The 278,589-nt window shown below is 31.4% G+C and overlaps 9 protein-coding genes across 11 annotated transcripts; 3 read left to right on the forward strand and 6 right to left on the reverse strand.

The window, feature by feature from the left end:
• Positions 1 to 721: 721 nt before the first annotated feature.
• LOC113400007 (potassium voltage-gated channel subfamily H member 8) lies at positions 722 to 64,950 on the reverse strand. The gene is made up of 16 exons (XM_026639350.2): positions 64,444 to 64,950; positions 30,133 to 30,246; positions 10,800 to 11,030; positions 8,927 to 9,064; positions 6,948 to 7,195; positions 6,577 to 6,811; positions 6,338 to 6,501; positions 5,922 to 6,138; positions 5,159 to 5,338; positions 4,165 to 4,364; positions 3,082 to 3,331; positions 2,884 to 2,999; positions 2,516 to 2,799; positions 2,234 to 2,435; positions 1,834 to 1,980; positions 722 to 1,689 (listed from the first exon to the last, which is right to left on the reverse strand). Exons 2-16 carry the CDS (start codon positions 30,206 to 30,208, stop codon positions 1,213 to 1,215), a joined length of 3,165 nt encoding a protein of 1,054 aa, XP_026495135.1. The 5' UTR covers positions 30,209 to 30,246; positions 64,444 to 64,950; the 3' UTR covers positions 722 to 1,212.
• Positions 64,951 to 78,605: 13,655 nt separating this feature from the next.
• On the reverse strand, positions 78,606 to 82,625 carry LOC113399844 (protein kintoun). Its single transcript, XM_026639096.2, has 3 exons — positions 80,450 to 82,625; positions 80,243 to 80,363; positions 78,606 to 80,130 (listed from the first exon to the last, which is right to left on the reverse strand). The coding sequence occupies exons 1-3, from the start codon at positions 82,459 to 82,461 to the stop codon at positions 79,720 to 79,722; spliced, it is 2,544 nt and encodes an 847-aa protein (XP_026494881.2). The 5' UTR covers positions 82,462 to 82,625; the 3' UTR covers positions 78,606 to 79,719.
• Positions 82,626 to 83,225: 600 nt separating this feature from the next.
• LOC113400025 (rRNA methyltransferase 3, mitochondrial) lies at positions 83,226 to 85,788 on the forward strand. Its single transcript, XM_026639387.2, has 5 exons — positions 83,226 to 83,718; positions 84,088 to 84,335; positions 84,543 to 84,698; positions 84,966 to 85,257; positions 85,588 to 85,788. Exons 1-5 carry the CDS (start codon positions 83,333 to 83,335, stop codon positions 85,748 to 85,750), a joined length of 1,245 nt encoding a protein of 414 aa, XP_026495172.2. The 5' UTR covers positions 83,226 to 83,332; the 3' UTR covers positions 85,751 to 85,788.
• Positions 85,789 to 87,942: 2,154 nt separating this feature from the next.
• Dtn (detonator) lies at positions 87,943 to 159,955 on the forward strand. 2 transcript variants are annotated; one of them, XM_026639158.2, is made up of 21 exons: positions 87,944 to 88,407; positions 143,144 to 143,975; positions 145,023 to 145,169; positions 145,920 to 146,187; positions 148,128 to 148,271; positions 149,658 to 149,832; positions 150,262 to 150,410; positions 151,528 to 151,729; positions 152,773 to 152,945; positions 153,250 to 153,418; positions 153,566 to 153,838; positions 154,162 to 154,296; positions 154,371 to 154,411; positions 154,869 to 155,052; positions 155,459 to 155,792; positions 155,915 to 156,020; positions 156,208 to 156,326; positions 156,606 to 156,901; positions 156,978 to 157,067; positions 157,206 to 157,366; positions 157,893 to 159,955. In XM_026639158.2, exons 1-21 carry the CDS (start codon positions 88,377 to 88,379, stop codon positions 157,905 to 157,907), a joined length of 4,044 nt encoding a protein of 1,347 aa, XP_026494943.2. In that variant the 5' UTR covers positions 87,944 to 88,376; the 3' UTR covers positions 157,908 to 159,955. The 2 variants fall into 2 exon arrangements, with proteins under 2 accessions (XP_064071772.1, XP_026494943.2); XM_064215702.1 differs by lacking the exons at positions 156,978 to 157,067; positions 157,206 to 157,366; positions 157,893 to 159,955 and having other exon boundaries at positions 87,943 to 88,407; positions 155,459 to 155,782; positions 156,606 to 156,896.
• Positions 159,956 to 160,876: 921 nt separating this feature from the next.
• Positions 160,877 to 162,705, reverse strand: LOC113399862 (large ribosomal subunit protein uL16m). Its single transcript, XM_026639123.2, has 5 exons — positions 162,582 to 162,705; positions 162,423 to 162,500; positions 162,101 to 162,258; positions 161,491 to 161,733; positions 160,877 to 161,138 (listed from the first exon to the last, which is right to left on the reverse strand). The coding sequence occupies exons 1-5, from the start codon at positions 162,610 to 162,612 to the stop codon at positions 160,923 to 160,925; spliced, it is 726 nt and encodes a 241-aa protein (XP_026494908.2). The 5' UTR covers positions 162,613 to 162,705; the 3' UTR covers positions 160,877 to 160,922.
• A 3,386-nt stretch (positions 162,706 to 166,091) lies between these two features.
• LOC113399863 (glycolipid transfer protein) lies at positions 166,092 to 173,148 on the reverse strand. Of its 2 annotated transcripts, XM_026639124.2 has the most exons (6): positions 170,753 to 171,039; positions 168,888 to 169,151; positions 168,752 to 168,807; positions 168,388 to 168,497; positions 168,000 to 168,150; positions 166,092 to 167,393 (listed from the first exon to the last, which is right to left on the reverse strand). In XM_026639124.2, the coding sequence occupies exons 2-6, from the start codon at positions 169,012 to 169,014 to the stop codon at positions 167,229 to 167,231; spliced, it is 609 nt and encodes a 202-aa protein (XP_026494909.2). In that variant the 5' UTR covers positions 169,015 to 169,151; positions 170,753 to 171,039; the 3' UTR covers positions 166,092 to 167,228. The 2 variants fall into 2 exon arrangements, 1 of the variants encoding a protein (XP_026494909.2); XR_010309213.1 differs by lacking the exons at positions 166,092 to 167,393; positions 168,000 to 168,150; positions 168,388 to 168,497; positions 168,752 to 168,807 and adding an exon at positions 172,996 to 173,148 and having other exon boundaries at positions 168,920 to 169,151; positions 170,753 to 172,677.
• Positions 173,149 to 209,198: 36,050 nt separating this feature from the next.
• Positions 209,199 to 213,956, forward strand: LOC113400034 (cytochrome P450 306a1). Its single transcript, XM_026639398.2, has 8 exons — positions 209,199 to 209,326; positions 210,507 to 210,827; positions 210,909 to 211,054; positions 212,004 to 212,203; positions 212,282 to 212,732; positions 212,806 to 212,952; positions 213,314 to 213,488; positions 213,696 to 213,956. Exons 2-8 carry the CDS (start codon positions 210,509 to 210,511, stop codon positions 213,875 to 213,877), a joined length of 1,620 nt encoding a protein of 539 aa, XP_026495183.2. The 5' UTR covers positions 209,199 to 209,326; positions 210,507 to 210,508; the 3' UTR covers positions 213,878 to 213,956.
• Positions 213,957 to 214,082: 126 nt separating this feature from the next.
• Positions 214,083 to 217,559, reverse strand: LOC113399901 (cytochrome P450 18a1). Its single transcript, XM_026639172.2, has 6 exons — positions 216,998 to 217,559; positions 216,331 to 216,452; positions 216,023 to 216,247; positions 215,733 to 215,937; positions 215,385 to 215,649; positions 214,083 to 215,279 (listed from the first exon to the last, which is right to left on the reverse strand). Exons 1-6 carry the CDS (start codon positions 217,380 to 217,382, stop codon positions 214,859 to 214,861), a joined length of 1,623 nt encoding a protein of 540 aa, XP_026494957.1. The 5' UTR covers positions 217,383 to 217,559; the 3' UTR covers positions 214,083 to 214,858.
• Positions 217,560 to 260,944: 43,385 nt separating this feature from the next.
• LOC113400012 (serine/threonine-protein kinase fused) lies at positions 260,945 to 273,162 on the reverse strand. Its single transcript, XM_026639360.2, has 11 exons — positions 272,946 to 273,162; positions 272,605 to 272,864; positions 272,301 to 272,469; positions 271,993 to 272,148; positions 271,371 to 271,570; positions 270,449 to 271,284; positions 270,016 to 270,122; positions 265,468 to 265,608; positions 264,558 to 264,652; positions 262,158 to 262,291; positions 260,945 to 261,533 (listed from the first exon to the last, which is right to left on the reverse strand). The coding sequence occupies exons 1-11, from the start codon at positions 273,054 to 273,056 to the stop codon at positions 261,181 to 261,183; spliced, it is 2,562 nt and encodes an 853-aa protein (XP_026495145.2). The 5' UTR covers positions 273,057 to 273,162; the 3' UTR covers positions 260,945 to 261,180.
• Positions 273,163 to 278,589: the final 5,427 nt, after the last annotated feature.

The following is a 278,589-nucleotide window of genomic DNA, read 5'->3' on the forward strand; positions in this document are numbered from 1 at the left end:
TGTTATTTATTGTTGAAAACAAAATAAAAAAATAAATGCACCGGTCATTTTGCGAAATACAGTATGTCGAAAAAAATTGGACGTATATTCCCAGTATCTTTACTTGTTCTAATTCACGCAAAAAACGAGTATAAATTTTATAGAGTACTATTATGAATGTTTTATAATGAATGAACAAATTTCCAATGTGCTATAATATAATACTCTGTTACAATTTTGGAAAATAGTATTTTATTATTTACAATAAAACGTATCTTATTATTGCTTATATATTATTTTAAAATTAAATAAATTGCACAAAAAGTAAGTTGAATTTATACTTCACAGCTAAATTTAAAATATTCATATAACATTGTTTAAAACGCTATTACTACTAACCGTACATATAAGGAGATGAGAAATAAACGGAAATATTTTACATGAAAGACGAATGAATAGACACATTCAATTAGATAGAGATCATATTATTATTATTCTAACGAATAGGTAAATACATCATACGTTTATCTTGAATTAAAAATGTTTGTTTGGCACAAGTTATTAAACGTATAAATATATTTCCGAATAATCCAATTTATAAATAAGCCAGGACTTGTCTTGTATTATTTATAAATACATATATGATAGGATGTTAATATTTTCTACTTGTAATATGTAGATAAATAAATTGTTTGATAAATAAATTGTTGGGATAATAAACAACGTTATTTCTGAAATAAATTACTTTATACTATATTAATATTTAGAGTCCAGTTAAAACAACAATAACAAAAATAACAAGACTTTGGTAATACTTTTGAAAATACTTATCTAAAAAAATAGATTTTATTTCTCATTAATGGAGCCTTTGTATCTGTGTAATATGAAACACACCAGATCTTCAACATGATAAATGTCATTTATCTTTTAAAGATATGCAATCGTATTAGATATATCTTATTTTCTACCCAGTGACTAGAGAAAGAATGACTTACTAATACTCAACTAATAATAAAGTCATTACATATGTAATTTGATATGTACAAAATGCGAACTAAGATGCGAAGTTTACAACAATTAAATAATACTTCGTTGATAGGGTAAGAAGTTTTCTGTCGATTTTATTATAAGAATGCGAGCAGCAAACATGTACCCTACAGGATTTAATTGTTACGTTACTAACACAGAGAGTCCACTCGTGACTATTGACTAATGAGCAGATTGGAATTATGATCACTTACTGTTAAAATTATTTTTAAGACTGTACGTGCTCGGATGCGAAGATTTCGCTGGTAGCAATCGTTCGGTCACTTCACAAAGATCACTTGTAGAGTACCTGTTCCGTTTTAAACTCGGACATTTGTCCTTATCTATCAATCTTTTCACTTCTGGTTGTAAATCTAGTTCCTGTATACTTCCGCTCGGACTCCGTATTGATTCGGCCTTATCACTGGCCGCACTGGACGGAGTTTGACTTCCATTTTCGGATTCGATTATCTGTTCTAGGCCGCTCGGGCGGCGGTTCCGTGGATCGTAGTACTCTACCGTTGGTGCCATAACGGGTGTCAAGTTCCCCATTGGATCCAAGCCCAGGAGCATCATCACTGTCGCTGGATGTTCCATAATATACTGAGTTACGCTGTGTAAGAATGGCTCCGTCTGAGTGCCACGATTTATTTTCGGTCGTTCAGGACTAAGCGGCCGCTCTTGCTGCAGAGAATGCATAACATTCAAACATCATGTATGAACACTAAAATAAATATAATCTAATAAGTAGTAATGCAAAATAACTTTGTATGTATTGGAAATTCTCAATGAACGGTCTAAGCATTTAAAATATTTTTATGAAATTACCTGTTCCCAACAAAAAACATCGGGAGGATGACTGCAACTTCGAGCCAATTGATTCGGCGGAGCGTTCCACTGTAAGTTAGGATTTGAATGAGCCGCGTGCCATACCGGGCCTGTCATTTCCTGTAAAGCTTGAATTGCATTTCTAACCTGAAAAATAAAATATAAAATCAATCATTGGAATTTATAAAAGATGATGATTATAAAACCATTCTGTTTTTTATATTTAACTGAATTTTTAAAAGTTAAATAATTGTTTATTATTTTATTTCTTAGTCCGAAGATTTAGGTAACCTGTTATATATAGAGAACAAATATATTACAAATATACGCGAAACTACCTTTAAAATAAAAAAAAAACATCAATTTTCATCAATTAGATTGTGTAATAAATACTACTTGCCTCCATACTAAGTGCAGCAACATCATGATGTAAGCTGGATACTTGTGTGTCGAGCCTATCAACCGACGAGCGAGTGTTATGCCGTTCTAAATTTAAACCTTCCAAAGAATCCGCCCGTGTAATCTTTGGCGTTGCTACAGACCGCTGTCTTTCAATTCTCTCTCGTAATTCTCTGTGTGAGAGGCGTTGTTGTCCGTCTGATCTAAAATAACAAATATTCCGTTTCATTCATATGAAATCAAGTCAATGATGAATGAAGACAACAAGTATCTCATTTCTTACCTGAATTTGTTATGACGCGGACTATTAGAACTCAATATTGGTTTTTTTGGTGAAAGTGCATGTTCTTCAGCAGCATTTTCATCGTCTTCAGAAATAGAGGGAAGTGTCAATGAAGGATGTCCGTTTGCGTCTGACTCCTGTTCTGCCTCATAGCCTTCACGTAAATTATATGTAAGGTCGTGCTGTATATCATGAATGAACTCTTGTTGATATTCTGGGTAAAGTCGTAACACTTCTGCCAGTCCTCCCATATTTATGCATTTTAAATCACAGTAAGTTAAGGCCTGGTAAAATTAACAAAATATGGTTAGCATGCAAATACATATTTAGATTTTTTAATATTACCTACTTATTAAGTTGAAGCTAACCTTTACGTCACTGCTTGATTTGACGACAACGTCGGGATTAGTGGGCTGAGCGGGGCCTGTTCCATTATAAGCCTGTAGGTGGGTATTCATATCACAACCCACTAAATCACCCTTGCCTGTGAACCATTTAAGAATTTAATCATTATAAAAATCTGTGTGAATATCGTTTGTGATCTTAAAAAATAAAAATAAAATTACCAAGTATAGCGACAACCATATCATTTTGCATGACCTCCATAGAACCGTTGCAAATATAATAAATATAAGTAAGAGCATCTCCTTTGTGAACGAGATATTCCCCCGGGGCGCAAAAATTGTTACGAATGTGCAGTGAGAGCAGCTTGAGGCAGCCCTGCGAAGCTGACTCGAATATCGGAAGCGATAATATCTCCCGGTGCAAATGTAACGAAACGTCTCCTCTCAGCTCCTCCGGGAATTCTTTGAGAGTCTGCAATTATATACGGATAAGAAACGCTTTCATTAGTGGAGCGATTGCTCGATGTTTTTCAGGAAATGAAGTTTGTTTGTTGATGTGTAAATAAGATAATATCATTCTTATTTAAACAGTATTTTATTATTTGTTGTTTATATTAAATTATTTATAATACCAATCATTTTCTTTTAGTAAATCATGTATCAATGTTATATATTATTTGTCCTGTGGACAAATTTTGTTATGTTTTTTAAATGTTGATATTTTTAACTGTTTTGACTTAATTTCTGCAAAACATGTTATGCTTCAGATAAAATATTTCAGTTACTATGTATGAAAAAGATAAAGTTCGTTAACTCTCTCGCTTCAGGTCTCATTAAAAACTTTCTTTAACTTTTTTTTATTTTAAACTATGGTTTTTAAAATGGCTTGATAAATGAAGATTGCAAATATTTTGATAGATTTTTTTTAACAATATATTTGATAATATATTGTATCCAGTAATCACGTTCAGTATACATAATAATTTTAGTTTTACATTAACGTAACTACAGATCCCTTATTACTGAGTTCGAACAAACTGACTATAATTATTATAAGATAAAATAAAGAATGAAATTTTAATTAATCTGTAGATTATATGTTTATTTAATATTCATAGGTACAATAAAAGACCGAATATAAATTCAATGTATTCAAGACACGTATATTTATTGCATTATATATTGTCAAATTGGCTGTTATATAATTATTCTGAGTTACATCATTTCTAAACATGAATGTTATAATTTGATTAAAGCTCAGTGATCAGTTTCAAATGTTTCAACGTAGCTCAATTACATACATACCTCGTGTATATCAATGCCATGGTTGAGCGACCACATTGTCTGGAAGTAGTCTTGCATACGTTGTTTGAGTTCCTTCGGTACTTGGGTAATTGTGAGGAAATCTTTAAGATCACGCCACTTGCTCTGATACATCGATCTCCGCGAATACATCCTTTGTATGATAGCGGTTACGTTACCGAAAACCACGGCGTGCATGAGAGCTGTTGAGCATAGGGTTAAGCTTAATTTACTTAAAGCGTTAATAAACTTTTAACTGAAAGTTAACAGAAACTTATAAGTTTGTTAAAATCTTAAGTAAATTATAATATATTGGAGATGAAATTAAAACGGTCGTCTATTTTAACATACGAGTAAAAAAATCGTTGTTTTGATTAATCATTATATATATTTTCTAATTAAGGTTGGCCAACTTTATGGATACACATTATTTGCAATTAATTAAATACCTGTAGATAATACAATGCACAGAAATAAAGTTCGGTTAATTACGTAATACACTGTTGAATACCTATTCGATAACTTTTTAGTGCTTATTCAGAAACAACATAATATGGCATAGATAAAATAATTTATATTTTTACTATACAATTAAACCGTAACTATTTATTATATTATAAATTGCATGAACAAATTTTACGGCTGCTTTTTGCAGAATTACTTTTTAAATATTTTTAACGATTTCTTAAGTAACCGAAGCAATTGCTTAATAAATCAGTGCAGGGCGAGATGTTTTGCTGAATGGACTCTTTCCTCTGCAACTACAGGGATGTAAGATTTCCCCGGGGCATATTTATCGGTAACGCCCAATCAAGCAAGATCGATGACTTATCTCTTAATATTATGTACTTGACATATAAGAAACTGTAATAATTCGTTCTTCTTAATAATAGTAGTTTATATATAAATTTCGAATGAACCGATACAGTTCGTAATAGGTTTTTTTTTTAATATACCAAAAGCTTAAAGAAAAATAATAAATAATTTTATTTATAACCTCCGACGAGCATCGTTAGTATGCTGAAGACTTTCTCAGGCAAAGTGTTAGCGGAGACGTTCCCAAAGCCCACGCTTGTGAGTGAGGAGCATGTAAAGTAGAGTGCGGTGACGTAGCTCTCGCTGTGGGAAATGTTCAGGATCGGCACCTTCAGGCGCTCTGCTAGGTTGTTGAGCCACCCTAAAGTTATTTAATACTATAAATATTCCCGTTCACTATTATTTTCTATCATTTTGTGTATTCACAAGTAACAGGATTATTTAATGATAGGTAAAGTTTTTATTTATTGAAGTTTAATTATTCAATTAATCATTATTTTTTTATTTTTAACTCAATCTGACAAAATATTTAACATAAAAACTTCATTATTATGTATATATTAATAACTATTGACGGTCTCGGCAATTTTATATATATTTTAAATCTCGGCAGACGTTGATTGTAGATGTAATTTTGTTTACGCATATCTTTGCATTATTCTTCTATGGTCTTCAATAGTAGTTTGAAACATTTAAATGCTTTAGTTTTTGTAAAAAGAAAAACAATAAAAAAAATGTTCTGCATCAGTTTCATTTTCCTTAATCGTACTCATAGAAATAGATGTTCAAAACTCGTAGCGTTAAGAATCGCTTTGTCGTATAAATGTAGTTACGAGATGAAAGAAAAAGGGGATTGATAAATAACACAGAGGGTGGTCGAATGCGATTATACATACCACATCCTAACATATATAAAACTACAGAGTGTTTATATAATGACTTACCCAAATCCCAACTTTCATTCTTATGATGTTCCATTTCTTTTTCCGCAATAATGAACCATATACAAGCCAACCAATGCGCGACTAGAGTGAATGATAACATTGAAAGAGTCAGAATAAGAGCGGAGTATTGAGAATATCGGTCCATCTTTTGGAGCAGTCGAGCAAGGCGTAATAACCGAGTTAGTTTAACGAGGTGAACATTTCCATGTGTTGACTCCTATATGGGAAAATCATATTTTTGTATAAAGTATAAAAATCACAATATAAGTTAACTGACAAATCAAAAAAATATTCGTTGAATAGTTGTACTTTCTACAAAGTCTTTTAACTGACAACTGATTAAAACAATTACAATTTAACTAACTATGCATTTAATTTAATTAGATAGTAGCAAGTAGCGAATAAGCTCAACTTACCGCCCCGCTGTACACATCCGAAGCGTAAAGTAGGTCAAACGGAAGTGCGGCCAGGAGATCCACGACAAACCAGGATCGGATGTAATTCAGAGCTATTGCTTTTGAATCTGATACTACTTCTCCTTTTTTGCTAACGAATGTCGTTCGGAAGTTAAGTACAATATCTGTAAAATAACAAAAAGTGTACCAGTATTTCATTTTATTAATTGGCGCTACTACAAAGCGGTAAGGTTACATACCTATAATGAAAAGTGCTTCTACCACAACGTCACTGGTCACACTGATTCTTGGATGGCCTTCATCAACAAAACTTGCATTATAAGGGACAACAACAGCAACGTAAAATGTCGCTATAAGTATGAGCCAGTCCCAGAAGGTTTTAAAAACTCCGTAATGTGATATAATAAATCTTGATTTTTTTATGGCTGACGTTTTGTATTCGGGCAACGGAGGGTCAGATGAATGTAGGAGGTTCTAAAATGACAAATGTGTTACAAACATATGAAATAAAGCTAAAATAATGCAATTGCTCTTAGAACGAAAGTAATCCAATGTAACTGCAATAATGATGTCCTAGTTACCTATTCTATAATATGATTACCTTACTAACATTGTTGAGTTTAAGTTTACTCTTCGTCTTATCTGGTTTATAATGTCCTGAAAGCTGGTAAAGTACCGCCCTGGAGCGCCGCCTGCCCATGTTCGCGGGCGAGGGCGCTTCGGGGTCAAGATTGCCATTCGGGTCTGGAAGTAGGCAACTAGATTCAGCTCGGAACCGGGCGCCCAAAAGTGCCGCTGCGGGTACAAATGGGGATAACGCTAGAGTGACGACACCAGCCGAAGGCTGCACTGCGGCTCCTGTATGCACAAACCACCCTGTTACTATCTAAACGGCGCCGACTGAGGGCTCTTTCATACGCGATGCTTGTTTGTTTTAGTGTAGTAGGTACTTGTTGTCGAAGGAATTCGCCTAATAATTATAAGAGGTTGGAGTTTGGACAAAACACAATAAGCGATTGTAATTAATTTTAGCAATGGCGATTTTAAGAAGCATATCGTATGATAGCACCCATGTCTTCTGTGTTTCTACATACTAATCCACTTATAAAAATGTTTGGTACAAGATTTTCTTCGCTTCACGAGCATTGAAAGTAAAAGAGGTCTCAAAGAAATAATTTAATGACCGTGCGGGGATATAGGTACGAGTATGTAATTAATATTTATGAAAATAAATTTGTATGTGAGCAAGTTCAATGAAAAAATATATTAAGACTCGAAGAAAATCTGGTACCTTCATATTTGAAAACAGACTTTAGAAGAAGGGACAACAAATACAATATATACGTAGATGTATTGATGTTGAATAATAATGTTGAATATGTCAGATTTTAACTATTTGTTGTCACTTTAATAACTTTGCTTTTAAGCGCATACTAAGCGAAACGAAAATTAAAGCGGAATGCTTTAATTTGCTCAATTATTGATATTAAATGACGTTGGAATAACGTATACCTTTGTAAACTATAACTTTACCCTAATATATAGTAATTCAAATATACATACAGTCAAGTTAATTTAATAATAAAAAACATACAACAATAAATGATCGATTAACCTGCAGACAAATGGAAATAAACATTTAATGTCTAAATGCATGCATCAAAAATTTCTACCGAAAAAAAAAAGTTTTATATGACATGAGTTTTGTATATATTAATAAAAGGAACAAGTTATATGATTTGTATTTAAATAATATACTTATGAAATTGTTTTGTGTCAGTACTCATGCGGATTTCGTCGAATGGATAATGATAAAACTGAATTTAAAAGATGTATATTTTTTTAAATTTAAAACTTCCAATAAAATAGGGCAAGCATTTCTAAAGACGAATATGGAACAAATAATAGTGAAAATGAAAACGAAGCAAGATTGAAAAATGGTATCATTAAATTTATATATTGTACATGTTTAATGGTGATAATTATTTGGCAGGTACCTACTACATATTATTATGTAAGTATTAAATATTCGCAAGAGTACACCATTTAACTTTATAAAAGACAGGGTGGTTTTTTCGACTGAAATCTCTTAAGCTAATCAGTAGCAATATTATAAAAAGAATCGATAAGATATATTCTGTTTATGTGTTTGTAGGCAATTGTTTATTTGTTTTTAGTGTAAAATATCTAGAAAAGATAGAAACGACTGATACACAAACAATATTAAGATTAAAGTTTTTTTATACAAAATTAAAACAATTAACTATTTGTTCTACGTAAGTTCAGCGTTCATATTTTCGATCAACATGAAATTAAACTATAACATTCTAATAAAAATGTTAACAAACGTTACCGTGCCACGATGCGCGTAACTCGCTACGACGAACTGGGATCTATTGGAGCTATTGTGATCTTATGAAACCTAAAGCACTAGAGCATCGAGCCCAGTACACGTTATTACAATAATAAAACTGTGAAAAATCCTTAGTGAAAGGAACGACCTCTAAAGAGGGCTACAAAAGGTCTTAATTTGACGCAATTTACATTTTTCTTACAAAAAATTCAGTATAGCTTTTTTGGAGTGCTTACCGCTGTCGAACTCCTCATTAGTGTTCATGGCGGCCATCTTGGTGTTGGTGATATTCTTGAATGAGGCAAGGAATAAAACGACTTCTCGTTTTTCATTTTTAATTGGAACGATATCGAGTAAGCACCAAAACGGTGTACCTGTAAATTTCAATAAAGTTAATTATGCGTGTAAACATTGAGAAAAAAGTATATGTAGGAAATATTGACGTAGGTATGGTTCCGTTTTTACAAATGAATAAAAACATCAGCTCATGTGGGATTTTGATCGGAAATTATTCATCTAAGTTTAAGTGTTTAGATTTTATATATATTCGTGTGCATTTGTACATTACACTTATGGTTTAACATATATATTTGTCGTGTTTAACATAAATATGAACAGTTGAAAAGATTGTTTTGACCATAAAATGTAAATGAATAATTAAATTATGATCATATTACGTATTCAATAGAAATATGTACTATGTTTTATATAAATTTATGTTACTCGTACTTTTTCTACTTATATTTTGCTGTTATAATTATATATATAAATCAATTATTAATTGACATAAAATGGCGAATTGTGAAACCAATCGAAAGATTATAAAAGTTTCATTTTGTCAAAAATAATCGTAAACAGCTTATTGATTTAGGTTTACGATTGTGATTTGAACAATTCACGAAACCTTTATATCAAGGCTCTTCTGGGCGCTCATTATATATAAAATAGTTAAATAAATCTTTTTTTGTACATTTGATACTAAATAATTAATATATATTCAAATGACAACGTACATTGATGAATAATTTTACTTTTTTATGTAAGGACATCTTTTCGATTCTTCTATATATTGGTATTTCAATAACAATTACAGTGACTGTTACATAAAAAACTAAAAATGACATATGTATAAAAAATAAGTCAAATTTGTCGATATTGGCGGAATTATTTTGGGATGTCACTGCAGTACCAAAAACCATAAAAGTGTAAAAAAAGCATATAAAATTATATAGCTGGTTACGACATTTTAACAACAAGAGTCTATCAATATTCGTTGATATGAAAGTTTTCTGTTGGAACGAATCACGGGCGGAAAATTAAATAAAAGTTTTCTTTCGTTTTCATGCATAGGTATCCTGAATATACATATATGTATATTATACAGTTAAACATTTTTTTGAGACATTTAAAATTCTCCTATATTTTAAAATAATAAAGTGTTTTAATTGGACGTGTCTCGTCTTTCGTCGCTTTAACTTCCAAGTTAATTAGGTCCCTACAATTATTTATTTCTAAGAAATTGAAGGTTTTTTTAATTAGACATTTGTTTTAAAGTATATATAATATAAATGTATTATTTTTTTCATACGTATTAAAGGATTGACAAACGAATTTCTTACACTAATATAAGCAATGTTACACCCTCGCATTAATTTGCATGATATCCTTAATTTACAACTCTTCGTTCGGAATAATTGATTTATTATGTTATATGTAAATTTGGGTCCGTGAGGTCTGAGGATGAATTTTCCTCAATAGTGAGGATATATACAGTACCCTACCTTAGTACCTTATAAACTACATGAACATAAATCATTTAGGTGAAATGTAATTAATCCGTAACGATTTCCCTATAAATTATTTTAACAGATATATTTTTGCTATCTTTTTTCTATATGGAAGCTACTTCAGTTGTTAGTAGAAGAGCGGTAAATCCTAGCGGAGTTTTGCGCTATAATTAGGAACCTTACAACCAGATACCAGCTGTTGCTTAGTGAAAAAAATAATATATTTTTGATGTACTCGATCATTTGCCAGAGTATATTTTTTTAATTTTTAAAGATGAAGAAGGAATGTTAATATTATCTCGATATTATATGAGGTTATTACCGTTTTTTTTATAAAATATGAGTTCGAGTTTAAGTTCATGCTTCGAATCAAGAGCAATGTCGATCTCATGGCGGTGTTCTTCGCGCGTGTCGGGTCCGTGGAGAAACTTGCAGGCGCAGCCCTTCTGCATGATGTGTGCCCTCGCCCACCCTGTCAGCTCACAAAACCCATCGGAGCAGTACACGATGGGGTAAGATGGAACTTGCGCGTTGCCGAGCACGAAATTGCTATCTAAAAGAACAAACGTTTAAATTTAGCATTTTTATAAATAAATCGTAATATGATGTTTTTATAATGAAATTGATAACACGGCGTGCCGTTCCATTTGATGAATCATATTTGTCTGGTTATCAGATCTTAACCGTGGCGGCTATTATCATCCGAGACTAGTCAACAGCGCAAGAAATATAAATTGCCTTATGTGCGCAAGGCACAGGGAGGTTTGATCTACCAACTTTCCACCTCGGGTTGGGTAGAAAATGTTTGATAGTGATACCCAGTAGCTTTAATTTGCCCAACCCAGGGATTAAGCCTGATTAAGCCTGGGCATAATTGATAGTCTAACAAGCTATACGCTAGACCTAAAATCCAAGTATCATACGTATTATATTTTCTATTTATGGACAAATTTTAGTATTCTATTGAGTAAGAGTAAATCGAAAAATCCTAATCCTAATGAGTAAAGAGTAAAATCCTTAACTATTCTGTGTACACATTATGAGCCTTTATTATTTATTAATTCACCAAGTAAACTTTACAGTTCTGCTAGCACTATAGAGCGTGAATAATAAAAAATGGTATATTACAATCCGCCGTTTAATACATTGTTTGTATTTCTTTTGTCATCGGATTATAAGAGTACAATTCAATTTCATAACTGATATTTACACAGAAATACATATGCCAAACTCTTTCCATAAAAGTTTTTTGGGTCTTTTTATTGAAATTTTATTGACTTAAGTGAGCAAACAAAATTTATTTTCTCTCTGTTAAAAATGACATTCTTAGAAATATTATAATTTATTTATAAACTATTTATTAATAATAACTATAACACTCAATACAGAGTTATAGATATAAAAATGTTGACAAAACACTAATTTGAGTTATCATTTACGGTATAAAGAAAATGCAATAATTTTTAATAACGTGTTCATTAATAATTTGTATTAAATTTCAACCGTAAGCGAAAATAAAGATTATTTGTTTATGAAAATTAAAAGAAACACTTTATCAAAGACGCTAATTACAACGGTACTTATAAGAGAATTTTACACGAAACATCAAATAGCTGTTAGTTATATCGGTTAGCAGATTTCATAGCATTGAATTATTTGATGATTTCGCCGTCTCACACTAAATGTGGACTTCGGAGAAAATATCTTCACACGCTGTTTTAGGCCGAATATAACGTTAAACTACCAGTAAATTGAATTTATTACCCACTAGAGCTTTGTTCGTGTAGATGCTAATGTTTGAGTTACAGTTAAGGTCCCGGAGCAAGTTTAAATTACACTTACAGCGATTCTCAACTCTGCTTTCTTGAATAAGCTATTTCAATAATATTATCTCGAAATGTTTACAATTGTATAATAAAGAGTTAAATATAGACGTTGATTAGTCTAAAAAAATTACCGACGCGACAAGTGACAACTTTTTAGAAAATCTTTATTCGTATTTTTATTTTCAATTAGATTGATACCGTAGCAAATAGACCACCTGATCGTATGTCACCGCCGCTCATAGAAATTACACCAAGGGATATAGACCATCCCAATATCGTTAATGTGCCTTTGGAACTAAGATATTCCATTATTTGTGCTTGTTGTTGCACTGGCTCACTCACCCTTGAAACCGTAGATAACAATACTAAGTACTATTGTTGTATGATCAGTTATGTTATGAATATCAACCCAGACGATCTTACTGAAAACCCTGGTAGGGTTAACCCAATCATGTTAGTTTTGTTCATCATTTAAATATGACATATATATACCAACAGTTAATATGTTAATCATAACATTATATTTAATATTTCCGATAACGTAGGCATCGTTGGTCTACATCATATCAATTTCATTTGTTTAAAGGTTTCGTTGAATATTACTTATTTTACCTATACACAATATATTAAGTCGAAAGTAGTATAGTATACTCTGTCTGTCCATTACTTACTTCATCAACTATACTATTAAATGGATCGAAAGAAAATGAGGTAGCCTGGGTTTTTGGCAAATAAAAATAACACAGACGTAGTCGCGGGTCGCAGTATGGGACGTAGTAATGACTTTTAAGAACACACAGTTGAGATATTTCTTCTTTTATGTAATGTAATACTAATAAATATTTGATTGACAAGGTATAGAAATAATTTATGAAAAAGTGGTTAAAACTGCTTCCATCGATATCAAATAGAATGACTTGATTTTACATAAGATCTCAGAACTCTTTTCGGTGGCAGGGCTGCGTTGCGAGACTTGCATTTTTTATATTTTGTTTGTTTGTTTGTTAAATTTACAATGAAACGTCAGAAACGTAAATACTTCAGGTTAATCATGAGACTAAGTAAATATAAATTATATATCTTTACGTTAGTGGAATAGCTTACGACTCTGTTTGATTTCGTTAATTAAACTGTGATTGAATTGATTATATATGTTAATTTTAAAGACGTGACACATAATTTCGGTTTACGTAATAAACCAGATTTGCTATTTATTTATTTTATATTCTATATTATTTTAGAAATGTTCTCAAGTTTTATGCAGTGTATATAAAATATAAATATTTTTCACTAATAGCATTTCATCCATACTAATATAATACATGCAAAAGCAATTCCATACGTGATTGTTTTAATGTCAAGTGTCAAAAAATAATATAAAAAATACGTACTGTTTGCGTTTCATGACAAAGTTTTAATAAAATTTTCTATTTAGTTGTAAACTTTGGTTGAAAAATGAGATGCCAACGGATTTGTTAGATGTATTGGTAGATTATTAGCTACCGTAACGAAAATGAAACGTAAAATATTTGGATTTCAAGATTCTATTCAAGATCCTCCTACGGCAAACAGTCAGTACAAATACAGTAACAGACTTCAATCTCTTTGTTGTAGTAGTAGTAGTATTAATAGTGATATTATTTTTTTAGTGAAAGCACTGGATAGTATGTTTTAAGATAATTGCTTATTCAAAATGCGCCAAACTAAAGTGATGTTTTTTGTTTAATTGCTTTAAAATGTTGTGTAAATTTAGTTGTTTATGTTGAAGGTCCTGGAAACTGCTGAATGCGGGTAGCGCAAGACCAATCACCGTTGAAATAATTAGGAGAGTCCTTTGTCTAGTAATAGACTATTTATGGCTGAAATTATGACGATAATAATGAAAAAAAAAAATAACGTCAATATGTCATTTCACAGGAGATACATCAAATAAAATCTATAAAATTTTGATAATAAAATAATCTTTCGCTTTATTTCAGTTAGAGTTTTTATAATTTAACTGAAAATCGCTTCGATAGATAATAATCTACTAAAAAATAATGCATTATATTGCAAGCAGTATGTTACGGTTTACAATAGCTCGAGATAGATTATAATCGATCGGTACCTAAACTTTTACGGTTGTATATACACAGACAGCTCAACGTCTAATGGTATTTGTTTATATATATATCAAACAAACAATATATTTACCTACATCGTTAGGTCCGGTTGTTTTCATAAACTCCATAGTGGTAAATTAATAATTCCTGAGGGAATCGCGAAAACAGGAGCATAGAGAATTATTATAGACCAATGCCCAATTATTCTGTCCATTAACGATTCGGGGTCAACGATAAAAAATGTTCTCAGTTCTAAAATAACATTACTCCAAGATCATTATTTTACTATTATTATTAATGTTTATAAAAAGAAACTCAATTAATATTCATCTCTTATTTCAAGATATGTCTTGTTTGATCTTGAAGTAGTAGTGAAAAAAACCTTCATTAAAGTATAACACCTCGCCTTGTTGCTTCCACTGCTAATTTGAGGGCTGGTTCATTTTTGGCTAAGAGCATTGGAATTGCGATTCAACTGCGAAATGCTGCTAGCATTCTTGCCACCATTCCAGGCTGTTATAATGTGCACAAATACTATTTTTATTTGTATATAATTAAGGCCTTAATGTTAATAATTCTTATTAAAAAGTATATTAAATCAATCATGATTTACCATATCATTTAAGTGCTTAACGTAAATAAAAATTATGTAAATAAAATTAAAAGTAATTTTATATTTTAAATATACCACATAACAAGGCTACTCAAATTACAATACAAAATACCACTAATGGAAAATAAATTTAAAACTATGTAATCACCCGGCATTTCCATCTCGGTTGGGTGAACCACCTTCGTTTATCAAAAGAGCTTTGAGCTCAAATACTAAAAGGGTCACCCAACCAACACAAGTTAGTTTAATCAACGTGAATAATGCATATCTGTATCCATTTTATGTTAAGGACAGACAACGTTACTTTATATTAAATAAACACAAATTAATTACATTTACATTTAATTTGATACTTATATTTTTGTAATATTGTGGTGGTGGTTGTTGTGGAATTGAATTACAATCCGACGAAACATAATTAATTTGTATTAAAACGTTCATTAAGTCGCTGTTTTACAGATTATATATTTTTTATAGATATAATGGTTTTTTTTTTAATTTATAATAGTGAATAATGAATGTCTAAATATGTCTATGCCTGAAGTTAATATTAATCTTACAATGAAATAATGACCGTTTAATGATGATTGTCCTCTAGGCAGCAAACGGAAGTACATACAAATATTTTTTTTATTTTTATAAAAGCGATTCAATCGTTTTTGCAAATTAGTCAATCAAAATATTTTCATTGAGGTAGGTCATAAAAACACTTTTGAATCGTCATGTTACAATGTTGAATTAAATGTAAAGCTACCGATTTTGAAAGTCGGTTCTACCGAGAAGAAGTGACAAGAAACTCAGTAGTTACTCTTTTCCTCCATTCCAGTAAGAGAGTATGTCAATAAAGTACAAATAAATTTATATATATCCTGTCTAGATATCAACGAATACTAAGTCCACGCTTTTTCATCATTATTATAATCTTGTATAATATGCCTTATTTATATATTTTTTTTGACACGAGCTTTGTATTTTTTTAATAGGTCAAATTAAAAATAACTGAGGGATCTTATTATAGAAACGAATACCGTGCCCCAAAAAGGACGTATTAACTTTGCGATGTCTGAAACTAAGTGTTAAACAAGGTTGGTGGCGTATTGACGATGTAAGGAATGGTTACTATTTCTTAGAGCGCCAATGACTATGATTTATATGACTATGGCCATTTGCCCAGTAATTATAGAAAAAACTGCGAAACAATTTAGCTTGAACGCATGAGCAACAGCTAAAGAAGACAAGGGGACTTCTACTGAAGCTTTGACTTCAAGGTTAACAAAATCACGAGCATTTTTTATTCAGAATGTAAGCCATTTTTAATATTAGAACTTATTGACATATTTGTTTTTTTAAAACCAATGTATTTTTACATCGTCAGATATTAGTTTCTCACCTTTTAAAATGAATTATTTATCTATAGGCAAAACTATCTCACACAAACAGAAATTGCGAATCGTTAATAAATATTAAGAATAAAAATGTCCCAACACTGACACCCTGTGAACCGTCCGTGTTACAGTAGATTTGACTACACATCCCATATATAAGCTTACTGAATTTAGCCAATAAGATATTTTTAAGTGTTACAAATAACTATTTAAATTCCCATATAAAATAAAGAAACTTTTTTCTCTAGCTCTAATATGTTTAATACGACTTGTTACTATCATAAAAAATACAACGTATTCAATTCTTTTTTTGTCCTAAGCTTTGGCAAGAATTTTGAACTAAAAACAATACTTTATTATGAAGTTAGAGTATGTACAAATACAAATATGGAAACAACATATAACAAAACCAAATAATAAAAACTATTCCTGCGTTGGTATTATTAACAATAGTTTGTACGTGAAATTGCAGCAACTACCAGATAGTAAGCGAAAACCAATTAGAGAACGGAACGTGACGGGTTGTTTGAAACAACTGAATCATTTATCAACAAACATATGAATGCAAAGTTACACAATTGAAACTTAATTATCAAGTATGATTTCAATTAATCCAGTATTTTTCCACCTTGAATATATCTGATAGGCACACTTTGTTCTTTTCTGTTACCATGTAACGTGTATGTTAATCGGTTGAGAAGTTAAGATATGAAAGCGGAACATAAACGACAAAAACAAACAAACTCATTATACATTTCTAATATTAGATAGGATATCTTTTAAAGATAGAAAAGCTAAGGGAGGGCGAACGGTTAGTTTTGATTATTCCTTGCCTTTGCTCTCTCATCCCCTCGCTACCTATTATGTGACCTCTAGAAACTTATCTCAGAGTACTTTGTGCAACATGTAGCATTTTAAAGTTATAACTACATATGTGCAGTGAGCTAGGTTTTATTTTCACGCTTTATAAAATACGACAGAAGTTTTAATAGCTCATAAAAAACTTTGTGTGTACGAACTTATTTATATACACAAGTAGCAGTTTTGACATACATATAATTTCCCATAATGTTGGCATTATATGAAATCTTACCTAAAATCAACTTTTTTATCAAGTATTGAAAAGATTTTTTTGAATTTACATACGAATTATTAACATTAAGTCCTTAAATATATACAAATATGAATTAAAAATAATTATTGTATGAATCTTGACCAAGTGGAATGGTGGCAAGAATGATAGCAGCATTTCTCCGTTGAATCGCAATTTCGACCCTCTGGGCAAAAAATTAACCAACCCTCCTGTCACCAGTGGAGGCAATAAGGCGAGGTGCTATACTTTTAATTGCTTAATGCTTTTTGAACTGCTACTCCAATCGTAGTATTCAATTTATACTGCGTATGTGCGTTAAGCATAGCATTGATATTGGGATAAATGTTCTTCTTAAGATTATGAACACATAATATATGTCATTGTCTGCTATAAATAAAACATCTATAAAACATGCGAATTGCTATATTTTATGTGGGTTGGGGTAATGTGCTTCTATAATTTAATATTGTGATAGCGTCACCGAATGATACATTCTAATGCTTTTGATGAAATATCATAAATTTTCAAACAATAATATCATACAATGTAATTATGCAAGTCCGATGTAGTTATATCTACGCTTTGACAGGCCACATAAAAATAATTCCCTCTGTCTGCATTTTTCTTTAACGAAGCATTGAAACTACTCGTCCAGCAGGTCAGATTTATTTAAGGACTATATATTAACTGTGACAAAGGAAAATTACGGGCGTCAGTCTTAAACTTAAAACTTGTTGAGATTTCTCCAAGCTATGTTTACTTTGAATAGTATTACGTAAAATTATCTTTATTGTTTTTAGTATTTTGAAGTGTAACCAATAAAAAAAAATAATTAAAAAGCTCGTATAATTTTCTTTCTGACAGACTTTTAATATCAAACAAGTCTATCTATTGTAAAGCAATCTGTTCTTAACTATTCTTTCTATTTGAAATGATATCTGTGTTACAAATAAATTATATTATTAGTTTATAACAATTTATTACAGGCATTTTGTGGGATATATTTAGTATGACAGTTTTCTTGTTAGTTGTAGCATTAATTCAATTAAAGAGTCCACAAGAATGATATTAAACTTTATTTACTTTATTATCGATATGGTTATAATTATAAAACTTAACAAGAAATATAACACAATACAAAGTATTGTTTTGTTACGGTTTGGTGGAAGCATATTTGATGAGTGGGTGGTACCTACCCAGACGGGCGTGCACAAAGCCCTACCACCAAGTAACCAAAAAGGTCTCATTGTACTTAAATTATATTTCCTCTGAATGTCTTATAAATATAGACGATAAATAATTTCAATTAGACGCTCGCTGAAAATGAACTCTTAGCAAAAACGGAAAATTGATGAAGGCGGGCGCGACCCGGCGCGGGCGGTTCCGTCCTTCCCTTTACGTGCCTTTTCGTCGAAACATGAGCCTATATTCAATCACATTTCAGGTCAACTGTTATGAACACATCATTAAATATCGATTTTGGGTAAAAACCTTTAGAGATTTTTTTTGTATTTAAGGAAACATTCCACAACTAAAGGTAATAAAATAATAACGTATACACTTATGTTTCGGTTGCGAAAAATAATTTCTTTACTTTTCTTTAAAGTAATTATTTTGATGTTTTTTGTTAATCAAATAGGATTATAATTGACATACTTATTAATTTTCAAACTAGTTTGTTTTGTGTATATTTCGCTATTAATTATCGATATTTCGCTCTAAACAATTTGACAACAAAAACAATTAGTAAATTGGAATATATATTTATTAAGATCGTCGTAGTCTTATCGTTCAAGTGTCAAACACACTTTTCATTTAAAATAATATAACATATAATGTATTGATACTAACATAAAAGAGGTAACTAACAAACACTTTAGCTTAGTAGTTATCTACTCCTGCAGAGAGCTCCGCCGAGCTACGGGCGGAGCACAGCTCGAGAGAGGCGAGAGGCCGCAGGTGGAACATTGGAACGATCTACTCCGTACTGTGTCGAATACAAACATCATAAAGGATTCCCGTTTTTCCGACCACCAGAGGCCCTGGTAAATATATCCTTATGTAACTATGTGGTGTGTATGTATATATATTCCAATGAGGTTTTCTTATATAATAGTACTATTTAATAAGGCCGAGGTCATGGGCTCAAATTCTGATTATTAAAAGAATAAAAAAGTTACTAAAGTCTATTCCAATCGATGGAAACATAAAAAAAAGCCTTATATTTACATATTCCACGCGATTTGATAATGGCCCTGCTATAATATGCACCGCAATCAGCTCTTGATTAATTATATATTTATTTATTCGACACTATTCCATTTAATTACTTATCGCTGATATTACTTCCAAAATATCCCAAGTTCCAGAAACAACTTCGTTGACATTCAAAACAGAATTTCTTCTCGAATTCACAATGAATATAATATATTATTCAAGATCGCGATCAATCATATGATGTCAAAGTTGTTTATTTTTCTTTATTCATGTTGGAATAGGCTGGAATAGGTTGGAAAATAATCTGTCAAAAAATTTTCAGTCTAATATTTGGAAGTTGATATAGATTATTGAATGACAAAATTTTTATACATACATTGTTGTTTACTTTTTAAAAATCAATTTATTATTATTATTAATAATTTCTTACAGTAAAAAAAAATTAAAATAATAAAATAGATATTTGGAATAGATGGTATGATACTATAGTAATATTTACAATGTGTATTAGAAGATAAATAAGGAATATGTAGTTTCTCTTGGCAAGTTCTCATAATAATTAACGTTATTTCAGATATTTTACTGATATAATAAACAATTTATATAACACAGACATTTAATGAAAAAATATTATTGTTGTTGAATTAGAAGGTAAGATTTAAAAAAAGATTTCACAGATCTATAACAATAATAATTGTCGAGAATTTCATTATAAAACTAGCTGTGCCCGCGACTTGCGTGTTTGAATTTAACAAAAAAGTTATTGTTGTAGTCTAAGTTACTTCTTATTACATCAGCTATCTGCCAGTGAAAGTTCCGTTTAAATCGGTCCAGCCGTTCCAGAGATTAGCCGGAACGAACAGACAGACAGACAAAAATTTAAAAAAGTTATTTTAGTATATGTACCGTATATACATACATATGAATTTAGTAAAAAGCGGTTATTTTAGTATTACAAACAGACACTCCAATTTCATTATATGTACAGATAATTGTTTCAACCAATTAACATAATATTCTACGCTGTTATATTGTTTATGGTTTATACTGACAATATAAAAATTATAATAATTATTTACAACTAAACATAAATATATCTAGATTGTAACCGTGTGATGCAAAGTTAGGCCAGACGGCTGTTATCTTTCGAAGATTTCCCCTGTGACGGAAAATACCGCCGCTATTAGTTATCCTAGGTGCAATGGTGATATAATTTTTTTCCGTAATGTTCCAGGTCATATCCATAAACAATGTTCAATGCTACGCAATACATTACACAATCAAATTTTAACGAGAATAATTTAGCACTTTACCCTCAATCTCAATTTAACATGCGAAACGGTGATGAATAACAATATATTAAAATTAGATAGTACAACTAGTTTAAAGTGGGAGAGGAATTTGGGTACGACCGCAGTGAGGCATTCACCCAACGCACGATAACTTTGAACCATTTAGCAAATAACCCAAACTACTTCTCGTTTATGGACCTACTGAAAAGTATATACTCGTATATTTGTTCTAAACGTATTAATTAAAGCTCGAGTTTATTTTACACAAGCAAATATTTTCATTTAGACTGTGATTAAGCGAGGCAAAAAGCTTTTAACGATATACGACGAAATGTATCTCACATTATGCAAGAAAAGTGGGCTCTTCCACATTGGAAAATAGGGTGGTAACATATGGCACACCTCACATAGACTTTTCAATTCAAAGTTGAAAATGAAAAAGATGAGAATGGAAATTCTGAACGCAGCAGATGTATGACGTGTTTCGTATCATGGTTACTGTTGGTGTATAAGACTGCGATAAAGGAAAAGTTTTAATGTAAAGCACATAAACTCTTTCCAGATAGTAAACAAGAAAGAACAAATATGAATATTTAATATTTCGTGTAAGTTAGTTATTTTCTGACGCAATAAAAATATTATTCATATACAAAATGTGATATTTATATGAACAGCATATTAGTAACAAGATACGCGCAACAGCAATAAATAAATACATACAATGATGGCATGAAACGTCATCTGTTTTTAGATTTGGTGATAAAATAAATATTGTCTTCAAAGAAATTACTTTTAAAGAGCAAAAGCTTTTACGAATGTTGATGCACTCTTTGTGAGATACGACTCACAATACTATTAATGCCTTGTTTTTTTATTGGTTTGACCATAAATAATGTGTATTTTATTTTTCAATGTTTATATTACTGTTCCAACAAAGTTTTTGATGTTCTCGGGAACATCTGCTCCATAAATCTGTACGACAGTTCACGGACTGCAAATTATATTTTCAAAGGGCCGCTTTAAATATAATCGAGTTTGCTAAATTTAGATAAGATTTGTATAAATTTATACATAAATTGTGTTTACTCCCAGATTTAGCCCAAGATGAAATTATAATTGTATTATATCTGTTCCTCTGTGTTTGATATTTACACGTTGTTTGATATGACACGTTTAAATGTCTCCAGATTCGTTCATTATATTTAAGTACACGAAATATGCTGTAAACAATTTTAAATTGACTGCAGAATGTATTTCTTTAGCTAAATTACACATAGATAATTATATATTTGATTGAATCAAGTACCTCATCGTAACTGATTCATAATCCGGTACACGTAGGTTTCCTATCAATATTTTCCTTCACCAATAAACGGCATGAATTATAAAATCAAATTATTAACATGAAAGATCAGTTTTGGATTTCAAAGGATTACCCATGAGCCATCTCGTCTCTTTTTAGAAAACTAAAAATTTTAATTTAAGCATTGTATTAGTCCCTAAAAATAAACCCATCTGAAAGTTTTTACAAAGGAATGTCGGAAAAATTAAGATAAACAAAACAAAAACACAATATCCTTTTGTGTCTACTGCTGGTCCATCAGATCGTGTCGTTGACAAAATGAACCTCTTTCGGTATTTTTAAAGTATATTTTTGTAAAAGTATTTAATACGATGCTTCCGTCTGCAGCATCTACTTTCAGCGGTCGTCACACGACATCTTAACATGAATTTCCAAAAATAGCACCACTGTATCTTACATTTTCCTTTTAAAACGTTATAAGTACTAATGTTATAAGCAATTTAATTTCATATGTGATTTCTTATTGAATAATTTATTCAAGTTAGAAAAAAAGTTCTAAAAAATATTTACAAACAATTTCTAAGTATTTAAGGAAAATGTGGATCAATGGAATACCACTCGAAACCACTCGAATCATCCTTTATCGTCATCGTTCAAATCTTTTACCGGAATTTTAACCCAAATAAGTAGAACTGCTCCAACTAAAATGTTGTTCTCTTTTTTGTAGCTCTGATAAATAATGTATGTATTAAATTCAAGTTACTTTAATATAGACATTAAATTAGATTAATATTTCAAAATTAAAAAACCTTGGCATATTGATAAAAACCGTTAGGTTACTAATAATGAAATTTTGAAACTACTAAATAGGTAAATGCTGTATAATATATAAATGCTGTACGTCCAGTTATTAAACAAACGTTTGCGGTTGTCACGATTCAATTACCTACAAATTGACTAATGTTTTGTATAACGTGGATTTAAATGTATTCAGAAACGTTAGCTTTAGCGCTCGACGCAGTGGAAAATGGTACAGATATTATCGATTAGCACATCGAAAGCATGTGCTCTCAATTAAAATTAACTCATTTTGATTTGATGACTGTTTTGAAATAATACAAAAAGGTTTGTATACTACCTGTTCTTGGTAAATATTATTTCATTATTATGTTACTTTTTACGTGAATATTGTCATGGATATTATTATATTGACATAAAGGTTACTCAAGCAAGAAATCTTACAATTATTCTTAGCTCTGCAAAAAACCTACTACTTCAGTAAAGATGAGGAAAACTTTAGGATATTATTATTTATGTTGGTACCTTTACCAACGAGATGAATCGTAATAAAATAGTAGACACCATAATCTATAAAATTCAAATCGATCTTAAACGTGAATTTTATATACACACATATAAAGCTGATGCACTACAACAGTTAGTCAGATAATACGAATTTACATATCACGTTTTAAATTGACCAGAATAAATACGCTTTCAATTTTTATTTGAAAAGCGATGGAGACGTGAAACGCAAACGGCACAATTTCACCATTCTGTGTCGTTTTCAAGGGATATAAACTCAACATTTATACAGTATTCACTTTTATTCACATTTGAATCGCGACTAAATATTAACAAAGCATTCAATAGCTTTTGCTAGAGCAAATTGAATATACATACATGGCAACATAGATTAGTCATTTAAAAATGTCTTTAAGATGACTAATGTGAACTAATTTATATTAATTATTTTTTTATAATGGGTACTCTGATGTTATATATGTAAGGGGTTATAATATTTATATTTCGGAAAATATCAATAACTAATATTTTAAATAAGTATGAACTTAATATAAAGGCGAACGTAAGTACATATTACCATGTTTTTAAAGACAACCGAAGAAACTCTTAAGTTATAAACAGCTCGATGATTATTTTCGGGTAGCTTTAATGTCAGATAATTGTCTAACTTTTCTGACCTCGCTTCTCGTGGAGCTGACACTTCTCGCTGAGATGACAAATTAATTTACCAATAAAGTATTGAATCTAAAGTTATTTATATGTTATCATATGACTTGACAGTTTTGCAGCTAAAATTATATCTAAAATCTGATATTGAAATCTTAGATATGTATCTATCGATTGATCGACTCTCAAATCTGCGTCCTTATAATGAAATTGGATCCCATTTTTAATAAGCTACAGAGACATGTCAACCCTTTTTCATTTAGGAACGTTTCCTGTTAGAAATATTTCAATATATAGTTTTTACTAAATCTACAATTACTTAAATTGTAATATAATTATAATAATTATAATGTAATATAATTGATATATAATGTAGACAGATATTTCTAAAAAGTTTATTTCTGCACGAAATTTATTAAAATGAATAACAAAAAATGTCCTATTAAAAAAACAAGATGGTCAAAATGTTTTCTTTTCTCGTCTTTTACTATATAAATAGCAATCGCTTTTATAAACGGTTGTAAAAAAAATATCGTTTATATTGACGTTCGTTTATATAAACATCATATTAAGCGATGCTAATAATTAATAATACTAAGGTACGCCGCAGGTCATTCGAATTTTTTAGCTGCTCAGAAAGATAGGAGGTTATTGTTTCAAGGCTAGCCAAGAAAAACATGACGTATCTATGTATGCGATGTATTTATTTCTAAATTGATTTGCTTTGGCTGGCGCTGACTTCAGAAATAGCTGATTTAGGTATTGTAAATATTTTAATAACAATAGTGTTATATATACATTGGTTTAACATTTTTTTTATTCGATTAATTTTGATCGAAATATTTTTGGTTTGGGTGTATATTTTTGCACGCTAATTTTGTAAGTGTTTTTTTTAACTGAGTAATAATGCATTGTTTTTTTTATACTACTTTATCTAAAAAAAATTGGAAATGCTCGTACCGCAAATTTTTCGTTCAAACTCATGTATCGTGTATATAACATAATGTTAAAGTTGATACCCTTCTTGCCGATTTCGTTCCCGGCAACCACTTTCAAGAGAGACTAGCTAACTGGGCAGGACTTAATTACTCGCACAAGCACAACTGCCTTCTCCATTTTGCCTGCCTTTTTCATTCTCATGATTCGATGAGACGGCAAATCAGACACGACTACAAAGAATCACTCCTTAATAAGACGTGGATGTACATGAAATAGTAAAGTTTGAGCTACTTTGCTTTCTTTTTTCTGTAAGTTAAACAATTAGAAGTAATAAAAATTAATATGCAATGTACCCTCTGGTTTGTACTTTTTTTTCTAAGCTGTCCATCAAAAGCTTTTTCTTTTCATCGGAATAATAAGTAACACAATAATTAGTGAGCCTTTTGCTTATTTTCATAGAATATCTTTTTGAATATATATTAATTATTCTTCTCATTCGACACACGCAAATTGCGATGCAAACGCTCTGTCGTCTAATAAATTAGTGCAGTACGAGATGTTGAGCTAACTGTACGAACCTACTAAACTTTTCTCCACAATTACAGGGAACAAGGGTGTGAGATTTCTGCGTGGCATTTTTATTAGATACGCCCAATTGAGAAAGGTCAACGACTTGTATCCACAACTTAAGGCTAAGGTCCAACGCTTCTACGTGCTTTTCGAGGCACGGAAGTTTGTTTGGAAGTTGTCACTCTGTTACTAACATTATTTTGACAAAAGGGTTTTTCTGACAAAATATACTTACTTACTATAGTATTATTTTATTTATGTACACCCGACCCGAAAATTTAACCCAGGATCTCGGCGCTTGCAGCCTTATTAGTTAGCTAGATGATCCACGATGCCGTACAAAAACAATCAACAATCAAAACTATCATAAAAATGCGTCACATTAATCCCCATAAACTACTTATTGAATCTTACGTAAACTTAGGTATACCAACAGACAATTTAAAAACTATTTCTTGTACAACAATATTAAAGTGATTGCCTTTGAAATCTATGCCTAAGAGCTTGTTCAACATAATATAATTAGTTTGAATAAGTTGTTTAATTCCAAAAAAAATGCCTACGCCATTATCATCTATACTAATACTACACTATATTACTATATTTACTATATAATATTATAAATGTGAAAGTAACTCTGTCTGTCTGTCTTTCTGTCGCTCTTTCACTGCCAAACCAATAAACCGAATTTGACGAAATTATTCATACAATATGAAGCAAACTTGAACTCCAAGGAAGGACATAGAGTACTTTATTTTGCCTAACATATCCCTAAAATGCGAGTGAAGCCGCGGGCGACCACTGGTATGCAATAAAGTTTATTTATTATTGTTTAAAATCAGTCAAACTAACGTTAATACTTATCGATCTACTTATATAAAGTTATATTGCATCTTATACAGTATTATATTAGTGTAGTTGTTTAAAATTAATAGGATTATGTCAAACAAAGATTGGGCAAAACAAAGATTGAAGTTGTCTTTGAGTATTGTACACAACCATGAGTTGCAGTCCGTGCCATACACACCAAAGTATACGTTCGTGAAATGCTAAATACAGATGATACGGTCATTGCGCCGGTAGAATCGAAATAACAGGCCGTTAATTGAAACTGGCGCCGATTGCACTACGTATTATGTGCAATCAAACTACTTCATTGAGATTGTGCATAACACTTTAAGCTGTTTAACGTATTTAACATTATTTTATTACGCGGTGCGTCTCCTGCTCGTCTACGTTCTTGACGTATGAACGAGTACATGTCGGGGCATAATGTGTAATGTTTCAATAATGTATTCGCGTGTAAGTGTGGGGCGTGTCTTCTTATAAATAAATTATTCATATTTTGTTTTTGTTATTTATATATATTAAATTTCTTATTATACTAATAGAGTGTAGAAAGTAATGACGACCTGTAAATGTACACTACACTAATAGGAAAAGGACCCTTTTTTCTTAAGGTAAAGGTTTGAAGCTTTTTACAGCAGTGTGGTTTGGTTTATACACATGAGGCAGAGATCAACCTGACGATGTAATATATAGTAATTATTGCATGACAATATAAAGGCACACATAATCTTTCTTATTTATTATTATTAATTGACTTAAATTAATGTTAATATATCTTTTTGGGTTAAGATAAACGAATTCCATTGTAAACGCACACATATATATAAATAAATAGTATTTAACATCGATTTCCTGGGGGCGACGCAAATTGCAAGGCAAGTAAGTCAAGGATTTTTTTATTCTTCATTCAGTCCTTGCAAAATTCTATATACAGAAATAGTATCACAAACCTTATGTAACGCATATAGTCGTATAAATAAACAAAGTCATTTTCTCAACTTTAAATATCAATTTAGCAGTTATATAGTTCTATAATTGGTTTCAATATTGAAAGTGCTAGCAATTAGGAAATTGGTTTCGACGGGTCTCTCGTAAAAAGTGTGAAGTAATAACGCATAACATTTTTACGACAGGATCGTATAATTAATGAAAATATTATTATTGAAAATTGTACGAAGACAATTAGTTAAGAGTTTTCATAAAATGGTACACATGTTTTTTATTTGGTTCTTTTTTGTATTCGCTTTTATCCTTTTTAAAATGAAGCCGAGGTATCAATCTTCCCTTTCAACAGATTTGCGATTGAGCTTAAGAAAAAATATTATTTCTTTTGAATAGAGCCGCACCCTCGCCATCGCTTGACAGGGAACGCCCTATTTTTTATAAAGGTTGTAGGATACAGCGTAGACACATTGGTAGCAATTTGTATTACAGATTTCATGATAAAAACAAGATAATCAGTTAAACTTTTATATTATTTTCTGCGTTATATTTACCTTTGATTAATTTTATCCACAAAAAACAAGATATCAGATATATTGCTCGAGGAGCTTCAGTTCTAAAAAGTTAAGCTTATGGTGACTGGTTATATTTAATTCATCTAAAGGTTTGTCTTATATGATTTCGAGAGAGAGAAGCAGGATTACGTAATTTCATACGAGGCTTAATAAAATATATCCATTTTGTATTTAATTTAAATATTAATTAAGTTTTGTTAAAATTGTATCCCACAAAACGTACACATTTTGATCTCTATAAGTCTAAAAAAATTTTTTTATGTTGTTATATAACCCTATTACGATTTTACACGAATATTTGAAATTGTAGGCACTGGATATTTTTGTACTGTGTTATATGTTATTAATGTGATAAATTATATTATGCAATTTATTTTGCAATTAAATGTAGTTAATTAGTTAGTATTTTAGTAAAAAAATATACATATATTTGTATATTGTACCGTAAAACGCATGTTGGGGCCGCACACTTTATATTGAGTATAAATATGTTTTTATATATAATATGTGTAAGTGCAGTGACTGCTTATGGTCCTTAATAAATAAATAAATAAAAATGAAATCTGGTTTCGATATACTATAAACGCCCAATGATAACAACTGGGTCTAAATTGATGATAATTCAAATCGGGGGTTCAAGTCGGGGCAAAGTCAACAGTTTTTATATTCTTAAGGTGGTGAAGAAAAACATCGTGAGAAAACCTGAATGTGTCGGATGAAAATCCGTCACACGTGTATCCATTAATCCGCGCCCGAGAAAAATGGTAAAAAAAGCTCCAAGCGTTCTCCAGGGCTGTTATGATATGGGGTTAAAAAGTAAATTTATATTTCCCAATAAACATATCAATAAGTTCAATTTTGTTTTAATTCTTTATTAAAATGTTAAATATATACCATTTACAGCCAGTAACTAAAATTATATGTGATATTTTAATTAATATTTTCAATATTATTTACAAAGGCGTCCCGTCGGGTAACTGCTGCTGAGTAAAAATTCCAAATTATTTATTATACATTGGCGTTCAGATAAAAATGCCAAAAAGCCCAAGTCTTTGGTACATACAATAAATCGTGAGATTTTTGAGCTTTGGTTGCTGAAGTTTGACCTCATGGACGACATCACACATTTATTAAAACCCTTGCTAAAGCGTACTTCGTTCATAATAAATTGAAGTCTACGCTTTTCATTTCATTTATTAGAGTACGAATATATAAAAAAAGAATTACTAAGAAAATAATTATAAGCCATAAAATCTGCATGAATAGCGTCAGTATCTTGAATCCAATCGTATGTTTAAATATTTGATATCTCCAATTAATCTGTAAGAAAACTTCCATTTAAAGACTCTTAAAGTCAAATAAATAGCCTCGGTTCTCGTATTTTCTTTAGAGTACTTTGTTAATTTACTCCATGAAAGTGCTTATCGTTACAGCTTTAGATATTAAAGTTATGATAAATTAGTTTGGAACTACTTATTTTGTAAAAGTATTACGTAATTAAACAGTGTTTTTACTGAACTTGTGTGAACTTTTAACCATTTTTAAACATCGCATTTAAAGTATTATTTTATCTGTGACAAGTATTATATTACCATATCAAATATAATGTACAATAATAATGAATATTAAAATAATTATTGATTCTTTTTCTATTGTTTATTTTTCTAAAGAAATAAAAACAATAAAACCCCCGTTTCGGTATATATTGAATGTAAGATAAAGTAGGTCGGTAGAAATGTTTATAACGTTCCGTAATATTATGCACATAATTTATGAGTACATCTGTATAAGCAATCCTAATTTACAAAGTTCTAATGGTTACATTTAGAACACAGAGCGCTGCGTTATTAAAAACATTCCTAAAGCCTCCTTCATATTTTTAAATGTATAAAGTTATATCGAATACAAATCAATTAATACTTGAAATTTATTTAAAAACTTGGCGAAATCATATTCTCTGATAATTGTCTCGACTCACGTGTTCCATCGAAGCGTGTTGCGATGGTATCGAGGAATGTGTTCTGGGGCGCGAGCAGCCCCTTGCGCACCGGCATCACCCCGCGCCGCGCGCTTTGCGCTTACCGCCCTCCACCTGCAAAGATAATATAGCTTAAGCATACACCCGTAACATATCATTCTTATTTAAACACAACATACATTACAGACGTGTACAAAACCAACAGTATACCAAACATTCGCGTTTAAATTCCCTATTTTAAATATGTATTACATCCCTTTGATATGTTTATTGGTTGTTAAATTACATAATTTGTCATGAAACGCATGTAAAAATAAAAATATTTAGTTATGAAAGAATGTAATAGTTCTCTAAATACTATTTTAATAAATATTTAAATTACTTAGCAGAAAGTATAATTGATACATTAAAATAAATCGTTATTGTACATTATATATTATATTATATTTACTGCTGTTTGAATTCTTATTTATATCTTAAAGATTTTTGTGTTCTATGAATGCAGAACAGAATCTTGTATTGTTATAGCTGAAAATGCCGGCGCTTTATTCGCTTTCATACAGATTTTAAGTCAAGAAGTAATAATTATATACCTACATACAATACAAGATTGCATTCAAAAGTTAACAATATATTTTTTAAAAGATTAACGCAGCCTGTGTTTAAGGAATTACTAATATTTCTATTTATCCTACAATCAGGCGTAAAGCTTTTTTTAGGAGTTGAACTGCGATCCTGCGACTTTTATGTCGCTAGTCGTCCCGGAAACCGTTGCGCTATCGACATTCTGACATATCGTTATGCTTGTCTTGTATATTTCTTTCTCTAATAAAACTTTCATTATTTTTATTATTATTTATGGGTCCATTATTTTTTATTACTATACATGTACCTAATATTCAGCAATATTTCTTTTTTAAAATATATCGTGTAATGTGATAGTGCATGGTGAGACTACCTGTAAATAGTATAACTAATTATGATATATTGTATATATTATGGCACTGGTTGGCGGATGAGCATATGGGCCACCTGATGGTAAGTGGTCACCACCGCCCGTAGACAAAGGCGCTGTAAGAAATATTAACCATTCCTTACATCACCTATGCGCCACCAACCTTGGGAACTAAAATGTTATGTCCCTTGTGCCTGTGATTACACTGGCTCACTCACCCTTCTAACCGGAATACAACAATACAGAGTACTGTTATTTGGCGGTAGAATATCTGATCAGTGGGTGGTACCTACCCAGACGGTCTTGCACAAAGCCCTACCACCAAGTGTATTCATATTATAATTACTCATTTGCGAAGATAATTTTAAAAAGTATTTCTTTTTATGTGTAATTTTATCTACTGTTGGTTGTAGTACTGAAAATAAAATAAAAATATATAATGAAATCATATATTTCTGCATAAACCTGGATTGTTTCGTATACGGTGAACACTGAACCATGATACGGAACCAATTCGTGTAGATCGAAATGAATTATATAATTTCTCCAATTCTGCGACGAGTATTCCATTTTTTTATAACTTCGTATTTGTCATTTCGTTATAATGTCCTTCTAACTGAAATTCTCCCAATGCGGTAAAACTTAGAAACTGACTATATGTGAAAGTGAAATTAATGTCAATACGTTTGAGTTTTAAACACTTGTGCGCATTTTTGTCATTCTTATTTCATCATCGATGGGACGGCAATCCAACACGACCAGAGAGCTCAGGCACATGACCGACACTGATATTTTATGGAAGATGTGTTTTTTATTTCATAATAATGTTACCAGTTTCTTGCATTTTCAATATTTTTATAAAGAGTACAGAAAAACATGATCGTCCAATAGTTAAATATACGAATGTACATACTTTTTCTATTAATTAATGATATTTTCAATTAACTATATCAAGAAGACGCCTAAATTTAAGGAAAAAAGCAGTAAAATATTAACAACAGGAGGTATGAAATGAAATACGTGAAAATTAATATCCCATAAAGATTTGATAAAATAATAATTAACAGCGGTTAGTACTCAGCATCCGCATTTTCATTAGCCTTATCTATAAATCTTCCTGTGTAATTAAAGCTCTATTTGAGTTGACCCATAAACTGAGGCGCAAGAATATGCCTGCAGCCTTTCTAGCTTCTCGTAAACTTTTTATGTTTCATAAATGCGCAGGTAATAAATATGAATTAATGTGTTTTTGAGGTACGTCCTTTTGCCATATTCTTTCCGATGTATTTGATCTCATAGGATAGCTGCTACCACTAAGCTCGACTATAAATCTATCAAAGCTATTAGTAGAATATCCCAAACAAGGGTAAACGAAATGGTATTTGCTTCGTATATTATGTAATTTTCTACGCGATGTTTCAACACGTTTCCAATATCTAATACATTGTTTTATAACTCGTATAGTATCGACTAATTGTTGAGCAATCGATTTTCTTTTCACGTATAAGAAGTACGTGAAAATAAATAAAAGTATTTATTAAGAAAACTTTTATTTATAAGACTTATCTCTTACATTGTTATCATTTATTATCATTTTATATAGGTGTACAATCACTAAAATAAACTTGTTTTACAGAAATAATATTGTTATCTCTTTTTGAATATACCCGTGGGAAAACATAATTTAAAAATAGTGTTACAATCAAATCCATAATTATTATTTGACGATTTTGAAGACAATGCTCATCAAAATGAAATGTTCATTGCTTATCAAAACTTTATAAAGCTTTTTAAGTTAATTTAGTAACATAAGTATCCATAATATAAACATGCACATAAATAAAACATCACTGTCATGGATCTTCGAAAAAAAACAGATTTAAAATGGGATGTTAAATAAACCCGGATTCCTAAAATTTGCCTTTACAATAACTTCCAAGTGCTGCTTTAAAACACTACTAGATTATATAGTTAATATTGTGATTAAATATAGCTCTCGTATGATTAAAATTCACTGAGTTACAAAAACATTTGATCAGTACAGATATAGAATGGAAATATTAAAACAACGATATGACAATAATCAAAGTATAAGATGTAATGAAATTCTAGTAATTTTTAACAAAATAATATGTTGTCGAACATCTTAAAATCTTCCGAATGAAATTTCCATTAAATTCTCTGCTTGAGTATTTTGATTAAATTCTTTCTATGCATGTTAAACTACGGTTTTATGGAATTTATTTCATTAAAGTCAGCACCAGCGTGTAATACAAACGATTTAAACTTAGATTCAGACGTTTTGACTGACATCGTCAGTTTTTGAGCTCAAATATTTAATTCGAGATTCATCAGACATATTTTAATTACTTCGCCAATAGTTTTGCAAGTTTATCTCGGCACATACGTGACTTATTTAATAAAATCTGATCTAGAAAATATCTGTAGTAACAGACCAAAATTTTAATTATAAACACAAAACAAGCACGTGAAAGGCCAGTGATATTTGTTCGGAATTGAACAAATATCACTGGTACGTAATTTTCATTAGGATTTACGCATTCAAAGGGCCATATCGGCTCAAGTTTAATGCATATTTGTTTTAAATACAAGTATTTTTAATGAAAAAATCATAGTACTTATTAATGTACAAAGTCTCCTAGTCATGTTATTTAAAAGAGATTTTCTGCTTCTTTGGTATACTTACAAAGTCCTGGATACAAAAGGTATAGTAACAATTATTTTATGAAGCAAACAAAGTAGGAATTCATGTAGCTGTTTGTGGAGTGTGGTAGCAACGTATTATACTTATCGTAATGTTTGGACAACATTTACAACTTAAACGTAAGTAAATAGTACATATTATATTATTCCAAAGCATTTTACAAGGAGAACATTGACTATTTTTGAATGAAGTAAGCGTGTATATGAAGTGCTTTAATAGTGGTATTTCATGTTACACCGGATATTTTGTAATAAAACTCAAGTGTACGACTCGGATCGCTACATTTTCGCTTTCCTCTGTTGAACACTGAAAGCTTTTACGCGACAGATTCGCTTTGCTCAAATGATTTTGGGATTCATTTTAGCCGGTAAAGCTTAGAATCTCAATGACAAAAACTCTGAAACAATGTAAAATGGTTTCTTTTTTGAAAATTAATTCCGTATCTTGTCGTGACGGTAAAAAAGTTATTAAGATTTTTGTTGGACCTTCTTGGTAGAATCTACATTTTGACAGTGGTTTCATTCTATTGAATCCTGACTATTACAAAAATAAACCTAGAAAAAAATATTAAGTTCGGAATAATTTTATTTTAAAAGTGTGGTAATAATTTTTCATAGCGGATTTATAATTAATACTGGGCATTCATGCTAGAAACCTCTATTATTTTGTTTTTTGTGAACAAATTCTCGTATCGTGTTCAAATTATATTTATTAATTAAAATGGTAGAAGTTTATTTAAAAGGCCAGTTAAAACATTTATAAAAATAAAATTCGTATATTTTTGTTACTAATATATTACGCTGCCAATCTAAACATTTTGTCTGCAAGCCATTTTGTATATTTTGAAAGCTGAGCTTTCCGAAGTTTTTAAATCATTTATTTTGCAATAAATCATTTGCATTTTAAGCACTTTGTTATTCTCGTAAACTTATACAAAACATTTTAAATCTAAATACTATTATGTCCGATAAAATAGTTTTGCCATTTAGGGTCTAGTGCCAGCTAGCTTCCCGTTTGTATTTCGCAAGGGTAAAAAGGGTAAGAGGGTATCTTGCGTCATATAACACGCCCATCATATTTTTTCAGCGTGTATTTAAATATCTCGTCATAATTCCTAAAGCTACTGTTTCAAATTGTATTGTGTAAAAATAAATATTTATTTGCATTAAAATTGAAAAATATAATATTGTCTTTGTAAGTAGAATTAATAGTTTGTAAATATTAAATTCAACTTATACATAATTATTACTATCAGTTTAAATGGTATGGTATGGTATTTAAATGATATGGTATGGTATTAACATACTTTAATGGTAACATTTTGAGGGATTAAAAATAAAGTTTTTTTATATATTATAGTTCAGTAGCGTTTGCTTCAAAATATTAAAGTTCGAAGTAGCCTACTTCTGACCTAAAACTATAAATTAATATAAAATTAAAGATACATATCAATGGTATTAGAAGTTTTTGCGTTAAACGGGGAAGTCAAACAAACAAAATTTACCTCTTTATAATATTAGTTCGATAACAGAACTTGCATAATAACTTTATCATGACTTTCTATGTTATTTAGATGTAGAATGCAGTAGTTTTAATACTCCTATTCAAAGCATTTTCTCGTTGAATGAAAAATCTTGGAAATTGTTTAAAAACTATAGAAAAAGTAAAGGAAGTTTCTTTTTTGTTTGAAACAAAATGTTTTATAATCAAATGTATGTAAACGCATTATGTAAAATTTTATATAGTTATTTACAGATAGAAAACAAAAATATAATTAAATCACAGTGATCAGATACGTAATAAAATTATATTGAATAAGACGATAAAATGATTATCCTAAATTATAAAATGATATTAGAGTACTTCCAGCAAACTCAAGAAAGATTTTTTTGTTTTGACATTAAAGTAATATGTCGATGCGTACAATCATACGAAAGCATATTTAAAATCTTAGGCAAAAAAATATGTTATATTCTTTACTGTATGGTATAGATATTAACCATAAATATATCATCATATTTGCCGGCCCAGCGTATTGTAAAAGTGACTGAATAAAGAGTACACCTGTGTTTGTGCACACATTTGTGCACTATAATATGTCCTGCGCAGTTGGTTGGTCTCCCAGGAGACCGTCGCCGCCGCCGTCGTGACCGAAATCAGTCGGACGACATCATCATATATATTAAATAAAGTAAAACAGAATAAGTTATTATAGGAGGAATAACTGTTTTACCAAGGAATGTCGTTTTAAAATCGTCTTAAATAAATAAATAGTAAGATTTATCTCTGCCGAGTCTGTTAAATGTATTAGTACCACGATTTTTTCATGTCAGTACAGGAAGTAATAAAAACAATTAAAAAAATCGCACTTAAGTTAAACATTTATATGCCAGAAATAATCATTTAATCTTTCCTATCGTCTATTATATTATACCGCGCCGGCGAATCACAACGAACTTCACGTTAAATTTTAGGTAAGATGTTTTGACAGCCATACACAATATTATTTTAAAGCGCGGAATTTGACAAAAATCACGATTGTCCAAGGCTCAGCGCTGTCCATGCTTTTTGTTTTATATATTAACAGTTTGTCCAAATAACCGACACAATAGTTAAATAATAAGTATGAATCAGGGAAAGGATTCATCTAGATTTAGATAAACACGAAAAGTCATAATATCATGCCTTTAGAATATATACATATGTTCCATTTCAAGTACCCATATATAGTTTAAAAAAACGTCTGGTGATAGAAATGTTCATACATGTTCATCCTATGTATATTGTGTAAATTGTAGCTTGTCACGGACTGTCGCTATGCGTATATAACTTAAGGATAAAACTTATTCCACAAAGTAGTTTATTATTAATAACCTCCACTAAGGATAAGCTGCCGCTACCTTATGATGTAGATATAAAGGCACAAGATATAAAACTTAATATTATATTTAGTAGTAAACAAGCTAGAAATTCTGAGATAGGAATTTATCATAAGAAAATTTATAATAATTATGATTCTATTTTATCAGCAGACTAAGATAAATTTTACATTTGTAGTTACCAGAAAGTCAACAGTGTAATAATATAAGTAAATTATTGGCCCGTACATATGTCGAAATTCGTTAGGTATATTCAATTTCCCAGTATGCTCAAGAATTTACAGAAATGTTCCGTAGTTGTATAATAAAATTATCATTTGCAATATTGCTGCACCCACTCAAATTATCTTTGTTGTTACTCAAGTGTAAATTTTATTTAAAATACAAAATGATCTATAAAAACCTTTGACATTTGAAAGGATAATACAACAAAAGTGATTACAAAGAAAACTTGTTTTTTTTTTTTCATAAATATGCAATGGGTTTGATCACAGATTAAAAATAAAAAGTTTTGAAAATTACGTTACGAGTAATATATGTACATTGCAAGACGTTTTCAACTTTACATCAGCAGTCGTCAGAAGTCATGTCTTTACTAAATTCTGATAAAACACGTAAGCATTACCTACACAATGAAAAAGTTCAAGAAAAACCTTTTGGTCTAGTGAATAATGTATCAGTTTCCTGGGAAATTGGTTACAGAACACTGAGTTATTCTGTGTAAGGTATTTTATTCAAATACTTTGCATTTTGTTAAATTAGTATCTTTAACAACAGTCATAAAAGTAGTGCGTTGTGTAGTGTTATAGGCATCAAATCATCGCTTTAAGAAGATAACAATGTGACGTCTTCTATTTAAATAAAATAACAATTTTAGCATTGAAAAATGTCAGACTACACAATAAAGTCTTACTTGCCTATTTTTTTAATTTATATCAATTTATTCAATGTAGAAACACGATACTTGCTTATTGATAATTAAATAAAAATTCCCAACTACTAACTCTATATTCTAATCTGTTGTTTACATTTAATAATATTTTCAAATTTGTCAGACTTTCAATAACATGACATTTACACGTTAATATAATAATAAATCACGTACAGTTTAATTTAATAAGATCTGCATACAAATCACTCTTAAGGTACAGCGACTCGCGGTACGGCTATGAAGACTTTTAACGTAATGATGATGTTAAAATTGAGCAATATATACGTATTATGTTCAGTCATAATATCATTTAAATGAAATTTCTTTGATAGTTAATTTTAGTAACAATTTAAATGTCATTTTTTAAATTGATATTTGAAAAGTGATAATATTGGTCATTTTGTTTTTAACTGTATTAGTTTTCACTTTGGCAATCAATAAGTATAATCTTTGTTCAATATTAGAATTTTTCTTTAGAATTCTTCAATATTAGAATATTTTGAGATTAGTTTATTAATAGTGTGCGCTAAGACGAGCGCATATTAATCGAAATAAAATGTATATTAAATAATATATCGTATAATATATTAAATAATATATAACAAAATATATATTTGAAGTGTATTGTAGTAGTTAACATTAGTATGTTTTTAATAAATATGAGACAATTTTTGAAACCATATATGCTAGTATATCAGTAATGTAGATCAGCTTAAATTTTTAAGTGTCACAGACGCGATCTCTACGTAATATAAATACTAAAAACTGAAAGTCTATTAAGTAACAAAATTATTTACATTAAATTTTAAATTAAAATTGTATGCCTTAGTTGGTAATTCCATGATTACGCTCGGATCAACAACTAAATTTCACTATTTTCGTACTTTATGGCTAGCGGTAAGTGAAAAATTACGCTATTACGCCACAAAGTATTATGAAATAAATTAAAAATATTTCCTTCTACTCATAAATATGTTAAATTCATTATTATGACGTAGTCGTAAAGTGTCCGGTGGTGGCAATAGACGGATATATTCCGGAAAATTTTAGATTTAGATTTAGATCACCCAATTTTTGAAATACAATTACTATTGAATATTTCAGGAACACATGGATGAATTTTCAGTTTTAGATTTTTTACTCTTATTTTTGATTCTTTTATTGAAAAAATCTTGAATAGCTATAATTAGAAAGGAAAGAAAATCAGTATACAAAGGAGAAAAAGGTTTGAATTGTGTTTCATCTTAATATTAGAACAACTACAAAATGGAACCACCAAAAACATTTATGAATCGAAAATTTATAACTTATTTAACATATTTTATAACTCATTAAAAATAAATCGAAACTATCAAACAGTAATCGCCTAGAAGTTTTTAAATTACGAACCTTCATGTGTCGTGTCATCAAGTAGAGTGCCGTTAGAGTGCAATTGTAAAAACCTAGAAACAAAAGTTATAAATATGCTACTTTCTACACATTCGGTGAGAAAAAAACATGTAAAGTTATAGCTCGTAAAAATGTCACTGCTAGGCACCATTAGCATATAATTCTCTTAAGGAGAAGGATTGGACATTATTCTAATGCTTGTACGGGTGCGAACTGGCTATCTTTGATTACGATTCATGTGTTTGATTGCCTTATTTCAAGTTTTAGATATAGTTACATCATCTTATGGAATCATATTGATTTCCCTGAATAATTTCAAAAAGATAAATATTTGTTTGTTGCTAGCTACTGGTTAGGACTATGAATGGTACAGTTTGATGAAGAATAAACTATTTACTCAACTTCAACTAGTACGGCACGAGGTACGGTGATGATCCATATTGGAATAGTTTTGTGTGTATCTCTTTATCGCATACTTGCCTTGTGTTTTTAATATAAAGTTTTTTAGATTTTAAGAAGTAAATAAATTATTAATAAAATGTTATGTAAAGCATGTATTATTAAATATAATACATACTATTATAGAACTAAGCGTCTTTGCCGAATATCGTAAATTCACTTTCAACTATTCAATTGTCTACAAAAACAATCTAATATAAAATGTTAATGCATACAACTTAACTTTTAGCCTTGTGAAGTAAGTCCCCTGATACCACTTTATGCTTAAGAGGAAACGATCCGGCAAGCGCTATTTGTTCAGTCAGTTAAGATTAAGAATATTTAAAGCAAATACTACTTTTTTATTCGTTTTATAAACGAAAAGACGGGTAGTGGAGATGTGGTTTTAAGTTAAATATACATTCGTACTTTTAATAAAACATCATTAAATAATATAATATAAGAGTAAATTTTATACTATTGAATATTTTTTAATTAGCCTTTTAATGAATTTTAAAAATACATTGGTAAGTTAAGCTTATACATAGAGTGTAATAAATATGATGAAGAACGTGGAAACATGTATGAGTTTCATTGCATTTTCTTGCAGCGTAATAATTTAAATTGATTTAATAAAACTATCTATGTAAATTAATCAGTGGAAAAAACTTGGAAGTCTTTGTGTATTTCTATCAGTAGGATCTACATTCCGAGCTGTTTTGTAATCTTAGATTCTTTTAAGTCTTCTCTAAATGAGTTTATTATATATTAACTCGCAGTCTCTTTTAATAAAGAATTTTTGTTTTGTTTTTGTTTGTTTCTACGGAGAACAGTCGGCAAGAATTTCCGAAGTAGCTTACGCTAAATGAAATGTTAATCAATATAAATATATATTGAGGCGATGAGAAGCGTTCGTAGAGCGTGTATTTATGCTATCTCTTACCGACATTTACTTAGAGAACGACTCGTCTAGGTGCGATTAAGGATTACGTTTAGTCTAGACTGGTCACAGATGTTATATTTAAACAATTCGTTTTATCGATGACGAGTTTTATTACTCTGTTGTTTTACATGAAACTATACGCGAGCAACGTGATGATGGAATATAATATGTTGCAAAGTGCTTCTAAAAATACGTATTACAATTATTTATAAGCCACTTAAAATCTATCCGACTAAGATATCTGTATCTTTTCATTACTTATTAAAATATAAAATCAACTCCTATGAAATTGTATATACCTACTTAATTATACATTTAAGCTTTGACATTAAAAAGCAGCTTCGAAAATCATTATTTACATTCATAAAAAACAATAATGTTGCTATTTTGTCAACACGCCAGTTCTCGAAACATTTTGCATAAACTGATCTCGTGGAAGAGTAAGAGAAATGTTATTTAGACTTAAAGAATTATAGTAAATGTTCTTTAATTAATGAAAAGCAGATTAGTAAAACTAAAAGTTTATTCCGTTTAAAGTAAATACTTTCGCTATTTAAAAAAAACATAAAGAAACACTATTATAAATTACCTTATAAATGCCTTTACCAAACTACTAATCAACTCGTATCCGTGAACACAAGCACGATATTAATTCAATCGGTATCACTTTGATTATCATTCGCGGTTATCATTTTACCCTTTGAATATGGTAAAGGTAAATTAATAATATCTCTATCAAACCACAGATCTACCAACAGGTACCTTCATTAGATTACGATCTAAAACTTTATCAATGCGATATTGTCATCCTGACTAAAACTGTAAATGTGAAAGTGTGGTTGTTTGACTGTTACATTTTCACATTTAAACTACTTAACCGATTATAGCGTAATTTTGCTATCACGTTATCAGGGGCTTAGAAAGGACAAAAGGTACTAACAACTGAACTCCCTACCTGCACACACGCGACGAATCTGCGGGCGGCAACCGGCTAAAGTAAACTATAATTTAAGTGTCTCGCTTATTTCTTCCAAACATAACCTTTGAGTTAAGTTGACTTCGACTGGAATTTCAGACGAGCGTCCACCACTTAGTAACTACAATAAACTCGTCAAACAACAAAATCTCGTTAAAATCCGAGATTAGAAGTAAGAATTTCCAAAAGAAAAGTTACCCTTCTAACTGTTTTCTTCTTTATTCCGGATAATGTACTAAATGTAAAACATATAAATATTTACAAAATATCACGACGCTTCAAATTTGCACAAAGTTTTTGGCCCATAAGAAACCATTATCACTTTAGTAATATTTAAATCATATATACACTCAATTTATTGAAAAAAAAACCATAAAAAAAGATATATCGATAAGTTTTATCTGCACATACACATATATTTTCTTTCTTTGTACACTTGCCAATCTATTTTCCCGATTATTGCAATACAACCTTGAAATTGACTGAAATAGCAATCTGAATAAACAGTACAGTTCTAAATGTCCACATTTATGCAAACCACACAACTATATGTATGAGGAATTCGGACTGTGTGCTAAAGCCACGAACAGTCTATGAACAGTGTACAAGTGCATGTGTTGGTATCGTTTTACGCAACATATTTATCAACAACGTGATGTACGTTGATTGCGAATAGATGTACCAAAAATTGAATTACATTATAATTTTCATTCGTATTATAGAGATATTGTAAAAGTTCATACTTTTGAATACTTTTGAAACGATTAAATGGGTAGACATTTGTGACACCCGATTTGTGTTATTATTTAGTTGTCAATATTTAAACCGGTTTTAACTATTTATTCAATTCATTCTCAAACTTAAAAAATACATTTAGAAAAAAAAAATCTTATTATACAATCGAACGATATATCTAAGAGCGAAGACACATTAACTATGATGCCTGTTTTAACTGATATTACTTAGTAGCAATAGTTTTACAATAGGAATACCTACCTACGATATTTTTAAAGGAATAAATAAATTAATCTGTTCAAGTTTGCCTCGAGGCTGATGTTTCATATACGTAAAAGGAGAAAATCGAAAACATTAGTTTCTCGACTAACTTTGTTGTAAAATTATGTGTTCATTCTAGATTTCTTTTCTGGATTGTTCATTGAAAGATGACTTCGAAAACCACAGAAAAGTTTCAAGTTTCGCTCCTCGAATTTGAAAAATTATAAAAATTGGGCGCTACATTATGATCTCATAGCTACATTATCATCTTGTAACCATATTTAGATTTAGCAAATGACTTTGTACTCGTGATACAATATTCATAAACATTATATTTATACCCCTAAACCCTATGATTGATGAACAAGAGCAACTACGAGTGTCTCGCCGTTCTATTCAGAAAAATCTGCATTCCGGAACATAAATTTATTTTTATCTTCTAAAATTACGATTCAAAAGTACTTGCAAAGAGCATACTTGAATAAAGTATATTTTTGATTTTAATGAGCAGAACGACCTAACCAGCTATTTTACGAAAATCCGCTTACGGAGCTTATTATAAATTATTTATTATTTTAAAATGAATATTATTATTTAGTCAAATTTAATTTAAATTTTAATTAAATTTGACAAAATTTTAATTAATTTAACAAACGTTTATAAACATCCAGATACTCTTAAGACGGTTACTGTTAAGGTTTGAACATACATCCTCAATTCTAATTCATTCTGACGTTGATGCACGATACGACGATCTGTTACTATTTACATCGATGTTCAAGTAAATTTGCCTAGACGGAATAAAATCCGAATTCCGGTCAAGTGCTTCCCGACGGTACCGAGGGTTCGTCCATTATTTGTTGTTACGTCTATACAGAAAATATATTACAAAATATATTATTGTAGAAGTATTTGTATAGACACAATTTGCTTTTAAAATACCAAAACCAAACGTATTTTATAAAACTGTAATTATATCTTCACAAGTTTACAGATGAAAGTCTCCAAAACAATGACATATTTAATTATTAATTATATAATAACGAATCTAATGTAAATACTGTAGTAAATATCTGAAACGTATAAATTCGTACCAGAGATGTCTAAGAAATAATACTATTAATAAGAAATAACATAAATAACAGTATGACTGTCCAATTAAATGTTTTGAAAATATTCAAATTAGCTATTGTATAAAGATGATAGCGACAAATTTATAATAAGCTCAGTAAATTGTAAATTTAAAACTGATTATTGTAAATTTAAAAACATAATATGGGTTCTATAAGTAGTGTTCTTAAAAGATGCAATTTAATTAAATACGACACGAAAAGTGTAAAATAATTTAGTACACAAAGTTTCAAAATATTTATCATTAGAACAATTACCATAAACCATTAACGCATAATACACAAATAGCCAATGAATTTCAAAGGGAAACGAAGTTGGTGTTGAATACAAAAATGTAGTAAGTAGCAGTTTTTCTACGACGTTTACTTTCAAAGGCGAATATGAGATAAATTAAAAGAACGTAGTAAGTAAATACATGTAAACTGGACGCTTGCTCGGACTTAAATTCAAAATTTCATCATGATATCGGATCATAGGATCCGCGTTACTATGATAATATGATCCGCGTGTTCTATTGACTATGGCTAAGCAATTTTGGCTCCCATGTATACAAACAAGGAATCCGTTTTTGCCATTAACAAGGTATTCATTTGTTTTAAAAAATTGCATTACTGTTAGTCAGTTAGTATTAGTAGATGACGTAGTGGTAACACGTTAATCTTAACCGAAGGTTGCGAATTCAAACCCATGCAAGCACAACTGAATTTTCACGTACCTGACGGTGTAGGTAAAGATCGTGAGGAAACCTACATATGTCTAATTTCAATGAATTTCTACCCCATGCGTATCCGCAAATCCGCTTTGGAGCAGTGAAATGGAATGAGCTTCAAATTTACTTCTCAAAAGGAGAGAAGGTCTTAGACAAGCAGTGGGATATTATTACAGGCTATTAAAACATGTGTATATGATAATTTCACATGTTTTTAAGCAGCTTAAGAAACAATCGTTTTAAATAATCTCCAACTTAAACTGATTGTAATTCAACGTTCAATATTGAATTCGAACTCGTTTTACATATTTAACCAACTTTACAATCACAAGAAATTGTTTAAAGTTTAAAGCTGTTTGCCTAAATTAAAATTTTATGTAAATCTTCAAAGAAATGCATACAAAAATGCTGCAGTTTTTTAAAGAAAACAGATGCTCGGATGTACTAACATGTTTTCCTTCACTAATTTAAGATAACTTACTTTATTAAACATATGTTATACTTATGAATTTGATTTAAAAGTAAAATTAGTTAAATCTAAGATTTTGTTGACTTTACCACGATTTGCGTTTTATGATTGTAATTTTAATGCTATACTATATTTAAAGTTCCTATTTTTTATATTTTCGAAAGTAATGTCTGTATGTTTGTTTGTTCTTTATGCGTTCGTAAAATATTGATGACAGAGTGACAAAACAGGTTATATATATGACCGAGAGTTTTGACTCATAAAAACAATATTTTTTTATTTGTATTTACAATATTTTCGTTCTTAGATAAAACTTTTGATTAATTATTGTCCACGAGCGAAGACGAGACTTGGTGCTTGGTGCTTGCAAGGACTACTTGGAGGGTACAAACTTATTACTAATAAGTCGTTAATCAACTAGCTAATTTATTAATACGCTCCCCAAGCCATTATTATATTTGGCGTTCTGTAAAGTTACTATACCTTAGTTTAGCAGGGTATTTGAAAATCCAATCTTCACGATTGTTAAGGTAAAGGGGCGTATATGAGACACGTTTTTGCGCATTACCAATAATCCTCACCCATCGAGTGTTGCAAAGAGATAAAAACTTTACTAACGGTAAAAATATATTACGCTTTAACTTTTAAAACTTAACATAAGCAGACACATTTATAAAACCAATAATTAATGTTATTAAATATGAATCCCCAAGATAATGTTAGCAGATGACAGGATTTATGATATGATATAATGTAATTCAGCAAAATAAATGGAAAACTTTTTTTTAAATAAACTTTATTTTCATTTAATTTGAGTCTAGAACAAATACTCTAATGCTCAATGTTTTTTAACACATCGTTAAAAAACATTGAGCCTTGACTTATCGATACAAATAATATCTATATACATAATTAATGACTCCTAAAAAAGAATTAGATGCTCTTTAAAACACAAACAATAATGCATATTATTGCAAAATAATACAATTTTAAATTAAAGAATTATATTTAAAAAAAAAAATGAATGATAATGAATGAATGTACTGTTAATTAAATATCATTATAATATAATACGATCATTATTAATATGAGTTCTAGTAAATAATATCTGGTCTATCTATATAGTATCCACGGCTTATAGATTAAAATTTGGATAAGTTTTGCCGTGAGGAAAGTTTTTTCGTGGTACATAATTTGGAAACGATGATATCTTTCAAAGTATTCATTCGAATTTAGTAAAACGATAATTTGTAATCTATATTAATTTTCAAGGTAACAACACATATTTAGATAACAATTAATAATTAATTAGAGAAAATTGCTTCAAAAATAACCTATAGTTTTTTAATAATCATTTTGAGTTTTTGAAGTAATTGTACGTTTACACACTTGTGTGTATGCATGTGTATTAAATTATGAAATTACGTAGATTCGTAGGTGTTTCTTTTTCATCTCATATTTTGAGAATTCAATAGGATATAGGCTCCAAACTAATTCCATCCTACACGCAATAGCATAATTGCTATATGATTGTTTTTTAATTAGTGCGTTACAATTCCATTCAATTCTTCTTTCTTTCTTCCTTTTATACTATATTATACAAACCGCGTTGAAATTTGAAACGCGTTAAACATTTAAAAACATTTTTTGTATATTTTATGAAATTATCGTATAACAAAAAATATTTAATTATATATATATATATTTTTTTTTTATTTTATAAAGGAAGTTGCCCTTTGGAGGAAGGAACGGAAATATTATTCGCCCCAGAAACAATCTTATCATAGCTATCTATGAAGAGTCTTTAAGAATAGAATAATTAATTATATGTTAAATATTAATTATTGATTTTCATGACCAAACAAACCTTTTACTTGGGTGCTTTTTTTATATCAGCCATATTTTTGAACACCAGAGTGTTTAAGGGATTCAACGATCTCTTTAACATTTGTCTTATATACCTTGGCGAGCTGGACAACAAACACATTAAACCGTTTGATCGGAATAGTTGTTGATTGACATTGGCTAATACACACAGCTCTATTAAAATTAGCAATGTGTGACGGTTTGGAAAATTGAGAAAATTAGTTACTTAATTTTCCGTTCGGTTGCAGGCCGAAATCCTTTAAATTTATTGATTTTCAATTTTTAAGCTGGCATGGGTGCCTGATGTTCCCGTTGCTACAGCCTTACGGTGCGGATTATCTATATAAATGTTGCTTAACGCGTTTAGTGTCTAATCCTCAGCACATGTAACTATCTATGGGTATCTATATCTATATCGACCTGATCGGATAATGTTCAAGATTTACAGGTGCACGTTTTAAATCTTCACATGATCTTTTTTTGAAAACATTATAAACAAAAATAAACTTGCGCCTGGATATTTATATTTTCTCGGTTCCTTTCTAAATCTACCAACATATTAATATAAGCAGGAGTTCAAATATCTTATAAAACAAATTATATGGAGTAACTTGATCTCGTAATGATTCTCATTACAAATAAAAATCGTACCGTAATATTTCTTCCTTAAATATGTCATTAAGATAAATGATTTATATTTTACCCCAGAAAATATTTTACGAGAACGTTTTTAAATCAAAATTGGTTGTTAATGTTTAATAACCTCAAATAAACGTGACACCGTTTCGATTTTCTTTAAGTGCTTGTATACATAGATATTTGAGAAGAAACTTGTGGCATGGGTCGTAGCTATTTAATTTTTATACTTTGAACAAGACAATGTTATGTAAAATTTATAATAATTAAAGTTTCATTTATGTTCAAAATGATTTGACAAATTATACATGATTAGAAACTTATGGATGATACTACAAGATTAGTACAAAATTACCTTCGGGCTATTTCTTACTGAAAGTACAACTTTGAAAGATAAAAAAACTGAGTTTCTTTCGCTGATCCGTCTCAGGTCTGGGTGTACTCTTTTTCGAACCGGTGATTATTTTTATTTGAACTATTAATAAATAAGTTTATTACTTAACTATATATTTAATAACAAAATAAAAATAGCGATACTTTATAATTTAAAATTAATAAAATAGAATATGTTATATACAATTTTAATAAGTTAGAGTAACAATTTTTGTAAGGACGTCTCAAATATAGTTACTCAAAATTGAATAGGACACCAAGCGAAGCGAAAGTGATTGATCAGACGTAATATGTCAAGCTTAAAACCCCACGACGAATAATCTTTTTGTGTAAAATGTCTCAAAATAATTTGATTGTGTTTCAAAGAAAAATGAGTAGATATTAAAAAAATCCTAATATCAAATAAGAACGTAATATTAAATGCATAAATTATGAACACAATCAAGACGGAATAGTCCAGTACTTAAATCGTAAAAATTAACGGCTTGGATTCAAACCCAAGCGACAACCGAGGCAAATACCACTGAGTTTTCATGTGCTAAGTTTGTGTTTACAATTATGTATTCGGTTTCCCTCAGGAAAATCTGTAATATGATTATAACCAACAAAACCGCATTGAAGCAACGTTTTGGAATAAGATCCAAGCTTTCCCCTCTAAAGGAAAGAAGGCCTTAGCCCAGCAGTGGGTCATTTACTCGCTATTACTTTGCTTACATATAATAAAATATTCAAAGCACTAATTTAACAAAATATAATGAGACGAAGATATTGTCATTCATTACTTGTGTTTCGTAGACATTACTTTTCACTTTTACTTTGACTTGACAAGTTCTCTCAAGAAAACAGGTCAAACAAAAATCTTACAGTTAACGAAGTTCGTTATCAAAAAAGTTTCTTGTGATCCTACTTTCGGGTGCGTTACGATGATGTGACACACGTATATGTCGTATAAAACTCGTTTTAATTTATGAAATGACTTTATTTTTATATTATTTGATAGCATAGCTAGGTAAGCAGAGCTCTGCTAGGCTTTGGGAGGTAACATACTTATCACATATTCTACCGTCATATTATTTAAATACTTATGAGTTCTTTTTGAACTGCAACAATATTCATACGAGTATTTTATGTATAACAGATCGTTGGTTAAAAGTAATCAGTTCGTGTTTACCTTTAAAAGTCACAAGGTGGCTAGAATGTCCAGCAGAGAAAAAGCGTTACGCTTGAGCTCGTTGATATTAACTAGTAAACTTTATAAAAGTAAAGACCAAAGGGGTAGAACCTCTGTTTTAAAAAAAACCTATTTAAATCACGAAACGAACGCTTTAGCGTTTTATTTTTACTTGAGCATACAGACCTCCTAATGAATATATGAAAATATATTCAAAGATATATTATTAAAATTAATCGGTTCTAACAAATTTAGAATTAATATTATGGAAAAGCCTGTCATGCATCAAATACAAACCTCAATACAAATATATATATTACAAATTAATATGGCGGATAGATTAAAATAAGTGAGATTTTTTATATGTATAAAAAAACGATTTTATGTTCGTCAATATATCAATAATTATTTTATAATAATATTCCTTAACTGTATAAAAATATTCTTGTATTCAATTAAGTACGAGCATTATTGATTGATTGACATATCAAGGCAAAGCTCAAAGAAATCCCATGGCAAAATATAAATGTTTTCATTGCAATGCAATTATATAAGGCGGTATATAGCATGTGCATAGTGGTATAAGATTACTAAAAAAAAGGCGTTCCCAGATTGATACAAAATGAAGAATACAAGAGAGAGACAGAGATACACAAAATCTTTGCTGGTGAAGATTTAGGCGTAAGCTACTTCAACATTTTCTCGGGACGGATTTTACAGAAATCAATTCCCAAAGGAGTGAAAAGGAGCGGATTAGGGTGTTGAGTAAGTGCCATTTGACTGTGGGACAAACGAACTTGAAATTTAGCGGTTTCAGTTTCTTCTGCTACATAAATATTCACTACGAACCAACGCGGAAATCTCTTCCCAAAGGGCGAATTGTAAGTTTCCTAGGAAAATGTGAGATTAATTGTAGAATTGTAAATAAATATAAGTAAATATATGGATGATTACATACCGAAAATAGCGCTGAGCTGGCATTGACAAGGTTTTGGACAATTTCACTAAATGAGTAGTAAAATAAAAAAAAATAATGTTGAAAAATTTCATATTAAATTCATCCTATTGTTTTTGCAATCAAGAGAGGACTTATAACACTTAGAAATGCAATTAAAATGAGCGAGGCATGTTAATGTTGCTAGTAGCTAATGTAACTCGCATTCTAGTGTTTCTTCTATTAATAATAATTTAACTATGATACTTATAATATAATTGAAGGCAAGTGCAAAAACACTGTACAATAACATTGCGATATATAATTACTAGATTTTAAAAAAAATTGAAATGTGCCAACTTAAAAAAAGGTTTATAACCCGGTAATTGTGTCTAATTGATGTATATACATATTTCAACAGTCCTATTCACATTAATGGCAATTGAAGCGTCCAGAATACATTTACCGGATGTTCATCAATAATTTAACTATTAGTATTGCTTTATGACGAGCCTGACATGTCCATCGATAACACGTAAGTATCGATCGCATTGATCGCACGATATATAGTGTGATTAGCAAGAGTCGACAGAATGCTAGCTACTAAACATTTGGTCTGGCCGAATGTGACCCTGTTTTTTGGGATTGAAACTGAATGATTATTATAATGACTATAAATTTCACTTGGTGGTAGATGGTTTTGAGTTACGCCGCGTGAATATACGAGTACCACCATATATTTTACCAAAAAACAGCAACAGTTAGTATTATTGTGTTTCTGTTTGAAGGGCGAGTAAGCCATATTAGGCAAAATGAATATTAGTAAAGTATAATCTTAGTAAATCTTAGTAAAGTTTGGTGGTGTATTGATGTTGTATTTAATGGAATGGTGATTTTTTTAAACGGTGTTAATGTCTATGGGTGTTGGTGACCATTAACGATCAGGTAGTAAATTGTTCGCCAAACTATAACAAAATATAAAGAATAAGGTAAAGTGATCTATTCTATTAATTACTCTACTGAGGAACACGAAGTAAAATGTACCTAGAACCACAATTTTTAAAGTGTTTGTTAATAATATATTTTGTAATTTCTGCTACTGTAAGAACATAACAGTAAATTTTGTTACTTTGTTACCAAACAATACTAGTAAACTTATCTCAAATAGGAAAAAGACTATCAATTATTATCGTTTTGAATAAATTATCTTCTTTTTCATTGGATTGATTTCTTTAAACGAATCTAGGATGTAAATTTCAACATATTTCTAAGGCTCGAGTTTATTAAAATTTAAAGATTCCTTTAGACACGAACAATGCCTTAAATTGTTCACCTGCTCACCATCCAAAAATCTCGTTTAAACTACTGTTACGTTTTAACGAGGCTATTACGAAACCAGTGATTAGTACTTGGTCGGTGAACTTAGCCCTAATTGTCTTATCGATTTGAAACTTGGCATGTATACGTAATTCCGATTACATTCCAATAATTTTGATCTATCAATATATATTGTTGGTGATGGTTATGAGCATTAAAGGCATGGTTAAACTTCTCCAGTTTGATTTGTTTTAACTAGGTTCATGCAATACACTGACTAAAATGTGTTTTTATTTTATTGGTAGGCGAACGGACAAATGGTACTATAATATATATTGGTCATCACAGACGTCAGAAATGTTAACCGCCCCCAACTATGGGAACTAAGATATTATGTCCCCTGTGCATGTTACACTGGTTCACTCACCGCAACACAACAATACTAAGTATTGCTGCTTAGTGGTAGAATATATTATAAGTGGGTGGTACCTACCCGGGCAGGCTTACAATTCCTAACACCAAGGTTTTTGAATTTTTTATTTTCTTATAAGAAGTAACTCTCGAATCAATATAAATAATGAAAACTTAGTCAAGTGTTAATAATTATCCTATTAAGCGTCGGATTAAATTAGTTTTGGATTCGTTAACCGAATTAATTTTTAAGATAGGGAGATGAGAATAATTTCACAAAAATCCTTTCAAAGATATGTACGCAATTTTTTTATAAAAAACGGTACTCGAACTTAGATAATTATAATGTCCTCCTAATTTACTTTTAGGAGCTATCAACATGCGCAGGGTATTGTTTAGTTTAGGAATCGAGAATGGCTAACAGTCATGACAGCCAAGATAATAAACGCCGGACCAATGGCTTCATGTACTAGCCGAGTGTAAAATTAGTAATTTTATGACCCCCCGGTTAAAAAACAATACTTTTTATGTTATTGAAATCGAACTCAAGGACGTTCATCCATACAACGCGATCATCAAAAGCTTACGGCACGTCCGTAAATGGAAGATTTGTCAAATTTAAAGCTTATTAAAATCCATTATATTTATGGTTAAATAAGAAGGCACGAATAAATTTAGGTACTGTGTTTTATGGCATTTCTATAAAAATATTTCCGCCTTAATTCGATAGATGAATTGGTGAACACACTGTTGGTTTACCTACTTCTTACAAAATTTATAACTAACGGAAATTATTGCCTGGTTGCTATTCTTACACAGTTGCCCATGATGTTTATAGCTTTGTAACCTACTAAAACATACGTAATTATGTGTATTTTTAGATTGCGAATAGACTAATAATGATAAACAACGTCGAACTCTGATGACAGCCATTTGTATAAACACGAAGCTTCCTCTTGACGTATTTAGTTATTTAATAAAAAATATAAATAATGACACGAATAATCATAATAATAATTTTACGACCTCCTTGGTCGAGTAGTGTATACACCGGTTTTCATGGGTAAACACTTCGAGGTCCCGGGTTCGATTCAGGGCCGAGTAGGCCGATGTAGAAAAAGTTCATAAGTTTTCTATGTTGTCTTAGGTCTGGGTGATCGTGGTACCGTCGTTACTTCTGATTTTCCAAAACACAAGTACTTTAGCTACTTACATTGGGATCAAAGTAATGTATGTGATGTTGTCAAAAAAAAAAAAATATAATTATATATTAAAATTCGAAGCGAATTAATAACCTACTAACTGTATATTATTAATTCGATACTAAATATTAAGTAACAATTCAAATATGACGAACTATTTCATTTATTAATTAACGCTTTTGAATATTATGACTCAAATAAATACCACGAAAAACGTTGTGAATCTTACTGTTGAAATTTTGAGAGATCTATAAATCTTTCAATACAAAGTTTTGCATATCATTTATAGTTTGCCGGCGGTTTAAAAGCTTTAGATTTTTCCTGAATACGATTACATAATTAGTAACGTCTCATAAAATATATCACATAAACAATCTGTAGAAGCTTTTATTATTTTAATAAACAGGAAACTCCATGTCAATTTATTAGATTAGTGACTAGCGTTAATAAGATTGAAACAAACAGAGAAAGTCAGCTCTTTATATTGTTCTGAGTATTACTTATAATAGAATGATGTCACGATGTTAATGCTTAGATTAATTACAATATGCAGCAATCTAACAAGGAACTAATACATGCTAATTATTTACACAAGATTTACACTAGTATATATACCGATATACTCGTGTAAATATATATCATGGTTTTTCACGTACAATTTTAATTTGCCAGACTTTGTATTACGATTGATGCAAGTTAGAACGTTGAGAAAAAATACATTTGAAACGACTTCACTCATATGTTTTGATAACGAGAACTCATCCCTATGTTTACAGAAAACGAACTAAACCAGCATCCGTAACTTATACGTTTAAATAGGAGAATTTTAAATTAGAGCTGAGATAACTCAGTTTTTAAAACGCGTGAATCTCACTGCAGTTTACGGCTTCAAGTCCGGAACGACTGAATCATGTGTTTAATTTGGATTAACAATTTATTTCGTACTCGGCAATGAAAGGTACATCATAAGGGATCCTGCGTGTGTCGGATGAAATTATGTCATGATGTGTATTATATACAAATTCGTATTAAAGAAGAGTGGGAAAATAAACCTCTTCAAGAGGAAAATAAGTTGTTACCCAACTGTGGGATATAATGAAAAGTGCCTGATCCAGACGCGCAAACGTACAACGATCGATTATGCTATGCTGTCGCTTTAATGTTTATGGTTATTTATATACAGTATTAGAATTAGATTAAATTATGATATCGTCGTATCTAATCTATTTAAGAGAGACTCACTAATGTCATTATATTACTGAATGTAGATTAAGTAGGTAAAGTTAATTAGAAGTTATGAATACCTAACATAATAATTATATTACCCAATGTGATGTTATTTATGTCACGATTGTAAATGCACGTTTAGACGAATACGCAAGTTTTCAGGTCCCGGGAATTATATGTTATCTTATATCAAAGTGTGTGTGTGTGTGTTTGTTTATAATTATGATCGTGTTTTTTTCTTTCGACTCGTATATCAAATAATATAATATAAACTATGACTCAATTTATTCCACGCGTACTAGCTTAATGAACAAAATATAGACTTAGCAGTTTAATTTAATAATTTGGCATTTAGATTTTTATTTAGTTTTGTTAATCGTCTATACAAAAATGTTTGTAAAAACCTTCTTGAATACATTTTGATAAAATAAAACTGTAAACGTGTTGATAAATATTTCAATGGCATTAGTTTGGACAATCAAAATCGCAAGCTGACGTATTTAAGGACATGTAGGATTTATTTTTACAATAGAGTATTTTTAATTCAAATAATAGACGTATGTAACATTTTCAAACCAACGAATGAATAATAAAATACAACAAAATTCCGCAAATTTCATTGATTGATTGAAATAAATTGACTGATTTTGGTTAAAGATTTGTAACTTTAAGAATTATAAATCATTTATTTCATTTAATACAATTTGAAATTGTTCCATAATATAATATATCTAGTTTCTGATTTATCGAACAATCGAGTAAAGAGTTGAATGAAATGTTGAATTATTTAAAATAATTCAAATATATCTTTCCTTGGCAAAGTTTTTGATATAGATTGTAAGATAGCACCAATATTTTTAACCGATTCCTATCAATTAGTTTCTGGTCGACGTGGTTTGGCACTAGGCCAAAATCTGGAAAATACCGCCGCTTGCCTTGCCTCATTCTTCATTAATTGGTTTACTTCTCGGGAGCAATAAAAATGTTGAAACAAGAACAATAACTACCTTTGAACTAGACCAAAGAGTTAATGACTACTCTTGTATATTTTATAATAATTGTAATTCGTCCTATCTTAGCTTTGATATGGGAAGAATAAACTTACTATGTTTATATAGAGTTGCTACTCTATCTAAATAGTAAGTTTAGCAATTTATTATATACTTTGTATCATATACGAGTATGTATTAAATATCATTTAAAACAATTAGAAATTGCCCGTCAAGTCTGTATTGTTGTGTTCCGGTTAGAAGGATGAGTGAGCCAGTGTAATCACAGGCACAAGGGACATAACATCTTAGTTCCCAAGGTTGACGGCGCATAGGTGATGTAAGGAATGGTTAATATTTCTTACAGCGCCTTTGTCTATGGGCGGTGGTGACCACTTACCATCAGGTGGCCCATATGCTCGTCCGCCAATCAATACCATAAAAAAAAAAAGTAATTTACTGTCATCGGCTATATCTTCCAGTATGAGTTAACTTAACCGTGATTAAATGTGTTCTTGACATATTTATCTATCAATTGTGTTTACAACTACTTAGCTGTAGAATTGTTTACATACACCTATAAAAGATAAAAGCTGTCCTGGCCGTTTCTTTTGTACTTTTATAGATTACACACTACATACACATATATACACAGATACACACATAAAAAAATCGGTGTATTTGTTATATTTTTCTCGGTGTTCTTGAACAAAGTCTCGGTAGGTAATACGTTTATCATAAAAGATAGAAAATTTATACAAACTTTTTGCAAGAAATAAAAATAAATCAAATATTGTCTTATCTCACTTCGTTGCCTTTTATATAAAAAATGTTTAAACTACATACAATTACATATGTACATAAAATTGAAGCTATGTATTTTGATCATATTATATACCTACTTATAAAAAAAATTAACAACGCAATATTAAAAAAAAATCGTTGTTAACGAATAAAATACTTTCTGAGTTCAGCGTAATATTTTTATGAAGAGGTATTTCAATGACCTCATTTATTTAAATACATAGTTGGCAAAATTATTATGTTAGTGATTTTCGCTCACCCGCATATATTGGTTCGTAATATAAATAACCAAATAATAACTACTATATACTAGAGATTTGAAGACCGAGACTCTAATCAAATTCTAAGATTTAACTTAATCTTTCTACAAAGGGTTGAGCACGACCGAACACAAAGAGCTGGAGTAAGGTTTAAAGATGCGGTTGCTCAAGTTAAGATTGAGTTTTAGTTGTATCTTTGTCATCTTTTATGTGCGTAAGCGTTAAACGCTCTTTGTTAATTTGTAAATATAACTTATATAAATTTAAAATCTGTAAACATTTTAATGAAAATATTTTGTTTTTGTTTCTGTCGCTTGACTTATATAAAAACGTGGCCTTTATGGGGTGTCCGGCTGATTTTAAACACCAAAATTTATTAGTATTGAAATAATTTATAAGTAAAGAAAACATATAACGTAATATTTTAATGTTTATTTTCTTTTTAATTTATCACTAAAATAGATAACGTATCTTTAAATATTTCGACATTTATTGGAACAGACTGAATGAATTCTTGACTTTGTGTTTGATCATAATATATTACGACGTCAACTCAAAAATTTTGTTAATATATTTTAAATTCAATATGAATATATTACAAAATCGTTTTAATAACACCGTAGAACCTTTGGTTTTGGAATTTATATACAGATAACAAGCTTAAATAAGAGCTGTTCATAATAGTATATTCATTGAAACATTACACAAAGACTCAGAATACAGAATAAACGAGTAGAAAGATTAGACAATTTTTATTTATTATTTTTTATTAATTATAATTTAAAAATATAATTATGAGGTCTTACTGACATTATAATGCTATGATCAATAGACATTTAAATAGCAAAACGTAAGGAATCCAAAACGTCCATTTAAAAATACGACTAACTAGCAAACAGCCGTTTTTAGGGTTCCGTAGCCTAATAGCAAAAAATGGAACCCTTATAGATTCGTCATGCCTGTCTGTCTGTCCGTCCGTATATTACAGCCATTTTTTTGCAAAACTCTAAGAACTATACAGTTGAAACTTGGTAAGTAGATGTTTTCTGTGAACCGCATTAAGATTTTCACACAAAAATTAAAAAAAAAACAATAAAATTTGGGGTTCCCCATACTTAGAACTGAAACTCAAAAAAATGTTTTTCATCAAATCCATGCCTGTATCTAGATAGGTCTTAAAAAATTATATTGAGGTTTCTAATATCATTTTTTTCTAAACTGAATAGTTTGCGCTAGAGACACTTCCAAAGTGGCAAAATGTGTGTCCACCCCCTGTAACTTATAAAGTAATACTAGAATTAAAAAACATAACTTGTACTGGTTTCCTTAACCTCTACTAAATAATATAAAATGGATTTTATAAACCAGTCAAATAGCCTATTAGGTTATAATTAACAACTTCACTGAACCAAGACTCATAAGTGACTTGCGGGACAAATAAATGGTTAACATATATATATCGACACGTCTAGGTTACGTCAAGGTCTACATAATATTATGGTAATGTTTTATATTTAAGTACTAGAAGAGAACGTTGTCGCTCCAGACGCCATTGATACGAACACTGCCCAATCAATAACAGATACAAAAAATCTTCGTATATATGTAGATCTCCAATAAAACTGACGAAGTCTGCGACAACATCAATTTATAAATAATTATCATAAAAAAAATTATGTATAAAAGAGGGGAAAACAACGACAACTGTAGTTATGTTTAATTGACAGAAATACAAATAAATAGCATATTAATTTTAAGCACTATAATAAAAAATATTGCGTATTTCACATTGAAATTCAAACTAGTCCATTTAAAATACATATTTATATTATAAATACTAAAGTGCTGGTTAGGACGGTTGGTTGCATATTATTTTTGAAGTGATTTAATTTAATTTTAATTTTTAATAATCAGTTCGAGATACAATATAATAGCGGTCTAAGAGTGACGTCCGTTTGCTCTAAAATATTCATATGAAAGGTACAAAGCTACGTACTTATTATAAAGTAAAAGTTAGTTGGGTATTAGTAGGAGATTTTATTATTATTTGTCTTCTGTTTTATGAAATTCTTGATTTAATATCTAACTGTTATTATATAATTCTGATTTATAATAAATGTTATTATAAATCAGAAGAAAAAAATAGATTTTGATTGATACTTTTTTTTAATAAATTTTTGAAGTTGCATTTTTGACTTATTTTGAAAAAATCTAAAAAACGCGATAACTCAACAATGGTTCACTTTTGCATTATGCAAATAGTCACCCTCCTAACAATCCTAACGGGAATACGTCGAATTACCAATAACCCTGTATATAGTCCAAATATATGTTATATAGATAGTCCAAAAACATGAATTATATATAATGACATATATTGTATCTGAAATACATATCATAAAATCTTTTTAGCTATATATATAGGGGAGGTTTGAGTGAATATCGACGGATATCAAATTTAAATGAATTTTCTTTTATGTTTTATGATAAAAAAATACTAAAAAGGATAGATATTGTCCGCAGATGATCTTAAGCACAGAACAGCTCAATAGTGCTTGCCTGGATAGATATTTATTATAATATATATAAGTTTATTTAGCGTCAATGTGCGTTATATACAATTATATTTTTGAATTTTTAGGGTTCCGTACACAAAGGGTAAAACAGGACTCTATTACAGACTCCGCTGTCCGTCCTACTGTCTGTCACCAGGCTGTATCTCATGAATCGTGATAGACAATTAAAACTTTCACAGGAGTTGTATTTCCCATACAACAAACGTGATTTTTTTGATCATTTGATAGATGACTCCCACTTTGCCGGTTTTTATTATGTTATTATTATTATATAATGTACAGTAAAGCGGTTGGGTAACAGCTAGTTCCTGAACCAGCTAAAATATTTTGAGGAAATTGCATGTACCTGATGAAATTCTGTAAAATGTAAGTATATCATCGAACCAACACTGGCATAAGCTGTGACTGATAGTCTTTTGAAGAAATTGATAATGAAACAAAAACACAATAAAATATTACATGATACATTTAATTGTAAAATGTGCTTTATTAGTACCTATCGCAGGTTGATAGTGTAAATGTAGTGTCTTTCTTTTTACAACGAATTTTCGAGAACAGTTTAAAACGGGTTCGAAGCAGAAATAAAAGATCGTTTATGAATATTTAAAAGTCAGGAACCTTTGTTGTTGCTGACTGTCTCAATTCTAGTGAAATGCCGACTAGACTAAAACGCCTGTAAAAAGTATTTGATGATATTCAACCGAAAAAAATTAATGAAAAATATAGTAAAAAATTTTTTTTTGTAAGTATAAGTTTGTTTGGCAATTTAGTTTTCTCTTGTAACCATTTATTATGATAAACAATGTTTTGGGACAAGAATCACAGCACAATAATTTGTGGTGTTCTACTAAGCAAAAATGTATTTTGTCGTAATTATGTAATTCACCTGGATAGATTCGATTGTCGGGATCATCTACGCGTAATTATGTTGCAGCTGTACCAGTGTCCGACCGCTATATAGATATACATATATATACCCCACTGAAACCGTATCCCAACCGCGCTAGCTCCGCGCTGGCACACCATTTTACCGAAAATATTGCATTAATAGTAAATTAGAGATCAAAATGCAGTTGATAAATTAAGCGATATATGTTTTAATTTTTTTATTATCAACGACAATACTTCAATTACGAAAAAATATTAAGTTAATCTTACGTAATTAATGTAAAAGATAATATTAAATAATTTAACACGCCACGAGACGTGTACCTATTTCATATTCTTGTTGAAAAGTTAAGATATTATCTTATGAATATGAAAAGATAAATTTAAAAAATGTACGACTTAATGTATGCATATGTAAGCAGCTGCTTAAGCGGCATTATACTGGCCGTCGTCAGTCGTATAATATACAAAATTGCGAAAAGGCATCTCTGTACACGGGATTATCTATACATATAATATAATTGAAGTGTCTGTTTGTAATATTAAAAAAATTACTAAATGTATACACGGTACATATAAAAAAATAACATTTCTTTCAATTTTTGTCTGCCTGTCTGTTTGTTTGTTCTGGCTAATCTCTGGAACGGATGGACCGATTTTGATGGGACTTTCACTGGCAGAAAACTGATGTTAGCTTAGGCTACAAAAATAACTTTTTTGTAAAATTCAAACGCGTACGATGTCGCGGGCACGAAGTAGCTATTTCGTAATAAAATTTTGTCATCCGGTGCTCTTGCTACCATCATGTTCACGAAGCTTTAGTTTTTATAAATAAACCAATTAAAATGCATGTATATTTTTACATTCGATTTTATGCACGTTTATTTTACAAATGGTTTAAATAACATCAAACCAATTCAATTCAAACTATTTAAATCTGTGTCACAAACGAATGCAAAAACAAAACCGTATTGAATTGAAAAGCTTCGGCGTGGCGTTAATGCACCGAGATACCCGTTAAACTGTAAATTTGTTAAGAGTTCGTAGGCATATTATACTCGTAATTGTAACTGATGTAATATATATTTAGGAAACTGTATAGATTTTTTATTTCGTATCTCCATTATAACCAGATCCTGATTCGTAAATCGGATGTATTAAACGCAACTGTACAATATCACGCATTATCGACTGTAAGCCCGCCACTTCAAACATAAACATTATTGTTCAACTACGACTAAACAAAAATAAATATACGTACGTACTACTGGGTATGTTATTTTTTTATTCATATAGTTATATTAATGAAATTCCGTTATGGGTATATTTATGTATATATTTTATTTTTACTTTCTAACACCAAAAATTTCGTTATTTACATAGTTATATATGAAAATATTAACGAAAACAAATTATGTTGAAATGTAAATTTTACTTCTAAGTTTTAATGAAATTTGCGGCGAAAAATTTAATCAACTCGGCCTTATTAAATATTTCGTTTACAAGTTTAGTTTCTTAATAATGAAAAATATTAGTATACTTATACCCAAAATACCATTTTATTATAGATTAATTAAAGTTGATAAATCAAATCAATTTAATTTTTTGTAAATTATTCAAAACGACCCTAGTGCCGCCGATTGAAAGCATTAATTCCACAAACTCTCATGCAATTGAAAACAACAACTTTACAAAATTTAAACTTAATCGGAACGGAAAATCGAAACAACCATGAACTAATAGAATACAAAAAATATATTTTGTACATACATATTACATATTTCATGACGCATACTCTCATGACCAAAGTTTTCGACTCAAAATCTGAGACACTACTACCTTCCAGTTAAGTAATTCTCCGGACATTCGGGATCCGATTAGCAGGACTCTCCTGTATTCCAAATTTTTTATCTTCTCTACGTAAATAATGCGGTAGTTTGGCTTTACCTTTACTTAGTATATATGTTACTAATAATGTTTTAATACTTTTGATAAAAATAAACAATAACCGACAGTTTTAAAAATGAAATTACAATGTGACATTGTTCCGTTCCGTTTAAGAGGTATATTAAAAAATGAGGGATGTTAAAAATATGCAGGCGCACAAAAAAAAACAATTTAAAGAAAAATTACACCTTGATTGGGCGTTACCATTAAATATATCCTACGCATCTCATACCATGTAGGCTGTGTATTTGCGGGAAAAAGTGTCAAAAGTTTGTACCTCAATTAGGCAACAGAGGGCATTGCGAATACGCGGAATTTTTATGTAAAAAAATCGTTAAAAACATACGTAATCAGAGGGTATGTTGCCTATTTATTTTTATTGCTTATATTATTGTTCTTCAAATGTAGTGCAACGCTTTAAGTATTACGTATTATATATTTTTTTTAACGTTTTTCGATCGAAAACCGAAAAAAAAAGTTTATAATGAAACTTAAATAAGAGCACTTTACGTATATTCACTTAAAGTAAATAAGTGTTTCAACCGTGTTGTAAACAGAATGTGGGCAAACTTTACTTTACCCTATTTGTTATTATATAAATGTATTCTCATGCAAGTTATTATTTTGTGAAGCTTCATATTTAAAACTTAACAAAATCATAAGTAGGTTATATATTTCATATTTTAAATCAAGTCATGTGATGTGTGTGATACAGTACACCTAATGGACTGTGTTGGAAGCTGGCTCCATGATAGGTAGGATTAAAGGAACCTCATTCGACATTATCAAACGACCTAATTAACTCGTTGTCCTTTGTGAAGCGTAGTAGCTCTCTGTTTACAAGAAGGTAGATTATCTTGTCCATTACACGTGCCTACATTTGCTGCAGTTACAAAATACGTGACTATGCAGTAACTGCATATGCAGTACATACAGCGATGTAATCAGAAAAATAAGCTAAACTATTAACCAAACATAAATAAAATATTAATGCTAAAGTTGGATTTATATAAGATATTGAATACATACCTAGGTCATTTCTCATATAAATCATATTTTGTTATTAATTGTTATTATTTCACTCATTGTATTTTGTTTGAAAATTATTGTACGTTTTTTTAAATATTTTTTATAAAAGGAAGAAAATGAACTTATTATTTATTCAAAAGGAAAGGAAAAGGAATATATTATTCAAAAGGAACAGTTCCATAGATTAAAAAAAGAAAAAATAATCATACAATTCCTAAAATGAAATGTCCAATAACATATTTAAACACATATATAGTCTAGTATTATATTTTTTTCCCAATAAATTTTATAGGGTGTCACAGAAATTGATATTAAATATTAGCAGACACAGTATGTTATAATAAAATAATAAAAAAAACAATTATTAGTAATTATAACATAAGCAATTATGTAAACTCGAACAATGTAAGTATACATTGCAATTCCCTGCATATCTAACGAGATTGTATCTTAAACGTAATCGTATTTAGTGTCTAGTTTGACGACTACAAATTTTTTGTTCAATATATCTTCAATAAACGCGCAATTATAGCCCGAAAAATTGCTAAATTAGCTTTTTTGCTTTTAATTGTGTAAATATTTATAAAATGCTTATTAAATGTTCGAAGGAGTAAATAAGGTTTTTGTATTAAATCGAGTCAAGGGAACGGAGAAATTATAATGCCTAGGCTAATATATTTATTAAAATATGTGTACACGTTTCCTTTATATATAAATAAAATGCATTCAAAAATCGAAGTCATTAAAAATAAAACAGATAAACTTTATACAATAAACCTAACATTAAAAATAGTCTTACGATGACCGTAAATCTCATCCGTTGACCCTGTGGCTATTTCCACTGTCCTGAGTCTAAGAAATAATGATTTACTTGTTTCACCTACCAACCCTATCGTAAATATTTTTTCAGAGCGTGTAGTGTAATGTAAATAAATATTTGCCGTCTACCACGCTGGTTTATGATTGTGGTATTTCGGTGAAAGTATTTTCGTGTCGGCAACTTGTGTTCAAACACCGTAATACATTAATTTAATAAGATAAATGATTATTGAGAAATTTAAATCAATGATGGAAACCTTGTATTATGACTGTTAGTTTACCTGTCGCAAATATAAGTTTGCAAGAATTTCCTTCAAAAATAATCTTAATACCTCCATTATTTCAACTTAGCAGATCACTTGTTAAAAATAAAAATTAGGCTGTTGTGGGGGTGATATATTATTTGTTGACTTTCAATCAGGATATATTACATATATAATTCTAGTGCAGTTTCAAGCCGGTTCTTCTAGGTAGAATCTACATTCCGAACTGGTGTTTGCTTTACTTTTAACATAGCTCTAAAAAATTATGATTCATCAGAGCTTGTAAAAGCCTACTTGAATAAAGTATATTTTGATTGATTGCTTGACTCTTTCAATAAATTTGCACTCGTGCCTCTACATACCGTGTAAGAGGCGAATAGATAACAATGTTTCGTGTTGTTTGTATTACGTTTGCTACAGAGTACAGAACGCTTCAATCTGCGCGATCTGACACCGACTAACAAACTATTTTATAAATTATAATTTGAGATTGATAAAGCGACCGTCGTCATAATTTCAAGAAATATTAAAGTGTAGGTTCTTTAGCGTATAATAGCTCAATTAGTATAATTGTAAAATGTATAAGGAGATTTAAAAAATTTAATGATAACCTAAGTACGCTAAGTTTTTAATTATGTAATTGTCTCATTTTTCTCTGTAATTATTACGATAATTTTGCAAAGTGACTCGATTATCTGATAATGGTCTTGATAATTGTGACGAATCAGTGTAAAAGTAGTTTTTGTGTTTCATTTTTAGCGAATTAAGAATTTTCAATTATTAAACTGTTCCGAGACATTATATTAAAATTTAATTTGTATTTGGTTGAACATAACTCTTAAAAATATAATATATTTATAGTATTTAAAAGTGGATAAAAATATTATTAACTTCTAGGGAAAAATAAATAAATTGTTTGGTCACATATATAAGTCTAAGTGTATCTCTTTGTACTCATCTTATTACATCCAAGTCTTATAAACAAATTGCAAGCGTTTCATATGAATATGAATTATATATTACGTGATATTTTCTGACCTAGTTATCTGAAGGTAAGCCCGCAAGTTTACGTGAAACGTTTATTCAGCGCGGCGCCAGGAGATTACTTGTTCTGTCGCTGTAGGAAATCAAAACTGGCATAGCCGAGGGTGCACACGTAGGATGCACTCAACGAGTGCGCGGCGTGGCGGGAAGGATCGATCTAGCGGCCCGGTCGGCCATCGGACCCCTGCCGACAGCTACCGCAAAATCACTTCACTCGACACTTAACTCTTCAGTCATTTTATAACACTTTTATAACTTTAACCGCGCTTGACATTAACTGAATAAATCGAATTGATATTATGTTTTTTTTCTCTAATAAAATATTTATAATTTTTATAAATTTATATCAATGCGTTAAGAATCATTTAAGTCCAAGGTTACGCGATATGTTCGACTGTACTAGCACTAATAATATATCTGTATCGATCCGAGATATCAGATAAAGATAATGGACAGAATGTATGCGATAAGTTTAGTTCTCTAATGACCGAGGTTTGTTCCGTGACTCCCTGTGATGATTGTTTATTAGCATGGAAGATACACTTCATATTCTGAGCTTCGGATTTACTCATAAAAAAGTCTATATGACCACCTGTATTGCTACGATAGCGCGCATGTTTATGGTGAAAAAATATTCTATCGAAAAGCTAAATGTGTATAGTGACTCTAATGAAGAAACATTATTAGTTAATTTCAGTTAATACACACATTATTTTTAAACTCTAAATAAATATTTATATTTGATCGTAATCACGTAACTATATTTGCAGTTATGTTAAGCAATTAAAATTATATTTTGAATATTTCATATTCAATTATGTATTCACAATATACAGCACTACCTAGAGCGAGGTATAAATCAAGATACTGTACATATATCTTCAAAAAATATTTAAAAAAGGATTATTTTAAAAAATATAAGCTCATCATGATTATTTTATGTATACTTACGGCTCAGCTTGTTGTTTAAATGAATTTTAATATTGTATATTTTATATTAAGAATTCGACAGGTTTCAATGTTTATTAATATAGACTAAATTATTATTATAAATATGTACCCGACGAAAACGAGACATAAATTTAAATCCTATATAGCACTACTAGTAATAATTGGAAGAATTATTTTATTAATAAGTACATGTTTAATCACTAGATCAATATAAAATAATTAATTCTTATTACAAAATATTTATAACTTTATGGTTCATACAATACTCATATTTTTTAATTAAAAAAAGAATAATAATTATTATTAAATTTTAAAGTAAGCAGTCCGAGACTATATATTGTTAAAATTATATATTTTTTTAGTCATGAAATTAATCACAACACAATTACCTTAACGTGAAATCTTGAGAACGAAGTTACAGATTGAGCGAACTCAATTTATTAAGTACGTAAAAACTTTGGGTGTACATTGTGCATTTTTTAAACACAAGAGTATTAACAAACACGTGCTTTTGTACGGAAGTACGCGCGTTATTTCGCGAACGGCGCGGCTTGCCGGCGCGGGGAGACAGACTGCCTGCGGCCGGGAGCGGCAGGCCGGGAGGGCGGGCGCAACAGATACGCCACAGGTTACCCGGGCCACCTCTTCTCCCCCCGGTCTCCTTGCTCCCTATACGCCAATTTACATCCTCATTATCGTCTGCAGAGCCAGCATCTAAACGTGGTAACGATTGACGTTTCAACATCAAGCGCCTTCGCTACTTTTCTGTTGCATTATCAATTTACCCGTTCTCACCCATTTAATAATTAAAAAAAAAAAACAATATATATAAATAAAAAAAACAATTAAGAAAATGGAATGACAGTAATAAGTATCACGTATTAAAGAACTTATTTGATTTCGATATGCGTTAAGCTTACAGAAGAATATGTCGAGGATTTTTGTTTAGATATCCTTAGATTCTGAACGAATGTAATATTTTAATATTATATATCGAATTTTCTTAATAATATATCTTACAATGAGTACCAACGGAGGTGAATAGGATCGTGACGAACGTTTAAAATCATATAACTTGTAGAATTTATATAAAAAGTTTAATACAAAATATGTACATGTGGTACATAAACAGATACTCAAAAATATTTGCATTGAATTTAGTTTAATGTATACATTAAAAACTAAAAAAAATTTATAAAACTGATGATTATATTCGTATGTTTGAACGCGCTAATCACAGAATCTACCTGACCGAATTGAAAATACATTTTGGGTCGGATAGCCTAAATATTTTAAAAGGTTTTAGATTATATTATAACATCATGCCACGTTACAGGAAGGAGCAGTTAAATTATTTCCGGTTTGAGCAATAATAAATTAATTTCAATAAATAAATGAATATTTCATGTTATAGCCGTATAAATAAGGTCATTAAATTAATTAAATAGGTAATGTGTTATATTTCTACAAAAGTTTTCTCCCAAATAGCAATTTTCTTTACATTTAGTTATTTTTCTGCGCTGTTGGGTGTTCATGGAAATCAGTAATAACAGCATAATGCTTTCGAGAATGCAATATAATTCACTGTAAACGTGATCCGCCTAAAACCTATTGTCCAGTCCTTTAGAATATAAGATTTAGAGGCTCGTACTTTTTTAAGATTATTCTGTAAAAAATAGGACATATATGTATGTATACATTGAATGAATTTGCGTAGTAGTAAGAGAGGCTTGTTCGTATTACTTATTAAAATAACTTAAATATGCACTGGGTATGTTTTTCAGCAAATGTTTATCAAGTAAAAACGCTATATTAAAATCTTCCATTAGATATTGATATGACGCGATTTCCGGCTTTGTATGTGAATGCTATTGATAAAAATCGGCAAGTGGTCATTATTTTATACTTGTGTTAAGACTTACATCATAGCTTCGCCTTGGTAAGTAAAAGTACATAATAGTAAAAGCGTTTTTTCAGCTCACCACGTCGCTCTAATCCGTGACCCCTATATGACCATATTGTTAAGGTGTTGTGCTAAAAATAAGGCTTTGGATGAAATGAATCGACCAGATAAATATGGAATAAAGACAATAAATAGAAAACACTATATTATTTTATTAGGAATCCATCCCAAATTATCCCATAAAGTAATATAGGTAGTAAACTTTTACATATACTATTTTCTTTCTTAGTGCGCCTTGAAAATAAAAAACGAACATCACCATCAAATTTCAAGCCTCTGTATCTTACTGTTTTTAATTAGTACTATGATAGGCAGTCCGAGCATTGCATTTTACATATAAGATATTGAAGAGAAAAATGTAAACTAAATCATTGCTTATTGCCAAAAGAAATTCCCTGTACAAAGTCGGCATAAACTTGATATAATGACTACAAAAACCAAAAATATTACACAAAAAGGCATAGTATTTTCTATAAAACAAATATCATTTATTCATTGTTTCTATTCAGATTGTCAAAAGTAAGGGTTATTAATTATTGACCCTTTTAGAACCAGCCCATAGAATTATATAGTTAATTGTAGGAGGAAGATTCGTGGTAAATAAGTCTTGAAGAATTCATTGTACAATGGGTCACGATGAAAGCCCTCAATAACGATGATTCATTATGAATTCATCGTGATAAATAGCGTAGTCAGAGTATATTTTGCTAAAACGACTTTTAATGTAATATTGGCAGTTAATCTCTAGGCAATATCAAACCAATTGGACTCTATGTATGGCGTGGATAAATTCGAAATCAGATTGATATAAAGATTTATTTCATCTGTTAATGTATTCACTCTACGAAATGAATTGAACGACTGAGTGTAGAGCAGAGATACATGTTGTTTGTAGTATGGATGAAAATGATGAAATTAAATGAAAATGTAAATTAAGCACGCGGATATTTTAAAGGCAAAAGCATTTTTCTATGATAATTTAAATCTACATATAAACCTTATATATTAGCTTACTTTGTCTATGTTCGATTATTATTGTCACATTCTATTAATATACTTATGACCATATAATACCCTTATGTATATTTATCATACTCTCACATCACATAAGTATATTTATTTATTACATATTGAATGTAAGCCTCAATAGACTTAATAAACCTATTTTTAACTTTTAGGTATTACAACCAACCATAATACTACATAATGATATTAAATGTCAAGTGCATTATTTTAATATAAAATAATCTATCTACATAAAAAAATAGTACATACAATTTTGCGGCTTTATATATTACCATTACATAAATCCATTTCTATAAAGCCACCGTATTGTATTAAGAGTATTGACTATTGATTTTCACTTGGAAAACAGTAATGGACCGGAATGAGAGAACGATTAACATTTATACACAATTGAGAATCTCATTTCATTAAAGTTTCATTTTCATATGCAATAATAAAAATAAAAAGACACTACTTATAACTTTTCTCAGTTTTCATTCTTTCTAGTATTTATTAATTAATTCTACAATTATAAGTGCATATATGTATTTTAATAATAAAATGATAATTAATTATAAATTTAGATATAAATCGATTATTACATGTTACGTTAATCGATTAAATATTTTTTTGATAATATATCAATTGTTTTAAATCAAACAATTGTGACGTACTTAGATTATTTTAAGAACTACCTACAGCGATAATTTTAAGCCGATTTTAAAGTGTATTAATAGGTCAATTATTACTTTTTATCTTGTGCCATTCCATCAATTTATTTATTTAATAAAAAGGATAAAATAAATGAATACCATAATAAAATCAATATAGAGCAAGCGATCAATCTCCCAGAATTGTATAATAATATATAATACATCAAATAGCACAACCCACGCCTTTTTTAAAGCGTTTATTTAAAGTAAAAAAGTTATTAGTATTTAAAATAAATTAAACTATGTACACTGTTTTTCATAGAAAAAATGTAAAAAATAACTATTATGATGATGGTCAAATGTTTTAACTACTCGAACGTTATTTAAATGAACAACAAGAGCTCTTAGAGTTCTCAGAAATACATTTACGTGACCCGCTATACAATATTTCAGAAAGATCGCATAACACTTTAACCGTTTCACGAGTGCTGAGAAAATAAAAAAAATACATTTTATGCAGTAACGTTGATTTTAGTTCATTGATTACTGTTTTTACATAATAAACTTTCTGAATAAAAGTAATTTGCTTTCTATTTGTTGAGATTCCATTTCATAGCAATCATTGATATTTACCAAAATATATCATTATATTATAATACATATCATTGTATTATATCATTGTATTATAATATAATGATATATTTTGGTTATTATATAATAACTCAAATGTTTCATATTGCTGTCACAGCCAACTTGTTTAATTGTACATTCATATAACAGCTAAGCCTTTTTACTGAGCGGCGCCATTCAATCAGCGGCCAGAATGACATCCAGCCAATATCTTCCCTTTATAGAATAGGGTAATTTCCCTTAGACTCTTCCGAAACTACTACAAAAACGTATCTACTAAAAATGTACTGAAAGTTTAATGTTTTATGTAACGAATTCATTATGTTCTTTATTTCGCCATAGAATCCTTCAGAAAAATACCCGGTACCGAGTTATGCGCAGTAACCGCATAAAATAACTAGCCGTCTTCGGTACGGGTTTGAGAGATACGCTCGTAGCTCGGCGGAGTTCTCTACAGAGGCCGAAGATGATCTCGGTCCCCGTACTCTTCGCTATACATAGTTAAATACGTAGTTACTAATAGTACAACATTTTTTTTGTTAATAATCCAACTTCCGTTCCTGGAGTGAGCTACATGTGTCGGTTGAAAGGAGAGATGACTTTACTCTATTCGTGGTTGGAGTAACACGAAATTTAAATATAAAATAGTTTCACAAAACTATATAGTATATAGTCTAGTAAATTCAGGAAAAAAAAAGATTTTCTTTTATATCGCGTGAAAAGATAAAAATGAGTTTCAATAATTTAATTAATTAATATAGTAATATCATAGAATAATATTTGGTTCTAGTTAAATTGGTATCAGAAAAATATATATAATAAAATCAATTTATGATTTTAAAATAGTGTTGCTTATTTTTGTCACACCTGTATAGAAATGTTTTCAAATAATTGTGTCCATTTCGCTTTGAAACGTTTACAATAATTTATCATGCTTTGTAATATCAGGACCTTTAGATGACACTTTACAATTGATAAATTATATAAAAGTCTGAAGTGTATGAGAAGAGATAAAGTATAATAATTTCGTTCGGGAAATGATTTATTATTGGTTTCAATTATTTTGTTTAGGTATTTCGTTAGATAATATTTGTGTACGTACCTATATAACAAACCAGTAACTATATCACAAACGAGTTCATAAAATAGCCCTCAGAGAAATAAAAAAAAATGTCATTTTCATTGTTGTATATTCTTTATATTTTACATTTGTGACCTTTTTAAATTAAAAGTAAAACCTGGTGATATTAAATATAATTATTTCCACAAAATTTGAGTAGTTAGTTAGTTAATTAGGGTAGAAACTTATAGTTTATACTAGATATTTTTCGTCAAGTTTGTACAGAAAATACACGGCTATAAACCTAAAATTTATCGGCTGGTATGCTTTCTAAAATCGGACACGTCCGGTAATGGTTATTTTGATATTTTATTTTTATTGTTGGTTAATCTTTTATTTAAACCCCAAAGCTCAGGGTATTTTAAGCTAGCCATTAGCGAGCCTATCGAGGCAATTAAAATCTAGTTTTGTCTTTGTTTTATGAAGAATACTCAACAAATATAAAATAAAAAAACTATTTTAAATGTGACACAACTAATCGTTTAAAAAAAAACAGTCATATTTTGTATCATCTAACTTCTTAGAGTAAATGTCATCTCACCTTTACTCGTAGAATTGGGTAATTGACTGGGACACTGACTGGGAGAGTACACCACGGAATCTAACATGCGTCTTTGTTCCTGTTTTTACACTGGCTCACTTCCCATTTAAACCAGAACATATCAATATAAAGTCATGATGTTTGGCGGTAAGTGAACAGTTTCAGTTTGGTATATAAGTGTTAAAATAATGCCCAAACATGTAAGTAGTCATATCTACTAATAATACCCTTCAAACCGCTCTATATTGCGCGGCTTGATGCACTTTAACTAATGTTCCTAAAATATACATCACACCACCGGTAGTCATTTATTTTTACATTGCAAAAAGAAGTGAGTGGAGGTAGCAAGGAGGAGGTAGAATATGTTTTATCCGTAGGTACCACCCACGCATCAGATATCCTACTCAAAAACAGCGCGTACTTAATATAGTTGTGTTCCGGTGTTTACTTTCTCAATGTTTTTCACATTTTTCATTATAATATGGTTTAATTAGTTTAAGTTAATAATTATTTAATTTGTAAGATTTGGAATTAGACTTGTTCAAAATTGAATTAAATTAATCTAAATTGACTTGGTTTGGATAATTCCATAGGTTTGATAATAGTGTAAACTAAATTCAAAGTGGTGTAATAATATTATTTTTATTTTGTTCAGTATTTACGGAATTGATGTAATAATCACTCTATTTTTTGTACATTGCGTCTAATGAACTTACTTGCTTTTAAAATACTTTTTATAAAGAATAAGTAGGCGGACAGGCTAATGGCCTCATGGTAATGGTTTTAACCAACACTGGCTCACTAGGGTATGAACAAGTCAAATTCTAAATTTTACCAATTGAACAATTATTAACCTATATTTTTATGAAAAACTTGAGAAATCTGCAATTACTGGCAAAATGTAGTATCTATGCAACCATAAACATTTAAAGTAATTTATTATAAAATCCGCAGACCGCAGTCAATGTCTAAATATGTTACAGCCGAAATTACTAATATGCTTCCAAAACAGCGAAACGACTGCACAAACTCAGCCAAATATAAACCCATAAGATGTCTTCAAACTATATATAAATTCATTGCGGGTTGTATCGGTCAGTTTATTTATAGACACATTCATATTAGTTATATAAATGATGAACACCAGGATATGAGCTGGAATTTTAGTCAAGGATCGGGATGCAAAGAGAAACTGTTAATAAATGCCGTTATTTTAAAGCAAATGTAACATAGACTTACAATAACCAAAATATTTTAATAGTTAAACAATAATGAGGCTCAACATTTAATTACGATAATCATAATTACGACTAAATGCTTTGGATAAAAATAGAATTAGTAAGTTAAATAGAACACAATATTGTGTTTCAAAGTGATGATTCAATTAAATTATGGTTTAATCTTTCTCTTGGCCCAAAATACACTACAAATGCTAATACAATCTTACCTAACCGTACCGGAATAGTGACAGTTCAATCTCATCATGTGTCTGACAGTACAGACAATGGAGGAAGTACAATTTGTATTATTATCACATAACGCCGGTCACGTATGCTTTCAATGCTCTATATACGTATTTATTACTGTCAGGCCCGGCAGACCCTACTCACACATAGCCTTCTGGCGTACTGTCACATATCTACATAGTGTATAGATACTTATCAAAAACATTAAGATAATCCCATAGACATTTGCTACTTCATTTAACTATTAAGATATATTCGTTACACGATTAAATAATTAAATGAAACAAAAAGAGGCACTTTCGAAGTCATTACCTAAAGACATTACAGATACGGAAGATTACCATACATCAAAAAGACTGCCGAACAATTGGGTCGTGGAAATCGCACTCCCGGTACAAAAGTGTTATTTTTTTGATTGAAATCAAGTTGTTGAAACTGGACATTTTGGAAAATATATCATGAGTATTAATAAAAACAATGAATATGTATCGCCTACTTATTAGTCGTACATAAAACATAAGTAAATCATTTAACTAAACTTTTAATCATTTCATTGTAAAGAGAGCAAACAAACAACCATGACCAAGTGACATCATACATCAAGCGGTAGTGCTAAGTATAAATTTATCGAAAATAGTTCGATATTTTTTGGTAAGTGGACCGCCAATAGACCACCTGATACTAAGTGGTCCCCTTACATCGCCAATGCCATACCAAACTTTAGAACTAGGATGTTATATCCCTTGTGCCTGCTGTTACAATGGCTTTCTAGTACAACTAAGACTAACTACAATAAGATGGTATTTTATGTATTGTAATTTGTCCACAGACGTGCTGTCCATTGTCTTTGTTTTATTTTTCTTTTATTAGTTTTATAAAATAACAACTTTTGCATACAACATTGGCATAAATCTTTGACAGTTTCAAACTTATATTGACATGACCGATGAGTAGGAGCTAGGAGCTCGCAGTCTTTGAGCTGCGAAGTGGTCCATGAGTGCGTCGTCAACTACGAGCCGATTGCACTGTGCTCGGTCTTGCTTAGTGATGCCATTAGTAAGGAATTACGCTATTATGGTACCTTCAGTGGTTCTACAGGCTGGTGGATCATCATCAGCATCTGTTTCCCTTGAATGACCTCTGAGGAGTTATTATTGTATATAGTAGCTTCTGCTTATTCGAGTCTAACATATAGATTATTCAATAAGGTGAGTACGTTTATATTGATTTAAATAAACTATGTACGTCAACATCAAAGACGAAAAAACGTAGGTACACATAAAATCTTCAGAAAGTGATACGTTTCATCTAAATAATTTAAATTAAATATTTACAAATATGCAATGGATCTACCCATTAATTATTTAGTGCGGTATGATGCTATAAGATATTGTTAAATCAATACTTGCAAAAAAAAAGCTTACTATTAGAAGATTTTTTTCTCCAGCTAAAACCATACTGCAGTGGTTTATATGGTTGTCATTCAAATAATTCTTATAAGAATCCTATAATGTCTTCATCAAATAATAATATTTGATGACCTCCGTAGTTAAGTAGGGTGTACACCGGTTTTCATGGGTACGCCACTCCGAGGTCCCGGGTTCGATTCCCGGCCGAGTCGATGTAGAAAAAGTTCATTAATTTTCTATATTGTCTTGGGTCTGGGTGTATGTGGTACCGTCGTTACTTCTGATTTTGATGTTGTCCAATATTTATATTTATTTATTTTATTTATTTATTCATAGTATTTACTATACATCAATAATGTTTTTTTGTCTATGTATTAATGATAATAATGTCAAATATTTCCACCCTACGTGATTTTTTTCTAAGTACGACCTGTGACAATCCTAAAACCCTATTTGCATTACACAAACATAGCGGAAAGTCTGAAGTGACTATATCTATATCTCTGATGTAATATACCTTTACAGGTGTTACACAAATCTCCTGCTCAATACACGTAGTACGTGCAATCCCGTCTAGGAAGTTACGAAACAGTAATCACGCTTTGAAGATGAATGAAATAGTTCTTTACACAGTCAATGCCCACGACCGTTGATCATTACTTATCATCAGGCGCTTTATATTCATAAACAAATAATTGTACACCCGTCTTTTATAATCCATTTTGTTTTTTCTTCATATAAATTACTTTGAAACGTTTTGATGTATAGCATGTATGTGTGTTACTTTTATATGACTTTATAATTAGTGAGATTAATAAAATTCTATTAAAAATGACCCACGCAAAAACTGACTGAAGATATGGTAGACAGCTCTTATCTTAATTTATGTCCAACATAAGTTATCTTTCGTTGATCATATACACACACGGCTAATTATGTTTTTTATTTCTTATCTTTTTTTTCCGAAAAAGTATGTCATATTCATAGGTTTAATATTGAAAATGAACATGAACTTCTTACGAGATTTAAACTAAATACATGTCCATATATTTTGTGTATATTAAATCGGTTGAGATTGTATGATGCTTATAAAATGCATTTTAAGCTTGTTGGGCAAGAAATAAATTTGAGTAACTTTGATTATACAGTTATCTTAGGGATTACTTTAATTCAAAACTCCAACAGAGTTCTTACTTGGCATCCCTAATAAGTTCACTTAGTAGGTACGGCTGCTTACTCTCGTAGGAAAGTTAAAGTATTTTTTTGGATATTTTATAGTAAACTTTTCATGCATTTTAGTCGTAATCAATTGTTATTATTTTTATCAAATATGCATATTGCATATAATAATGATACACATGTTTAATTTATCTTAAGAGTGTAACTCCTTTTTTAATGACTATGTAGTATTTTCATTGTATATCTTTGCGTACAAGCTTTAGAGAGTGACGCTTTTCATTACGTACAGCTATTGTCGGAGTGACGCCAGTTTCTAAGCAGAGTAAAATAAGCGACCTACACGCTACACAGTAAACTATACAACATGTACAATCGTATAGTCTACATTATGTGCATTGAAAATTGAGCGTCACAATAGTATCCTACAAGTAATATATATATACGACGTAAACGATAATATTAAATCTACTGAAATTATTGCGACTGAAAAAAAAATATTCTCTTTAACGTGAGTCATTTTAATTTTTTTTAATCAGTTGATATTTTTGAAATATAACAAATTAATGAAAAGCATAATAGACGATAGTGTATTAAATGGGGATTCTCCCTGATTTAACGAAAAACGGTTTACGTCAAAGAAATTATAAATATAGATTAAAAATCATCCTAATTTGTCTACTCGTTTTCAAGTAATAGGTGACTATTCATAAAAAAGAAAATTTTATCCATAAGCATATTGCCTCCTCCTCATCTTGGCCTTTGATTAAAAAGGACTGGTATAAGTGCATTTGTGGTATATACCATACATGTCCGTATTTTTCTAAGTAATCGTCATCGTCCATAATCATTGGCGCTGTATGAAATATTAACAATTCCTTACATTGCAAAATGCGTCATAAACTTTGGGAACTTAAATGTTTTCTGACTATGGCTCAATAACACTTCAAATCAGAAGAAAACAATATTAAGTATTACTATTCGGCGGTAAAATATGTGATGAGTGGGTGCTATCTACCAAGCACTAAGCCCTTTCAAGGTAAGTCCTGGGTACAAACCCTCCAGCTTTATATAACAAATTAAATTGTTAAATATAGTTTATTTAATTGTTTACATATTTTGGTGGCCACATAACATTAATAACCATCCTTCAACAAAACCATCCAAAAAATTACATCAGCATAATTGTTAAAAAGAAATAAAATAGAAAACATTAAAAAAAATTGAGACGAAGCCGATGAACACGCTTTGACGATAACTGGACGGCTAATTTCATTAACGTGTGCATCAAATCAATAAGCTGACCTGATTTTTTTTTATATTTGTTCCGAAGCATCGCGATCAAATCAACATTATCAATATATTGGTAAGTAGATATCTGTAATAATAGCCTTAGTTAGATTGATCATTCTACAGAAACAAATGCTTATTTTCGGAAGATTGAGAATATTTTTTATTCTTTTTAAAATATATGATGTTTATTTATAGATTTCACACACCTTAGGTATCTATATCTATATTATAAATAGTATAATACAAAGTCTTTTTCTGCCTGTGCCTGTATCTCTACTAACTTGCACCAAACCATTTAACGGATTTTGATGCGGTTATTTTTTTAATGTGTCTGCACACACAACCTAGATAACAAACTCCCTGAAGCCACAAACCTACAATAACTCTTTTACTGCAAAAACCGTCAAACTTTAAAATGCACTATAACAGATATTTCGAATATTATATTATTTATCTTTAAATATCGTTTGAAAAGCTAATGTCCGTCATCTTTTAAATAATGTATGTATATATTAAATTATACGTAGTTTACAATTATGTATGTATAATTCGACTAGCTGAATCTGCGGCTTAATCCGCGCGAAATTTATAAAACTTTATAAACTAGCACACAGACCGTCACCCGTGGTTTAAGCGTGAAGAGGTATCAGAGAGTCAGTTATTTTCGCATTTATAATATAAGTACAGTCTCTAATATATATATTGTGTGTGTAATATTGGGATGTAGAAATTAGTGTAGTTTATTGTTACCCTATAATATAAATATTCTTATTATTTCATCTCTCATATTAAAATACAATTACTATTTTCTCTTACGAAACTTTATTCATTGATAGTGAGAGTGAGATCACTATAAGCGATAAGACCGCCTTTTCGCACCATTTCTTGATTGTTTTTGCTGCTCTTATGTTATCAGCTATTTATGTCATGCAATTAAATAAGATTAATAATAATAATAAACTACATATTCTACTGCTAACTTCTCTGAATTAAAATTTATGTATATTTATTATAGTTGGATTTAAAAGAGCCGGGACCGTCAATTTTCTCACTCCGACTACATCGGCAATTTAAATTTTACCTCAAAATTAAATTTAAATAGCTTAAGTTCAGATATACGAAAATAATGTACAAGTACCATGTTACTTGGATTGTTATTGCGTGAAAACGAACAAACAAAACAAACGTCCTTATATGTATGATGAAAACTGTAAGACTGCTTATCAATTTTACGCCGACGCGTATAATAAGCGATAAGAACAGTTGGAAAATAAGAAAATTGATAAAAGAACGATAATATATCACCTTGCCATAAGCCAGTAAATGAATCAAACAAAACAGATAAACATTGACCCAATATAACGGATTGTACTACATAGCACAATTAAAAATAGATTATTTTTTCCTGTTCTGATATGTATATATTTTTCAGTCCACCCAACTATTATTTTAGCCTACGCAAATTCAACACTCGGTTGTATTATTAAACAGATTTACGTTTAGGAAAAAGGTTGTTGAATTTGGTAATAATATTAAACATGAACATGAACGAAGTCCAGCGAAGATCTGCTGATGTTCAGTAAAAATATAAAATAACGCCACAATTTATAAAAATAAAATGTAAAAAAAGGCACGGGCAACTGTGAGCCCGTGGATGTTGTAAAGTAAATAAAAAAAAAAAAAACATGAACATTAGATAATAAAAACTAAAAGTAAAGTAACAAGCTTGAACCAAACCAAGGACTACCTCTCCCCTTCCAATGCTGGTCCGTGGATGCATGTGGGCAATTTTGGCATCTGACAGATACAGTTTCCCCACGATGTCTTACTCCACACCAAATTAAGTTCACGGCATTTAAAAGTCTACCCGGATAAAAACTCACAGCTTATAATATTGGCAATATCGACTTAAAAAAGGGGTATATACGTGTAGTAAAACAAAAAATGTATTACTTTTAAATGTCTATTAAATTAATATTCGAAACATCACAATATTTTATCCTAAAACTTGATTTATATAACAAGTACAATCATTGCCTAAACATTAATTTCATAACTAAGTAAATGCAATGTGTTCATGACAACAGCTTAATTTATTGTGCTCTGCTTTGTTTAATGTTGTGAATTATTGTACAAAGGCACTGACAACAATTGAACGCAAGTGTATTACATTAATCTCATATTAGTAAACAAAAGTATTTAATTTATACAATTTTAATAGAAAATAATTTTGCACTAATAAAAACTTAATACCCAAGATTGGTTTGGTTAGACATCATGAAAAACTTTATTACAATAAGTGACTTATATTTGTAGAATCTTTAAAACACACATAGTACCAAACACTAAAATATTTTATTTATATTTAATATGTAGGTTGTCTAACATCTATTGTATAAAAGTGCATTGTTCATCATCGATTCAATTTTATAATTTGTGTCAGACATTAAAATTTGTATGACTATATCTAATTTGTACCATTCAATGTATTTAACTATACAAATATATATTGTCTAAAATGAGCAATATGAAAGAACTTGAATATAATTAGGATCCAAATTATTGACATTGAAAACTTTCATTGCAAGTTCACACGGTTTGATTTTAGATGATTTCCAGATTATACTTAATATAATGTCAAAAAATATAAAACCAAAGCAAAAAGATTTAAGACGGAATTATTGATTTAGGTCTTTTCAATTTGATTCTGTTCAGGCGATTTGAATTGCTTTTGATTTAACATTTCATTAACTAAAATCAACTTGTGTGAACTAACCTCTATTCCAAATCTAATCTATACCATTAAAAACATATATCTTTTTAAAATAATTGACAAACATGCAGAATAATATAGGCCATTGCCATAAACTTAGCTAATCAATAAACATTACTTCTACAATAAAAAGGAACATCATTTAAATGGAAAGTTTTAAGGGAAAGAAAAAACTCATGCCTTTAAAAATAACTAAACCACTGTTTACTAGTGTTTAAAAATCTAAATACTATCATTACTTTAAAACACTCAATTGCCTGATACAAACAAAATAATACAAAATTTGCATCTTACATATCAAGATCGAATATAAGATCATTTTTAAATTTAATCTCTAAATATTTCCCTTTATTTAATCTGTCTGGATTATAAAGATCTGTGTTATGTTTAATAGTACTACAAGTAACTTTTGTTTCATTATCTTGTATATTTTTGTCCATTTTTGTACTGTGTGGGATAGGTGCCGATTTCCATATCTCGGGTTGATTCTCTTTTGTATTACCATTTCTATCAATTATGTTTAAAATTGATGAATCTTTGTTAGTATTAGACTCATTATTTTTATTTGCATTCTCATCTGTATTGCTGTCATACTGATCACAATCAGACATCATATACTTGCATTCTTCTGCATCTGAAGTGTCTGCAACTCCACTATCGTGTCTCTGTTTAAGGACCGATTTCAGCCTGGATCTAGATGTCTGTAAATATTAAATGTACATCTTATTATGTGTTTATAATGAATAACACACTAATAAACTATTATTTATAGCATTAATTGTATTTTAAAAATTGCCAGAAATATAAATATACCTGATGTGCATTTACAGCATCATCTTCAGCTTCACTTTCACTTCTACGCCTTTCCAAATTACGTTTTTTACTCTTCTTACGTTGATTTTTTCTCTTTTGACCTTCAATTGATGAATTGTATCTGAAAAAAAATAATAATTGCAGAAGTACATTTTCTTAAACGAATTATATTAATTATTATTAAAAAAAAAAAAATTGTTAACTCACCTGTAAAACTGCCTTGCAATGACATCACTAAATCTTACAGTTTTTTTCAAACTAGATTCTTCAGGAATATAGTCAGAGCTAATGTAGTCCATTGATGATGCAACATCTCCACAGCTTGATTCAGAAAAACTTCTCATCATTGCAATTGGCTTCCGTAGAATACTCTTGGCTCCATTTTCTAAAGTACCATTATCAGCCCATACTATATCCTTTTCATTTTCATCTTCTTTATCAGCATTATGAGATGTAGATGAAACAACAATATTTGTTTCACTTCCTAAGTTAGTAACTTCAACAACAGGACTTGACGTAACTTCTTCCAAAGATTTAATATTATTTTCAGTCGTGTCATGTTTTGATGGTTTCTTAACTTTAGACACATCAAAGTATTCTGTTTTCAAATTGTCTTCTTTTAATCCTATTTGGAAATTTTCAGGAATATTTCCACCCATTTCTAGTTGTAAAATAACATTATTATCCCAGGCCTCACCTATTGCATTTTCAAAATTAATATCATGATCAAACACAATGAGAGCTGCATAATTTATAGGTACAAATCCTGAGCCAATTGAAGTGAATTTAATATATACTTTGTTTTCAACATTTTTAACCTTAACAGAATCTGTTTCTGTATTTTTAACATGAAAGGTGAATGCTACAATGTCATCTAGTGCATTATAAGTATATGATGGGAATGTATACCCAACATTGGTAAGTAAAAATTCTTCATCGACTGTAGGCGACATTTCCTTTTCCTGTGTTGCAGATAAATCTGGCTTATCATTAGTTACTGTTATTTCTTCTACAAGATTATTTTTTCTAGAAGATTCTTCTTCACTGTTTGAATTTTCTTCACTCTCTACACCACTGTCGCTCTTCTGACAAGTTATTTTATTGAAAGATAAACTCTGTCTAATAACTGGCAGTGACACAATTAACATATGCTTTGATTTATCAAATGTTGCATTTCCACATTCATCATTCACAGAGTAAGGGAGATCAAGGTTAAGTTTATACTTAGCAGGTTTTTCTGATACCAGTGTGAGGCTTCTTTCCCGAACATCTAATACACAGTCCTTAGTTGATGACAAAAGTGGTAAATTAATTTCAATAGTTAAATTACTTGGTATTGCAGAATATTGCTTACTGTCCTTGTGATAAGTAAAGTCTTGAAAATCTACATTTTGCTGTTGTTTAATGACATATTTAGGTACTGTATAGCCTTTATCAGATGAATAAGTAAATTCTTTTTTACTATTCTTGGCTTTTTTCCTATGCTGTTCTTCTTTTGTGACATTTTCTTGTAAGTGCTCTTTATTTTCTGGGTATATGTGTTGTGGGTACAGTTTTTCTAAGATTTCCGGTGTAAATTCTTGATTTTCTTCATCAGTTGGAGGTTTAAAATTTGGATCTTCTTTTCTTATAACAGCCGGTACAGTCATACCTTTATAACATGCCTTTGGAAAACGACGATTGTTACTATCGAAATGAATACCGTAGGTTTTCTGCAGTCCATCAAAAGCAGTATTGTTTACTAACTCACGGAATCGCTTGTTAACCTCAGCTATGCGCAGTGTATCAGGATGAAATACTACATCGTAAATAACACAGCGTTCTCTTTTTTGATTAAAATCTTCTCTTGGTGGTATTATTGTGTACGGAAGTTGCCAGTTCATTCCTTTTTGGCCGTTTCGTTCTTGTACGGTACAAGACGGCTTGCCAACATTCTCGTTGCTGCATATATTGATAAAAGCTTTTCTATCTCCGGCTACACTTGTTTTAATGACATAACCACCCTTTGGATTAATAAATGTTACGTCGTAACCACGTTCCTTCTCTAGTTGGGTCATTTCCTTTTGATAGATTGCTTGATTCGCCGGGTCACGTACTTCATCACAGTACTCGGATAGTAGATCTCGAAACTTCTTATTTTTCATTGCATCTTGTATCGCCTCTAAATCGGCTCTAGTAAGAGATGATTCTTCATCACGAGGTTTTACTCCCGTTGCCATTTTGTCTTCCCAGCAATATTTTCTCTTTCTAGCAATTTATAAATAAACACATTTATTACGCATAAACACGATAATTTTCAGCTGACGACCACAGAGTTCGCATAAGAGTAGGACGTAGGTATTCAAAAGATTTTTTTGTGCCGCAACTTGATTGGTCGATTCTTGGTTATTTTCCAGTTGCCATTTGTCAATGTTTACAATACAGGTAATCTATATAACCAAAATATTTTTTCCATACAATGTGAGTACCTGGTACATTAACGCTAATTAAAACATAAACTATTACTATAAAAGAGATTTAGAACAAAAAATACATACTATTTTATATTACATTATAAATAATATGTATTTTTTAATTAGAAATATTTATGTAAAAATGTAGAAATATTCAGTTTTATTTTTTATTATAACGAGTTATTTTAAAAGTGATAAATTATTAGTTTATAAATTGCTTTAATTACTATTTATTTATTATTTATTATAAATATTTTAATGACTTTATTACTTTATAATAATTTGATGACTATAGTGGAATTTTGTTTATTTTATATCCATATTTTTTGCTAATATTTTACCTTTAAGTGTAGGTCGTGTATTATATTTATACGCAAATCAATTAGATAAACGAAAATGATTGCCGGTAATTATTCTCAAAAGTATGTTAGATTATACTCCAAATAAATATTAAATACTCTAAACTCGAAAACGCGGCTGTCATTTTCATTACAATTTTGACATTTATGTTTTAATTTAGTTTCCTACTTTGTTTATGAAAAATGTTAGGTATATTGTAATATATCAGAATAAAAATAAGTATTAACGTAATCCAGATATTTGTTACTGTTAAATAAAGTTAAACTCAACCTTAGCAATGAGTAGGAATATTTATTGTTTTTCTAAATCTTTTCTATCACAAATACCAAAAATATCTGCTACTAGGTTATATGGAAGATGGATGCACAGGAGACCAGCCAAAGTTTTATTACCATTCGAACCTGATTCCCAAGTCAGTTTAACTGAAGAGAAAGTTATTGACATCGGTACTGACGGTTTCAAGAAGAACAAAAATGAAAAAATCGAAACCAACGAAAGCAAGCCACTCGTGCCGGTAACAAGTCAAGATCATTTTAAGCAATTAAAGGAAAAGAAGAATATTGCATTGAAAAAAAAGAAGTTCTATTTGAGCCAAAAAAAAGTATTTGATGATAAAGGTGAAATTATTTATGAAAAGTTGAAAGAAAATGATGGAAGAATTAGGTTAGTTCTTATATTTAATTATAGTTCTTTGGTTATAGTATAATATTTTGTAGAAGCATAGAATCTGGTGGTAGGGCTTTGTGCAAGCTTTTTTGAGTAGGTGCAACCCAATTATCATATATTCTATTACCAAGCAGCAATATTAAATATTTTTGTGTGCCAGTTTGAAACCCTTTAACTTACTTAAGTGAGCTAGCATCACTAAAGGCGCAAAAACCAAATAAAATCACTATCATGTATTAAAACATATTTTAGATACACATTTTATTACATTTGATACTAAACAAGTTGAACTTACAATTTATTAAATTTTTTAAATAGTGTATTTAAAAATATTTAAAAAATGAAATAAAATAATTTATATTTCAGCAATCTCTTTGTGAAACTAAAGTCAAAAAAGGAAAGATTAAAAGCTGGACAAATGTTAGTTGAGGGCTGGAGATTAATTGTTGATGGCTTAGAAGCAAATTGTATTCTGAAATATGTAATATTCAGCCGTATTGAAGATTTAAATAGTTTGAGACCATTCCTGCCCAAAACTGGAGTTCAGTTTTATAAAATTCCATATAAAGAAATAGAATTATGGTCTGATGTAGAAACATCACCTGGAATATTTGGTAAGTTATTATATTAAAAAAAAATTACAATAATAATAAATAACAAAAAAATCAGACTAGCAAAACCTTTGTACATATTACTTTTCTTTTGATATGGTAGTTTTTGCTATGTGTAAATTAGCAATCTTCATGTTTTCTATGTATGAATAAGGTGGAGTACATTATACGAATACCTATAATTATTATAATTAATTTTATTTCTTTCAGGTGTATTTGATATCCCTAACGCTGACAATATTAAGAGGTACTCTAATCCAATACCACTCCAGTTTATTTGTGATAATATACGCACACCAGGAAATTTAGGTGCAATTCTGAGAGCAGCTGTCGGAGTTGGAACAGAAAAGATTTTCCTTACAAAAGGTATTCTTGTATATTGTTGATTTTATTTATATTTTTACTAATCATATTTTGTATAGATAATAAAACAATTTATGTAATGGTAGATATGTAATCTGTTTTGTTAAGAACCATATTTTTAATAAAGTTCTATTTAAAATACTATTTTCTTATATTGAGATTTGATTAGTTATTTAATTGATTAAAATCAATTAAAAGTAACATCAAAATTCACAAAACATTCCTTTATAATGTATTTAATTTAAAACTATATTTATTGTATCCTTGTAGGCTGTGTTGATCTTTGGGATCCAAAAGTTATAAGAAGTGCATCAGGGGCACATTTCAGACAACCAATCCATACTTCAGTTGATTGGGAGGAATTACCTAATTTATTGGACCAAAATACATCAATATTTATAGCTGACAATAACACAAATACATCAGAAACAGCAGAAACAGAGAATGTTATTAGGAACAATATATCGGTATTGCCATATTATGGAATTGATTATGCCAATTTGAAACATGTAACACTTATAATAGGTGGAGAAACTGAAGGAATAAGTGAAAATAGTTACAGGTAATTGTCCTTATTTTTCCACATGTCTACATATATGACAAAATGTCTAACAAGTTTCTATTGAAGTTTCAGTACTGGAGAGTTTCATCTTAATAAAACATAAATTTCAATGTATTATTAAATTTTACCATATTTATAGCTTCAGTAATGGTTTCAGAGGAAAATAAACCATATTTAGCTTAAATATAATATAAGCATATATTTAGAGTTATTCTGACATCTATAATTAGTGAAAGTTATTTTGGTGTAGGAACAGTGTCATAAATAGTGTTATTTGACTATTGCTTGAAAATAATTACAGTTTATATATAAAGTTTAATATTTTTACAGATTAGCTGCAAACAGGAACGGACTGCGTTTAAATATACCACTACACAAAGGGGTTGACAGTTTAAACACTGGAATGGCAGCAGCCGTTATAGCTTTTGAAATTAAGAAACAGTTCATTCAAGCATGGGCAAAACTAAGATTAAATAAGAATACCGTAACCTAGATGTATTCATAAATTATAAGTTATAATAGTTAGATATGTAATAGAAATTGAAATAAAAATGTTACACGTAACTACATGGTTTTTGGATTTTTATTATTTCATTATGAATATTTACGAATATAAGAGTGGCATTTAGTAATTTATATTGAAAACCTATAAGAATAAAGTTTGCATGTTCACAAAAAAGTAAACTTCATAGGTATTCAATTTAGAAAAAAAAGTCAATTATAATTTAGTTTTATTTGAGTTTTGATTATATAAATTAGAAAAGGTGTTTAAGCTAAAAAATGGTTTGATAAGATAGTTGTATTTTTATATCAATTGTGATTATAAACTTAATGCATTTGTGTTGTTTTTTTATTTAATGCATGTTATGAAGTTTTATTAAGTTAATGCTAGAATTCTTGTTTTACGGTTATCGATTCCTTTTACAAGTAGCTACTTGCAGAGCAGCTGCTCTTGGTAAAAAAACAAAAGCTAATACCAATAAAGCTAATTCTCATATGGTTTATATTTCATAGTAAATTAAAATTTACAATGACGTCCTCATTTTTTTTATTCAATTTTTGTTCAGGACATTGTAGTGCAAACTAACTGCACCTAGCATTACGTTCCTTAGCTCTTAAAATCTGAAGCGATGGCAATCTCACACGACTTGACTGGAACAGGCACGATCCACAGGACTTACATACGATTTACGCGCGTCCCGAGGTAAGGGAGTGTATTCAATTCAAACAACCAACTTCTTATGTTCTGACTATTATGAAAATGCTTTGGTAAGTCGGTATTTGAACCGACGCTTTATGATCTGCAGGCGTTTAAGCTAGCCATTCGACCAAAGGAAAAGTTAGGTTGTTAAAATTGTTAATTTTCGTATTAGAGATATTAATTTTGCCATCCTCATCATCCTCCTGCCCTTATCCCAATTTTATATGGGGTCGGCGGCGCAGTATGTTTTCTTCCATACTTCTCTGTTTGACGTCATCTCACAAGTAACATTATTTTCAGCCATATCGTATATATATATATATAATATTCATATTAATTGTGTAAAATTATTTATTTTATCATAGTTTATAATGAACATGATACGTTCATATTTATTACATACCTACTAACCTACTATTCAGTTTGACATGCTTCATGTTAATGATAGAAATGTAACAGTTGGTATAACTTAAAATTAAGAATAAAAATCTATATTAGTATTGTATAACAAATCGAATGCGCCATCTATATTAGTCAAAACGCAAATTTCGAATATGATGGCTTCTGTGGCGATGTTGGTATAAGTACTTTAAAGGTAACAATTTGCCTAGATGGAGCTGTGAGCTTATTTTTCTTAGAATGAATTTAAAATAAGGAGTTAATGATTGCAATACTAAAATTATTACCAATATTACTAAAATTGAAATTATATTTTATTTAATAGTTGTAAATGTTTAAATAAAATAATTATGAATAATAATTACCACGCAAAAATGTTTTTGAATTTTGATAAAGTGAATAAACGTTTTATACCTAAAAATAAAATTATGGACGCACAATTATTAGAATTATGACAAAAGCATTTATTAGCATAAGAAGCATAATATTTTTGCAATATTATTATACATGGAATAAGCATCAATATCAAATGACGTCATGAAATGCGCATTTCACCCAAAGGCACTAGATCACTAGTCCATATAGGCCCGCGCCAATTCGAACAAGTAACAATTATTATTGTTATAACTGTTAATGTAATATGTACTATGGGGATAGTTTTATTACAGTTATGCTTAAAACATTATTTGAAGGCAATTTAAATGTAACGGTTACTTATATAAGCGATGTTATCAGTAATGTGAATTCAGCACGGATTTGACGAGATAAAAATATAACTTTTATCTTGATATATTTTTATATTAATTTATAATCAATTACCTAACAATTTAAAAAAAATATGCCATTTTTATTATAGTTTGGGCCACTATACCAAAAAAAGTTCTATTTTAATTAAGCTGTATGAAATTTACACGTGGCGTATCTAGATCCGAGTAAAGGAATTAAGGGAATCTTCAAAGGAGAATTCTTAGTACCTAGTTAAGGATGTTCGATGTGGAAAGGAGGCGTCGTCGGTCAATACTGTAGGTGGTGCGGTGCGGGCGCGGCGCGCAGGCGTGGCCCCCGGCCCTCTGCCCCCGCCGCCGGCCCACTCACGCAACTCGCGAGTCAGCCGCCGTGCGCTGTGATCGCGCGCGACGAAGCTTTCGTAGCTGCTCGAGCCATGTGTAATGTTTTCATCACAGAGGGGATCTGTCAGTTAGCTTTCGGAGTCGACATCTCGTATCATGAATGAATAAATTATTCCTATACAACGGTACGTGCTTACGCATCGCGCTCGTTCCCAGGGAGGACAGCTTTCGCCAAGTGACTAGTTTTTCTCGTAAGCTTGTGGCCGTTGACACTGCAGCGTACGGGTCCCGCAGTGTGCAAGTGTGTGGTTGATTAGCGAGCGTAATACGAGGACGTCAGCTGAGTCGCGTAAACATTAGCCTGACCAAGTTTAACTGACGAGATCATGGCTTATCCTCTATCATAATTTTTCGGACTAAAGCTTATCCATTTAGAGAAGGATACCAATATGCGGCGCCTCGTCTTGCTGTTATTGACAGGTAAGATCTTTTTTTTTAACGTTGCCATAAACAGTTTAATTTAAATGTTATTATAAGATATTAAAATAAACTGTTAAGGAACCTAACTCATATATTATTATTATTATTATGAATCTTTGAAAGTAATTTAATGAAATGCATAAAAATATATACTTCGGTAATAATTGTAAGTCTTAACATAGTAGGTACCAATGTTACGAGTAACATTGTTTTTAAACTGACACTAAAAGAAGTTGATTAAGGTATTTTATATTTATATATGTTTCCCACACAAGGCTTTGAAATCATATATAATTTCGATTTGAATACTGAAGATTACTTAAAATTGCTAAAATATATAGAAAAATTGTTAGCTCTAAGTTTACTTTAATTTTGTAAAATGACATTTTAAAAGTGTATGTAAGACCTACTTGAATAAATTATATTTTAATTTATGAAACTGACACTAGAAATACTTTTTTTGCTATATACTTAAAACGCGGCATTCGCAAGTCCCATTTAATAAAATCAATTGTATAAAAATATAACCGTAATAATTATATATTTACACAGTTTTAATGTAATTCAACCTAAAATCAACATTTCAAGGTAAAACTTAACAATCTCATACAAATCTCATCGACAGGTGCTGAGTGCAGGTAGACTAGAGAGGATTGTTTGGCCGAAAGCAAAAAAATAAAAATAATACATTGACCATATGGCTTGAAGCTGTGAGCATTTCTAAAGCTTTTAGGAGAATCTAACATGTCGAATAAAATTCTCGCATAAGCCCGATGTTTATAAAAAAATCGCATAATCAAACTATATCTGTTACTCTTAATAAAAAGAAAATGTTGAATCCATTGAATGACACTTATATAAGATTTTCATTAAAATAGTTAACATTAAGGCAAACCATATATTTTTAATACGTACTGTTAATTATATTTTTTAAGGAATTAAATCAAATAGGTATTAAAAATAAATAGGTAGGTATATAAAATATATTTCAATTGTTTTCTAATTCGTTGATACTTAGACAGTTTTCAATGTTTTTTTTTCTTATTTCTTTAGTAGTTATCTGCCAAAACTCTGTTTCGAACAGTTTGTTAAGTCTCAAAGTTTTTTCTCGGAAAAGTTAGGAAAAAAATCCCCCTTGGTTAGGGTCCTCATCAATCATTTTTATATTTTGACGTCGCTTTAGATCCACCACTAAACTCAAGTATATAAAATATATAAGCACGTATACGTATGTAAAATACGGTTTAGTAATACAACAGAAGTAGTTCGGAACGCTGGAATATATGAGAAACAATTTCATTGCCTTCAGCAATCTACAATGACTTTATAGGATTGTCGTATCAACTTGTTATTTGTCGATATGTACTGATAAAAGAAAATATTACTTTTGGATTACTGTTTTATGTATATTCAAAATAATAAATTGATAGAATCAGTGACAATCATTGCATAAGCACAAGTAGTAAAGATAAACCTATATAGCACACTGTATGTGTGATGAAATTACATCACCAACTGTTATATATACCTACAATTAAACTAAATATTGTACTTTATATATGCTTAGATGTAATAGGCACTAACCCCTTTTTTTACCTTAACATTTTGTACAAAGGTAAAAATTATACTTCCGAATTTTTATTTAGAAACATCGATAGGTATACCTTGCCAAAGAGAGGATGTTTTAATTTTGCATAGTAGTTATCTATCTGATTTATATAGGGATTTAGAAGCATATATATAATATAAATGCTATAAACGGTATTTAATACTCGTAACCGGCGGTGTAGAGAGAATACATCCCAAGTTGCAACTGCCACTTTTTTTCTACACTTAAAAGGCGGATGCTTAACGCACCTGGCCTCTTTTTTTTTACTTGCAGACGGCACAAATCTTAGCACAAATTTTACTATAAAATTCTTGCATAGATTTCGTTTTACTAGTACTTTCGAGCTACATACTTATCTTTGTAATTTATAGGTAAAACGAGATTGATAACGGTGTTATAAAAACGATAATTTCCAATGTAGCTAACTGGGCTCATTAAATTTCCACCGACTTCTCGTCGGTTTTAAACTAAAAGATATTACAATAAATTTAACTTTCAGTACCAGTTGCTATAGCTGTTTATACTGTAGAGTAAAAATATAATTAATTTATAATGTCTATACGAAAATTATGCATCTAAAGATGTTCGTGAAAGTATTTGTATAAATTCTTAAATATTATCCGTTTTTATTATTAACGACCTTGGAACTATTGGTTTTCTGTTATTTTCGTCAGTTAGTCTATTTTGGGATGCTGACAGTAAGCATACCAAATGGTTGCAAGGACCGATAAGTAGTCGGGGCGCCAGCTTTCATCTGTGCCGTAGTGTGTGTTTACACTCGTCGGGTTGCGCCAGCGCATATTAAGCGGTGTACAGATAGTTGATACTAAGCATAAATAACTTGCTATGTAGTTTCTCTTTATTTGCTAAAATATTGATTCAATCAATTGATTAGTACGGTGTAGAGCTAAGGTAAGGTAGAACGCTTATCAAGCTAAAACTTTAACATTGTAAGAAAGACAAAATATCAAATTATTTTTCTCATTTTGACATTGTACAATAATAAAAAAAGGTTTTTTATAATTAAATCAAGTGAATTTTCCGTCCCTTTTTTATAATATGTATACATTACTCAAACAGATCAAGGGTCTTGGTCGCAAATGGCGGTGACGTTTACTGCTTCATTCTTGCTCTCTTTCATTCACGGGTGATGTGACGGCTGGATGCCATTATCTTCAAAGATAACCTATTTATTTATTGCCCTTTTCGTGAATATCGGTAAATGTGCATAATTTATTGACGTAACCCACATTTATCAATTTCGAACGACAATTTAAGGAATAATAATTAATAAACTGTGTCAACGTAATAACGTAATAGTTATTCACGTAGCTGCAATATTTTCGGTTTATAATTTTTTTCCGAAGATACGTTATAATTATATAATTTATCTCAATAAATTAATTAGTACAAAGTATTCTACGCAAACGAGATTTCCCAGGTGCAAATGTATCTTATTTACCTAATTCTCCCCGGGAGCCCGAAACAATCCGGTTTGTGTTACATATTACATAAGTTCCTTCATTTTTCGTATGTATTATGCATACCCCTATTAAGACAAAAATAAATCACGTTGATTTAATGTTTTTTGATTTTATCTGCAAGGATAAGATTTTGAATATTCGCAAGATTTAGTATTTTTCTAGATTAAAATTTATATATTCTATAGTTTTTTATATAAAATGAGCACTATTTTGTATATTGATGTATTAAAATATATTCTAATGATTAAATTGATGAATAAGAGTTTCAAGAATAATAGTGAGATTTCGTTTCCTGAGTAATGTAATCTCACCAATTTCACTTTTTACTAATATAAAGCCTTATATAGTATATCAAAAAAAGACAACAAAATATCTTACCAAACGCAATAAGGGAATGGTATACTATGTAAATAATAATCCGATAATACTCAATCACTCTAAGAGAAAGATGCTCAAACTCTACTTCTTCATATGAGAAAAACTTTATCTATGTAACATTATATTATTAGACCGATCACAGGCAGACGAAATCACTATTTTACAATTTTTTTGTTCGTAGATTTAAATAAAAAATAATCTGCCTTTGACAGCTTGCAAAAAAAAACTCTTACGTAAATGCCCAATTTGCTGAAGAGTGGCTCGTAGTAACACTACTGGCGGCACTCATATGTAGAGTTGCAAATGCTTTTTATAGTATATGGGCCTTAATTGGTTTGTGACCAACAATTATTCTACTAAATTAATTCAATAGTGTAACGTTGCTTTATTTATGTCTAGTTTATTTCTTATATAACCTACACAATATTACAACGAAAGTAATGAAAATCTCAACACACAACAAATAGAAATATACAAGTATCGCAAGGCTTTCCCAGAAATCAATTCTTTGTATTTTAATTGAATAAAACTTTTTGGACATACCTACATAAATAAATTGTGCCGTTCTTTGAGAACATGACGCTGTTGACTCCAAACCAATTTCTTCTAACCTAAAGGACATTTGATTAAGTTTTGATTAAATTCTATTTAGATGTTTTTTTTTTTTTAATAATGATTCCATTAAATGTAGATGAATATCTCAAACAACGTCAAATAGAATATCGCCGTATGGACTGTTGGCAGACTAAAGAAATAGAATAAATTATTCAAGTCAACTCTTACAAGCATTATTAAATTGCCAATTTACACGATTACAGTAACGATCAGATATCATCGGTTCGGAATATAAATTCTATAACGAAGAACCGACCAGAAAATCAGTATTTAGTCTTTTCTTTTTCGCAAAGGCAAAGAAATCGGTTTGGAGCTTATTCCACTACGGTGTTTTAGTGCGAGTCCGTGCAGGCGTTTTCTGAATCCATTCAGAATAAGTTGAATTATAAACGCAAACTACTGAATAGAATATTGAAGAATATAAGTCTTTTAAGAATTTTCCTCACTTTTTTGTTTGTTAGCAAAGAAAAAATTGATTAATTCTTATTCTATTGTATACAGTTTAAAATTAAATAATCTCTAAGCTTGCACCAGATTAACATGCTAGATAAAGCTCGAATTTACAAGGAGATCCCAGAGCGAGACATTTACGAGCAGTTTTCCAATCAATAATTTTAGTATGTCAGTTGTAGTTATGTCACTGTTCGCCGGAATAAAGACCGGAGTGGCTATTTCCTCTCTGCTCACGTTGACATTAGCTACACCTAATATACGATTTATCTCGAATGATCATATCATTATATAACATATAAATATAATATTGAGACTGCGTCTATTATTACGATTAAAGTTATCACTAGGTAAACGTTTAACGTATTTTATTTTACTGAATACATTTCATTTCAGTAAAATAAAATAATATTATATTTAATAGAAGTTTAGTAGACAAGGTTTTGTGTCATTCTCAAAAACCAAGTACAGAAAAATTACCATTTTCATCAAAGTAAAGTAAAAGTAATATAAAAATCTTTAAAGACTATTTCCTAGTCTTTAATTGGTTTCTAGTTGTAAGATTGCATTTTACACTCGAGTTTTACTTTCGAGAACTAGTCTTTGTTCAATTACGAGGCGATTCAAATGTGAAAAGTTTAAACTTACAATTAATTCGCACAGGTGCATAATTTTTTACGAGTCCTTTCATTTAATTAGGTTTTAAATTCACAGCAAAGGGAATAAAAAATCTCGGTTACATATTTTTTTTAAATATTAAGATCTGACAAGACCTAGTGGTACAACATGTGGATCAAACGCCATTCACCACACTAGCACCGCGGTGGAATAAGCTTTTATCTTTCTCCTCACAGACAGAGAGAGAGAGAGTATTTGCTTAGCATCGAACAGTTACATATTATAGGCTGATATTCAATACGTCAACTAAAACTTTAAAAACGACGCAATAACTCCAATGACTCGCTCAATAACTGTTCAAATAAACTTAAAGGCAACATTGTTTTTATATAACAAAAGAAGTCTATAAGAAAGGACAAAAGACTGCGTAGATTATAATTATCGACCTTGACGGGCCGAGGGCTGCTTTGCACAGTCGGCACGTGCGTTCAGTAAAACGATAATGATAGAGTAGCTGTAGGGGATTCATAATGAACTGAATAACTAATTCAAGCTATTGCACTTTACGTCGCGCAGAAGCCCTTTTTGCGGCACCCTAAGCTCTATTGTCCTTACATAATGTTCTAGGGTTCTTTCGAGATTGTTTTTATTAAAATATTTTGAAAGGTCATTTCTAAAACAAGACATTAATTAGCTTAAGAGTATTGATCATTTAGAGTATTTTATTGTAGGATATATGTTTTATATGACGATGTGATGTAACGGCAATTGAACCAGAGACAATATTGTATGAAAAATATAATTTTATTCAGAGCTTATGTAATGTTTTCTTAACGTTTTTTATGTAATAGGCCGACAGATATATGCAAGAGCTTAAAAATGTAATATGTTGCGTGTAATTGGGTCAAAGAGGCGAAGGACGAAGACTTGGTGGAATGGGGAGGGTGTTATTCCACAGTGCGTTAGAATTGGTTGTATTCCAACCCACGATATTATAACACCACATTTTGTGCTGAAAACTTTATGGAAATGTGACTTACGAACACGACCCCTTTGGCGAAAGAAACTTGGCTACATTTTGCTTTCTCATCTACTGATGTATATTTTATTATTAAGATATTTAAACAAACCTACTTTAGTGCTATCGATCAAAATGGAATCTTGCCATGACTTGGCATATAATGTACTATCGGGTCAATTTAATTTCTTTTATAGTTGACACAGTGAACTAAAAAAAATAATAAAATACACCATAAAATGCGTATGCGGTTAATATTATAACATTAGTCGAGAGGCGGGATGGACAGTAATAAAATTTGATTACACTTGGTCATAAATCTTTTTTTTTCATTATCTCAGTTGGCGTCGCTGGCCCAGTCTCTGGCGAGAGAGACAGCGCCTAAATCCCCATGTTTTGACATACATACCCACCGTATTTATGATACACGGCGCGTCTCTGCCGATGTGACATGAGATTTATGAAGTCACCATATGTGCCCAGGAGATTGGATTGCTTTTATGCAACGGGAATCCATGTGTCACATACTTAACAACAGGTTATTAAAACGTTTGACATAGTTGTTGTATATTTTAATAAAGTTTTCTTTTATTATGTTCTTGTTGTAAATATTAACAATCAGTGTTATAGTCTTCTATATTTATAAAAAATAAACTGAAAAGGTTCATTTCTAATTACGTGAACTCAAATTACGGTTACTGTTACCTAACTAACCATGCCGATTGTTAATTAGCACGATCAGTCCCACGCTCATTGATTTCCGTAATTTAGAACAATTAATACCTATTCGGTTGCAATCATTTTAACCATACGTCGATGAGTCAACTTCGATGTTTAATCCGAGATAGAATTCTATATTTAAAACGCTGCGTTTTTTTTAAAATATGGTTTATTGTTCGAGGTAGTCTAACATAATACAAAGTTTTGTTCGATAAAACTATTCCTTATGTATTGCTACATGCGGGGGTTCAGACTTCTTTGGGGAGATGCATTAGATCTACAATTTGCTGAGTAACGATAAGCGTAGGGGCGCCCTTACATTAAACTGCTATGCAATATAAGTGTGTTTGTTAAGCTAAAGATTTATCGTTTTATCTAAATGACACTTTATCATATATAATTTATTTATGACACACCCCATCAAAAATTTTATTGTCCTCTGGTCCTTTAAAAGCTGCGCGTTCTTTTTTTAAATAAGGAAATCCAATTCTATATTTAAAATAATATAATATATGTACATATTTGTGGAAAACAAATGCAATAAAATCAAGCGACTTATTTTAGCTACAATCTTAAAAGCAAACTTTTACATCCTGCTTGTAAGTAAAATTAACGATTTTTGAAATGGCATTTCATTTTCATACAAGTAAAATAAAATGTCGGGGTCAGATAATATGAAGTGATTATATATCCATGTGTTACTTCCGGGCGGATCGTCGGTCACCGGACGCGTCCGAACATGGAAAGCATTTTAAGCACTGATACCGTCTCGTCCATTGTTCTATTTATTTTGAGCCCGACCTATTGATCCTCCGCAATATGAAAGCGCCGTTTATATTGGGTCGTTATAGTTCCCGACTTGGTAAAAAAGCCTTTACAATCACATTTTAGACGACTATAAATGGTTTCATGTTAAATGTTTAAGGTTAAGCTATTTCACATCTCACATTAGTATTTCGTACAATATAACTATTTACCTATAATGTTAATTAATAATGATGATCTTAGCCTTTAATATTTGATTAACTAATTTGTTTTACTTGGAATATAAGAATTATAGTTACTTTATTTATTTGCCTGCCAGGTAATTGTGATTGTATTTGGATTATGTAGCACGTATATGTATGGCTCACAGAACCTTTACTTAGTAGTAAACTTAGGGTTGTTATATAAAGCGTATACCACGTATTTTTTTTTCTGATTTTTATAGGTGCCAAACATTACATCATATAAAAATAACAGATTTCAATAGCATATATCAATAAAATAGCAGCAATCGTGGATGAATTGCTGGCATTTGTTAAAGAGTTCCGGTGTCAGTGTCATAATCTGATCTTTACAAAATTAAAATAGGAACATTTTATAATAGAAAGTCTTCAAAACATCAAAAAAAAAAAAAAAAATTGCGTCTAATTCTACTCTTAACATGACGGATTCAGAATTTCATTCGACACTTGTAAGTTACTTAACGATACATCGTTTTTCTTCATCGCCAAGATCGAAATGAATGTGAAAATACCTAATGGCTTTTGCGCATTTGAACCACTAACTAAATACAAAATATTTTGAATTAAAACAAAGGAAATATGTTCGACAACCCTATGATGCGCACGAAGCCCCATAATGTGGGTAGCTCAGTAGCAACCTGATACAAATCTCAAATGAAACACGAAGCTCATTTAGGGTTCGATAGTTAAGGAACGTTTATATTGTTTATCGATACAGAAGCACTTTTACTATATATTTGTTTTTTACCTTTAAGATACTTCTCCTTTCAAGAATTTCATGCAGTATTTCTAGAGCTAAATATCAACCCCACGTATACGTCGTTTCTATTTGCGTACATATTTATTCAAAATATGTACATTGAATTTCAAAGCAGCAGGATAGTCCTTGAATTTAAGTTGCGAAACCGCTTTAGTTTTTAAATAAATACAGATTATTTTCTAGAGAGATACTCATTACATAAAGTGTTATTAGGTATCCATAAAATACCAAATAGTTCCGTATTAAATTCACCTTATATTATGTGCTCATAACGTCTGTACTTTTGTGGCAGGTAATAGTTTTAATAACATTTTACTGACAGTTAAAATTCATAATCTTATAGTAATTTTAATGCTTTATTATGATAGGGTTTTATTTATTAATATATAATTTGACCTATTTTAAAAATCGAATTTCAAATTTACTCTACGCGTATTATAAAGTATGATTATTGCGTTTGAGCTATATATAAGAGTTGGAGTACGATCTGTGAGACAGCAGTGTCGGTATTTGGTTCACATTGTCGCCCCGGCCGGCGCCACACTGCAGGGGGATTATCCCAACTTCACCCCACATAACAAATATACTGGATTGTGTGTTTTATTTTTTCCAGATTTTACGACATGTAGTCCGTATAAATTGATTCGAAGAATGCTGTAGATATAAAGCAAAAGAGTTTGTTTAATTCGGTTCAAATATTGCTTACGTTAAACTCGTTGTTTCAAGAATTCATTTATACATACAATATTAATTTATACGTACAAACATAAATATGTTTGTACTTGAGTTACACAGAATGTTAAAGGTGCCAAATAGAAAATATTGTATAAATTTTAAATCATGCCACTTACCTATATGCGTCGAAGATATCGGAATTAAAACTGTTTTGTTATTTTTTCATAATCTATAAATTATATTTAAATTGTTTATTTATATAAAATATATAAATCTTCTCCGATTGTAATTTTAGGAATGTTCAGATCTTCTAATTGTTAAATGCATTTATCTATCTTTTTAGATATGTTAACAATGTACAAAATCAATAACTTAATATACTTATAATTATTTACAATTCACTATCTATCTTTATAGTTTTGAAGATGTTCTAAGAATGATATATGAAAAAAATACATTTGTACTTATATGTATGTATATATATATAAAGACGTCTTGAGGTCAGAGGTATTTGCAGTGGATACATTGGCGAGGTACGGTCAGAAAGATCACTTAGCTGAATACACATTGCATATAATATTTATATAGACTTTCACAACACATGTTTCCCTAAATTAAATCGTACTCGTGTAAAGTCAGAGCGGACAGCTAGTTATATACAATTCAATAATCTTAGAACGTCCTTCAAATTACATATTCCTTTTATTTCGATAGAACGAAGACATTGAAAGTAATCCAAATGATGTTTTTGCTTACATGGCCATCTGCGACCTTAGACATCGAAGAAGGGGCGACCCTTCCACCCTTAACTATTTATTTGGTTATCGACTCCCCAAAGTCATTACGAACTTGTATAATTTGTTTTTTTATCGCCCTTTGCAGAACGATAGTTTTCGTAAAAGACGAATGGTTGAGCAAAAAGGTTTTTAGCGATTTGAAAACTATTTAGTTTTTAGAACAAGGCTTGCCGGTAAATTACAAAGATGTTGGTTATTATATTATCTCAATAGTGCGCCAGATGTATAGTAAACGCAGATAATGTTATAAACGTAATTGATGTCATTGAGTTCACATTTATATTTATTCATGAATGACATATTATTGTGCGTATTGAGATAATACGAACGCAATTAATTTATTAACATAACATAAAATTAATATGATTCTCACTTAGAATGACTTTCGTTATTGTATATTTATGATTGATAAAAGAACCGAGCTTCGTTCGGCTGCAATGATTAGTTATACAATTTTTTTTATTTTTATTCTGGGAAAATTTTCGGTTTTTTAAAGAAAACCCACTATTTAGATAAAAAAATTTAGCCAAGTCGTAAGTCATTTCCGAGATACACGTAATAAATAATATTTAAATATAATATAGGTACAAGAATTTGTCAAACAATATTATATAAGTTATATAAATCATCATCAAATATAGCTATTTAGATGATTAAATAGATTATTTCGGTTCGGTTAGTACCTATGTAATTTCATCAATGTCGAAATATATTTGACATTTTATCAAGGTAAAATAATTAAACCACGAACAAATATTATTATTTGAGGGATGTCCGTAACTTCATATGTGTTTAATCGACATTATCGATACCTGCTTTTAATGGTTTGCTATTGTGGCTAGATTATACGATTCTAATTACTGTTTCGCACCTCAGGGCAGTAGCATAAAATTATATAGCTTAATAAATTCCTTAATAAATATACTCTCTAATGGAAATCATTGAATTGCTCGGTGGCAGGGCTTTGCGCAAGGCCGCCTGGGTAGGTACCACCCACACATCAGATATTCTACCGCCAAACAGCAATACTTAGTATTGTTGTGTTCCGGTTTGAAGGATGAGTGAGCCAGTGTAACTACAGGCACAAGGGGCATGATGTCTTAGCTACCAAGGTTGGTGGCGCTTTAGCGATGTAAGGAATGTTTAATATTTCTTACTGAGATAATGGATATGGACGGTGGTGACCACTTACCATTGGCCGGCCCATTTGCCCGTCCACTATATAATAAAAAAAAAGAGTGATAATAATATAAATATATTATATATTTTTTGTACAGATTACAAACACTCGATTTTATTAGTGTTGAACATATTAACAACTAATACCATAAAAAAATTTAACTCTATAAAGAACGTTCTAATTTATATGAAATTAAAATAAATCTTTTTGTCTCTGCTTCGTACTGGCAAGTTTCGGAATAAATATGAAACAATTAACTTTTCCGAATAATTTTCCATTCCGAGTAGTCTTTTTCAGTTTGTTATTTCTTTTACTGCAATTGAAATAAAATCTTGATGCATTCTGCAATAAAGTAATGTTTTTCCTAACTTTAAAAGAATTATTCTCTCGAGGACACCGTGCTTCAAGTTTTCCCATTTTTCCTTAAAACTAGTCACGTTTTATTCCCACTTTTCCTTAAAATTACGTACTAATATTGGATATTTTTTGCGCTCTGAAAATGTTTTAAATTTGAATTTGACAAACGTTGCCTAGAAAAATAATAACTAATAAAAAAAAAGTTTTATTACGTATTTAAAAAGAAAATGCTACCTAAGCCAACGAGTGAACCGAGGTGAATAAAATACGTCAATTTTAATCGATGTTTACGGATTCAAATTCTATCTAGCATGCCCGATATTTCATGTGCTCAATACGTGTAAGGTATATAGGGCATCTCTTGCTCGGCGGTTAAGAAAAACATCGTGAGGTAACCTGCATGTTATATCAGGTGCAATTTTATCACAAGAGTATTCACCTACAGTGGATAGTTTTCTTTGGTGGAATAAGCAAGAAACCGTATGCTGAAGGGTGATTGGCTAAGTCGTGGTACGTTAATACACTATTGCTTTAGATAATTTACTTGATTGATAAATATTTATCCGTGATGTTGCTAGAAATTTCGAAGTCTAAATAATCTTGTGATAAATATTTGAAGTAAATTGAAACCAAGTTTAGATGAGCTAATTTGGTATCAGAAAAATAGTTTACAGTAGATAAGTAAGTTTTATTTATTTATTTTTTACTAACGATAACCAAATTATGTACATGCATATATCATAACTCATGAATAATATTACAATTTGTACGTACTTATTCTATGAGTACAAGTGCATGAACTAGGCCGAGCCTGTGTCTCAGACGTTAGAATCTTCCGATGACCTTATACAATTATCTATACTATACATATAATAAAATTGGACTGTCTGTTTGTAATATTAATTTAACCGCTTTTTACTAAATGCAAATGTATGTATACACGGTACATATACCAAAATAACATTTTTTACTATTTTTGTATGTCTGTCTGTTTGTTCCGGCAAATCTCTGGAACGGCTGAACCGATATTGATAGGAATTTCACTGGCAGATAGCTGATGCAATAAGGAGTAACTAAAGCTACTTTTATTTTAGAATTATGTATAAAATATTCTAGTACCGCGCGCAGCCCTCGCGCATGCCCTCACTCCGCCGTCACGTCGACTGCCTCCTACCAACGACTTAATATCACAAAATCTGCGTAATACAGAATTAATAAGTTATAGTAAAATCTGTGAATTGAACAATAACTTTTTTGTTAAATTCAAATGCGCGCGAAATTGCGGGCACAGCTAGTACGAATATAAAATGACATGCTAACATGTATGTAGTAACATCTTAAGATAAGCAAAGTAGACTGTTGTCGGTAGAAATTTGTTAATAATAGATAACAAAAAAGTTGTAAAAGTTAGAGGTTAAATTATGCATTTAAAAAATAACATAGTTATTTCTAAAAATATATAATATAATGTTGGCTCAAAATATAGAGCACACTCGCTTAACCATTAATGCTTAGTTGATAACATCAGTGTAACATGATTAGTGAGTCGAGCGTTTCCAAAATTGCAACCATAACGCCAATGTTTATCGCTAAAGCCATTAAGCCTACAAGATTAAACTGCAAAATCTAAAAGTACTAAACTAAACTACGTTGAACTGAACACTCTACAAACTTTTTCTACTGATGCAAATTATAGTTTTTCAAAAAAAAACATTTTATCGTTTTCACATCAGCGTTTAAAACCTTAGGAAACTCGGTATTATATCACAGTTGCGAATTCAGTTCTATTTAATTCCTGCGGAATAAAATCGGGTCACAGGGCGCAGTCACATGTCTAAGCAATAAAACACTGCTTGCCTCCATGTCTACCGGCTTTATTGCATTTAGCTACGATGCAATTTTGAGTCCATTAATCTTCTCTGCTGTTTCGGTGTTTCGTTCCCAACCTTAGCCTTTAAATACCTTTTGCAATTTCCACAACTTCAGTCGCAAAGTAGCAAATGGAACTAGGAATGAAATATAAAGTGACTTTTATATTCCTCATTTCTATAATGTTTATTTATTATCTAGCATTACGCCTTTACTACCCATATATAACTACGACTTGTTCATTGGTACTTAATACGTTTTTAGAGCCGAGATGGCCCAGTCGTTAGAACGCGTACATCTTAACCGATGATTTCGGGTTCAAACCCAGGCAAGCACCACTGAATTTTCATGTGCTTAATTTGTGTTTATAATTCATCTCGTGCTCGGCGATGAAGGAAAACATCGTGAGGAAACCTGCATGTGTCTAATTTCAAAGAAATTCTGCCACATGTGTATTCCACCAACCCGCATTGGAGCAGCGTGGTGGAATATGCTCCAAACCTTCTCCTCAAAGGGAGAGGAGGTCTTTAGCCCAGCAGTGGGGAATTTACAGGCTTAACGATGAAATATCGTTCTATTTTTTCTAAATGAATGTTAACTAAATATATGCAAATTGCTTTCATTTAAACGTATATACAATAATGTTCACGTTTTTAATTCTATGGTGCATGTTATTCCCTCGCTATTAAGACCTGTCAAGGGATTTAGTCCCTTAGCAGTTTTGGCACACGACGGCTCCTAAAATAAAGCAAATTAATTTTTGATTCCAGTCAGTGACGCAAATGTTTTTAACGGATAAAATTGCTTCACATTTTAGTATTAAACGTACACTCACAGACCATAATTATCGCCGCACTAAATGTTAATGTAATATTAAAGTTGAAAATTTGTAAACGTTGGTCGAGAGGGCAATCAAAAAATCCTCTGGCGTCTTTTTGAAGTGTTTCAGTGGGAGGCTAACAAAAGTCAATAAAGTGGACTATTCAACTGATTTATAACCAAGCTTAAGTTAAGGATTAGTTGCCATCTGGGACACGCACTGACAGTTATTACTGTAGGCGAAAAATTGAGATTCAAACTTCTGAGAACTTCATTGAGACTTCTAACTTGAACAAATAATTGAATTGAAATTGAGTTTCGTTTGAGAATATTCTTGCTAGCAGTCTCTTCTCGATTTAAATTACTGAAAACATTATAGCAATTAAATCAAAAGAAAATATTAACATTAAAATCAATACAATATAAAACTGGTACTTACCTGTAAAGTAACATAAGTACTACAGATTATTATTATTTTATTAATTATTAGGTAAATGCAAAATTCACTTTAACTCTTAGTACAACAAAATGTGAACAGAGATTAAAATTACATTTTAGGATTATGGAAGCTTGTAAACTTTCTCGTTAATCGCTATAGTCCAAAAAGTTACTAAGACTAAATGAAAAAGTTTAAAAAGCTTAAAAGTACATGAATTAATGTAATAAAGCATAGTTAGGTAGGTACTCGTAAACAACTAACCGCTTACTTACGAAAAAATCAATATTATTTCTTTAACGACGGCATTTCTTTAAAAGACCTACGTGTACAAATGTTTCTCTGCACGAAACCACTATAAAACGTTTCCAATGTGAAGTAAACGTGCCTTAGAATTAAATAGTTTCTTTTGTCGGTTAAACGTTCAACGATTAACTCAAATGGCAGCCATTGTGACCGCTACCTAGGATTGTTCCCGCAAAGCCGAGCGCGATTAATAGCGACTCGACTGCTCTGAAGACACTCACTTTATTCTCAGTAAGCGACCTAGAAAAAATGAAGTATATTCACTCATTACGTTCTTCTCTTAAATTGTACTTTAATTTTCAATATTTTGCGCGGCTACGACTTTTTTGCTCCGCCTAACTTTTCAGAACTTCACTTGAAGCGCTTTAACACAGATTAAGTATTTTGTAGCAACTAGCAGTCAATACTTGAAACTTTTGAACGAGATTGCTGGTGAGTAGAAGTTTATACGACTCGTTTTGCCTCCGTCGGTCAACTCACAACTATATAAACTGCGACTAGAGCGTCTTTAAAAGCACACGGACAACATTTTAGAAAGATGTTCGAGTCCAACATCTTTGGTAAATATAGAAAGTTTTAAGTAAAGTAACCCTAATGATAAAAGCGGCACTCCCCTATTTGACTCCCTTAACGTCATTACATAGCTTAAGTTTATGGTCGGAGCGCTGCAGTGTAGATTATGTTAGTGATATTGGTACAATGGGTCTGCTACTAACTACTATATACGTAGGTTGGTATGGCTATTATAATAATTAGCCATTATAATTATGGTTCTATGTTTGCTCTAACGAAGTAAGATAAATTTCAAATTGTAACTTTAAAATAAAAGTAACATTACTAAGTATAATGTAACAAACATTATCGCTATAATATAAATAAAAAATATATGGAAAATAGAAAATATAATTGAACTTATCAAAAATACGAGTTTCACTTCATACTATAGATTTGTTTTTAATTTATTTAGACGCTAAGTTAAGTAGATTGTAGCTAACCTGAAACAAAAGAACATAGGATTTAAATAATGACGTGGAACTCGTTTGGGTAACGAAGCAATACGGTAAAACACGGTGCCGCGCGGTCTAGCCATTCACATTTCCGACGCGCGACGCGGCGAGACATGTTACATAGACGAAGCTGTATGCGTGAACTTATACAACTCGAGTATCTTTCATATTCACTTCTGCAGTTTCCTTACAAACATTACTTTATATTGCTATACCGTAATTTCCGTATACTTTTTTTTTAACATTTTTTGTACATTAGGCAGTAAAGTTAGAATTTTATATTTTTTTTATAATTCTGTTTCGTAGCCCTTATTTTATACATAGATTCTAGAACATCGGTCATTACAAAGTTGGTGGTAGTGCAATACGAACTTGACTAACTTAACTTTTACAAAACTACGTGGTTGTGAAGTTAACCTAACATATACCTCATATGTAAACTAAGTTATAATTTATATACCGCAAGATATTATATAATAATATATATTATCTTGCGGTATTTATTCACCAACGAGGCATAAGATGTGTACTTTTATACATACTAATAATAAAATTTATTCAGTATGGAGTAGTGTGGGCGTTCTGACGAAATATAAAAACCTAGCGTGTGTTATCTAATTAAAAAATATAATTTAACTATGAAATAAATTAACATATATTTATTACAAGGATAATAACCACTACTGTTATTAATATATAACCATAATATTGCTCCTAGAACACTTTCGCTTATCAGGCAGTCGGGGCAGTCAATATCAAAGAAGTGGGATGGACACGTACTTCGAAGAACAGATGGAGCAAACGAGTCCTAGAGTGAAGACCGTGGATCTTAACCAGCTTAGTGGATCAAACGCAGCCGAATATGCCCAGGTGGGCCGATGATCTGAAGAAGGTCACGGGACCTAGCTGAATGCGGAAGATAGAGAACCATATCCAGCATATCCAGCAGTTAATCGTAGTTGGCTGATGATGATGATGATAATGTTGACGAACCAAAATTTATTAAAACAATATTACATTGAACAACTAGTCGTTTGATAAAATGACAAAATTATATAATTAGCGATGACATAAAAATGTATGTAACATTTTAATTCATACAAAGCGTACACGTAAGGGAACAAAAAACAAACGTCCACTAGCATTTTTAAAATGTCTATATTTTTTATAATTTACATTTACAAATTCAAGCTTTTTCGTCATAGTTATTTTGCAAAGTTCTGCGCTTCACTTCAAAAGCAGATTTTCACAGCGTTGCCGCTTGCAGCTAAAGTTTTGACAGTATTTTCAGAAAACTTTGCATCTGATTAGGTCGAAAGCTTCCAAGTCTCGTATGAAAGACTACGTTAATCGAGGTCTAGATGAATAATTATTAATAATACAAGTTTAGAACTTTCGTTGTAAATAAAGACTGCTGTTTTTCTGTATATGATGTAAAATACCGTCCAAGAAAGATATAATTCAGTATTATATTTTTCTTATATAATTCAGTATACTCTATAACTAGTAAAACGTACAATTTTATAAATTGACCCAGCAAAAAAATATATTGAAAGAATAATGAATTGCTGAGATATTTTTAAATTTAACTAATAAAATTCAACACTGTAACATGACGATTCAAAAGTCCTTTTATGAGCCTACTTAAATAAAAAATATATTGATTTTGTATTAAGCATATTCCAAATAGAATATTCTATTGCAAACACTTAATCGACAAGACTCACTAACTTAAAGTAAATCTACCCGTAGGGCCATAATGAGATGTAATGTTCAAAGGTGATTAAGTTTCGCCTTTCATCAATTCCAAATCAGACAGAGTTGATATCAGCAGACGGGCTCGGAATATACAACCTCTAATAGCTGTTAATTAACGTTAATGTTGATTTAAGCCATATCACATTGCTCGCTTTAATGAAATACAACTATGTATGTAATACATTACAGATCCAATTTAGTTTACATAACAAGATAGTTATCATTGAATATGATTATTACATGATGAGATAATTAAATCTTACTGCCATTTTCATTTATCGATATATATACCTATACATATATTCGATAAGTTTGACAAACTGGACGACTTTGATTATGGAAATATTCACAGCGATACGGCTACATACGAATTTTATTTTTAGAAATATTATGTATGTAAAGCAAATGTTGCACTGCTTGCTTTCATATTTTTTAATTATTATGCCGGAAAAGCGAAAATATAACTTCATGTTTTTATTTGGGGAAAAATAAATAAAACGAAATGTTAGCCAGAGCTCATAAAATATGTTACTTTTTTACGATGTATCATGTAACAAATTTTCTTTGGTGATTAGAATTCATAGCTGTTGCTGGTTGTAAGTTATTTGTTTATCCTTAATTTTAAATATGAGCATAATATTAATTGTATTTTTTTATACATTTTATTACAAAATTTATTGTAACAAAAAATTTGTACCGTCCAACAAATTGTCTGTGTTATGTTTTGGTGTTTTTTATTAAACCGGATATTAATATACTTTATTCCACAGCTTTTATATTATAACTTTCGCAAAATCATACAAAATGTCTCATTTAATTCGAGGAAACTCGACGTTGTCTTTCTTGTTACCTATATTATTTTTATGTAAATGCAGTCGTATTTTTATCATGAACGTATAACTGTATTTAGCCTTATTCCTTTTTCTCTTGCTTCCTCTTACCAAATCAAAAATTCAAAATATACTTTATTCGTGTTTTTACAAGCACTTTTGAATCGTCATTTAACAAACTATTTAAAGCAAAGCTACCACCAGTTCGGAAAGTAGATTCTACCGAGAAGAACCGGCAAGAAACTCAGTAGTTACTCTTTTCCAAAATTAAAGTTACAATACATAACAATGTTAGTTAAATACAATTATATGTATAATATATCCTGCCTGAAAGTCAACAAGTATTAGTTCTACGCTTTTTATTATTATATAATCCTCTGATGAATATTAAGCCTCATTTAGTAACGTTTTTTTACAAATGATTTAAATTTATGAATCGGCAAAGTTAAAAATAACTGCGCAATATTTTATTACACTCGATTTTAATATACCTACATTCAATTATTTAAGTAATAAATTCTGCTCAAGTTTTATTCAAATTTATTGAAATACAATGTCCGAAACATAATTGGTCCTGGGGCGGGCGAAGTAAATATGGCGGTATTCTATCCATTTAATCATCACTGCCCGATCTTGAGAGGGACAGTAGTGTGTAAATTCAATCAAGTGGTTTACAAGGAAACCCTTGTTAATCCTATTAGACAAGATTCAATTTATCTTACGTAACTCGATTCCATTTTAAGCGTTTCAGTGTAGAACTTTTGTTCTCGTCTGCGCAATTTATTCGTTTTTTGATTTCTGCGCATAATAATTTTATTCTGTAAAATATTTTACTTAAAGACGAAATCAAATTCTATTTATTTAAAAGATAATTTTATCCTGTATTTAACGCATACTACTAAAAGTGGTAAGTGAATAACTGGTAAATCCATAATAAGAAAAAAATAGTCGAGACGCAAGTTTTGCCTCGTGATAAAAGTACCTGGAATCTTGTTATGTTCTTGAATTTAGGATATGTTATCTATCTCCATAAAAAAATGAATATTTCTTTGATGTTTGTATTTCAATATAAACGTGCGAACCTGAAGCGTTTATGTGTAAAGTATGTTATAGTTGTTACTGATGCAAAAAAATATTCAATTTTGTAAACAATATAAAAAAAATGAGATACTATTTTACAACTACGTATCATTCTAAATTCGGTTTAAATCAATACGAAATTACAATATTGTTTTATTTGTAAGTAACTATGTATCTCCTATACCGATGTTTTAACTGTCCTATTATAAATTATTTCAAATCCGTTCTTGAAAGTATTTTAGTAACTTGATAATTCGCGTTTATTTCATTAATTAATTATTCATGAAATTACTAATAATTCAGTCGTACTCTTGCTCGAGGGCATTTCGGTCCAAAACACTGATTCATAACTACTAATAATTCTTTGTAAGTATTTACTTTATAGACTGGCGTTCATATTAAATATTAAAATAATATATAAAAGAGTATTTCATATCAAACTTTATATATTTCACTAATTTTATCAGCTAATAGAAGATTATTTTCTGCAGGATCCTTTCATAAAGCGTAATGTACACAATATTGGACTCGTCCGTAATATAACCTAATGACAATTACTGCTCTTTTGTCTCTATTATCTTCTCGCCGTCGCCTTTTGTCTCATTGCCGCTTAGAACGTTGAAACCATATCTAATTATGAAAAAAATTGACGACAAGTTTTACGATGCAGAATTCTTTGAATTGATATTATAATACACATCTTCTAAGTATTATTGTAACACTGTCTCGGGTAATTATTTTTTTTGTGTGAATGAATGTGATGAATATCTGTCATGACTCTAGATAACTTCGTGTGATACGTAACAATTGTGTGCGCAAATACTAGTCAGGTTTTTTATAAGAAACAATTTATTGGAAATTAATAATATGTAAGAAAGAAAAAAAGCAATAAGTATTCTTAATATTGATATCTGCTAATATGTATTGGTTCGAAGATTTTGATGAAAAGCTTAATATAATTGGGAAGTACTGCTACATGTTTCACCATAAAATATCGATACGCAATAAATTATCTTGGAATAATTCAATGTTGTAGAAATTCTATGATTTTCTCTTCTCTCTTCCAGAAATATCAAATAAGCTATTTCTGGAAGATTATTTTAATAAATATATTAAATTGGCTACGTGTTCTTAAATAAAGGGATTTCATTTTCCTGTTAGATCCTTAACAGTAATTAAAGCATTATATTATCATAAATTTGTGTCCTTATAATGTTTACTAGATGTAATTTACAATATTCAATATTTTATTTATTTTTGGGTAAAAATAAAGATTATATGTAATATGTTTAGTTTTGCTGTATAACAGTTGTAAATAGTTTTGCAAATCAAGAACTTAAAGAAAATAAAGCATTATACCGAATTTCACTGCCTTTAAAATGTTGGTTTTGTTTTTCATTCTACTCGTAACGGTATTGGGAAATACTTATAGTATTCAAGGACAAAATATGTATTATAATAAATTGAATTCAAATGAACTCCAAGAGTAAATTTTTAAAATGAAATATACTCTTTTACATAATAAAATCAATTGCTATTGAAAAGTAGTCGATAGCGCGTCGTAGATTGTAGGTATGACGTCTGTCCGAATGAATAGTGGTATTAATTCGTTGCATTCGCTTTAGGTGCATTGGCCGCGTTGACATTTAATTAAATTGACTCGTGTCCGCGAATCGCTGACCCGTCTCGAGCTCCTGATGGAATACAATTCCATTCGGTTTTTACTATTACGTCGCGGAGTCATTTATACGGCTTTACGAAATAAATAGCTTGTAAAATGCTCGTTTCAATAAATTATTGTAAATTGTAGGGACATTAAAGTTCTTACTTGTAAAGAGAAACAGTGTAGCGCGCCATTTTAATTTTATGATTTTGTCGAATTACGAGTACGTTGTTTATTTATATTCGCTATGTTTTACGTAAATTGAGGTATTTCTGACGTAAAACCATATGGGTCTGAATATGGCTGTATAATTGACGCGGAATCGTCTTTATATTAAAAGCTATTATTTTTTTGAATTCCGTTGAGCCTTTTTTAATTAATTGCCCAGTAAAACGGGTGGATAACAGCAAGTTATTATATGTATATAGTGTTAATGTTGTACTGTATTTCACGATCAACCTAATACAGTCTCGAATAATATACTTATGAACTTGGTTCTGTATGTTTCAGCATCTTGAAGAAGTTGTTCCTTAAATATTTTGCTTTGTACATATTCGTAATGTAAAACACATGTTTTAGAGATATTTTTTACAAACGAACCTCCAGGCGGTACGAAAGTGTTCCACTAAAATACGATGCCTACAGCTCTTTGTCTGTATTCGAAGTTTTGCTAAAGTTCTAGTTTGAAAGTTTGATCACGAGATATGTAGATTAGATCTCCATGTGCTCAGGTTATATGCTATACGTTTATAAAGAAAATATATAAAAGTTTAATTTTACAAGAAAAGTTATTTAAAAACTTAATTACATTTTTGTCTTAAAATGCTTTTTCTACTAGAGATATAATCGAAACATAACAGTTAAATTACTTTGTATTTTAAAAGCATTTGTATTTTCTGTCCAGATAAAAGGTTCTGTCGGGAATAATGTACAGGGCCGTAATTATGTACATTCGCGTGACACAAAACTAAATAAAAAAATGATGTCTGGTACCTACGCATTAATTGTTTGCAACGTTTTGTTATAATTCAGCTTGTTAATACATGCGCGTATTTCAAAATTAATATATTAAAGGAGATAAAAAGATGCACTGGACCGTTCTTTGCGCGGTTAAAACTGAGGTTTTCAAATTGTAAAACAAATATCATAATATATAACTAAGCGATTGTACGTTGTGCTTATAGATCTTACTGCTCGCTCTACGGTTTTTTTTTTTCTTCTATTTTTACTATCTCTAGAATGAATGACTCAAATTGAAAAACGTGAACAGTATATTAGAAATGCATATGTTTGATATTTTCATGATGATGATGATTAATACTGTGACCAATTTAATTAAATAAATTAATCTATTATTGATTGTTTTGTAAGCAAATAATTAGTCATATGACTTATTTATTAAATCTACAAATCTTTTACCTATAGGATGTTTTTGTGAATCTGTTATAGATTTTTTAACTTTTTCTTGGAAAGCGTCATCCGAATTTCTCTTTATGCACGTTGAATTAATGAGCTATAGCTCTAAGACTAAGCTGGCGGCTCAAAATTTGGCTTGAACTCTCGTCGGTCGTGTTGAATTCTCATCCCATCGGATTATGTACACCTGCGTTCGTGCACACACTTGAACATATTATCCTCGCTGTAAGCTATTCTCCGTTGAATGTCTGCTGTGATCGAAATCGTTTTGAAGGACATCATCATCATTTGATACAATGAATTACCTAACAAAATTTATTAAATTCGATATTTATAACATACATATTAGTACTTACACCGTAAACTCAATTCTAAGATTATAAACATAACCCTCGGTTCTTCTGATTTTGTTAAACAAAAATTTATGTTAAGTAAATTCCATCAGAAAATCATGATATTTTTTGGGACCCGTAAAAACTGTAGCGACCGTTTACTTTTATATCTTCTTAGTATTTTTCTTTGTAATAAAAATTTGTATTCTTTTAAATGTCAGAAGTTCAACGGAACACTACCAACCTAACAAAGAAGCTACAAATAATATTAAAATTCAATTTTACTTTGCTGGAGGCCGTGGTACAGTTAATTATAGATATTGATAAATATTACTTACGAAGTCATTAAATAAATGTACGACTTCCTCATTCTGATGGTTTACACACATTAACATTGGTACGTGTAGAACTTGTAGTTGTCAGCGAGCCCGCAGCCAGGACCGGGCGCGGTGTACACGTTAAAACGCAGAATCAAGACAATTTTGTCTAAAGTTAATAATTTAATGTCGATGAAAACATTCCAAAATAATTTTGTATAAATTTCATATGATAAACAACTTAGGTTTGTAAAATTGGCTATTAAAAAAAAGGAATGATAGTAGGCTAACTAGGATTTATAAATAACTAAAATCTGTCTTGATTGTTGTCTGCGCTCGACTTTGTACAGAAAGCAGACGCATTCTCACCCATGAGCGCGCGGGCGCAGGTCAACGGTCGGTTGCGCTTGCGCCTGGGAACTGAAGATAAATATTTGAATTTCAACACTTAATATATGTATATGCTTAGCAAATTGATTATGAAGTGTTCTGGCATCTACGTCGATATGTTTATGGTACGGATTCTGGGTCGAAGTGCTTATAAATAATAAACAATGCTCAATTTTTAGAACTTTTTTGAACACAATATAATTTTATATATAATATACTAAAATAAATAATATTATGTGGTTACGTGTGTAACTCTAAAATTTATAAACTACAAATAACGAAAAAAAAAACAAATGGTAAAGATTTCTTTTTTAAATATGCAAGCAGATATACTGTATTCTTTGAAACAAAGGAATAAGATTAAAAAAAGACTTTATAAAGATTACACGAGAGTAATAAAAGTAATATGATATGGTGTAATAATAATGTGTTGCGGGTTTACATGGTTTAATTAATATTATCTTGGACATAGATATTAATGGACTTTTTTCACGAGCAACAGTTGTGCTTCAAGTTTGAGAAAAGAATTAGATTTTAGAGAATTTATATTATTATATTCCATTTTGAAACAGTGCTCATTTTTCATATCAATTTTTCAATTGAATATTTATTAATTTGGTTCTTCAAAACTGAATGAAATTATTTTAACTGTATGTTTATAGGCTCTGAGTAATAAACCTGTGCTCCGCAGTGTTGCCCTCGTAAAATATTTATTATACCTGCCTTTTTCATACAGTTTTCCATATTGGTTTCATGATTGCATAATGTGGTTACGTGCGGTCTTAATGGTTACATAGCTTATCGCCTTCCTATCTAACGTTTAAAGAATTTTTCTTCAAATCGGACAGCTAGTTCCTGCGATGTGCGAGCGCTTCAGCTGTTAAATTATTGTTCCGTTCCCGAACGACAAAGTGTGATGTGCTATATGACTCATAAAAAAATCACTGAGATTAGAGCGCTAAAAAAAACCAATGTCATGGAAAGGCAAGGATTTAAGGTGATGCAAAAACTATTAATTTCATACGCTTATAGTTTCAAGGTGAACTCTATTTAGAGCAAGTTGAAATAAAGTGTATTTATTGGCTTTTTTTACAAATATATAAAATAATTAGCACATATAGCCTTAACGTTACTTTATTATGCCTTTTATTGTCATGTATTATCGTAAAAGTTACTTGTTTCTTCCAGGAAATTCTGACTCAAAGTGTAAGAATGTAAAAAAATCGAATCATTTTGCATAATGTGATGATAAACACGGCGTTAGCTGAATACAGATGATAATATAATAAATTGGAAGACACGGGCATGCATTCCAATGAGAATGCACTGGAGATTACTCCTCAAACGAATGTAATATCTTGCTCTTCGCTCGTTGATTCCGACTGTGACGTAATTCGATTCAACCACATTGTCCTTATAATAGAGTATTGTCATTGGAAATAACTAGAAAGTAACGTATGACCGCTCACGTACACTCATTGTGTATTTTTTATCCTTTCATGAGCGAAAGAATTATCTTTTACAATCGCTTATCGCCACGAACAATAGAGGATGTGTTTTGACCTAGTTTTTATATATTAAAATTGTAATGTAGTAGCATTTAAATTTTACTTCCTGCGGTCGAAGCACTAATTGCGCCTTTATACACATTTACCACTAGGAAATTATTTCGCTATAAATATTAACAGAACTATGATGTGAATTTGCACATATTGGTTTGTGGTTTCTTTAATTTTTTTCAGCAGCACGGTCACTTTTATTGTTATATTTTATTTTTATATGCATATTAAAAATATTTAGCGCTACAAATACTTGTACACATTTCCAAGTTAAGTTGGACGCTTATTATACTGCACTGCTTCAAAACGGCTTGTAACTTGAATGTTTATGACAAAATGTGTCCTAACACATGCAGGTTTCCCTATTAAAATTTTCTTTAACGTAAGCATGAAAATTTTATAATAAGACGTACTCTCTACGTAAAATGCAGTGGCGCCTGTAATTGAACCTTCTGTTAGGATTACGATATGATATAGGGTCCGTTAAGATTTTCTAATCGCTGGGCTGAATGCATTCATCTTAACTATTTTGCGTGAAATATTGTGTTTTCGTGTGTACAATTGAATAAATCATAATTGCTAGCGGCAATTTGAATTCTGTCTGAGTTAATGTAAATTGGATGCATTTAAAAAAAATAGGAAAAATGTGTGAATGTCTCCAAATACCCTAATAATAATTCAGAGCAAGCCAAGTGATAATTTATATACCAATTATCATAATATTCAACTTATTATTATTGAAGTATTTGATTCGATATTTTTTTATATAACCTTTAATTTTAATGTAAATACATTCCCTATATAATCTTCTATATAGTTTAGTAAATAAATATATACTATGCCGTCGGTTTTCACCTTTAACCTTTAACCATCGTCGTTTCGACTACGGTATTTAAGAAAAGGTGTTTGAAAGTGTTATTTCAAACCAAATGTATAAAGTTTTGTTTTTTATTTAATGAAAATTATATATCTATTATTTCTTGTACTTAAATGAACTAATATGCCATATTTATTCATCAAACAGACTTATGAATGAGATTATAGTTTTCATGCAAAATCAACAATTAAAATATTTAAAGTCTTAACTTAAAACAATATTTAACGAAATTATGGTAAACAAATTTTAATAAAGGCTCATCTTGTCGGAATAATTATTGAGTAATAATAGAGAACCCACAAAGCTACAGCCCTAGTCGTTAATAAATAAATCTTATAATATTTTTATCATGCCATGTCAGTTATTAAACATCAAAGTACCTAATATTCCTTCCGCTGAATATAAATAATATTTTCAATAGAAAATTAAGTAACAGAAAATATCTGATTACTAAGGTAGAAGGTTTTTTGGAATTTGTTCCACGGCGCTTCTCCAATCTGTGTTGTTGGATACACATGTGCCGGAATTCCATCCGACTCATGCAGGTTTCCGCACGATGTTTTTCTTCACTGTCAAGCAAGCGATGAATTATAAACACAACTTAAACACACGAAAATTCTAAAGCGGCTTTGACGTAATCTTCGTTTATGATAAATTTAAAACGTGTATTGTATATGGATGTATTCGTTCTGGTTTAACAGTAAATGAATTTTTGTTCAGAAATTTGTTATTTTAACCAAAAGGAAAGGTATTTTTAATTGTAGATATGCCTATGTCATAATATATGTTACCAGGGCGTACTCATCCTGCTGTACAATAACAGTAACAGCCTGTAGCCCACTGCTGGGCTAAGGCTTCCCATCCTTTTGATGTTTGGGGCATATTCCACCAAGTTGTTCCAATGCGGGTTGGTGGATACACATGTGCTAGAATGAGACACATGCAAGTTTCCTTACGATGTTTTCCTTCAACACCGAGCATTATATTATAAAAACAAATGAAAAAGCTTGCCTGGGTTGAATCCGTAATCATCGGTTAAGATGCACGCGTTCTAACTACTGGGCAATTTCGGCGCTGTTCTGCTGTACATCGTTCAATTTTCATTATTTAATGTAATAGGCAAATTGCCCATCTAATTGGATGTCATGAGTAAGAACGGTAACTAATGGAAACAACATTTATAGTGTAGTGTATAGTCCTTTAAAATGCTAAAACAAAGCTTAGATTTTAAAATATAACTTAAAGAAACCGACGTAACTTTCTAAGTTAAACCTATCAATTTTCGCAGACATTTCTAATTAAACTTTGCGATAAGCCTTCGAGCTTTATCTTCGAAAACCCTCAGATAAATATTTTACGGATTTAAATTCTATTTTTAATTAAGATTTAAAAAAAGGATAGAATTTATGTGGTTAGTATATAATATTTTTTGTTTAATATAATTAACATTTTTACTAGATATTTTAAATCATAAATTAAAATATCTATCAAAAGTTTATCATACCAATATCAAAGAAAAAAAAAGTAATCAAAGGACGTCCCGTCTTATTACCTCCACTGGGCTGGTTTATTTTTTCGCCCAGAGAATCGGAATTTCGATTCAACGGAGAAATGCTGCTAGCATTCTTGCCACCATTCCATGCGGTCATGATTCGTACAGTAGCTATTTTTAATTCTGAGTTGTATATATTATTGTCCTCAATGTAAATAATTCTTAAAGAATGAAATCATATGGTCTTTTCTTGGGTATATGACTTACAATGTCTCCAATATTCAAAATACGTGGATAGATAATATTTATTTGGTTCAGGTATTTAAAAACGAACGCCGCAAAAACTGTAAAAAAATTAAGATGTCCTGTACGACGAAAAAGTCTGACTCTGTTTCTATTTATCTATGTATACTATGTATCGTATATTTTATTTATATATTAATATAACTATTATTATGGTTTAAAACATTATATGTATCAGTAGGTATTATTGTAATTTGAATGTTTTTTTTTAATAAATTGCTTAAGGTAAAGTTTATTTATTTTATTTTCATGATAGTTAGTATTACTTATATATTAACATAAATAAGAGTTTTCATTTACTAATAATCTCATGTCTTTCCATCATTTTCTCTTTAAAACGCCCTTTCTAAATTATAAAAGACTCTTTCACTAGGAAGTGAATTTTATGTTAAAATTGCTTCGAGAGAAAATTGTCGAGTTAATTAGCGCGGTAGCAAAATATGATTCAAGAATGTAGGTGGTGTCGTTGATTCGTTTTCCCAGTTCAAACAATACGAGACGTGAATAGAAATGTGAAAATTATACAACTGTCACTTTATATTAGGTATGAATTATTGAATTCAATTTACTTTACAGTTTCACCTTGACTTAAAAGCTTAATAAAGCAATTTTGTTCGAGCACTTCATAAATAACTAAATGCATTATTGTGGATTTAATATAACTATTTTATCTTAACTCAGTGTGTAGTTTGTAAAGTAAGCAGAACTTTGACCGCAGGGACAGGCACAGTCCGGTACTCCTTGAGCCCCCTTCAAATCTGCTTGTGTTGCTTACTTATACTAATTTCAAACTTTTCTTCATGTCTTTGGATCTAAAGTAAACTTACTGTTGATAACTTTTATAATTTAAAATTGTTATAAAATTTTTAAACGACATTTTCTATTATTTCATGAGAATGGACCTCCTGAAGTGTTGCACAAACACAGATCCACTCTCTATTTCCTCATTCTCATAGTCTGATGGGAGGACAATTTGATAGGAATTTAGCTGGATTTTAAGTGTAAAACCTACGGTATTATTATTTTTCAAATTCTGGTCCAACCGGAGTTTGAAAACAGCACTTTGGGTTCTACATCTAGCCTCTTAACCATTGAGCACATACAATACAAGTGCAATATAAACTTGGTGGAAATCATTTAATCTGAATGGATCGCGATAATTTCCTGGTTATAATGATGTTACAATAGACTACTCTCGTCTCACTACCTCTCTCCTTTGCGTTCCAGGTGATATGTATATAAGCAAATATTATTACATTTTTGTTAATTCCAAAACTAATTACAAATCTGAGTGCTTAACTTTATTAAGAATATAACGCTATTTAAATTATTTCCGCATCACTCGGACTAACAAAAGTTAGCATAGTTGTTCGTTGTTGAATCTGAAACTATAAACTTCATTATACAAATATTATTTTAGTTGCTTTTAACTAGTAAAAACAGAAGATATATCACTTTTTTTTCTTTGATAAGTAAATAAATGCAGCAAAATAAATTATTTATTGCATCAATAAATATTTAATAAATCCAAACATTAATGTTTATTTAATTCCAACACTTCTGAAACAAGCGATATCACTTCCTTTGAAAATCTAAACCATTGGTTTTATTTTACATCTATAATCATTATCGAAATAAAATAATTTATAATGTCGTTTACCGGATGACATATTATCGGTAAAAATAGATAGGTGATCAAAACATTAGAAAGAATAAAAACTTGTTTAATTGCACTTAAAATAACTAATTCCAAAGTATACTGGTTACTTCTGATATAACTTATATGTATTTTCATACATTTAATTAGCGAGCATGTCCAGTCAATACGTGGATTTCACTCACCTGACCGAAGGTCCAGGATGGATATCCGCGCATGTCATGAAGAAAATATCGCAAGGAAATATAAAGTATAGGATGAAATCTGCCTAAGAATATACATAAATCCACAGAAAGACAGTGGATTAAGCTCCAAATTTACTCGTTGATGAGAAGAGGCCCAACAGTGGGATTTACATGCATGTTTAACAATGTTCCCTGTTCTTACATTTCGGATACATTTTAATTAAACGTAGTTTCATGTTGTAAATTAATTTCGAGACGTACCATTGTGCGCTCTCATTATAGCAATATAGCACTCTAGAGGTGTTTTTTCAGAGAGACACTTAATTTTTTGTTCCTGTTTACATTTTCCATTATTCCACGAGAGTTCTTAAAATGAACGCAACTGTAGACATCATGGGAACACATTGTGTTCTATGAAAAAGAGCCCCGTTGTATAGTTTGTTGTTTAACCACGCTTAATTAGAATTTTTTGTAAAAAAATATCATACGTCTGAAATGAATGATTATTCTCACGGACATTCCACTTGATATGGTTTTATTTAATAACATAAGTTGGGATAAGAAATAAATTTTACATATTTACTTATTTTAATGACGATATAGAAAAACTTCTGTAATCTTAGGCTCAAAAGACAAAATTAAATTGGTATCTTCGACTATGTAGCAGTAATTACTCTCAAAGCGTAGGTATGACGAGGTACGCGGAACATTTTCTAATTAAAGTTTTCTCATGAAGTTTTCGGAGTTGGAAGCTGACGACGACCATCAGTATATATGGGCTTAGCGGCTGTATCGTATAATATGCAATTTATACATTTATTTTACAAATTAAGTTTTTATTTGATTTTGATAGGAGATCTATACATATTATAAAATAAATGAAAGTATTTTTGTTTGTCCTCTCATAACATTCATGTAATTCAGCTTAAAATTTGTACAATTAATTATTAAGGTTTTGGCGTAGTACGATAAAGGTGCTATATCGAAAATTAAAAAAAATTAATATAAATAGAAACATTTTAACGAATATCTGGTTTTAACTAGTATATTATACTATATTACAATTTCGAATTATTGATATAAATAACTGTTTGCATATTTGACAATTACTAAATTAAAGGCTTTCAATATGATATTGGATAATTACCACGCTCAGTGTCTGTACATACACATACGTATTAATCAACAAAAATGTCGTAATAAGTAATTATGAAATGAAGTACGCGAGAGCACGCGGGGAAATTTCATACGTAAAGCAATTTTATAAATTGACGTAATTTCGCGTGATTAAATTAAAGTCACACAGAATATTAAAAGCTTTAAATTAGCCCGAGATAACAGGGTTGGTCATTATACTTAATCACAAGGAATAAAATAGCGAAAATATTTTATTTGCTCGATTTTAATGTACCAATATAGAAAAAAAAAATACAAAAAAGTTGCTGCTGCTATAATCTTACAAATTATAGAAATTTTATTTTTCCAGGTTTATATAATATTATAAGTAAATTGCAAAGCATTTATTAAAAAATAATACAAAATTCCTTTTACTCAATCCAAAAAAAAATAACAGTACAAAAATAGAACATATTATTAATACAGACTGAATTTAATAAGTTCCTTAGCTTTAATTATGTTCGTTATTGCGAGTTTAATATATTTTGTAAATTAGAAACTGTTTCAAACATTTATCGGACTTTTACCGTGTCTTATTATTATTTAAATTTTATTTTAATGTAAGAGTTAATGTGTTTTTGATTTTAGTCTAATCGTTCATTATTTTCTTGTATCAGAACACAGAAACTCGTAAGCTACTATTTAAAAAAGGTTTTAATAGGTTCAATGTTATCTGCTTAAATAGGACTTTGATATAATTGACAAATATTTTAAAAAAATGTTGTAAAACACCGCAATATATATTGCGGTACCAACTAATCAATTAGTCGACCCTAAACAATTTAATGATTTTTGTCTTCCGTTGTAGAGATAAAGATATAGGGACGTAACATCGATCTTATGGTTGACCCACATCTGAAAAGGGTAGTGTGTAAATTTGTCTAACTGTGTTTACTCGAATGAGTGCGCAACTGAATTATTATTTGCAACGATTTAACTACTATAGTTAGTTCGCGCAAAGTAACACGTGTGATTGCACAGACCGTTTCCTGCATGCTGCCTCTTGCGCTTCTATAGGTTTTGATCCTCACGAGAACCTGTCGTTCATAATTTATTTTATAACATATTTAAATATATATTATGATGTTAATTAATTAGCAGTGATAATTGCACTCCGCAGCGCTTCGCCAGATGTCCGCCGACCCTTTTGGTTGACGGTGTCATAGCATCGTCAATAATATATTTATGTATTAGAACGCTAATTATTATTGCAAGAAAGTTTCAGACAACATCCGGTAATTTATTTATATTTATTCGTTTTAGTTCTAATATAATATCTATAATAACTTACCAATAATTGTTTTATCACTATCATAATTATACCTAAACATCAGTCATATTTTAAAGTTTAACTGCTTCGAGTTTTCTATAGTATGTAGTTTAGGTGTCTTGATATCTTTGGTATATTTTGAAAACATACATTCAAGCATGTTGCACCAACGTGTGTGAAATCTTTTTCTATCCTGACTAACAAATCGTTCAAACGCAGCTCATCTACACTCATCGGATCGATTTCACAGCGTAATATCAAAATTTTCGATTTATAAACCTTATACTTATGTCAAAATATAAATTCCAAGCAACTTTTTCAGTCCACCAATAGAAGAACAAAGTAGCCATGTCGTTACTCGTCTATAGCTCATGTTTACGCAGACGTCACTAAGGTGACACCCCATACTAGTGCCTGTCAGCTACATCACAAGATCATTGACATAGATATTGAAAAGGTTCGGAGAAGTGATCCCGCCTTAGCGAACGTTGCAATTATAATTGTGAAATTTCGCGTCGTTCCATCGCACACTATTTGTTTGTGTAAAAGAAGCTTAGTTTATTTAAAATTATACTATGATGTACTAATTAGATAGCGTATCACGATCAACATAACGTTTAATTGTATGCTTAGTTTAAGACTAAGCAATAAGATAAGAGTTCGTGCAAAGACCGCGACGGAAATATCAGCCCGACAACTATTTTAATTTAAACAACTTGCATTATAACAGTCTAATAGTTTTTCAATCACTGGATCTAGTGGCCGAGGGAGCGGATGTTAAAATTATTTTAAGAGTTTTAACTCCTAAAAGTGACTAGACACGGTCGGTTTTTTTTTTAAATAATTTAATGGATCAACCACTGTGTTAATGAGCGAATGTGGAATACACATTTTTATATACGTTCTGAATAGTGCCCTGAATTAAATAATCACTAAACAAGAATACAAGTTAATATTTAGAAGAGAACATCTTTAATACAACAGTAAAAAGCTACGGAAAATTCCAGTTACGGCAATATCGATTATGGCCAGACACGTTAGCGCGATATCATCTGAACTGTTCAGAATGTTACCTCTATTGCTATGACTATGTTAGGCTGAGGGGACGGCGCGGTGGGCCCGAAAATAAATGTAGTCACGTCTTACACGAAAATTAGGTATCGAGATATATATGAACACAGCATTAGGCAGTAATATGTTGAAGAGGCATTTAAATATAATAGTATTTGTGTACGTTGTTACTATAATAAAAAAATATAAATGCTCGAACATATGTATGTTTTAAGCAGTCCATACTATGATTATTTACTAAAAACTAGCTATTGCCCGCGGCTTTGCTCGCGTGGAAATTGAACATTACAATATTTGAATATACAGATTAACTTAAAATATTACTTAGATTTAAGACCTCTTTGTGTGTATTACCCTTTAGGGTAGAATATCTAGAAAAGCTTAAATCTTCTAATTTTTAATCAGTAGCCCAAATAATTTTATAACAATTTAATCGTCGTAGTAAAAATATATAATAAAATTTCAAAGAATAATATTAACATTTCCTGTTATTTTTACTTAGCTGAGAGAGAGTACAGGATTTAAAAAATATTTTTATATAAAATTTAATTTCCAAGTATTTTTTTCTCATAATAACAAGTCTAAATAATCTAAAGTAAATTTTATAACACAAAACATTTCTAACAACATCAGTATATTCTATGGATTCCGAACGAACGAAACCACTTATTTATAATTCAGCATTTAAAGAGGGGCTAGAAAAGCCCCTTTCCGGTATCCTTAACACGGAAACAAATCTTTGTTAATTTATCTTGTCGAGGCAGTGTCGAAAACACTCGCAAATCGCAATATAATCCTGTCGTCCTCTCGAACAAGCTCTGTGAATAGATCGGCTAAATGCGTACACTGTCGGAGCCTCCCATTTGCATAATGGATATAGACAACGATCTCTACAAAACCTGCTAGAAAACAATTCATGGTTCGGATCGTTGCGGATGAAACAACAAATCGACATGCGAAACAGTTTAACGTTTAAGAATACTATCTGGACAGTATTCTTGAATGTTCTCAATCTGATAATATCTTCTCAAAAACACGAACAGCCATCGCTTACCCTTTATGGAGTCACGCAAATGATTGACCGATTTGGAAGCAACCTACTTACCGAATGCCCGTTAACACAAAGGCGCGGTTTGTGTTTATTTGAGCAATGCAATGTTTTAAAATGTTACGGACGTATTCGTCTTCCTTTTGACATGTGTAAAATAAACATATCGTCTCACAATATCATAACCACACGTTTCTTTTTGTGGATTTATGATTATTTTAAAATTTCAACATCCAATTTGTGAACTTATTTTGCAACAACACCGAATTGTTCAATGAGAACAATTTCAATAACTTTGTAGTGTCTTTTATATAAAATATTTGTTATAATTTTTAATAATTTCTAATATTTTGTTTCAGGTAATACGACGAGGTTAATACGACATATCCACAGTAAGGAGGCCTAGCAAATAATCACATAATAGTAATAGCTATAAAAGACTAGAATAGTGTTTAAAAACTGTGAAAGAGTACACATTTTAATACGAATTTTACTTTCTATTTTTAGTAAATAATAATAGGTACAGCCTATTATTTATGATCCCTAACTTTAATAATTAATTAACACCTTGTAAAATAATTTAAGGAATTTAGAAAACTATGGTAGATCATTTACCTAATTAAATTACTACTTAGTCAATTTATACTCCTTTTGCTTATATAACGTTGATATACATTAGGTATATACAGATAATTATGTGGGAAGGCTTTCTAGTCATTAAAAAGTTTTTTTTTTACTAAAACATTGTTGTTAAATAACATCCTTAGTCACACATACAATTTTGTTTGGTCATAACAGTCATAACATCACAACGAACGAAAGCCCTACCCAGTTAAGCAGAGCCGTAGCATTTTTTATTTTATTGTTTCATACGAAACGGTGTAAACGGGAATTTTTATTGTTATTTCGTTATGAACCTGTAAACCACCTTTATTAAAATAACGCACCGTTTAATTTGTATCATTACCTATAAAGTATCCATGTGTTAGTACACAAATATGAAAACAATAAAACAAATCACGACTGTAAGAATTTAGTCGCCCGCCAATTTAGAATTTATAGTAGTTATGTTTGTGATCATATTTTCACTAACCTTCCAAGTGGGGCAACTATCAAATGTCAATGGGCTTTTGTGAATAAAAACGCTGGTCTCATGCGAGAAGATAAGAATAATTTACTGGTTCTCCTGAAGAATGTTATCAGTTATATTTGCCCTGTACTAAGCATGTCAACTAGAGCTCTTAAGGCGTCACGCATAGGGATCAGAATACAAGAGCGAGTAAATTTTCACATATAAACCACTGTATTTGGGCCTGTTTTCCCGCTCGTCTTAACAAAGCAACTCAATATATCAAGTTGTCGGGTCGACTTTACTTAAGTCGCAAGATGTTACCCGAAACGTTGTTTGTCACGTAACACGACGCCATTATTATGCCATTGCTCACATGAAATTCGTGCCTTTATTCCAAACATGCATAAAACTAGTTTAATTAAAACATATCAATATAAAATATATTGTATTTTTATTTAATAGGCGAAACAGGTTCAGTAATGAATACCTTTAATTGATTCGTAAATATTCTTGTTTCGGTGCGTCAATCATACTTTTAATTTGGCAGAATTAACTATATTTGATAGATTAATAACTCATCAATCAATCTTTCAATTAATCTAAAACAATCTTTACTTAAAGGCTTACTCGTAATATACGTAAAATATAAATTAAAGTTTCTATTCACTTTTTCTCACGAATTTTCACTTTGAGACCGTCATTTAAACAGATTTTCTATCTGTGTAACAAAATACGTAAATAAATATATGTAATATAAATTAACAGTAAAGCAACAAAAACTAACATACGACTAAAAAGTCATCTGTAATAATATACTACATTACTTCTTCGTAATAATATCATAAATACGAAAAAGAGTCTCATGGTTTGTTCTTTCTCGGAGCGACGAATTTTCGTGTTTTAGCATCGAGATAATTTATGAACCGGAGACTGACATAGATTACTTATATATTAAAAATGTACACGGCACTATGTCAGTGTTAAAAACTAGTAAACCATATATTACTGTCACATAGTTGGTGTCATCTTGCTGAGTCATTAAAGGTATGACATAGAGTCAGACACGATGAAATTATAAGAACAACTAGAAGTACATGGAAACACTTTATGAATAAATAGAAATAATTTCCCTTTTCCACTTCATTTAAGTGTAAATCTTGTGTAAGGCTTTTTCCGACGGTGCGCCCATTCCGCGTGGAAATGAAATAAAAGTGTACAAATCACGCGTGAAATTGAGTTCGACCCGCCGCTGAAGAATTGTTCGTCTCGGGAAGTAAATGCCATTCCGACCTACATATCACGGCACCGTCTGCTGTACTGCCACCCTACTTCCACTTATGATAGGAAATGAGTTTCGTCTATTAAATAAATACAAGTACGTACATTTAATTTATCGATTGTAACTCACGATTACTACACGAAACTTCACGACATTTGTGAAAAAAAAATTGGAATTAATAAAATTTAAAGACTTCGTGACACATCTTGAATTTATTAAAATTCCAAGAATTTTATAAAAGTAAAAAGGATACTGTTACATAATTCAAGAGTTGGGAATAAAACCAGAGGGGGCGGAATGTGTCGCTAAGTTTTCAGCCGGGACGGCGCCCTTGAGGCTCATTTGTCAGTATAACAATAATTAATTGAAATTACCTCGCCACTTAAACGACACGTATATGCTAATAAGAAATAAGAGTCTTAAAACTTACGAACTTTTCCCATTAAAGACTTCAAAATTATATATAAAGGTATACTAACCTTCAAGAAATGCCCTGTAATATGTTCGACGATTTGACGTATAATACAAAACTAAAATGTTTCAATCACTTAAATTCATTCGAGCATATTTAATTTTGGCGTATGATTGCGTAGCGCCATACGCGACACGATGCAATTATTTGTTCAAACGCTAATAAGCTTCGTTTGTGATGTACGCATATGCATCAGCGGCACTAGATTGAATTCTGGCTGTAAATCGAGCCAATATTGACGAGCTCACGTTTAGCGCCTGTGCCGTTCCACCCCCAGTAAGCGTCGGGGTCATTTCCATTTTATTCGTGACACGTCCGGTTATGTAAATAAGGTCTATACCTAGTGCCGGCGCCTGTGAGTTCACACGCTACATCATTACCACCGATACACAAAAACCTTTCAAAGGAAATAATAAAATTAAACATTTTTTTCATCCATATTTAATGCTGTAACAAATAGCGGTGTAGGCAATTTCAAAGATAGGTTGTAATGAAATAGTTATATTTTCTTTGGTATTTGAGAAGTCTGTCTTCTATTTCTTAAGTCAACGGCAAAACCCGTCTCGAGTTGTGTTACCCACTCATTAGTTACGCTAAAACGAATCGTCAATACTTTATATTGCTGTGTATTGGTTTTAACGGTGAGTGTAACATTGTAATTACAGGCCCAAGGGACGTAATATCTAAGATGGAATAAGAAATGTTATACTACTTCCAGTTTATGGACGTAAACACTCACTATCCGATGACCCATTTGATCTATGTCTATTTAGGTCTATCATTTCTGTTAAAATCAATTTCACACAATTTTCAATTTTCAATTTTACAGATGCTCTGTTTCTTAGTAGGTATTTTAATAGCACTGAGTGTGCATTGAATTTAACTCTTTTCTCCAAACTCATTCGGCAATTTGCGCAAAATTGGAAGTGCAATTTGTACAAACATTGTTTACATAAGTAAGCCATACATAACGTGTTCATGCTTGCAGTGTACGCATAGTAAATAATGACTTTGTAGCCGTAAATGCTGTTAATTGCTCTAATGACGACGGCGGCGGCAGCTTTCAACGTACCCTATGAAGCACAAATTCATAGATAGTGGATATGACGTTACAACGTACTTGGTATGTATACATATCTACCAAAGCTAATTTAGTGTGCTAAAATATAATGCATTGACGTGGATTCAATTTCGTAACTGTTGGTAAAACGGCAACAGCATGTGGAAAACACAAAGACAATATAATATACAAAGACTAGGTATTCGTTCACAATAAAACTTATAATACACTATAGTTTATAATAACTTTATAAAACTTGATTATATCACCATATTTAGTAGATTTTCTGATATTCAAAAGATTTATGTAATACTCGGAAATGTTTGAGATTCTCTTTCAGACGAAAAGCTTTAAAACAACAAAATTTGTGTTTCTCACGAACACTGAATTGAGAATTCTTTAACATTATTAGTGCATCATTTCAAAGCCAAGCGAAGTAGCTGGAGTATTCTTTTGAACAAATAAAAGCAAATTCCTGAGAGGACGTCCGGAATAGCAAAACCAAGTTCCCGTTTACCTCATCGGCATCTTTAATACGGTCTCGGCTTAATTAAATTACTGCACGAGCAATCGAGGAGTGCAGGCTAGACTCTGGCTTAGTCTTTAAAATATTAATTTTACAAAAAAATATTTTAATCATATTTATGGAAATATAGGCCTTTAAAACTTAGAACACGTTTACATACGTATAAATCATTATTACATACAAAGTTATATGTAACTATTGTCAAGTTTTAGCTTAGTAGAATAAATTCTAAATATGATTGTGAGTACTTAGATCATTGGTATATCATAACTATATACATAAATGAAAAAACGCCCAGCACGATATATGTACGTGCTTAAGAATACACCGTCATATTAATACAATTTGACACTAAAACAACGTCCATATTATGAATACATAAAAACTTAAGCTTGTTTGCTTGCCCGAATTTGATGTGTCACAAGTTCAACCGATCGACGCATTTAGCAATCAATAATAGTAATCACAATTGGTTTATCATCGCCAAAGATGCGGAGCAACGCACAAACACATATAATAACATCCTTCTTTTATGAAGTCGGCTACAAAACAGTACTTATATTAATGTTATGAAAATATTGTCTTTTTTTTGTTTCCGACGTTATTTTGCACGAAAATTGTATATATGACGTAATTTTACTCCGGGAAAATCCCCAATTTTCATTTTAAGCTTCCCTTGCGGCCTGTAGGTATTCAGTCTGAAAGCAGGGGAGAGTCACACGTGCATTTGTAAAGGCTTTGTATCCGCCGCGTTGCAACCACGTAACGAGCATATCAGCAATCTTGCTGATGGAGCCCTCGCGCAACTCCTTTGTTACTTTTGATTTCCGACCTTTATGTGACATCTGAAAAATATTAGACATTTCTTAAATTGAAAATCCAAAGAAACATCGATGACCTATTGCCTCGTTATTTTTATGAAAATAATACGTTTGTTGGCCAAAAAATATATTGTCGTGATACTATTTTTAGTGCTAATGTTGTATATTATACAATTACTTGATTTTAGAAGTATAACGACCCAAGTCACGACATATAGTAATTTTTTGTTCGTTATAAGTTCTGTATGCTGTTAGGATAGGACATTTTAATATTGTTTTGGCATGCGGTAGTGATACTTTGTAGATTAAAAAAATCTATGTATTAAATAGCAAAAGTATAAACATTTTTACTTTATAGTTTAAGTAACTAAGTAGTATGTACTATGAGACTAATTATAAAAAAAACATCTAATTCTTCAACTCCCATGACACACAACACAACTAAATAGAACGTAGAACTACTTTTCTCTCAAAAGCATTTTTCGGACGTGACTACTCAGCACATCTCGTATTCTATAATTTTGCTACTCATTTTGGCTAAAAGATATAAATTAAACATTACAAAATTAAATAACCCCCAGTTTTGCTAACGGTACTCACCGAAGTCCTTCGTTGACGTCAAACGACGCTTCTTTCTAAAAGGTCCTATCGTAATCATATTTGGAACGGATAATATATATTTATATCCTACTGTAAATAAATTGAATAAGATAAATAAGTTAATCGATAGAGCTATTTATTTTGCTGAATGAAAACCGAAAATACAGTTCGCGCAAATTAAACCACAGATAATAATCACACATATTGTCACGATGTTTTGTACATAGTTACCCACGTAATGATAATTGGAAGTCATTTTGATTAAAATCAACTATATTAAACTATTTGATACGCATATTACCAGAAAGTTAAAACAAATACTGTTTTTGACTACGTTGGTAATATTGGTAAGGACGGGCTTATTGAAAACTTAAGGAAAATTAATAGAATACGTTATTTTAAAGTAGAACTACAGTTATATACTTAGTGATAGGGCTTTGTGCACGTTTGGGTCGGTTGTAGAAGGTACCATCCACTCATCAGATATTCTACCGCCAAACAACAGTACTCAGTATTGTTGTGTTCTGATTTGAAGGGTGAGTGAGCCAGTGTACATACTATATATACATAAGGCACATAACATCTAAGTTCCCTAGGTTGGTGACGCATTTCAAGAAATGGTTAATATTTCTTACAGCACTGTTGTCTATGGATGGTGGTGACTACTTATCATCATGTGGTCCAAATATAAACATCGATAAAAACAGACGATGCAGAAATCAAGTACCATTCCTTTCATCTCAAAGGAGGAGGGAAACATCTAAGATTTAGATACCACATATAAGATCATTAAACGTCGATAAACATATTCGATAGCCGCAGACAAAAAATATATTAATTGATGTTTGCTGAAATAACATTATCTTAAATAAATTAGGAGTAAAAAGACCTAGAGTTTCGTTTACAAGTAAACTATATTTTTTACATTATTATTAGAATAATATACAGAATAGAAATATATAATGCACGCGCCACACAATCACAAGGGAGAATATGCGGCGGGGTGGGGACGTGACGGCATAAGAGAGTCATGCTGTTTGCCGTTACGGCGTACGAGTCGGACTTATCCCCAAGGCGCGCCAATAATTATTTTAAATCGAAAACGAATTGATTTCATATGTAAATATCTGTAAAGAAAGTACATTTGCTTCTATTATATGTATAGATTACAGAGGATACGAATGTCACTCTATTAAAAAACGTATAGACAAGTACAGCTTATACTATGATTATGAATTGTTGAACATGATTTTGAATTAGATGGATTATATCATCTTTACATAGTATAAAACACAGTCACTCCATGCGTTTTTCATCCAAGAGGAAGGTTTATATGTATGATATATGCATATTATAGCAGAGAAAAAACGATAATTTCAACTTCCCTAGCTGGATAAAATCAAGATTATTTTTCTTTTAATATTTGATTTTTAAACTAAAAGTTGGATATATCCCCCTATTGTATCCGTGTTTAGCCAGGGCGGGTAGCAAGTTTACTAATATATTCTTATTAAATGATTTGGCAACAAAAGTAACAAAAAGAAAATTAGTACAGAAAAGCATTTCTTAAAATATAACTGATAAAATATGGCAAAGTAAGTTCTTGTTTAAATCTGGGACCTTCTGTACCCCATTACTTTCCTTCTTAGCTAACTCAGTATATTGAATATTTCTTTTCTACTTTTGCTTTTCATGTGATATTCAACTAAAAATAAAAAATTAAAAACGATTTCTAGATCGTTTTTTATTTTATATTTTATGTATGAGTTTATAGATTTGCTAGTATTTATATATTTAGTTAAATATATTTAGGTATTTTAAAACTACCTGCAATTATGAATATTCTATGAGCATGGTTGTATTTCAAATCAAAATATTTTGTATAACAACATTTCCAAGCGTGCGGCATTACTAATAAGTATCGATAAACACGACACCCACGCTAGGAATATCGATATCATGTACAATAGCCGTGAGCACCTCTTTTTTGCATGACGTCAATGTCAATCTACGTTGAGTTCGGATACGAATCTGACCACTAGACACTGACATTTCATATTGCTAAGAATATTATTTCATGAACGCATCAAATGGTATTAACTACATATTAAATAAAGAAAACTACAATTTATTTAAAAAAATAATATACTTCATTATAACAATTCAAGCAAAGTTACTAAAATCATGATCGTGTACCTATAAAAACTAATTAAGAGAATTCTTGTTGAAAGCCGGAGGTGAATAGAACACTTATATCTTATCCGGTTTTCACGAGTATAATTTTTGTTTATATATTTATTTTATGTTTGCAGACAGCCAGTAAACATACATGCATTTTTTTTTATGAAATATTTACACATATATTCAGCAAAATGGATATTTCTTAACACGCGAGGTAATTTTCCCAGAATTTGCATAATCATGTCCCTTATAGACAGATCGACGGTTGTCCTAACTTTCATGTTGAACAAAAATGTACTATATTATTTTAATATCTGAAAGCAGTTCCAAACTTAAGTGAATAATACTTCTCTTCTTACATAGATTTCTTGTAAATAATTTTAACTAACTAAATCCCTATGACTTATGAAAAGGGGACGGACATATTTTCCACAGGTACTGGCAACTAAGGCCCCGGTGAGAAGTATTTTACCTGCTCTTTTCATATAATACCTAATAATGAATTCACTTTACTACAATCAGTTAAAATGTCGCTCTTGAAAGGATTAAGGTAGTATTTAATTCGAAAATCTTTCTCACATTGCGCCAGTTTTATGTTAACTGCTTTTCACTTTACATAGTTACATAATAATAACAAATACAGTCACAAACATATTTTAAGAAACGTAATTAAGAATATTTTTGAAACTCACAACTTTTCCTAACGAATGTTCACACTTTTTTCGAATTTTTAGTTAACTGAAAATTCAGTGTTACCGCTTATTCCTAACAATATTGCCCATAATTGTGCCGTATTTTATAATAAGCCATCATTAAAACTTGAATGCATGAGATTCCATTCTACTAACAACTTTTGAGTTCTCTTATGTTAGCTGATACTTCATTGCTCAGTCGTCTAAGTTTTATTTATTACATACTAGCGATCCGCCCCGGCTTTGCACGTGTGCAATGCTGATACTAAATATACTACAGAATTTCTTTACACTTATACAACGGTCACAGCTTTTTTGTGTTTAGACAATACAAACCGCAATGTTCCTGCATTTTAAATCTGTATAACTTTGATAATATTCATTTAAATTACTTGCTGTAAAAGGCCATATATTTCTAGTAAAAAGTAAAGGATAAAAAGTGGTTATTGTGGGTTATCCCTAAGAGATAGAAATATACCATCGAGGCTTTTTTGTACACCTTTTTTAAGGTACACAATACTGTAGTACATTATGTTGATCTACTTCGTAGGGTCCAGTCAGCGTTTGCAAAAAAAGCGCAAAAAAATTAGATTGTTTACAACATTATATTAGAAACTTCTAAAATTATCAGTGTTTCTCTACTATATTATGCAAGTATTATACATAAAAACCTTCGTCTTGAATAACTTTATCTGTTAAAAAACCCCATCAAAATACATTTAGTTTTAAAGATAAAAAGCATACATAGGGACAGACAGACAGCGGAAAGCGAATTTGTTTTATACTATGTAGTAATAGATATATTTCAAAATCTCGAAACTATCAGTAGTAATCTGTAATAAAAAAAATGTAGATCAAAAATTATATATGAATACATGGTAATCTATGTATTTGAAAAAATATTACCGATGTGTTTGTCAATCGGAATCACGATCCAAAACATTGGAATCAGGATTGTTTTTCTAAAATGCATAGAGTCAATGTAGCATGAAAAGGCCTCTTCATATTATTACTGCCTTCCATCGTAAGTTCTTCTTCCTACCGCTGCACTGTAAGTTGGACGTATCCGGATTTAGAAGCCGTCTCCACACTTTGACCTTTCTATTACCTGACTTATGATATAAGCGAAGTTTTAGTGGCAACGTTCTTCTCATCTACGCGATAACGAGTGGTAAGTAATCTGTCTTTGGTAGACAAGTACATCCCTATTCTTCTTGTGGTTTTGGTGTATGTTGTCACTTGTCAAATTTCTTAGAGCTTAGTTTGGCCTTAGCAAAGTGCACACAATAAGCTGTAATCCCTCGCTGTTGTTACTTTTTTCCGACCTTGCTCTTTAAGTCTCCTAGAGCGTATCTCTAGTCTACCGTCATTGCTAAACACTGCGGGAAATGTCAGACTTGGAGACTTGCAATGTTTTTCATGAGGCTTTGATTGTTAACCATTTTACCAATCAAGTGATATCAACGCAAGTCCACATCAATATTTTTTGACGAAAGGAAGAATGTATCTTTATAACGAAAAGCATTACTTAAGTATTCTCATGAGATCTACTTTAAAATGGATATCAAACACGTTAGAAACTAAAACATCGTAATTATTGGTTTAGTCTTAACACAAGGCACATCTCTCAATTATTACGCTCTCTAGGTTTATTTACGTTACTACGTTATTGTCTGAACATTATCTCTGCCTCCACGGAACTAAATTATACCACGCATAGCGATATGAAATAAAAATGCAATGACTGGGCAACCGTTTATTTAAATAAATGTAATAGTTGTCACAATTTTAATATTAATGCGGAACTGTCCGCGAAATGGAATTTCAATAGATGTAGAATTTCAAACCGATACGGAAACTACCCAGTATTACGAAATGGAAATTTTATAGGTAAGATCCTAATACCATTTATTTATTACAGTTGGATATTACAAAGCATTATGATAAATTCGATTTCATTAACATTTGTTCTATTAAAATGGGACGAAAAGAAAGAATCGAATGATTCTTCAAAGGCAAATTTAATGCGTCCTTGGAGCTGAATTTTCCCCCATTAAAAGTTATCCAATCGGTAAGGGAATTAAGTACGATCTCGCGAATTCGATAGATTGCGAAGATTATGTCTATGTGTAGTATTCTTGCTATAGACATCAAGAAGTCGAATTCTTGAGCTTTATGGGAACAAGTAAAATATTTAATAAAATCATATTATATTCAATGACTCGAGTATCATATATTATATTGGAATGTTGTCTTTGAAATATATTTAACTAAAATAAATTCAAGTTAATTATTAAACTCAATAAATAAAAGAAAGATCTTCTATTTTCAACTTTAAATAATAATTTATTAGGAAAAAGTTTTTACCATAGACTATATAGATACAACTTTGCGCAACAATATTTGCTTTTCGTGCTTTTTGTTTTCTATGTCAGTAAATCTGAGTAGCTACAGATATATAATTTGTTGATGTATTGTATATATTTTCATTATTATCAGTAATATCAATACGTCATTTGAGAATTTGAATCTTTGTTTGCGATTGTCTACTTATATTACTAGTTATTGAGATCGAAGTTTCCAGAAGGTACTGATCAAACCAAACACATGTTCTCGTTTGTGGCATTTGGTTTATCGCAATATTGATAACTTCAGATATTATATTGCATTGCACGGCGGGTTCATATTTCAAGTTGCTAATGCGATACTGCTTAACAAAAAAATACGGGCTGATGAGATATTCATACCTAGCTTGAATATGGCCTAGATGTAAATGTGTAAAAAGATGTTATTGCTTTTATTGTGAGCACGTCTTTATGCTATATCACTACGGCAGAGAGGGTACCGCTGGCTTTTAGTGAGTAGTCTGGCACTAGTCCAGGAGTCTTTAGATTTATTTTTTTTGACCCGATACCCTTTTACGCGATTTACAGTAAACTGCCAGTTATCGTCACGTAAGGAAAAATCGTTGTTCCTTATCCAGGCGACCTTTTCCTCTTTTTCTCTTTCTTTTTTCTCAAACGTTGTAAATTTATTTCTTTGTGTTTGTTATTTAATACATAATATATAACGAAAGCAACTCCATTCCATTCGAGTGTCCCACGACATCTATCGTATTTTTTACTGCGGGGTAATGCGTTAAAACAATGTCCAAAGTTATCCTTATATACTTTTCTTCCATCGAGTTTAAAATGTTATTAGTAAGTGAAGATTCAGGCTAACAAAATAAAATTGGGTTTAATTTTTTATTCCAATTTTTATAATAATCTAAATGTTTTTATTTTAATCGTATTAATTTGAAATTAGACTATGTAAGTAAAATTGATATTCTTTTTATAATTCGACCAGTGTTATTTTAAATATCTCTTATTCATAGCACTACATCATCTTTTTTCTGAACAATGAGTGTTCTTTTGAATACTTTAGTACCCTTTTATAGTTCGGCATGTTATCGCAGTAAACGTTTTTGAATTATCATGTCCTTATTCATATCAACCTGCTTTGTTATGCTCTTCGTGTACAGTACGCCATAACTATATATTATTAAATTATTTGATAATAACCTTTATGATAAGTTACATAAGACCTACTTATAAAGGTCTACGCGTTGCCATCTGTACTTTCGATTTTGATTCCCCGCTGGGACAACGGCGCGTGCGCGGCAGGGTTCCACGTTACTTACTGCAATTGGTCACGATTACAGTTTTTCGAAACAAATATTTTTTACTAATTCTGAATAGTATGGCAATATGTTCCTATAATTTTATTTATTTTTATGAATATCTAATATTTAAATGGAAATGTCGATGAATTAATTGAAATTAAGTTGAAAGTAGTAAGAAAACTACTACTATGAAACACTCTAAAAATTTCAAATTTTATGAACTTGAAAATATTAGTAAAATACTCGTGAAAAATACTTTTAGCCACTTAATTTTAAGCCTACGAAATGGCTGAGGAATTGATACACCCTAAAAAAATTGTGACAAACTTTCATCAATTTAACATGTAAAACATTAACTTCGTTCTGATAACTATTTTAATTGGCATTACATATATGGTAAAATAATAGATTTTTATTCTATTAATAGAACAATAACAAAATTTTATGAAAATTTATTAGTTTATACATTACAGTATACAATAGGGCAGAGACCTTCTATTAAGAAAAAAAACTATGTTAAAAGGTCCCCTAATTTTAAATTTTTCCCTTAATTTCAAATTCATAAAATATATATATTCTTTGATCAATGTAGTCGAAAACCGCAGTAAATTAAAACAAGAATTGTATTAACTGTTTTCACAATTACAGACCATCGATCGGCTGTATTTGCTTAAAGGTTACGTGCTCGATGCACATTTACCGGAAATAAATACTATTTCAATTAAATAAACGTGTTTCACGATGAACGAGTATTGACTTATTGTCAATAATTTACTGTTGGTCGTATTATAATATTGAATTATACTTTACCTGTAATCGAATGTTTATAGTCAGTTGGTATATGTTTTATATTTCAACAACTTTGTTATTAAAACCTTATTAATAGAACGAAAATATTACGGTCTGGAGAGAAGCAATAGCTTATTTTACAAATCTAAATTTATTTTTTATATTAAACACCCTGCAGCGTCTTTCGTTATAAATGTGTTTTTAATATTGTGTGGATTTTCAGTTTTCATTAGACAAATTTATTCATGTCGACAGCTTAGGTATATATCATATATGAATATTTTACTAAATATTATAATTAATTTTATTATAATATTTGTCGTTGAAGTCTAAAAAAATCGTGCCGCCTGACAACCATGGCGTGCACTCTGTAAATCGATAAAGTTATGTGAAAATGGTTTATAGTGGAATCGTTCCTCTCAAACAGTTCTACTTAAAATTCAACGACACTATATATATAGTGTCGTATATATATCTATATATATATATATATATATATATGTGTGTGTATGTATGTACTTTCTGTTAACCAAACGATACCGGGGCGATGTCTATTAGTTTAAAAAATTAATTTATTAAGAGTCAAAAGTTACTTTTCATTTTTTTCAACCTCCTATAGGAAATATATATTTTTTTTTAAACTGTGCAGAAAGTAGCCTCCAAGATCACAAATTTCATTTGCATTTTATACCAACAAAGGTTCACGGAGGTCGGGCTCGATATCTCCATATCCTGCCTAATCTTATTTTCATCCCTTACGAAAGAACCTCGTTATGGCGAATCGATTTTATCGGCTTCAAGCCGATTCAAAAATTTTGATATTAATATTCCACAAAATAATACATTTATGTTGTAAAAATAGTGTTCTAGGTTAACCAGAAGGTATTGTAAATTAAAAAAAAAAGTATATGCACAATTTTTAGTCTTTACTTTTGATCGTTAGGATATTCGTTCAACTAAAGCCAATCTCGAGTGTAAAATAAGGTCTTGCTCACCACAAAAAAAAATTGTCATTGAAACTGCACCAATGTGTAAAATTACATAAACCCAATCCTCTTATCAATCGGATTCGAGAAGAGGGTTTTAATTCCGCTTGCCATAGCTTATATATATACGTATATTTTGTTAAAGTCGAATATATTCGACCTCAACAAAGTAACAAGTAAGTTAAAATAAAATTAAGAAACTCGTGTTCGCATGGTGTGGACTTCAATATTATATTTTAAAAAAAATTGACATTTCTCAAGATCAAATCAAGATTTTAAAGAAAATAAATTATTTTTATTTAAAGAAAAGAGATTATTTTTTTCATCAAGCAGGTTTCATTAAATAATTTTTCTGTAAATGAAACACGTTCTTCGATATCTATACACCATTGACAGCTGATAGTCGGAACAGGAAATCTGCGTGTTATGACTAAACTTGTATACATGCATGTTCAAATTTATATATCTACTCGTCTAACCGTTGAAACGCACACATTTAGCGTCGCAACTGGCTTGAACGGTCAAGCCCTGTAGGTATTGTACATATATTATTATACACACTAGAATGGTAGCAGTGGTAGGACTCCGTTGAAACTGTCTGCTACTACCCACTGTATAAGATTAAATAACTTTTAAAATTATTTTGTATTTCAGTTCAATTATTAACTTAAAAGTATTCAGTTGTACCAGTCTGGCACAATATTGTAGGATGAAGAAGGTGCAAAAGAGATTTTTTATAGTATTCATATAAATAGTAATAAAAATTTGATGTTTAACAAAATTTCTTGTTAAGCATCATTATTTTATTAAATATTGTCGATCGGGTAAAATTTAATTTGTAAATTCGCAGTAAAGTTACATAGCTATTCCTCGGTAGCTATGTACAAAGTAAGTAAATCTTGGAAATCCTTACACCACAACTAGACAAATGAGGGGTGCGAATACAAAGATCAAGGGGCGTTTTAGTCCATTTGCATTTAGATGAGCGAGACAAGATATTGTTGAGCACGACAATTCGCAGGGAAGAAGCGCTCTTGTCGCCACGCAATCACCCTTCACCTTCCCGACTAATTACGGACACTAACAATCTGTCAGAAATTTTCGCCGCAATGAAAAGTCCTTGTCTCATGAACGCTCTCCGAGCTTACCTAATTATCTTCTTTAATTGCATAATTTAAATCAACCGAAATGAAACAACGGTTAACATAATAAGTATACTTTCACAACACTCGAAAAATGAGCAAACAAAATGCTTGTAACACCTCATATATTAACAGATGTTTATATATACGGTAGTAAATCTTTGTCATCACACACCAGATAAAGGCGTACCGTTATGTACCGGCAGCGAATAAACTTGGACAAGGGCCTACGCATGTATTAACAATGCAAAGGAAAGCGAATGCATCGAACATTGTATACTCTCACGGAATTCTAAGACGGATTCGTAGATGTGTGAATAAGTTAGGAATGTGCGGGGGCGACACATCTATGGAACGGATGCTGATTACATGGCAATTAGAATTAAATATTGAGGAACGAGACTTTTTTTGCCCTTATACATTTATACTATTGCGCTGCGATTCGACACCATTATAACTTTACCAGTTGAGTGAAAATTTTCGGAATAATTAATAATTGTTGTTAACAAACAGCACAGGCATAACAGCATAGGTGTATTTTCGTATCCGTCATATTTGTAAGCGCAACTGTAGATACACTTATGTGGGTCCTTGATATTTTATGGTGAATAAGAGTTGTGGTACATAAATCAACTGCGAGAAATGTATTGCGTAACGAAACTTCATAGAAGTGCTCTTAAGTTGAGTGTACGAGAGGTTAACGTCTAAAGCGAGATTCGAGAGCTGACGCTGGCGACATTACTGTGCTCAGCCCATCCCTATATTGCAAGAATACATACAATGCAGTCATATTCCGTATAATAATGATTATTTATTTATTCATTTAATTCATTAAGTAAGACATTAAAAATGTCTTTAATTATGTCTACATAAATCTCTTTGAAATTCACAAATTTATGAAATAGAAATTAGCAAATTAATTGCATAGAAATTAAAAATATGTATACTAAAAGAATGTGATAAATTTATAATTTTAAATATTATCATGACTGCGAACTGTCTGGAATCATGAGTCATTCCAGCATTGTTCCAAGAAACACCGACTGCTCCGTATCGATAACCACATGGTTCAATTTCCCAACCGAAGAATGTGCAGCTGTCTTGTTTCTGCTCGATATAAAAGAAAGGGACAATTGGTGATTACAATCAATTAACTCGTGACGATGGCCAAAGCTTTGATCTCATATTTTTACCGCAAACCAGTATGGCAATCTGGTTACACTCAGCACACATTTTTCTACATAAATGATATCCATGTATATTTTCGATTCAATATCGATTCCATATAGAAATTAAGATAAACTGAAATACATATTATTAAATATAGATTTTATAATGAGACGTTTATAAAGTTGTATCGAGGGATTTAAAATATTATTAATAAAATACACATTAATATTATTATTAATGACGCCTTACCGGTGATTTATTGGGTGGTAAAATATATAAACGACATATTTATTTTCTTCAAAACATCAAATAATCGGAAAATATATAATTAGCTGGGGGTTTATGTTATTTTTATTTATTAAATTAATAATATTACTGCAATATCTTAATATAAGAATAAAGATAACTTAGGTAATATATATTGCTTATTATTAAGAGTATTTTCTCACGTTTCATAACGATATAGATCAAACTTCAGAACAATGCGGATCGTTTTGGTTCGGTCAATTAGTTTCCTACGTGACTGCGTTAAATAAAAACAAACAAGAATACTTATATTTTTTTTGCTGTAAGTTGAAAGCCAAAGTGATCCTTAAAACAAAAAATATCGTGAAACAGGTATCAACCCTGCTTTATTACGGAACAGTGCGTTATTTCATTAATTTTAACTCACTAAATAGGAAAAAAATTACTTACTGATGTAATTTGTTTTTTAAACATCGAATTAAGCTGAATTAAAATTTAAATGTAATCGATCACCTCACGACACGTTGCGTGATAACCTGTAAAAGTCTCACTATCCGCAAAGGCCTCTCTTTCCTTTAAGTGAAGGTTTGTGTTATTCACCACGCTGCTCCAATTGGGTTGCTGGATGATTCTAAATTATATCGTATTTCCTCGTATTAAAACAATTGTCACAATAAAGAAGAACTGCTGATATAAAAATTTTATTCGCCAGCTCCCTAACCATTCATATTAAATTATTTCAATTTGATGCACTGAAATACGTAGACGCGGTGTGGCTTCGCTTTCTGAAATTGAAAAAGGCAAACAATTTATTTAGTAGCCCGCCCTTGCCGTCCGCGACGGTTAGCCATTATTTTTAACATTCCATTCTCTTACCTAAATAAATTCGTTTTATTTGGGTTGGAACGATTTTACAGCCCACCATCTGGTCACATTAAATCGATTATAATACTATTTATGGTTTACCTAGTTTTAAATATGAATAACTTAATAATTAATCGAACACTTTTCATAAAAAAAATGTTAGCAAGAAATAATAATACATAAAAAGGTATACCTATATATGTTACTTTACGATAATATATCGATAGAGTAGGTCCAGTAGCACAATCGCATAGACAGATTTAGCAAATTCTGTACTAAGTCTTAACTAAGCTTTATCGGAACGAGGCGAAAAATTCCGAATGAAATTGTTTTTACATTCATATCGATTGTTCAGAATGCAAACACAGAGGGCGACATGGTGAAGCTAAGCCCCTCTAATAACTGCCTCACGACTAATCCAAGATAGGCAGGCGTGGCCGTAATTCGATATCACCCGTCTTTATCTTGCTGACCTTTGGAGGGCATCGATATTCTACCCGCATGAAAAACATACATAGCCCGATCTTTATTTCATAATGTACCTACTAATTATGTCATTCTCCATTAAATTCTTTCATTTCATAAAAGCTTTTATCACATCAATTTCGGACGAAATAAAGTAGATATATACGTACGATTGTTAAGTGTTTCAATGGAGGGGAATAAAATGAATATGATACTGTGGTGGAGGTAGACCCCATTAACGGGTAAATATTTGTTAATTTGTCACGGTAGGTTGTCATAGAGCCCCTTTGACATGTCGGCTTGTACATATGTAATTTCATTATTACTATTTAACTCCCAAATTCGATCGTGTGTTGCCATATTGTCAAAATAGTAATAATTAAACCTGCTGAAATGTATTTATTTATTGCTTATTTAGTCAAGCTATACATACAATTTATAGTTACTATATCGCTAATATTCTTGTGACGTATTCAAGACATGTCCTATAGTTTATTAGGAAAGTTTTATTTCGTTAAATAAATAATATTAGTTGTGAATAATAATTATCTATCAGATTTCGTTAATTAGATGCCAGGTGATAGACTCAGTGTTGGGAAGTGATCGAGTTAGTATGACGACTTCCGTGTAATTTAAAACGTAACAATCAGATAGGCAGACAAAGTTATTTTTGCGTTTATAATATTAGTATAGATTTTAAAACATATATGGGAGCCTTAACCCTTATAACAGAATCTTGAATACATAAGACATTCACATAATAAAATTATTACATTATCTACAAAAAGAGATGAACCAAGAAAATATCAAGTAATATTATATTATTATAAGGTTTTGTTCCTATTTTCTTAGTCTCAAACATAATCGTGTTAAAAAAAAATTGAATATTTCTAAATCCTGTAGAAGTATGAAAAACAAAAAAAGTGTAGCACAAAAGTGAAATGAAACGTGTACTTGAAGGATTTTCTTCATAACAGTACTCATATAAAGGTATCATATCTCGCGGAGGGATTGAAAGCTCTGCAAGTTTTCTTTGTTCTAAGTGCTTCACGTGCTGAAGCTTTTTATTATCCTTCTCTATTCCGTGCGCGAGACGCGTGCTCAGAAAAGTCGTTTCCTTGTAAATGAAGCAGCTTATTGCAGTACCGGGGAAATTCAACATTAACAATGATTACAATTAAATTACCTTATTTTATTTATGTTGAATGAAACAGTTTTATTATGTATATAACTGACTCTATCTTACGGCTTAAAGGACAATTATTAACTGGTTTCTAAATGATACACTTTGAGAAAATATCTAAAAAAAGAATTTATCGTAGTTATAAATACCTACTAGTTAAAATACCTGCTTCGATTCTAAACTTGAAGTCTAACAAAGTTATAATTATGGAAATATATTAGGTATATATTAATTATAGCGATTATATGAATCTTGTTTTATTTTATTTCAAAATAATAAATTTAAAAGAATTTGGCGCCATCTTTTAGCACACAGAGCTCATAACAAAAGTAAGAATATAAATAATTTACCGTTTAATAGTGACGTAAGTTTGGGAATTTAAAAAGAAAAACAAAAAATATATTCAAAGTTTTTCATTGGGTCGACCCAGGGACTTTACCTTATAAGCTAGACATATAATAACGAGACATTATATATATATGTATATTCGTAAAAAATATATTTATTAATTATAATTACATACACTGAAATATAAAAAGATAACTTTGAAAAATAACGTTGATTAAAATATAACGTAATTTAATTTAGTTTCACATATGCATAAGAAGTAAACACTTATTACAGTGACAGAAACGTAATGAATTCCATGAAGAGGGCTTAACACTCATACCGAGGGAATGTGACATGAATCCCCGCAATAACCGAGACGAGTAACGAGATCGCCTCTAACGCTTTTCTATGAATCCGTCAAAAAGAATATTCAGCAGCTCTTTTGATTAAATTTCTTTGTAACATTTATGTTACCAAAATATATTCATTAAGTTTAGTAATATATATCTAAACTTTAATTACGTGTGGCCAGATTTTTACTAAAATTTAAATTTTACTTATTGTTTAGGTTATACCTATATCATTTAATATTCTGTAATTATTTAATCATACAACGAATTTATTTATATCATGATATTATCGTAACCAAATATTTTTATTTGCAGGCGTCGTTTTTGCCGTGGAAGTCCACTTTGAAAATAAGGATAGTGGATTTTTCCTTAAACATACAGCACGATGGAGTGGATCGGGTCCCCCACCCGAGCCAATGGGTACAGCACTTCCCGGTGCCCTCCTTTCCCTCGACCGATTTACAGTTCTTCAAGGTTCCGCCCCAGCATCTGTTAGAGCAACGTATGGACCATTTTCTACAAAACAAACAGTTCCAGCTCGTTACGCTGTTCCCGACCCTCTTGAACCGCCACGAAGAAATGCAACGTTAGTTGAATTACAAGATGCAACAGCGCATAGACTTGACGTGTCAGCCCATCTTGTGTTTCGAGAACTACCCAAAGATGCACCCGTACTAAGAGTTTTATTCCACACGGGCGGTGAAGGAGGTGCTCGAAGGGCAGCTGCGAGGCCTCGTCGTGTATGCATAACTCTTCATGCTAGCCTCGGAACAAAAACTTTGACCGCCACATGTGGACCGGAAGGCGAAGAAGGAGCATGTTTGGCAGAACTGACAGTACCAGCTGCATGGTGGCCAGCAGATGGTAAAGGAAAACGGCCACCAAGAACTATGAAACTAGCGTATAGTGCAGCTGAGGCAAGCAGCGGTGAAACTGGAGAAGGGGTATGCGGCAAAGTATCTGTGCAACCAGCTTGGCCATTAGGCACAGTCACCTTGTCAGGAGCTCGTGCTGGTTATAGAGAAGCGCGTGCGGGAGACACAGCCCTATTGTTACCACGAGCGCCTTTATACCCACACTTTAGGTTACATTTGCCTTTTGTTATTCGACGTGACACCAGCCATTCAATAGGACATGTTGTTATCAGGTCAGTTACATTTTAAACAATAACTACATAATATATATTTTTTATATATACATTTTTAATAGGTCGGTAGCGCCCATATATAGCGCTGTGTGAGATATTAACTATTTATTACAACAAAAATGCGCCACCAACCTTGGAAACTAAAATGTCTCTTGTGTCTGTAGTCACACTGGCTCACTCATGCAATGACGCAGCAACAACTAATATGACTATATGTTTGTATTTTTATCGAAATCGGACGACTAAATGAGCCACTTGATGGTAAGTGGTCACAATCACCCATAGACAATGGCGCTGTAAGACCAACCTTGGGAACTAATATGTTATATCCCTTGTGCCTGTAGTTACATGGGCTCACTCACCCTTCAAACCGGAACACAACAGTACTGAGTACTGCTGTTTTGCGGAAGAATATCTAATGAATGGGTGGTACCTACCCAGACGGGTTTGCACAAAGCTCTAGCACCAAGTATATAACTGATTAATATGTTTGAGCAGTAATATATAAAGATCATTCGTCATAGTGTATCTTAAATATGCAAGTCCGGGCGGATCGTTAGTTTATTACAAATATTATGAATAAACAATTTCGCCGCATGTGTATGAAATGCGTCAAGCGTAGTTATAAATTAAATTGCGCTTTGCAAGCCATAGCGTGCAACTGTGAATACTTCGTACTAATTAAGTGAATAAAAAATTTAAATATATAAGAGTAGGGTTTAAGAGGAATGAAAGTACGTTAAATTTACAAAAAAACATATGTATAGTATGATACGAGTAATTTATATCCAAAGAGTTTTAGTAGTAGCCATTATAATAATAGTATTATTAGTGGATTTATAAAAACCTTATTTCTAAGTAAAACGAGCACCTGCTTCGAAACTTCAGCAAATATATCGGTTCTTTTTGAGTTATGAGGCGTAGGGTCGCACGGGAATACCGCTGCGCTGAAACGAAAATTTATAACCATTCTAGTTTTACATAATAGGAACATTTGAAAATATTCCTTTAAATTTAAGACTAAAATATATATATATTTTTTAATAGAATGAAAGTAAAGTCCGGGCTGAGGTTAGTGAGCGTAACAACAGCGAATTCTCAATGGGCAGTAACTGCAGAAGTTAAGCCACGTGCTGCGACCGTTACTGCAACACGTCTTGAACAACCCCTGCGTGATGACGACAATCTTGAAACGTAAGTTTATAAATATATATAAGTGTAGTACAAAATATATACTTTTATTTAAAGCGCTAAGTTATGAAACCTAGTTTAAAATATAATATTTAATATTTGCTATATACACATGGATTTTTACAAAGTATAATTAATAAAATTATAAGTCACAATCTATCAATAATTTAGGGAGAGGCAAGCTTTAAAATTCAAAATGGTATTTCGGTATATTTTCCGCAAGCTGCTTACCATCGTCGGGTTGCGGTTCAGATTTATAGGATTCTATTCCATTTCAATTTTGTCAACCATTGCCTTCGAGCTATTCGCGTTCTGCAGCGCTTAAAAGTGGGTCAACTGTCTCAACAAAACGAGAAGTTTAACTATGTAAACTAAAAATACGTGAAATCCTTCGTTAAAAATGTTCTTGAACTAAAAAGCTTATGTAATTCATAGTATTTACGTGATTACCATTTACCAATATTCGAAATTTTAAGATTATGTTGGAATAGTAGCGGTGCCCTTATAGTGCTGTGAATTGGCAAAACGCCTGTAGCACTAAAATGGAACTAACCTTTTGAATTTTAAAGTGAGCATCGGTCAAGTTGTTCTTGGCTAGATATCAAAAATTACTAACGAAGCGAATTCATTTGTTACCATTTGTGAATTGAATTCAAAAGTTCGAATAGTTTAACGGTACGGTAACTTATTCTTAAGCACTAGGGTTCATTTGATTTATATACAGTAAAAAAAATGTTCAACTGTAATGTACAGAGACATTGAGGAGAATACTGGAGCTGGTGGACCTGGCTGGGAAGAGATTCTTACATGGTTGGTAGAAGTTGGGGCCGAAGGCGAAGGGGACGCAGAAGGTTCCGAGGGGGAATCTGGTCGCGGTACAGCAAGAATCAGCTGGTCAGCGAAGGTATCTTCCACACCAAGCGCTACATCAACTACTGAAGAAACACCCCATGAACACCGAGTTAACACAAGACTTGATATTGAAAAAGATGACATTCAAGCTGTACTTCCTATTTCAAAGGTATGTTTAACTTAAAAAAAATCATAGCTTGTATAATTTTGCATTCTAAAACGAACGAGTAAAGAAATGAATATAATTTCATAATAAATATATCATTGAATTGTATTTGTCGATAGCTTATAATGTAAAATATGTAGGTATTTTATTATTTTATTTAAGATAAATGTATATAACATTAAAGTACATAAGTTATATAAAGTTTCAGTAGTCAATCGAACTTTTACAGAAGAGCTATTTAAGTTTCCGAATAACACGTCTGAGTTAGTCACAAGTTACTTAAAAGCAAAGTGACACCGCCCGTATGTTTTGGAATTGAAAGCTAATTCTATACTTTTGATGTTTAAATGTCGTTAACAACTTACGAAAATAGGACATAGGAAACTGTCACCACGGGGAGACGCTATGTATAATCTTATCCCAAAATATTCCTAATAGATTCTCCGTAACGAATAATGCGATAAATTGTATATGTATGAGGCACACTTATAAATACACTGCCTATAGTCTCAACTAAATCTCCGTATATGATAAAATTCTCGTAAAAGAAAATTATATGTACTCAATAAGGTAATTCAAAATCAATGACCACGAAAAAAAGAGATATTTTTTTCGAAATTTACAGCCGTGGTCTTTTTTTAATTTAACTTCTGCGTCTATGCCTTTTTTAATTCGCCTTGTAATTATTTTAATTTTGGATATTTTGCAGCTCCATTACATGTAGCCGTAGCCTGCTCTTAACCTATAGGCCAAACCTAGCTAGTGTATTTAGAAATCCGCCACTGCTTGTAGACGACATTACAGATCAAATATTCATGCGTTAAGAATAGTTCCAGTGTAACTAACAACTAATGAAAGGAAACTTCTCTGAACGCTTCGTGTATAAATCAATGCAAGCTTACAAGTTTCGTAGTCTGTATAATATGGAAATATTTAAGTGAATACGAAATAAGATTGAGAATTTCTTCAAGCATACGAGATATAGATAAAAAAATAGATAAAATTAAGTTCACTCGCATTCCATCACATGATATCATTCTTCTAAGCACCTAATTCACGGAGAAGCGGTTTGTATTTTATTTGAGTGAGCGTTAAGCTTAGATAGGGACGGCATTTTCATATTAGTTCGTTGATGGATGGGCGCTTACTTCTAAGCAATTGATTAAGATACGAACAACTGTTTTCATTGCGTGTTCACAATGAAAGACGCCTTTAATATTGTGGTTATTAATTGTGTGCTTACGTTGTTATGATGCCAAGAATTCTCATTCAGACAAATTATTCATTGGGAACGAATTCTAACCAATTTAGTTCAATTGTCAATTATTTGTGTTATCTTGTGAGTGTATACATGATGTCATGTTTTAAATACAGTTTTATATTGTTCAGTCGCTAGTACCCAATCAATATAAAACTGTGTTTTGATGATACAATAAAATACGTGATACAATTTATACGTTGTGCCTGAATAAAATAATAAATAATATTAATAATTGCAGGGTTATAACATCGTTTTCAGATCAATAAGGCAGTTTAATAATATACCTATGATTAAATAAAACGCTTTGAAATATTCTTGCAGTTAAGTTTTTATTGCGTTTTCATTTGTCGTATGAAACATCTCGTAGTATACTGAGCTAACTATTTTATATTAAAGTAGCACAATTACGAATAATTTTGTGGATTCTTCAATAATACTGAACGGAAAAATATTCGACATTATTCAGTTAAATATTTTTTTATTCCGAATTTAATGGTTTTCAGACGATAATTTAAAGATTTAATATTTAAATTTCACATTAATATACTCGGCGGTACAAGCTCGTCCAAAAAGTGGACAATTCTTTTTTCACTTTACGAGAAGTTTGTAAGAATTAAAATATTCGTTTGGAATGTTTTATCATTTGGTACATCAAATTATATAAAAATCTATTTTTATTTAGAACTGGGAAGTGCTGAATACAGCTGTGCTGACCGGGAGACAGGTGTCGCAGGCTATGAAGGTGCTGATAGTATCTCAAGCCGGCCAGGTGGCTGACGTGACGTTGCAGAGCTCTTGCCATTCGGAAGATGAGAGCGTACTTAAGGTTAGTCTAACGTTTTAGAAATAGCTGAAGCAATTCAACATAGTAAATGAAAACCATACAAATTTATAAAGACAAATATACAAGAGTAAATTCTTCTGTTATATTCACGAGAAATATATCTACTTATATGAATCTTTCATCACTAATTTTATAGGTGCAAGACGGACTATATAATATAGTAATATGTTATACATGGCTGAAATACATATAGCTTTATGTGTCACCATAGTTTAAAATAAAAAATCGGATGAATTCCAAGGGGATGCTATCAAAATCATAACAGATACATAAAAACCTTGTATTTAAGATTTTTAGATCTCCTAAATGTCTTACAAAGTCTGAAAAGTCTCTCAAAGCGAATATCTGTCGTTTTGATAAGAACAACAGCACCATTTTTATGTTTAAATTATAACAGTTCAATTAAGTTTTGTTTTTGTATTATTTATCAAAATATTTGCGTTAACAAAACTAACGTTTTCTGATAAGAAAATACTATTTACATTTTACAATTTGTACAGTATTTCTGTTGTTAATATAACATATGAAGCGCGCGAAGGATTAACACAGAATTGGCGGATAAATCGCTTGGCTAAAAATATCATAAAGCAAACCTTAATTTTGCCCATGCAAAACTTGGGAGGGGAAAAACGGGAAGGTTAGTAACGAAAACTTATTAGAACTAGTTTCAGAGCGAACATCTAGAATGAGAAATTGGCTTACGAATATCAGAGTTAAGTTTAAATTGTTCTTCTCTTGTTATAAAATTTAAGAGGTATCTTGAATCCGGTAAAAGGTTAACCATTACTATTCAGAAAAAGCGGAAGATAATCCTAGGGAATTTGTAATGTGGGTATAGGTAACCTTAAAGAGGAAACGCTTCAGTCGTTAGTAATTACCGTATATTAAAAAATAAAATTAAATAGAAGGATTACTATAGTAATTTTTAGTCGTATTTAAATACACATAACGATTAGACAACAAATACTCTTTCGCTCATCAATTCAATGCTTCTATATTATGCGTGATTTTTTTTTAATAAGTGTTATTTAAAATCTAAAATAGATGAAAGGTAGATTTAAAAATTGAAAATAATGCTTAAGTTAAAAGCTGTGTTAAAAAGGCAGGCTGTAGGAGCGTATCCTGTATGGATATCTTACCGAAAGTTTACGCGACAGAAAAGTTATTCAACCTTTTTCGATTTCGTATCGATTAAGAAGAAATATTTAAAATATTGGATACTAATATTTTGCTTAATATTTTTGTTAATATCGCATTCGATATTGCGAAAATGATTTGCATAATATAATTACAGTTTCTTTAAATATTAATAATCTGTGCTACGTATATATAAGAATCTTCTTATTATTATGTGTGTCACACGTACAGGTCTCATCATCGTGCAGTTCCGTATATGTAGATGGATCGGAAATCCGTGGCTCATCAAATGCTTCCGTGATCGTTAAATATGGTACCTACACTGGCTTGGCGAGATTTACAGTTTGGATGCCGGAGTATCCCCTCGAAATTGATGTTGACGATAATCGCCTATCACAAATTAAAGGTAATTTGAATACGTTTAAAATTAAATTAATTATTTCAGTAAATTTGAACATGTTATACGATATATCTTATTCCCGCTAATGACTTAAGCAGGAAACCTTTAATAGATAACAATTAACCCTTTTAATTAAAGGATCGTATGTCTAAGCAGCTATTAGAAGAAAGGATAGGCTCTTCATGTTGTGTTATTATTAACATTACATATTGGAACTATCAAAGAATATAGCGCTTATGACTTGATTAAAAAAAAAACACCAATTTTGCCCACAGTTTTTAATTTTGATTTCCATTAAAAACAAAAAAAAAATCGTATGCGTATGTATCACTACTATATTTTTATTTTCTATATCTTTGTGTGTGTGTGAAGAGGATTGAGTAAGATCTCTATCTACTTTGTTCTTGTATTGACCCACATATGTTCTTTTAAAAGGCTGGAAAGTATCAGACGAGGCGAATGCTAAAGACAGATTAAGACGGTCTTTGTCGTCGCGAGGGTGGGGTGGCTCGAGACCCGACGCCCCCAACTCTCTGACGGATCAGCGCTTTTGCAGACTCAGATACCAACAAAGCAATGTTGAGGTTTGTATAGAGATTGGTTTCTTTGTAAGTAAAGTAAAATGTTATAGATGTATACTGTGATGCCGCTTCTAAAGCTTTTAGAAAAAGTAGCTAGTTACATGATCGATACAATACGAAGTTGTTTTGTTTCTGCCTGCGTTTTTCCAATAGAATATTCTACTATATTTACTACTACTATTTTTTATAGTTGTATAATACACTTATAATTAATTCTAAAATCTATGAAAATGAATATTATTTATTAAATATTTGACAAAATTCATGATTTATTTAAACTTTTTGACACACGTCCAGTTAACTAACAGTGCTTAGTGCTCTTAGTTTAGGAAGTTAACCATTAATTAATAAAGTATGCTACCGACGTACTCCTGGAGATACGCCAAATCACGACATCTATAATTTACTAATGTTACACGGGTTACATTTGACATTTATACAATTATAAATACATGTATTTATTAAAAAAAATACATGATATACTGGTTTTAAACATTGGTACTTTATCTCGTCGCATACTTTTATGGTTTGAATATCGCCACTTCCTTCATGAAAAGTTTCCAGTATATTATGACTTTTAGCTACAACGGATATAACGACTGAAACTCTATGGTTATCAGCGAATGCAAATTTAATACTGTTAGTTATAACAATGTAAGCAATTATATACTTAAATGATAAAAAGCGTGGAGTCAATGCTTATTGACTTCCAGGCAGGAGACATAACATACATATCTATATAATTGTATTTAACTAACATGACTGTATTTTTAGACGTTAAAAAAGAGTGTCTTGCCGGTTCTTCTCGGTAGAATCTACATTCCGAACCGCCGGTGGTAGCTTTACTTAAAATAGTTTGTTAAATAACGATTCGAAAGTGCTTGTAAAAGCCCACTCGAATAAAGTATATTTTGATTTTTTTTTATTATTACGTAATTGACCAATTTATCTGCTTTATCCCTTCGTATTATCAAAATAATAGTTAAACATTTTGTTCGGTCATAAAATATAATGATAAATAACCTTTACATATTCATATATTTATTAATAAGTGGATTCTTAAATAAATAATTATTCATTTAATATCTTAAAAATTAAAGTCAACTTATTTAAATGCTAGGTGTACGCGCGGTTTCTCGCAAAGGATCACGACTCGGGACGCGTGTCGTACTTCGTGTCGCGTCGCACGTGGCTCAAGGTGACGGAGCTGGTGTTGTCCCTGATGCGCGTGTCGGACCCACGCATTGCGTCGCTGCGTGACCGCGTACTGCAAGGCCGCAGCACCGGACGGACGGAAGTGCAAGTTCTATCACCCATTACTGGTACGCTTACATTGAGATATTATATCATGCTATAAGTGTCGTCTAAATATACAATAAATTGTCATCGTCCTCTCTCATCATCTATCTCTTTCTTTTTCGCTCTAAGATAGATTAATTATTCATTGTCCTCCTTATAAATTAAGTGAACAAAGATACAAGGAGCCAATTTTAACTATTTCCTACCTAACATTTTTTAATTGTAATTACTTACAATTTTTTTTTTCTTATATTATAAAACGTGAAAGTATGCGTGCGTATATGTTTGTTACTAAATCTCTGGTTGGTATAATCGATTCATTAATGATAGAACATTGGCTACATTCACTAAATTTATATGATACAAGTTGTTGTCTGCGGCTTCGCTCGAGTTGTAGTGTTGGTCTTCAGGTATTAGGCACAAAAAGTAACCTATATCCTTCCTTGGAGTTCAAGCTAGCTTCATATCAAATTCGGTTCAGTTCAGTTCTACAGACAGACAATGATAGATGTATAATGTTACCATAGATTTATTGTAATTGATGAAGCGACTGGGTCCCGTATCTTATAAGACAATGTATTTTCTGAATTTTTTGGACTATTTTTAATACGATACTAAGGTCGTGTCTTTTTTACCTACTATTTACGTTTTCAAAAGGCTGAATACTAACTTTAATGTCATAATTATATAGCGGTACTCGTATTACTTGTACTATTTTATGAGGTTTTTTGTTAAGATCATACGAATGGTTTTCTTGACTTTTGCTCTCGATAAGTAAACCAACAGCCGCAAATGTCGTACTGCTAGGCCATACTATTCTCTTGAGGAGAAGGTTTTTGGAGCTTAACCTTCTGTTCTAATACTGGTTGGTAAACAGACATATGACAGAATTTTCGCCCAACAAGCCTTTCATTCAGCGCAAAGCACGGAATGCAATATAAACACAAATTAAGTACCTACATAACAAATCAGCGGTGCTTGCCCGGTTTGAAGCCTCAAACATCGGTTGAGATTCACGTGTTCTAGCTGTATTGTTCATTGGTTCTTATATTGTATGTTTTTACAGGACGAGTCATTGGACTCCGCGAAGTTCGTGTGGTCAACGATAAAGTCTCAATCTCTCGTCTACTCGTTCGTGTCATCTCGGGCTTACAACTAAATATATCTCCGGATACTGCGATTGAAAATGGATACGTTTCTGAAACCACGGTTACCAGACGATTAACAGCACAGTATCAGGTATAGTGTATATATTGGGCATCATTACACAACACAAACACAACATTCAAACACTGACGTACAAACACGCACAAATTTGGTACTCCAAGAAGGCAACGTTATTAAATATATATTTTAACTAAGTATGATTTAATAGTCCTAAACAAACATTTGTAAATCAAGTAATAACCATGTGTGACCTCTGACCTATGAACTTTAATCGGCCTCGAAATAATAGTCCGAACGTTAAGGTTCTAAAGGTTAAACGGGTGAGTTGAGGTGGGTTGGCATAATGAGTCATTAAGTAAAATAATTCCTCTTTCAGGAAGGCTTGTTGGATATAGACATTGAATTTTCTGATGGAAGTCACACCGCTTTGCGGGACGTTGCCGTGTCTGACTATTACCTATTAGTGGAGAGCTTGGACACCGAGGTCGTAGCGTTTGCGCCAATGTTGGCCTCGCGTCATCCCCGCGTTATTGCTGTCGGTGAAGGTAGGTTTCGTTTTTTAATTTAATTATGAAAAATAATGCACACCGCATTGCGCATATGCGTGTCTTTTCTGTAACGACAGGACTATAAAAGAAAAAGAAAAAGTTTTTAGTATAAATTAATTTAGTAGTAAAAAAAACACATTTCAGGCAGCGGTGAACTCTTGCGAGTCACCCTCCTCACCCCGGAACAGTGTCGCTCGGGTCCGCTGCGTCGAGTGGCGCTGCCCGGGAAGGGCGACGCAAAGACTCCCGCCAACATTAAGAACATACCCGGAGCGCTCGCCAGCGCGGCGGCCGGCGTGGACGTGGACTTCAGCGGCGGAGACGCGCCGCAGCGCCCCGACACGCCGCAGAACGACGACATCATGGCGCGCGGCGGCGTGCGCACCGGCATGTCGGACCTCAGTGACGTTCTAAAAGGTAATTGACGAATAAGTCATAGTTTTTGTTTCATACCAAATACACGCGAACTAGTGATGCTACTTCATATAAGTTCCTAAGTTTCTTTAGACAAATACCGTTTTTTGACATTGATTTAAAAAATCTAAATTTTATGAATAAATGTTCAATTAGTTTTTTTTAAATAAAAATATAGTTTACTACTACTACGTATATAGGAAACATATTTCCTGCTCCACTAAAATTAAATACTATATATAATAAATCATTCGACTTTTAATCAATTGTAATTATTAGAAGTATAAATTATGCGAAGTTGTAATTAATAGGTTCTTTTTTTTCAGGATTTTCGCCATTCAAAGACGAAAACAATCACGAACCTACAGTCCAAGCGCAACAATACGGTTCTATTTTTAGAAGCAACACCGCTCTTCATCCCAGACATCCTCCACAGAGTAATATGTCACAAGTTGAAATCGGTTAGTTTCATAATAACAAAATACTATTCAGATATAAGTAACAATATATTGACCTGATATTATTTCATTTGCAGGCATGTTCGTTTTACTGGGAGCATTCTGCTTTGCAATTGTGGTAAGATTTTTTGGGTGAACTATATCTAAATAATTTTGTAACTCAGTTTAAAAAAATTTCTAAGACGCTTATATATCTATTCATTCATGAAGGTCCGCCAGTCAATGTTAAATTTTTGTTTTTTAAATAAAATAAACTTAACAAATATAATTAATTTGTATTTTACGAACATTAGGAGATCATTTAAGCAGGTTTTAAGTTTTTATTGATTTTTTTTTAAAAGACTTCCTATAATTTATTACTTATAGCCGTGAAAGGCTGACGGAAAGCACATGTTGTGTTTGTTTCCATAATATTTACTGTAATTTGTTCAAAATTAAAAAATAGTTTTTTTGATAGAAAATATATATATATATAAAAATTAATGTTTATGTAGTATTACTTTTAAAAGAAATCGGCCACGTAAAAGTTCTTGTAGTTTATTTCTGTATAAATATACAAAAATGTGGCTGTGCAGGTGTTCGTGGTGTCGTGCGTGGTGTACGCGTACCGCCTGAAGCCGGTGGGCGCGGAGGGCGCGGGGGCCGCGGGGCCGGCGGGCGCGGAGAGCGCGCGCGCGGCGCCGCTCACCTCGCTCGCGCTCACGAGGGACAAGCCCGCCAGGGACTCCACTACCAACGCGCATGATTGGGTTTGGCTCGGTACGTACCGCTCTTATGTTTTGGACTTAAGATATATACCATTTTATACTGTTTACCTAGTACTTCTGTCTTTCGACTTAAAGGCCGAATTGTATTCGTGTATTTAAAACTAAAACAAGATGCCATCTTAGATTACAAAGGTGACGGTGCATCGACGATAATAAAAATAGTTTTTTACTTTACAGTATCGATGTCTTTGACGGTTACTCCCTCTCCATTAGGTGGGCTAGTTTTCGCCTGCCTTTCTGAAAAAAAAAGCAAATATATTTTTGCAATTAAGCTTTGTTTTGTAATGTGCAATCGCACGTATTATTCATCATAATTTTTCTGATTATATTTTATTTATAATATTCACAGCTCAATTTACATCTGATTGTCTTTATGACGTCTTACTTGATCATTTAAGGGATGAAAGTAATTTCCATTAAAGGTCGAGCGACTATCGAAAGAAATGGAAACCGTCAACCCGCCAATGTTGATCGTAATTCGACGCATCTCATCGAGAAAGGCAACAATAATCGAGAGATGAGAATCACAGCCAACCCCCTCAACTACAACTACGTAGATCCGGATGACGCGATACGCGAAAATGGAAACGTCATGGTGACAAGCTTCGACAACCCCAATTCGATCGAGCTGCCGTCGCAAAGCGAGAGACGCGACCGAGTCATCGACTCCACGACGTACTGCAAGAAACCTTCACGACACAATCGTCAAAACTCCGGAGACGGTCATTGGCAGTAAGATTATCATTGTCATCATTAGTTGCATCTTTCACAACAGCCATACGAACATTGAAATATTATTGAAACTAGTATATATTATGTTTTAGTCTTATTTACGTTTTTTTTTTTAAATTCAGGATGGATACAAGCACCGAAGATGACTACCGACCCCCCGTTCCTCCCCACAGGAACTCTTCGACGCCACAACCTCAAGTCCCAGTGCCACCTCGAAATTCCAACAAAGTAAATATTATCTGTACTTGTACATGTATACTGTGCTGTATTATTATCCGATTTTTAAGTATTGAATGAATTTAAATTGGAAATAGCTTTACATTTACGTTAATCTTATAAAATGATGGAATAAAAAGCTTGTAAAAATCTGTGATGAAATAATATATTCAACGATTCAAAAATAATATTTTTACAGATTTTGTCAGATACCGTCATGCCACCGACTCGCCGAAGCCATTCCAGAAATCACCACAAGAAACACGACCGCGATTATGATTCCAAACGCTCTCCGGAAAATGGCCGACGCTCAGACCGGTAATATATTATTTATTAATTTTGTCACACTATTATATCTCATTTTTTATTAAGGATATCAGAAAACTTATTTGGGTGTTTTAAACCAGAAGTAGGGTTTTATACTGACTCACCCTCTTCCAAATTTTTTTGGGACATTTTTGGTCCTGTTTGATTGGAGAGTGAGCCGTATATCTGGCTTACACTTCTTGCAGTGTTATATAAACGAGAATGGCCACACATTTCAATTGAATCATTGTTTTAAAAGTTTAAATTAATCTTGTGTATTGTATTTTACAGAATTATTGATTTAAATAGAATGGATGCTCCGTATATGTCAAGCCGAGATATTAAAGATCAATACAAACGCGACTCATACCCCCTGCAATTACGAAACGATTTTGACGATAACCCTGTAGAAAAACTTACTAACAAAGACGACTGCGCTAAGCTATTCGAATTCGATAATGACGCTCCACTCATTATGGAAAATAAAGATTATAGAGAGATCGTGGGACTCAACAGAGGAACGGATGATTCCCGACGTACTTTTGTAAAACCAGAAAGCCCCGACTATATGCATGACTCTGGAATTGGTAAATTTATTTTACCGACTTTCTTTTTAATTCGTCGCAATTTTCAGTATGATAAATAAAATAAATATTTTTTCAGGCCTACCGGAAGTACAAATGAGACATAAGTCAAAGAACAAGGAATCGAATGCTAAATCTGACTTCGTCGAACCAACAAGCCAGACTAAAGGTAAAAAAATCGTCAATTAATTACCAAAAGAAAAAAATAACGATTTAAAAAATAAGTAAATAGTTTCGAAAAATGATTTAATTCATTGACGCATTATTTTGACATATAATTAATATAATATATCGTGTCATTAACCAGGAGGCAGTTCCCCGGAAGTGAAGCGCGCTACTATAGTGGGGAACCCCATGTACTCTCGCGGAGAAGACGAGCTGCGAGCCGACGCTCCCGTGGAGTCCCTCGGTCTGGACGACCTGCACATGGACTACGATCAGATCATGCACTATTTCCACAACCTCAAGGTATAAATGCCACCCACCGTCCCACATGCTTCTAGCGTAGCGTTGCTGTGTCGCTTGCATCGATACGTGCTCGAGCACCGACCACGGCGCGAACTTATCATATCCTTTGTCGTAATTCGATGTTCGATGTACTCTCTTATGAATGATAGAGCCTGAATTTTGATGCATTTAATATGATATTTAGGATAGTATTTTATATAAATACGTTTTATACAATTATTATATAATATATACCTAAAGTCATGCAGTATTATAGTTATATAGGTAGGTATACCTATTAATCATCCTATTATACTTCTCGAACAGTCTAGAGCGACTCTCGAAGACATGCAACGCCTAAAGACACAATTCACTTACGCGTTTTTTACTTAACATCATTTATATTTTTTTCATCTAGTAGAAAGCTAGCAAGCATATCTTTCTCACTAGTTTTTTTAGATCGAATAGATTTTCACAACATATTCTCACTACGTTTTAAAAATTCAGCTTAAAATCTGACTTATGTCTATTTTGAAATCTTTCGCAGGAATCAAACGCCTGAGTAGAGCAGATCATTGCAAAGATCCGGCAGATATTGTCTACGTTTAAATATCAGCATATCATCAAAGCTCCTCCAATCGACGTATTCAATGCCCCCACCGGCTCAGCCGGGGCAGCCGGGCTCGAGGATAGTACTGTTGACGCTCCTAACAACGAATCGCACGCAACTGTTGATGCGCACATTTACGAAAACGTTTATAACGGTAATAATGTCGCACCAACTAAAATGCTATGCGACTCGATTGCTCATAAAAACAATTTCATGAAAAGACAATTGAAATTCTTGTTAGAGCATTTGAGCGAATCGTACGAATGAATTCAACGTATTATCCTCCATACAATATGTGTCTAAAAGTGGATCCTTGCAGTGATCGAAAACGAAGTATAAACAATGATGATGTAACTTTTATACTTATTTAGCGTTAAACGTATTTACTCTAGTCATCTACAAAGTTGCACACATTCAAATAACCCTGATTACTGTGTGCATGTAGTTAATTAATACTCATATGTCAATAATATTGTAGATAATAAATTACGCGCGTTGATTTTATATGTAAATTGATATTCTTAGTTACTTCTATTCACGGTCTAATCTATTTATCAGAGCTATATTATACCTACCTATACATAAGTATAAGATTATTTAATCTTCAATATATTATTATTCCAATTAAAACTTAATAACCCTTGCATATTTTATTCTAGATATGTAAATATTTTCCACTAGAGACAGTAAAAACGCTACCTCACTTACATATGTCTTAGCTTAGCCAATATCTGTATCGCAAGCAAATGTACAATTTGGACAAGTATCTATTTTATAATCTTCTTAAAAAAAATACCTTCTCAATGAGCTCCGAAAGTTAATAAAGTTCATTTTTTCTCCTTTCCTTTATAGTCCCATTCAAAAAGATAGGTGTTAAGACTATAAAATGCCAGTGTTTAGAAATAATGGTAGTTTAGTAACGACATAGCATAAGGCAGAACTAGTCAAATAATTTAAAAAAGGGCTAATTATTTGCTCAAAAATATAATACTGTTTAAATAATGACAGATTGTGAATATATTTATTTTTCTTTACGTTCCTTGTAACATACCACCGCTATTTAAAACTGATATCTTAGAGGTTATTTGGCCTAATTTAATATATAATATCAAGTTTGCTGATATGTTACAAAAGCTTTAATTTTTTTCAGTATACAATATAACGGTTCAATAAAAAATGTTTGTAATCAGTAAGATTTAGATTCAATGAAAATATAATTATGTGATATCTGACTGCTACGATTTATTTAATGCAGTCATCTTATTAAATAAAAAAGCCATATCATATGAAATATAGCGCTTGTATTATATAATATCTAATATGTAAACACTATTATTAATTTATTGAAAAATGTACATTGCATTTACTTGTAAGTTAGTTTTTTAGGCTTTGTAAATATTGTTATGACGTTATATAATTTATAGTTACTTGTGGAGATGGAATGGTGGTTATAGTTAATAAATGTGGTAGAGTTGCTTGACATACTATTGACAGAGTAGTTGCACTCAATTATAACGAAATATTTCGTGTCTGTTACATATGTACACTGAATAGTAAATGTTTTCATCTTGTAATTGTATAATTGTGACCCTGGATATTATTAAATAGACGTTTTATCGGCAAATGTAATTATTTATTAGAATGTAAGTTTGGCAGTGGAATTTAATGTCGCTATATAAAATATGTTTTCAGGATATTGAATCTTAACTGTTGGGCTTGATCTAGGAAACTATTTAAAAACTTGGTATTCCATAACATACAATTAGGATGTTGTTTGGCTTTTGTCGTTAGGTTGTACTTTGTAGACGAGTCCAGGAAACTATATACTGCTGTAGTATTTGTTATTGTATCTTTTGTTTTTGTTGAGTTTTGCCGTGTTATATAAAAGAGGAGTTTATAATAATTAATAAATGCTACAAAATTTATACATGTATGCAAACTGAGGCTTGTCACGAAAATCCTTTCATAAGATGTCAAATATAATAAAACATTATTAAATATTTTGATCTTTTATTGTTATCTAGACCTGATCCCATAACCAAATTATCAAGAAAGCCTCCCTGGAATTAATATTGATATAATCCTTTTATTGTCAAATCGAGGTATAACTTACGTGGGCGTTAATTTCATGCACCGTATTAAAAATATCAAGGCGCCAGCTTTCAAGGCCAAATATCAAATATAAAGTTAAAAAAATTCAAAACTTCATAAATTAAATAAGCGCCGTGCCCCTCGTAATTCATAATAAAAATTAAAAATGTAATATGTATATTCAAAAAGTAATCGATATCTACAGGTAAGTTAAGGAAAGTTGAAATAAACCGTAGTTAATTTTTATTGTCGTAGAAGAGAAATCATTTAGTTGGAGGTAGGGCTTTGTGCTGGGTTTGGGTAGGGACTACCCAAATACTCATCGATTATTCTACCGGTGAGCAGTAAAACTTAGTGTTGCTGTGCTTCGGTTTGAAGGGTGAGTTAATCTGTGTATGTACAGGCACAAGGAACATAACATCACAGCTCCCAAGATTGTTGGCGAATTGGTGATGTAAGGAATGATTAAAATTTCTTACGGCGCCATTGTTTATAGGCAATGTTGAGTGTTGAGTGTTTGACCACGTGGCCAATGGGCAATCTGATGGTAAGGGATAAGAGGTAATGACATAACTCACCTTTCCATATGTTTCTTTGACAAGGGACTGAAAATCTTAAACACATGTTTAGCATAACTTAGATAATTATAATTATTATTATGTATTATATATGAGTTGCAATGTGTTATCTAAAGTTTTAAGGATGAAATAATATAAAGTGTGCCACATTGTGATATTTCATTTAATAATAATTTAATCAAAATAATAGAAAACTGATTACTAAACTCTAATTTTGAAGTGTTGTAAAAGGTAAAATAATCACACTCAATCAAATTTAACATCTACTTATTTATTCTATAATATTCAAATATTAAAGTTATACATATTTGCCGTACCATTTATGATCATACTTAGAGATAAACCTATGACAACCTCCCATGTTATTTTGAATAATATATTTTAATGTATATTTATTTTGGTTGTTTTCTTCCTTCCACTTTTCATCTGCCTCCATTTTCTCCATAATGTCTTGAGAAACTGGCACAGCTTGGAAGGGTAATCTCTCAGCCACAATTCTCAACAGATCATGTACCTGAAGAAATTTAGAAATACAGTAAATGAAATTGAAGGAAATAGAAGAAAATTATTTGGAAGATGTCCAACCCTCAGCTAGTAGGACATAATCTTAAGTTGCAACACCATTGGGCACTATCAAATCTCTTAAAACTTTTATTAAGTAACAGTGTTTTAACCAACAGAGCATTTGGAATAAGTTGGCCAAGGATTTTGTGATGTTTAGCTCAATTAAGTATTTCAAGAATAGAGTGGACAATGATGCAAATAAATTAAAGCACAAGTTATATAGAGGTATCAGTGAAAGCTGATTAGTCTATTATGAATAATAATCAATTAAAATAGTTTATACATAACGCATATTCCCTTACCTCTGCATATTCACATTTACCAGCAACTTCAAAAATTATTCTTCCAGCTTTAATTGGAGTGACGTAATGATCAATGGCTCCTTTTCCTCCACCCATACGTTGACCTTGACCCTTTTTAGTTATAGGTTGCCATGGTGGGTCTACTCTCCATATAGCATACATTCTTTTCATATCCAATCTCCTCGCAACTTGGAGACGTGTCATTTCAAAGTGTTCATGACGCATTCTACCTCCGCCAGTGGCCTACAAATATATTGTTAGGTACAAATTGAGATTATTTATATTGTAATGTAATTGAGGGCACAAGTTAGTTTTAGTAAATAAGGAGAAAACTTCTCCTGATGAAAGTACTTTTTTGTCAATATAATTCAAACTTTGGTTAGTTATTTGGGTCAGATGCAATATTAGTGATTCAAAAAAAATTACTTTAGTGAGGTAACCAACCAACATAAAATGTCATTGTATGTAATACTGATATTCACAATTACATATTTATTATTATTTAAGCTGCATTAAACAAAACCAATAGGAAAATTAATATATTAAAGTTATCCAAAGCAGAATTTCTATAGACCTAGAGCAAGAACTAAAATTGTATTAAGCTACTCACCATAACACCATATTGTTTGAGTTGCAAAGTATTATGCAAAGTTTCTGGTCCTCTCATATATCGTAGTCGTTTTTGCATTTTAGGTGGCTTAAGGTTAGAAGGATACAGTGGAACTTTATCATATATTCTGAGTCTTTGACGTTCAGGTAAAACAATATCTGTTTTAAAATAAAATAAAATTTCAGAAAATGCATATAGTTTGAATTAATATAAGAATACCTATTATAGTTAGTATATATACATAGTTGCCTTTAGGGTATTTATCATATAGCTAACAAATTAGTATTAATGTATTTGTATTTTCATATTTCAAAGTTATTACCATCGTAATTTTTTGGTGGCGCAAAGTACTTAATCCCCGAAGTTAGGGTTAATTGTAATTTCTCTGGCCGAAGTATTCCTAGAAAATAAAAATAAGTAAATAAATGACTTAAAACGATTAAATTTTAAACATAATAAATTATGTCTTTAAATTGCATACCTAAGCATATTTTTACTGTATTGGACATCATTCTGGAAATATATCAATATTATTTTGTTCAAAATTTTCTAATATATTTGTTGGTTATATGAACTGGGTTGTCAAAATGACATCTACTTATCAAAATATCAACCTGACTCAAAGATATGTTTATTCTATAAACTTCACAGCATAAACATATTAAATGATAAACTTTACTTTATACTGTAAAATTTTCAATATATGAAAAAATAATAATGTTGGTGTTTTCTTCTCTGTCCTCTATAATTGTTTCTGAATGTAATCACTTTAAAAATGATTGCAACATATTTTGCTATTATTGCAACTCTTGAAATATCTTTTATTAAAGTATAATTATTATTTTACTGAATATAAATAAAAATAAATAATATTAATTAATTTTAAATAAATAATAAACGTGTAACTATGGTTTGGGATAAATGTGGTACACCGTATGGTTAGTAGGTCATATATAAAATTGACAGTTTCAGTTACAACTTTACCGAGCTGCCAGATTGTATAAATGGATACAAAAGTAAATAATGTAGTTACCTTATGTATCCAGTGTTTATAACTGATTATCTTTTATATTTGGATACAAAAATAAAAATTCAAATACAAACTTTACTGGAGTTACAACAAGATATTTCGTAAGTTGCTAGACTTGTCGTTGGAAATTTAATGAAAATAAAACGAGAAATTTCGTCTATAACTTTACTTTACTTTTCAGAAGTTAGCTACTGGCAGCCCTGAAGTTTGCAGTAAGTAAGTAGGTATTAAGTATATCAAATTGACAAGACAGTGAAAACGCGGCTTTTTTAAATATAACTTCATAAAAGAAGCAATTATAACATTTTTTATATTCAGTTGATAGAATATTACACCCTTTTTACAAGTAATAGTATTTATAGTTATATTGATTCATGAGTATGAATATTATTCTTGTAAGAATTAAATATGGATATAAACATTGACTTTAAGTACACAATACCCATTGCCATGACAACAAAATTAATACAAATATTGAATCGTATATACCTTTAAAAATCCTGTTATTTTAAAATATTAAATGGATTATGCAAATATGTTACGTTTACAAAAATGTTTATTTATTAATTTATATCTTTATTTCACTTGGGTTCTAGTTAATGGGTATTTCCTGTATACGAAGGTGAGTATTGACTTTCGTAGTAATAGGTTAAAGGTATAAATTATTTATACAGGTACGCGAATGTAATTTAATTAAAGTTATATTTTATATAACGTATACAGTATGTAAAATATCATTAACGTATATCTGATACCCAATTTAATTGAATCGACAGAATAATACTATTAAACAGGTCACTGTTAAATCATGCTGAACGAATGCGCGAGTACCCAATGTTTTTTATCTATTAAATACGTAACGAACCAAAACAAAATAGGTAGGTAATTGGGTTTTCTATATAAAGATTATCATTAAAAGCCTTGGTACTGCACCTGAACTCTTTCTGGTCGTGTCAGATTTGCAGTTTCATAAGATTATGGGAATGAGGCAATAGATAGTGCTCCTGTATTTTTGCATACACTTGTGTACTATAATATGCGTAGTTGGCTGGTCCCCTTGAGATTGGCAGCCGAAACTGATATCGATCAGGTCGACATAATGTTACAAATAGCAAGAGGGCAGTTAGTACAAACCTAACATATTAACTGAATAATTTACAACTTGTTTTAAATTCTAGATAATATATTTTGGTAATAAACATATTAAAAAAAACAACCGAGATGCGCTATTATCATATTTTGTTCACCAAGTTTCTATGTCTACCTACTGTTCCAGTGAAAAGTTCATTTCCGTCACGACCTTAGCAAATTGCTAATAGCAATTAATTTTTAACTCCTATCCTATTTCTATTTATTCCACACCACAGCATATATTTTTTTACTACTACTATGTAATAGGAATTATGATTTTAAGTCCGAAGCTTAATATCTAATCTTAAAAAAAAAATCAAGATATATAAATTTAAAAAAAAATGTCATGTTTAAATTATATAAATGTAATGTAAATTATTTAAGGTTCAATCATTGCCAACAACATTATGTTGTTTCCATCTTTAAAAACGTATAACTTATTATGTTTATCCACTTATAATAACTAGTTGTTCATTTTAAGTGTGTAGTGATAAGATGATGTGTAACAATTTCAATACATAAATCAACGGCTATTAAGTAGTAATATATTATGTATATTAAACAACCGCTGTTTATATTATTTATGTTAAATTTTAGATTGAAAGGCTGGGACATCTTTCAAAATACTTATCAGTTACAGTATTTATATTGTTAACTGTATTAGAAATTATACGACTCTACCTTGGTAATTATGGAAATTTATCCTGCAGAGTGAGTATTTACTTAAGTACCTACTTGTGTTAATATTATTTTTTAATTCTCGTTTGTAATTACGTTACATTAATTACAAACGCTTAGATTTATTAATACTAACAATGTGTTATGGCCTAAATTTTGCCTCGAATATTATTAAAATATTTTGATATTGACTCTTGAATCATTTTATGCTAATATTATCTCTTAATAAAAATATGTTTATATTTAAAAAAGTCTAATTTTTATTGAATATTTTCTTTATTCAAGAGAAATTGATGGTTTGGATAGACCAAAACTTAACTTTGCTATGCGGTACCTACATCTGAAATCGTTTAGTTAGTAACATACATACCTATGTACCTACGTATGTTGTGTTGGTTTTATTTATGATGTTTTTTTTATTATATTTTCAGGTTCCAGAGCTGGGGGGCTTCTTGATGTTAACAGTATTGATGCAAATGCCTCTTGTTTCTTTTTTCTTATTTAATTCATATTTAGATAGCACTCCACTTGAACTTATTTTACATGCTGGACTGTGGGGCATCATAATCATAGAAACAGTATACAGTTTTTTGGCTTTAAAACAAGCGTCTTCCGTGGCAAAAACAATATATTTGTCTCACTCCAAAGATATAAGTGTAAATTAAGGTTTTTTTTTTCAGTAGTATGCACTTGTTCAGTCTTTCTATAGTAGGTACTACGTAACGTTTGAGGTTACTAGGAATTACGTTCGCTTACTTCTAAAAAAACTTAGAATTTTGATGTATTTGATAAAATAATCGAAATGGACAATCGACGACTGCATACATAAATTAATTCATTAAAATTATTGAGTTGCAATTCAAAATTACAACTATTGAGTTTATTAAAATAAAAAAGAAACTTAAAATAGCTAGCACGATCTGTTACACAAACCAATTATCAAAATAAATTTTTCCATTTATACTTTGAAATTTGGACCTGATTTTAAAAGATATGACAAGATATTTAAATGCGCTTAAGGAAAAAGGGGGAAGGGCATGTGCTGTAAGATGAATTACGACAGTACAAGCTGATAGATCGCTTGGATCGAGATAGATTGTATTACAATATCGATAATATGGGGTATTTGATAGCGAATAAAAAAATAAAACCATTTTAAAGATTTTTATTAAAGCTTTTCACATTGGTAAAATCAATATAATGTTAATACATACATGGCTACACTTTTTTTTATCTGTGTAAATTGAATATGCAATAATTTTTTGACTTGAATTTTTTTTTTACTTTCTATAATTTAAAAATATGGTCATTTTATATGATGATACAAAAATATTTGATTATTGATAATTTTTTAAACGAAATAAAAGCATTTCATATTTATAAATGTACTACTAACACCATTATAAAATAATAATTTATCATAGGACTGCTGGTGTTCAGGACCCGAGAGAAATAAATTTGACAGCACCAAAATATCTATTGCCAACTCTCACTTAATATATATAATAATACTTTAAGTATTAAAATACTATGTACCTACTCTTAATAAGTATAACTTTCCATTTCATCCCACACATGTTAATATTATCGATGTTGTACATCATACAAAATTGTCTTTGACTTGGTATGTCAGAAAAAAAAGTAAGTATAAAATTAGTAATTTACCACTATCCCAATAGTTGTAGTATTTATACTTTAAGGCATTTTTATTTAATCCGACAATTTGCATTCGGTGCTTTAATTTTGTTCGTTAGCAAATATTATTATAATATGGATACTTATTTTAATAAATTAAATAAACACTCGTCATGGATCTGTCAATATAGGCTAAGCTTTGCTAACAAATGACCACTTATTCTACTTAATAAGGTCATTTACCTTCAATACATATTTTAGTTTGTAATGAATACATACAATATATTAATTACATTTTTTTCATTCAGTTACTTTTACTGCTTCTTACCAAGAATCTTAATTTATTTTCACTCCTTAAATTACATTATTTGTCAATATCTACACTACAACAATACTGATATTGTAAATATGTATATTTATTGTGGGTACATATTCATGAGTTTCATTTTACACTGATATAAAAAATGTTAAAAAACAATCAACTTTGGTATAACCTGTGTTAAAGGTTTAGAATATACTACTAACAAATTAAAAAAAAAACAAAGTATTTACTAAAAAATCTTAGCCTCATTATTTTTTGTACATGATTGTTAATATTTAAAAAAATTAATAAATTGTACTATAAAATTTGATTACAGAATAAAATCACTTTGATTATACAAACATATTTTGATCTTTAAAGAAAGTATCAATTTTCGATCTAACAATGTGTAATGTTTTATTAAAAGATGTAAGTCTCGTCTCAAAACCACTGATATCATGTTCAACTTCTAATGATTTCAAGATTTGCGGGAGAGTTGGTGACATTTTGCAGATGAGCTGAAATGCAAATGTTAAAATACATACTTAAATATGTAATAAAGGTTGAATTAACTGTTATCAGTTATAGACATTCCATTTATGTTTTTCATTTCACTTAATTGATGACAAGATATATTCAAATAGAAAAAAAATCTCAGAGAGGTGAAATATTGAAACTGTCTTAAATTTTTTAATCACAATAGCTATACTGTAAAGTTACTGTATAGCTAATGTGAATACAACAAATGCAGTTAACTGAGTATTCATAATTATTTAAGAATCAAAATAATTTGTTCTGTGGAAATTAATATTAACAGAACTATATTGAAAGAAATTAACTATTAATTTTATCAGGAATTCCTCTTAAAGCAGACTGCTAATAAAATGCACAAATTATGCTGTAGTAATATGTTAATTAGTAAATCTTTTTGAAATGTATGATAATATAATTGTATATTGTCTGTAGAAATGCAACGATTATATATTTTGTGTTTTTATAATTGAAATTTGTGTAATTTTACTAAACTTTAGGGAGTGATTAGAGATAATCACTTCTATTATAAGAATTGGATTGCACTGCAAACAAAGTTAAAACTATTAATATAAATTTTATTTTATACTCACTGCAAAAAGTTGTTGAGAAACCCAGTTGTGATATTTCTTGACCGAGCCTTCATATGCAATAGTATATATATTTTTCATATTTACATCATAATTGTTTGATTGTAAGCATACTATTATTTCTTGAAATAGCAATTCAAAGAAAAGCAATGCTCTGGAATTATAAAAATATATTAAAACTAGGTAAATTAAAATTATTGTTTTGAAGTCATAATAAAGTCCTACCATGCCACCTCATATACTAAGCTTGCAGTGTTGTGAACAATGTATGTATATACAAATTAATTAATACAATTATTTAACTGAACTTTATTATTTTCTTTAATAATTATAATAAATCTAACTATGATGACTATTAATTAAGGCAGTCAATTATACAATATGTGTTCACCTGTTCAGCCACAAAACACCTTCAGCAGATTTAGATTCACCCTTAGAATGTTCTTTAGCCATCAATTCCAGTAAACATGAATCTTCACTGTATTCATATTTTTTAATTTTCTAAAAAAATACATTATAATCAAAGTATATTAAAAAGCTAAGTGGTAATATTAAATCAGAACATAGCAAAATAAAACAGGGTCCTACAAATAATCAGAATATCACAAAGGGTAAAGTTATTTAAATTATAGTTCCTTTTAATTTCTAACTTTTTCCTCAATACAATTTTTACCCAGCCATCAGAGATTTAAAGTCTAAGCTTATATTTCAATATCTGAGATTTTGATAATTGGAGGCCCATTTAATATACTTACCTCAACATTTCCTTCCATATCATATTTAATTGGTGCAAATACTTTTCCAAGACGATCTGTAATTAAAATAATAATTTACAATTTTTAAACATTTCAAAATCATGCTGATTTATTAATCATCAGTCAATGTACATACCTACTAATGTAATTAAATTTTTGACTGCTTCTAGAAATTCTATAACATTTATTTTTCCATTAACGTAGGAAAATGGTATCAAGTCTTGAGAGTTAGAATTTTTAGTAGCTGTAGAAGTACTATCCATTTTGTCTCAACACTTCTTACACAAAAGTCAGTAATATATGAATTATAAGATAACATGAAGCTAAATTATCGATTCTTATCATCAATCATGAGTGTATTCTTATCATTCGATAGGCAATGCAGAAAATATGTAGTAATCTGAAAATGTACGGAATAACATTATTTTGGAATAGGTTTAATAACATTATTAACAATATATTTAAGTTGAAAATATATAAAATTTTTGTTTCACATTGTCAAATAATAAAATAAATTTATAATATATAAATCCAAAGAAACTTGCAAAAAAGTAAACAAAACTGTGACAGAAGTCTTAAGAAACGTCAAAAATATAATTTGTTTTTGACATTGTAACATTTTTAATTATATAGGTCATATGAAGGAGGCTATGGAGCTCCGTAACTTTATCCGAAACTCTAGTATATTCGAAATATAGATCGTACAGAAGAATAGAAACCCCATAAAAATACCACCAAACCACATAATACAATTTTCTAAATAATCTAATATTCGTAACTGAAACTATGCGAAACAATCAGTTAATTATTTCGTATCAGTTAACAATTCCTAATTAATAAGTAACTAAATAATTTCGTAGCTGTTACCGTATCTGCAAACATAAATAACCGATAAAATATTTATATTATATCCGTATAAATAAAATATTCTGATAAAATATAATCCCGTAAAATTTAAGTATTTTATAATTTTTACTTCGGTGATTTAATGTATAAAGTGTTTCATTAAATTATGATATTAATAAGCTATACATCAAAAATTAATTGGGAATAATAATTTACGATTTCTCCAGCTAGCTTTATCCAGATTCAAATTATTGCTATTTTAAAAGATGTGCGAGTAATTAAAAATTTTAAATGTTTTTTATTAACATATATAATTTAAACAACAATTAAGTTAACAGTATAAATCAAAAAAATGTATTATTTTTGTAATTGGCTAGGATTTATTTATTTATTTCGGTTTAATTGTAAAAGGGTAAATCCACACTAGCAATATATTATATAAGTAACATGTAACTATTTTATTTTAATGGATTTTATGATATGTATATAATATTTATATAAAATATAATATAAAATTGATGAAGTAGAATAAAGGCTATAAAGCAATGATTCCGATTTTATTTAATATGAGCTTAATGTATTTTTTTATCGCAGGGCTACGATTTTTTAAAATATTTTTGAATAACAACTCAATAGGTGTTTGAAATATACATTTATACAGCGATTATCTGTAGGAATTATGTAAAATAAACTTATATAAATTAAATTTATAAAACTGTTATGAATCCATAATCCTGACTAAGAACGAGAGTATTCATTTTATTTATTAATTTCACGTCATTTTATGATGATTATCTACACACATAATTGGTCTTTGTACTGCAATTCATTTTGAATATTATGTTCAGCAGTTATTTTTTAAAATTTAATATTAATTGGTGTAGGTAGATAATATAAATATCGCACATTATTGTTCATTAAATTCAATATCTTTTTAGAAAATCTGTCCCAACATAATTTTATTTTTAATTTAAATTGTAAAATATACCTTTTTAATATATTCATCATATTTATTGTTAATATACACTTTATGTTAATTTTAGATTAACGGCTATAAATACCAATTTTAATGACATTATAATAAAAATGTACCAAAGAATAAATAGTAACCAAAATACCTATACAGTGCGTCCCTCTTAATATATTAATATGTACCTTTTATAATGATGTTTGCAGAAATATCCGTTTTTAAATAATTGTTAGTAAAGTCCATCACAAATATTCTACCAGACATGTGGTTGAATCAGTCTTTTAACTATTACAGCATGTAATTAGTTTTAAAAACACCAAGTTTTGTTTTGAATCACTTTAGCACATTTATTTTTAATAGAAGAATAATTTAAGAAAAAAAAAATAAACACTTTAAAATCGACGACACTAAATGTCTTTCAGTAAGTTAATGTCTTAGTATATTTCACTGTAAAGTTTCAATAGGAGAATGTTTGTTTTAATACATTTCCTAGGTCGTCTTCAACCACAATAGTTAGTACTTTAGTTTTTGGTGAAAAGGTAAACGGTACTAAAAATCGCTTTTCTGGTAATAGATTTGTGAATTCATATGAATCTAAAACCATACCGTTTGAATCATCCCTTACTTCAACTATGCGTATTCCAGCTGTTGATATTATCATCATTTTATTTTTATCAAATTTTAAATATCTTGTTATAGCTTGTCTCTCTCTTCCATATTCATTATTGAACCAACGATGGTAAGACAAAAGAACTGCACAATTTCTTGTCCAAAATGTTGAATCATTCCCATTGGTCCGGTTAAGATTTTTTTTAGATTCGGAAAGTCTGTTTGTAATAGTCGAATAAACACTTGATGGCCTTGTTATTGGAGTAACGTTTGGACTTCGCCTTACAATATCTGATTTTGACATTGAAGCAAAATTACCTAATGTAGTTTTACTTCGTGGGCCTAAGACTCTTAATGGTTCAGCCACGTTCATCGTTACACTGATATTACGTTGAAGAGAAACTGTAGAATGTTGAACTGGCTTACCATTATAGTTATTCATATTATCTTTGAGTAGAGTTGATTTTCTCTCCCCAACAAGAAACACGCGATCAATATTATCGAAGCCTCGACCCATAATACCATCTTTTGTATGGCCAAGATCAAATGTGTGTCCAAGTTCATGCAATACAGAACCTAAAGTTGTTGCATAGCATCCTCCTAATGTTCCTCTGTAGCCACTATCATCCATGAAACGCCGTGAATTAACAGGAGAAGCGTCTACAAGTCTTGGGACTATTTCTTCCACAGATGTAGGCCAAGTATACAAACAAGCGGTGCCGAACAATGCTAAACCACCACCGCCTAAAGCTGCATATGCTTCAGTCAAAGAAACTATTTCGTCGTGTGTCATTTGTTTATCTATGTCTGTACCTTTATATCTAGTGCACGAGATAAACCCAAGAAACTTTCTTTCATTACTTCCTAAATCGGAAAGCATTAATTCTCTTCCAAATTGTGACCACAGTTCTCCCTGTCTCATTTTTCTTGCTTTGTTTACATTTAGATTACTTCTAAATACAATGCATTCTGGTTTTCTTGGATTAACTTCATGTTCAAGTTGAAATGTTTTTCTTCCATACCCACTTTCGTAAAGTTTCTCAGCTGTAATAGACTGGATTAATTTAGCTCCTATGGATATACGGGAGCACGCGCTTTCTATAGAATTGTCGATTTCAGAAGGACTTTGAAAACATCCATCATGACCTTGACAGATTATATACACTGGCGTTACTTTAAGATTAGTTCTCCTGGGTTCATATCCTAAAAATAATGTTTTTCTTTGTTCAACATATTTCAAATTAATAACATTTTCACCACGCTTTAGTTCGATTATTACTTTAAATTCTCTATTGTAAACCTCCCAAAGCGAATCACACTCATTTCCGTTATTGGAAACGGTACATTTAATTCTTTCATTGTTATTACAAGCTCCTGTGGTTATCAACCCCTTAATTAAAACAAGAGAATAGTTTACTGTCTCTCCATTTTGAAAGTTTGTAACAAATATAGCCGAGTCTTGTTCGTTTTTATTTTCTTCATTTGTTCGGTTGTCCATTACCTGAAATTTTCATAAATTACATATATTTCACACTAATATATACCAGTAATATACCAGTGTAGGTTGTTTTTGGTTTATTGACCTTGATATTATTTCGTCCTAGAGCTGGCTTCTCAATATCTCTCATCATATAATTAGGTTAAACATTTAATATTGTGATCTTTTAGTTTGACGACGACTCCTAAACACATTTAAAAGTATATGCTTCTATTATTATTTTATTGACTCGTGTGCATGTTTATTTGTACTTGTCATATTTCATTTATAAAAAAATTGTACTAAGGTAAATGAATAGTTTCGCACTGAACAGTGACTCACCATGATGCGGTTAACGTGGAGCGCGCAGAACCGGCGCGGCGGGAGGACTGCGGGTGCGGGCGGTGCGGCGAGACGGCGGAACGGCAGCTACTCGCCAGTGTGCAGCGTCGAATCTCCTCACTTCCTTCTGAGCCGATTGAACGGTTTGTTAGAGTGCGCATGCCCAACGATGCAGACCGACGCTTTGTAACGATTGCGATGCCCGCCGGAGGTATAGACTTGCTGTCTCCGGTGCCAAGAGGGAAATTTAAACGATGCGATGCAGCAAATACAAACATGAATGCGTCACTACCGTTAATAATGTACTTCTTTGTTTGCTACGTATTTACGTCCAATGCAAGGATTTTCATTGAATCATGAAATTGTTAACGTTATGAAACTGTTTATATATTGAGAGGAATGACTGTGTCTCGCAATTAATCTTCTGAGACCTTTCAATAAGTGATCTGCGATCAGAAAAAACCAATGTAATTGGGACTACTGAATTAGTCACAGACTTTTTTATTTTAGTTTAAAACGTATGGTAAACATTTGGATGATTCGATACCATTAGTCATTAAAAGAACATATTTTTTCGAATGCGCCTGTTGAATTCTTGGCTGTAAAGTTTTTTTTCGTGGATACAGTAGTGAGAATCTGACAGGCTTGTTTAATTATATTTTATAACTATCGTGTATGTTTTTGTTACATTATCATGCATTACGTAGATTATAAAAATACATTATAAATAAGTTTTTGTCAATTTTTTTTTTTCATTAGTGAGGAATAAGTTTCTGTAAAACTATTTAAGTATTTTATTTTCACGCTGTTACCATGGAAATGTTTTTTTTTATGTAAACACATCACGCAGTGTAAATAGTTTTTTTTCCAAAGCAGAGTCAGAATGACGATTTATTATAGATTAAGGTTATCATTAGTTACATATTAGATAGAAGACGCGTAACAGTTTTATGTTTTATGTATGAAGTTAGCGCATCTATCTTCTGTCACAAATATTCTCAGGACAATTTTCAGTCGTCACGCATTTTGCCTATTTAAGAATTTGCCAAACCATATTTTTCTATTGAACCATTTTATTGTATTTTATATAAATACATTTATTATGTTTATGGAATACTAAATTTAACTCCCAAGAGAGACTTGACATGTTATGCAATATAATAACATTCGCCCTTCACACCGGAACTTAAAATAACGATACAAAATATTACCGCTTCATTAACAACTTTTAATATGATATTTATAGATATATATATATACATATCTGAGTGTGATCCATAACAGTTCTGCTTGAATGTGTAGCTACCTTCTATTTACGTTAGTATCTATACTATCGAAATAATATTGGTGGTAGGGCTTTGTGCATGCCCGTCTGGGTAGGTATCACCCACTCATCAGATATTCTATCGCCAAACAGTACAATACTCAGTATTATTGTATTCCAGTTTGAAGGGTGAGTGAGCTAGTGTAACTACTGGCACAAGGGTCATAACATCTTAGTTCCCAAGGTTGGTGGCGCATTGGCGATGTAAGGAATGGCTAATATTTCTTACAGCGCCATTGTCTATGGGCGATGGTGACCACTTACCATCAGGTGGCCCATTTGCTCGACCGCCAAACTATATCATTAAAAATATACGTTATCTATTCTGTATGCTTACCTACTTATAACATTATATCCATTTATTTATACGGATTTCTGTCTCTAGTCACGTTTCCCTTACGGAGAAGAGTGTTCAAAGTGTTTTTCCATTCCGCTAAGTCTTGAAATTTGTGCTTCAATTCTTTGACTTCTGTTGGACCGGTGTGGCACTAGGTTATTATATTGCCTTTTTGCATAACACTCGTAAACCGAAATTAATATTTTGTATTGCTTTTTGAAAGGTATTTGCTCTTTAGTAATGCACAAGGGATCAAATTTCTGACACAATATCGGCTAAGTGAAGAAAATAAATGTCTAATGTCAATGTTCATAGAGAAGTGATAGATTGTGTCCATAACACGAGCAATCTTCCTAATCCTGTCGTGATTACAATGTGCTAAACTATTATTAGATTTAAATTATTATTATAGATATATATTATTAGATAGAATATTGTATGATAAATAAAATATTGTGAGACTATGTAATAAAAATATACACTTTTTACTTACTAATATTATAAATGCAATTGGGTGTTTGGATGTTTGTTAGTATATCACCTTGAATATATCATACGAGTAGATGATTGATACGTAGTGCAGCAGGAGTCAGAGTTCTCACAGTATTCATAAAATACTAAATCAATCCAAACATAGCAAGGTTGTTAATAAATAACCTATAAGCAAAGTAACAGACTTTAAATGCCCACTGCTAGGATAATGTTGATAAAAGCGTGGTGAAAACTGCATTATTGTTTCAATATGAAGCGCAAACTGCAAAAAGATCAAAGTGTGCTGTATAGTGTAATGTCTTACTGATAATGACAGTATTCCACTTACGTACGTATGTGTATTATTATATTGGAAGTTTAATAAATATTTAAATTAACGGATTGTGATGTTATGGTTTCGATTTACGAGAGTGGTAATTCTGGAAAGTCGCATTTTGAAGATGGTGATTGGTTTGATTGTTGTTTGGTCTGGCATATCTTGAGCGGAAAGTTATGATACGAATCCAAATCAATTTTATCTATGAAAATAAATGCGTAATGAATATATACTGTAGGTTATAAAAAATTAGGAAGGTTAGTTCTTATTATTTGTAGTACTTAATTGGGAGTGCGAACTTTATTCGTCTACGGGTACATTTTTGTTGTTAGTTTCTAAGAATAATTGTGTTGTTTGTTTCCAGATTTGTTATAAGTATATATATATATTACAACCTTTAAAAGTATGTAGTAACTTTTTAAATTTTTCCCCAGTAATTGTACAGCTTCTGAAAGAAATATATTGTATGTATTGATTTTTATGACAAATAAATTAAAGATTTTTGCTGTCTACCTGATTAAATATAGTAGTATCAACATTTTGCTATTATAAGATTTACTTGACAAAATACTGTGGCTTTACATTCAGGATCCCAAGGTCTATTTTATAAGCTAGCCATTAGACTTATGAGTCTACAAAAAGCCACGTAAGTGACGTGGCAATTTGATCTAAAACTCTCCAATTTCTTAAGGAAGACCTACGACGTGTCTTATGGAAACAGGTTATTTATACGCTAAAGGATTAAGCTTAGTTGGCGATTCTCAAATTGCAGCGTAAACGCTTTTTCCAACGTTTTCTTTTGACTCATAAACTTCTGTTTATGCAGAAATAATGCGAAATACTTACTTTTGTAGCATAATAGTAATATTTTAGTGAGATACTAAAATTAATTGAATAATTAGATAATGAAGTGGCAGTGGGAATTATAAAGATTAAGCATATTACCTTTATTATATTCGTAGAAGGATTATAGTGTACCTCAGCCAGTACCTAAATCGATTTTAATGTTACACATTGTGTGTACTTAAGTTCGCAGGATTATTTAATATCGGATGAGCGTTAAGCTAAGTTTATTTCAGGCATGGTTAAATACTACGTAATGGTTTAACAGTAGAATGCTGGTGGAAATGAGATATAAGGATTTTACCACAAAAAAAATTAAAGAAATCTTTCTGCTGCAAGTTGGTCTACGCTCGTATGAATGACGTATGATGATGAGTCGGGTACAGGAAGTGGAGGACTGTTCGCAGGAGCCGGTCGTTGTCCCAGTGAACGCAGCACTTTCGCTTTTATCGGCGAACGAACCCGGCCCATTACTACCGCGCTCACGCGGTTACACCATCACGCAGCTGGTCGCTTTTGGTGCGTTTGTCGCCTCGGTATGCATACTAATCTCGATTCTTTTAGGGTGGTGGTGTTTAGATTTCTCTATGCTATACTGTGATGACGCATATAATTTCTTAAGATTAGTTACTATTTGATTATTGAGTTAGTTACTATTTAGATTTATTTGAGCTACAACAAGATAAAAGATTCTAAGTAAAAATTGGGCTCTTCGTGTTTTTAAATTAATACGTAATAAAATATTTATAAGGTCCTCTGAGAATATAATCAATCTTATGTTTGTTGAAGTTTCGTAATTTTTTTTTACAAACATTTGTCATTCCAAAAGAGTGGTTTAGTCGTGGTGAATATATAAAGAGTAAAAAAAATTGTAATTTACCATTACACCAGTATTCTTTATGAATAGTGAATTATAAAATGGCTGTAAACTGCAACTTCGTATGCGTAGAATATAGAATACGTAGAAGAGTTACAGTTATATTTTAAAAGATAAGGTACATTTTCTGTCAATTTGAAAAGACTACATTTGTTCCTGCATTACCTTGCTGCAATGCAGTCAATAGGAATAAGTTCTTAGAACTATTTTGGCTGGCAAGCAACGAAGCGTTACTCACGATATATTTTTTTTAAATTAATGGAATCCTGGAATCCACAAGGTTTATCGTTTGCCAAATTATTAAAAGATAAGCTTTTATGTACACTTACTATGATTCTACATTTTTGGACCAAAATTATCGGTTTTCAAATTCATACAAAATGAGGTATCAAAGAATCTTACATGTTAGGCAATAGGAATAATAAAGTAACTATATATTTTGTCAAAGTGAAGTTCAGTTCTGAGTCTAATGTAACGTTTCCTTATGTCGTTCTCATTTTACTTTTAAGATAAAAGCTGTAAGAAAAAAGAACACGAAACTCACCGCATAAAATGAATGTGATATTTTAGAGTGTAATATGCGACATCGTCAATAATAATTATAAAATTTATAGGATACACGTATCGAATGGCGTATCATTGTATGTCGGCTGTCAACATCTCACGGCTGAGATACGAAGATTCTGTAAGAATTCATTCTTACCGAATCGCATTGCAGTATTAAAAAATAAAGAAACAAGCTATTTATAAATCAAATTTAAAACTCTGCCTTAAGGTGAACCCTTTTGGGCTCGAGAGTGACATTCGTCATCAGGGTGTCTCCTATGAGATCGCACCTCGGCTCAAAACGTAGTCGGTAGGGATTTATAAATAAAAGGGCTGTAATCAGCTTAAATACTCGACTACCAGCCTTTCTCCCTCCCTCAACTCTTAAAATAAGCAGTTTTGTAATGTTCATTATAAATATACATATACAAATATTGAAACGATCGGGCGCCACCTAGCAGACATTAGCTAAAACTAGCTACTACCTCAGACATCGCGTGATGTCGGGTGGTATGCTCCAACAGACTGTTAGAGTGTTGTGTTATTGGTCGGTTGACTGCTCATTCGTTGACTGACTCCGGTCCGATACTGACGCACGGAACTGTTTTGTTTCAATACAAACCTGTTATAAGTGTACCAAGATTGTTTGGAAGCTAATTAAAACCACTCATTGCACGAATACCCACAAGGAGCCCACTTATGTCTTAAGAAAAAGATGATGTTGGCTCTACTTCAACATAGTGGGATCTAATCGTGCAAATAAGACTACTTTTCGAAACAATAAAAAACAATGGTCTTTCCTGTTTGAGATGCAAAATTAAAAAATTCAAGCCCTCGTCCAAGTCTTGAAGTCGAATACGTCAAGTGACAAGATGATGATTTTGCCGTGTACGGTGACTTGCATTTATTACAGAAATAACTATACGTCAACAGTCACAAAAATAGTGGTGGGCCTTTTCATTCCTACGGCGTAAATCATCGCTTGAAACGCGCTTAGATGCGGGTATCGAGAAACTGTTTCATGTCTACCACAATATCGCAAATCAAGTGTCATATGCGTGGAAAGCTCGGGCACAAGCAAGCTGATTGTGTCAAGAAGATAGAAGCGAAAAAAAACTATGCCAACTCCTGTTACACCAAATTTAGATGCAAACCAGCTACGACTCCGTGGTGTGCTTCAAATGTGGTATGCCGGGTCACATCGCAAGTCGCTGCTCATTCGGAGGTTCCAATGTCAGGGTACCTGCCACTATGCGATGGGTCGACCTCTGGTCGAACCTCCATCGTGAATTAACCCATTATGGTGACCATTTTAAATTCGATTATGATTCTGCGCTGAATAGATCTAGTTGCTATAGTCGGGTCTGGCCTTGTAGCGAAGGCCTGTTGGTCACGAATAAGATAACTGGGGTTTGTTATGGGATTTAATTTTTTTGTTATGGTGTTTTTGCTAGATAGATATTTGATTTCAGAATTATTTGTAAGTTTAACTGTAACTATGTAATCCGATGTAAAAATATGTCACAGCTTAACACACGAGGACCTGCGTCAGAGCAGGATCGCCGAATCGTATCTAGAAGAATATTGAAACGAACGTACTCTACCTTGTGGACCTTGGCTAAAACTAGCCACTACGTCAGACTCGTGATGTCGGATGGGATGCTTTGACAGAGTCGTGGTTCTAATGGTCAGTTGAGAGCTGCATATTCATTACCTAACTTCGGCCCGATACAGACGCACGGAATTGTTTCGTTTCATTACTAACCTTGGTGCTATAAGTGTACCAAGATTGTCTGGAAGCTGATTAAAACCACGAAATGCACGAATAAAACTGCCCACATGTCTCAAGAAAAATATGATGTCGGCCCTCCTTCGACATATGTATATAACATATATTTATCTTAAATTAGAATTTATGAAAAATAAGAGTTCAGCATTTTATTGTATTGCAGAGCGAAGCCAATTAAATAAAACCGACCGACCACTTGGGACGGTATTAAACCAATCAGCAATAAATGTTGCTGATTTCGTTTCTTTCAGATAAATTTCACTGATTATTATTCGTTAAAGATTTTTTCACTCCAAAAAATATTTATTTATAGCTAAAGACATTTCTAGCAGATTTTATCTGTTTACGTGTGTACTGGCTGTGTGTGGCTGATACTTTATATTGACTAGGTATATGCCACTGAAGGTTATTTTCTATAAGCCTGCCTTGAATAAGTTAGCAGTTAATATAACATTTTTCTAGATAGCATCGATATACAGTGCATTTCCTAGCCAAATCGCATTTAAAAAGTATATTTTTGTTGAACTGTAGTCGAAAATTTTATCATCTTGTGGCAACTTTGAAATACCGTATGTGTTTTTTATTATACTGGTTTATAGGTTTCAAAATTGCATACGGTAACCGGTAAGTTATGATGGCAGTATGGAATCCTTCTGTATGAAAAAAATTGCTCTAAAAAAGTTTGAAATTAAAGTCAGAGTTGCAGTTCTCGAAGCGCTGATCAAAGTTAGGTTATCTAATTTGATCAGATTTACTGAATATTCATTGGTAGATGGCAGCCAATGACGTTATAGACGACCAATGAACATTCATTGTTTTAGATTAACTAATCTGACTTTACTCATTATTTCAGAAACTGGCTGTTAATTCTACAGACACAGATTTCTCTATTTTTTTTTTCTAGTCTAATTAAAACACATAGAAACGCTGTTATAATTAATTATGCATAAAGAAGTCGAGTTAAGCAAATTACACAGAATTAAATAAACGGTAAGTTTTTACGTAAGGATTAAGATAACTATAGGCAACAATATTTCATAACCTAGTATTTGCGCGCACTTTTAAAATATTCCAAATTTCACAATACAAAACGGCTCGAATTTCGAAACTGATACTTATTTATTACCAGAACTGAGAAATTACGAAAAAAAATTTGATGGGTTTTTACCACAATTTTAAAATGTCACATATTAAAGTGTACAACGTCAAAAATAATTAGTTTTAAATAATTGTAAAATAAATATAGTAAATATTATACAAATAACATTTAAACACATTGCAGTATATATAAATCTTATGTTTTATGTGTATGTTATTGATAATTGTTATTAGCAATGAACTGACATAAATTCAATTTATTCAATGGTTTTGCTCGATTTTCTATAAATCATTTCTACACATGAATCCTAAGATAGAAAAAATTACAATACTTAGATTTAACGTAAAAACATAAAGGCTTAAATCCTTTAGAAAGCAAATATTCTTATTTATTTTAAAGAAATAACACAAAAGTGCTCTATTTACATAATAGAAGACGCTTACAGTTATGTTTGAAGTTTTCTTGAACGTTGCATTTTCCGTCTTATCGACCGCTCGTTTCAATTGATTTTACATTTGTACCCACGGAATTACCCGCCATTCATTTATTATTTACTACCCTAACTAGCCAGTTGTAGTTTCCCAAGTAATTGGTTCAGAACAAATAGTCAACTGCAGTTTGAAATGCTTACATATTTTCACTAATAGATAAGTATACAGTTTACTAGTTAACACAAATAAAAAATTAAAACGTTGTATTCAAAATTTAGCAAAACTCGATAGTGACCTTTTGATATTTTGTCATTCGATCACGTTATTCAACAAGTAGGTTATCATAGCTGGCATCTATTGAACTGGACACCAATAAAATTTAATGTTCAGTGGTTTCTATTGTAGGACGACATATTTCGGCTGTGCCTTAGGGCTCGCGCGTAGGTACTTACGTGTCCAATTTCGAAACGCTGGGCTTTGTTAATAATAATGAAGATCTGCGTAGTTTCATCACAGTGCGCTCGTTGAATAATAACGTCCGGTTGAATGAACCATTGCATCGTGTCCTTGTTTTCTGTGATTTTCCATGGCGAGGTGCCGCGGCACGTGCGATGTCGCGGGCGTTTAATATCATAACATTCAATTATTTTGATACTATTAAAAACAATAGTATCGCCTTAATCTATAGTAGGATGGAATTTATAATGACTAAATGACAACATTTTTGTCTTTATCTGAACATATTTCGCCGGAAAACTTGTTAGCCGTTTCTCAGCGATTTCAGATATTCACAATCCAACGTAATGATGTCGAAAATTATGTTTATGTCTATCCAGAAAGGATATCACACCAGAAAAGTGCGACGATATTTTCGAGAGATTCCCCAAGAGGTATTTAGGCAGAACTACTTAAGTTGGATGTACGTAGAAGTTTGTAACATTACTAAGACTGCTTATTATGAGATAATATATCTTCTAATGTAAGAGTTAAAGCCAAAATGTACAACATTTTTTTCTCTTCTTCTTCCTTTTTTTTAAGAGTGGTGGTGGTACGGGAAACTCAGTCTCAGTAACGAATGTCGAGTAAGGATGCATTTTAGCGTCCGGCGTCTTGACTCTTTATTGTTCTGTAGTCGTAAGAGACGCTTTACCTTTTCCATTTCAGTTAATTAGGTACAAGGATGTGAAGGAAAAACACACGAAAAGGTAAAAGATAGGTCGAAAACCTTATAGACAACCAGATGATAACACCTACTTAAGAAACGAAACCAAACGTTAAGAAAACTGACTCTACCATTGTGTAGGACAGTGCAATTCTGCTCACATGAAATTACAGCAAGCACAAGTTAAAAGCTTTGATAAAGTAATGAAATCGTATAAGAATTAAGGTAGAAGAAGCTCTTCCAATAATTGCGTAAAAGTTAAATTTATACTTCCAAATCGATCTGGAATTCCATTGTCGTCGTATCAAATATAGATATCATTTTAGTTTTAATAAAGAAAATTTTGTCCATTAATTCTGTTAATTATTATCAAAAAAATTTAACACACGTGTGTCGGTATATCACAATTAATTAAATTTATTAGGACTGTTAAAGATACAATTCTAATACGTCTGTATAACCAATAAAATAATGATTGCAATGAATTTGAATCGAACATAATAATATAATCAAACTACTGTGACCATAGCTTTTCGATTATTTTATGTAATGTAATTGTATTCAAAAACAAATATTTCCGTTTACTGTGTGCACAGTTATTTCTTGAAAAAATATATTTTCGACTGTATTATTCGATTATAATTATTAATTTCTGAAAACAAAAGAAGTTGAAAAAAAGAACATAATAAGTTTCCAATAACCTCTTTGTTAACACTATCAACACGACTTACAAATTTTATTTAAAATATTTTACATTACGAATTATCAATAGTATAATTAAATTGATATACTAAGTATATCTAATAAAATAGCAAATTCATCGAATATCTTCTAATAAGATAGCTTGTGAATGCACAAGATAACGAAACCTTTTGCTCTTTAACTTTAAACACATAGTTTAGACGCAAATGTATAATTACGATGATGTCAATAGCCGACGCGTATTAGCAAGGCTGTTATTTATATAAAACGTCTAATGATTATCAGGAAATATGTATGTATCAAAATAAGTGATATACAATTTTAAAATCAGGTAGTAATCATAAATGACATAGATTATAATTTTAATATCCAAGTCATAATTGTGTAATAACAGTAAATGGAAACGAATATAATTTTTGCCGTCGATTATAAATCATCATAACTTGTGTTTTATGACTTAAGTTTTCGACTTGAAAAGACTGGTCGCTATTCCAATTTACTTATAATAATTCGACACAGCCTCGAGGCTGTTCCGTTGCTATGCTCTTTGTGGAGCAGTAGAACGCCAATCTGTTAGATTTTTAATACGGTTTATTTTTTGCTGATGCCGTTTTAAAATTGAGAACCCTTCATTGTTAAATATTATGTGAATATCATAGATATAATTATTTAGCATTTATTATAAAAGGACTACAATATTAAAATAAATATTGCAGTCATAGTTTAGTTGTTTCCAGTTAATATATAAAGAGAGAATGACACTCAGCAAAGCTGATATAGATGGATGTAAAGCAAATTTCTATGCGAGTGCTCGAAGCAGTCCACAGTAACAATAGCTACTTCACTACCTGACCTAATCGCATCGCCCATTCAACATCCGTTCAAGAAACTGACCACACATACTGAATATGAAATGCACGCAGTTTAATGTGTCACTTTTTGTCAGAAGTAAGCATTTTCGAGTTCGGTCGTTGGCCCTAGAATTGCGTAGGCTAGCTACTTTCTCTTGGTGCTGGGGCGAGGCGGAGCGCGGGAAGTGGGACGAGAAGGGGGTCCTGCCAAAATAAGTACGTGAAAGGCTGCGTAGTCTTTCCTTTGGTCAGGTAGACATGTAGCTATCGTCAGAGAGTATTGTTCTACGAGTGGCATTAGGTAGGTATTATAAAGTCAACTTTGTATCAATATACGGTTGGACGTTGCACTTTGTAATAACATTCCAGAGTATATTAGGCCTAAACTATTTGACAGTACTGTTGTGGAACTTTGGCGCCGGTGTAGGAGAAGGGTTTCTTCGTCAGTCACATCGAGGTCGGTGAACTCGGTCCGAAGTAATATCAATCGTGAAATAAACAGACAGTTTTGGTAACTCGAGCCCAGGGGCTGCCGATCACGTGCTGTTAAAGAGTTGTATAAGCACTTTGACGCTTTCTACGACTTATAATCAGAATAAGCAAAGAAGTGAGCGGAGAAATTGTCAACGTATAACGGTGCAATCCACTAAAAAAGGAAACAATAAAACAAGAACAGATACTGTGAAATAGCAATTAACTACTTTTTCTCTTTAATTTGGTAAATACTAATTACAGACCTGGTAACGTAATGATAAAATTCTTCATTAGTTTATGAACTGTAATGGAATACTCATCGTCATTATTTTAATACATTTCATCCGAAAATACTGGTTGCGAATGATACTTTCGTAATTGATATACACATGCTTCATATAATTCATGTTATTTTTTTTGTGCAAACCTCGTGATAAATAACATATACCCGCCATAAACGAAGCATTGTATTTAGTTAAGAAATATATTATATATATTCTTAATTAATCTTCTGTCCTCTAAATTATATAAGTTAAATTAAGTCGAATAATAAACTAAAATATAAGTAACATAAACGGTGGTCTTATAGGTTTCTAGTGATTTCTTCTAGATGTTTGGTTTATGAGATTAGAAAATTAAAATTACGATGTTGGTGGTATATTTATATATATATATATATATATATGTATGTATCTTTAGACACATACCATAACTACATAACATTACGTAAGCATAGACAAATATTATAAAATGTAATATCTAATATAATATCTGCAATTATATCTCGATTTGATTGAATATTTCATTATTTATTAGACAAATAATATCGAACCAATATTTTGTACATTATTTACATTTACTTTTTATGGATAACGCAAAATATTTCGTATGATATTTGAAAGTATTTAATGAATATTAAATTATTTATTCAACGATTATGTAATAAACAACACCTACGTCACACACATGTGTAGATTAAAAATGTCTTAAGAACAATTTGTAGCCTGCTTTTGATTTGATCGCTTGAATGTATGTCTGTCACGTCACAATTGCTTGTTGCGCCTAAGCATGGGTTACGAAAAGCAACGCTGGCGCCACGGGAATACCAATCGGGCTGAATTGGGCGGCTTACAAAGGTCGAAGGCAAAATAATTTATAAAAAATTGCGAAATGTCTACATAAAAAGAGTTGGCACATTGGACGTGCTTACGGCACTACGTTCTCTCTTTTGAAGGTTATGCGGCAGAGTTGTGCGTGTATGTACCGTTAAAACAAAACTGTCATAATTTGGAAGACCTAGTTTAATAAAACTACGTAACTGTAACTAGAAGTTGATCAGTTACAGTCCCACTTGTTTGTTAGTGCGAAACTTGAAATGGAAAGCCGCTTCATTTTTAATTAAAATTGTTTTGTTTTTATATTATTGGATTGTTTAGTTTCTATGATCGATTATTTTTAACTAATGATTAAATTTTGACTTTGAAAATTTCATTTGATATTATGAAAAATCTTTGATCAGTAAGTTCTACGCGACGTAGTCGCATCGCCTACGCATCAAAGTTAGAGGGTAGGGCGCAATAGTAAGCGGTAGCATATCGATATGCAGCGCAACGTAGTACGCAGGTCCGGCACGCGGCGGCGCGGGCGCAGGCGTGCGGTTGCTCGGGGTCGAGTGTCGTATTTCTAGAGCATTGAACCTCTGCAACCTTGTGCGTTGAGCCCGGCCGCTCTCCGTATGCTGACGCAACTGCTTCAGCCCCTTCTCCTCTTCAACCAATTACTGCTTTAGGGCAGATCCATTCTTATACGGCCACAAGTATAATTTTGCGGATTCTAATCGATTCATGAAAGGTTGAAATTAATAGTAGACGTAGTGGTGCGTTTACGCAATATACCGTTGGTAGTTTAAAACATTAAATTTCGTTGTTAACTGAACTATAACTTCTATTGATACATGTCATAGTCGTGGTTTTAATTGTACACTCGATGAAGAATTTATATTTATATGATTGTTATAAGCACCACATTACATATTTTAATGGAATACATAGTTCGACAATAGCCGAAGTGCTAACAAGGCTTCGGTTCGCGTCCGCAAATAGTCCGCGAGAAGTGCGAAACAGTGGCGGGGTTACAATTGGCGCCTGCCCGAGAGCGTTGCGAGGTGACGCTTACGTAAAGCGCTGACATAACCGAGTCGACGACCGCTCTTGCGCAACTATCGTCAAACCCACAACCCCACGCACCGCACCTTCTCATCTCCTTCCCCACTACCAATCAAATTACCTAATTGTACCAAAAATGCAGCTAAAGGACGCTCGTTAAGCGCCCGATTACGAAATAGGCAATCTGTAGAGCAACAACCTCCGCTAAGGACAAACATAGTTCAAGCATTTAGCGTGCATTCATCTCGATAGATTAAATTTTCTGTGTAAAGTAATTATAAGGTTTATTTCAATTCTTGTTTTACTGAAATTTCCTTTAGAGTACAATAATACCTCGCTACCTACTTTGATAACGTCGGAAACGAAACTTTCGGAGAGTAATAAATATACCGTTTTGGATATCTTAATATCTAAAGCAATAAATTTTGATCGTGAATCCTGTGCGAACTGCCGGAATCGCCAATTGATACTGGCCTCGGACGGAATTGTGAGTATGCAAGTGACGTATAGGTATGGTACAGTTATCCTTAGTGAACGAAAGTGAAAACTAAATGTGGGCTTGGTCATCGACCCCGAGCGGGTCATCGACCGCGCTGAACTGCAAAGGCCGTTTGTGAGTGCGGAGGCCGTGTACGCGACATTTAGCTCCGTGCTGCTGGACGCACCCGCTTGGCCTGCCCATTCAGCCTGCGTCTGCGCCAGCGCCGGTATTGCACACGAGGATAAAGCCATTTTATTATCAAAGTTTAATATTAAAAGCGAAATTTATATTGACCTTCGACAAAAGTATTCTATCGACATTGGAAAAGTTACGACGACACAAAAATCCGTTTCACACGCAGGTGTTAGTTAATGTCGTAATTAACTTACTTTATCTATATATTTATATGACGCGTTAATTAATTTGAATAAAATATTTGTTTTAAATTAGCATCAAACAGAAATCCGTATCTCGTAGCATGTTTCCAAATTATATATTACAAAAATAAGACTTGCCTTTCTTGTTTCACCTTAACTATTATTTAAGGTCAAATGCTTTTTATATAATCATTCGGTTCAGGTCATATAGCAACCAGAAATTTAAATATTTCATTCAATATTATTATTAAGAAATGTCTATCGTCTATTTGGAAAGAACTTGAGGAGAGCTAACAAAAGAAACTCCGAGATAATATTTAAAAAAAATTGTCAATTAACTGTAATTAATAATACAATAGTGGTTTCCAATTAAAATATATATTTAAACAAACTTGAGGCGATGGCTTTATTTACAATGCTTACAATCTGCCTAGATATATTTTAACTAGCCATCTTCACATTTCGATATCAGTTATAACTAAATTACATAACACGAATTGTATCCGCAGTTACGACCCTTACTTGGTGAAAATTTTAGCTGTTACAATAAAAAGTAAAATATAAACGAAGCCACATGAAAAAGTTAGTAAAATATATTTTATGACAGTCGAGTTATTGAACAATATGTTCTTCACTCAGTAATATATAAATTTGTTAACGAGAAAGGAGAAATGTTAATACTTTCTCGTGGAATTGTACAACTTTCTTCGGTAGAACTGCGTATTAACACACAGATCTACCGATTTGGCGGATAACTGTCGTGAAACTTTGTAATGCCGTGATACTAGATGTGGCAGTTTTTGTTTCAGACGATCCTAATTTTAAAAAACGTTAAATACTTTGGCGGGACGTAAAATACAATTTAAAACAGTTTTTCTATCTTCATAACTTTTTAGTTTATTATTATTTTTCATTGTAAAAAATATTTGTAATTATATATACAAAATCCAATCCAAAGTTGAGTTAATCGGAAAGGCTACACAGAGATTGCGTAATCGTTAAGCAATTGAACCTTTATGAATTCGAACAACGAACTGGCTGTGTTTTACTACATAACAAAATACTATAATTGTCAGCAGATACATTTTGTGAGTAAACATTAGCATAATAGCATGGCCGCACTAACTGCTGTCTTTATGGTAATTGTTACAACAATCTCGATTATTACTTTTTGGCATCCGGGTAAAGTTTAACTCACCATTAATGCCTAGTGTTACCTTTTAACATTGTCTTCATTCTTTTTTCTAATTTACGGGCGTCGGTGCAGCCTGTTTTCATCCTCAATTTTACATACCATTCAATTGGCATCATTTTACAACGCTCCTCCTATTTTTCATCCCCCCTTGAGAATACTATTTTTTAAACCATCACTTCTGCTCATATTATTGAGTGGTTTTCTCAGATTTACCTTTCAGTCGCTTTCTACGACTTTGGAGAGATTCGGGATGGCTCCATTATAATTCACGGCCCCACGGGATACATCTAAAATCACTAAATAAAACTGTGTGGCAGGTTTTGTACAAGTCCGGCTAGGTAGGTATCACCGGCAAGGTAGGTAAGCAGTATTCTACCGCCAAACAGTAATGCTTGATATTGTTGTGTTCCCGTTTGAATAGAGAGTGAACCGGTATAACTATAGGCATAAGGGAGGTAACATTTTAGTTCCCAAAAGTTTGTGGTGCATTGGTGATGGAAGGGTGATTTTTTTACAGCGCTAATATCTATGGGCAGTGATGACCAGTCATCACTAGGTGCTCCTTTTTTCCGTCTGCCTATCTATGTCATAAATAAGAATAGTAATAAGAAATAATATACAATAATAATACACGTGAAAGTTACGAAATTTTGTTGATACAAGCCTAGAATAAAAACATAATGTATAAGTATTAATTACTTTCTAACTAGTTTAATGAATCAAATCGTAGCAACTAAGATCACGCACAGGTGACATTGGCTTTTTTTTGTATACTTACAATTATTTGACTCGTAGCTTTTAATAAGCTCCAGAAGCATGCTTATTTCTGAGCAAGCTTTGTTTAAACATATAAAGGCAGTTAAATCTGCACTGGCATATCAATAAAATCAAAATCCTCTCTATGATACAAATTCGGAAAGCTGTCCTTTGATATCTTAGCGCTACTGTGAAAGAGTCCCGCCACAAATAATTCATACTTTTTTTCACCTTCCTAACCATAAATATACAAACTATTGTGATAAAAGTTTTTGAAAAACATTTTAAAATTATTATTATATATTTATTCATTGCTTATCCGTCGTACTCGTTTAATTGATTTTATTTATAACAATTTCAAAGTGCGACTAAGAGCCTACCTTAATAACATACTGGACTCGTTTAGTGCGTATATTGTGTGTTACGTAAACGAAAAAGATGAAAAGAGAGAGCGGCGAATAAAAATAAAATTAATGAAAAAGAAATTGTGAAGAGATTTGTTAAATTTTGTTTTCGTAACTACTAATAAGGTTTTAGTTAGTCTGCGTTATTTATGTTAACCGTTATATCTTTATTACGTATCTCGGGGAAATGTTCTCTAACCCTGTTTTATTATTTATTTCTAGAAGTAATTGAACTGATACAGATTATGCTACGATAACGGTTGTAATACGAATTGTTTTATTATTGTTAAGACTAATCATTAATTTATAAATCCCTGACAATTTAGGTCTAGGTCATTAACAGTATCTTATAAATATTTTTAATACTATGTTATTAAAATGATAGTAGAATTTAGATTGTTATCTTAGTTATGATAATGATCATTTGAAAGTGATACAGAATAGCTATGTTTTAATTGGTTTACTGAATTATAAGGTTTTTTGGTATATAAATATATTAATAACCTGAAACCGATTATGTGCTAGATGAACTAGCGTTGAGATCGTATAGGGTGAAAGCTAACGTAGAAACGACGCAACCCTATATTCGTTATCATTATAATGTCCCGACGTAAAAAGTGAAAAATAAAATTAAAAAATGCCCTAAATCAGGGACGAAATTGTCAAAATTTAATTTACATATACATACATATGTACATAGTAATTCTGTTATTGGGTCATGGTACCCTATACGAGTACAATCAGTAATCCAATTCTTAGTTGATGATAGAACGTCCACATTTAAGGAATACTTAAGTTATTTAATTAAATCAAAATCGTAAAAATATACCATAGAGAATAGTCGTATTCACTGATTACATTTGTGCGATGCTTCAGTGTTCAGACGCAACATTTTAAATAAATTTCCCAGGGGATGGAATAATATCCCGACTGCTGGTTTCTATGTATCGATATCATGTATGCGATTAATTATGAAATTCGTTCCTTTGGAAAAATACTATAAATTAAAAAAATATTTATAATAATCACACGTCGAAAGTTATTTATAGATTACTAGTTGAACCTGCGGCTTTATCCGCGCGAAATATATAAAACTGTTACCCCCTCAAGGAATTAAAACAGTATCTTATAACCTTCTCGGGGGCTCTCTACTATCTTCATACCAAATTTCATCTAAATTGGTTCAGCGGTGTAAGCGCCAAGAGGTAACAGAGTTACTTTTGCACGTACAATATTTATATAGATATTGTATTGTAAAACCTAAAATGAATTGCGGTAGGCCAAAAAACAAGCGATGGGATGTCGAGATTTTGTTCGTGATGATGCGGAACAGAAGAGAGAAATTTGATGAGATAAAGCAGCACTCGCTAAGGGGGACACGGTCACGAGGAGTCATCGCCTCCAAACTCTGAATGTGGAGCAAGTGAATTGTTTCTCCTTGGGCTACGGAGCAACCTGTTCGCCATGTGCTTTGACTGCCCCAGGCCAACCTCGGAGCTGGTTCTTGGATGCTCTTGTTATATTCTTGCTACAGCCTTTAAAAATATCTGGTTTTTACAACCTTAGCAACTGAAGTATCTAAAACCAATTGTAACAGGTTTACTTTTTATATTTTTGTCTATATCGCTTAGGTTCGTTTCCATCATACAAAATAGCAGATTACATTTTCGAAAGCACCTCGAATCCTTATGTAAGAGTTCAACGTGACACTTCACGTGATGCGTCGTGCGTCCGTTCAGCGCGCCACTTTCCTCCAGTCAAATATTTGGTTAACTCTGTATATTTTTATTAAAAAACCGTGCGGAATGAATACAAATTTATCGTTGTAAACTTGTTTTAAATTAACTTTTCGTTGTAAATTACCCCAAACATTAATAGAAAGAGCTTAAGTAATATTAAAAATAATATTATATTGCGTGTATCATATTTTCTTATGTTATAAAGCGGAACGTGTACAAACATAAATTTAAATAAATTTGTATATTAAATCCTCAGTACAAGTTTCCGATCTTTAGATCGTCTTACACCTTACATAGTTGCAAGATATAAAGTCGCAATTATGTTTCTAACATGATTTCTAGGTTATTATTCTCGTGTACATATTTTTGTTGTAGTTGGGTGAGAATCAATTGAAAGTCTTGGTTGACACGAAAAAAACAGATTTATACAGTTTATACAGAAATATTTGAAAGCATAAAACAAGTTTCATGTTAATCAATGCTCATTTTTTAATTTAAAGTATGACGACGATTTTAAATTACTTATCTATTATCGCGACATTTATTTTTATATAGCCATGACCTAGGTTACGCTCCTAGCTCTCTTTTTATAAAAGTAGGTACCTATCCTATTTTTATTTAATTACAGTGTACTTATAAAACGGAAAGTTTAAAAATATACAAAGCTTACGGAACAACGTGCGACATTTAAATTTAAAAAAAGAATACAGTTTCATAAAATAATATCGTAATATCATAAAATAAAACATTTTAACTGATAATTACTAAAAAGTAATTATGAATATCGAAACAACATAAATCAAACATAAGATTATAATATAAAACCTTTTTGAATTTCAATGTTTTTTTATCATCATCATGAATTTATTATTAATCAAATATTTACAAAACATTACTATTCTGTTTAAAAAGCATACTAATTGGTATATCGTTTATGTGATATGTGATATATCAATAAAAAGTGTGAAATGGTGTGCGTAGATGAATGTATGGTGCGAATTAGGCTATTGTAATCTACAAAATAACAACGGAATTTGTCTGCAGGCTTAAATGAGATGTAGGCATTCTAGTCGATTGGAATATCAAACGTTAAACAGAAGTCAATAGAAAGAGTCAATTTGGTAGGTCACCAGCGAATTTTGTTGCAAACCACTAACGTCTCTCCAATTATTTAATGAGTGTGTCTAAACTAGTTTTGACCTCGACTGGCTCGAACTTTAATTCTAGACCTGTTTTTTATAAACGGCTATAAAATCTTTAAATTTTGTTATTTGCAATGCATCTCTCTTGTTAATTTATTAAAAAGTAGAATGAAAATTAGAAAGCACAAAATTCATTGTGTGTGCGAAATTGGATAAGGCACTAAACACTACTGTTTATAATTTATGCGAGTACAACATCTGATCTACTTATAGCCAATAAAATGCCAGATAGTGTTTGTGTTAATCTTGTCAGCAGTACCGGATCGAGTGTCGTTCGAAGAAGAATCTCACGTCGACAGCAGCCGTAGTTCGTACCATTGGAGAGGTTATCGACCTCAAGCTACGCTTTACATTTGGCGAACAATGATTTGGAGTGGCGAGGTGAATGGCCGCGCTCGGAGGGGCTGAGCGTGGGCAGTTATTGACCCATATTGGAGGTGAAATGTAGATCAGTGGGCGAGAGCGGCGAAATTTGCCGCGGAGTCGAGAGTCTGCGTACGGAACAGCCATCGCGTACGTATGCGCCCGCGCCGCGCGCGACAGCCCATTGTGAACGTACCTACAATTACGCTTGGATTCGTCATTAATTCTTAGTATATACAGATATAGACGCAAAATGTTTCTTATGTATGTACCATCTCGAATTCGATAAAGTATCCAATCGAATAACAGTGATAATTTGACGTCCTTATAATATCCTTTCTTTATATAAATAAATATTGTGAAGACTGTGTTAATTTAATTACATATTTATATATGTGAAGAATACCTACTATAATCTTAGTAACGTAAGATTTATCTTACGCATTCTCGGTTTTATCAACGTTGTATAAATCAATTAACTTTTAAAATTACTAAGACAATTCTTTAAGTCATCGTTAAATTTTTTTATACAAAACCTGTCAAAATGTTAAACTAATTATTTAACCGCTATTAAATTGTATTACAAACACGTAGTTGTAAATGAGGTTTATTCATAGAAAGTACATTGTTTATTTTTATAAAGCTGTTACTTACAGTTAGTTAGAATTTCTTCAGCACGAATTGTGATCTTTCAAAGCGTATTGTTTTGACAAACTAGATAGATTTAATACTTGTGACATATGAGTGTCACTCTCGCACTTGACCTAAGCAGAACTAACTCGTGAAACGAAGCCAAGTGAGGCTCGAGGCAATCTTTCAATTTATATGAATATTTATCTTCCCACTGTCAGCAATAGTCTTGAATTTTTTTTTAAGTACAATGCGAATATCAATTTAATTGTTTCTAAATAATAATCATAAGTTTATCGGGGTGTTTATTCAACTCCGAAGTTCCATAAGGTACATATTGTTTTAAGGTTTTACTTTGCAGAACCCAGCAATATCTAATTATACATACAGACACATCAATTAATGAACACTAACTACAACTAACTATACTCAAAAACTTATGAATAGGTGCATATATTTAATTAATATTTCTTAACTTACAACGTTCAACAATATAATCTAGACGAGAACCGTCATTATTAACGTTTATAACATTTTTTAATGATTCGCTGAAAAAGCTTTTAACCTAATTGAACACGTGTACGGAAGGATGTGTAGAAAATAATGAAAAACCATTTTGTTTAACAGTTAAACGACTCTTTGTTAACTCCCAGACATAAAAGCACCAAATATTCGAAGGCTCCGTTTTATTGTTGGCGACTAACGGTTTCTTTGTTGTCTGCAGGAACGGAGGAGTCTCAAATTCCAGATAAGAAATGCTAACTTTAACTATATAAGTAAAATTAAGTAATTTTTTTAGGAAAGATAAGTTTAATAAAATTAGTTTACAGTTATATTTCGTATTATTTCGATTGTTATGACGTTAGGTTTTCGTTTTTTTTTCTTAATTCAATCTTCATTCACTCATAAAAAAAGCAAATTTGTTGTCTATTTTCTTTATTATGGTATTACCTCTTCACTTGAGAAGTTTACTTAACAAAGCTTACGTTCGAAGCTTTGACAAGCGAACCCAGTTGGCCTGCTTACGATATTAGCATACAACTCTAACAGAACGTGGATCAGTAACGACGGTGCTCGTGACACATTCCGTGATTTCCGCCTGATACGGCAGGAGAGACTCGTAAGTCATAGCCTCGTAACTCATTCGGCGTTGTGTCGAAATATCGACTCTATATACATCTTCTACACTTACAACTGAAGCAATCATACCTCATAAAAAATAAAATCACTAATATTTTTTTAAATATGTATATAGAACATACATAAACAGCCTGTAAATTTCCCACTACTGGGCTAAGGCCCACTCTCCCTTTGAGAAGGTTTGGAGCATATTCCACCACGCTGCTCCAATGCGGGTTGGTGGAATACACTCTTGTGACAGAATTTCGTTGAAATTGGACACATGCAGGTTTCCTCACGATGTTTTCCTTCAGCGCCGAGCTCGAGATGTATTAGCACATGAAATTTCAGTGGTGCTTGTCTGGGTTTGAACCCGAAATCATCGGTTAAGATCCACGCGTTCTACCCACTGGGCTATCTCGGCTCTATAAAACATACATATAATAAAATATATGATATTTGGAATATATAGCGGTTATCTAATATTACAATAAAAGTTACTCCAGTTTAATTCGTGTCTTAAATTATAAGAAGAATTTCAAGTACGTTAGAATGTCAATACAACAAAAGCACGCCAAGATCCATTGTTATCATCGTCACATTGACGTGATCGTCTTAACGTTGATGCTGTTTCTCACGGTGGGTAAAGGCGCGGCTATATTGATTGCCACTTCCAAGAACGGCTATAATACGACGGTGAGTTCTAATCATAGCGCGTACCGAGGCAAACACCTTATGTCACTTCACACAAGGTTACTATAGCGAGGAAATTAGTTCTAGACTACTTTCCGAAAGCGGCTGGAAGAAAGTACTTTTACTCGGAGACGTGCGCCGCGGCACAGTTTCCACGAGCATTAACTTGTGTCCACCGGCGTTTTAATTCTGGCTTTCCAACTACTTTATAAATTTAACGAACCTGTAATGATCAGGCAATATACGGGATAACACAACTGAATTTATGTCCAAGTCGATTTAATGACTCAATGCTTAACTTTTCCAAGTCTTCCGGTTCTCGATTATAAAATACGTATAGACATCGGAATAAATACTTGAATAAAAGACCACGATTAGAAATAATCTTATTATATATGACTATAAAATTAGTCGTGCATTATGGCTGAAAATATTTTTAATTTGGGGTTATGGTTTTTAGTGTGGTATGTTTTGGTTTTTTAATTTCGACGGTTATGTAATTTGCTATTATATTTAAAAAAAATGTAGATTGCATAAATTAAAAGGATTTAATGATATAAGATTATTTTCTCATATATATTTTTTTGTCTCGAAATGTAAGACAATTTAGTTAGTTGTTATTTATGATATTTTTATCTTTGCTCCTGGCTTCCTTACTATGTGCCAAATCCCAAGAAAACGTGTCATACTTGTTTTTATTTAATTTAATTATAAAGAATGCCTTCATTAACAATAGAATCATTGAGTTGCATTTCATCTTGTTCTCGGGGGTTAACATATATTAGCTTTATCTTTGGTAGCTTACAAATTTCGGACGCATTTCGTCTACGTAACATATCCACCAAGCAGTCGTGACAACCATAAGTTTAAAAAAAAATTAACAAAAGAGTATTTAATAACTAATAAAAAAAATTGCTTCGTATAAATAAAAGAAACGGTAAAGTTTTATGTTTCGCGTCGATAAGAAATACGTTTAATATAAGGTCCAGGAATAATATGGTTGCAATGCGGTTGTTCGATGAGGATACGATTAAAATAGAATGTGATTCACAAGCGTAAAGCCGATGACGGAGCGACGCAGGGGTTGAATGGATAAATGGCGCCTGTGGTATAATTGCCTTCGTAGAATGACGCAAAACTCTTCGTTGTAAAAGAACGGATTTTCCGCCTTCATTTATTTTGAAATTGCAACGGAATATTACTACGTGTCGTATCAAATTGATTTAGCAACGAATGACTACTATAATCGATTTCAAAATAAAATATATGGTATATTTTATAATCGTTTCACTTATGGTTCGAAGCTACAATATTTTACTTTTATTTATTACTTAGTTTAAATAAATAAATGATTTTTTTTAAATGAATGGAATTTGAATTTATTCTTAATGAATATCGTTTCAAAATTAGCAATTTGTACACTCTAAATGAATTTGGCAAAAACGTAAGTTATTTTTCTGTTTTTTTGACAAACACAAATTTAAATGCCACACGGCTAAGATACATAGTGATGAAACATGCTCGATAGAAACTTATGGTATAGTTATGTTAGTAAACTCTACAAAACCCTTTGTTTGGCACAAACAATGGAGTTTGCTAAGTTAACAGCGGTAAGTCAATATGATGCGAAAGTTTAAGATGCAATAATTACGTATCTTCTAACTAACTATAGGATTTAATATTTCAATAAGAACTCAGCTCAGATTACAAAAAAAACATTTAGTAAGTTAAATTAATAGTCGTAAATGTGTTTAAACCAACCTTATAATTGATTGTGTTTTTATAAAATAATGTAAAATTTAACCGCGTAAAGTGAGACAAACAAAAAGTCAAATTGAATAGGTACCGAGAATAGCTTTGACATCCCGGACAATTCGCGCATATTTTTTAGCATCCTGCATGACGTCATGCGCAAGCAGATTCACTTCGCTATCTAAGGATGCTGAACAACTGGTTCTCGGAACGCTCTCACGTTTCCATGAAATATATCCGTTAAGCACCTGCTCTTATTCGGTCCTCCCCATTTAATTGTGAGCGTGTTGCGAATGCAGCTATCAATTATCATGACAGTTTATTTTTGTCTTCACTCGACTCGTATGTGAGTAATGACTGCAAGGCGCACCGGCTAAGCCTCCTCGTCGTGTTTAATGTTAAAAATGTTTTTATATTTTTGTACATAAAATAACTGTTAGCATTGAATAATTCTATGTAAATTTTACGTTCTTGATAGATTAGTATAGGAACTAATTATGACTGTTCATTCGTTTTGCATTTTTAAAACCACCATCACAAGTGAATTTTGTGTTGAGTATTTACAAAAACTTTGTTTTTATTAAAATTATAACTTTAACTCGTTTTCTTAGAATAATTAGTTATTGACATCATTTGCTTATTAAATTATAAGTGTTTGTTAAAAACTCTAAAAAGCCTCTTTTAAGTTTGGATAGAGGTCATCATATTATATATTTTACGCAGCTGCCTATATACGGATGTGAACCAAATAATAAGCTGGACCTTTATATTTATTATTTGTAGACTATTAACAATGATTAGTTAGCCTGTATGTCATACAGTTTGATCAAGCCTTCCTCGCCTGTTAAGGAAAAGGTTTGGAACTAATTCAATTCTGAGCTATTCATTCGCTACTCCATTGCCGGGTGGTGCGCAGACATGTGTCAGAATTTTATCTAACATGCAGATAACTGCTTATGTAGATGGAAATGAAATTTTCGCAATGCTATTAATACAATTCGAACTGTGGGACAAGAAAAAAATAACATGAAAACTACGAACGAAACAAATAAACACATAACTTTTTAGTTATATAAGACTATTGGAATGTCATAAAACTTCTTTATCGACAAATATTTGATTTTTCTTTTAATTTGACGATTTTGAATTGATAACTATCGAGTTTATATTTTAAAGTGTAGAAGAAATGTACCTACTCGTATATGAGCGTCTTGGTTAGTATCTTCCTTATGATTTTTTTTTATCACGCTGTGTCTACAGAAAGGTATCCGAGCCCCTTAACCGGCTTATGTTTGATTCTTACCCACTAAAACCACTGCGATGGCCGACTTTAGCATGGATGAAGAGGCTGCGGGATCGTGTTGATATAACGCATCCACAGGCCCCTCCCGTTCTGTACTCCCCTCGATCTTCCGTATGCATGTTGTATCCAAATAGTAAAATATTTTTTATTATTGCACAAATTATGATGATTTATGACAGGAAATTTATCATGTTTTGTGACTTAAATGATAAAATTAACTTGCCTTCTCAGTTATGTGTTTTTTTTTTTAATTGATTACAAACCATACCGATTGTATTTTTATTTTGACCTTTACAATATATAAATATGTACGTGTGTTCAACTTGAGTTGATCTTTTGTTGTAAAAGCGATCACTTCCTTAGTTTAATTCATATTATTTTAGTGTTAAAAATACATTTACAAACCTTACCTCAATCTCGTCATGCTACATAGTTACCTACACATACGTACATAAATGTCTGAGCATATAAATTGACTCGTTATTTGTATCGTTTCATTTGATATCTTCTACTGTCATTACCATTAGTAAAGCAACTTGTTCGATTCTTTATCCAAGTACACGCCCATTAATTAAATTGCGTAGGTGCGCACACAGGCGCAGCCGCCATTGTCGATAGAAACGTACGAGTGTGCAGCAGTTTGTGATCGGCGATAATGAATTCAAAGGTCGTGCTATCACTCGAAGAGTGCCCGCTCTGACCTTGCTCTAGATCACTTGACCTTGTTCTCCCCAAGCTAACGAGCTCCGCTTATCTTGTGTAGCTATGCATTAGTTTCAATGGTCGGCCCACTGTGCTTAATTAAGCGGCAATCCCTCTCGTTACCACCATTACCAAAAATGCTTTTGAATATACAAAACAATTAGAGACGCAAAAGGTACCACATTACTGATAAGCCTCCCGACGATACTAGCCTGTTGGTTGGTTGATTTATGAACTGTTTTTACCCGATTTTTTTAGTTGATATAGAATATGATTACGTTTTTAGATGCATCCTTTTCTCTTCTTGGTAATGACAAATCTCTCCAACATATATATAGGTACATATATATAACTCTTGACCCTCCAACAACGATCATCAAAAGTGCCAAAATCCTGGAATCAAAGATTTCCAATCAATGATGTTTTTATGGCATTTGTAGGCGGGCGGGCAAATGGGCTACCTGTAGGAACCACTTCCCATTGAGAATGGCGACGTATGAAATTTTAATTATTTCTTACATAACCAAAGCGCCATCAACCTTGAGAACTGAGATGTTACATCCCAAAGTGTGGCAGTGCCTTATTTACCCTTCAAACCGAAACGCAACATAATCTATCAACCGAATATAATATGATCAGTGGTACCTACCCAGACGGGCTTCCACAAAGCCCCACTGCCAAATGTCTTCATACATATTTGGCTTCTACGACAATTAAAGTTAACTACGGTTAGGTTTTTTTTTCTATAGGTTTAATTAATAATTCATGTATATGTTGATTAGTTTTTAAACATACATAAAAAAAATCAATTTATTATGAGTTACGAGGTCAAGGTTCTTAGTTAATTTTGACTTGTACATAAACTTGCACACATACGTACCTATAAGCAATCACCGACATAGCTTATATTTATTTCGAACGTCAGTTTATACACATTTATAATAAATATAACCGTTTATAACAAATTTTATAAATGGCAAAAGTCACCCTGCCATTGAAGTCATGCTGGGAAACCTGAATTTGGACGGACATATTTTTTTTCGGTAACATAATCATTAAAGAGGTTCAGATATTTATTACATTGCATTTTTTGAACAAAAAAAACATCGCATGTGGAATTTTTCAAGGTCGCTTTGTACTGGTGAGGCGTCAAGTTAAATTGGTATTATATGAAATTTATGTTATGTTACTAAGATTATATAAACGCGACAGTCTCTTATTCGACCATTTGAATTACATTTACATCTTATTTGAATGGAAAGAGATTGTAGATGATATTTTTAATATCAATATAATATTTTGTACGGGGAAATACTGCTAGCATTCTTGCCACCATTCAACGTGGTCAAGATTTATACAGTAACTATTTTTAATTCATATTTGTATATATTTAAGGACTTAATGTTAATAATTCTTATGTAAAAAAATAATCATTATTTATACTATTATGTAAAGCCGAAAAGTGTCTGTTTTAGAACTTATCTATAAGTCTGACCAAAAAAACCTCTTTGCGTCAGATAGCATTATAGTATAACTTCACTATATAAACCAAGGGGGCGGAGTACATTTACCACATTTATCGTGGCTAAATCCATGCGGCAACGGGTAGCAACGATTATTTGCCCTCGAAACTTGAACTGCCTACAATAAATGTCACTCAAAGAACTTACAGTGCGACTTTAATTCTTTTATTTTCTTCAATAGTTTTACATGAAACTTCTCTCGAGCATTTGTAGTATTTAAATATAATGCACTAAAAACTTTAGAGCGTGATTGAACTTTACTTGCAATAATATATCGAATTCTATTACCACTGCACATTACTATAAAAAACATACAGAATAGATTATTCACGCTGTATTGAGGTATCTAATGAGTTTTTTAAAGAACTTCATTCTTGTTAAGATGCAACTGATATAATTATATACGATATGTACGTATACGACATTACAAAAAAATATGCATGTAATTTTTCGTGAGTAATATCAATTGTTTATTTTGTTTTAGGTAAAAATATCTATCCGGTTACGAAATATACATATACGTGTGCAGTCATACAAGCGCGTTACAAATGTCGAAAGTGACACTAACGATGCATTCATTACTCGAAGAAATGTATTTGTTTATGAAACGTGAGCCCGCCCATGCGTTGTGTATAGTTTCTTAGCTTTCTGCGAGCATAGCGTGCTCCCCACCCCCGGCGTGGGGCGTGAAAGCACTGCGATCGTGTGCAGGCGTCGCTAAGTATGTCACGCAGGTCGACGAACGCCGGCCTAGACCCACATACTGCAATTGGGGCACAATCAGCGACAGTACAGCGAGCGCGTTGACCCCGCGCGGTGAAATGCCCATCTTTCTCCTTTACACTCTTTCTCTCAACGTCGCCACTTAGCGACGGCTTTCCCATCGACATGTTAAATCTCCAGTGCTTTGCTCGTTTGCACTGTAGGGAATTCATATATAAATATTAACCTTGTAACTTTTTGTTTAGGTTCCATTTAAATATTTTTATTTGAATGCTAAGATATGAATACAACAAAAAGTTGTAAAATGATATCTGACTCATTTTGGCGTAATAAAAACTTTCGAAATGAAAAGCGTGCACATACAATGAAATGTATTTATATATTATATATCACGCGTTACGATTGAATAAATACCTTAAGTGAATGTCATGTATAGATGCCGTGCTAGATTGTCAATATTGATAATTTCTCTCGGATATACCGATTGCATGTTACCATCCGAACTATTTAACGGAAATGACATGTATGAAATTGTCATCAAATAATACGAGGCAAGTTTATTGTCATAGGTGTATTGGATGTAAGGAGACAGATACTAGAAGGTGCGATTAATCTGAAACGAATGCTGCTTTCGTGTGTGCGTTTGTGTGCTATAGATCGTGAAGAGTGATGCGTGATGCACGTAAGAATAGCGAACATGAATTGTTTCCTTTTCACTTTCAGGTAAATGGACTATGAAAATGTATATTTCATCCGTCCGTATGACGTCCGAACTTATCTATGTGGTTAAATTAAAATGTAAAAATATCTCTTTTTTTTTTCAAAATTAATGTTGGGAACGGAATAAATCAAGTTTTTATCATTTAACATCAATTAAGAACATAAAGATAAAAAAATTCATCAGATACTTATAGCAGCAGTAAAAAATAAACATCGCTAGATCTGCAAATGTTTTGAAAATATTAAAGTAAAATATGAAACAGGACAATTATATTGCTAAGGATAAATATTATGAGATATTATAAATAAAATTAGATTAATTTTATTGCTTTTAATATAAGTAATAAAAACATTATTAATGTTTGATTAGATAATTAATTGTTTACGTTAATAACCTTTAATTCTAGTTTTGAATTCTAATTTTGAAACTTTAAGCTTTAAAATAAACGTTAATAATAACATTATCTATGGTATTATGGCGGCTACAATCATTATAAATTATTGTAAAGATCTTTTGATTCAGTCTAATCAATTTTATTATATACTTTAGCTTTGATAAACGTTTCCTCCTTTAATCTTTGATATAAATAAATAGGTAACGCGTTTTAATACAATATTATAATTGTTTTTTTTTTCAATAATTAAATTAAACGTAATTTTAATTTAAGAAAATGATTTCGTTTTTTTTTTTAGTTAACTGTCATTATCTTAATACACGATAACTTTAAATAAAAAAAACGAGTTATAAGGGTACATTTTCATGGAATGATTTGCATATAATAAATAAAGTTCGGAAAAATCTTGAAAGTAATTCTCAAAACCTAATTAGATAATAAAATAGAAACAAAAAATGCTCGAAATAAACTATTTCTTGTCACGATTGATTGAAATAAATAATTCAATTTTAGTTTTTACGAACGACATTCCTAATACAGAAAAAAAAATGAAATATGTAACGAACAAGAGCGAACGAAAAAGAAAGTAAAAATGAGCACAATGATATAAATAAGAAATAAGCCAACGTGTGCTGCTTCGAGAAACGTGTGCAAGCGAACGCAGCGATTCACCTCTTCTAGGGAGAAAAAGTGATTGCAATCCGACTGGAAACTTCGGTTTTGGAGCGAGTATTGTCTCCCATGGCGCCTCGGCTCTCGCCACTCGATGTACTCGTATCACATTTTTCCCTACTTCTTCACTTTCTTCCTATACTTTCTAGGCTTTATTGTGAAATGTCTACGCTTTCTAACGTAGCATTAGTGCAAGTTTTTCTCTCTGCTATTTGCAATGAAAACGAGATGATTATGAATCCATGTAACTTAGGCCTCATATTCTCATCCCACTTCTTGGGTAACCAACAATAAAATGACTGTAATGGATAATTCGTACCCGACACGGTTAAGGGAGACGTATGATATCGCCGACATGCCAGTGAACCGCCTCTCTCTATCGCTTCTATCTATTATTTCGCTTCGTAACCTTCGTATTTAGGTCGCAATCTATATGAAGGCTCTGGAAATCTGCATAGACGGATGTCGGTGCTATTAGATATTGTAAGTTTCTCTATCGGAGAAACTTTCGGTTCGAGTTAAGTGTGTCGGGCCGCGGACCCGGCGATTCGTGGTCGTGCACCCACGGAAATGGGTTCGCGACAATAAACTATAAAACATGTCTATGTGGGTCATCGCCAAGAGTCGCGGGCGCGGGATAGTCGTACGCTGATCGTTAGCTGAGCACTATGCAAATCGGTAGGAACTTTCTTCCGCAGCGGCGGTGACTGCCACGCGGTCGTTGTATCGATTTCACCGGCGCAAGAGATCATAATCGTGAACCCGAAACTAATGTAACGATAAATTATTATCGATTTGTATGTATTTTAGTGTAGGTACTGTTAATTATGTATGTTTTAAGATTGTTTAAGCTAGGAAACTCGTAAAGCTTATAATAATTTAGTAGTTATTTATTACTTAGTCCTTAGCAACTGAACGAGTAATGGACGGAAACCGATTTTGATATCACCTAAAAGCTTTTAAGTGACAGTTGCGGTCGCAATAATCAACTCTTATCACGTAAAAACCGGTCCAATTGCAAAATTTAATCGCTTTATGTTTTATGCAGTTAGGTTGAAGCAATATGTGGATGACCAACTGGTTGTAGGTAGTTGAGTTTCGGAGGTGGTCGAACCACGACCCGCGCAATACGGCCCAGTGAGGTGCGGGCGCACGCGGGCGCTGCTGTGCTAACCTACTTGGCGTGCGTTGATCTCTTTGTTTGTAAACATGGCGTCGCCGTCGCTGCCGCCGTCCTCTACAACTTTAATCGCACCGAATTTCCATTTTAATCACTTACACATATTCATTTAGCGTAAAGCTATTTAAATTTAACAACGAAAGATCTCTTAAATTATTTATTAAGTAAATTAGATTATAAGATAATTATAGCTATTATTAAAACATAAACATGATAATAATATTTAAAATATATATATATATATTACGACTATTAAAATTTCAAATTTCCTTATTCTTTTTAATAACTAACTTGAGGATTTACATAAATTATTTAGGAGACCCTTGCTTCGTTAAGTTTCTACTTTATTAACAAAACAATGTACGGTTAGGTTAAACTAAAAATACTCCATGTTTAAACAAGACTGCACGAAAATTACGAGTAAAAGGTAGTAATTTAAGTAAACGAACTGCGTTTAAAGTTCTAAAGATAAATAATTCAAAATAAATGAATGGCTTTAAATTACAGTTTTTACACTTAAGGATATTATTACTGGATTCTTATCTTTAAATCTACGAACTTAGAGGGAATTAATAAAACACTTGAATACGTAAGTGGAATAATACTAAATGTCGATAGTCTCGTTATTTGTTAAATAAAATAAAATAAAAAGTATACCGTTAACCTTGATATGTGAAGAGCTTTGTCAGTGCTCAGTCCTCAGTTAGGTTAGTTTTATAAACCACTTCGAAATGTCAGTACTGACACAACGGACAACATCCGTTTGTGAAGTTATAGATCGTTGTTAATTCTTTATTTATTCTACGCTCAACCGACTCAGAAGTTTAAATAACTTTCATTAGTAAGAAAAGTTGAGTAACTAACTAATTAGCGGTTTTATTTTTAGATATTATAACCACGCTACAATTTAGTATATTGAACGAAGGTTAATAAACTTCTTGTCTATGATAAATTTATGAGGTCTCACTGGCCAAATACTAAACTACATTGTTTTAAGATCATAACACTTCGTGCGTATATAAGTCGTCCGCGAGATTTGACCTCAATACTTTACTATTTATGCTCACGACGAAGCTGATATAACTTGTTAGATATTCAATGAACACTTACAGGTAAATAATGTACTGTTTCATTATAAATAGTTTCATTCTATTTATGTATATATCGCTCATAAATATTGGGTCATATTTTGGAAATTATAAAGAATAAATACCGGCTTATATTATATATTCATAATATTTGAATCATTAAGTCGAAATATATGATGTTTTATGTATTTGCATCCCATTTATGTGTTGTTCCTTGACTTGTATATATAGCTGATCTGCCGAAAAGCCGCTTGCAAATATTACTTGCGTGATATTTGTCGCCTAAATCAAACATTGGGACATAACCTTAAAACTTATTTAAGCATTTATGCAAAACTAATAGATGTGATGAAGTCTAATTAATTTTTTAGTTTAATGCAATAATTCAGACAATTAAAATGACGCGTTAACGACTGAATATAAAACAATAAGCTTATAACTCCTATATCTTTAGATAATGTACACATTAACATTATTTATCCGGAAAAAATATCGACTTTTACTTTGTATCGTAAGATTAATTAAAAAACCTAAAAGCAGCGGTATCACTACGAGTACCATACTGTCTCTGTTTCTATAAATAGCGTAGTGATCCACGCGTGCGTTAGGAATTCCTGGAATCTTCGCGAATATTGTGCAACACCTGCCCCGACGTAAGGGTAAAAGCCTAGAATACATTGCCCTCGCCGCTACGACTATCTTTTTCAATGGAACAAAAAATAAAAGAGGAAAGATGTATGCACGGGATGCGAGCATTCTAGACTGCAGTGGAGGAAAAAGGAATAAAAGGATCTAGTCCGTTCAGTGGCCCCAGGTGAAGTGGACGACCGAAGTCGACGACCATCGACTAAGCCCAAGTTGACGTGCGGTCGAAAGTAAAAGAGGACAGAGACTATCTTCGATTGTGATCGCTTCGTTGCGCCCATTGACAAGAGAGCTCATTAGATCCTATTGATGCTGAGCGTTGCGAATGCGTCGCACACTTCAATCGGAATAAATACGCTTTTATCGAAGCAAGCTTTTGGCAGAATCAAGCAAAGAATTGCATCATAATAATCTCCGATTGACACTTTAGTAACTTGGTAGCCTTTTAAAGAATCATTAGCTCTTTTAATAAAATATGTAACGTGATTCGTTACCTCTGCTGTTTCAAATCACACATAGGTATTAAACTGTGATATCTGTACACATATATATTTAAAATAATACTACAAAGTATTATGATTGCAAACAAATAAAATGTTCTAAATAATTGAGAACTTTCAAGGATCACAACTTGCCCGTCACATTCCTTGCGTTGTCGATACGGGGAAAAGATTAAAGCTATAAGTATGAGGATAAACCCTGAATGTGTATCAATAGCAACTAGGAACTAGTTAAAAGTTGAAAAAACCCATTTTTCCAGCATAGTAACATCGAAATGAATTTGGAACGTAGCTTGTCCTGTTTGATTCGTTCGTGTCGTTTATGCGTAAATGTCCTTTTAAGTGTTCGGAGGCAAGTTGTGCGGGCGTCTACCTCATGTTAACCTTGCATTGTGTCAGTAACACTGGTCGCTGGATAACTGTACGGTGGTTGAATGAGAATAGCAAAAAGTAGGACCTCGATGGTTCTGGATCTCCTGATGTGAGCGCTTTCGAGACGGCTCGTCAGCTGTAGTATGATATCATTTTAATAATTGAGTGCTGTATATGTATGTATTTCTAATTAAATTAGAAAATGTATAACTTCAGTCCTGAGATTTTGAGTTTTCAAATACTAAAGTCGAGATTTGTAAGGATTAGAACATTAAATGTCAAAGATTTAAAATAAATACCACATACATGAAAATAATTAAAATTGAGAACATCCGAACAAAAAGAATAGTATATTATAAGTGATATAGGCATTAATTTTGTTATATAATGGTAATGGCTTTCCTCGTCTCACATCACCATTGTTATACATTAACAAAGTGTTTTTATAAGGTTATTTCAATATTGAAAAACAATTCGATAAATACTTGGCTTACATTCTAAAGTATTCGATACTTGACTTAGTATGAGGATACAATCTCTTGAGCAAAAGTATGTTCAGTTTAATTTGAATGCGAGTGTGCGTTTGTCATTTATAGACAGGGCTCATTTAATAATGATCGATGAAGGTAGCGGCACGTGGACAGACGTGTATGCATTAGTCGGTAGTGCAAGAGCTAAGAGTATGTTGATCGTTATGATTGGTCCGATAACAGTAGCTCGGCCGCTGACCGACCTTCACACTTCTCGCCGCTTGCGCCTGCGCCTGCGCTGTGCGCGACCTCGCTGTCCGTCTCACGCTGTTCAACCTATCTTATGTATTAATATAAACTAGCTCTTTATTGCTATATAGCCTTCCGCTACAGCATGTACGCTATAATCTTGTAACTTAATTTTACAAGTCATACAATTGTGTTCATAACTGCGTTTTACAAAAATATATTAATCCAAATAAAGAAGTATACATTATACGTTTTTATCTACTTAACATTTTAAAGAAATGAGCATCCTAAATATATTTAAATTGTTATGATATCTACGGTTAATTGTTTTTTTCAGAAATGGATTTTACTAAAATTATATCCTATGTTAATGTGATCGAGAAAAACAATTATAGATATTTTAAAATTTACACCGACAAATTATTAAACGCAAAGGCAGCTTTAACCTTACAGAGTTAACGGTATAAACAATGGTCTCATAAAATTGGTGAAAGTTTCTAAAGAAACGATTATAAGTTCTTCTTTGGATTTAGGAATGTTAAGCCGAAGGCCGCATATTGTAAAGTTTTGCGCCATCAATAAGATTTGTATGAGTACATGTACTCTCGATACCGCCCGTACTTGAGGTCGTACACGTGGGCTTCATTACATGTCATTTAGCTATCCCAAAAAACGCATACAACTTCCCTATTTATAACGTAAACTGTTCTACGTAATCATTGTAATAGTGCAAACATTTTTTGGGAAGATTATTATTAGTTTAAAACGAGATAAGAAAATACGTCGTTAATAATAAAGATCTAGTAAAATCGTTATTTAGAAATCGCCATGACCTAGCCTTTTGAGTAAATGACGTCATCGTGAGCCTCGTATCGCTTCCAAGTAGATGATAAATAACGATTCAATAAATTTCAGATTACGTTACATTGATATTATATTGATGTTTTAAGCAATTATGCTCATTCGTTAAATAATTACCTTTTCTATTTTTAATCTTCAATTTATAAGTATAACGTCATATGCGACTTAAATTTATTTTAACTAAAATATTTCAAAGACAATGTTTATTTTGTATAAATTATTATATTCCACTAAAGAGTGAACAAGACGTTATATGATCGTTGCTGTAATGCGAGATACTTGACGTATTGTGAAAAATATATCTGTATTTAATTACAAGTTATGAATTTTATAATCTATTTAATTTCAAAAATATTTTAAAATTTTAGTCAATTGTTTATGCGTCCTAGAAAAAATCGCCGTATAAAAAGACCCTAGCCTTAATGAAATGATATGCACGAAATATTCAGTTAGACTCAATTGATATTACAAGCATCACCGACGAAAGGTCGTCGCTTATAATCAATATATCCTCTATAAGGTATTCAACATTCAAACCGTATCTACCTGAAGTTTTACAAGATACAGAATTTCAAATTACGTGAACATTCTCGAAAGCTTTTACATATATTTTAATATTTGATATCATTTCAATTGAATACCAAATATTTTTCATTTGTGTAACGCTTGGACACATATTCAGTCGATAGTCGTCAAGCCACGTGACCAGTGGAGTTTGTAGATAATTGTGTTGTATCAGTAGTCCAGTCCTGTCCATTCTGTGACATCATCTTGTCAAGAACACCCATTAAATATAGCTGAGTAGTAAGGTTAGTCTATTTATGTATTTAACGAACAACTTTACTCCGTGATTATAAAGCCGATAGTATATTTATAGAATGCATACCAAACTATGCGTCACGTTCACGTGCGAGCTGATTACTTTAAGTTGGCAGTACTGTTCCTCGCGAACAAGATTTGAAAGGTTACGTTTAATGACATTGAAGATTGCATAGATCAAATGTTATCGAACTGTTGATACGAATGTTGATAAAATTTGATACGTTTCGATTGTATCAGGTGTCCTTATAAAAAAGGTTTTTTTGATGTTAATTTAGTCAAGTTAGATATTTTTTATTCGTTTTATTTGTCATAACTATATAATGTCTTAACCATCGTTCCGTGTACATTAAATTTAAAAATTGAAAAAAAAAGAAGATTTTGTTCTCGTCTTCGCAGTTTTGTATTATGATTTCCGTAACAATACCGAGAGTATGCCAGTATATATACTATTCGCTTACTACTAATTTATATCGTTAATAATAAAAAAGAAACGTACCACGTTTAAGAATTAATAATGTATTTAATAAAAAAATAATGAACTGTGAAATCGGATAACGCTTTATTTGTTTATTAGAATACTTATAAACCAAATTAAGTACCTACCTATATATAATTATGTTTTGCTTTAGTATTAATTAAATAAGGGGCGTTACGTTATGTCGATTGAATGAATGCACATAGTCTAAGATACGGCAAAAGAAATATATACCTTAATTGTTATTTGGCGATGACAAAGATTAAATGTTATGTAGCATGTAATCTCATATATATAAATTTATACACTAATAAATCCCAAATGGCAAGCGTAATTAAATCACAATGCCCGTCAAGTACTATTAAATAAAATAATGTTTAATTAACTTTTTAGATCATTTTTGAGAGAGAATGTTACACATTTTTTTATATATTTTACCTTTGTTTATCAAAGTCTAGTATCACTTTTCTTAATAAAGTATTATTTTTAACAGCGTCATCGTTCGTTTAAGCATTATTAAATAACTGTTTCGTATATTATTCAAAAAATACAGATACATGAGAACGAATATTTGATTCGAGACAAGATTAAAATACAGTTAATGATTTTTTTTATTAGGGAAGCAGTTAAGAACTGTACTATCTTCGTATTAAATATTTAATTTAACTCAAATAGAACATTGTTTATTTTAGGAATGGATTATATTTTCTTGTGGCTTGGTACATTCGTACTGGGGTTTTGGATATTTAAGAAGATAAGCCAATGGAAAAATCTACCACCTGGGCCCTGGGGACTTCCGATCGTCGGATATTTGCCTTTCTTAGACCGTAAACAACCACATTTAACTCTTACTAATCTGGCTAAGCAGTATGGGTCAGTGTATGGAATACAAATGGGCAACGTCTATGCCGTTGTCATTTCTGATCATAAATTAATAAGAGAAGCCTTTTCCAAAGATGTGTTCTCTGGCCGCGCGCCATTATATTTAACGCATGGGATTATGAAAGGAAACGGTAACGCTGTATATATTTTTCTTGCATTAATAAAAAAGTGGTTTAACTAAGAAGTAACGTTTTATAAAAATGTGATGACAGGAATTATTTGTGCTGAAGGACCTCTTTGGAAGGATCAAAGGAAACTGATAACAACTTGGCTTAAGAGTTTTGGAATGAGCAAACACAGTATGGCTCGTGACAAACTGGAATCGCGAATTGCATCTGGAGTTCATGATTTAATACAAGTATCTTATTTTTTTTATTTATTTATGTTAGACGAGCATATAGCGGTAACCATTTAACGGTCAGTGGTCACTTTCAAAATTATTTTTTATATTTTTTTATGTAATCTCCACAAACTATTTTTCTTTATTTTAGTGTTGACAACTATTTCATATACACGATAATATGTAAATATTTTGTTTTTAATAAATTTAAAGTACAAAATAAAATAAAGTATATAGTTCTTGCCACACCTGTACAACTTTTATTGATGATGATAACCGAAGCCTCGGCAGTATTCTTCAGAAACTACCTGTTGTTTTGTGACTGATAAAAAATTGTACTAACGGTCATTCATTGTTGATTAAAATATTTGAAGGTGAAACCACGGTTGAAACTAGTACATAATAAATTCTGCATCATTCGTTCAAATACTTATTTCCTTTGAAGGTTTAATTCATGTAAAAACAAATCTGCCAGCACTAGTCAGACTTCGGTGTTGAGGGTTCTGTTAGATATTGTACCCTAATAGAAGAAAATAACATTACAAAAGTTTTATTTTTTATTGTGTTGTACTCTAATTTTCTATAACAGTCACAGATTAATAAAACCTAATATTGTAAAATATACTCCAAATATTTAGTCCAATCGTCGTAACTTCGTTCTACCTAAAGTTAAAATTTATAGTCTTATCGAGAGAGTTACATAACTCACTGTCCGTTACAATCCAACAGAACCCTAAAAGTTAATATTTTTAAAGGTAACAAAAACCGTCATTAATTCTTGAAAGTGACCTTTTAATGGCACTGACAAATGTTACCGAGATTCGAGCAAAAAACACGAGCTATATTTTTTGTTAAGCGCTCGGGAGGCGCTGTTCACCATTCATAACATTTGATTCCTTTTTGCATTCAATATACATTTGTTTAGAATAGTAAAGTGACTTTTATTTAAATAATATTGTTATTTTAGAATGTCAAAGAAACTTCTGGATCCACGGTTGATCTATCTAATATGATCACACATTCGCTTGGGAACGTTATCAATGATATTATATTTGGATTTAAATTCCCGGTAGAAGATAAAACTTGGTGCTGGTTTAGAAAAATACAAGAAGAAGGATGTCACGAAATGGGCGTGGCTGGTGTTGTTAACTTTTTGCCATTTGTTCGGTAAATATGTTTTTCGCAAACAACTTCAGAATCAATGGAACTCTAAATTTGAATTTCACCATGTGAGATATTTTACAGGTTAATATATCCATCTGTTCAGAAAACTATTGAAGTATTAGTTCGTGGTCAAGCGCAAACGCACAGACTCTATGCTAGTATCATATCCAGGCGCCGACAAATGCTAGGCTTGGAGATGCCTAAAAAAGCTGAATATGCAGTACATGCTGATTTATTTAACGAACATCCCGAGGGTTTTATCAAATGTGTCAAATACAGTAAACATGCGTCTAATACTGAGACTCACTATTTTGACCCAAAAGTGCTTATAGCTTCTGAGGAGGAATGCATTTTAGATAACTTTTTGGTAGAACAAAAGGGAAGGTATGAAAAGGGCGATGAAAGTGCAATTTTTATGACTGACGAACAGCTGCATTATCTTTTAGCTGATATGTTTGGAGCTGGTCTTGATACAACTTCAACCACGCTTACGTGGTATTTATTATATATGGCATTGTATCAAGATGAACAAGTATGTACTCTTGCTTTTTATATAAAATAATTTCTGGTAAAAGTAGTAAATAAAATATATTTGTTTTTACTAGGATTGCGTTCGCAAAGAAATTTTCTCAGTATATCCGGAAGAATGTCAGGTGGATTGCTCGAAATTACCTTATCTTATGGCTACAATTTGCGAAATCCAACGCATACGATCCATTGTACCCGTGGGTATTCCTCATGGATGCTTACAAGTAAGTAATCACTAAATCTCTGAGATCCTCTGATTTCCGTCAAAGTGACTATTTTGAACGGAAATTTGTTAAGTGTGCAGGATGTAACATAGCAAACAAATGTATGGTTAATAATTAATTGGGTGCATGCAGAAGCAGAGAATAATCAGGTACAAGTGTTAATGGCTTTACCTGGTTTCCGAAGCGTGGGACTTCCTTTTTATTGCTAATTATCAAATCTTGCTAGAATAACTCACCGTTTAACCTAAAATGTTTGCAATGACGATTATAACCTTATTTAGGGTTTACCTCATGATTTGCTTGTATGTAAATATGCATTGTTTATTTCTTTAAAAAAATCCTACAAACTGTTATTTTTCAGGACACATATTTAGGAAATTATCGAATTCCAAAAGGTGCAATGGTGGTTCCACTTCAGTGGGCTATTCATATGGACCCTAATGTTTGGGATAATCCAAATGATTTTAAGCCGAGCCGATGGATTGATGTTGATGGAAATTTACTGAAGCCTCCAGAATTTATACCTTTTCAAACTGGTAATATTTTATATTGTCGTCAAGTGCTAACATTATTATTAAAGGGTTGTGTAGGATTAAAAACGGTGCAATATTTTATATACTTATTATAAGTAAACAAGGTACTTATTATAAAAAACAAGTGAAAGCTTTATCATAAAATATCTAATTCTTTCAGAATTATTAAAAAAAATCTTTAATATAAGCTGTATCTAATTTTGGTTTTAGGTAAAAGAATGTGTCCTGGGGATGAACTCTCTCGTATGCTATCTGCTGGATTGATAGCGCGCCTCTTGCGTTCATTTCGTATCAAACTAGCCTCTGATCCTCCGACGGATGAAGAAATGCAAGGAACTGTTGGTGTCACTCTATCAGCTCCCCATACCTTATTCGTTTGTGAAGCCATTTGAAAGTTCCTAATATTATATAGATTTTATAATATTGCCATATTTCCATTATTTGTAGTTAGTAAAAATATTGTAATGGCACTTTACTTGGGGTTTATTAAGATTATAATTTTTACTTTTTAAATAAATATGTTTTATTTGTATATGATGGGAAAGAAGACGGCATGACGATGATAAATGATTTGTTATGATAAATAAAAGTAATGTATTTAAGAAATTATTATCGTTTATTTTAAAATACAATTTGTAATCCATTAAAAATAATGCAATATTTACAAAGCGAGGGTCAAAGATGGTACAATCCATCGTCTTTATTTTATGAAAGGCAACTTTGTTGCTAACAATGTCTTTTGAAATATATAAAAAACACTATTTCAATTGTCATTAAGTTATGTAATTTAAGAATATACTTATAGCGACAAACGTTACCGCTCTTAGACTAGTTGCTGGTTTCTACTCTACCATGGAATGTTACTTAGTATATTACTCATGATAGGTACATATTTAACTAGAAATGTAAAAATGAACACTTACATACCTTAAAGAAATACTACTTTACTCACACATGAGATCACACTCAACAGAAAACACTCGCAAGTGGTACCTACGAATAAATAACGTTTTACAATATACATATATTTTGGTATAGGAAACTAGAGCTTAAGATGTCAGTGAACTAACTACATTTTAATACGAAACTGCTTCATTCGATGTATACGATTCACAACGATCTCATAGATCGAAAATCTATACATAATACTGAAGTTATAAGATAACAATTTACAATCTCAACGATGGGAATTTCAGTAGACCTAAAGTTAAAGTTCGGTTTAATATTTTATTGAACACTTTATGCACAGCCTCGACATTCGCCGTAGCGATATCGTTACTTACTAATAACTAAATTAATTTGTCATCGATGCGCTCTAAAACGAGTGATCATGGAATACTGGTGGGTATATTGTGGCAATGTAAGCGATGCGCTTAGTGCGCGCCGACATGGCGTAAGTGCGGGTGGTCGTGCAGGACTACGGCGGGTGGAGCGGGTGGTGCGCGTGGTACGAACTTTACTCGGAAGTTTTCCGGGGCGATCGTCGCACCGACAGTACCTTCGAGGGACGGTGGCGCAGCACCATCCTCTGTTTGTACATCGAACTGATGCATCATACTCGCAAAGAACATAAACATTTCCATACGAGCTAAAACGTCACCCAAACACATTCGTCGTCCAACTCCAAAAGGCATGAAAAATTCAGGCCGCTTAATTTTTCCGCTCTCATCTATGAATCTGCTTGGGTTAAACTTGTTCGGTTCGTCCCACAAGTTAGGGTCCATGTGAACGCAGTTAATAAGAGGCACGACCTGGGAACCCGCTGGAATTCTGTAGCCATTAAGATGAACATCTCTGTAAAAAATATTAGTCGTTAGTTTTTTTTCTATTTTGATAGGTATTATAACTAAATATGAACGTAAATTTAAGAATAAATTAGAAAAAAAATTTATTACTCACTTTGTAGGCGAATGTGTCGTTGCCAGAGGGACAATACTCGACATTCGTAATGTCTCAAGTATGGTTGTTTCTGTGTAAGGAAGGTTGGGCATGTCTTCGATAGTAGGCAATCGCTCGCGACCGATGACTGAGTCTAGTTCTTCTTGAACACGCCTCTTTACATCAGGGTTTCTTAGCATAAAAACAATCATCCACAGTAACGATGATTTAATTGTTTCCATGCCCGCAGAAAACAGATCCCCAAGAATTTGTTTAAGTTGTAATTCTGCAAAGAAATATTTTCTTTGTAACATAGTTTATTTTTAAGAGCAATAAAATAAAACAAATCATTGGAAATAAAACACTTACCATTATCTCTTCCCTCGAACAATTCGCCTTCTTTTCCTTCAATTTTAGCTTTTTCTATTTCAACTAAATAAACATCAATAAGATCTCTGACATTATTGACATCAAGAGTACTGCGATGTTCATCAATCAAAGTTTGATAGAAAGCAAACATTTCTTCGCGGTTTTTCGCTACCTTTTCTTGAATTAAAGCTTTACCGGGAAGATACTGTAAGAATTTGGGAACATTATAGATTTAACTTTAACAAAAAATAAAGCTAATTTATCAATAATGATTTAAAAAAAATCCTTACATTATACAATGGGATATATTCTCCATAGTGAATTTCTCCAAACAGTCTCATGCCTTCTTCAATTAAATGATTAAGTCTTGCAAAGCGCGCATCTCCGTTGCTAAAGCGAACTGACATAGTAATACCGCAGATCACATTAGATATCCCCAGAGCCAGTAGCGGGTTTGCATCTAGCGGCTCGCCGTCTGCACGTTGTAGGTTCGCAATTAGCTCATTAACTTCATTCTGATGATAAAAAGATTTTGTTAGTATATCAAAAGTAGTAACGGCACAAATTTTATTTTATTTGATTTTATTTCACTACCTACCTTAATTCTAGCTTCCATAATTTTTTTGCCATTGCCCATGTAAGTCATGCCAAACTCACGTAGTTTTTCGTGTAAGAATCGACGTTGACTTTTCCAGAGGCGGCCCTCGCTATTGATGATACCTGTACATAGGGAGGAAGTGAGAACTACGTATGTGGGCGGTGCCTTACGGCTGCGGGCGGGCTAACGGGACGTCCCTATGCGCATGTGCTTATAAACCATATAAAATTAGATTTACACAAATTACAAAAATGTACATTTATAATAATTTTATGTATAAAATATTTTTTTAAATGATTTGATATCATTTTCCACTATTTGAAGGGCAAGTCTATTTTTATTTTTAACAATATTATATTGCCATAAGTTATCAGTATCAGTGGGAGAGCTATGTCTCAAGTGAGTATCAACCACTGAATAATTATTCTACATTAAAAAATTTATACTTTTTATTGTTTTGTTCCGGTTTGAACAGTATGTGAGCCACACAACAAGCACAATAAAAATAACATTTTAGATCACATGGTTGGTGACAAATTGATGGTGTAAGAAATCATTTATATCATATATAGCGTCTATAGATGAAGTGACTCCTAATCACCAGCCTATCGGTAGCCCATTTTGCTCATCTGCTTTTCTAAACATTTTAATAAAAATAGTTATTTACCTAATCCATCCAATATATGCATCAATGGAGTGCTAGGGCGACCGGTGAACTCCTCTCGTCGGAATGCTTCTCTAATTAACTTGTAATCACTCAACACAACCATAAGCTGGTTTCCGAGCCGAGTGGAGAACAGTGCACCATAGTTTCTAGCAAGCTCCAAAAATGTTTTATGACGAACTCCAAGGAAAGGCAGGTAACCGACGACGGGTGGACTCCATGGCCCGGGCGGCAATTTACGGATTTCACGCACTAAATTTATTAGTCGCATCGCCAAAAATGTTGCGCCAACGGTCAGCAACAGCGGCAATGTTGTACGCGAAGAACAGTAGCTCACCACTTGCCACAGACCCCACAACAGTTTAGAGTTTGACAGCATTATTATCATTATGAAACAAATTATTTTTTATTTATTTATAATCAACTAAGCATAACATTAGTGCGCGGAGTATTAATCGCGACGGTGCGGTGTCCTGAACACTATAATCGTATACCGCGTGCGACTGTTGTCTGCGCACTGGCGCGGCGCTGGCGTGGCCTTGCGAATAAATACGCGCGGGTGGCGCGCGCGCAGGTTCGTCCCACCGGCACTCCTCTCTCCGCGGCTTTTCCGATGGCCGGTCTGCTACGAAATGCGTAGCAGTCATGCCGTAGACGTACTTTTGATTTCAGATATAGTAGAAATGCTTTTTCATTAGTTTATAATTTTAAACTTGATATAACACAAGACTTATATTTTTTTATATTACTGTCGTAAAAATATAAAACTTCAGCGAGATTCTACAATGATGCGAGCGCAAGTCAGAATTGATCTAAAGTTATAAGCAGGCGTCAAATTTGGCGAGGGGTGAGAGGGGCCATCGAGGTCGCTCGGGTGTGCATGCAGATGATAAGATTAACGAATTGCGTAAGTTGGTGCGAAACAAGGTGATGGCGGGTCGACGACTCACGCTAAAAAGCCTTGGGCGAAGTTCTACACAGTTCGACCTCTAAGCGAAAAATATCGCGTACAAAATTTATATTTATCTGATTTAGTCATTTGTGCATGATATAAATAAAAAATTATAATTTTTATTTATATCATATGACTTTTGACTTTTCGACTAAACTTTTATCACAATAACTGAGTTGTAATTAAAAAAAAAAAACATTTATCAATAAATATATAAGAAACATTTTAGGTAATCTATGATTAATCTTCAGTGTTGTATTTAAAGGTTAAATTTAAACGATAACGTCACGTATAATATAAATTAGAAAAAAGCAATATAATCTTTAACTAAATTAAGGTTGTATTAAACGTTTCAAGGCAATAATAATTATTTCTCTTTATTTAGTATTTATTATTTATGGGTGATATGAAATGTATAATGTTTTCATAAAAAAAAAACATTGTTCCATACTTTAAAATATATACATAAAAAGTCACTCAGTTGATAGAAATAGAAGCGATTGCTTCATATATTTAATATATTTAAAATAATACAGCCGAATCGAAGAATGTTGAATTGTATAAAATGGTAAAAGAACGTAGCAGGTACGTACAAGTGTACAACTACAATTTAAAACAGGTTTACGGCTCAATATATGGAATTAATAAAACAAAAAAATTAGACTAACCTTTGAAAGATATGCAAAGATTTCTGATTAAAAAGAAAAAATATTCGTATACAAGAATTTAAGAGTTTTTTTCATAAATGATTGATCATGCGTTTCTTGTTAAGTAGCTATTATTATTGATTGTTAATAATATGGGATAAGATTTAAATAAAGATTAAAATTACTAACATTCAAATTAATTAAGTAACGTTATTATATAATTAACAGTTATTTGTGCACGCATTATTAATATTCTTAATATTTGAGTTATGAGTTAATGTAAAATTCTTTGAAAATTAATTGTTGATTTACTAATTGTCTTAAAATAATTATTTATCGATAAATCCTAAGTTAGCATAAATTTAGTTAAACCAAAATCATTGATAGTATTTCCATGAATATGACGTCATATCGTTATATAATCGAAATATTATAGTATTTTATAACAGTCAAATCAAAATCAAATCAAATATATTTATTGTTAATACTTCAAATTACGTACATCAAAGAGGCCCCGTAGCCCTAAACTAGGATATTCCGTATTTTAAAGTCCAGTGACTTCCCAAACTGTGTTTACATTTATTAAAGTGTTTTAAAAATTTATAAATCCTATTTTTATGACGTCAAATAAAATTTCTAAATAAGGATAATGATAATATAAACACCTCATTTCGGTCCTTTATTTGATTATATTAATATTAATATTAATGATATGCGCGTTATATCAATGTTTGAAAAATAATTTATAACAATCTGTATAATTTGCACGATAAATAAATAAAATTGTTTAAGCGTTTATTTGTAAAGCGCAGTAACGCGATAAAATCATCGTAGTAATATGTGGTTTATTATGATTTTCGACATAACTAGATTAAGTTCAGTGATCACGTAGCCGGCTAGTACTCGGCCAAAGGAGCAACGACCGTCCCTTTCGATCTATCATTGTACTCCGTCGTAGGTACACTATCAATTAGGGCGTGTGCATATTCTATTCACAAATGTCCTGAGAGACGGTATCGTCAAAAAATTAATAAAAACATTTATTGGTTTTACAACAGGGATTCACAGAGATAGTAAATAAAGATGAAGTTACTGAAAAATTTATTATTCTGACAAATATGGAGTCTTATTAAAATCGAACATCTGGCGTGACATTAATATTCAGATCGTTGTTAGTTGATGCTATGCAAATCGATATATGTATATATATATTAAGATAAATCCAGGATAATATCTGAAGATTTAAGATTAAGTATTAGCAGTATATAAATACGATACCATAATGACTTATACGGTACAGTATTGACAAAATTCATGCAAACTTTAAGTTTGATTTCTTAATCAAATGCACTGTAGGTTTAAACGCTGATACATAAATGAAACCCGGTTAACACATGAAGTTAACACATAATCAACAATAAGGTTTTAGTAAAATTTAAAATATTTCCATGCTTACTATTTTTTTTTTAAATTAATATTTTACATTAAAGGTCTAGTATGCACAAGTCACAATTTTCCTGCTTTCACCTCTGTGGCCTAGAAAGCCTTTAGAAGTTATACAATGCCGATATACTTCAATAACACCATTTATAGAAATATAATAGTCTAGTTAAAATAATTTTATATTATAGTTAATGTCTAGTAGCAAAGGTTATAATTTGATACATTTTAATTTAATTTAAATATGTTTATAATTGTGTAACGATTTAATTTATTTTATATATAATTAACTAATGTTTATATTATGTAAGCTAACCATTAGATTAGTTAAAATAATCTTATATCTTAGTAGAATTTCTATTACGATTTCAACACACACGTGTCATAAGTACGCTACGCTGAGAGAGCAATCAAAAAAGTAGACGTGGCGTCCATACAAACCTTAAGCGCTTTCTATGTTGCTTACAGCAATGTGATAGCAACCTTACGTTTAACGTACGCAGCTGGTCAATGTTATCGTAAGCTGTCAGTTTTAATGACAGTCGCGTGAGTCCAGGGCCCACTTGCTCAATTATCTCAACGGCTTGTTCTTCTTCCTAGAATTTTCCCGATATTTATCCGAGGTTTATCAAAGCTTTATATGTTTAATATTTTTTAAACCACAACTAAAAACACAAAAGCAAGTAAGTTAAAATTTTTGTAACATCTATCGTGGATAACTTGATTCGTGTTTGACATAATATACGATACATAATAAATAGCTTATATATTTTTTTATCAAATACGGCTCACGCGGCAACTATTGAACGTTGATGGTATTATGCCAGAAACCTTCACGCGTGTGCCAACAACGGTACTAAGTTACAAACCCAATGAATGATGCGCGGCCGCAAACAGAGTATGAACAAAAAAAAACATTCATTTTTATAGATAAGAAACGTTGATAAAAGGAAATTGCTTTGCAATTAATAAAAATATCTAAAAAAAATATTGTGCAATTACATACGAGTATGTATGTGTGAATTCTGAACTTAATTTTGTAATATTTTATTATATTTTTTCTATCTTTAACATTTTTAAATTATTTTCTCCTTAGGTCAATGGTCTTGTGTTCCGGTGTTAGGTTATTGTATTCCGCGGACGTCAACATGTGCAAGGGTATACTTCGCTTATCCTCGTTTAATGACGCCTTGACATAAATATTTAATGTATTTTTAAAGCAGATCAAGTGCAGAAGCGATTTAGAATAAATACAATGTCTTAGGTAAAATCCCCGATTATTAATTACATTAAATACACTATTTATTTATTTGTAAATTTTAAAAGCATGTTTAATTATAGTAATATTTATAATTATATTTATATATTTATTGTTTGTTCAATCATACGAAGCAAAAGGTAGTAGAATTATTGAGTGACATTTTCAGCCAGTCAACCTTTAGGCTAACTATAAATATATGAAAACATAAAAAATGGCATTCGAAGCGAGGTGTAATGGCTTCTGCCGAGTGAATAACAAAAGTGTCGCTATAAAAAGCCGTAGCATTGCTTTTTGTGCGAAGTTAAGTTCCTATTGGCATGCCGTTTTTGCGGTGCATGTACTTTCAGAAATGTGATTTATTTTATATCTTGACCGACCACCTTCAATTACAATTTTTTAAAGTAAATTTTATTATTCAAATAAATTAGTAAGATTTACGGTTATTAGTAAGATGCGGCATACTTTGTTTGACTGATTGTGAGTTCCGGTTTCAATGGTTTATACGCAGTGTAGTCGCACAAGGGTCATAATATCTTAGCTCCCATAGTTGGCAAATGATTAAATGTTTCTTATAGCTTCAATATCCATGGATAGAGTGGCCATTTGCCATCGTGTGACGTACTTGCGTTCAAAAATATAAATAACAATTTTTAATATAAATATTAATTTTCTAGGCCTATTATTGTATTATGACGAATAAACCGGAAAAAAATGCCATACAGCGATTTCTCTGTACACTATTATGTTTAAAAAAAATAATATCAATAATATTAATGTAAGCAATAACGATCGATCACTGAGCCGTCGTCACGTTAAATAGTGCGTTGCTTACAATAAAAAGTGAAATTAGTCAAAAAGCGTGAGTGTCCCACTTAGTTACAGCGGAACTCCTCCGTCTGTACGTGATCTCGATTGCGAAAAGCAATTGATCATCACTTGTTAGCGGCGCCGAAGCGTCGAACGCGGTAAAACAAACATTGCAAAGAAGTAAGAGTTGTATGGCACGTGTATATAAAATACGTACAAGTATTATCTCACAACTCCGCCTGGATATAGCTGTTTTCCATGCCCATAGAGAAAAATATGGTTTATTTTTATTATAACCTTATTAATACATCAAATAAAAATCAATAAAATTAGACGTAAAATTAGTGTTGAACTGCGATGCAGTTATAAAAGTCCTTCTTTGGAGCGACGTATGAACATTGAACAAACATTCTGTATTTGAAAAAGATTGTATACATACATACACATATACAGTATTGAAATCGGATAAGGGATGCAGCCTAGTATTTTTAAAGGGCAGTTAAACACTATATTTTCTTTTTACCATCATTAATTTGACATTAGAATGAAGAAGGCCCAGCGTTGTTTAACTGATAATCGTTTTAAAAACAATTATAAATATATATTTTATTTAGTATTCTAAAATATTTATACATATGTAGAATTATATACTGCTAAAAATCAACAAGATTGGTAATATTATTGTGTGACCATGTTGTAAGTAAAACTTTCTGGGCATTGTAGAGTCGATCCTTAGTTAAAGAACTTAAATATATATATGTCATGTCATGTCATAAGTGCTGCAAATAATTTTAAAAATATTATTAAAATAAAAAATATAATTTGACCGTATATGCACTACTTATATTATAAAATTTAATTTGGTACAATCTTCCGAACAAGTAATCGTCAGATAAATGTGTACTAAGCTTTAAAATTGAACTCATAAGCATTTTGTCTTCGCTTACCGATTTATTTAAATGACTCAAGATTATATATTGTTTACGTTGCAAATAATATACGCATTTTAACGCAATTCGCAAGAATACAAAGAGATTCAAAATTGCAATGAGTCATAAAATATATAACATTAATTTGTATTTAGCAGATTGACATAATTTTAATATTGAGTTCAAACATCGATTAGGCACGGGACAAAAACATTTTGCAAGTAATAATAAAAAATGTATATTATCGTCAATAAATACTAATTTAGCTTAAATAAAAAAGTTTGACATTATTAGATTTTTACGATCGGTTATTTTGGTTATAATTTATAAATTATGTCGCGGACAAAAATTATCACTTTGTCCGTGACATGTGCCCTATCGTAATAATATGAATTCGATCGGCATAAAATCTGAAAAAAAATCGCTATCAGTGACCTTCAATATGCAAAAAGTAGGTGACACATTTTTGCTTTACCTCAACGAGCGTGGGATGACAACATTGTGATAAACCGGGCCCTGCAATCAATGAGCGCATGCCCTGTGTGTATATTTTCATACCTTTATTATCTTTATTAATTACTCTGACAGATTAATAACAACATTAATTATATGTTAGTCGTGATCATTAGTCAAACACACGCAACTGAATTTACATCAATTAACTGACCTATTCAATGTACGTAATTCATAAACTCGTAGATATATTTTTTCATATTTTTATATATGGAATTTTTTGTAGTTTCAATAAAGATTACTTAAAGAAAATAACGTAATACAATAATTATTTATCTTCATTTATAAACAATTAGGTACGGACCAGATAAATCCACGAGTGCAAGACCAGATAACCGTTGTAGTTTTTATACTTATCGGTCGTATTTAGTTATAAGTAGTAAACAACTGATGTAATTTAATTTATTGAAGAATCTTTATATGTTTTAACACAATTCACTTACACTATCTATGTAAAGCTTAAAAAAACGTCATCTCATATCAAGTAAATTCATATTTTTTATTGAAGAAATAGAAACACTATTGGATTTATATTTACATCTTTTATAATGTAACCTCTGTCAACGGAATCCATATTATACGCGTTGTATCATCGATATGAGTGTGATTATATGTATGATTTATAGATAAAAGAGCGATAAGTACTTCGATGTAACTGCTGGTTCAGAGGTTTCGAATATCGTTACAAGGAATCGAGTGGTCGTCCGATCAGAGGCGTGTCGAAACTGTAATGCCTTCCCGGGATTACAACGTAACCTGAAACGTCGCTCACGTTACGTAGCCAACGATCTTACTGCATGCGCTTGTTATATAAGAGAGTGTAAACAAAAATGAAATACAAAAATATTATGACAATACATAGAAACTTAAATTTTTGAGGAGCATTGAGACTTTTTTACAAAATTTTGATTTTTTTACAAATACGATTTATGTGGGTAAATTTGGGCCTTAGACTTTCTCGTAACGGTGAAAACATCAATTTCATTTTTTCTTTCCACAGCCGAAGTCTTGCTGGACAGTGCTAATTTAAAATAAAAGATACGAAATAAATTATAGCAGAGCGCATAAACATCAAATCAACTTTAGATCGTTAAATACTAACAAATCAAATAAAACTATTTGGAATAAAAAATAAACTATGGACTATGAGCCTCCAAATTCCTCGAACTGACTTACCACGCAATAGAACGAAATAATACTATGGACTTTATCGTTTAGGAAAATTATTATTAATTATTGCATTAAGAATTCTAATTTCGATAACACGTTCGTGTTTTAATATTTTAAAGTTCAGAGGCCGTCGTCCTCAAATAATGCATAATAATGCTTGCGAAGGCATTTAAATTTCTAACACGCACTAGTAAGTTATATAATTAAATTAAGATGCAGCTGCAAACATGATAATGGTTTTGGAATCTAAACAGTTATGTGATATAGCAAAGGGTTGTTGAACTGTGCTATGCAAAATAGTATTACGCAGGCATATCCAATCGGAATGGCTGCTTGCGCAATCATATTTATTCCTAACAGATTTATATATTAAAATAAATATTATATAAATGAATATAGTTAACGAGTGTGAACAACTGGTTCGATTCCTGCTCATGGTACATGATAAGCAAATTGAATGTTTTATTTTGTATTTTTTGACAACCAGCGATATTTATCAAAGAAAAGTGTGGGTTGTCTAGTATGCGAGATGATTGACAGTCTCAATGGTCTAATGGTAACTTCTAATGCTAGATATCGAGGTTCTCGGTTTAAATCCTTGGATGGACAATGTATAATTGTAGTTTTTTTTCTATCCAGTAATTATAAGAAATAACTCGGAGATTATAAATTGACTTTATTTACACTCCTGTGCCTCGAAATCTAATCTCTATCTTCTAATCAAATTATGATAATAAGGGTATTTCAGGGTAGGGCACAGTTCTTCTATTTATGCGCACTCACTTGTGCCCTATAATCTTTCTTGTTTAGTTAGCTAGTCTGCGTTGAGAATGGCTGTCAAGGCGAGAATAAGTCAGAATAACATTATCTTCATTGTCAGAAGAGACAGTTATCTATCTATCCAAATAAATGTGACTTTTTTTCTATAATACCCAACTGAAAAAACTATTACTAGAAAACTACTAGGTACTTTAGGTAAAACTTATACTAGAAGATACAGCTCGCTTCGGATAAGGTTTTTAGTAGGTATATATTATGTGAAATGAGTCATCTTTATTATTTTGGTTGTGTGACAGCTACGCTCGACATTCGCCGAATTGTATGGTAGTTTACTAGTGTGCGTGTACTTAGTGGCCAACTGTTGGTCACTATTATTTTTGACGTATTGATAGCATTTCTAAACATATAAATAATTATAGGTAATATAAGCTGGGCTTCGTTTTTTTATCCGTAAATATACTTTATTGAAGCGTGAATTTCATGTTTTCATTACGTTTTTATTTAACATACTTTCTACTAAAAATAGTCATTTAATATATTATACCACATGAGCCAAATTACTGTAGGCATTAATTTTATTAATAATAATATATATTTGATTCAACATATTAGTGACAAAGTTCTATTGCAATCGGCTAATAAAGGTTCATTGACCAGTGTCCCATGGTAGCCTTGGTCCTTACAAAGAATTTTTTGTCAAATTATTTGTCTCGTCTACGAATTTGAAAACAGAATTTACGACCTATTGTGATGAAATCTTTTAAATGTTCTTGTGTTTTAGAAAAACAAACTGTCTGCGCATTTAAATTGCAAGGTATCTCGAAACGAAAAAGAATTCGACATGCATCTAGAGGTTAGATAGCAACAGCAGTGCTATTCTATTAGAAGTCACTTCGCATCTCACGCGTGAAATGTAAAACATGAAAACCGACTTGAGGCGATACGCTATTTTGATGCGTGTATCATTTAAGTCTTACTAGAGTCGGTATCGAATCGTGTTCTTCGGTGAGTTGCGAGTTTGTCCTAACAGAATAGTTCTACAGGAAGAAAGGAATTTTTAGCAACAGACTGATAAAAAGACGCACATGATAAAATGTTTGTTAAAATATTAGAGAAATATAACTAAGAAACTTCAGATGTATTTTTGAAAAAGTACTTGTGAATGTTTTAAACGATTTACATGGTATGATACCAAAAGATTTACACAGCCTGTTTTTATTATCTCTTATCCCAACATATAATAGTAAAAAACATAGTATACTTTTATTTATGTCTGTAAATCTAACCTCTTCTAAACCATTCAAAGGATTTTGAATGTTTTCCCTAATAGGTGTTTTTCAAGAAAAAACTGTTTGTACGCTTAAATGGCTAACTGTGGTTAAACCTTAGAAGATACATCAAAACAATGTAACAGAAAATTGTAGTTGTTAAAAAATCCTATGGAAACGTTTGCGATGGCATGTCTCTATCTTTTAAGTGGCACTTATAAGAACTATTATAATGCTTTAGAAACTAGTAAGTGTAGAAGTATTGGTTATTCGCGAAGCTATATTATTTATTCCTAACTCTCATTCAGATATGTTAGTTACTTTGAGCATATTATAGATTATAGCTATATTTCATACGACATTATACAAAAGAATACTTTGGAATATATAAACGAAATGAACGGTCAGACAACGGCTATAACAATACCATTTTAACCATGGCAGTAAAAATTATCCGAATCGAAATCAAAAAGCTGTGGACAAATTTTGATCTATGTTTCACAATAGAATTAATGTTCGTATGTTTCGTGTATGACAAAGTTATTTCTACTAATTAATAAATAAACGATATAAAATAAATATAACTACTTAATAAATTGCATCCGGCTCGCTATTTGTAAATACATTCGATTATTTTATTTGTCATCCATTTTGGCACTGTATGAGGTATTACAAAAATATCCCATTCGATAGGATTTGCGATTCAACGGGGAAGCGCTGCTAGCATTCTTGCCACCATTCCACGCGGTCAAGATTTATACAGTAACTATTTTTCATTCATATTTGTATATATTTAAGCACTTAATGTTATTAATTCTTATGTTAATAAATAATTCGATAGGATGTGTGATGAGAGAGTTATACCTACCCGGGCGAATTTGCACTATATAACCGGGTAGGTTTTAAATTAAGTGTTTTTTTTTTTATATTTTAGAGTTACTATGACTACTAAGATTCTATTACTATGTTAAAAAATGAGTTACTATGACATATTACATTAGCCGTAAAAACGAGTAGTAATGTGTAATATGCAGACTGTTTACCTAAGTTGCAATAATTGTATGTCGTTCGTAGTAGCCTGAAAGCGTTAAGCAGCAAACGTAATTTAGAGCTAAATAAATTACCTACTAAACAAGTACATCTTGCAGAAGGCCCCACGTACGTTTATCAAAGAATAATGTAATATTACTAAAAAAATTACCTAAATATTATTTGTTAGATGTATGATTATGTATGATATATTTTAAAACAATTACTGTCAATTAAACATCCAAAGAGTACAATGTTTTAATTCATATACATTCATTGTTTATGAATAAGGACGCTTATAACCTGGTATCACATTATATATTGCCTCCGTATCACATAAATATATCTGATTCCTAAGGGTTATTCATTAAAATTTATATAATATAAAAATATACAATTAATTAATAGTCTAAATATAAAGCGAGTGAAACTGCGATTTGAGTATATTCTATATGCTTTGGAAACGCACTGCCTCTGGTATAGTTCTATGCATATTGGCTTAATACTTTTTTCAGTTAGGCATTACAGAAAAAACCTCTCCTCATTTGTAAGTACATACTAGTATATTTCATCACGTGTCAAGTTAATTGATATATCAAATCAAGCTTATCTATCGTCTGCAAATTCAACTTTGCAACAGTTTCACAGATTCTAATGACCTGTGACGTCATCTCGAATCTAACGACGCAATTCGCCAGTGTAGCGATAACCTAATTTCCTCTACTTATGACGCTCTAAAAATGTAATAAAATCTTAATATATTAATATTCAATACTATAAAGGGTGTTCAACAGCAGACTTTTTATGGCCGTTTTATCAAACAGCTTTAATTAAAGTTTTTTTTTACAAATAATCATATCTACCACAACATGTTGTTCCATGTCTTCAGTATAACTTAATTTGAAGATAACTATTATTGATTACAATAAAACTTTAATTGGACGACGAGTTCTTCACAGTGTTATTTATCTTTGAATAAAATATAATATCGAAAGGAAACTGCTTTTTTCTTATCTCAAAGGTATTTTTTCATGAATACCAACAAATTGTCACCATAAATAAATAAATAACAAGTCTATATATGGATAGAATTTTAATTCTATGATCAAAATTACATAATATAAATTATTCATAGGCGATATATTGCACATAATATGTAAAATAATACATTTCTAATACGTACCTGCAATAAGAAATAAGCTAAATATAAACTAATAAAGTATATATAAGCATAGATTACAGAAACAAATAAAACAGTCAAAACCAGAATGAAAAAAAAAAGATATTTGAATATAGATTTTATAAAGATATTTCATCTAAAATATACAAATCTCGCAGAGCGTAAGAAGATGATATCAAAATGTTATTGATACGAACGCTAAACATATTAAAGCAAAAATGCAGCCAATGAATGGATAGCATGATTCAAATCAGTCATTATAAAACAGGGGGCACCTTATAGATCATTTGGATGGCATTTAAGCCGGGTCACCTTGTTGATAAAGCTGATAATTTGATTCATTCCAATCATACTACTATTGTATTCGTTCGCTTTATTTATACAATGTATAATTTACAAATATTACGTTTTATTCGTGATTGTAGTCATTACAATAAAACAGTTTTTTTTCTTCAGGCGATTTATTTTTGCATAGTTTATGTTTAGTAATCCTCTTTATATATGTTATTGTATCTTTCTAGTGTTAGATAAATATCGTTCCGCCTTGATATTCAATTGTTTAAAAATGTAGATTAATTATTAATCAAAATTTTCCCCTCTATCATAGACTCGAAATTCAAATCTAAGCTAAAAATTGACTATGGCAACGTGTAATTATTTACTAATGTAATGTACCAACATTACACGGGCACATTAGATCTGGTTCGATGGTTAGATTAATCTGGTTTAAATACTGAGTGAGTTATAGATATGAGCAATAGTTTAATACAGTAAAGAACCAAGCGTTCTATTCATCTGTAGGTATAGTATCTATTCACTAACAAAGGTGCGCCCCTCCGCCTCAAATGATATTATCAGCGTGAATTCTTATACTAATGAGTCACTCATTCTCGTGCGTACAAGATGTCTAAGTATTCGTGAATACCCCACCTGCGAATCTGAGTCCAGTAGGTGAGCGAAACGGGCTGAGCCGTCGCCGTCCGCCCTTGCTTCTGCCGAGAAACCGAGTACACTTCCGTAAGCACCCCTGCCTGGAGTTCCCCGGCTCAGATGGCCCGCGAAAATTGTCGCTGTCATCCACGACATTGTAATCCCGTACCTGCATGTGATACAAATATCATTCCCTTAAAAATTGTGCACGAGGTAGAGCAGTCATTTCTGTTGTTTGAGAGTACCCAAGTCCCTACGCCAAGGACTGTAATTAGTGTAGGTTATTCACCATATTGTACCTGTACACTGCCTAATGATAATATATGTTACGTAATGACTTAATGTTTGTGATGAGATTCCTTCGATCTAAAGGTATTCTGTTTTACAAGTTGCACCTGGTTTTTATCAAAGATAAACAGAGCTGTTATTTATAATATTAAAAAAATTTTCAATCTTGACACATCGTAACAAATGTTACGCAGTAAATAATCAATATGAAAAAAATCGTTAACTGTTAATTTAATATTTCAGACTAGAAAGTGAGTAGGATTGTCATTCTTGTTTAAAATTGTAATCACAATTTAAAAAAAAAAAACAAATTTTGCTTTATTGAAGTAAGCACTTAGAAGCAATTCTGAATGCTCCTTTATAGAATGAATGCAAAGCTACTATTGGTTTGGATGTAGATTCAACCGAGATGAACCAGCAAAGAATTTAGTAGTTGCTATTCTGTTGCTCGTATGAAATTACATAATGAAATATGTACAATTAAATTGATATATCATTTATCATCTAATACTATTGCTATCAACTAATTGTACTAAAATTTTAATCCTGAGTTGATTAATATGCTTTATTTATTAAGATAATACAATTCAATTTAAAGTTTTCGCAAGTAGAAAATTATAAAATGACGCAAGAAATCGTTTTTGGGAAAGCTAACTCGATTGTGTGCTTAGTCCATTTTTGTAATGCAAATTATAAAAACATATATATATTTTTAAGCATAATCACTCATAATAACTAAATGTTAGATTTAGATTATAATTGTTTTATTATAAATTGCGATTGTTCTACTGTTTGGCGGTTTTTTGTATACAACCCTATATAATCTTTGAGGATTGTCTTCACCGCATGAAAAGCCGCAAAATGGTAGGACCTGACGATATACCGATCGAGGCGTTGAAATCTTTGGGCTCTCCTTGTGTGCTTATGCTTTTTTTTTTACTGCATTTTGAATACTGGAAGCATGCTAGTCAGAGGAGCTTTAGTTATATCAAACCTATATACAGGGACAGTGTTCAGGATTGCGATAGTTATATAGTGTGTGTGTCACACGATAAGCTCTTCGATCGTGTGATCGACCTCAGACTCCGCCGAGAGTGTACTATCTCTCGGTGTCAGTATGATATCTAGCTGGATTGGATATGATTTCTTGCCATCGGGCACCATGAACGCCATTTTTGCCCTTAGAACTTTGGTAAAGGCTTACAAGGACAAAAGGAGAGCACTACGTTTGGTATTCTCAGACATGCAGAAGGCTTTTGACTTTGTGCCTCGTCAATGAATCTGATGAGCGTTACGAAGGGGTCCGTGACGTAGCGGATAAGCTCCAAGAGCATCGTCGGTGGTGTTAGCGCCATATCACGCATCGACCTAAGGACTATGTTGGGAGAAATTGCCTTGATATGTTTGTCCCTGTAACTAGGCCTCCCGGGCGTCCAAGGAAGCGATGGCTGGATCTTGTGAAGCAGGACATGAGAGCCAATGGACTGACACAGGATGACGCTAAAGACCGTGCAAAGTGGAGTAGTCTTAGCCGGTAAGCAGACCCTGGCAGTAGCCGGAATTTAAAAATGTCAGACAGAAGAAGAAGAACAATCTTTCTCAATTATTGCTCTAAGTATTTTACGCAAAAATAGTGTTCAAACAGCACTGATAGTTCTTATGATTCAATTATAAAACGTTGTGGTCCAATTCATTGTCTGCTATCGTTTTGAGTAATATAATTTAAATCAACCGTAAATCATTTTATATTTAAAAATAAATGTCTTATCTGAAATTATTTTTATTTGGACAAACTATGTTAAGGCGAAATGTCGGAATTTAGTATTTTATCTAAATGACTGTCACTTGTTATGTGATGTAATTGTATGTAATACAATAAAATAATACAAAACAAAAATAATACGGAGCTCACGTAACAAAGATAAAGCTATATTGAGAATTCTAAACAATTATTTATAAGGCTGTTATATGTGATAGCAATTGGATCGTAATAATATATTAACCTGTGATTTAATATGTTTTATTTTACATAAAATAATATCGCGTATTTATGCGATATACTCGTATAGTGTCAAATACTATAATAATATTATTATTGCTGTTTATTGTTATGTATAGTTTATTTATGAATACATTTTAAGCTGGGCTTAAGGTTTTATTTCAAAGGGTTTTCTTTTTTTAATTTACGTCATATATTTAAAAGCTTAAATATATTTGTTTCTTAACCTCTTATAAAAACCTGAAATGACGGTATTGTTTTCACTTAAAAATTGAGTTATTTCAAGTGAAAAGATATTCGAATGATTTCGTGCTTGCCAGATTTTGTTCAAAATGTAATAAATATATTCCACTAAAATTTTTGATATAATTATCGAATTTAACTTTTATTTTTTCTACAGGATATGATTCAAAACAATTCGTTTCATTTTTCGCAAGCGATGGGATTTACACAATGTTTCATAATGAATCATTTAAAACCAACCATTGGACTCCGCATAAATAATTCAATTTGAAATGCGAGCGAAGTTTATTGACATATAACGAATGATTAAAAATGTATGTCGTAACGTCACTGCAAAACCGAGGTTTTTTCCTATTTGTTAGAATGAATGAAAGTTCAGCAACCTCTAATTAATAAGCTGATTACCGTATTTGCTCAATGAAATAGTATTCGCGTAATTTATTTACGTAGTAATTATTCCTTTTGAATTAAACATTAAAAGATTATAATTAAATAAAAAAATGTTCTTGTAATGTAACTTTTGTTATCTAAAACGCGTTTATTTTTTATTATTGTAAAATACAACTTTCAAGAGGCAAACGTATATATTATAAGCTAAGAGTCTTGTATTTCCCTCATAAACTTAACATTTATGACATCGTGTCGCAAACTTAACATAGTATGTCATTCTTATTATATAGTTGGTCTGAAAACCATACTAAGTACAGTTTGACTAGCCGGTCTTGATCAGCTAGTCAATAGGGAACTGTTAACAGTACAATCTTAAGATTATACTTATGTTTAATGAAACGATAGTGCAACAATGTTGTCTTGAAAGTACGGGGCACTGCGCAGTATCGTTACTAGGAAGTGCATTGTAGATTCAGATACGCATTATGTTTGTACTTGTATTTCTAAGAATAAAAGTCGCTAAGTTACGACTTAGTATAATAAACGGTAGTAAAGAGGTCAGTGGGGTTCACGGTCAACAGCATCTTGTTTATACCGATTTATAAGAATTTGACTAAAAACACGTCATCCGATCGCTTTTTAAATTATAGTTATTATAGTACAAATTCTGCTTATCACATTATAGCCACGTGGTGAAAAGTGAACGTGTATATAAACTATTTTATACGTATGACGAACAGTTGAACAAGATTGAAAATAATCTAATATATTTTATAAAAATATATGACAAGTGAGTCGAGCAAAACAAATGATCTATACCATATTATAAACAAAGAAGATGTACAGATAAATATTACTTACATATTCCATGTAATCTGCTAATAGCTCTGCTATATTATGGACAACAAACATTTTTTGATTAGTATATATTTATTAGTACAACACTATTCTTCTTACATACATATATAATTTACTTTCGTTTTTTCACTTATCTATATTGAAAATAATAGATTATTTTCAATAGTCATATATATTTCTGGATGTCATGTTAATTCAACGTTAAAGTTATTTGATTTCATCTTTACTTCTCCTGTGATTCGAATAACTTATAACTGGTAGTCTGTTATCTTCTTCGTCCATAGAGACTAGCATTGTAAACTATTTATATAAACCGATCGACAACAACACCCAAATGTGCCACCAGCAATGGAATCAAAAATGTTATGTTCGTTGTACCCGTCTATATCACTTCAAAGCTGAATATATATCTATATATATAGCAATACTATTTAGCGATACAGTCACTGGTAAGTGGACAGTAGCAGAGGAACCACATGTGGCGAGTTTGCACAAAGGATGCTATCGATACTGCTATTAACAAAACACGTCGTACTTTTATTAGTATTAAAATACTTACTCGTATTGTCTTGGTTTATTAATCATCAAAGATAAGAAAGTAAATAAACCTCCTTGTGTTAGGAAAAGTGTTTTTTTTTTTAAATTTCATTTGAATGTATATGTAGGTATAATCCAAAATCAAATTAAAAAAATCGCTGTTAAGGGCCCTTGGATCCTCATCTTAGATGATATATTAAATTAAACATACAACGGGCTCGGCGTGTAGAGATTCTATCGAGAAAATATTGTTATCATTATTTATTAAAATCAACGAAATCTAACTCCATTTTTTTATTTATCCATTACTATACTATTTGTAACCTTGTTATTTTTATATTGATTTTTTGTTAGCATAAATAACTTACAAACACACGATGAGATGTTTTTTTTGAGTATTTAGTTTAGTTTTTTCTCAGAACCTAAAAATTCTACAAGGCAGACAAGAAATTTTATTAAATACGTGACGTGCCTGTAGAAAAACGAATGTTTCTTTGCGATATTTACAAAGCGTTACAGACAAATTAATTTATATAAATACAGATATTAAAATTACATTTATAAAATAATTATATTAAGCAAGTATTTTTATTATATATTTTTTTGTTTTATCTGTACGTTTAACAAGGACTTTCCATTCAAATGACACTTATATACATTCACACGGTCTCATTCATTTTCACGTCAGCAACCCTGGAGCCTGAGAAGTAATATAAGATAAAAGATTCGTAGAACTAACAATAACAACATTGACGTGGTCACTTTAAAAAGCCCGTCTCGTTTGAATATAGATCCTAATAAGCAACGTAAATAAATCTTTATAAAAATGATATAACAACGTGTAAATATTGACTTTAGAACAAATTGCTTGTTATTTAAGTATTATTTTTAATTGTTTTAATGTCAAACTTTTTTAACAAAATTCATTTCTGTAATAAGGCATATGAGCTGAGATGGTTGTTAAGAACACGTTAATATTAAGCGAAGATTACGGGTACAAACCCGAAGAAGTACGTCTAAATTGTCATGTGTTTAATTGTATATAATTCATATGATCGGTGGTAAATGAAAACATACTGAAGAAATCTACATTTGTCGGATGAAAATCTATCGTATACATTATACTTATGTATGTGTTTGTGCATCGATCCGCATTGTTGAAAATTATTCAAAGCTCCAAACTTTCTCCTCGAAAGTACAGTTGGCCCTAGCCCAACTGTGGGACATTTGTGTTACTTTATCTTTGTATCGTAGGCTTTAAACATATCTAATTATATTATGATTCTATGATATATTCTGATGTCAAAACGGTTCTTTACAATTGACAAAATTAAAAGCAACTTAATAATTATAATTCTTGTTATAAGAATTAGTAACACTACGAAACTAAAGCTTCAGTTTCAATGCTACTGATACAAGTCAACATGTTTATGAACGTGTAAGAGATTTATATTTATATTCGACAGAAATCCTTGGCCGGGGATCAACGTTGTAGCGGGCAGCGCAACTAATCACTTTGTTATGTAACCATCGACAATGTACAATAATATCTATGTTATACAATATACAAGGGCGTGTAGTTTTATCATACGTTTGTGTATGTTTTTAACAATTCACGGTCGGCGTTTGAACCCGGTATCGCCAACAAATGCAATAACGCGGAACAGAAGTCATATTACGTAAATCCGGTAAATTGAAGACCTCGAAGTGTGTGTTTGTGTGTGTGTGATTTATAAATGTAAATATTATATAGAATTTATCAGTAGGAACGAATATAGTTAGGTCAATGCAATATCATTATTAAATACTTTATCTTAATTATGTTTTGTCTCTACACATTTTGTTTTTACTAACTTAATCCCACTTAAAAGTCGGGACGATTTCTGAGTATCGTAATATAATATTATGTTAAGTTTTAATTTCCACGGAGTTTCCTGCGATTATTTCTACAGGAATATTGTATTTATTCAAGTTATATCATTATTTCGTGTCACTTTTTTCATTAAATTTCATTCAATAGTAATATATAATAAAATTGCGGTCTAAACGAACGTCACCAAACCAAATCTTTAACAGATATGGAAAATATCTATCTTATATAAAGACATTTTTATATTTAAAAATATGGGATAAAATTACGTTAGACTAGATGTAAGAATCAAAAAGTAATTATGGTAAGATGTAAATTTCCTCGATATTTTAACTAGACACATCAATCAACTCCTCCATTATTTTCATTAAAAAATAATTCAATAAAAGAGAACCAACGTTCCAAAATAGGAGGTATATTAAGTTGGTTTCTCTAAACGGCGCGCTCTAAAATTACAGTAGCGTTGTTATTATCACTAAAGGTTAAACTATAATATAAATGTTTAAAAAAAAGCTGACTTTTGGATTCGGCGTTCATATGTAATAAATTATATTATTAGATACCAAGTATGGGATATCTCATCGGAACTATTAGATAGACGATAGATTTCCTTTAAATCATCATCCTCCTACCCTTATCCCAATTTTATTTGGGGTCAGCGTAGCATGTCTACTTCTTCCATACTTCTCTGTCTGACGTCATCTCGCAAGCAACATTCTTTCTAGCCATATCGTCTTTCACACAATCCATCCATCGTTTCTTTGGTCGTCCCCTACCTCTGTATTCGTCAACATACATACTCAAGACCTTCCTTCAAGATTTTCATATTTAGATTACAAAAATTACAACATGCCTACTTGATTTCAATCCCAATCATATTATTCTCTTTAGTGATAAACAGATTCAATTTCCATAGCTATAATTTGAAAAACTTCTATACCAAAATTCATATCCCGTTTTAGATTATTAAAAACGCTGACCTTTAGTCTAGTACCTACTCATAAGTAGGAGCCCAAATACCGATTTCCCTATTTCTAACATCACCAATACTGAACTTCAATACAAATTGTATATTCATTAACGCTGTTTAATCAGTAATATATATCAGTAATACCTACTGAACGGAAGCCTTAATACCGACCTCCATATTTCTAAGTCCAAAAACTGTCATTCCCTGTATGGGATCAATGAACAAAAAACATATTGTACTTACCTGTCTATAGCTTCTTAACAAAAATCTAATTACCGATTTTCATATTTCTATATCAGAAGTGATGAATTTCCATTCAAAGATTCATTCCCCTTTCGCTTGAGAGATGCGTTTTTAACAATTCCTTACATATGTTCCATAAGGAATTCAGCATGCAGAATGCGGAATTTCATTTCGATAGATCGATCGATTTAGGCTGTGCGTTTTATATCAGCTTATTATCGAAGTAGGTTTTATATCTAATTACTTTTATATCTTTTTTACATAAGTTTCGTTTGTACATGCTCGTTATTATAAGTGCAAAAATAAAATAAAAACATTAATAGGTAAAAAAAATAAACGACTACAACCATTCTAATTATTTACCAATATCTAATAAATCTTATTCAAATTATAATAGTAAAACTAGCGAATATTAAAAAAGCGGTCAAGTACACATGTGAACACAGACGTGGAATCAAATAATTGCCACATAAAATAATTTGTAAATAATATAATACGAAAATGGTTAATAAATAAAGCGGTATAAATTATACCAAAAACATAGAAGGTATTACTATGCAAGGAGTGTTTATCTCCTAAAATAATTACATTAATACTTTACGAAAATAATATTGTTGTTAGGGACGGTTTCTTTTTATTAGTCATATTTTTAGGTGTTTAAATTGCCATTGTATAAATAACCTGAGAATCGAAATATTTAAACGTTGACCATAAAACTAATCGAATTATGAATACAAATAAAATCAGCAATGTTTGTATTATTTCGGTAAGGATAAAGATGGCCAGTTAAGGCAACCTTGGCACTTTGCAGTCGCAGTGGCCGGGAAATTGCGCAACATCAGGTCAAGGGTGGGAAGGCGCCGCCCTCAATTTTGGTGATAAAAAATTTCCAACACATATACAATGTAAATTATCCTCATCGTGATTCGAATACACACATTCGAATACAACATAAGCTTAAAATAATCGTTTACGTCACTTGCGATCTATTCAAGTTTAGCGTAAGAATAGCCTTTATTATTAACAACACGAGAGAACTTAACACGTGAAACGGAACGTAATGTCAATCGCCTCTTGGAAGTGACGGATTCGCAGAAAGTCCAGACATAAAATTCGTAAACAACTAGACACCTGTGCGTTGTATACCATTAAGTATACCGATACTAACGCTCTAACGAGATAATAAATTAGACCTGTTTTCGAACGTCGCTGATATTAGACATAATTATACAATTAACTTACGTCGTGACATTATGGATGCAGACAATTTATTAATGTCGTCGGATGGTAAGAATGTGCTCGGGGCACCAAACCACTTTTTGTGAGGCTCACGTGGGGCGACCTTGACCCGCCTGATCACTGTCAAACTTGCTACAGCACTAAAAGTAAAAGCTTTCGCCATATCAGTGACCCAATCATACGAAACGCTTGTCATAACTAAGAATTTATTTCATATATCAAACCAACGATATCCTTTCGTAAACCATAGATGTCTTTTAAAAACGAATGCTCGATATAATGTTGAATTACACACTCAGCGACAACTTCTGACGTTTCTCACGTTTATTAATTTTTTTTTTTGAGACTTATTAAAACTTATAAAATAAATACATTCAGAAAAAAAATTCTTAGAATTTGGTGAATCATCGCGTAATTTTATCTCAAGTTTTTTTCTATAAAGTTTGAAGTGTTTATAATAGTCGATGATTTCATATTTATCTTAATTTTATCGAAATATATAAAAAAATTGAATACAATATCTTTCCACAATTAATAGATTTTATAGTTACTCTATCGATGTAGTTTGCAGACACAGATAACAAGGATTTACTACGTCGTTTGTTTTAATATTTACTTCATTATTGTTATCTAAATTTAGTTGCTAATTTTAAAGTAGATAGAACAAAAATAGCATATACAAAAATAATGAGTGCGCATACTACCAAAACGAAAATGGATTTTTTCTATTTAGAACAAAAAGGTAAATTCGACATTATAAGAAATTTATAAAAACCAAGCTTTTACTACATAATGACATACAAATAAATATTACAATACGATAAGTATGAGATCGTGCCAAGAGATTTTTCTTATGCGGTTGATTAAGAATTATATTGTAATAATTTTAATGCGTCTAAATATTACTAGTAAGGATTAAAATGTTAATGTTATGTTTTTTATTTCGGTAACCGTTAATACTGTATGACAGATGAAATAAACTACAGTTTTATTTGTTAAATTTTATCAATCACACAATATGTGTAAGCCATACTTATATAATATGTTTAATATAATACATATTATATTATATATTGGCATCTTAATAAATTAGTATACCAACAGTACAGGCTGATAAATCGCTTGGCAATATATACATTTTCTATATACAGGGTTATTGGTAATTCGACATATTCCCGTTAGGAAGTGATAGGGGTGGTTATTTGCGATACTTTTAACCCCCATATGCATAATGCAAAAGTTAACCATTTTTGAGTTATAACGTTTTTTAGATTTTTTCAAAATAAGTCATAAATGAAACTTCAAAAATTTTTTTCATCTGATTTATAAAAACGAATAAACACTGGTTTTTTGTCAGTTTTATCGGTCAGGTATTTATCGGTCCAAATTTAAAAATGCGAGACGGAAAAGATATTATTTCAATGTTTTTAATTTTTTTTCCACAAAAATGCCTTAAAAACAAAAAAAATCGTTATGAAACTTGTCCTGCAGATTATCTCAAAAACAAGCGTTTTATGTCTCCAAAAATGTATAACAACTAGGAACTTATTACAAAACAACCGAAATAAAATGGTGGGTGTTGAGTGGGTTAAAATTATCGCAAATAATCACCCCTATTATATTTGTTTATGGGTAACTAGTAATGTTAAATATCTCTATCTAATATATTATAGTAAACTATGTCAATAAATATATAGTCAAATTAAATGATAACTTTTAATCAATATATTTAGGTAATTAAGTTCGGGATTGCGATGCAGACATTTTATATCCGATTTAAGTAGCCTTTGATTTGGTGAATAAATGTATGTGAATTAGTTTATTATTAATGTTGGGAGGTCTACGTGTACCAATGTTACCTTCAAACAGCAATACTTAGTATAACAATTATTAGTATAGTGTTCCAGTATGAAGGGTGAGAAACCCAATGTAACTACATGCACAAAGTACTGTTTTAGTGTCAACGGTTTGCCTCGCATTGACCATGTAAGTGACGGTTTTCGTAGTTGGTCCATTTGCATGACGGCCTAATAATTTCAAAAAAGTGATCTGTACATTTCATAACAAGGACATAAGCAATTCAGATTAGATCGTAATACAATAATATCTAATTTACGATTTTCTTAACAGAATAGTAAACTTGTTTGTCTTGAATGTCAGAGGCATCCTTGGGATGGTTGGCAGAAAAACAAACAAATTATCTTATGAAATTACTTGTTTGCCAAACACTAGCTAGCGCCTTATACAAATTTGCGATTATTACTTATATTTGACTTGCTAACATTTTTTTGTTATCTTAAATAATACTTTTATACTAACGTGCAAATGGATTTATTTATAATGGAACTGCTTCAAATAAAATACGATATAGTATTAATATATATAGCAATTAATATTATTTTAAATAATGTTAATGTCAATTTCAATTTGAAGTTTCAAAACAGCTCGCTAAATGTTCCCTTTTTACGAAACGTTGCACTGACTGAAACATACAAACTCAATCCTTCTAAAACAGCTTGAGAGCAATTGAAACTATGATTTATGTAATTTTAACTTGTCAACGTAAATGAAAGATGATATACGATCAGGCTAGGCTTCCTTGTTGAGATGCAAGGTCACCTTGACATCTTCATAATACTATATCATTGCATGAGTTACATTCATGACATTGCGGTATATAACATGTAATTTATTTGTACACATGTTCGTAATGACCATTCTTGTTATGCTTATGTATATGTTTGTTATTATTTACAAAAAAAAAACAGACATTAAAGACTTTGTTTACCCGTTTATACTGAAATCTTAACTGTCATTCAAGTAAATAGAATTACTTAGTTTTTTTCACGATAATGTATTCCTGAACGAATTTCGCTTTCGGTGACAAAATTCAAGACTAGCGATCTTAATAGGTATTATTATTATACACACATTTGTGCACTAAGGCAGATGAACTCTGTATTCCGTCAGTCTCGTAACTCGACGGGTTAACAATTCACGACTGAAAATTGATCCTAGGCACATGAGTATAATCTGCCAACTGAGTAAATTAGGTTTACTATAAAAAAAGCTTCGTTATAAAAGTCAACAGATTTTTCAAGAAAAATATATATATAATGATAAATCGAAAACAGAACCTCTAAATGTGAAGCAATATATGCAAAGCCACTAGAATAAAAAGGCTGGTTATGTTGATAAAATGTATATTATTGTATAATTAAAATTGTAATTTCGTCCTTTTCTTAAAGACGGAATATTTTCTTTAGAATGAATAAAAAAAATTAACATTACCATATTTAATTAAAACTTACGGTCCATTGTAATTTATCACCTGATAAAGTGAGACATTTATTTTAATAATAATTATATATACTGATATGAATTGACGATTTATTCACGACGGTCTGTCGGTCGGGTTAAATGCTTGCGTAAATTACAAAACCATTGTTCTAATTAAAAATGTCCTTGCTAATGCAAGATAATATAATTGGAGTGTGTTGCACATTACATTTCCTGTGAGAGTATCATTAGCGAATGTCTTGCATAAGCAGCGCAGGCGCGCGCAGACGCCAGCCGGCGCCATGCTGACATTAGCCTAAGGTCAAGGCAACAATATTATCCTTCTGACGTCATGCGATTGCGCAACATATTGCACTTATCACTATTATGGCAATAATAGATGTTTCCGAATTTTCTAACCTTGTTATGTTATTGGTCTGAAAAAAACCTTACGATAAACATTTCGTATAATATTAGTGTGTGATTGTAACAATTTATATTTATTTATTCATTTAAATTGTTTCATAAATATTTGCAAAAAGGTTTAACTTTTGGATTATTTTTCAAAAGCCTGCTTACAATAAATAAGGAAATAGGTACTTCTCAAAATAAATAAATATGATTGCTAGATAATTGTTCATTTAATTAAAAGACTTATTAATTTGATTTTTATTAACATGTTTACGTGATATGTTTTCGACATTGAAACGAATAGCTATTCACAATAGCGCATACATTACAGTCGTCATATATTTTTTCTGTTTCTATGGTTACGCAATTTTAAAACAGATTAACAAGAGAAAGTAAGCTTTACTATTCGCTACGTGATATTTTTACCACCGTACATTTATAATGGTTATAGAACTAATAAACGGCACGCAACATACTTTTGTGTTAAAAATCACGTGTCAAGCACGCGCATAAACATTTACATTAGTATAGGTATGGACTAGCATTGCGTAGCTCAGAGTAAAACTTGGTTTAATTATTATAAATTTGTCTTTAATTATATTTATTGAATAGTTACTTTTAAATGTGAATCTTAACCGATTTTTGCGAGTAAACCTTCCTTGTATTTCAAGATGATCAGCCCAGTCCCTAGAACTTGTTAATCTTAAACAAAGTTTGCGCGTTCAAACCCAGGCAAGCCCATTTTCGTGTGCTTAATTTGTGTTTAAAGTTTATCCCGTGATCAGCGGTGAAGGAGAAATCTGCATGAATAAATTTCTGCCGCAGTACGCGTACTTATCAAACGAATGTAATACATTTTGCTTATTTACATATTTTACGGGTTGTTAAAATCGCATACATTCGTTTTAACAATACGTTGAGACTTAATAATAAATTTGTAAAGACAAACCTATAATAGATAGAAACCCTGAATGAGAGCGACAATGGAACCTCAGTAATGACAAACATGCGCCATTGACCTCATTGTGAGCTGGATACATAAACAAAATAGCTGCAATCATTCCTATCCTACGAGTACGTAGCATCTTCTTGAATGTTGACATCCAAAAGGACGTTTTTGTTTACATTATTTGCATTGATACAAATGAGTAAACAATGTATTAGTACAACGGTCAAACTGAATGAACACAGATAAAATAATCTAATATAATTTACTTTACGATAAATATAGATATTATTATAATAAGTATAATTTAATTTGCTGTTTTTAATAATAGCTTAAAAACCTGCACTTACGAGAACGTAGTAGATATATTTAATTGAGTGTGAAAATTAATTGTGCTTGTTAATATACTTTTAAACATATTTTGTATCATAATTGTTTAATCTCTGTAATTAATAATCATATAAAACTCGGAAAAAAATACATATCTTCGCGGTTACATTAGGTTATGTGATATCAAAGCCTTGTATATGTAGGTGACCTATTTAAATGTTGTTATGTAATATAAGATAATACGAGTTTTTTCATATGTTTAAGTGAATGATATTATATTCATGAGAAGTTTTACTTTTTATATAAGAAATTATCGTTCAATAACATCGAACTATGCGGAACAATTATAAAACATCAACAAAATACGAATTGAATGAAACTACCTACTGTTCTACATAGATAGATATATTCAGTATGTTATCTCGTGTTTAATCTCTGACGTCTATAAATTTGAAGATTATTTTTATTTTAGGTTAGCTATGGAAGTTTTTAACGTAACTAAAAAACATACCCCTTATTTATATTATATAGTCGTTTTCGTGCGCATATGAAATAATATCACATTATTCAGACGTTAAGTATTTTATTTCTTATTAGGATATTTTTAAAGATGTCTATGCGACCAGTGTTAATCTATAGACAGCTATATTTATTTAGATAAACGGCGGCAGAACCAGCCTCAAACCAGTAGAGCTATTCTGTAAGAAGAAACTCGAAACTCACCGCATAACACGAGCGTGAAATTTCACAATGTGATATGACTAAAATAATTATCAGGATATACATAAAAAAACGGCGTGTCGCCGTATGTCGCACTGCAGTAATTATCTATACGTATCTAAAATTATTTCGATGTAGGACATATTTTCAGTATCATTTATACGTTGTATTACTTGTGTATCACATATATTAGGGTGGATCTACCATTAAACCTGTAAGGAAAAAATCACCGCAGAACACGAGCGTAAAATGTCAGAATGACAATGAAATGACAAGCAACATTGAAATTAATAATTATAAAATGTATAGAATATACGTATCAAAATAGCGTATCACTGTTGTTACACGATATTAACTTAATTTAATTAAAAGTTATAATTTTAAAGGAAAACAAATACATAGTATTTTTTTATATTATTTCACATGCATTCTAAACTAGTGTGAAAATACAAAAAAATCGTTAGTCTAGTCTAGTTATGATCAAGTAAATTATAATTTTTAGTCTTAGTCACAATAGAAATATTGATATTAGATATATTGCAATTTGCAGCTTTCTCTATTTTTCCACCATCTAAACAAATTATGTGCCCTTTGTTAGCCAGTTAAAAAGATAAATATGTTTACAATGTGTCCAATTCCATTGAAATATCAACACAAAACAATAAAAATTACAAATAAACTAGTCGCACCTCTTCAAATATAATATATTTTAATGGCGACTAAATGGCTATAATACCAAATCGTACGCTTTATTATTTGTCTCTATTTATTTTTCAATATAGGTACTTGGTTGACTTGTTTAAGTTACTATAATATAAGGTACGAATTCCTAACATTGACACTAAAAATGGTCAACTACCGGTGCCTAGTCGACTATGGGGACGATCTTGCTGTGCAGCGTTTCTCAATGTTATTCAAAGATTCAGTCAAAACGATGCTATTAAATGTGGTGACACTTGCTAACGAGAAGCCTGACCTAATTCCATTCAACTTTTAATGAGAATCCATCAAGTTAGAAGCATTTTTTTCAGAAGATATTTTGTAATTACTTTGCAAAGCGGAGCAAGGTACATATCTCTTGGGACATCTTCCGCTTCGAATCGTTGATAAAAAGCTAGCACTATATTAATGTAATAAGTTTTTAGATAATTAAAAAACATTTAATAATATCGTGATATTCATTACCAAATTCAAATGCAAATAAAAAAAAATGTTTTGGTCGCTGTGATAAGCTCGACGCCATTTAATGAGACGTTATTAACAAATTATTATTATTAAACCGATTTATTCATATTTATTTGTATATAAAATTGAAGTTTCCATTTATTTGTAACCGCTTACAAATGTACTTAAAAAGTATAAACAAAATATGTATATACATACATAAATAATATTATGTTCATCTATTAATACATTTAAATAAGTATTTACAGTATATCCTACATTATCCAAGGCGCCATAGATGCAACTCTACTAATGTTGTTACAATGATTTATTTTGATTATGGTTCAGTTTTCCTTATCAGCGTGTCAATGCCGGGGTCGCCTTGTGCGCGTCTCCTGCAATTTATAAAATGTTTTCAACGTTCTTATGGTCTACATCACTGGTCTAGTGGCTTATTACAAGGTTGCCGATGAAAGGTAATTTATGTTTGGGTTCAAAGGTAATTTATGTTGAACGGGTTTTCTGTCAAGAAAGTCTCAGTAATATCCCGTCACCTTATTATCTCTGGAAGTGCGAAAAGCGTGGTATCTCTCCAATTGCGTCGGGGATTACAAGTTTGTAATAAGCGCATTTGTGCACTATAATAAACTGCGTACTTGATTAGTTCTCGAGACTGGCTGGCGCGATCAAAATTCGTCTAGGAGCGTTTAATAATTTTTTTATTTAAGTTCCTATTACGATGTTGGAGAAAAATTGATGTAACTGTAATATTTAAACGCATAAAATAAAATAACCGTCATATTGAATTAAACACAGTATAATATTTCGTAATTTAAATTTTATATTAAAGCGAAAATTTTAAAATATGAAGAAAAATAATAATTAAAAACGACCCTGAGTTTAATATTCGAAAGGATGTATATGTGGTAACATACACATAAATAAAATGTTATCACTGCCTAAGTTTGGTACATATACGAGGTTCAATAATGACGTCACGGTATCCAAATTTCTAAACGTAAAAAGTTACGAAGGGTCTAATCGTTACATAACACAAAAATTTAAAACGCTCTGTGAATAGAGATGTTAAAGTTTACAGTGCACTATTACAATGAAGTTAAAAAACATTGATAAGTTGTGTAACCGAATTGGACCCTTGCGAAACCGACGGTGCGTAAGGTCACTACCGTCATTTAATTTTGCACGCTTTCATAATACTCATTTGATGTAAATGACCTCCACCGTTTTAATATTTGATTAATTTATGTCAAGACGCGTTATGACAACGCACAAGGCACATTTAGTCTACCCACAATCTACAAAAAAAAAAAACTATGAAAATCTATTATTTCAAATATAAATATTACTACATATATATTTTACTTACAAACATGTGACTTGACTTTATGAATTATAATATGCGTGGACTTATATATGTATAGCAATACTTCCCGTGATCGCGTTGTCATTAGATATAATATGATTTTATATCTGTAAATAAATTTAAAAAGCCGCGTCTTGATGCCTTCATACTACCATATTAGTTTGATGCGCAGGCACGAAGCTGGATAGTTTGTTATAATTTATGTACATAATATTTTCGTTATCATTAATTTAAATAAGTATTATATTAAATATTAATACTACAAAGTAATAATTAAATTAAATAAAAGTATAAACTCGAGATACTTAATAATAATTGCATATTACTTTATTTGCAATGTTTCACTTTATACTGTTTAAATTTTTTATTAGAACCAATTAATTATATCAAATAACTTCATAAATTACAAAATACAAAATAAGAATGTCTTGAGCATTTAAGTATAGATAATATCTACATGCTTCTAAATATAGTTTTGTATTTATGCAGTCTAGACAGCTTACCGGTTATCTATTTTTAATGTCGATGTCGGTCGGGAGTCCCTGACTAGTCTGGAGGGTAAGAATGAAAGTTTCCTTACGGATCTTTCGAAGAAATCTCCATAGATTTATAGTCTGTGCTTTAGCAAGCAATGTGGTATGTCAATATATTTCTTAAATCTTTGCACTGTATCTTGAAATCAAATAATTATTTAATAGTTTGAGTTATAAATTATGATTTATAAATCAAACTTAAATTTATTTATAAGTAAGTAATCATAGTTCAGAAAACGATATTCATAATTTTTACCTATGTGGTGTGAATTTTCTTTGCTTTACTTTAAAAAAGGCGATTTATTTTATGAAAACGAACATTATGTTTCCTTTGTAGACATATCTAATAACATCGTTCGAAAAAGTTTTTGCGTGCACGATTGCGTAAATGAATATATATTTGATTGCCTGCATTCATGGACCATCATAAGTAATGTTGTGTTTGTTTATTGTTCAAAAATATTAAAATAACGACAGATTTATTATTTAAATAATACAAATACAGGTACCTCATCATGTGACCACAGTTAGAGGCGAACATAAAATAAAATGAAATGTGCAGTGAAGCGTTAAATTGGCATAGGCGGGTAAAATTACTTAAGTTTGTGTTAACGGAATTTCGAGGTCGAAATGAATTGACGTCAATCATGCGCAAACGCAGGGAGCTAAGCATAGTCTATACATCCCTTTCGACCTTGGCGTTCTGGTTCAGATGCCGGCTTACACGTGGCAGCTTAAGGTGCGGTCTCTGCTATTTGTTATTTATGTTTGAAGGATGTTTAAATTTACTTCCGTAATTATATTGTCGAACGAACAAACATATTATTCACCTTGTTTTTGCTTCGTATGCTAATTAAAAATGGTAAAGCATCTTGTTTGTCTTAAGAAGTTACTAGAAGAATTCTAATTACTACAAGAACGTGCTATGCATTTCCATTCTCACATGCTAGGGCACGTGGTTAAACGGAGATAATCTTGGACTCGTACGTTTCTCAATACACAAATAGTCGATACTACGATTAGATAATCGTGTCATGTAAAAATATGACGATTTAATTTTATACGTGATTCCTTTTTTTTTTTTCTTGAATCGTACTGCTACTTAATACCTTGAACTTGCCGCTTAGGGTCAAGTTGATTAAATAACATTGAATGCCTCCCTTCTGCCCTTTGAATTCTTACAAATTACAAGGTCGATGCTATAAAAAAAATCGAGATTTTTATTCATTCATGGCTGTTATATAATAGGTTTAATAAATACTTACCCCTTGAATGCTCTACACAGTCCCTTTTATAACGTAAAATAAAAAAGCAAGATACAATGATAAAAGTTTTTGATTTGCAGCTGACTGCTTAGGAATATCATTGTATGAAGCATTATTATTCTAAAACATATAACAATAGATTTTTTTATTTATGTATATATAGCCTTTTTCTTAGAACATTTTAGCAACTCAACCTAGCCTAGCCCATAAGCTAAGGCCTCCCTTTTAAGGAGAAGTTTTTGATCTTATTCCATCCCGGTGTGGGATGACAATTCACATATGTGGCAGATTTTTATCCGAGGAGTAAAGGTTTCTTCACGATGTGTTCCCACACCTCCCTGCACGGATTGAAGTGTAAACATGAATTATACAAATAAACATTCCATTGTGCTCGCTCTGGCTTGAACACGCAATTTTCGATAAAGATTAGCCTGTATTGACCACGGGGCAATCTTGGCTATCTACAAGCTTTCTTACTGGATTCTAAATATTTTTACTTGTTCTTTTGTTTAACTACTTTCGACTTTAAGTGTGTCAATATTATTTGTTGATAATGTTGGTAAAAATTTCCAAGTAGGAAATTTAAACGCCAGATGCATTTTTATGAGTTGTTTTAAAGTTATTTGACTTTGTAGCAACTAATGTTGCTTATTATAATTGTTTATATTATAATTATAATATATTATAATTATTATAATATAGTGGTGGTACGGAATCTTTACCGGAACCGGAAGTCCATGACTTTTTGGTTCTGCTCAATTATATTTCTAATATATTTCCGGCTATAAATATGGAGCTTACTGGACTTATAGACACCGATATGATTTTTGGGTTTTTCTATATAATTCTGAATAGCACACCTATCTATGCCTAGAAAAGCACCTAAAGCGGTTGGTAGTGCGCTTGAGCTCTTTCTAGTTGTATGGGATTACCCATCCCATCGGACTATCAATGCGAGGGAATTGATATTTCACTTAAGTTTACACACACATTTGAGGACTATAACATGATGCGCAAAAATGATTAGTTTCTCTTGAGAGTGGCACCGCTGGCCGTCAGGAAGACTGCTTCATAATAAAATGGTATGATGTTTTTGAAGTACAGTCTTATTAATATTATAAGTATATGGAAAAAAGCAATCGCTTTTAACTAAGAAATTTGGAAAAGCGTTTTTTTTTCTTAGCTTCCTAGTCATAAATTTAAAAACGTTTTAAGAATTTTTTATTGAAATTGTGGTTATCTTGATATACTCATCGAATGAATTAAAATGTGTACAAAACATATATATCAAAATCAAATATACAAAATATATTTTACATAAAATCCAGATCTTGCTCGTAATAATATCTCCGTTTGTGGTTAGATCAAAAATTAACATGGAAGACGCATAGTGAGCATGTTCGATCTGAACTAATGTCGGTTACTAGGAGCCTTACGAAAAACATCTGACTGTGACAACATAATGTTCATATAATTCATAAAAAAATATAAGTAATTTCACATTTACAATATCTGGCCGATATCTGAGGATCAGCTTCAAAGACCTCGTTTCATTATAACTATCTTACACCAACCACATGATTACATTAGAAGACTAAACTATTTAACGTTAATATATTATTATTATTTACTTTATATACAACTTTTACTTGGCGGTAGGACTTTGTGCTGGGTACCACCCACTCATCAGATATTTTGCCACCAAGCAGCAATACTTGGTATTCTGTTCCGGTTTGAAGGGTGAGTGAGCCAGTATAACTACAGGCACAAGGGACATAACATCTTAGTTCTCAATGTTGGTGGTGCATTGGGGAAGTTAGGGATGGTTATTATTTCTAATATCAGGTGGCCCATATGCTGGTCCGCCTACTTATTACATAAAAAAAAAGTTTATTTATCTAAATCGAAATATTCTTTATCCAAGTAAGTTCAGCGCTTTTGAAACGTCGTTACAGTATTGGAAATCAAAAGCCACCGCCGTTTCGGAAAGTAGATACTACTGAAAATAACCGGTAAGAAACTCAGTAGCTACTGAAATATAAATATCCCATCAAAAACATAAATGTAAAAATGAGAGCCAAGTCTAAAATTATGATATATACCTTGGTTGTTGACTTCAACGACAAAAGAAGTGAGATCTAAATGGGTGCCAAGGTCAATGGTCCTTCCTGAAATTTATTTATAACTTCATAAAATATAATTTCTTCTTATAATTTAGGACAATATATTGTAGCCTAAGGTCTGTCTTGGAGAGGCTCTGGAGAGGCCAACGTAAGCCTGCTCTTTTCTAAATATAAGGAGCCTATGTCGAGAAGAGCACTGTCAAGGCGAAGGCCTTGTGATTTTTGGGTAGTAGTAGAATATGCTAAGCAAATAGAGAATTGTTTCCTTTGAACATATTCATTACTTAATATCTGAAACTTGGTTTTGACTTCTAGTTCGCAAATTAAATTATGTTTAAATTGAATTGTTATTTTACGTGCGCTATTGCTGTTGTCGACGTCCCAATGTACCTTCTCTATTTTTCCATTGGACCCATTCACCAGTCCTTTGCTGACATCAGCATGCTTGCTCGATACTATTCTTCCAAGCAATAAGGATTCCCGTTTGTAGCGCTAGAGTACATACTTAAATCATCCCAGTTACGATATACATACTTACTCTACTACAGTCTCACGAAACCTATTTTTTTGTTGAATACTAGTATACTCAAACAAAGACTATGCAATCAAATAGACTAGGCAGCGTCCATCGGAAGGCATTGGAATAATTCTTATGAGCGCGGTTGCCATTCGCTCGGACACGTCCGCGTCAAGGTTTTATCGCAACGCTCCTATCCCGCTGCTCCGTCGTCGCCTCGCGCGCCGTGTACCGAAATGCCTATTATTATTATTTTTTAAAGTATAATGATTTTGCACCATTGATATGCGCTAAATGCCAGTTAATAACGTAATAAATACGAAAGTCGACTATACTCATAATCATACTAAAAAGGAATTATTTGGATTTAAAAAAATTAAGGGAGGTATTCAACTCGTTATATATTCACGTGAAGACCTTAAAATCCACATTAAGACCGGCTGTCATAAGTTTTGATTGCTGGTTCTCACATCATTTTTTATAGTTATTACAGTGACTAAGTATATAAGTGTTCCTAATAGACCCAATAAAATGAACAATTATAATAAAATGATATTTTTTTTCCAGTTTCAGATTTAATTCTTTGTATTGGCCTAATTATCTACCTGCATGCCAAATTTCAACTTTTTAGGTCACCTGGAAGTAGGTTATAGTTTTGAGCTAGAGGTCAGTCTAGACGTTAATATCTAAATAACCGTTTGTGATGCGTTTATGAAATTTGGAACACATATGTATCTCGCGAGTCTCAATATATGAGCCAATTTTGACACGTTTACGTCAAATAGTTTTTGAGTTATGAGGAGGTCAAAAGTGGCTCCAAATGGTTCGTGAAATATTACACACGGTGCTGCTCTTACTCTTACGGTTACTTGAACTTGGCTGACACGCTACCGCGTGTCTAGATATCACTTAAATAAATAAAAAATACAACTGTAACCACTTAAGCAGAGATACGATAGAAATCAACTACAATTTCGAATAGTGGGAACTATTAGCTATGGTTCAAAGAATATTTTTTGAAGGAGCACAGTTAGGTACTCAATGTTTAATTTTCTTATCGTTATTGTTAATAATTTGACGACTATACGTTGGTAAATACATTTTGAACATTTAATTTCTAATCAGTTTTAAATACTTCGTTTAAATTTCATACGATCAAAATTAATATTGGTATTATATTTTTCACTGCTACAATATTATACGTAAAGCTAAACAATAATTCATTTTAAATCAATAGAAGCGTACGGCTGTTAGTACCTACAATTAGCGAATATCAGAACATTAGCATATATATAAGCACAAGCTAAATCGTTACCTATTTTAAAACAATATATGTTTTTCTTGCAAATGTGAGTGCAACATTTAAATTTCATCACAAGGTAATAAACAGTTCTTATGAATAATTATCTTTAAGTTATTTCCTATTGAAACCAATTATTTATTATCTTGCAACAAAGATTCGACTTGTCGGGCGACAGTATTCACCAAATATTATTTGCCAGTTTGTGATATTAAAATAACCCATTTTTACTAAATGCATAGGTATGTATACACGGTACATATACCAAAATAACATTTTTTACAATTTTTATCTGTCTGTTTGTTCCGGCTAATCTCTGGAACGGCTGAACCGATTTCGACGGGGCTTTCACTGGTAGATAGCGGATTTAATAAGGAGTAAGGCTACTTTATTTTAGAATTATATATAGAATAAAAATGAACTCACGCTACAGTATCCAAATAACTTAATTCAAACAACGCGCACGAAGTCGCAGGCACAGCTAGTATATATATATATATAAATTATGATAAAATATAAAAAATAAATGTAAGCTGTTTCAATGCCTAAAACGTCACTTATGTATTCAAAGTGTGTAATCGTCTGTTAATTGGATGAACGAATAAAATTAGTCGTCCACAAATCCGATTAATAAAATAAATAAAATTATAGATTATAGAATAAAATAGCGATATAGCGATATCCGATTACAGGACGAATAAAGTAAAAAAATAAATTATAAAAATTATAGGTTCACGGTACGTATTTCTAGAAAGTTAGGTTTGATTTTTTTTTTAAGTAACTTATATTATTATTGTAATCGGACAATTAATATATCGCTATTTGCGTGGCTTCAACTCCTACAAAGATATTTGCACTAACAACATAATTGACGCTAAATACTCTAAAAGTACTAATAATCGCTGATCGAGAAGCTAAGTAGGTTTATGGAGCGGACCCGAAGGCAAGTTGCTTTATAAAGGATTAGTTAAACGAAAACTATTTTTTTCGTCTTTAATAGCTAACAGACAGAACAAGATGCGATGGAGTAATTATTATACATTTTTGTATATTTTCACTTTTTAATTTTAAACAATAGGTACAATTACCATAAAAACGTAAGAACATATTTTGTAATTTGTAAGTTGCACACAGCGCCTCTGCTTTGCGCAAAAACGAAAACGTTATATTTAATATGTTTAATTACGTATTACATGTAGTAATTTACATTTTCATTATACTATTTACATATGTTATGTACAAAAAAAACATCTTGAGAAAACCTCCAGGTTTTCGAAGGACGAAATATTGCAATAAAATCCAAGCTTCTGCTTAAAATGATAGGAAGCCATTGCCCAGTTGTAAAGAGGTATATCTCTTTTCAGGGACATCTACACACTATTGACAAGCTTATTTTGTAAAGTAATAGCCTGTATTAATCCCACTGCTGATCTAAATCCATCTATTTTTTTTTGCGGAGAAGTTCTGCAGATTATCCACCAAATTGCTTCAATCTTCACACCATGTTTTCCGTCAGCGTCATTACGAATAATAGATCCTAAAATGTATTCCTGTAATCTTCTTAAGATTCACATATTTCAGCCGGTGTGGCAACTCGGCTAATAAAAAAAAATCTCTGTTAGAAATGATAATATTGTATAAGAATGAGATAGTAAACTGAGGCATGCATTGTTGTCATTAACAGCTTTCACTCTACAACTACGCAATAATTCCTTGTTTTGTTTTGTTCGTTTTTGTTCCGGAGTGAAGGGTGAGTGAACCAGTCCAATTACAAATTGAATATTATCATAGCAGCGAAGATCCCACGATTGGTATCGCGTTTGCAATGTGGGCCAAGACTAAATTACCAATAAACGTCGATTAAGTTGATCAAATACCTTAAAAAACAAAAACGAATATTTTGTTAGTTATTATATATATTATATAGTTATAATTTTGACCGTGCTCTAGGTTATTTAAATAGGTATATAATGTTTTAAGTAATAGCATATTAATTTATTACATCAAGTATATAATGAAAGGTAGAAATGAAGTGCACTTGAATGTTTATTTTACGTAAGAGTGCAATGCTCTTAAATGTACATAGAAGCGTAATATAAACTAGATATATGCCATTAACTTCATTTCAATAGGGCATTGACCGCGAAGGTCACATTATCATGAATCAAGGACTTACATAAGAGTCGGATAATTTCTAGTATTATCGCAATGACAGCTCGAGTGTTCCGGGTTCATTGATCTTACAAGGACGTTCGTTAGCTGCTGATTGACTAATATATTTCGCTCAGCATAATAACCACGTATATCAATGTTTTTAAAAATATTCAAAGCAATCTGAGCTTAATATCAATATCCTATCACCTATGTTTCTATAACCGTTTCATCTACGTCATTTGAGACAATGTTTGATATAGCAGCAGTTTTACTACGCTACACATTACTAAAATACTACCAAGTAAATACGACGTGGGTCATTGAACTTTGATTAATATCGAAATAGGTACAATAAATTCTAATGTAATATCGACTTAAGTATCGTATTTCTCAAAACGATTGTAAGTCGTGTATTATATTTCAAACACTTTACATACCTACTACATATTTAGATATTTATAAGAATTAATGTTTTAACTTGAGATATGAGAGGCATTTCAATTATTTATTAATTTCATAAAGAATTTTATTTTTATTTTACTGATATCACTGAAAGAGAAGGAAGTGATACTCTATAATATAAAACCGCCATTTGCCGCCATTTTTTAAAACTAAATATATTTAAAAAAAAAAATTTTTTTCCTCACATAAGTACGTTAAACAATTTATGTTAATAAATATCCTGCTTTTCCTACGTACTTACATTATAAGTATCAACGTAATATTCTTATTATTTTTCTTTGACCTGCGTAAAATACGAGTAGCTCTTTATGATTAAGTAGTAATAGTTTTTACCATCTTACTTCTAAGATTTAAAAGATGTGCACGTGTCGTTGCGATAATTTTTTGTACCTATATTTAAGTATGATGGCTATAATCGTTAATTAATTATTGGCTCCATTTGTAATTAACACAATCATACCAACTTAGGTCTTCATTTCTCAGATCACGAAGCAAGAAAATAAATAAAAAACATTGACAACTGTTTACAGTTCATATTAAACATCGCAAATGTTACTAGTTTAGTAACTAGTGGTAGTCCACGTATATGTTATTTTGTTATTAAAAGTTTATCCAATAGAAGATTTTACATAAATCAGAAGTATATGAAGCTATTATTATTACGTATTAAGCAATATAAGGTTCCGTAAATATATTTAACATTTAAATAAGAATAAATACAGTGGATGTGATTATACTGGTACTTTCAACAAGTTAGATACCTATCTATTTTTTTAAGATTTTACGGCTTTCCGTTATTATAATTTATCTCGATTGCGTAAGATGTAGAAACGAAAATTGATTAGTTCCAATTAGTAAAAACGTTTTAAAGTTTAATTAAGCGGTTATTGCAACATTTGTCTCCAAATTTAATCTATCACGCCTACATTGAAATGTAGGTTACGAAGTGTATGATTCCAATATGATATGCAATCTCTTGGTTGAATATTGAGCGGTCAACGACCTGCTTACAAATCAGAGAATGCCACTGCCCGTTCTTTGTTCGCCTTAAATAAAATTAAAAAAAAAAGAAAAAACATTGCGGTAGGACTCACATATAAACATTATTTTATCTTGGTTTTTATTCTTCCGTATAACGTTGTATTTATAAACAATTTTCGTGACAAAAAATTTAAGTAGGTAATACATTTAAAAAAGACAAAATTAGGAAAGTCAAAGTATAATTATCGTTAATAGTGAAAAAATTCATAGAATAAGTACATCTTATTTACTACATGATTTGATTACTATGAATATAAATTACTACCTGACACATTTATCAGTCCTGATTCCTGTTGAGTTCAAAATGTAATTATTTCGTATATTATTGCATTGACAGGATTTATTACCACCAAGAATTCGTTTGAAATTCATCTAAAATCTCAAGTAAAGCTATCCATGTACCTATCGCTTAGCAACCGCAACTACCGATCTTCGAATAATTTAATTCGCCTGTTCAATATTAGTAGCGCCGTACTCATTTCTCATTTCACTTTCGTTGAGTCGCTCCAAGAGCCGCTGCAAACGGTCCCCGTGTCGTTGGCCCCACGTCCTCGCGGCCGCGTGCCGATTAGATAATTTCCGCGCTGCGTTGTCAAAATACTCGTGACCCAATGATACAGTGAATACATTGGGTCAATGAACTCGCAGCGATCGCGCAAATAACTACGTGATCAGCCTGCACACTAAAATATCGATACGAAATTCGTTATCGTACGAAAATACCGTAATCGCGAGATTATTGATACGAAATCTGTAGATAAAATATTTTTACAAGGACATTTTTGTGTAGGTAGGTACAGCTGAATATAAATTGTTGTATAAGTATTTTAATTATTGTAAATCCTATTTCTACAGCTTCGATTTATAACACGAAATGTTGAATATTAAAGAGAGCCATTCATATATTTTTAATATCTCTAATAATCAGAATCAATAAATTCTAAACCCTAAATTTTAATGCAATTATAAAAAAAAGTTTAATTTTCCCCCTAATTCCTGTAATGTTATATCTGTAGTGTGTCCAAACCTAAGGGAAAAACCGTAAAACGGCCTTTGATCGTTAAAATCGTTTTGTTATCGAAATTGCATTATAATTCCAAGACCCAATAAATTTTGTAGATTTCCTCTGCGTCACTACTTAGTAAATTTTCCGACGCTCCTCTTAATAATTTATACTAAGTACACTGCTATATAAATGATAAGATATAGATAAAATGATGTTATGATCTGGACTACTAATTATACTTTAAGAGTGATTATAATAACATGATATTATGTTATAGAAATATTTCGATTTTTTTTTATTTACATAAAAATTTTCGGTGTGAACTTATGTAGTACTTATAGAACTTATGTAGAAGAAATTAGAAAAGAAGATAGAAACCAACCCTAGGAAGTACGTTCGAAAACGGTTAGAACTACTCTTCCGTTTTTTAAGATTTATCGGAAAAATAGTCAATGTTGACGATTTAAAAAAAAAAAGACAGCGAAATCAAACTTTAATATTTTAACTTAACTTAAAATCAAATTGTGCTGCTAACAATTTTCTTGTTTTATTTAATAGTGATAACAGTTCAATATTATCTAATAAAAATGATTCATCGAAATATCTAGGCAACCAAAAAAGTGACTGAAATAATGGATGTGGATGCACGAAGTAACACTAAAATTTCGGTACAAATTAAAAAGTTCGTAACCAAAAGAAAAGTAAGTATTCAAATTATTCCAATATTACCAGTAATCAATCATAGATTTTTTCGAATCGAATATTTTACCTATTTATACATTCTTGCATAGGAGTTACGTAAACTTTCAAGATTTAGTAATATGTCAGCTGCATATGAAATGTTTGAAGATAAATTCAAATGATGAAAAGAAGCACGAAATAACTCATAATTACAGCCATATCAGTACCTTTACCTAAGTAAACTTTGCTCGAATCAACAAAATCTCCATTAAAATTCCATAGTCGTAAATGCCTTACAAATCTGTCAGTATGCGGATTTTGCCATTTACCTACATTGTGACCATTTAGTTAAGGCGTGGCGGTAATATATTATATGCACATTAGAAAATTTGAATATGCATATTATTATATTATAGGCGGTGAATGCACGCAGCGACCGGCGCGAGGCCGGCCGATCACCTCCCTTATGTAACTCCACGGACTACCATAAAGTGCAACGCCCACATTTAAAACAAACAACAAGGGGCAAAACTTGTCTACATCGTAGGTTTTTGATCTTGATGTAAATATGGTGCCGGCAATGGCCAGTAAATATGTTCCGATCGATTGCACAAGATGCATTACTCGAATTATCGCACTTAATGCTGTGTAACCCGAAATTACGTTATCAAACTTCTGTAATCGTTTTAAACAATTTAGCGTTCATTGATCCCTCCGATTTTGAAATGTTTGTGATTTCATTGCAAGCCATTTCGCTACAGCATTAAAACGTATTGCACCATTCACATTAGTATGCCTATTTAGGATGGATGAAAAATGAAACGAAAATAAAAATGTGCTATCTATTGTTTGTTTATTATTATTATTAGTTATGGCACGTAATCATTTCTCTAAATCACAATATAAATGAGATTCATCATTTGTGTAAATTGTAAACGAAATATATAACAAATGGATATATAATTTTAACAAATTCTAACAACAAAATTATGGCACAGTAAAAATACCAATTATTATAAAATCTGCCAGCACTATGACATTCGATGTTAAATTTTTGTCATTGTTAATCAAAAGAAAAACATACGGGCGACATTACTTAAAACTTTGCCACTTTACGACAGGACCCTTCACCCTAAGACTGCCGACCTAGCTCGGCTAACGGGTGCAATGACCATTGAATCAGAAAGTTTAGGTTTTACAATATATGTTCACAAAAAACAGGTAATTAGTTATCCCCTTGAAAGCTTAATCCAGTGTTTTATAAGTTCTCACTTAGACCAGCTGAGCAGGCTAGGAGTACGATAACTCGTGTTTGAATTAAAAATATATATATAGACCAGATTTAAGATAAACAGTTCGCTTCGTGTAACTCTATCACTCTAATCAGTCCTTCGAAAAGGCAAGTACAATCGTGTTAAGTGTTACCATAAAAAAACGGATATGAAAAATGTTATCGTGTGAAAAAAAAAATATGACAAGGAAACAAGGTTTGCCGACATTCAAAACTTTTTCCATTCATGAATAATTTATAAATGAATATTCAAGATCTCCGATCAATGATATCATGTCAGTTCAATGTCAAAGTTGTTTATTTGTACTCCTCCTGTGATCGGAATAGACTATAGACTCGATTACGGAATCCGTAATTTTGTCAGCGTTTGTTAATTAAAAACAATAATAACGCCTCACTGTGTTCGGTGGTAATATTGACAGGTACGCAGTCATACTTCAGACCGGCAAAGTTACATGGCATGCACTTTAATCTCTATAAAAGGATCTTTTAAATCCTTACCTGTGATTGTGAATTTTTAACACTGGCTAACCTCAAAACATTTTTCAGTCTACATTGAATTACAAATTCAAATTATTTTATAATATATTTTACATTTCTTTTAAAATCTGTTGTTTATTTGTTTTTCATTTAAAAAAGGAAATTAAAAAGTTACCGTCGAATGCAAGTACCGTCGTTGTAACGCAGCACAGAGAACATGCACTATCAAAGACGGGTATGTACAAGTTACTGCGAAAGGACGAATAGTGAGTTTATCATTTGTTTGCTACCGTTCTAAAAATTTTGTTTCCATCCTATCCGCGTAGCCAAACGAAGGCGAAAGTGGAAGCAGATTCAATCGCCACTGCCAAAAATGAAACACTATCATGATTCGTATGTTGCCAAAACATTGAAATTATACATACGTATTTGACAACGAGACTAAATTATATGAACCATTAGAAACAGCTTCCATTTGATAAAACGACAAAAAAAACTATTGCGAGTTGCCATTTTAGGTACGCGATTCGATTCAAAACGGCAAATCATTCATTCAATTGGTTTAAATACATATTGCGACGCTTAGTCATGTCTTCTAATGCCACGCTTGTATTTCTCATTTTTATGTCAAACATCAGCTGTCACTGTCAGAAATGCGTATATCTCTGTTCATTGGTCATTCAGGGTTACATTTCCATCGGTTTCGACGCAAACTTTTTGATACGTATATGCTAAATTATATCTTATATTATAGCCGAATTTGTAATTTCATTAAATACAGAAAACTTCTAGAGTCGTTGCTTGAGACCTTTGGGGCTATTACGGTTAGAGCATAGCAACTGTTGCTATCAAATATTTGTTCCGGATTGATATCGAATCAAATCAAAAAATTATAAATCAGTATTATGGACCTATGCAGTAGCATAATACTCCATAATACCGATTTATCAAACAAAAACAACAACAAATATTCGATAGCAACAGTTGCTATGCTATAACCGTAACAGCCCCACTGTTACATAATTCGGGTTATCAGTCTCGTTACAATACATGGCTAGGCTTCGTACTAGCTTAATAAAGTTATTCTTAGATCTGTATGCGTGATACATGCTACCCGATTATAATGTCCTCCTGTCATATTTCGGAAACGATATAATCTTAACCGAAATCAGCGAACTGCGCACGAAATATTATAGTGCTCAAGTGTATGTCAAAATTCTAGTACTTTCTCTTACCTTATTCATAAACCGATGACACAGCTGAAGAAAGTTCAGGAGCAGGTGTCTTAGAAATGTACATGTGTTATTCTAATAACAATCAATATACATATATACGTACAATGCTAGACCAATAGCACTTAGTACACTCCGGAAACATGAAAATACTTTTAAACAATTGGAATAACTTATTTTAAATAACATATAAGTCTCATAATACTTCGAAACACTTCCTCTGAAGTCAAAACAAATATAAATTTACAATTTTAATTTTGTCATATATATCAATTTGTTTAAATTATACCAAAGACCCTGTTTATTTTATTAATAAACTTGAAGTCAGCTTAAATAAAACGGCATATTGGCGAGTTCCTTAGTAGCTAACCTAGCGGCTCTATTTAAGGTCACATTACAATGAGATTGCAATGATTCAAGACTGTCGCTCTCCTTTTTAGTCCATTTCGATTCCATCGCCGCTGAAAATGCTGTACAGGAAAACGTGCAGAGCAGACTTATTAAAATGCAGACTCTCATCCTCAGAGCGTCGCTCGACTGTTCCAGAAGCTTCATGAAATTGAAATTTTTATCGTCGAATAATATCTTCTCTACCACGTCGGCGTGTTCGGGTAGATCTTGTAGGACTGTTATTAGAATACCAATTATATTCAGTCCTATTCGAGGCGTTTTAGCGTCTGTGAACAAAAATATTAGCTATGGGTCACTGCTGTCGTCAGATTTATTTAAGGAAAATCGTTGGCTTTTGACATTGAAAATGAGTTAGCACTAAGTCTTTTTTATGTAATATCAAATGCCAGACGGACTAATAGGCCATATACAAATACGTTGATATTTTAATAATTTCAAATGACTCCATACACAGTCAATGCCCCGCAATCACGAAGACTAAGCCACATCTGTCGGTGTTCGTAATTACACTGGCTCATTCACGCTTCACGTTGAAATATAGCGATACAAATCATTGTTGTTGTGCGGTTACTATCGAGTCGGGCTTACATAAAGCCCCACCAGTATGACTTCATTATAAATGAGTATATAACTACGTAACTTTGTTCTCAACGGTAACAAGCATGATTATATTTCTATGTATGTGATTTATTTAACACTTTTTGACTTAACCACTATCCACCACTAGAATGTTATCAAAAATAACTTAGACATTTTTAAAACCCTTTATTTCAGATTATTAAATAAATATACAATTTGAGTAATCATAATCACTTTCATTAACATAACATAACTAGCAAAAATAATATCGTGTTTGAATGATAATTAATAAATAAATGAAAGCAACTTACACAATGCGAGAAGGTCCGTGAACACGGGGTGCGCGCCGTACGCGGCGACGGCCGTCGCGAACTGGCGCACGGCGCGGCACGAGCGCACGCACAGCCACGCGCACACCTCCACCATGCGGCCCACGCCTTGCACTCTGAGGACCACAATAACAGACCCTTTGATTTTTACAAATTACTATGATTTCACTTCAAATCGAATTCAAATTATATTTTACTCGCTACCAGACACAGATACGAGTAAAATAGGGGTCTTCCTAAAACTTTTATATGATAATGTACATCTCTATGGGTCGGCATATTTTTTTTCTGACAACTTCAACAATCATCAATATATTTCAGCTAATTTTTACAAAAACCTAATGAATTATGCTCCTAAGCCATCCTCGTGAACAACTTCATCAGTAAGTGAAAACCATACTCAAACTTTTTGGAATTTTTTGAGTTTACCTCAGACAGTCGCGGCGGGATGACTATATTTTATAGTATGTAGTTTTTAAATCACTTCTTACAAGCACTTTTCAATCAATTTGCAATATTATATTAAATGTAAAACTCGACTCGGAATCCTCACGAGAGGAAACTGTCAGAAATTCAATAACTAATCTTTTCCACTAATTAAATTAGATATTTCAATATATAATCTAATATATCCCTCGTAAAGATCAACACATACGAACTCCACAATTTTCAATTTTTATTGCACATTTGATTGGTTGATTGTTGTTATATAACAATTTATCACAGTTTTTTTAGGGTGCTATTATAGATCCCAGTATGGTCCCCGAAGAAACAGAGTAAAAGACCTTGCTTCTCTTTTAGTGCGGCACTCAGCGCCGGCAAGTCCCACAAGATAAATTTGCGAGGAAAACGCATAAGAGTATTCCCAGCGAGGTCACAAAAATAAAAATAATAATTATTACTTAAATGCTTGTAATAAAATGATAGTACCTAAGTAGTTACAATTTAAGCGCAATCTCATAGGACAATAACTTTTAAGATTTTTTATTATCCATTGGGAGTAAACACGTCCATCTGTAAAAGATCCAACGACATTGTATGAGCCAATAAGACAATGTCTTTATTTCTTTATAGCTTAAGAACTTAATACGCAGATGATAGATTTATCGGTAATTTATCAAAATAAAAATTGCAGCACAGTTTAACGTGAAGACCTCCATCACGAGATAAGATAACTATTAACTTACGAAATGTATACACTGAAAATATATTTTTGGTAACTTGCATGAGTAAACATGAAGCCGAGCTGGCACAGCGTATGGAAGACTTGATTCTTAATCATAGATCACGGTTCAACTCAAGGGGTACGGCAAGCACTAAAGAGGTTTTATTTATTAATATCTGTTTATAATTCATCTCGTGCTTAATGTTGGATTATATTGCCACTATTTTCAATCAATACGTACCGTGAGCAGTGTCATCAAGAGGAGACCTCCGCTTAGAGTGACACATTTACTTTTTATAATAACCTCAAATATTTCAAACTAATTTAATGTAAATTATCTAGGTTAAATTAATAATGACCTAGGTCGAATCGGTAATGCATATAACGGCCATGGCTTACGATTATGCCAGGATCTGTAAAATACGTGACATCACTTATTTGCCAATTGGCTAGTTGACGTCATGTATTATAACTCATACTAAAAATTAATTATATATATTATATTTAACAATTAATAAATTGACACATTCATGTGACATTTTATTTCGAGATAAATTATATTCTTACGATATTAAACCAAAATCTAGAATTATTTTATAATATTAATAATATTTTATAGACATATCACTAAAGAATATTACATCATGAAGTACGTAGCTTTCTTTAAATACTTTTTGAATGGCTATATGACAATTTTAATAACTTTTACTTGGTGGTAGGGCTTTGTGCAAGCCCGTCTAGGTAGGTACCACTCACTCATCAGATATTCTACCGCCAAATAGAATTACTCATTATTGTTGTGTTCCGGTTTGAAGGGTGAGTGAGCCAGTGTAATTATATATTCTTATCGTTGAGGGCGCATTAATGATGTGAGGAATGCGTTGGAAAAGAGTTTCTGGCCGGTTCTTCTCGGTAGAATCTACATTCCAAAATGGTGGTAGCTTCACTTAATACAGTTTTGTAAAATGACGATTCAAAAGTGCTTGTAAAAACCAACTTGAATAAAGTATATTTTGATTTGTGGTAACTCTCACTATGAAAGAAATGATATGACATGACCTCTTGCCAAACTTCCTTTCTTACTTAAAATTAAAGATAAAACTTATATTATTTCACGAAATAAAAAAAGAATCTTGGCTCAAGTATGGAGAACAAGAGTTTCATAAATCATCGTGTCACTCGAAACGCGTAGATTAAAATAACATAAAATGACTTACCTTTCTTCGGCTCCTTCGTCGATATTTCTGCTGTCTTTCATTAGCGTGTTTATTGCTGCCACAAAGTTGTAAACAACTTTCGCTTCGAGGTAAACCTGGTTACATAATTCAACGAATTTATCAATTTACTAAATATTATTGATACGTTAATTGATCGAGAACCGGTCGATATAAATTGAAAGCCTATACGTTTAAAAAATATACACAAAGCAGGTATCGTGTTATATATTATTGATTTGACTGGAAGAAAGTTTTTAAAAAATTATATAATTTTTTTAGTCTGACTTATGATTAATACCTTTATCCTTCTAATCGTTAAAAACATTATACTAAAATATTTTGCTTAAATATAAATTATTAATTTTTAGAGCTCTATCTTACATAGCCTATTCTACCGCCAAACACAAAGCCTAGCATTATTGTGTTTCGGTTAGAAGGGTGAGTGAGCCAGTGTACAGACACAAGGAACATGACATTTTAGCTACCAGGGTTGATGCTAATGAAATATTTTTTTCCAGTTATTATTATATAAAGGATCTTTTTAAAAAAGTTAAATTTGATTACTAGATTTAGTATGCTTAAAATGCTAGTATTATGTGTCAATTGCATAATATCAATAATTTTCATTATGTTTCCTTAAAAATTGTGCTACGGCTAGATTATTTACAAAAACTTTCACTATTCACTTTATGTGTACCATAATAAGGACATAGTCTGTCAGATCCTAGCTGTTTTTTTTTTCGATAACCAGAATATAGACGAACAAATATTATACTCCTCCTAAAAATATCAGAGTTCCACCATAGACATTATCATTTTGTCACAATATAATATTTAGTGTCGTGACCGTAAAAACAATGTTCCCCCTTCCTCATCTTTGCAGACGAGGGTGTAGATTACCGGTACTCACGTCCTGCATGTTGAGCAGTGTGTGCCGCGGCAGTGCGTGCGAGAGTGCGGGCAGTGCGAGCAGCGCGGCCACGGCGCCGCACACGCGCGCGCCGCCCGCGCCCCGCGCCGCCACGCACACCACGCCCACCACCATGCTCACCTGGGGACAGTCACACGTCACAAACCATGAAGTACCGGGAAATTAAACAGTAAGTACTTCCAATACATCATCATCATTCACTTGCCCTTATCTCATTAATTTGATGTTAACATAGTTTTTTTTCTTCCCATTTATACTCTCAGTCACTCCCATCTTTTATATTTCATCTCGTACACTAAATATTTTTTCCACCTTCCTCTTGCAGCCCAAAACACAAAACATGATTAATCCATGTGATAGTCTCGTATCTTCCAAATAGTAACTATGATGCCGATATAGTTGTACACCGTCACTAAACTAAACTGACTCGACTGGTATAAAAATATTTAAAATCCTTTTTTCAGGTACGGGGTTCAAGGGGTTGTTTAGTTGTCCAGTTATATAATCGCCATCATCAGCAGCAGCTAGTCGTAATCCATTGCTGACCTCTCTCAAGGTGCAATAAAGCTCTGCCGGTTCTCCGCCTTCTGCAGCGTCAGGCCATCTTATATCCATCTTCGAGAAATTTGTCCACGTGGCTGGAGGGCAACAAAGTCGGTACCAGTTTCAGTGATTATCGAAATGACATAAACGTATTTTGTTTACATTTTAAACATGTTTACGTATTGGTAACTGTAAATCCATGGTTTCAGTAATAGAGCTGTGCCACCTAATCCAATGGGTGTCGAGAGGATGAAAGCCGTGGGGGTATTTGCTAAGCTTACCCATAAAAGGAGCTTATAAGTACTATCGAACGAGAAATCCAATTCCAAATAAATGTGAGTGCTAAGGCATGAAAACGAGACATTGGAAATAAGAAAGTCTAGAAGTTATTCCTGTGGTAAGAAAAGAAAAACACATATGTTATATACATAAATATAAAAAAATATATATAATATTTTGTTTACTTCGTACGAATAAATAATTCATATTCAATATCTGTAACGAGGTATGCGCTATGTAAATTTTCAAATTATAATAAAAATTTCGACACAACGAGACCTTGCACCTCTTGGATATCGCGTCCAAGGTCCAGCTGGTTAAAATATTCATAATATAAGTAGTTTGCATTTATTATATTATATAATGAAAACACAATACATGTATCCATATGTAAAACACATTATTTTCATCTGTGATTACATATATATACTTCATAAACTACACGCTGACTGGGACAGGTCACCTATTGCTTCGCACGAGTAGAGTACGGGTCTACAAAAAACGTCTATATCAACTATACTAATCTATACTAATATAATAAATGCGAAAGTCTGTCTGTTTCGCTTTCACGGCTAAACCACAGAACTTGAAGATTTTGATAAAATTTGATACGAAGCAAGCTTGAACGCCCAAGACGGACACGCTACTTTTTAATACAAACTCCCACCCGCCCTAGAGGGGTAAATATGGAAATGTAAAATTACATGCAATTGCTTCATTTTTAAAAAAAGGTAAAACGTAAGTAGTTATAAGAAATGAAATTTAGTAAAATGTGGTGCCATACTTTGACATGATAGAAATATGAACACTAATATTCGTTTCTGAAGATTCAAAGGCCTTTACTTAGTATTGGAAAAGCGATCCCACATTGGCCTAGTGCTGGTTGAAGGCAAGACTTCGGAAAATCAGAATTGCGTCCGTGGGATCGAACTTATACCTTGCAGTATAACAGTGCTAACACCAGGTTATTGCTGATACTTATTCATTTAAATATGTTGTCAACGTAAGTTTAAAAGAGCACGAAGGCATTTTAAGCAGGATTTCCATCACAAACTGCATGCAATGCGGGCGAAGCCGCTAGTAGAGCTAGTGGTATACGCGGCGAACGCCGGTAAAGCTCCCAGTCCCTATGTTTTCGACATCTTCAATAATCATCGTAATATTTCGGCCAATCAAATCAAATCAAAAATCTTTATTCAATATAGAAGTGTTTACACTTGCTTATTGATTGTCAAAAATCTACCACCGGTTCGGAATTTAGCACCTCGGACCTGAGAAGAACCGGCGAAAGAAACTCAGCGGGATATATATATATATATATATATATTTTTTTTTTTTAACCAATTTACAGAAAATATTACTAAACTAGACTTCTAAGCCAATCACTTCGTCCATTAGTGAAAACTCTATGAAAATTTGTTCGGTAGCGTTTGAGGTCATCGCGATCTGACTGACGAACGCAGGCTTGTTGTATGACAACGAAATGGGTTAACGAAAAAATATTTATTAAAATCGCCATAGTAGATACTGAGATTGAGATGTGTACAAACAAATACCAGTACTAGCAGCTTTACAACTTTAGTAAAGATTATCCACAAAATCACCGCATAGTAACGATAGAAAACAGTGTATAAATTATTATTTGTGTCAAGAACATTTTTCGTACAGTTAGCGTTTGACACTCGAATTCTCAAAGCAGACCTAGACCACAAGTACATTGTTTATAAAAGCCGCTTCTACTTTCAAGATCGATTTCATAACAATAGTAAAGCCTGCTCAAGCAATTTGTTTTCGTGATTGCTATTTAATTTTTTTTTTGTGCAATTATCGATTTTAGTAATTTTGACAATACCAAATAAGATGCAAAATGTTTTCGTAATAGTTACTTCATGTTTAGAAAATGCTGAATTCAAATGTTTTTTCTTGATCAAAGGTTGAAAAAAAATCTATTTATTAGCAATTTTCGTCCAGGTCAAAATTTAGATACAAAACGTTTAGACATTTTGCTAAGTTAAAATTGTAAGTTATAAGTCTTAGTATAAAGTAATTCTAAGACAAGTTTGTTGCCCTAAACAGACGAATTATTTTTACAGGAAATATTCCATATCTAATAGCGTCTCATACAAGTCCCTATCATATTAATAAACCTTACAAACGCTTTTGGCGTAACCTGGTTCCACAGAGTAGTTGTGCGAGGCAGAAAATGCCTAAAAAATGTTGCTGTTGGGAATTTTCAGGCGTGGAGGTCATATGGATGAAATTGTATTTTGAGGAGATATCCGGAGGTGAAATTAAGCAGTGAAATGCGACAGAAGCTCCAGAGTGAAGAGCAGAGTGATCCAGCACCTCTACGCAAAGTCAATGGATCAAGCAGGTCGAGCAGAACTTTATCGTCGAAAATTCGCTCTACGTTGTATATGGTCATATAGAAAAGTACAGAGGTGAGAGCCATAGAGATATGAGACCATTGCTCCTTGTATAGTTTGAGGCGATGGACTAACGTGAAGCAATGTCCCGCCTTGCTGAGCACACCAAGTTTTTTAGATGCCAATTTGCTTTACCAACCAATTGACTGCGGAACTGTGATACTCGCTGTAGCAGCCAGGGGAATGTACTTAAATCATGGATATACGGCTAATGGTGATTTTTTACCGGTTAACGAGCAAACTCGTCTTTTTGTGGGTTAATTGTACTGGGTTTAGCCGGACCCACTCCGTGACCTTGGTTAACAATTATTTTATTTCTTAATTTAGTATTGATTTCCCGAATTTAATCAATGTTCGGTAAGAATGCTTATGTATATTTCTGACTCTATATCTATTGGACTATCTCGAAAACCTTGTCGTATTTTCATATTATATACTTTGTCTTGGGATATAAAAGGACAAATAAATATCTCGTCTGTCAATATTAGTACCTAATATTGTATAATATAGAGAACATGCGTTTTCGAGCGTTTTAGAAATCATACTCATGTCTAAAAAATAGTGAGAGAAATACCCAAAAAATCATGCACTGAAACCATTTACTTGCTTACTATAATATTTTCTTCTTCTGTAATGTCATACTCATGCTTATAATACATAGATTTTTTTCCGGATTTACGTAAAAACTACTAAATAGATTGATACAGAACTTTCACATTATGATACATAAATAGTCGAAACTGGACTATGCTTTAGTATATCTACTAACTATTAGATTTACTACTATTACAAATTGCATGAAATACTTAAATCTAAGGTTTGTTTATCTTCATTCCTTCTACGATCAGAATCGAATTTTATAATATGTTAATTATAAAATCAAGAAATACTAACTCTAACTCTTTAGTATAATTTATGTAATCTTGTATTGAGTACTTATTCGAGTTCTTTTTTAACCATAATATTGAGCGGCAAATTTACAAAAATTTGCCGAATTTAGAAATGTGAATTATTTAGATGTTGATTTTATTTAAATCCTAGCGGTGTATACCTGATAAATGAGTTTATCATTTTGTTTAAGTATTTTATAAGTTTGAAACAGTCATAGATATATATAAATTTTGTAAGTTTTTTGTTTGGTAAATCTAATAGGAAAAAAAATCGACTTAAAAAAGTCAGAAACTTGGTGGCATAAGCCTATATTTACTACTTTATAGCATATAGTAGTCTAAAACTCTAATTTAACCCAAAGCGGTTACAGATATAAAATTGTAAATACCATATTCAGTTGAGTTAGTGACTCAACATCTCCTTCCATTACTTCAGTAATATTAGAGTTCAGGAATGCCTCCCACTCCTCCAATTCTATACTTGATGGCTCCTTTTCTAAAATTATAAAAAATCAATTCTGTATAAGTTAATTATTAAAAATAAATATTATAATAGTTACCACATATAATGATAACAGAATTGGATGCAGCAGAATTAATTTTAATTCAACTATAACGACAATATGGGTGATTTTAATTTTGTCTTACCAAAATCTAGTTGCAATACTACAGCAATTTCGAAATGTTGACGTTATCAATAACCAAAAGTTAGCAATTGCAAGTTGATTTTGGTCAGTATTTTATTAAAACTTGGATATATAAAAACACAATAAATTAAAAAAATATATATATATAAAAGATTTAAAAAAAATTATATCTTACCTTCTTGTTTTTCCTCTTTTTTTACAATACAATCATTATTTGCCATGTTTTTATCATCAGGAGTGTCATCAATAATTTCACACTTTTCTATATCCTCATCCTTATCTTCCTTGGAATATTTGATTTTATCTGTAACTTTCTTCTCAATATTACTAGAAATTTCTATAGCAGGTTCACTGGTCCGTCTTTGGCTATCCTTATTTTTGTCTAAGCTTCTACTGAAGTGGAATGATCTTTTAATACTCCTTGTTAACCGATTACCACCACTGGCGAACCTTAGTTTATCCCTTGAAAATTGTAATATCTTCTGCTTGTATGATGGAGGAACACTTCTGCTCAAACCAGAACTAACGTCGCTGCTGCATTTTGTTGAACTTTTCGGATTTTCCAAACTTTGTGACGCAGTGTCGGAAGTTTTTGACTTTTGCTTTGTATCCACATCTTGATTCTCACTGGGAGACTCAATTTCAATTTCATTAACAGTATCTTTTTGAATGTCTTGCTTTTCTTCATCAATTTTATGCATTTTATTTAAATCGTTTTTAGGACTACACATTAGTTGTGCCAGATTCTTTTCGAGATTACAAACAACTAGGTTAGAATTATTCATGATGTTAAATTCATGCCTTAATAATTTAGCATTTGCTGCTGTTATTGGCTGTGATTGGTCCTCATCGTCTGTTTTTAAGCTGTCTCGTACACTAAACGCACTAGTTGCTCTGATACTGTCATCATCTGACATTGGGACAAACTCCATCGCTTGCATCACACCACGTACATTCCTTAAATCATGTTCTCTAGATTCAGTTTTAATTTCGCTTTCTGCTTTCATATTTCTGTATATATAAAAAATTACAACCAAATTTCAATAAATTAAAATTTAATATGTAATAATAAATATAAATTTATACTAAAAACATACTTGTTAGCCAGTTTTGTGTTTTTACAAATTTTCTCCGTCTGCAGGAATTTAGCTTCTTGTTGGCTGCATGACAAAGGTTTAGTGAATGGTGAGTCACTTTGTTTGTCTTCTGGTAGAATGAGAACATGTCCAGCTATGAAAGGATGTTCTAATATTTCCGGCCAACTCATTCTTTTCACTGGGTCTTTGTGTAACAGGCCCTTAAAATTTTATTAAAAAGAATTACTCATAGTTTACCAAAAACAAAGTACAAATGATACAACCAAAAAATCTTTAAAGTCATACATTATTTTTTGTAAAAAGTTTATGGAATAAATATGTTTTGTAAAATGTTTTACCGAAGAGCAATAGATGAATGAGCATAATATATACATGTTACATACATATACAATAATCTTTAATGGCATGTAATAGAGTGTCAAATATAAAGAAACAATATAAAGATTATCAAAAATATTAAAGCATCCAAAATAGTCAAAATATTTATAACATCAATAAAATATTTTTTAATTCTCATTACATATACAATTGTATTTATTTTTTTTACAATATAATAAGTAAATATTACAATATAATAATAAAATAATAAATTTAAAATATTTAGACTTATATATAATATTACCTGTAAAAATGATCTTGCTTCGGGACTGATGAAACTGGGCCATTGCACTGGTTTGTGTCTGATCATTCTTACTAGTTGCCAGATGGACATTGTACAGAATGGAGGCTGACCAGCCATTAATTCATACACAATGCACCCAAGTGACCATAGATCAGCCTGGAATGTGTGAAACATACTTCATATAATACTCTCACTTATAAGCAGAAATACATTCAAGTTTCAATGTGATTTGTAAACCAATACTTGATGAAGTTATATAATTTTATATTTTAGTAACAAAATGTATTTATGTGAGATATTTTGAATACCTGGTGGTCATAAGGTTTCTCGTCTATTAATTCAGGGGCCATATACAATGGTGTTCCTTTAATTGAAGTAAGAATATGAGTTGTGTTAGTCATTATACGAGCAAGTCCAAAATCACAAAGCTTTGCTCGGCCTGACATATCCAACAGTACATTTTGTGGCTTTAAGTCCCTATAACACAAATAATATAAATAATACATGAGTAAACGAGTCACTTTTTATCTGACTCATTTGTTCATTTAATTCACAATAATAAATATAATATATCATATTTTTAAATTGTATTATTAATGTTAAAACTTTTACCTGTGTAGAACTCTGTGAGAATGTAAATAATACAATGCAGACACTAAATCCCAAGTAATTTTTTTAACAAGGTCTTCATTTAAACAACCTTCCTTAGCAAGTATACCATGCAATTCTTTTTCAGCATACTCTGTAACAACAACTAACTCGGATTCCGTGTCAAAACTATCAATCATACGAATTATATTTGGATGATTTAACTGCCTTTGTATATCGCATTCTTGTCTCAAATTCTTCAAATCTTTCGATGATCTGCCTTTCTGTAAACAGAATTTTTCATATTGTTATTCAAGAAATTAAAAAGAACACTAACTATATACTTATTTATATTTTATGCAAACCTTTCGTATAACTTTTAAAGCTACAACAGCATCAGTGTCTTTATGTTTAGCTTTGAAAACGCGACCAAATGATCCCTCTCCAACAAATGAAATAACAATATAACTTTCCATTTTGTAAATTTTTACTTAAATTACAACAACATAATTCACTAAATAATAAAATTATGGATGGAACTTCTTCAAGGAATAAGTTTATCAACAATCAAAATAAACAAAAATGTAACTTTTCAGCACAGAGTAAAAAGCTTTAGCAACAACTTGAGCAATGTGTTAGACATGTTCTATATTATATTGAAAAACGTGATTCTAGTTGAAAATGCCTGCTGGTGTGAAAATATAATATTATGCCTTATAGTCATACTGATAATTAGTTATAATTTTAACCGACACAAAAAAGTCAGATTACCTATATGTTAGGCACATATTTTTTTTCATATTTAGATAGGAGTAATAATAAGAGCAAGAGCATTTTTTTAAATATAACGTAAATATTAACTAACGAAAAAAAAAACAATTGTGAGTAATTCATAAAATATCGACATTCGAGATTCGATATTGGAACATTGATATCGATATCTACATCGAGTTTTGATATTGGTTCATCAATGTCACCGAGATTGATATAACAAACATTAACATACTCAATAAGATCGAATTAAGTTACTTGAACTCGTGGAAACTGCAAATGTAATAATTATAATTATTATTTTATACTTACGAACTCATAATATAATTTTATAAATTAGCTATTTCTATTTCTATAAATAAAACTGTTCAAGAAACAGTTCGGACAAAAAGAATGCAAATGTCCAGTTGCTTTTGATTTTGAATTGAAAACGTAGATGAAGTTGATAATGTAAATGAAAACTAAGATATGGAGAGTGAAAACCATAAGATTTATTGAAACAGAATAGACTTTTTATAATTATTAATTTTAAAATGATGATACCTACTCATCATGGTGTAATATTTATGCTGGCGTACCGCAGGGCGGCAATTTGTCACCGTTATTCTTCTCTATTTTCATTAATTCGATTACTCTTAACCCATTTTCTCTCTACCACATGTATGCAGACGCAGATATACACCCATTCGACTTTGGATAATCTTCCGTTGGTTATCGCAAAGACTAACACCGACCTATAATAATCCTAGAATAATCTTTTGGCCTTAATAAATTCTTAACCTTAGCAAATCTCAAGCCATAATTATTGGCCGGAAACAGTTATCAAAAGTCGACTAGTCCACCTTGCCATCGATAATGTTTTACAGTATTGTCATTGCGATTGTATTAAAAACCCTGGAGTTTTGATAATAATCTTACCTGGACTCGCCATTTGAATGAAATCAGCAGGAAGGTGTTCGATGTGCTGAGTTCTTTGCGTCGTCTTCGATATTTTCTTCCAATTCCTCTCAAAATTATGCTCGCACAGACTTTACACCTTTCTATTTTGGATGCTTTCTATGCTGATGCAAGCTTTGTTGACTTCACCAAAGACCTATTAAATAAGCTTGAGAGACTTAAAAACACTTTCAATCTGTTTATATTTGTATTACGCAAATATGAACACGTTTCACAATTTCCCATTCGATTTCGCCGGAATATGCACATTCCATTTATTCTGTATTATAGTTTTTTCACCCTGTTACTCCTCCTTACTTAGTTATGCATGTGTCAGATTAAGTAAGAAATAAATAAATAATTAGACAATTACAAACAAGGCTTACACTATGTATTGTATGTTTTAATCAATTCTGTAATAACAATAATTTAATTTAAGTTGTTTTTGAATTGTGTTGATAACATTGATATTAAATAAGAGGGTACTTTGACTTTTCTGTGAGTTACGTGATTTGTAGTGAGGGTTATATAAGTACGACTCTCTCTCTCTCGGTAAGTACGACTTTTTACTTTTCACTATGATCCTGGACCAGCAAGTTGCTGCTAACATTTAAGGTACGATATAATTTTGTGATATAGTATAATTGTTATTGCTTGTTAAATTATTGATGAATATATGAATTATATTTTTGCAATTATCAATATATAAAGTTAATATTGTGTGTATATACAAAGTTAGTATAATTGTATTTAACTAACATGACTTTATTTTTGGATATTGGAAAAGAGTAACTACTGAGTTTCTTGCCGGTTCTTCTCGGTAGAATCTACATTTCGAACCGGTGGTAGCTTTACTTTAAATAGTTTGTTAAATGACGATTTGAAAGTGCATGGTTAAATAAATATTTGTGTTTCATATATAATCTTTTATTATTATATATAATCTTAAAATATAATAAAATAATAAAGAAATAGAAATTTTCTTAAAATATCCTGACATAATGTATTAAGTCTCTATAAACAATCTAACACATGCAGTATCTGTCCCAAATATTATAACATCTTGTTAGCAAGTATTCGCCATGGGCGGCCTACGCTGATACAGCTTTCGCAGTAACGCCGGCATGTTATGACTAGCGCCCGGCGACAGCTATCCGTAGAGATAAGGACTTAGTTAGGAATATTGTATTAGATTTATTTTCAGTCTTAATAAAACTGTTGTCGAGACTCCTTTTACTTTTTAAAAACCTTCGGTAACGCCCCCGGTACTTAACTACTTAAAGGATTTTTTTTAGGGAAACCTGGAGATGTACTTTCATCTTTTTTTTAACTTACGTTCGAAGAAGAGATGGATTTTAAGGGTACCTGAACATAAATCATCTTTATATAAAATAAAGTATTTTACAATTAAGCTCTGGAACAACCTTCCTTCGGGTGGCCAAATAGACAGATATTTTTAAAAAACTTGTAAAAGATCACTCTTCATCTCAAACGCCTTATCAGAAATAATTTATTTTACTTTTATTTTTTTTTCTCTTTCTCGTTGTGTTTGAGGACTTGTCGTTTATGTTCGTACTCATTGTATATAGTGTGTATGTTATTTTATTTATTATTACAGCAATACTCATCTCATATTCTATGAGCTATCACCTACGCTTTCGGTTGCCTGGAAGAGGTGGCCATCTATCCATGTTTTATTTATTTATCTAATCTTTGTGGTGTACAATAAAAAGTATAATGTTATTAAAATTTAAATAAGACAATAAAATTTTATTAAATTGATTAATACATAAATGCGATTACACATATATGCATATTCGTTTAACATCATTACATTACATTACATTAACAGCCAGTAAATTTCCCACTGCTGGGCTAAGGCCTTCTCTCCCTTGGAGGAGAAGGTTTTTGAACATATTCCACGACGCTACTTCAATGCGGGTTAGTGGATATGGCAGAATTTTGTCGAGATTAGACACATGCAGGTTTCCTCACGCCGTTTTCCTTCACCGCCGAGCACGAGAGGAATTATAAACACAAATTAAGCACATGAAAATTCAGTGGTGCTTGCCTGGGTTTGAACCCGCAATCATAAAGGTAAAGATGCACGCGTTCTAACCACTGGGCCATCTCGGCTCATGTTTAACATCAATGATCTTCAATTGATCAGCGTGGAAAATGGCAAATGGCAGCGGCGAGCAGTGTTGCAGAACTATCGATAGTTTGACTATTGATAGTTGACCTCGAAAACTGTTCAAGATATCGAGTAGTACTATCTATTTGATCAAAACCATTCATAGTATCGACAGCTCTCTGTGAGCAATACTATTGATAACAACGATACTATCACACAATTTTAAACTTGAGTGTAAACTTTAATGTTTATTTTTAAAACGAATAAAAAGTAAAAAATGTATTAATTCTTATACACTTTTTTCAGGTGCAAATTTAATTAAACTTATTTAAAAATAGTTTCATTACTTGGCATACTGAATTACTTATCTTGAGAAAGTAATACTATCGAAAAATCGCTGGCAATCGATAGCACAAAACCATCGATACTATCGATAGTTTGGGTTAAAAGTAATGGTTTTTGCAATACTATCGATAGTATCAATAGTATTGCTCACGGGGAGTTGTCGATACTATCGATAGTATTCACACGTTACAATACTATCGTTAGACAACGATTGTCTATTGATAGTGGACTATCGATATGCAGCAATACCGACGAGCACCACCATACATTTCAGTTTATATGTATTATCTATGACCATAGACCATACTTATCGGACATGCTTGACATCCAATCCTTTACTTGACTATTAGAAAAATAACATTAATGAGATTTCTTTAACATCAAATAATAAACTACAGATAGGCACTTTTTTATTGACTGAACATCATAATTAATTCCTCTATATAGTGACATATACACTCGGAAACTTTAAAAAAAATCAACCTTTCTCAATAAGTGGAGCTTTTATTCAAAAGTAGAACATTTACGCTATGTAATATGTTATAGGCTATAATATATACATATTATAGCCTATAACATATTACATATACACTGATAACTTCAGCTACAATCTAGCGGAAATAGACTTTTAGTCTGTTAATTGAAGTTTGGTGTCAAAGATACGTAAGACATCGCTTGTTGAATGATGTTTAAAATAAGAATGTTTTGTCAAAAAGAAGTATTGTAAGTGTTTAAATAAAACATTCATTAATATTACTAACAGTATTTAAAACGGGATATTTACCATGTTTTTTTATTTTTATTTGGTGGATCTCGAAAAAAAAATATTCATTAATATGTTTATAAAATTAATTTAATAGTGATAACACCTATATCGAGTTATTGTTTTTTTTCGAAAGTAGGCTGTTTTTATCACTTTTAAATCGTTATTTTACATTAAAGATTGTAATCAAATGATTCTAGCACATCGACAACAAGACCAATATTTGTGTTTATTAAAATGTATGTATCTGTTAATAGATAAAGTTAATAATATAAAACGAATATCTTGCCCTAGGAATGATGTATTGACTGTGCGGAATCGGGAACTCGGTATTAAACGCTTATTTTTTTTATTTTTCATGCTTATTTAATGATAGTGGTTGATTGTATCAAAATTGTCTATATACTACATACTGTTGCTGTGAGCATATTGTGACGCAAATGACAGTACTTTTGCTCTGTAAAAACATCCCGAAGGGAGTCTCTAGCTTTGAGATTATAAATAGACCGGACAGCTGTTTTTGTAGAATGATTAGGGACGTAGAGTTACAACAACTGTAGCGTTACCTCCAAATATTATGCGGTAAGACTATGAAAATAACTATACTAAGTTAGTACTTAGTATAGTATAGTATCGATTAGTATCGAGCAGGATCAGAATCAATTAGTTTAACTTATCTCGCTACGGTATTAAGCTACCATGTTCATGTACATTCGACTGTGTCTAAAGTGATTACTAAAAATACCCTAGTATTGGTTACATTGAGCTCATTTTTGTTTAAATGTAGGTAGCTGTAAATTTTGTTTTTACAGCTAAGGCATTAAGGCAAGGCAAATCTACGACGCAATTTTTGTTTTATTTTTGTTATTTATACCAAATTGTCGTAAATCAATTGTAAAGATAATTTCATCTTCCAAAACTGATCAATGTCTGCTCCACACTAATCAATGTAATGTAAATTAAGTATAATATATTCTTAAGAACTGAATACAATAGGGTTATTAAAATCACGACACTTCTATAATCTGCCAAATATTAAGGATATATTACCTTTCCCTTA

This window comes from Vanessa tameamea, chromosome 8, assembly GCF_037043105.1.
Source record: "Vanessa tameamea isolate UH-Manoa-2023 chromosome 8, ilVanTame1 primary haplotype, whole genome shotgun sequence".
Lineage (NCBI taxonomy): Eukaryota > Metazoa > Arthropoda > Insecta > Lepidoptera > Nymphalidae > Vanessa > Vanessa tameamea.

What these genes read in the sequence shown, in the direction of transcription:
- LOC113400007 (XM_026639350.2), bottom strand. Translation starts at nt 30,208, where the DNA reads ATGCCGGTGCGCAAGGGGCTGCTCGCGCCCCAGAACACATTCCTCGAT. An exon ending in CCGCGTCATAACAAATTCAG is followed by an intron (nt 2,436 to 2,515) that starts GTAAGAAATGAG and finishes TTGTTATTTTAG; the next exon opens with ATCAGACGGACAACAACGCC. An exon ending in TTGCTGCACTTAGTATGGAG is followed by an intron (nt 1,981 to 2,233) that starts GCAAGTAGTATT and finishes TTTATTTTTCAG; the next exon opens with GTTAGAAATGCAATTCAAGC.
- LOC113399844 (XM_026639096.2), bottom strand. Translation starts at nt 82,461, where the DNA reads ATGGCAACGGGAGTAAAACCTCGTGATGAAGAATCATCTCTTACTAGA. An exon ending in ATTGCAAGGCAGTTTTACAG is followed by an intron (nt 80,364 to 80,449) that starts GTGAGTTAACAA and finishes ATTTTTTTTCAG; the next exon opens with ATACAATTCATCAATTGAAG. An exon ending in ATGCTGTAAATGCACATCAG is followed by an intron (nt 80,131 to 80,242) that starts GTATATTTATAT and finishes TAATATTTACAG; the next exon opens with ACATCTAGATCCAGGCTGAA.
- LOC113400025 (XM_026639387.2), top strand. Translation starts at nt 83,333, where the DNA reads ATGAGTAGGAATATTTATTGTTTTTCTAAATCTTTTCTATCACAAATA. An exon ending in GAAAATGATGGAAGAATTAG is followed by an intron (nt 83,719 to 84,087) that starts GTTAGTTCTTAT and finishes TTTATATTTCAG; the next exon opens with CAATCTCTTTGTGAAACTAA. An exon ending in AAAGATTTTCCTTACAAAAG is followed by an intron (nt 84,699 to 84,965) that starts GTATTCTTGTAT and finishes GTATCCTTGTAG; the next exon opens with GCTGTGTTGATCTTTGGGAT.
- Dtn (XM_026639158.2), top strand. Translation starts at nt 88,377, where the DNA reads ATGCGGCGCCTCGTCTTGCTGTTATTGACAG. An exon ending in ACCAACAAAGCAATGTTGAG is followed by an intron (nt 150,411 to 151,527) that starts GTTTGTATAGAG and finishes TTTAAATGCTAG; the next exon opens with GTGTACGCGCGGTTTCTCGC. An exon ending in ACCAACAAGCCAGACTAAAG is followed by an intron (nt 157,068 to 157,205) that starts GTAAAAAAATCG and finishes GTCATTAACCAG; the next exon opens with GAGGCAGTTCCCCGGAAGTG.
- LOC113399862 (XM_026639123.2), bottom strand. Translation starts at nt 162,612, where the DNA reads ATGATGTCCAATACAGTAAAAATATGCTTAG. An exon ending in TACAGTAAAAATATGCTTAG is followed by an intron (nt 162,501 to 162,581) that starts GTATGCAATTTA and finishes TTTATTTTCTAG; the next exon opens with GAATACTTCGGCCAGAGAAA. An exon ending in GCCACCAAAAAATTACGATG is followed by an intron (nt 162,259 to 162,422) that starts GTAATAACTTTG and finishes ATTTTAAAACAG; the next exon opens with ATATTGTTTTACCTGAACGT.
- LOC113399863 (XM_026639124.2), bottom strand. Translation starts at nt 169,014, where the DNA reads ATGGATAGTACTTCTACAGCTACTAAAAATTCTAACTCTCAAGACTTG. An exon ending in AAATTTAATTACATTAGTAG is followed by an intron (nt 168,808 to 168,887) that starts GTATGTACATTG and finishes TTTTAATTACAG; the next exon opens with ATCGTCTTGGAAAAGTATTT. An exon ending in GGTGTTTTGTGGCTGAACAG is followed by an intron (nt 168,151 to 168,387) that starts GTGAACACATAT and finishes TTATAATTCCAG; the next exon opens with AGCATTGCTTTTCTTTGAAT.
- LOC113400034 (XM_026639398.2), top strand. Translation starts at nt 210,509, where the DNA reads ATGGATTATATTTTCTTGTGGCTTGGTACATTCGTACTGGGGTTTTGG. An exon ending in AACTTTTTGCCATTTGTTCG is followed by an intron (nt 212,204 to 212,281) that starts GTAAATATGTTT and finishes GATATTTTACAG; the next exon opens with GTTAATATATCCATCTGTTC. An exon ending in TTCCTCATGGATGCTTACAA is followed by an intron (nt 212,953 to 213,313) that starts GTAAGTAATCAC and finishes GTTATTTTTCAG; the next exon opens with GACACATATTTAGGAAATTA.
- LOC113399901 (XM_026639172.2), bottom strand. Translation starts at nt 217,382, where the DNA reads ATGATAATAATGCTGTCAAACTCTAAACTGTTGTGGGGTCTGTGGCAA. An exon ending in TTATGGAAGCTAGAATTAAG is followed by an intron (nt 216,248 to 216,330) that starts GTAGGTAGTGAA and finishes TTTTATCATCAG; the next exon opens with AATGAAGTTAATGAGCTAAT. An exon ending in AATATATCCCATTGTATAAT is followed by an intron (nt 215,938 to 216,022) that starts GTAAGGATTTTT and finishes AAATTCTTACAG; the next exon opens with TATCTTCCCGGTAAAGCTTT.
- LOC113400012 (XM_026639360.2), bottom strand. Translation starts at nt 273,056, where the DNA reads ATGGAAAGTTATATTGTTATTTCATTTGTTGGAGAGGGATCATTTGGT. An exon ending in TCTCACAGAGTTCTACACAG is followed by an intron (nt 272,470 to 272,604) that starts GTAAAAGTTTTA and finishes TTTGTGTTATAG; the next exon opens with GGACTTAAAGCCACAAAATG. An exon ending in CACTGCTCAACATGCAGGAC is followed by an intron (nt 264,653 to 265,467) that starts GTGAGTACCGGT and finishes TTATGTAACCAG; the next exon opens with GTTTACCTCGAAGCGAAAGT.